The 288,358-nt window shown below is 41.6% G+C and overlaps 3 protein-coding genes across 33 annotated transcripts; all 3 read right to left on the bottom strand.

Annotated features, from left to right (window-relative positions):
- Positions 1-15: 15 nt before the first annotated feature.
- On the bottom strand, positions 16-10,491 carry si:ch73-196l6.5 (riboflavin transporter 2). 2 transcript variants are annotated; one of them, XM_035407442.1, is made up of 4 exons: positions 10,383-10,491; positions 2,606-3,710; positions 1,556-1,679; positions 16-955 (listed from the first exon to the last, which is right to left on the bottom strand). In XM_035407442.1, the coding sequence occupies exons 2-4, from the start codon at positions 3,643-3,645 to the stop codon at positions 740-742; spliced, it is 1,380 nt and encodes a 459-aa protein (XP_035263333.1). In that variant the 5' UTR covers positions 3,646-3,710; positions 10,383-10,491; the 3' UTR covers positions 16-739. The 2 variants fall into 2 exon arrangements, with proteins under 2 accessions (XP_035263333.1, XP_035263332.1); XM_035407441.1 differs by lacking the exon at positions 10,383-10,491 and adding an exon at positions 5,058-5,378.
- Positions 10,492-14,394: 3,903 nt separating this feature from the next.
- Positions 14,395-48,570, bottom strand: macf1b (microtubule actin crosslinking factor 1b). 3 transcript variants are annotated; one of them, XM_035418152.1, is made up of 40 exons: positions 48,017-48,570; positions 40,464-41,093; positions 40,222-40,293; positions 39,622-39,792; positions 38,551-38,717; positions 37,887-38,046; positions 37,297-37,381; positions 36,937-37,178; positions 36,516-36,635; positions 34,112-34,219; positions 33,578-33,796; positions 32,620-32,823; positions 32,063-32,294; positions 31,636-31,862; positions 31,422-31,544; positions 31,231-31,332; positions 30,627-30,728; positions 30,343-30,507; positions 29,426-29,581; positions 28,775-28,972; positions 28,036-28,164; positions 27,471-27,641; positions 26,808-26,963; positions 25,848-26,054; positions 25,134-25,253; positions 24,340-24,509; positions 23,762-23,921; positions 23,283-23,477; positions 23,064-23,189; positions 22,715-22,858; positions 22,201-22,389; positions 20,839-20,953; positions 20,571-20,737; positions 20,030-20,192; positions 19,746-19,900; positions 19,293-19,367; positions 18,701-18,818; positions 18,071-18,243; positions 17,476-17,596; positions 14,395-15,615 (listed from the first exon to the last, which is right to left on the bottom strand). In XM_035418152.1, the coding sequence occupies exons 2-40, from the start codon at positions 41,010-41,012 to the stop codon at positions 15,590-15,592; spliced, it is 6,282 nt and encodes a 2,093-aa protein (XP_035274043.1). In that variant the 5' UTR covers positions 41,013-41,093; positions 48,017-48,570; the 3' UTR covers positions 14,395-15,589. The 3 variants fall into 3 exon arrangements, with proteins under 3 accessions (XP_035274043.1, XP_035274052.1, XP_035274036.1); XM_035418161.1 differs by having other exon boundaries at positions 48,021-48,570; XM_035418145.1 differs by having other exon boundaries at positions 48,102-48,570.
- A 15,257-nt stretch (positions 48,571-63,827) lies between these two features.
- LOC118227443 (plectin-like) lies at positions 63,828-255,654 on the bottom strand. 28 transcript variants are annotated; one of them, XM_035417921.1, is made up of 37 exons: positions 149,689-152,765; positions 117,008-117,069; positions 110,932-110,946; positions 108,823-108,912; positions 107,814-107,849; positions 106,742-106,819; positions 105,973-106,065; positions 103,450-103,616; positions 98,339-98,454; positions 96,871-96,977; positions 95,219-95,338; positions 93,350-93,445; positions 93,112-93,239; positions 90,637-90,730; positions 89,817-89,971; positions 89,099-89,429; positions 88,499-88,576; positions 87,923-88,084; positions 87,696-87,800; positions 87,497-87,592; positions 87,270-87,395; positions 86,956-87,108; positions 86,675-86,829; positions 86,028-86,154; positions 85,503-85,686; positions 85,229-85,249; positions 84,212-84,369; positions 82,811-82,989; positions 82,394-82,532; positions 81,051-81,407; positions 80,503-80,586; positions 80,077-80,181; positions 79,740-79,838; positions 73,857-77,201; positions 65,957-73,365; positions 65,269-65,382; positions 63,828-64,865 (listed from the first exon to the last, which is right to left on the bottom strand). In XM_035417921.1, exons 1-35 carry the CDS (start codon positions 152,477-152,479, stop codon positions 67,030-67,032), a joined length of 16,488 nt encoding a protein of 5,495 aa, XP_035273812.1. In that variant the 5' UTR covers positions 152,480-152,765; the 3' UTR covers positions 63,828-64,865; positions 65,269-65,382; positions 65,957-67,029. The 28 variants fall into 28 exon arrangements, with proteins under 28 accessions (XP_035273812.1, XP_035273859.1, XP_035273865.1 ...); XM_035417968.1 differs by lacking the exons at positions 63,828-64,865; positions 65,269-65,382; positions 149,689-152,765 and adding exons at positions 239,658-239,853; positions 255,036-255,654 and having other exon boundaries at positions 66,140-73,365; XM_035417974.1 differs by lacking the exons at positions 63,828-64,865; positions 65,269-65,382; positions 110,932-110,946; positions 149,689-152,765 and adding exons at positions 239,658-239,853; positions 255,036-255,654 and having other exon boundaries at positions 66,140-73,365.
- Between the last annotated feature and the right edge of the window lie 32,704 nt (positions 255,655-288,358).

Genomic DNA, 288,358 nt, shown 5'->3' with positions numbered 1-288,358 from the left:
CAAACATATTTAGGATGTTTTTAAAAAGTTTATTGGCGCATAAAATAAAGACATCATTATAGTTTACATGTAATACAAATTATGCGACTGTACAATGCAGATATCATTATAGTTTACATATATTATGAGATTAGATGTAAAAAAAAAATCTTCAAGTTACAACCATATGTTGACTTAAGGCAATAATCTAGAGGTATTCATCTGTATACATACATTTCACTCATCATAAAACTGTACTTGACGTTTTAACTGTCAAGTATAAACAGTCATCAGTGTTTTTTCTTTCCTTTAAAAGAACTGCAAATGTTAAGACTACTGAAACACTTTGCTACAACACAATTAGTTTCCATGGTCTTTGGATTATGCACAGCCTTTTAGTATGATATTGTAGAACATTAATGGAATAAATTGAATCTTTTTCGATTCTGCGGTTGATGTAACCATAAATACGATAACATGAGCCTGAGCAAAGGAAAGCACAAATCACAGACAAAAACAAATCAGTCAAACATGACCAAGTCAATTACATCTTTTTAACCTCCCCAAGGACACATCCCAAATTATTTCAGTGATTCCACTCCATTGTCCACGATCAGTGCTACTGAGATATGCTTTTTGGGGTGGAGACAAAAAGTGATTGAAGTAAAACTTCTTACAAAAATGCAAAGACAACAAGTACTGAAGTCATTACAGAAGCACTTGTAGAAGGACTGAGTGCATTACATTTGGATTGTCTACATCACTCCAATGAGCATTTTGTGTTACACGGATCCCCGGATGTAAAAAAGTTGTACACGCTAACAAGGGGAAACATGGACAAGGCTCCCAGCATTGAGCCCAACTGTACTACAGCTCCACACCACACGAGGGCGTTGTGTCCCTCATCGCGCAGTATCACCCCTATGATGACCTTCACGTAGGACAGTGTCAGAATAAAAAGGACCCAGGCTCCAACCTGCAACAGAGAGAGTAATGATTGAAGTCATAGAAACACAACAGGGCATTGAACATTCAGAGGCAAAGGCTAAGACTATTGATCTATCATTCACATAATCTTCAACTTTTAAATAATCTTGCAAGCAATAGTGATCTAACCCTCTTTAACCTCCCTTTCAATGTAGTCACACAAAACATACAGTCATTCAATTGAACACTGGACAGTCTATAATCGTTAAGTTCCCATTTTTCTGCCATCATATCCCTTAATTAATAGTATAAATATTAGAATCACAATGTTTACATAGCATTGTGTATTCAGCAATATGGAAAAACATGCATTATATGAAAGCTGTAGGCCTAATACTACCAAACATACAGTTAAAAGTATATACTTGATATTTCAGATCTAATTAATATAAGTCTTTCACTTGTACACATATAGTAATGGCAGAATGGCAAATAATTGACCTGATCAAATCTGAACAGTATATCAAAAGTGGAATACACATTCCTAAAAGCCTGGATTTCATAACATGCAGACATAAGTACAGTCAGCGAGTGTACATTCATGGACTGCCTCACGTCTTGTGTGAAAGGTAAATTAATTGAAGCTCACCATGAGTATGGTTCCTGCGCTCTCATGGACCAGCAGGGGGCAGGGACTCAAAATGGCCATGGTCATGATGTAAGCACCAAACCCTGTACCCGTCACAGTGAGAAATCCCATCAGGGCCAGGGACCTGGGAAAGGAGAAAACATCATTGCCATTCCTGCACCGTGTGCAAAGTTCACAGCTATTTTCAACCATGCCATGCAACAGGCTTTGCATTTAGCCCAATAGCACAGACAACATTTGCACAATACAGAATAGTTCTGTCTTTGCTGCCACTTTGAACACTGGACTGAAAGACCTGGATCAATTTAAATGTATGTATGTGCTTTAAATGTATGTTCAATGCAGTGTGAAGTCAGTAGATTGCTGCTGCCATGCGCAAGCTGAATTTATACTACTATTTATACAGCTGAAAGCACAATGAGGCCACTTTTACACAGAAGTTTGTTCATTCACTCTTTTTTTTGTTAAGATGCACTGTATTTATGTGGTTGTGCTTGTGTCAGTGTAATCAGATCAGGTAATGGTGAATGCATATGAAACATTTTCCTTAAGCCACACCTAAATCATATGCAGCATTGTTTTTTGCAATTGTATCATTGTTTTATCTCAAGCTGCAAAAAATATATATACTATAAGAGAAAAAAGAAATCCTGCCTGAAGATATTTTTTTTGAAATAAGGATTTTCTTTCATTTCATTTTACAATCACACAGGTGCTTTAAGTTACATTAATTATGTAACTTGCCTTTGTACTGTAGCCTATCAACTGATCTGCATTATGCAATGCAAATAGTTTAACGGCAAACAGTAAACCTTAAAACAAACCTAGGCTATCTGGAATATCCAGTTAACACTTGCACATTACAACTCCATACATTTAGTCACAGAACATACTTTAGGTTTAATCAATAACATGGAAAGGTAAATAATTGGCATAGTTTGGCTGCGACTAACTAACAGAGCATTGTATGCTTAAATTGACAAATACTCTTTTTGATGGCACACAGTAAATAAAGAAAGTAAACACCATACTTTGCATGTGCAAACATACCTTATAGGCACAAACATGGCGATGAAACAAGCCACAGGATTGGCCACTGCAGCCATGGTGGCAGCCAAGTGGTAGGTCCTATTTCCATAGGGCAGGCACGAGTAGGACTGCACCGAAGGCATCACAGCATTGGTCAGGGCATTGACCCAGGCCAGCACCACAAAGATGAACAGCAGCTCGGGAGCGGTGTAGGTCCCTCTCCCAAAGGAGCTGCGGGGCGCCCTCGGAGGGGGATCCAGCAGGCTGATCATGGGCTTCTGCTCGGCCTGGTGGTTCAGGCTGAAGGCGAGGTCCCCCTTTTCCCCCGACCCGATCCCACCGTTGAGGTACCGGTTGTTCTTCTGTCGCTCCCGGCTGACGGCGGGGTGGTGGTTAAGCAGCAAGAAGGCCACCAAGCACACCACCATCATCACGCTGAGGAAGATGAAGAAGACTTGGGCGGAGAAGTTGGCAGGCTGGTATATGGCCTGTAGCCCGTCGGAGGCGGCACCGGCACCCGTGGAGTTGGCCGACGTGTCGTTGAGCGTCCAAGTGAGGTTCCTGCAGTGGACGACGCCCACGCCTTGGATCAGAGCGGTGAGGGCAGGCACAAGTCCGCTCAGGCCCTCCCCGATGAAGTAGGAGGTGAGGTACTGGGGCTTGAGCCTCATCATGAAAGGCAGGAAGGTGACGGAGGAGGTGCAGTCCACCGTGGACAGGAAAAGAGTGAGGACCAGGAGAGGCACGCTGCGGGGGATGCCCCCAACCTCCACCGTGTCACGCCAGAAGAAGGCCAAGAGGAAGCTGGCCAGCATGCCCACGGCTACAATGACGTAGATCACGGCATTCTCATTGAGCACGCCCGGACGGAAGTGGTGCATCAGGGTGACCAAGAGTGGCCCGATGTTGGCTATCTGGATGAGGACTGTCAGGTAGGAGGGCAGGTACCAGCCCTCGGGGAGTTCTGAGACGATGAGGGGCAGCTCCACCCACATCCCGTTGATGGCCACCCAGGAGCCCATGCCAAACAGGCAGGCCAGCACGTGGGTGAAAAAGGACATGATGTAGTGTAGTGGTAGAGAAGTTTCTCACACAGCTCAAGGTCCCAGTTATAAGACTGGCAAATCTGAAACAAAAGCATCAAGGCAATTTTCAATATATATGTTCTTATTAGCGTTGCATGACTTTGTGCATTAGTTAATACTAAATAAAGCACAATATGTTTACCATATAAAGTTATGGGGTGCCAAATGTGACATTAACAATTATTTTATTATGCGTTTGTCCCACATTTAACCACAATATCAATTTCTCACATTTTTACAAAAATTACCTTTTTTCCAACATTTCCTACATAATGATAAGTATAAATGGACTATCCCAGAATTATATATAAGCTAAATGTTTTATTATTTAGTGGTTTTTAACATTTAGCAAAATATACATATGAACATTTAACAAAATGCATGAAACTTCTACTAAATGTACAAAATGTTTAGCTAAATGTAGAAATAAATGTATAAAACATTTAGCTAAATGTATGAAACATATACAAATAACTTTTTTAGTCAAACAACTGGAAAAGTAGCGCTGTTTGGACAGGGATCAATTTTTCAATTGGTGACAGAGCAACTTGGCCTTTTTCCTTGGTACCGTACTTTTTAAAGTTTATTCACTTTGCAGAGGTGAATTCTTTCTCAACTGCTGTTTTCCTTTTTTAATAAGAAGCCAACTGTACATATGCATCATATGTACATTGGGTTTGGCCCTTAGGACATTTTTGTATTATGTCAACATAAAATGGGGAGTGTTTAGGTGAACAGCAAGTCAAAACCATTGATTCTTTTAAAATGTAATGCTCTACATCCAACCAAACTTGTTCTCTGCATTATATCTTCTTACATTTTTACACATAAATGTCCTCCATAAGATTTTTTAATTCAGTATTTCTCTTTTCATTCATTTTAGTTTGGGGATTTAAAAAAGTAGCCCACGGACAACCGGTGAGTCCTTAATTTTTTTAGCCTTTAGGTAACATTCAGAAAGAATGTGAGAGATAATCTCAATTTTCCAAATGGAAACTTTCTGATGGACTAAATCACTCCGGCAATTTACAGCTTAGCTCCGTGGCAAAACTGACTTCCCTGGCCATCTTTTGCTTCTACAGTACATTATGTGTACACACCATGTGTACTTCCTGGATACACCAGTCCAGGAAGGACACAAGCACCTCAGTCCAGAAGGCAAAGTAGATGCTAATCTATTAATTACATTAAGTAGAAAAGGAAATACATAATCCAAGTGAAAAATTAAAAAGCTCTCATTGTACTTTACTCACACACAGATACACACAACAGAGACAGTGCGTGAGAGAGAGAGATAGACAGAGAGAGATAGAGAGAGGGAGCGAGAGAGTGAGACAGAGAGAGAGAGAGCCATCTGTTCCAGCGCCACACTTGTGTCTGGATCCTACCATGTGCTGTAGTCAAGAACGACTTGCTTCTTCCTCTGTTTCAGAGATACATCTCCTTCCATTGTCAAAGTACCCCTTCATTCTTGCATCAGCATGCTGCCTGACCTCCCCCTCTACTCGTTGTGCTGCTTTAATAATCCCTGCACCCGACTGGATGGGCAGACAGGAGCTCCCACCCTCCTCTCTGTTCCTCCAATCAGCTTTTCAGATGCACAGAACGTAACCATGTGCTCTTGCTCTGAGCAACAGCAAATAGCTCTGCTTCCTTCTCTTTCTCAATCCCCGGCACTGCCGACCTTGAGACCGCCCACAAAACCAGTCTTGCCTGTCTATTGAAGGTGAATCACCGTTATGAAGCTATGCCCACTAAAACACGTTCTGTTTAAAGCTGAAAAGAGAATTGCCTGAATGAAACAGGTTATTCTTCATACTATCAGCACTTAAGTGAGATATTTGTATTGAATACGTGTGGTTTCCTTAAAAATGTCTCTCACTGCCAAGTATAGAGATTACTTATAGATTTAGTTAGATTTTGTGAACAGCATTTCAACTGGGTCTCCCGAATAAAAGTTTAACTGAGTCATGCTGAGTTCTTCTTCTTCTTCTTCTTCTTCTGCTTTAATACATTATTTAGTTGCCCAGAGCAGACACTGTGAAATGATTGGCTGTGAGTATTGGCAGAAGTGGTGAAATGAGGATGTGTTTAACACAAGTATAAACAGATGTGGTATTATATTTTACTATCCTTGTTCTCCCCTCCACAAACATCAATGGAAACATTTACAATTACAGGTCACACTTCAGGTCGCATCTCTATTTTAAAACTTGGGGTGTCCTGAAGATGTCTCTTCTTTTTTAAATTCTTCTTTACTTTCTGAAGACACACAGCACACCAGAGCCATTGGGGGTAAGAAATTTAGCATGGCCACAGAAGCCACAAGAATCAAGGTCATTTTGATTTTATGTTTGAATGCAATTTCTGACGTTTAACTGAAATCATTAATTGAAAGTATTACTGTCTATATAGATAATGGTTGTTGAGGCCTGCCAGTTGGGATTTAAATTTTTAGAAGCAGTTCCAGTTTCAAGCGAAAACCAGTGCAGTGCTATTTAGTTTTGTTACTTGGTGGAGATGGCTGGATTTACTACTGGCCTAATTAAACAATTATTTGTATAACAAAATCCACTCTGTGTTTAGAAGCAGAAGTAAAGTTCCATTTTTGTAGAGGTATTCAATTGCTGAGCTGGATTAGCTCTTAACATATTCATGTACGGTCTCGTTTCAAAGAGGCTAAAACCATGAATCTTTTGGTAATGAAAATTTGAAAATATCAAAGTGCTTAGCTCTGCTTACAACAACATAAGGCAACTTATTGAACCCAGGTGATGCCAATTGGCATCATAAAGCACACCTTTAATTGTTTTCATTTTTTGTTCTGCAGTGGAGGCTTGCGACTCTCAAATATGGAGAATTGTCTGAGTTGTGTTTGAAAACCACGCCTGCATTTTGTTAAAGTTCAGCTGTTTCATCACCAGAAGTAATACCAGCAGTAGTAAACACCTATGGAGCACAGAGAACATACTTCACTGGAGTGTAACACTTCAGAAACATATATAATGTTTATTTTTATTTTATTATTTATTATTGTTTTAGTTTTTGTTTGAATTGGATGCAGTGTCATAAAAATAAACTATATATTCAACTGTTTTATTTTACCATTTCAGCTATCTAAGCATATTCTTTCCAGGAACTCTGATGATATTTTTATACATTATAAAGCAATGGTATGTCCTATTGACATGGCTCGATGATGTTGTTACTCCATACCTATTTTTGTAATGTAAGATGATGTACCTGAACTGACACGTTTGGTTTTAGAGATATACTCGAGTGAACATATATTTCAAAGTGAGCAAATATGTTTTTTTATATTCATATAATAGGGACTATCAACTAATCCTAAGCTTGAAATTCCTTAATAGAGGTAAGTCTTGTGAACAAAATGAGGGGCTGCATGAGGGGTTATCTATTACATAAACCTGTTTAACCGGAAAAAAAAAAAAAAAAAACACTGAGGATTTTGAAGGGCTCAAAGAGTTAATAAGTAAATTTGTCGGCTTATATATAAGCCGGTCCTTGTCTGACCCACCTTCCACATCTCACCAATCAGTGCAACCATCCACCCCTGATGATTTATTAAGTATGCAGGGACAGTTAACTTACATTTATGCCATTTATAATGTTTCGGTAATTCCCTAAACAATGGTGTGAGTTGCTGTAAATCACAAACAGAGGTTGAAACTTTTAACAGTGATGTACATGTTTTCCTTCCCTTAGCACTGCGGAGTTCTTTACTTTCACTCCTCCAAGCCTTGAAGTTCAAATTCTCTTTCCTCCTGAAATTAGATGCTAATGCTAATGTCAGTGACCTCAAGCCATAATTGTTTGGACATTTATTTTTTAGTTCAGTGTATCTATTCAAGATAGCATTAACTGAACAGACATAACATTGCATAGCACAAAGGCACACAATAGAGCAGAATGATGCATTGCAATATTGTTACTGCAGGATTTTTTAAACATCAAGTATGACTTTCTTTTCAGCACAAACTTTCTCTTGCTCTCTTGTGCACTCTCCAAAGTTCTGTCAGTCCTATCAGTTCACTCAAGCAGTCAATAAGTGAAACATCTGAGTTTACTACTGCTCAGCCATCACAGATCTATATTTCATCACTAGTAAACTAGCAAACAGCGACCCCTCTGATTGATCTAGAAATGGAACAATAGACTCTGCACCTGCAGCTATAGATCTTACCTTTAGAATATGATGAAACAACAGCATTTTTTAAAAATATAAATATTGCAATATGATCTTTGTACCTATAATGCAGACCTAACACACAAGGCAATATTATTCCTCAAAAAGCCTGTATTTCACTAGCTTGATTTATTTGCAGCTGTAATTGATTTTGTAACTGTTCTCTCAGTATGAGACTTGCTAATCTTTTCTGGTTCATGACAATGCTGACCTTGCTTTTTCTCCTTCTTTCTTCCCACTTTGCTCTCTCAGATTTCAGCTGACCAAAGGCCACTCAACGTGCCAACTACATAAATTAGCCAACTGTAAAGAAAAATAATAATAATAATAATAAAGTAACCCTCTGCAGCATTAGCATCTGTATGTAGACTCAATAACAAATCAGCGATTCTCACAGTTTTAGTATTCTTACAAAAATATTTTTAGTGAATTGTGGAAAATGTTTTAAGGGTTACATATAAAAAAAAACTCTGTACCATGATTTTCTAAAACAATTGTATTAGTCTTGTCTGTCTGTATAAATATTTCCGTTTGTAAATGTATGTAACATACAGCTGGTTGTCAGAAAATTGGACATGCATGTGTTCCTTCTTCAATCGTATGTTTTTATTCTAACATTGCATAGGCTTAAGTGAAATTTCACAAGAACTACATTTTAAGGCTTCACAACATTTCCAAATGAAGACCTTGAGTGTCCAGAAGGCATTGGCATAAAAAGCTATTATGTCTAATATGTTCAAATAGAAGTTTTAGTGGATGTTATAATTGTTATGATCCTTTTTGCTGAGTTGGTGTAGAATGTTACATTAAAAAGAGTCCTTTCCAGACCAATAAACTTGTCCAGCACACATGTTTGCAACAGAATATCACAGCAAATGTATCTTGGAGCAATAAAAACTACCTTTACTATTGTGCAGAACTGTCACTAAGACAAGATGGGACGGGAGTTTCTAAATTGCCTTGTGTTTAGAACAGTAGTACCATGTGACATGAGCCACGCCCTCTTGTTGTGTCAGGGACACGTGGGGATGCACGGTTTCTTCATCTAGCTAAGATGTGATTCTTTTATTTTTGAAGAAATTAACTTTTTATAACATAAAATAACACAGTAAAGCAAACTAAAATTTTCTTTACTTTGCATTTAAGTCTGTTATTTTAGCATTTTCTGTTATTTCATACCTACTACATACCTCAAGGTTTAGCATTAGTGCATTATCTATGTGCAGAATGCTCTCCATCCAATGTTGGAAACTTATATTCTCTAAAAGTCTAATTCTACACAAATGGAAACATAGTAACTGATTAATATCGAAGATGTACTTAAACCAAAGAATTTAATGAAAATGACATATATAATTTTTGTTTAAAAAAAGAGCAAAACAACAGCCCTTTGAAGTCATCTTTGTTTTAAAAAAAGAGTGAAAAAACAGCCCTTTGAAGTTTTTGTCGTTGGCCTGAATTATACACTTCAATGATACAGTGCCCATACAAGAACAGGAATCATAGCTTGAAACTAGGAAAACAAAAAATTTGCAGGGAAACCTGTGATCTAACAAGGTGTGTTTTGAAGTGATTGAACAAAAGACAATCCAAGGAAATGTATGTCTATTAAAAGCTGACCCATTTTTTCTCACACTTTTCTCTTTAGATAACTTTGGTGCAGGTTAATGCTCATTTTCATTTAATTCTACAGTTTTTTGAATGCACTTTTTAGCTAACTTTTTGGGAATTTTTAACACATTTATGTCTGCATTCTGGAGCATGATTTTGATCTGTTTGATGGTTAAAAAGTGGTTTTTCTTCACAATTGAAAGTATTCTTTGGTCATGCACTACAGTGGACTTACGTGGTCTTCCAGGTTGTTTACTATTTCTGAGCTCACTGGTGCTTTCTTGCTTCCTAAAAATGCATTACATTTGACTTTGATGCACCCAACCTTTTGGAAATGTCTCTGACTGATTTATGCAGCTTTTTCAGCTTCTCGACGGCTTGCTTTACTGACGTTGACACTTATTTGGTTCTCAAGTTGAGAGACAATAGCAACAGACTCCAAATGCATATACTCCTAGAATCAACTCTAGACTGTTTGTCAGGTTTCTTGTGCATGAAGTAATAATGCAAATACATAAAGCAAGAAACAGCAGAGCAGCCAATTGTCCACTTACTTTTGCTCCCCTAAAATTGGGCACTATATATAAAAATTGCCACAATTGCAAAATGGATCACTCAAATCTAATGTGCTGGAGTACAGAGCCAAAACAACAAATAGTGTGTCTCTGTCTAAATAATTACACACTGCACTGTATATAAACCAGAGAACAACCTGGTGTTTGTTGTATAAAAATACAGCTATGTTTAGGCAATAAACATCAAACTACATTTTCATATGCATTCGACAGATACATTTTAAGGCACATTTTTGTAACCTCCTGATTACTTAACACCAATTCCAATTTTATTGAAAATTCAACAATCATAAACTGCTAATGTGCAACCGTTCACCAACCTGTATTCAAAATTCCCTCTCCCAGTGACACCACTGCCTTATAACTCCTGTGCAGTCAGAAGGCACTGCAGTGAGTGGGGGAATGGAGGTCCGTTCCCGAAGCCAAAGCTTTGTGCAGTGGAGCAGCGGAGGGGAAGAATGGCTTATACAATGTGTTCACAGCTCAGTGGGCGTGCTCCCCCTGGCCAACCATGAGACAGCCTCGGAAACCATAATACTGCCTTTACTGACAGAGGCTCTGGAATTGTTGCCTGATTTGCAAATGCTTGGTTAACAGGTGATATGTTTGGATTTCATAGGATCTGATTTACTCCCCCCTGCCCCTTCCCACCAGTCAACATAAAGTGTAGAATTGACTGGTCTTGAAGTGTAGCATAAGGTATAAAACCAATGTGTTGAATCATACTTAAATACAGTATGAGCCCTTGGTAAACAATGTCCTCTTTTGTAGTGAAATATTTTCAGACATGATGTTGAATGCCAAACTGGTTTTTGTTTAATATCCATTTAAGATAAGTGCCAGGGTTAGGCTGAAATCGTACGGACATTGATTTGACCCAATTGACATGCAGTATTGATGTGGTTCATGTTCAGTAACCATGACAAAATATGTGATTTTTCCTGTTTTCATTTGTCTTTGTTTGGTTCTTAATGTTGTGTTTTGAGGGGACTGGAGGACACTGCTTGAGGGCCAGTGTTTGTGCATTTGCACCAGTCAGAGGGCATGACCTGTTAACCACCCGGAGACAGGATTAACGCTAATTTATGTGCTCCCGGAGCCCGGTTCTCACCAGGAATCTGCTTCCACAGGCATTTCTGTGGATAATCCCTGAAGTCTTTTTATATAGTGAACAATTTCTTATTGAGCTATTTAAACTCTTTACCTGAACAAAAAATAATCACAAATGGATTTCAGTTGCATTTAACTTTATTATCTCTAGTGGGGGAATTCATTTAGAATTTGCTGTGTAAAGCAGACAGCACCAAGAGACAGCAGGCAATATTTAAAAGTGTCATATAAAGCACATGTCTAATAAAGCAAAAGAACATGAAGAACTGCACAATGTAAAACACTTACATAGCATCAATGACAGATTGTACAGCACCCAAACAACTATTCAGGGTGGGATGAACGAAATAAAATAACCAAAGCGGTTTTCAATGAATAGTGTCTTTCACTGAGCCCTTCGGTGTTGAACATATCAGTAATATTTGTTGTGTAATTAAACGTAATATGAATTCCCCAAAAGAAGGAATTCTCCACAGCACAAGGGGTATAATTTACACAGCAAATTCCTACATATGAATATTTCTGTTTTTACCCTTCGTGTTCCTAAATGCCATCCTTGATCATCTTTGTGTTGGGGGGCTGAAAAAATACAAGGATTACTCTTAACAAACTATGTAGTGTGAGTACAAGGAAACTGTTGTGTATAAACAGATATCCTACACAAGGCTATAAATGCAATACATGAGCAAACATAATCTATGTACAGCTTTTATCATGTTATGTAGACCTAGACTGTTGCTTTACTGCAAGGGTTCCATTATTTGTATGTCAAATAATGCAGCCTGAAGTTACTTTTATAACAAGTCATCACTTTATATATCCTTCATAAAATTTCTGCAGCCACATCATGACTATATTGAACAAATACCCACAGATGAAACAGTGATTGAGTAGCCGGTATTAAGTATTGCAATCCTCGTGGTGCCATGAACACCCTGTAATGTGCTGTTATATGCGGAATTTATATCTCCATCCTGGTCAGCAATCTTTAACAACTTAAGCTATGTGGTGAGCTGCAGACTCCTTAAAAATTAACATGTAACATAATAACTGTACCAACTAATCCTTGGAAAAGCTGTAATTTTCTATGGTGTGATCCGTAACACCAGATTCCATTACCCACTCTGAAATCTAACTGACATTCTCTCAGGCTTCCTACAATCTGTTTTATTTCAGCATTTTCCGTTGTTTCACTGCTTCCCTTTTCAGTTCAGATATGCTACCATTATAACAAGAAGTGTAGGGAGAAAGAGGTTTCGTTAAAATCCTGGTGGCTTGAATACAAGAACACGTCCTGAATTTGCAGAAGTGTATCAATAAAGGAATAAAAGACATAAAAGGTTGTGTTAGGTATGCAAATAAATTGCTAGATACTGTAATGTCCATTGTTTTCATGTGCCAACTGTCTTTTTCAGCACAGTGGGTTTCTTAGGTTTAGTTAGGCTGCAAACCTCACATATTGAAAGTTCAGGAAACTTTCCAAATGAGTCAAGCATCTGTTATGATTTTCTTACTGAACTGAAGATATCAGAATATGGAGAGTGAAGTCCTTTGATCAGTGCATGAGCCAGTCTATGCTAACTATGTTGCAGGCCTCTCATTAAGAAGTTTGTGTAGCCATCCTGTCAGTACATCCACAGCATACATACTGTGATAACATTCAGGGGTAGCAGTTATCATAACTGTCCAATCATAAATTTGTTTGATAAATAAAATAATAGTTTACCAACAACCTAGTATTTATATAGCAGCGTTTGTTGAGTCTTGAGTTTGTTGTCTTGAGACACCTGTTTACTGAAGACACAGATTTATCAGAATTGTTAGTGGTCCACATTACATGAACACTATTCCACCACTAAAACATAAACTAGGGAACTACAAAAGGTGAAAAACTAGTGCCAAAAGGTGAAAGCCTTTTCAAAAAAGAAAACATTGGAAAATATATTTATTACATAATTGGTATCAGAGCTGTGTGGGTAGCCACATGACCTAGCAATAGCAATGGCAAAATCACACGACCTCACTGTGACCAGCTTTGCTGTAGGCATCAAAATTTTCCTCAGACTCCTCATGTTTATTGCCCCTCCTCCCCCTTACAATCAATGCAATGCATTGTTCACAGAATTCTCAATAGGTGCATTTGTATAATCTGCATTTAGGAAGTCAGGATAAGAAAAAAAAGAATCTTGAAATATTTTGTGCCCCTCATGACGATAATTTCGGTGGGACATGAACACAAGCAAAAGACAGGAAGAATAACCCCTCCTGTGTTTTTCATCATAAATTTCCTGTGTCTTTGCACATGCTTTGCACACAATTGCAGGCTATAAATATCAGCCTCACTCCTATTTATACTTACAGTGAAGTTACAGTACACGCAGTACCCTGTGAAAAACAATACAAGTATACCTGCATCATTTCTTTCTAACAGCAGTTCCAGGAATGTCATGTTAATGGCTTTGCCAAATGTTGTCTTCAGAATGAAAACAATACATAAACCTCTCCACTTACAGTAAAGTGATTGCGATACAACATACCAGCAAGTAATATTAATATTCAATATTTTAGCGATTTCCTTAAAATATATCTTTTGGATAGTTGACTTTCCAGGGTTTTTAGATTATTTCAGTTTTAGTGTATGTTTTCGATTCCCCCAGAAAGTTTTTTGCACAATGAAGAATAGTTTAGATACAGATGGTTTCTGATAGACAGCTGGCTTTGCAATGGCTGTGACATGCAGGAGTATGTGGTCAAAAACAAAAATAAATGAAAAAAGCACAGTTCAAGTGACTCACAAGCAGCTTATACACATACAGTTTGTATTTATATTTGATTAACCTTTTCTCTCCCAAAATATCTTCCACAATTTTTCCCATCTTAACTTAAACCTTTTTCCTCGGAAAGCCTTTTCTTGGCCAAAAAACATTCCATAACTGTAACAACTTTGGAAAGCCTGTGACCATGGAACTGTCTGATATATAAAGACAAATGACTACTCTTTATAGGTGTGTTTATTGAATCACTTTATTGAATAAATGAACTATATCAGAGCAGTCCATTTGTACTTATGAAAGTAGGACATTTACATATACACACACACGTATATTCACAGACACACACACACACACACACACACACACATATATATATACATATATATATACGTTAAAAAGTGTTCATTCGACATATATGTATTTATTGAGAAATTGATCAAAGACTGAATTTGACACCCATATTCTATTTTATTGCAAAATATTTATTTTACAGTTGACTTTACATAGTAATTAGTTACATTCCCATACATTTACACTAGGTTAGATTCAGGGCTGTGTGCTAAATTAGAAAGCATTGTATTTTACAAGTGTAGCAATACTGGATGCATAGTGATTATTGCAGCTTGCTAAGAGTTATTACAGTACATTAAAATTCAAGTTGTTCCTGTGGTCCAGGGCCCTTACTTTGAAAAGGATTATTACAAACTGTGGTAAACAAGTAAGATCGTAGATCTCTTCATAATAGTAGTAATGTCACCAGGAGAGTGGGCTATTTTCAGTCAAAATACAGTTGCCCAGTTTTTAAACATGCCAGTGAGTACCCACAAGTATAGCAGCGCTCATAATACACAGTTTTAATAGCTGAAAGGCAAATTACCAAATACTGAATGATATTTCATTTCTTACCTTGAGAATACTCTGTCTGACAACATGTTCTAAAATGATTTGGTTCAATTCTGTTGCTCAAAGAATAGGTTCTTTTGCATGAAAGGTACATAAATATGATGTTTTTAAGGGCCATGTTAAAATGTTCAGCAAACTAGCATTTGTCTTGCTCATAGCACGACAGATCAAATCTGAATAGGAGTCCAAGTTTCACAGGGGACAGCAAGAGTTTACCTTAAGCAAGCCAGAGAACATCACAAACTTTAACGCTAAGCCACTGAGGTAACAGAGAGCAACAAAGCACCGCAGGGCACTGTGCTAACATCAATCATAGCATGCCAGTAGTATCCAGGCTACAAACATCAATATACCTGCTCCTGCTCACTCAGGTCTACCATAGATTCCAAAAGGAATAATTTTCCTTATCCGGGAAAAAGAATCACTTTGAGATGAACGCTGACAGGAAAATAAAGGCATGAAAGAAACCTTGATACTTTCAATGCATAAGAGAGAGGTTGACCAGGCCACACCTCAGCATTACAGAGAGATCTACCAGCTTCAAGCAGAAGAACTGCGTCTCAATCGGCTGCCCTATCTTTCCAGTTAGGGATCGGTTCCGGTCGTGTGCTGAATGTCTTTCATCAGGCTGTACAGGGTGCTCCGTGAGGCCTTGGGTGAGGCCCTGGGTGTGCTGGATGGGGCCTCGGGGGGCTTGTCTGAGCTCAGCATGGCTGCTTTCTCTGGTCCAGGCATGAAGGTCATGTAGGCGGCCTCTCTGCTTCTTCTGAGGGGCACAAGTAAAGAAATAGTGACTCATTTCATGGATTCCTATCAGTGGAAACCATGTTTTCATAATTATTTTTAATGATCTATACTGAGTGTGTTTCATTGTTGTTCTACTGTTGTTTTATTGTTGTGTACTTGGTGTCGCATGGTATTATGTCATATTGTTATCTTTTCCAGCTTTTAAAACTTCTAATGCCTTTTCCCTGCTGCATTGTCTCATGTACATACTGTGAAGCACTGAGCACACCGCCAGGTTGCTTTGATCAATGCTATATAAATATCATTCAGGGGCATAATAACATTCAGAGGGCATAGCGGAATGGGCTACCTAGCACCCCAAGCTGGGGGAGGGGGGGGGGGTGAAAAAGCCTGGGGCCTCATTTATAAAACAGACTTATGATCAATTTTGATCTTAAGTATGACTTACGCAGAAAATCACGTACAAGTAGTTATTTATAAAACCTTACTTTGACGTGGAAATTATCTTATCTCTACGCAAAGTCTAGACTTGACGTAAGTGATTTTCCTGCTGGCTATGTAGGGGTATTGCAGTTTGGGACGAATATGCATTCAAGCCTGCGGTGAACTTTGCATTAGCTTTATGAACAATTTGTTAATTGCAGCAGCAACACACTACCAAGCTACCTGTTTGGCTTTTTTTGTCAACCCACTATTTAGTCCACCAAATAATACATGTTGCCTGTCTTCAATCTCCTCTACCATTGCCATGATCTCGTCTTCCAAAAAGTTTGCTTTTCTCTTTTGGTCCATGGCTATTCCTGACTAAACCCTCATTTGTACTAGCATTATATAAGGGGAAATTGCTGATTGTAAGGCACGTTCAGGTGCCATCAATTTTAAGTTAATTTGAGATTTATGGATCAAAGGTGTGTACATTACAAATGGGCTTCTTAGAACCTGCGTAAGCAAGGTTTTTTACGCTCAGTACCTTTTATGAATCGAACGTAAGCACACCGTCGGAAATTATCTTAAAACTAAGTTCAAGTATAAATCTAAGAACATTTTTATAAATGAGGCCCCTGGGCGAAAACGTTTTCTTTTTTAGGGGGAAAACTTTTTTTTTTTGGGTTCCACATTGACTGCATTAGCACAGGGCCAGGAATTTTGTGCTACACCCCTGATAACATTTATAAAGATAATCACAAACTGTCCAATGAGCAAACATGTTTCTCAGAAAGCCATTTTCTGACACATGTCTTTCCATGTGAGAGCCACCAAGCCAGTAATATATTAGCTTTTTTGTAAGATTTGCAGTTTTATAACTGCTTTTAAATGTACACCTTTGTTTGGCCAGCAACTGTACACTATGGATTCACAGGGATTGGGGAAAGTTCAGCCTCTTATACAATTGAAATATAATGCATACCAACACACCACTGTAATACTGTAAGTTATATAAACAAGGAACAAAAGCAGTCTGTATAATAGAGTGCATACATATATGCATTTTTGTGTGTGAAAAGATCTAAAGAAAATGTGACATCAGGAGGAATAATTTCCACATCATGAGATTGATGCCTGAATTTATACCTATTATTAGTGTTCATTTACATTCCGGTTGACTCGCCTGATTCATATTTGGTATATAATCTCTAATTGGATGGATTTCTCGCTATAAATTGAGTTTTGTTGTCACACCATCTCCTTCTGTTCTGCAATTGGGATTTCAAACTGCATGGATCCTGTGTAATGTTACATTGTGTCATGACTGAACATGGGTTATGTGTATGATGTACTTTAGCTGCAGCTGCATGGATTAACACACTATGAAGTGTGTCAGCATTTACTTATGATGTTGGCAAAATTATTAATTGATAGAAAAATTATAACAACAGACCTGGTGGTGATGGGGACCCGTTATCTGCTACAGAGGAGAACTGTAGCTCCATTCCAAGTGCAGCTATGGAGCTTCTGGGTCGGACACATCGGTCACCAGACAGGCTCCTCCTTAGAACAGACTGCAAGGACGACAGCACCGCACTATGTCAACCTCAGCACATCTATATTACATATGGACTGGACCACAGATTTACTTGCTGCTGTGCAGTGGGTCAAGTGTCTGATATATATTCTATTAACCAAACATAAGTTCTCCAGCTGGCTGCAATAAATCAAAACACATTATTCATGAATAGGCATCATCTAACAGACAAACAGGGAGAAAGTGATCATTTTTTTTCAAAAAAGGCAAGTGAATCCTCAGTCATACACATTATGAGTACCCTTTATCAGGTTTTTGCAAAAACCAAATTTGTGACAGTGATTCATTGTGGCTTGTGAATGGAAAGACTGCCTATTGCCGCTGACCCCCGACCCCTGACCCCTGACCCCTAACCCTTGACTGGTCTCTTCTTTTGTCTCCACATTATGGTGGGGGGCAGGATTAGTGGTATGTATGAGCTGATCCAGGATCAGCTATTTGGACGGCGTACCTTGCGGGTTGAGGGACTGCTTGGAGCTGACGCACTGCTGTAGAGGCTTAGGCTGGAGTTGGACCTGCTGACCGTGAGGCCTTTGGACGGAGCCGTTCCTCTGCGAGCAGGGGCAGCAAACGAATCCGGGGATAAGTACTTCTCCTTCATCTTCACGTTGGTCCGGCCCTTCACTACTCGGGAGTTAAACAAGCAGGCAAACATATGTGATGCATAGCCATGTTATACTTGTCATCCAATTAAGGTCTTTCTCAGACTTCTCCCAAACACTTATGGGATTATGAGATAGGAGTGGGCATACTTGAACAGAAAACAAGACATCTGACAAGACAGTACAGCGCACCTATTGTACCTATTGTACTGTGTATTCGCAAATGTAGAAACTAATGCTTTTAAAGGGCGTGGAACATTCTGGAAGTCTGGAATGCGCCTTAAATGGTTTCTTTGGTAAAGCTGGGATGAGTCAGACGATCTTTTTGAGCTGTTGATTTGCTGTGATACAGTATGCATAACAGTAAAACAAATGTTTGTTTTCAATTTCTTTTACATTAGCTCATTCGTAAATATATTACTCCATCCCCCTATTTTGGATTCCATTCCCGGCTTATTAAAGCAGGAGGACGCTGGTACCTCTGCAGGGGTCATTCTTGACCAGGAACTCGTCCAGCGCCGTCCACCCTCCCCCGACTCGGACCATAAGAGTGCTACGCAGAATTCGCACCATCCGGAGCTGCTGGGAGTCACCAAACTGTGCAGAGACAAAGGCCAGAATTTCAAACACCATCAAAAAGAAAACACTGATTTCCATCAATATAATGATTAAAATAGGATCTGAGTAAATTCAGCAACCATTTTGGAATGACTACGTTATCTGCATAGCAGATTTTTTTTTTTTGGCAGGTCAAAACACTCAAACATTTTGGCAAGTCAACACACTTAAAAGGTTTTTGCACTCTGTTTCTTTATTTGGCTGTTCAGCCATTGTGCACCCTGATTTCTTGGCATGTGCATCTTGTTTTATGTCACATACATAATTGTTTACATAATTGTAGGTTTGAGGGTAAAACAGTGAATCATTATTCCACACAAGATGCTACCCAGTAGCCCATTGAGAACAAACACAACCATAGCCTAGTTACTTCACACTCCTACCTTGATCTTCTGCTTTAAAAAGTCAACATACTGTAAGTGCCTTGACAGCTGTCCTAGGTAGTTCACTTACCTTGTAGCGATTGGCACTGATCTGCTCCACCTGGAATCTCTGTGGACATCTGCACTGGGACACCTGTCTACTCACCTGAGAATGCAGTTCACATACATACAAATTACATTATTTACTTGCTTGAAAGACACCCATATCCTGAGATTTTTCCTCTTTTTGCTCCCAATTTGGAAAGGCCAATCATCACACTGCAATGCTGCTCTATGCAACCTACATTGTGATGTTGCTGCTGCCTTGTTTCTCACTGAAGTCAACTTGCTTATGCCAGGCTCACAAAGACATGAGTCAGAGGAGCAAACTTGTGCTGCCAAACAGGCAAACTTTCTGATTGCAAAACCTGTCCCTTTAACATGCTATACTTCTTTTCGTTCCCATGTAATAATTGCTCTGTCCTTTTATATTTTTGATGTGGAGGATTAAAACCTGAAGAAAAGAAAAACATAATGCCTTTACCTCTTCATTGATTTGCTCTGCATCTAAAGCTCTTCTGTATGGGTCTCTGCTAGGATGGAGAGTGCTGACAAACTCATAGTAGTCAATGAAGCCATCCCCATTCATGTCGAAGATATTCGCCACAGCCGTCATTTCCAAGGAATTGGTGGGGAATTCTGAAGAAAATCAGGTATGCTCATATTATTGAACATTTGATCTTCAATGACACATTATACTGTATATGTCTAATGCATTTTACTTGCTGGATGATTGGATATTGTGTTAGTGGTGTTAGAGCAGCTTACTGGAGGACATAACGTTGTCGATAAATTCCTTTTGTGTGATGCGGCCATCGTGATCTCGGTCGATACTGCGGAAAACGTCCAGGATGCGTGACTTGAGGTGGCTGATCCACTGCATGTAACGCTTACGCCAGACATTGAAGTCAAAGTTGGAAAACTCATCCAGCTGGTCGGATAATATAATAAAAATAAATAAATAATTTTTGTTAGTTGTTTTTAAGGCTTCCCTAATTATAAATCCAGTTATTAACAATAGCTCTCCATTACTCTATTGATAACACAGTATTACTATTTCAGGGTTTATGTATCGCTTCATATCTTGTACAGTATGAATAGTTCAGTTTATATGGTTATATTCACAAACACGCACACACACACACACACACACACACACGCACGCACTGGTAGGATTGTGAGCCCAAGGGTGTCTCTGGACTGGATAACCATTGCTATGTTGTTTCTGTTCTGTTTTCAGGATATGTTCCTTCTGCTCTACGAAATTAAAACATAATGCACAAGAACCATGAGGGGGTGGTCTAGTCACCTCTCGCAGTTTCTGCTGGTGCTCCGCAAGTCGGCCTTGTCTGGCCTGAGCCTGAAGCCACAGCTGCTGCCAGCGACTGATCAGCTGACACATCTGAGGGGTTTGGGGGTCCAAATTATCCAGGGGGAGAGATGTTGGGGGCTGCAGCTTTGCTGCACTTTTCCGCTCTAAGAATAAGCCATGAATTTAGATTAGAAAGGAGTAAATGGTAATTGGGTTTGAATGACTCCTATTTATTTCACTTTATAAATTTGTATTTTGCACCTACTTGTCAGAGTTTTGCGACAAGGGGAAACCTGCCGCTTGGGGGTCAGCTTATGTTTGCATGACCTTGTGACATTTTCAACTTCCGGAAACTTCCGATTCAGTTCATCCATGAAAACCTGCAATGGAGAGATGTTTTCATTAATTTACAGTTATTGTTCATCATGATATGTTTACTCCTTATTACAAATGTATAGCTAGTATATTTATTTCTATATCTATATCAGGCAGTGTAGGGCACACTGTTAGATTTTACAATGAAACTGTGTGGAAAAAAATGCTTAAAACTAAAGAAATATTTTAATATACCAAGGCTGTCCACATCATAGTAGCTGATCTTTAATATCCTGGGCCCAGGAGTTCAAAAGTGATCTGATCATATTTTGACTATCGGATTGGATTAAATCCTGCAAATGGGTAGTTCAAAACCAAAAAACAGGATTGGGATCACTTTGGAATCCGATCAGATCAGGTAATCGAATCCTAGCTTTAATCTGGATCAAATCTTCAAAATGTGTAGTTCAAAACTTTAACATAGGATTGGGATCATTTTGATCCAAAAAATCAGGATTACCTTGATCCCAGTTGAAAGATGGATTTAGAGTGGATTACCAGAACAACATATAGTATACAATTCATTTCAAAATACATTTCAATATACAAAAGATGGTAGAGTTTGTAAATTAAAACAATACATTGTTTGTAGGCTCAATGGTTGCAAAATTTTTATTGACCTTTTTCTGTCACATTTACAGTGGCCTCTAGCCTACCTCTCAGAACAGTGCATTCAACCAAATAATACATTTTTCAAAATACAAGCCTGTTTTGCTTTAATGTTTACAACAGACCTTTTATGGCTTTTAAATCAAATACAAAAATGTTAGCACTTGCAAACTGCTATTCCTTGTATCAAGAGCTGTCAGAGCTAAAAGATAGTTTTAGATGTAAAAAAAAGAAAAAGAAAAGGTTGTTTACATTTGTAGGGCCATAAAAGTTGACACTCAAAAAGTTACAAATTGCACCTTGAAAGCCCCCCGAATATTATATATAATTTGAAGGTTAGAAAATCGTAATCTTTATCAGTAATGTTCCAGTGCATTAAAGCACTGATAATCAGGATCTGGTAATCCTGAAAAGTCTGAATCTGGATCAGGGTGATCCTATCCTGAATTGCTTTGAAATACCGGGACAAAATCTGGCTGAGTTGCCTGATCCTGGATCACAAAACATGGGATTTCAAAATCTGATCGGATTAGATTGAGATAAAAAGTTTTGAACTCCTGGGCCCTGAGGATAAAGGCTTGGTCAATCTGCCACTGCCAATAAAAAACGGTTGCTTTTGTGATAAGGATTGCTGAGGCTGTACCGCATGCTGGCTGATGGCCTCCTCAGCCTGGTCCATGCTCTCTGGCAGAGGCTCCTGCTCCCTCAGGGTTAAAGACTCCTCTGCTGAGGAGATCCAGTCCAGCAGCCTCTGAACCTCTTCCCGCTCTGCTTCCAGTGCAGACAGGCTGGTCTGGATCCGTTCTCCCTGCTGCTGGGCCCACGTTTGCACCTGAGACCAGAGGGGGGAACCAGGTGAGGACACAGTCCTATATTCACGTGTGGGTCGTGAGTGACTGGCAACCACCAGGATCCACTCTAACAGCTAACAATTTTTGGTTCCCAGAACATTCCCGGTTAGTGATTCACAAATGTTCCCAACAAGTAAATTAGTCAGGTTTTCTCACGTCGATGAACACTATAAGTTATAAGTAACATTTCATTGGAAACTAACCAGAATGGAATTTGCGTTAGTCAGACTAGGGGCCGTATTTCAACTGAAGGCCAGCATCCAGCATATGTTTGAGGAGGTACCACAGGAGCAGAACAGCGCTCACCTCCTCAAAGCGAGTCCTGGTGACACTTATCCAGGACTTAATGGTGACAAGGGAGTCGGGATGACAGGACGACAGGATCTGCTCTCCCAGGGAACGGATACTCTCCAGCTCCAGCTCCTGACTGCGCAAGGAGTCCGTCAACTCCTGCAAGAACAGGACAAGGGAATGAGAGGCACTTCAATGATGAAGATTATTATGGTCGTGATTGTCATGGTGCTAAATAGGGAGAAGGTCATGATGGTGGTTACAGTCATTATGATGAGTATGGTGATGGTAATGATGATGGTGAAGAACTATTCATGATAGTCATGATCATTATGATGATTATCATAATGAGAAATTTAGTCACCTGGTACTGCTTGTGAAGATTTAGCAGGGCATCCTCCTCTTCTGGAATGGTCCCGTATTTCAGGGATCTCTCCACATCAGAGAGGCGATCCAGAAAGGAGTGTACAGCGCTGTCAAACTCTTCCGCCTGTGGGATTCACCACAGTGAACAACAGATTCTCACATTCTTTTTTGCTGACTTTACCACTGCTTGCAGCTAGGGGGCAGACTAGAGGCTCACCTGACGGAGTGCCTGCTCCAGCCTGTCCTGCTTGGAGACGGACAGCCTACAAACGGTCTCCCAGTGGCTCTCCAGCTCCTCCAACTGCTCCAGCAGCCAGCGGGTGTCAGCTGAGCTGCCTCTGGTCACGTCCCGCACTGATCTCCTCAGGGTCTTAATGCACCCTGCCCTCTTTCCCAGCTCTTTCTGGAAAACCTGCAGTCCAAAAGACGTGCCTCAGGCTTTTGATACCAGTAGGTATGCCCATCCTATGGATTTCTAGTTGCTTTCACTCATTCTTACTCATTTCTGTTTCCAGCCTCACATACAGTTCAACAAATATATCATAAACCGTATATGCATTGATTGGATCTACTTCATTGATTTACTTCAGTTTTAGTTAACTTTTCTATATTACATTGGATCGAAGAAGGCTTCAGTGGGCCCCGTATGAGCCCACTGTAAAAGTTGTTCATACTAACAAACTAGTTCATACTAACCTTGTGTTTGTCCATTAGATTAGTGACCAAGTCCTTCTCTCCTCCAACAGGTATGTCTTCAGTCAGCTGTGGTTCAGCTCTATACAGCCAATCCATGAGAGCCTGAAGGGCATCTGTGAATTTGCCTGTATACAACAATGCCTCCTCCAGTTTGTGTTGCCTGAGATAAACAGCAAAGATTGTTATGAGCAAAACCAAGATGTCTGAGGAATTAAGTACATTTATTCTCCTTCTCTTGGGTACTACCGCAGCTTGTATCCTTGATGAAAGCATATATTGTTATGGATAACCACATTTGTAATGCAGTGTTATGTACTATTATGTAATTCCTACTTAAAAGGCTGAATTCTTATTTTATTCACTAAGGTCGGGGCACTAAAGACCTTGTCTTGCAGGCTGTCCCACAATCCATGCTCTTCAACAGTTTGTTTCAACAATCTTTCACCCTCTACTTCATGCCATCTAATCATCTCTCAAATTCTGAAAGTGGTGAATAAACCTGCTAGATTTTGAGAATCCATGATCTTTGTTTGGGCAGCCTGTCATTGCCTAATCATCACCCTCACACCCGCCCTGACCTCTCCAAAGACTTTCCACTGATGGTGTCCCAAGAGTCCCGGAGCTCGGACACCAGGTCTTCCAGCTGTTTTCTGTCCATGGGGCTTTGTGATTTCTCCTGAAGCGTCCGTCCCGTCTTCATAGTGGCCTCGTACATGGGCCTCTTTGACCGCAGAAGTTTCAGGAAGTCCTGGGAGTGGACACAACACAACAAGTATAGTGATTCCAGTCATCCAGTGGACAACAAGAATACAGTTTATGTAAGAATGTGCCCTGTCCCTTTAAGGATTTAGTGATTAATGAGCCTGTGCATTTTTAAGTTTTGTTACTTACTGTGCATCCACGCGAATAAAGCTAGTGTGGTGTTTACATTGTATTTGTATTAACATTTTTTATTGAGGGATCAGTCATAAATACAAATGTTTCATGCAATCACTAAAAAAACCCTCAAGCCCACACACACACTTACTTTTATATACTGCAATGTGTAGGTGGCAATATGCTTACTGCTGCTGCATTGCTTCTGTTTATTTTCTAGCCACATTCACATCCACACTCATATCCATAGCCTACACAAGCTTCCTTATTCATGTTCAGCACGCATAGCATGTGCAGGCCTGAATGAAAATAAAGCTTCTGAATGACAAGTCACCTGACTGCAGCCCCCATCTTTAGACTTCTTCAGTGCCTCTCTGCTCACCAGGCTAGAGCACCCCACGCTCTTTCACGGTTTACATTAAGAGAGGTTCATGTTACATTTACTATTAGCACTGTTCCAGAAGAAGGGTGAGTTGGAAGCTAACTGGACCCATACCTTCTGTTCTGTGAGCTGCAGTTTGATTTCCTCATGGGACACTGCAATCTCTTTGTGAGTGTCCAGGGTCCGCTCAACTTCCACCATCCAGTCAATCAGCATGTTCCAGGATTCACTGAACTGGAAAGGATCAAGGGCAACTCATTTACCATTCAGAGAAAGCAGCTCATCTGTCATTCAATATTAGGCTGATAGAGACCAGGTTTTTTTGTTGCTCTTTCTGTTCATTTGTACAAGCATGATCTATCAATGTGTTTTATGTGTATTTTGTCAGGATCGCTTCAAAACAAGATGGTGCATCTCAAGGGTTTTCTATTCATGTGTTTACCGAACTGTAGCACATTAGGTATATAGCTAGCCCGCACTCCCAATTATAGAGGAAGCAGAGTAAAATAACATAATTCATGAATCTAATTAATTAAAAAGGATAACAGATAATGCAATACTGCTATTCTATTATTTATTATATTGAAGGGGGAAAAAGCATAAATACTTTTTGGAATAGCAATAATGTACAATTCCTCCCTGCAAAGAGTCATCATTTTTATTACTGTTTCATCTGTGTACATTTCTACTGTGTTCTTGCACAGTGCTTTCCTTCTAAAACTATTCCTTTATCTTGACGAATGGAAGACCCACTATGGTAGTGTAGCCTAGGGAACATTTAATGCTATTTGCAAAAAGATGTCTAAAACTAGCACGGCCAAGGAGCACCTGTTTCGCTTGCTTTTTGACATTCTCAAGGGCCTTCCCGCGTTCCATGGTGTGCTGGTGCAGTTTGTCATAGCGGTCTTGGACGGTCACGATGAGGTTCCGGACCACATCGCAATCCTCCCTCCTGCTGAACTCTTTCAGTTGTGAGGCGGCGCTCTCCACCGTGGTCTTCTTCTCACCGTATGAGTGCACCTCACTCACCAGCCTCTGAATGACAGACACACATCAGGACAAACACGCGCATGTCGCACGTCTGCTCCTATAGCAGTGCCCAGGTCATTCGTTTGGCGAAACAGCACAAGCAGTCAAATCCTGATAACTGTGAGTTCTCATGACAGTTGTGACCTTCTGTACTTAAACAGCATGTGCTTAACAGGAGCAAGTTAAGTCAGTGGGATTCAGATTTTTCTGTTGCTTACTACACAGTAAAATTATAATTTTGTCAGATGAGTAGGCATCAAATAAGTCAAAAAGGAATACAGTATACTGGTGGGTGGGAAGTTGGGGTTGTGGGGTGGGGGATTTGTGCTGATTAGAAGCAGTTTTTCTACAACAATAAAGGCTGACACCAACAAAAAACTGCCTTCTCTGACTCACATGGACTAAATAGGATTATTAAGCAATATTGTATTATTACGAAATGTGCACTTCACAAATTTGCCTGCAGTGTATCAAATGTTTTGTTAACTGCCCATTATTTTATTGAGTGGAACAATGCAATGATAATATTGACAATATCACCTTGATCTCTGTGTCAGACAGTTTTTGAGGCAGAGAACTCTTACCATCAATGGTTGTGAACAGTCCCACCATATACGCTACAGTAAGAATTTACTTTATCATTGAATGTTTTTACTGTGTATTCAAGTAAATGAAGTGTTAACTGGCTTCAAAGCCATTAGCTAAAGAGAGTTATTTCCAGCAGCACTGAGACTCAGAGAGACACATGCAAACACACACCCTGTGTTCCAGCAGCTGAGTGCAGACTGTGTCCAGTATGAAGCTGGGGACAGGGAGTGCTGCGATAGCCCCCTCACACTGGGACATCCTGGCCAGCAGGTCCTGGATGGAACTGTGGAACTCCTTGGCGAGACTCAACCCCTCGGTCAGCTTTGCCTGAGAAAGGACAAACTGGAGGTGATTTTGTGGCCAATTGACAGCTCTTTGGTTGATCCACACTTAGATCCCCTTAAATGAGAGGTGAGCATGTAATCCAGACCTAACATGTAATCTGACCATTTAGCTACAATTCTTGATAAGTAGATTACATTACATTGCATAACTGCACAGCCAAAGACTATTATTGTTTCCCTGTATGAAACGGTTTACTGTGATCTAATCTACGACTGAACCATTGTGAGGTGTATACAGCCAATTGGCTTATTTACCCTGGGCAATTGGTGGAAACAAAAACCTGCATATACACTTGCCTCCAGGACTGTAATTGCCCATCCCTGCCTTAAATGATCACTTTTTCATTGTGTCCAAACATTGAAAGCACACATTGTGCTGTGATGTAGTTTGTGGGCCTAAAGTTTTGATGGCCTAGCAGGAGAATTGCATTGTATGCACTGTAAGTCAACAAAGGAATTTTTTCAGAAGCGCATAACACGATTCTCTGACCTTCCTTTCCTGAGCTTTGCCATTAACGGTCTCCCACTTCTGCTCGAGAATAGACAGGCTGTGCTCTGTGCTGGAGCCCCTGGCCACGTCACCATTCTCCAGCAGCCTGCAGATAGCACTCCTCACGCTGGAGTAGACGTCCATCTTGGACTCCATCTCCTTGCACAGCTCCTGAGGTCAGAAAAAGGACAGAGCAGAGGTTCGCAGACGCTCAGCTGTTGCCGTGGTGTTGCATGTGACAGAGAGGGGGGCAGGGGTGGGGCCAAGGTGGGCAGGAAGCTATGATTTTAGAGCAGTCGACTCTGGAACTGATAGTCATGACTTCACTGTGCACTGCCATTATACCCTTGGAGGAAGGCTCCATATGGAAATTGTTCTATTTTAAAATACTGCTGTAAAATGGGTGGAGTAAGCATAGAAGAGCAAGGTTGTATGGAACCACCACTTTGGGATTTATGATACCCCACTCTGAAATCATAGTATAACTGTGATTTTTGAATTGAGTGCCCCAGGATTCATACTGTAAAAGACGTGATACAGTAAGGAAGCAATGTGAGGATGTTACCAGGTGGGCGCTGAGCCTCTCACTGGTTTTCTCTGGCAGCCCCCACACTGGCTGAGAGGAAGAGAGCCTCAAGTCAGTGTTCTCCAGCCACTGAAGCAGGTCTTGAATTTCCATCATCAGATCCTGGACCTGTGGTCGATCAATCAATCAATCAAACAATCTGTCAGTCAATCAATCAGAGCCTTCACGTGGAGTTTCGATAAGAACAACAGCCTGTACTGTACTGATGGATTACTGTACACAAACAAATACTCTTTATGACAGCAAATGCTAATCAAAGTTAATGAACACTAGATGGCGATAATGGGTTATGTTGAACATTACGAGTTAGTGACAGTTTGACACTATTTTATTTGACACTATTTTTTACTTAATGGTATGTTAATACCAAGTGTTATGACTTAAATTTTGGTATTTTATGACAAGTGTCATAATGTCAAAAATACCTTACAATAAAACAAATATATCTGAAATATGATACTAGACAACTGAATATTAGTCTTAATTGGCCTTTGAAAGTCAATGCCTTAATTTATTGTCACGTTAAAATGGCAAAATCGGATTAATGAAGCGGTCTTCATGCATAATGACACTAATGAAACAAAAATAGCTGCGTGTAATTGGTACTTTAAAAGTATTCCACTTGCAAAGTGACATTGTGTCTGTTATGATCCATTATGCCTGTGCCTAGGCTGTGCTGCCCTCGGCCTGCGTTCTGGGCACAGGTTTGCGAGCTCACCTGTCCCACGTTGTTCTCCAGCTCCAGCTGCCTCCTCTCGGTCTCGCAGCGCACAAACTCCCAGCGCTCGTTCAGCTGCTCCAGCTGCGTCTGCAGGCCATGGGGGCTGTCCCCTGGCCCCGCCTCCAGCAGCTCCTGGCCTGCCTGATTCAGGGACTCCACCGTCCGCACGTGGGACATCACGTCGTTCCTCAGGACCTGTGAGGGGGGACGGCACACGGTCGCCTTCAGGCACAAGGCACTCGCAAAAGATTAAAGGGCCTACCCACCTAACAAGAAACTCTTCATAAATGCTGGAAGACATTCTGGTTAGATTTTTATTTAGCAATAAGATTACATTAAAACAAGAATGTTTCTTTTATTGTTCCAATCAAGTTTTGTCTTTTTCATTTCAGTAGGAAGGATTAAATAATGTTCAGGAGACATCAAGGAAATTTGTATTGGGAATGCTTAAGGTAACTACAGGGGACTATACACTTCCAAAAATAGTTAGCATGGTGTATCCTGGGGGTTAGTACTCACTAGATTATTAGACTACGCCTGATAGACGAGAGCAGCACACACATTCCAATGGATTCTGAGGAGAATCTGAGGCCTGTCCCTCAGCATGCGGCCACCTCTCCCCATGCACTGGGGATACTCACACCGCACCTTGTGTTTGGCCAGCTCAATCTCACAGGTCTGCAGGTCGATGCTGATTGGCCGGCGGCCGCGCAGGAGGTCAGCGGTGTGGGACAGCCAGGTCTGCAGCTCATCTAGGGTGTTCTGGAACTGACCCAAGCCCAGCAGCGCGCATTCCAGCTGGTGCTGAAATAACATCACGCCCACTGTTACACTGTACCCCATCCAGAGCAACGGTGACTGGAACTATTCGTTTCGCCGTAGGGCCATGTTCACTGAATGTATGTGGGCATATGCCGGTATACATACACATACATATATTTGTTCCACCAGTCATAGCTGGTGGGTACAAGCATGTGCTACATGTGCAGGAAAATCAAAGACAAACCTATTGGTTACTCAATGACTGTCATAAGTGTTACTGAGTAACCACGTGCGTAACGCATTCCGTTTTACTGCTAAATCACCAGATGAAACACCATGTTTTGAATTGTCAACAAAAACTCTTGGCGCAATCCGCTTTGGCTCTCCGGGTCTAGGGCAGAGTCAGCAGGCTTTAGGCACAGTAAGAAGCTTGGCAACCCTGTCTGAGCTGTCTTGGGCCTGTTTAACTTCCTTCATCAGTTCTGTGAGAGTTATTGGTGTGCAGAGAACAGGAAACCTGCTGTGTTTGTGTCCATTATGACTGGCGATTAGCAGCCCTAGTGTTTAGCTGACAGTGTGGCATTGTATGGAAAGAGGTCCTGGTGGTGCACTCATTGTACGTCGCTTTGGATAGAAGCGTCCGCCAGATAAATGTAATGTAATGTAATGGTGTCGTATCAAGGCATGTAATATGCAGCTACAAAACAAAGCACCAGGCACATACTGTAGCTGAATGTTCCCAGACTCCCTGACAAAGACGGCTTTTGTGGTGCAGCTTATAAAATGAGGCTGCAGGGCTGTACCTGTCTGCTCACTGTCTCCCTCTCCAGGGCATCCCAGCGCTGGCGGAAGTCACACAGCGGCGAGACAGAACCCTGCCGCTCCGACCCCGGGGCCAGCCGGCAGACGAAGCGATGGTTGAGACTCTCCATCTCAATCTTCCTCTGGTACAGCTCCCGCTTAAACTCCTGATGGGGGAACCATATAGCCTTGATGTCATTTCCTGTGGTATTTGAAGCCAGTCAGTTGCCAATCATACCTAATGGAGCGGCAAACCATGCAGCTAGCTTTTGCCCTGCTGGGTTACCTTCAGGTCACACAGTTGCTGCTTGACAGCATCCAAGTCGGCCCCCACCAGGAACTCCTCAGTGGATCTCAGCTCGGCAGACTTCAGCCACTCAAACAGCCCCTGCAGCAGAAAAAATGCCATCATGTATCAATTAATTTACCTAGAAATCCATTTATCCTTCCATTCAAGCATTTTGCAATTTCCCCCTTCTAATAAAATTGCTCATTCATCATGCATTTATTCATTCATTCAAGGTCTTTCTGTTTAATCATTAAAAAGTAATTTAATTAACATGAAAAAAACAGCTACTGTATGTGTTTAAATAAAATGCACGTTGTGCATTTCACATAAGGAAATTATTGCTTTTGATGACTGATAAATGACTAAACCCAATTTTATTAGTCATGTGCTGCGCAGTCTCGTGTTTGCTATGAAACAAATATATTCAAACAATCATTGTTTGAATATTGAGTGGTTTATCAAACAAGATAAACCACTCAATCCAGAGTGCAGGACTCTGCTGATGAACTACAATTGAAGAATGCTGTAATGGCTTATGTAAGACATTTGGTATCAATCCAAAAGCTTTGAATCTCCACAGCAGTAGTAACTCATACTGTACCTGCATACTATCTTGGTAACGTAGCGCCATCTGCAGGGAGGACTCCAGCTTGCTGTAACACTCAGTCCACAGCTTGCTCAGGTTGTTCCAGATGCAGTAAAGCTGCAGAATTAGCAACAGCCATATGGTAAATTTGCATTGCATCAGTTGTTTATTGGAACTGAGGTCTCTGATTTTCCTTACACACTTACCTCATCCAAGCTCTTGGTGACATCTGGTTTGTCAGTGTCCCCACATGCCGACATCAGGTCCAATCCCAGAATTCCGAGCGTGTCCAGATCCCCCTGCAAGCTGTCTATGTCTTCTCTAAGGGTCTGAGGAGACAGAAAATGATGTCACGAGAAATTTCACGGTAACGCTGGCGAGGAGGTTCTCAGGGAGAACGCGGTCACTGCAGCCTGGTACCTGCATGGTCTCCAGGCTCTGCCGGATGGTCTCGGCTTCGGTCCCGTTCCCGTTCAGGTCAAGGACGGCCTGCTGGGTGTCACTGAGCACTGCGGTGAGGTCGTTCACATCGCTCCAGAACTTCGCAGCAAGGTCCAGGAGGTTGAGGAGCCACTTGTCCCTCTCCTGAGCCTGGGTTTGTGCCTCCTCCCATGACTGACCTAAGGCAGTCACCCGCTCCTGGACAGCTGGAGGGGACACATCACATCGATCAGTAAAATAACAATTATTGGGTTCCAAGAATGTTTCTAGAGAGTTAAGATAAGCACTCCAAATTTGTAAAAGTTCATATAATGGCTGTTGGTAATGGTTAGCCATGTATGTAAAAGTAATGGAAATGCTGGATAACCAGTGACAGTAACAGTGAGTTCTCTCAAGCGGCCCCCACCTGCTCCGATGGAGCTGTTTCCGGCCGCGAGGGCGCTGCTGAGGAGCTCGGCCGCCTGAGCCCTCACGGCGGTCAGCCCCAGCTCCAGCTTGGACAGCTCAGCCAGCGTGTGCCTGTTGTCCTGCAGCTGCTCCTGGATGCGCGTGGTCTGGCCCTGCAGAAGGACGGGGGACTGCAGGCGACTGCGCATTCGGTCCAGGCTCTCGCCCATCAGGGTGATTCTCTCATTCAGCTGCAGAAGGAGGATGGCGGTTACATAGCTGGACAGGCTGGACAGTAGCAGAACCACAGACTGCACCACAGTAGAACCACAGGCCAGACAACATTCCTGGACTTCTCACATGCTGCAATGTGTACATGTCTGTGTATTTGTTCATGCAGGAAGCATGTATTTGTGCATGCGTGTGTGTGTGTGGATATGTGTGCATGCATAAGGCATAAGCGCACAAATGTTCCTGTACTTTTGTGCTTTAATTTTGCTCATGTGCATGCATGTGTGCATGTGTCTGTAAATGTGTGTCTGCATGCATGTATATGTGTGTATATGAGTACATTACCTGAGTATAACGGGGCAGGGCCTCCTCCAGCATGCTGGCAGCCTCTCGAACCCGCTCCCTGATGCTGCCGTGCTGTTCCTCAGCCTCGGCGGCCCTCCGACAGAACTCCTCCCCCTGGGCAGGGCTCAGTTCTGACAGACGCCTGCTCACCAAGCGGAGGCGTGCGATCAGGGGCTTGTGTTCTGCAACAGACTCCCGCAAGCCCTGTGTGCACAACAAAAACCCATTAGTGCAGGACTAAAAGGACACTGCTGCGCACCATGTTTTCCTTAGTGATATAGGCAGCCCATAAATTGACTGAATAGTGCATTACTGCCACCTAGTGAGATGGAGTTCGAAGTGCAGATGCCAAATCATTACATTCTACCCTCTAATCCTGTAGAGATGAGAAAAACAAGACCCCTATGCACCATTATGGACAGCGCCTACCATTGGGCGTGGAAGTGGCATGCTTTCACTCATTAGTAGGGCCTAGATGTTTTTACAGTTACCTTAAAAAAGAGTTAAAATATCAAACACAGGTGTTTATTCAGAAGTATGGAGAGCACATCAAGTACATTAGCATTTTATAAATATATGAATGCTTAGTAGTACTGAACCAACTTTCTCTGGGTTTTATGTTTGCTTTTTGTTTTTTATAGCAAAGAAACATTATTATAAGGTGCCATGGCATCTCAGAATCAGGAAATGCTGTTCAAAATCTGCCTTCATTTTTAGCAAAATATTTGCAGTTTGCACTTTTGGGGAACCCTAAATGAATCAGCACCTTAACTGGGTAAGACCTTTTTTCCAAGACACGTGAGAGAAACAGAGAAAACCTTCAGTGTTCTGTCCATCAAAAACTTGACCAAAATAATATTGCTGCTAAATGTTTGGATTGAAAGACATTGAACAGTTTATAAGGGCAGAATTAGTCCAATAAAATAAGAGCATTGTGGGGAAAAACAGTAAGAGGTACCTGCAAGAGGTCCTGTTGTTCTTTGAATGCCTCGTAACTGATGGTGTTGAGGGACAGCTGGCTAATCTGGGCTTGGGTCTCCTGTAACCATGGGGACACCTCTGCATGGCTCTCGGAGAACTGGGACAGAAGTGATTGAGCATGCTCCAACTGAAGCACAACGTGTGAGTTCCTGTCTGATACAGACTGGCATTGTTCCTGCAGAGAGGCCAGGTGTACCTGGGGAGGAGTAACCAACAAAAGGAATTAGTGCAGCCATAACCTTTATGATACGAGGGGAGTGAACAAGGAAACACACACAGGGGAACACCCTGTTTGTGCATGCTTTTTTCAAGCATTTTAAGAGGGTGATTCTGTATGGTGAGAACCCTGAGAAACCTTAATTTGGTCACATTTTACCTTGTTTTATGTCCAACAAAACACACACATAGTTGATGAAAATATTTTTCTTTGCTGAATGTAAATTTGTTTCAGTAGTTTGGGAAGTACAGTTTTTTCCTGTCATTATTTCTTTTTAGTGTGTATCCAACATACCTCCAGTTCACCTGTTTCCTCTTCTTCACTGTAACTTTGCAGGATTTCTGAGATCTTCAGCATTTTCTCAATATTAAACCTGTGCTGGAGAATCTCTACTGCAAGTATCTAAAAAAGAAAATAAGCAAACAACATTCACATGCACACATTGCATACATAAGTGTCTGGTTTGATGTACAAAGTGTGAAAAAAATATTTCTTATAATGACTGAAGACATAGCATGGGTTTTTATGTCCAACTAAACTATTTCCCTGTGGTTTATTTGAAAATGCTTACTGACTTTTAGTTTCTATTTAAAGTCCACCATATTGGATTTTTTGGTAGTTAGCATATTATGCAAACTTTCTTCTCAAACATTTTTTGTTTCTGCACCAATTTGAACAGTACTTGCAGAATATGTTCAGGTTACCTACATACACTTGGTAACTATAAACCATTGAGATAAAAAGTTGCAAAACATGATACAGTATAAATTGGTCAATAAATTGGTGCTACAAATGCCAAAAAAAAAAAAAAAAAAAAAAAAAAAACATTTCTCAGTAATGGACTGAGAATGGATACATCATGAAATTGAAAACCCATGGTCTTGATTCATGAACTATTTCAAAACAAAAGCTTGGTCATGATTTACAAACGTGGGTGTGGCTTATTACACATTTTAATTTTATTTTATTACACGTGCCTACAAGAAACATTTAATGGATTGGAATGTCCTTAAAGGTGGTGGACCTCGATGGATTTCCGGGCCACACAAGGACCGAGGAGACGAGGACGGATAAAATAAGTGATTGGAAAGAGCCCTAGGAGTGCAGAAGTGGAAAGTGTCTATGCTGTCAGTGGTTCTGAATTCATTAAAAATTCCAATTACATACAGTAATACATCTTAAATGACACGCGTAACGCCGGGCACCCACCGCACGCGTCGCGTAAGCAGCACGGCGAAGCAGCACGACGCGGCGCGTAGCGTGTCTCCACTGGTTCCGTTTCTGTCGCGCAAAGGCTTGCTTAAAGCTCTATATTCCTAGTAGCTCTCGCAGTCTGCAGTGGGATTACATCGTGTATTTCACGTTTGTTCACGACTGTTGATTATGGGTTAGTGAATACTTTGGTGAGAGACCCTTTTCAGTTTGTTAATTTGGTAATATTTCGTTAACTCGTAAATACGTAAAAGTAAACGCTTTCAAGAATTACCATAAACTTAAATCGCAACGTAGCCTGCATAACAATCAAACTCAAACTGTATTCATTTATTTGCTTGGTTAACAAGCGTGCCAATTTCATGAAGAATATGTAATGATCATGATAATAATAAATAATCCGTAATCAACCATTGGGAATCCCCGTGTTGTCTTGTCATTCACGTCAAAACATTTATAGGATCAGATTTAGTAAAATCAGCTAATCATGAAAAAGACAGTAACAGTTTAATCTTGAAGGGATATGAACACCACAACGTCATGAACACCGGAAGCTTTGAAGTACAAGTGCAATAAAGGCTTGCTTACAACTTCATTTATAAAATAGGTGCATTTTCATCGGCAAGACCACTAAATAATCTGATTTTTTTAAAAGCTCTGTGGATTATCTGATTTTTATTAACAAGACCCTTTTGAAAGCACGGCGAATGAAGACATCGGAGAAGTCAAATAGGCTGAGCAATGGTTGGTTGAAAACTACATCCCAACACTCGAGCTAACAAACCCCTTGCTCGGTGCATTCACTTCTACGTCATTCAATAGGCTACGTCTTTCTGTGGTGTATTTTCAAATTTACCCCACCCCCTCCGCAAAATAGACAGCGAAACTGAGTTTGCCTTTTCCCCAGGTTCCAGTTATTTATTTATTTTTACAAAACGAAAAGGCTTGTATTTTTTTAGCTGCTTATAAAATATCTGGGAGGTAACTAGGGACACATCCCCAGTAATATAAGGATGAAATATAAATCAGAGCATGTATACCTAGCATTTTAGAGCATATTTCTGTGTATAAACAGGCCAACGTGACGCGCGACAAGCCGAAAAAATAGAACAGAAGCGAAAAACTACGCTTCAGTTCGCTTGTGTCGCGCGAGCTTCGCAGCCGGTACGCGACGCGTTCGCATCTGGTGGAGACGACGTCGCCCGCTGCCGTTGTAATAACAGTACATCAACTACGCTTCAGTTACGCGCGTAGTGCGCTCGCGGTCGATACGCGTGCGGTGGGTGCCCGGCTTAACAACTTACAACTACTTTGAAAAAGGTCCTAAAATTCAGTTTCTTTAAAGATATTTACTTATTATTCCTGCATTCTTGAATTGGACCATTCATAAATATAACACTTCTTTATGATATGTGTGTGTGTGTGTGTGTGTGTGTATGCATGTATGCACGTGCTTACATTCCCCTGTGTTTATGAGCGTTCTCACCTTTTGGTCATACAGCTGTGTGGAAATGAGGTCCGCATCCAAGCTGACATCCTTTAGTTGCTCCAGCCTCTGTGCTGTGGTCCCAAACCAGGTCAGCTCTTTCTCAGCAGCCTGCTCCAACTGTGACAAACACCCAATTCAGTTTCACCTCTGACCACTGCTCTTGTTCCAGTACATTCCAAACACATTAAGTGCCATACTGCCTGTAGTTACAAGCAGAAAAAATTGCAATAAAACCCTTCAAACTTCAAAGAGACCAAGAGTGCTTGTATAAAAAAGACTCTGAAACTGATGTACCGAACATTAAAAATGAAATATATTTCCTTTTTGAATGAGGAGAACATTTGTTACTCTCTAATTAGGTACAGGCTTTGATGTAATGCAATGAGGCGTGTAATTGGCAGACGGCTCAAAGCCTCACCCTCAGCCTCTCCGTGCGGCACAGCACGGCATCCCCCGGCGACGTCTGGCTCCCGGATCCCACCAGCTCCCTCTCAATCCTCCCCAGCCACAGGTGGAGGTCCTCCTGGGAGGAGGTGCAGCGGCTGGAGGCCTCCAGGGCCTGCTCCAGCCTCTGCAGGACATCCGCGCTCCCAAGGCTGAGCACGGAGTACCTGATGCCCAGGCTGTCGGCCTTCTCCTTGACCAGCTGGGACTCCTCCTCTGGGGACACACAGAAGGGTCAGAGCCCCAGAGCTATCCGCTATTCACCACTTAATTGCTCAGGTTTGGCGATGCAGTGTGGAGTGTGTACCATAATGAGTGCGTGATTTCAGCTCACCTGATATGATCTTCATGAGTTCATAACCATTCTGTCGAAGTTCCCCTAGGATCACACTTTTGGCTTGGATTTCTTCCACTGCTGCCTATGGTTACAAGAAGAAAGATACTTAATGAAAGCAAGATGGTGATTATAAAATCCAAATACTACACATCTACTACATTTACTGCTACTACTATTATTGTTATTACTTCTGCTACTACTACTATTACACTTACATTTAGTCATTTAGAAGATGCTTTTACCCAGAGCAAGTTATATAAGCTCCCACATACAGGTTTAGGCAATGAACAGTGGTGATAGAAAGACATCGCAGACTGTAGTACTATTAGTATGCAAATTGGTAGTATTAAATAACTACTACTAAGAATAACAGTAATCATCACTGTCATTACTATCATCGTCATCATCATCATTATCAACAACAACAGCAACAAAATGCAGAATTAAAGCAGCAACAACTCTACTACTACAATTACTATGAATAAATAATAACCATGATCTTCATCACATTACGTGGATACATAAAATGATCCGATAAAACTCCGGAGGTCATTTTGTCTCAGGCCTTGCCCAGGGTGGTGCCATACCTTGGCCCGCGCGGCGGCCTCCTGGATATGGACCATGCTCCTCTCTGCCCCCCTCAGCTCCAACAGGTCCTGCTCCACACAGATCAGCCACTGCTGGAAGCTGTCCGTGCTCTCCTGGAAGCACTGAGCTCTGGGAAGGATCTTCTCCAAAGCCCTATGCCTGCACCCCAAAACCACAACACAGACAAATGAGACACCACCTGCCTGCAACCTTCGGCGGGATTATGGAATTGCAGCTGGCTACACAGTAAAATGTCCATTGTTAATTCAACTCTAACAGCATTAATTCAACTCTAACAGTGTTAATTCAACTCACAACAGATAACATTTGGTCCCACATTCTAGAGTGGGAATAAATGTTATCTGTTAATCTGTTGTGCTGTGATTTGGCATCCACATGGATGTAAACTTGAATGGAAGTCTAGATTGAAATAATATTATTTAATCAACGCATTTAGCAAAATAATTTATTTTCTGTGGCCCACTCCTTATGTGGTTAAACCTGGAATTAAAATGTTTTGAACATATGTAAAAGCAACTTCGTAGATACTGTAAAAGACGCTTTGCATGTAGCATGCGCAGCATTTCATTTGACTGGTAAGTGGACACTGCACTGGAAAGTGCTTTAAACAGTGTGTTGAAATGGAAAGACATGTATGGAGACCTGCTTTCTGCATCCAGAACCAAGGCCTCCCATCTCTGCCGCAGGTGGGATATTTGGCGTGCGGCCTGCTCCCTGTCCATCCCCTGGAACGCCTCTGCGAACAGCGGCCCTTCCTGAACCATGGACTCCACGCTCGGCCTTCGGTCCCCCAGCAAGCGCTGCAGGAGCTGTGGGAAGGTCAGACCTTGTTTCAGCCTCGCCAACATCGCAATGCCTCCATCCATTTGAAGAACGTACGCTCATTAGCATAACAGATGGCACGGCAGAAACATTCTGGAACAGTGCCGCAGTTTGTTTATGGTTAAACAATATTCATGATTTGGATAGAAGCCACAGGACACAACATTGTTTTGAAAATCAAATACTTTTTGCTGGCTTCAGTGTACCTTTTGCCTGCTTCGAGACAAACTACATTTTGTGTGATGAATAATACTAAAAGAAAGGTATATAAGCAACTAAGAGATTTTGCTAAATTAAACATTCTCTGTGAATAAGTAGAGACTTGTCTGAGTGTGTATGCATGTGTGCCTGTGCATTTTATATGCACCTGCATTTAAGCTGGAGCCTGGAAATGAAGATAAAAATATGTGGAGATATCCCACATATGGCCCAGATTCAGGGAGCACACAATTATTCCTGGCAAAGAGAAAAGGGAAGGCTTCAAAGCCTATTTTGTTTAAAAGTTCCCTGGAACTGCACTGCCAGGTTAAACCCCTTTCTCAAGTTTCTTGCCTCTATTGTGGAACTGTGGGCAAGTTTCACCTCACCTGCCAACACACAAAAGGGATCATTTTAGCTCTAAAGGTGAGTATCTTTTTTGTACAGGAAGTGTACGAAAGAATAGAGCCTCTTGAATGCATGAGATTGCAAATTGACAGAATTTGACAACAAGGGGATTCTCTGAATAAATTACATGCTCAGGTAATCCCAATTTCTGTACATTTTTGTTGTCCAGAGAATTGCTTCCAGCTGTAACTCAGACATATGTCTCTTTCATCAACAGCTAATACAAAAACAACGTATAGGAATTTGAATTACAGACAAGAAAAACCATAGAAACTTCAGCAGTACCTTTTGCTCCTGTAGCTGTGCCTTCACCACCTTGACCTCTGATGAAGGAGGCTTCTGATTGGCCATAAGATCCTCCATCTCAGAAACCCAATTCAACAAAGACTCCAGGTTCTGGAGAAGGGTCTCTGGATCTCCCATATCTTCTCTCAAAGTTAAGGCACTTCGTGCACCCTTAGCAAAGATGAGGAAACAGAGTTTTCAAAGGTGTCAAAAGGAATCTCCACTACTCTCTGATATACAGTATAGAAACCAGGTAACATACAGTCTCCATTCACATACTGTAATAATGAACTAAGACTCATTTTTATCATAGTCTTCATAATTGTTTCCTGAGTTGTCAGGCTATTTTAGCTATTTCTGTACCTTTTTTTTAGCTTCAAAATGTCATTATGTGTTGATTGGAACGATCACCTCTCCCTCTGCTTACTAATACTAGCAGTCTTTCCAGAGGTTTAGGGCATAGTTGTGTAAGAACAATTTCAGTTTCAGAAAACGAATTGCTATTTGATATTGATTTTAACATTCAGACCAATTTTCTTAACTATTAAGCCTTGTGATGCTATTAACATAACTAAATTATATGAATAAAATGGCCCCAACCTTCTTGTGAAGAGTGCTCCATCGGTCCAAGCTGGAGTCCTGGTCCGAACTTGAGTGGCCATCACTTTGCAGCTATGAAAAAGACAGCAAATACAGTTAAATGACAGACTACATTAATTTATCAGAGAATGAAAATACACATAGAAGCTGCGGACAGAAAGAGCGCTCCCTGCTGGTCGCTGCTTGTCTGAATGTTTGCAGGCCTGGTGTGTGTTTAAAAGCCGGAGGCACTGTGTATTGACCTCGGCAAGCTCTTCGGCAGCTCCGGTGAGGACCCTCACGGTCCGAGTGACGATGGGGTCGCCTCCCTTCTCCCCTGGCGGATATTCCGTCACTTCCACGATCTCAGTCACAATTGTCTCCGTCACCTCTGTCACCTCCGTCACTTCCCTGGAGGCTAACGTCTTCCAGGACCAGGGGCTTCCAGAGTTCTGCCTCTGGAAGCTTGGGGGCTGCTCCTTTTCCCCTGTCGTACCCCATCCTGACACGGGAGTACTGCCCGCCTTCTTCCCTATTTCAGCATCACTCCTCCTCGGCAGGGTCCCGTTGGGCGGGGTCTTGATGGCAGGGGGCGGGCCCTGCCACGCTCTGTCCGAGGTGCAGACGGGGGGAGGGCTCCTGGGTTTGTCCGGACTTGGCGTGACCGCGACTGTGTCGCTCTTTTCCTGGAGGCTGCCCGAGGGCGGGCGCTCGCTCCGGCGCTGGTAGCACTCTCGCAGGAAGTCCTCCTCTGAGGTCACCTTCTTTGATTTCTGGCCTAGGCAACTGGGCCGGCTGATGAGGTTTCCCATAATTCTATAGCCAGGAGGCTAGTGAGTCGGGCCAAAGACGAGGGGACCTGGGGTCATGCATGCAGAAGATGCTTTTGCTGCCTAAAAAAGAAAAGGCCTACAAATAAAAATCCAGCATGCCTTTTGCAGATGACAAATGCAATACCAATTCAGTTGGTTCTCTCTTAATTAGATAAATAGGTGGTATTTCCTGATCCTGACCTGAACACTGAAGAAGGCAACATGCCGAAACGTTTGTGCATGGTTCTGCATAGAGAAAAACAAATAAAAAAATAAATAATTACATTTTTTGAAGCTTCGTAGCCATTTTTTGAGTGCGAACCAACTTCTTTTCAATTGACGATATTTCACTGGTTTCAACGCACCAAACAAATTAAAACGGGTGAGCGCGTAGATTTCTCTTGCTATGAACTGATCCTGACTGTGCAAAACATCGAGTAGCATTTTGACAGGAAACTGGAGGTTAGCCTTTTGAAAAGCTTTTTGAAAGCTAGGTATACAGTGGATGTTGTTAATGATACTATTGCTAGCATATATTTTGTTTAATGAAATGGCTAGTTCTCCAATATCGTAGTTTTTAATAATGTTATCTAACTAACTTGTCCTGCTTACTATACGCCTACCTTTCCAATGACTGGCTGAACTGCTTTTATGAGAAAAAAAAGTGTAGCAGCCTGCCTTGACAGTTTTACAAGTTTGACCTCCCGTTTACTCTAAGTGTCAGTGAAAGTATGTTTGTGGAGCAGAAAAAGAGATTAATTTGTGATGTTTATTGACAAAGTGCATAGCTAACTCATCACATTTCTTATATTAGATAATTGAAAATACAAAATGACAGCTTTACAAGTGTTTTAGTAAAGTATAATGTTCAACAGCTGTAAATTTGTTATATTTTTTTGCACAAATGGAATAGCTATACACATATTCCAAGATACTAGTACATACTTGGGCAACCAGATTTGGCTATGAGGACTACTCCAAGGATTTACAGTTTGCCTACCTATATGCCATTTGCTATTCAGACATCAAGTTTGTAACCAGATTACAAATGTACAAAATTAAACTTTCTGTTCAGTGTTAGTTGCTGATTATTGGTCTTCAGTATTATCAGAATTCACAGTAGGGTAAGCTAGCTATTAAAATCACATCATTCATGTTCTGTGGAAATAGGGAAACTATGAGAAAGTGAATTCATTGCATTATGAAATTGATGTGTTAAGAATTTTCAATCAGAAGTTAAATTAACACATTAACTTTAGCAGCCCTAATATAAATGCAAGTGCTGTTTCCTTTAAGAATCACTTATAGTGAGTTCACCAATCACCAAGATTTACTTGCCAGACCTCATTTGTAAATGAAACAAGTTTACTTTTTAAAGCTTTTATTTGTAAATCAAAAATAATTTAATCCAAACCTGAGTAATAAATAATCCATTTGGTTTCTGATTTTAAGATGAGTTGGAACAGGGATCTACTGGGGTAGGAAGCCTTTGTCATGCTCATTGTTGGATGGCTTGGACTGGTGTCCTCGTCGGCCATTCCCTGGTATAGAATCGCACTGACATGCCTGTCTGTGAGTCAGGATCCTCCAGGATGCCCCACTGTTACGCCTGGCAGCCAGGACCAGCATTCCTGCCCAGGCCTGGCTGCGGACCAGCGCTGGGAAACCATTTACCCCCTGATCAAATATGACAGGCATAAAATTGCTGCTTCATTTCCGAGAGGCGAAGAGACCGTGCATGCTTGGAGGGCTCAGGATAAAAGGCCTCAGTTGCCACATTGAGAAAAATACACAGCACTTTACCCACAATGCCATGCCTCCCATGATTCATGACAAGTGCTGGACTGAATAGAACACCAGGATGATAATACTATAAGGGGGGGAATTAAACTTTAAGTCTGATTTTAGTTTTACTTTATCTGTGAATGAACCAATGACTAAACAATAAACAATCTTTTCTAATAATATTTTGCATTTGTTTATTTTTAACTCTTTAACGGAAAGCTGAGGAGCTTTTGCATGTACACTCATCACTTGCATGAACGAAGCAGCTATTTATGGGTATGGCTAATACATAAACATGTTAAAATCAGAGATGAAATGTTTATAATAATAATGATAATGATGATGATGATTATTATTCTGATTAGTAGTAGTAGTAGTTGTTGTTGTTGTTTTTGTACTGTAGTAGTTGTAGTATAAGCTGACTGCAGTCTTTGTGTATAATAATATACAGTTAAAAGATGTTTTCATAATAGTGGTGTCTGTACTAAGCTGACAAAAGCTATAGAGTATATCTGGATGGGCCTTTAGTCTTCACAAAGCCATCAGCGTTCATTGTAGTTTCTTTGTCATCGGCTATATTGAAATTGTATAGTAATTTTTTAACTGTCACAATTGTAAAATATTCAGAGTGCCATTCCCTATAACTAGGGAAAGGAGTCCATCCTAAAGGATTTAAGGAAAACCCTGGTGGGAGAGAGGAGCAGACATCACATGAATTTCAATCCCCTGATGCTACTTCCGCTGCCCTTCACCCCCAAAACCTCCCAGACGCAGATGTCAGCATGGGTCAGCATGCAACATGCAGATTGGGGGGTTCACTTAGAAAGTGATGTAGAGAGGTTTTCTGGTTCGCTGAAGCAGAAGGTGCTGGGTTGTTTGCCTCATTTCCTTCTGAGCATTCGCCCTGTGAGGCAGACGTTTTGTTATCATTGGCACAGGACTTCCTTAACTTGCTCCTGAACTTGTTCCTGGGGATCACGATGCATTCTAGTTTTTGTTTCAGCTAATTGTGTAATTACCTAAGATTACGGAGAACAGGTGTTCATGGGAATGATTCTGATTTTTTTTTCAGGCTCATTGCCATTTGCTTTCTATTGTTTTTACACTATTTAATAAACCAGGTATTAGCACTTTCTGCGTATTAATTTATTTTATTAATTAACAAATTCATGACATAAATCATTCAATAAATTAATGAGTCTATCCATGAAACACATGTACTACAGCCCCATTTGTGGACCCCATAAGCTGATGGAATATATGGCAAGCTACAGCATATTTAGGCTCTTCAGATAAAAACACACTTTAACTAATAATTTTCTCGAACCTGTTTTTCTATTTGTGTGACTAATAACTTTGCCTGTTTCAATAAGAATCAAACAACTCTGCTTAATTGCATCTAATGTGGAGACATTAACTTGAGCTGTGTACATTCCATTTGTAAATCTTTTTCAACTTGGCAAGAAGTAGTACAATATCTCTGTATTTGTTTGGATCATTTAATATTAAGTTAAGTTTTCTGGTTTTTGCCTTCCTCCTACAAAACACACTTTGTCCAGCGCATTGTGATGATGTATTCATAAATGTCTAGGGTAATTGTACAAGCTGTCTGAATGGCCCTTTCTATCTACATCATTATCACCCTAACTCCAGCTCCATCTCAAATGAAACCCTAGCCTGTAGCTGTATAACTCATGTAACAAAGTGAAACTCCATAGAAGTGACAAAGCACCGGCTCAGAATTAAAGAACTTAGATAATTTACTGTGTAATCACAGGTAGATTTAAACTGAACGTGAGATTCAAGTGAGACAATTTATTTTAATTGTATACATTTCACAAACTTGTTGCTAACACAAAAGTATCCAAAAAGCTTACACAGAAGAAATTGTGTAACTAATGCACTCTGAATCTGGGTTATTGTCACTGTCCTCTACCCTGTCCTTTCACTTATTGTTCTCAGGTCTGTGGGTCCTGTAACTGTCTTCAAACCTGTCCATTTAGTTACTGTTCTCAGATCTGTGCATTCAGTTACTGTCTGCAGGAATAAACCATACTGCAGTCTACATCTCATCCATATGCAAAAGTGACTGCCTTTACCAATGCCCCACAGTGAAAGGGCCAGCACAGAACCTCAGTTTATTTTGAAAGTGATCCCAAAGTTCCCACCCACCGATCTTTCTGATCCTGGGCACACTTCCTCCGCACACTAAACTAGGATGCATACAAGTTTGTCATTCTAGGTCATACTTTTCAAACGACGACTGAAGACCCACCTCTTCAGGCTGCACCTCTCCCCATCCCTTCCCCCCCTGTAAATGACTAAACTTAGGGTTGTAACTAGGCAGCTGTTTAATAGGTGACTTAGTTGATGCGCTAGTCTTAACGACTACTTGTATTTTTATTTATTTTTATTTTTCCATAGTTTGCGTTGTTGCCGTTCTCGTTGTTAGTGTTAATCAGTTTAACCACCAGGGTCCAGGTTGAACTATGCGGTTGTTCCCTGTACTTGGACCGGTACTTCTCTCTAGGGGTTTCGTCATACTTGTTCCTGGTTATGGTTATACACTTTGTTGTACGTCGCTCTGGATAAGAGCGTCTGCCAAATGCCTGTAATGTAATGTAATGTAATGTAATACTAGAAGCAGGTCTGTGGTGAGTAGTCAAAAGCTTTAGTACACTAATATGCTTCTAACAATCACAGAGATCTACTTTTTCCTGCATTCACTTTTTCAGGGAGCTACTATTTTGCCATCAGGAATGCATTGATTGACATCAGGAAATGAACAGAAATTGTCAAACAAATAATGACATATAAAACATTGCACTGGTAATGCACACACTGCCTAGCCTAAGATTCATTCATCTGACTGGAGCACATCAGTCACTTTATATAAGTGAAACCCACCCCCTCACTAGCCCCTCCTCCTGAATACATTTTAAAAATGTTTAAAGTGTTCACTAAGTCACTCCATGCCATCTCATAAACAACAGAGCAGACCAAGTAAACAACTGAGCAGAAATAATGCCAATCGATAATTCACTAAAAAAGGTGATTAGCAAATTCACTTTGACTTCACGTTAGTTTTGGTCTGAAAGCTTCACTCTGCCTTCCAGCAGCCATAATTCTCTCCATGCAATATTATCAGCATGATGGTGCTTTCTATTCACCCACTCAAGACAATAACCTTGCAAGCCAGACTCTCCCACTGTGATTCATACATTGGGCCACTATTTCCCTTCAATGCCCAGATTTGAGTGAGTTCCAGAAAGTTTATCTGCTATATCAGGGATGCCAACCCTGTTCCTGGAGATCTACTGTCCAGAAGGTTTTCATTCCAACCCAAACAAAGCACACCTTGTTCAACAGCTAGAGATTTTGTTGACCTTCTAAGAGTCAGATGTGCCAAATTACGGTTGAAATGAAAACCTACAGGATGGTAGATCACCAGGAACAGGGTTGGGCAGCGCTCTGCTATACAATATGCCAAATTTTCTCTCCTTTCCAGATGAGTACACTTCATTGCACATGCAATGTGCTGGCAGTATTCAGATGGACTACAGGAAATGAAAGGTCAGGAGCATTGATTTAGAAGTACTGTACATGAATGTTCAGGAATGTGTGGTCTTGAACCTGTACACCTATAGCATGGCTGTGGGCCATTGATTGGGCCTGTGACTGATGTGAGCATGTGATGATGAAGGCTATTAAACAGAATGTATACATGTCCATTCCACTGTCACTGGACTGGAATTCACAATTGTAGATGAAGAAAAGAAATAAGTAAGTAAACATTGTGTCAATCAGAACCATTGTGTCAAAAAGAACCCTGCCTCCACCCCTGACTGAAGCATGGCACGCAGCACGGCGTCAGTGTTGACACAAACATCAAATAGTATTGGGAGGGGGGCAGGTTAGTTGGATGAGAGTCGGGTGCAAAGGATCAGGACAGTACGTCTGGAATTGACATTCATTTCTGTCTGTAGTGGTCATTGTGATGCTAATGCAGGTGTCAGGACAATCGCTGGTCTCCTGACAGGGCCGAGTCAACACACTCTGACACCGACATCATCAGAAGCCCCGATTTTCATCACTCACCCCCCACAGCTCCCTGATTCCATAAGTACCAGGATGCAGAACTACACAAGGGACACTTTGTTTAAGCCATTCCTTCGTTAGAATCAGATGCTGCTTTCTTAGTGTAAGTCTTAACTTTTGTTTGTGTGTGTGTTTGTTCAAGACTACAGACATTACGTAAAAAATGCATGGAATACTTATAATTTATAATAATTTTGCCGCTCTTCTGTGTGAAGATAAAAGAGAAAGTGTGTGACTGGACATTACTGGTTCATGACTGTCCTGTGAGTGCACATTTGACTGTGTGTGGTTGGAACACCCACTTTCCCTTGGCTTTGATTTCAGTTTCAAAGAAGAATTGGCTCATCACAAAAAATGTGCTTTTTTTACATACAATTGGATGTACATGCTAATTAATTACTTTAAGATTAATTACTAGTTATCTTTCCAGAAAACGAAATGAGGTGGCCCTCATGAGAAAAAGGATCATGAAACAGAATTACGCACACTGACATCTCTAAACTGCATACATACAGTCTGATCTTTGTTTGGATGTGATCATAGGAAGGATCGCCTTCAATGAAATTCAATGAAACAGAGAATTAAGTTTTCAAGAATACCTATAATTACAAGATGCCAAATGTACCTTTCTGTGAAGTACTGGTTGAGCAATAGTAAGTTTCAAAAGGAAATAAATACAATTCAGCGTAACCATATGAAGTAATACCATATGAAATATGTTCTCATCCAAGCTTTTTTTTTTCTCTAATATGGCATCCTTACACATTTATTAACTTTACAGAGCTCAGTGCAACTTCACTTCAGTTCTACTATGACAAAGAACACACAATGAAATTTTACTGCTAATTCATTCAGCCCAACACCATAATAGTAAAACAACAAAGGGGATGAAATACCCAAACCACCCCAATTCCCCAAGTAAACAAAGGATCCAAAAGGAAATAAAGTAAAAGTAAAAATGAATACTTTTAAGAGGACTTTATCTGAATTAATTTTGTTTAAACTCATCTCAACGTTATCACTACTTATTACAAAACTTAAGCCAATGTAAAGCAAGTCTGTATGATGAGCAAAACCTGTTACTGCCACACTTGCTGTTGTGCATCTGCAAAGGGACTTACCCACCTCTCTGCTTCATCTCTGCCTCAACCGCTTCGTACTGTGGAGTTGGCGGTTTTTAGTTGTGAATACATGCCGCATACTCACCCTCGCAGCGGCGCACAAGCGGCAAACAGAAAAATCCGGTAGGTCGTCCGTTACCATTCACAGGGAAAAAATTCCTGCCTTGTTCAAGCATCCTTTTCATTTTCCCTCCCCCTTCCCCGAAGCGGGCTCCACGCAAGCCGATAACCCATGCTTCCCCGTTGCCCACAGCCACCAGAAAACAATGTTCAACTTTTCACTCGTCCTAGCCCAGACCACACCTCCTTTCGCTGGCTTTTGTTTCACTCCTGAGAAAGAATTATTTCCTCCCGGTCGACGTGCACGGCGTCAAGGTGGACCTTAGAGTGCTGCGCTTTTCACTTTCTCCGTATCCCACAAAGACAGGTCTCCAGGTCCTTGGCATCCCCGTTTGCTCTGGTTAGGTCCATCTCAACACCGGCACTTGCCTGTTGATGTGAGCTCTGTTGTGTTACTCCTACCAGTCTGTTAGACAGCAGTGTCCTCTCCCCCTCTTCCCACCCCCATCCACACCCCCTGCTCCACCACCCACCCACTCTGCTGGCCCCTCCCCCAGGTTTTTTTTTTTTATTCGGCTCAGAAACGGCATGCTGTTTGCAGGGGGGGAAAGGACTTCATAAAGAGCCCCAGGGTCCCCCCACATTCAGATGTTAAGTGACAGATGCCTCCAGCCCCTGCTTTCTCCCATCGCTTGTGTTGTGGCCGCAGAAGCAAGCAGGGTAGTCCACAAAAGGAGACCCCTCCCTCTCACCCCTCTCCCCTCTATTTTCAAGACTAGCTCGCCAGCCATGCCAGTGGTGACAAAAGAGACTAATTACGGTAAAACACATCTGATTACATTTTCAGCGCACTTCCAGTTGCTCCAACGACAACCAACGGAAACAAAATGCAGGACAATGCAAGAAGAAGAAAAGGAAATCGTTATGGACTAGTTCATTTCTCCAAGTCTGTTTTTTACTGACTACTGGCAAAACCTAAAATTTTAACACTTAAATTGAGACTTATGGGGCCTGTCAACTTAAACAGCTCATTAACATTACAGGTCAATAATCTTAATGTCCTCTAAGAAAGAGAACATGAATAATTAATTAATTCTTCATAACACTCTCAAAAATGATTTATGTAGCCAAGCTGACCGTAAGTGAAATTGTCTGTGTGGCAAATATCCATTTTCTCAATCAGGAAGATGTGGTCACGTCTGTGATCACATCTGGTGTCCAACTATAAAAAATTTTATTTGCCACAGATGTAAAATGAACTTGGCAAGTGAATGTGATTACATGGCACACTGTCAGAATAAGCTTTCAAGCTTTATATTTGGAAGCCTTTGTGTTGCATTAAAATCAATACTAGCTGCAGTAACAGACAGTCCATTGTCAAATTATATGTTCCAGACGATGGGTGTTTCTCTGACTGCATTGAACCCGTAATCTAATCTTCTTCTAAGACCTCACTGGCCTTTAAGAATGCAAGCACTTCATTGTGATCTTAGCTAAACATCCAGCGGTGATTTCAGATGCGATTCCGTCCATACATCCGTCTAATCCAAAAAAACGGTGTTTACAAAGAAATTAATGGAAGCATTCCCTTTTCCTTCACAAACATATTTCAGCTATGATAATTTAGTGACCGAAATAATCTGGCAATCTATATTTGTGAATTACATTTACTAAAAGTATGAGGCAATGTGAAGGACAAAGTCTGATTGAATCTAGGTCAATGCTTACGGCAAGTAAACACTTGTCATTGCCTCTTTACTTGTGAATAATAAAGGAGTTCTACCTGAAACCTTATCCATGATACAGGCTTACAGGTTTCTTATTGGCTGCCAGTAGAGAGCACTGGTCTGTGCGCCTGTTGTCCCACAGACAAGAAGGAATGTTAAAGCCTATTCAATTATAGAGTCAGATTGCACTAGTTCCAGCAAGAGAGAAGCTGAACAGTTATTTGTTCTGAGAACAGTACACTGACATCAGCCAATAGACAAGTGCATAGGAGAGAAAACAGTGCCTTGTACTGGTATCAGTGAACTGGGGCCAATGGCAGACAGGTGACCAGAAGACAAAACAGGCCCCGGGCACTTTGAGGAGGATAAGCAGTCTCCTATACAGAGAACAGTGGGTTGCTGGATGCCAGTGGACAGGTGCCCAGGAAGCATTCTCACAGATGGTAGATAACATCTGGGCAACCCTGTTCTCAGGCCCTGACCATGCCCTATAATCCAGGGTGGGGTGCACATGGGATTAGCCGGCAAAAAGAAAGTGCCAGAAGGGAAAGGACAAGGAAATACTGACCTTGCCTTCAAACTGAGATAGGCACCAAGACTCAACTAACAGAACTAAGTTGCATGGACTACCCCCCAATGCTGCATTGCTAATCGCTGATTGGCTGACCACAGATTGCTTGACATCTGACCCTTCCGTGGAAGCTCAACTCATTGTGTATGCTTGTGTGTGCACGGGCGTACGTGTGTGTGCGTGCATGTGTTTTTGCCTGGTTTGGAAAACTAAATTATCCAAAGGGAATCTTCCTTTTTCCTATCCTCCATATCAGTATGGTATGTAGTGTGGGAGCGATATGCCTGTGCGTGAGATGCTTTTTGGCTGGAAACTGGGAATGGACTGAGACAGTGAAGGAATGAGGGCACAAAAATCCTATGGGAGAGGAAACAAACAAAAGAGGCCCTGGTGCTTAGGATCTGACCTCGGGTCTGACCTTAGGGAGGGGTGGAGCACTGCAACACCCCCGCCCAGCTCACAACTCCCGAGGTCAGGCAAACTTTATCTTTACATCAGACAGGTCGAAAGAATACAGGGGAGCTATGCATTTGGGTGAGAGAAGAAAAGAAAGGGTGTTTTATGTCAGGTTTTATGATGATGAATCAGCCACTCTTAGTGAGGCAGGGCTGAATCAGAGAGAGATGCTGTTAAGAGTGGACTCAGATGGTACTTGACTGAAAGCAAGCACTTAAATTACTTGCCCTCCTTTAGCTGCACTGGCAGGGTGAAATATATAAAAAAAGAAAAAGAGAGAGAGAGAGGTGAAGAGAATACTAGCAGTCCCGTGGGGAAAGAAATTCAATAGGATGACCCCCTGAGGTCAAGATATTTAACCCCTTGTAGTTGCACTGTCAGGCTAGAACACCCCAATGTTTGAAAACTCTGCAGCACAGGGTGCTGAAAAATCATTCTTTTTTATTTCATGTCATAGCACATACATTTGTGAATGCGAGGCAGCAGTTGAATCTAAGCCCAAAAATTGTAAAGACATAAGATGAGACAGCACTTGTAATAACTGAACATACATAGTGTGGGCTGCATTATAAAAAATGGCAGAGGGAACCACCTCTTCTCAACCACTGCATTATTGCATTGGACAGAATCATAAAGAGGAAACAGAGGGTCTTTGGGATTTTAGAATAACAGAAGTGTAAACTCAGTTTATTGCTAAAGGAAGTGTATTTTATTGGTGCTGTAGATAGGGTAACAAAAGTGGTAGGATACAATTCTGGTTGATGCTGTAAAAGTCTGTCATTTCATGTTCTGCCATTCATAGAAATAACTATAAGGGCCACTGCTCAGAATGAAAAGATATAATGTTCCAAAAAATGTCATTTTTAATTTGCTTATCTGCTTAGTGTGATAGTTAAGGATCCCATGTGCACAGTGATAACCCCTGTGTCCAGGTCAAATTCACGCAAAACTGTCTCTTTATTGAATGTCTGACCACCTGATCATGCCCCTACAGTACATCTGATTGGCTACAGAAACATTTGCACTCCCTACCAACTTTGATTCCCCAGGTCATTAATACAAATAGGAGTTGCATTCCCAGCAGACCTATCTGGTTAAATAAAAATAAAATAGATAAATAATGTACACACATGATTTTCCATGAGGGTATTGTCTTCCCATAGAGGTGTCTCGTCTTTTCTTCTTGATAATATCTGTCCTTTCTCCTGCACATGGCAGTTGCAGTTAACTGCCGTTACCCCATCAACAGGAATTCAACATCAATGGTGTCAATTAAATGCAATCAGCCACTTCGCCAGGGACCCCGGGCATCATTCAAAATCGGAATTACTTTCTCCCGCCTGTGATTGCCAGTGTCTTAACAGGGATCAAATGGACTCCCTTCTATTTTCCTCTAGGCCTGGCAGAGACCAGACCGAATCCTGCCAAACAGCAGCTTTCAGGACCCGGGGAGACAAAAAAATGACACATACCCTAAACTTTTCACCGCGCTCGGCACCATTCAGAAATATCTGAATCATCCTCTGCCCCTCTCCCCTCATTCCATTGCCACACAAAGTTCCATTATGACAAAGTGACAATGAGGTGGTCACAAAGAGACCCCCACAACATGGGTGCTGGCACATGGGGGAAAGAGGATGTTAACTACGCCGGACCCTAAATGGACCACATGTGTGGGCACACCGATTTCCTAGTCAACCCGAAAGGTCTCTATTCCTCCCTGATTTTAAGGTGCCTGCAAACTCTAAGGAGTCTTGAGCAGCTCCTGTATAATCTGAGGCCTGCTAATGCAGCAAATGTGGCTCTGACCCTTGTCCCATAGGTTTATATTATGAACGGATGTAATCTGTGAAATTGGAAAAAAACTAAAGCAAGTGGAAATATTGTGGATGCTTGATTTTTTAATTTTTTTTATTTTGATGGAAAATAATGCCAATACGTCAAGTAAAAAGATTTAAAATGAGTGTGGGACCAAACAGAACATGCTGATTAGGAATGCACAGGTTGAAATGAATACAATTGAAAAAATAAAACGAAAAAACAATACTCCATGGATCATGCATACATTGTGCACAAATTGTAAATGCTGAACCTTTTCTGAGCCTGACAGGTGTCACATAAGCAGATCCTGCATGTTGAGTGGGATTCAGGTGGGTTACAGACAGGCGGGTGGGGTGGTAAGTGGATTGCGGATGACAAAAATTTGATCAAAGTCCCATGAGCCCGAGGACTTGAAAGCACAGCAAAGTGGATTAATCCTTTGCATGTTATCCTCCCTTCCCCCCAGCTCTCCCCCTGCCCACTACCCCCAGCCCCTAAATCAAATAAGACCTCAATAGGTACTCCAGTATATGGTAATTAGGGTTTCTCCGCCTGTACCCACTCCCTCTAAAAGAGACAAATGGAACGCAGAATTTTTTTTTTAAAGAAACACAGGGTCCCTTTGATGAGTGCCACTGAAAGGTCCATTCCTCACCATAGACAGTTATCGCCATGGTCATGGGCTCCTGTAGTGGACCTGGTGCAGGGAATGAAGAGCAGGGGCTCCCATGAACCCTGTGTAACAAGGGACAAAATATGCATCTCTGATCCCTCCATCCAGAGGAGCAGACAATATTTTAAAGGAAAGAATGATGGCCGGCTCTCAAGCTCACAGGAAGTGAGGTCACAATAGCCATATGTACAGGATTGGTGAGGTCACAATGGACTGTATGGCTGTACAGATGAGGTGGGCAGTTCTGCACACGGTTTTGAGAGTAAAGCTGGACAAGAGGACAAGGCAAAGGACACAGTTGTCCAGTGATATGCACACAACAGAGCACAACTTTGTCAAACTTGTTAACTTCAGTATGTTATCCTGTATGCAGATGGACACAATAATAATTTCAGCAGCTGTTAAGAATTAAGCCAGCATGAAAAGTGTAATTGATAGGTGTGGTAATTCTAATATAAAGAAAGAATCAAAATAAAACAGTACTCTCTCAATTCTAAAAACCATGATCTGTACCAACATGGAACCTTGGAGTTCCCCTGAGACATCGACAAATCCCACCCCCACCCGCATCTCCTGACTTCCTATACACACCACTGAGTGACAGAAGAAAAGAGTGCAATGTTTGCCCTCCTAAATCAGTTCATTGCAGGATCTGTTCATTCAGCAGCTCAACAGACTGTGCGTTCCGGTTTGTTTAGGATACAGAATGACTGAGTTCCCAGAGGAGCAGAAATGTCTATGAGGACAAGTACACTATTTAGTTGGCTGTTTCTGATTGCCAACGGTTCCCCACCTCTTTTGTTCCAAGTGTTCAGTCCAACCAGCAGGATAGACTTTCACCACAATATATGTCAGCTCCATATACTACAGTATATTTATATATATATATATATATATATATATATATATATATATATATATATATATATATATGGTGAGCTCCATAATGTTTGGGACAATGTTTTTATTTTATTTTTATTTGGCTCTGTACTCCACAATTTTAGATTTGTAATCATACGTGGTTAAAATGCACGTTTTCAGCTTTTATTTCAGAGTATTTTTATACACCTTAGTTTCACCATGGAAAAATTACAGCACTTTTAATACATAACCCCCATTTGATGAAAAAACCACGGGCAAGTTACATTAAATTATTTAGGAAACATCGGGCAGCATTTCTTTGGAATAGAGCTTGTTTAATTTGTATGAGCTAAGATAGCAAAGACAGTTTGTTGTAACTTGGCCTCTTTTTGATATCAATACTTTAAACGACAGCTTGATTTAGCAAGTTTTAATTAATGGCATGCATGCATGAGTAACTTGGCTTTTTGTAAGTTGAACACACATTTTTGTTGAGATGTCATTTCTTTATGTTCTGTGTTGGTTATGAGTAACTGATAATAATATTAATGCATATAAATGTATGAACCATAGGATAAATAAATCTGGAGAGAGACATGCATACACATACAGAGCCTACAAGTTGAACTGTAGGCTATAACTGTTAGTTGGGATTCGAGTAACAGCCATAGCTTAGATGAGTGATGATGAGTCATGATGAAGTTATAAATATTGTTATTCTCCATTATTACCCAATTTTTATTTTAAATGCTTGTAGAGAAGTTACACTGCCTCTTTGTAGCAAATAGGGTTGCCAGAAGTGAATGTTCAGTTTTCAAATTATTTGTGCATGTCTGGTTTGTGGTCCCAACTGGACAATTTAATGAGTAGGCTTATTGATGGAAGAAATTTACTGGTAGTTTGTAATGAAATTACAGGTCTATGCCTCACTGATCTGACCTTGCGAGGAGAACCTCCGATCCGACAGCCCTATTGCTCCCTAGTTTAGTTAGGTAGCTAATCTCAACGTTAAGGGTGGCGAGTGGAAAATGCTAGGAGCTAGCTGGTTTACTGTAGTTAAATTTTACCTATAGTTAATGCCACTGGCTTGCTAGCTATTGTTCTGTATTTTTAGTTTTAATTATAAGTAAACAGCACAGAAGGTTGCTAGCTAGTGCACTGTTGACATCTGAAGAATAGTTAGGTACTTATTAGTCAAGACTTTGCCGTCCAGTCCATCATTGATGCCATATATGCCAGTGCTAGCTAGCTAGGTACACTTCAGTAACATTAGCAAAGAGCATAAAGGAAACCCTACTTTAATTTTTATTTTAACTGAACTGAAATGAAGTTAGCATAGTAGCTAGCCATGCAACTGTTTAATGAAGCAGTGTAGCTAAGCCAGCTGTATGCCTGAAACAAGTGTGGCTATGTAGCTGGTTATACCATGCTTTGATTACCGATAGTCTAACGGTTTACAAATTCACTTTTTGACCTACTTTGTAATGTTAGTCATTCAGCTATCAGAGTTATGAAACAATATTACTGTATGTGGGGTTTACATGAAATTAATTTCAAATGAAATATAAATGAGTTTCCCCACAAAGATTATACATCTGTAAAAGCAACATTTTAAATGTTTATTAATTATTATTAGTTAGTAAGCAAGCTAGCTTCCATTCTGTACTTGTGATGATATAATCGGCAGGAAAAAGAAAAATAAGAAGAATGAGAAAAAGGAGAAGGAAAAATGCAAAATAGTTTCAAGAGTTTAAAAAAAAGAAAAAAGTTTGGGGCTTTATTGTGTGGACAGGCAAAGCTGTTTTTGAATTCTGTCTGTTTACATGAGGTCAGCAGGTACAGAAGTTAACATTCGTAAGGGCTGAGAATCTGTGGTCATTGTGATTATTTCTGAAGAAAAGAAAAGTGCCAAACTCTTGGTGCAGTATAGGTACGGGGCATGCTGCCCCACCAAGCCGTAACTTGGCGGTATCATACATTTTTACACGATAACTACAAATATCAAAAGTTCAATGTAATTATTATACATGATGCTGAAGTTATTACTGCCCATGCTTCAGAGAGGGTCAGATGTAACAGGTACACACATTGCACAAACATTCTGCTTTGACAAGGCCAGGTGTGAGCCTTTCCATTGTGAACACACAAGGGGCCGTCACACTGAATTCGTACAGCTAACTAACAAGCCCTCCCCTGGCTGTAAGCAGCGGTTGAGCAGGCCGCGCTATTAGCATGACAAAGCCGCGCAGGCTAATACAGAGGGATAATGGCAGAGGAGATTGAAAAGGGCCCTCCATTCACAGACACAAACTCATGGAGGGAGAGAAACAAACCCCGCCAGTGTGTTTATGGAACTAACATACCATATAGTTACAGTGCCACTCCCACCACCAACCCACACATTTATACAGTGAAAGCTCAATGGAAGCTTTAAGAAACAACACCTTTCCAATATCATTACCAAATTTTTCATTTTCTCCTCATACTACACATAGCAGTGATATTATGTTTCCTTGCTAATTTTCTGTTCAGTGTTTAGGTTCAAATCCACGTAATATAAACATATTGAAATAATCTCACAGAAAATAATTATTGAGGTACTGTATGTGCTGGACTGTAACAGAGTTCATACAAAACATTAAACTATTGAAAGCTGGATTTGATGTATGCAGATTAATTTACATGTATGTCATCATGTCAGTTACATTAAGTCTGTATGTAGAGTAATCAAAGTAATGCAAAAAGTATTTGAGGTGAATTAGGTACTAATATATGCATTAATTTTGAGTGGCTGATTTCAAATTATCTCTGCAGGCGATAAAGCTATTTATTTAAGTGAGCTTTTGGTGCATATAAATACTTAGTGTTTTGGTAGGTGATCTGAGCCCATACTAGTCTCTCTGAGTCTCTTCTGTGGCCTGAGATTAGGTTAGTTATCCTATCCACAGCAACGAAGACACAGAACAAAGTGGAAGTCTCAATCAGCCTTTTTTTATGCTGCTAACAAAATGGTTGACAGCTCAGGATAAACCTTCCAGCCTTACCTAAAATAGTGCAACTACTACAATTACTACAAAAAAATAATTAAAAATATTATTATTATTATTATTAGTAGTAGTAGTAGTAGTAGTAGTAGTATTAGAGGCCATAGTAATGTGTAAGTGATATGTAGCACAAAATCCTCTTCTGTCAGATCACAGCAATCCATCTGTCCAATTGTGCATTTTTCTCTTCTCTCTCATCCACCAATCACAATCTAATTTCCTTTCAGAATGCTCTCTCATGTGTGCTGAGGGCCTCCACTGCCACCCCTGCTCATAGTACAAAAGAGGCTGCCCCTTGTTCCAGTGGAGTCTCTCTCTCTCTCTCTCTCTCTCTCTCTCCCTTCCCCTGACTTACTATTTCACTCTCTCACTCACTCACTCTTTCTCTCTCCCTGACTTACTCTCTCTCTCTCTCTCTCTCTCTTCCACTCACCCCCTTTCTATCTCTCTCTTTCTCTGTTTCACTTACCCTCCTTCCCTTTCTCACTCCCTTCTTCATGACCCCTGATGGTCCCCCAGGTCTCCTGGGCTCAGACAGCAGGACTAATCGCTGCTAAGGAAGTGGCCCTGGTCCCAAAGGGAATGGATAAGGGTGTTTACCGTTGAGCCTTAAGGTGAAGGACCATGGTCATATAAAAGAGGATGATCCGAAACCACTGTTCCATTGTTCCGAGGCCCCGTTAAACTTTTTCTTTTAAAGAATGCCAGCAAAAATTTTCACAGTTAAACAAGGTTACCAAGGTTTGTGTGTCACTCCTCCACAGCTTTATGTTTCATTAGGTTTATCACCTAAGATAACCTATATATTACTTGTAGAGTCGACAACCTGAATTTATAGGATCACATAGCGTTTGCTGTCCACTCTACTAGTCAAGGTTACCAGTTAAGTCTTAAAGAAATGAACAATACAGAATGCACCAGAATCTAGGCTGTGTTGATTTGGTTATTCAGTAAATCCCACCAAAATTATACAATAAAAGTACAGTTTATAATAAGAGTAACATTATGCAAATCATGCACTTCAAAATGTTAAATTACATTACAGTAAATGCTGAAGATCAGTGGTAACCAACCGTGTTCCTGGAGATTTTCCAGCCCTGACAAAGCACACCTCATTCAACAGCTACAGGTCTGCACTGAGCAGCAAATTAGTAGAGTCAGGTGCACCAAATTAGGGTTAATATGAAAATCGACAGGATGGTCGATCTCCGGGAACAGGGTTGGTTACCACTGCCATAGATATTCAAAAACAGGAGCACAATTGTTTGACAGCAACCTGAAGTGTGAATTATGAAGTATTGGCTAACGGCTAAAAATAAACACAACCTAAAATATTGGATAGTGTATAGTAGTTGTAAAAGACATTTTAAAAAATTATTGAATAAATTCAAAGAAATTTTTTTTATCTGTGTGCAGATCTGTATTACCTTTTCATTACAGCGAATAACGTTTTCCAAAAAGACTCTTTGAATTTTTTGCAAAAATCAGTATCCAACACTGGTGTAAGGACTTTGAACTAGTGTAGTAGTGTAGTGCTTTTTAGTTGTTGCTGCAATTGTTCTTCTTTTCCTTTTTTCACTTCTTCTTCATGATCTTCATTATTTTCTCTTCCAGCTGATTGCAGATTTTTAACCAAGCCATTCTGGTGGGACATTCTGTTCAAGGATACACCCGGTACGCTTCAGTTGGGGTTTGAACCTGAACATAGTGATCACAAGACCATTTTTTCCATACTGCTGCTGTGCTGCCCAACAGCCTTGCCCAAGTGCCTTTGCCACATTTCTCCAGGATTAAAAGAGAACCAAAGTTTAAGAACTGTAACCAACTAACCCCAGGTTCCACCATGGGCAGCCTCATCTCCATGTCCTTCAACCAGTGACGCAGAGCTTGGATCTGACCTCTGAACTCAACCTGCCATTGGTTCCAATCTTCTGATGTACTCCTGGTGGGACGTGAGGGGACAGGAAGGGGGAGCACTTGTTAATATCCCATTGTACACAGTGACAGGATTTATCTGCACTAAATGCATATGATTGAAAGGAAATCGTCAGCTCTAATTCTCAATGACTACAGTGTTTTGGGCTATTCATTCTTATTTGTGCTCTGTTATACATAGATATTTAAAATACAAGCTGGATCATAAAACCGACTGGAATTAATCCATCCTTGTTCTCAGTACTTCTAAAATCAGCATTACATTACAATCCAATGTCCAACATGTCCCTTTGCCATCGAAAGCTAAGACAAATTTTCAAATCTATATTTTATTTTTAAAACATCAATTTTTTCATAAATTTGAGGTCATTACAGTTTACGCGCTCAGAATTCCAGTGAATCAGCATGGCTTGTCTGTTAGTTGCCGCATCACAATCTTCCACCCCCCATCTGAGGTCATTTTAACAAAGCAGTTTAAACCTTTTGAGATTTGCTTTCCCTTTTGTGTTTATTTATGTTAGCCTATTCAGGGTTACTGATCCCAAGAGCTGTGTACTGCTAAAAATGACTCTGAACTGAATTGAAATGTTTTTTTATTCTTCTTTGTAATCATAAACTGGCCAGATTTGCAATTTGCAGGTTTTTGCACTTAAAAGTAAAACACTTCCTTTTAAATCATAACATAACATTTACATTTAAAATTAAGCACAAAAGTGGACTTTCCATTTTTTGTTATTTCACGGTTAATGGTACCTGTTCTCTTTTTCTGGCAAATTCTGTGATTCACATGTAGGATCCCTTTCCTGTAAATGACAGAAAAGAAATGACAAGAATTGCTTTATTTTTGCATTATTTTTGTAATGCATACATTATTGTATTATGCTACACTCATTCAATACATTTGCATACTGATATCATATCTTTTCCAGTGAGACATGATACAATTAAGCTGTGGGCGTCAGGTTATATCCTTTATATTTAAATATCACAAAAACAAAGAGCTGATAATTGATCTTATAAAGTAGCCCCACAGGACGGACCCCATTTTAATTCACAGTGGAACCATCATTGACAATACACTTAAATTTCAGGAGAACACTGAGGCTATCATCAAGAAAACTGGACCCTGTTTCATGAAGCAGGACTACTGAGTTAGCTGGATAATTGCTGGTAATTGGGAGTAAAATCTGGACACCTCCCAAATCTGGAACATAGACTGAAGTAAGAAGCTGTTTTGGTTTTTACACAACACAGTCATCCAGCTAACTCAGTAATCCGGCTTTAGGAAATACCTCCGTGAATTAATTTAGAGTAAACAACCTTGAAGTGCTTTCATTGAGAGTATCCTCTCATTCTAATTCACATGAAGGTTTCAATCCCTCTCAGAGACAAAAATTTCCTCAATCCATTGTTAACACCTCCTCAAAAATGATTGGCACACGCCTCTATCATCATTCTACAACCAACAGATAATAAACAAAGCTCACAACATCATGGATGATTATACACATGGTCTCCATTCACAGTTTGAACTCCTCCCTCGTGGCCGTCATCTACGCTGCCCTAAATGTTCCACCAACAGATGGAAAAAAAGCATTCATTCCTCATTCCATCCACTGTATTAATGAATTACACAAGAACTGGCATGGAATGTACTCTTTAATGAACACCTAATGTTTTTTCTTTGACCCTCTGTCTGTTATGTGTCAGCTGTTATCCATCATGCATTGCTGATTTTCCTTGTCAGAAATTGCCCCCAAGGGGATAAATAAAGTAGTAGTATTAAAGTAGTGTTGTATTTGGAAGTGTTTGTATATAGAGTCTACTTGATAAGCTAAAAGATACAAGACAAGAAAACTGCAGATAAGGACCAGAGAACTGAATATGACAAACAATAAAGCTATTGTGAGGATGAAAGAAAAGAAAAAATCAATTAGAGCCGTTGCAGCATGTTTACGTATTCCACATGTCCTAACGAAGAAACTAACTGGTAGAGGACTTAATCACCAGTGATCAGGCCTCCATGGAAGACATTAGAAAATGATGACATGATGATTATAACTGCTTTCAAATACGCCTAATCCTAATATGTCAAATCCTAAATTGTCTTTTTGAGTAATTGCTAATTATTTCCATATATTAGTGTTGAAAGTACCACAGAACACTGCAGAAGACTGAAAGACACAAATTACAGAGCCTGCACTTCCAGATGTAAATCTCTTATCAGCCCAAGAACAGAAAAACATAAGATAAAAAATAAACATAAAAAATACAAAGATGAATTTGACAAGTTTTGGAAACAAGTCTTATGAGACAAAAATAAACTTTTATCAGACTGATAGAAAGATGAATGCATGGAGAAAGAGTGAGATCATGCTATTGGCCAATAACCGTGACTCCTGTCCCACTGGCCAGTCCAAGGACGGCATATATTCCTAATACATACACTCACCGTCCACTTTATAACATATAGCTGCTCGTTAATACAATCAGCCTGCCCCTCCAAACAGTTAATCACGTGGCTATATAAAGCATGCATACATGGTGAAGAGCTTCAGTTTTTAGGTTTGACCAAACATTAGAATGGGTAATGTGATCTAAGCGACTTTGACCATGGTATGTTTTTTGGTACCAGATCTGGTGGTTCCAGCATCTCAGAAACAGCTGCCCCTCTGAGAGTTTTATTCACTGCAATCTCTAGAATTTACAGAGAATGGTGCCATAAACAAAAAACATTCAGTGAGTGACTGTTCTGTAGCAGAAAACATCTTGTTAAGGAGAGAGGTCAGAGGAGAATGGGTAGATTTGTTCAAGCTAACAGAAAGGCCACAAATGCTCAAATAACAGCTTTTAAAAAAAAAATTATATGACAGTTGTGGGCGGAAGAGCATTTCTAAATGAACAACACATCAAACCTTGATGCAAATGGGCTACAGCAGCAGGAAACCATGCCGGGTTCCACTCCTCTCAGCTAAGAACAGGAAGATGAGGCTACAGTGGGCACCAAAAATGGATGACTGAAGATCGTTAAAACATTGCCTGGGCTGACAATTTTTTCTGCTGAGAATTTGGCTTTGGCAAGAAACCATCCTGCTTTGTGTCAATGGTGCGGGATGGTGGTGGTGATGTAATGGTGTGGGTAATATTTTATTGACACAAATTAGGCCCCTTAATACCAAGTGAATATCATTTGAATGCCACATCATACCTAAGCATTGTTGCTGACCATGTGCAACCCTTTATAGCCACAGTCTACCCTTTTTCAAATTGATACTTAATAATGCACTATGTCACAAAGCAGACATCATCTCAAGCTGGTTTCACTTCATGCAGGTGACTTCAGTTTACTCCAAAGGCCAGCAGTTCCCAGACCTCAATCCAACAGAGTACCTTTGAGATCATGTGTAACATTAGGTTTACAGCATGAATGTGTGGCTGAAAAATATGCCGTAACTGCCTGATGCTATCAAGTCAGCATGGACCAAAATCCCTAACAAATGTTTCCACCACCTTGTTAATTCAACGGGATAAGTTTTATTGTTTCAGCATTCTTCAAGCTCTCAGCATGGTCCATGCATCTCACCTGTGTCCACCTGTCCACAGAAGCAGGGGAGGTGGGCAGGTGGGACACGCCATTCAAGGAATCCTGGGAAAGTTTCTGCCCGCCTATAGGAATCCTGACCTCTGCTCCAGGGCTTGCAGCCTATGATCAAGGTAGATATACACTCCTCAGCAGCAGTCATTACCTGAGAACTGAGATGTTCTTCCATTTTAAAATAAACTGGACAACTCTCACATTTGTCTCTCAGTCAATATCCATATCGTATTATAAGTTGCAAATCAACCTAAATGATTAATTATAATTATTATCACTGTATTATTTGTGTGAGCAGTTATACAAAGTTGTACAATGCTGCCATCAAAATAATGAAAACCCTAGAATTTAGACAGTGTTTTTGTTAACAGTACATAGTATTTATGCATATTTCGGAGTTACACTTACTCTCTGTAATAACTCTCAAGGACACTTGCTTTTCTGTGCAAATAAAGAGCAGCCACACTTTAACCTTCTTTTAGCTTTGTTTGCTTGATTAAACAGAGAGCAGTGCCTTCCCATGGCATACTAAAGTACTACACAAGGAAACAGGTCTCAAATTCCATTATCTTCTGTCCAAGTAACTGATTTCACCAGAATATCCATTAATTTCCTGATTCCCTTTTTCTGCAGTACAGCAGCTTAATTCCCTCAGATTAAAACCTGGCCATCTTCCACGTGTCAGTTAGGAACAGAACCCTTTCACAATCATAGAATTACCATCTCCATGATATAGTATCACTACAATGATATGTAACTAAATGTGTGGGTACAGTAAAAGGTCCATTGAAAAAGATTAACAATATTTAAAAAATATTTCATTTCAACCTCAGTCAAATGCAGTTATATTTACTGATTACAGAATATATAATTCTCATAAACAATTCCACAGTATACATAAATAAAATTTACTAATTTAGATTTATATTAACAGAGAATATTTTGATATATGGAAAAAAAATTGGTCCTTGATTTTGAATCTGATAATCTAACACATATAACTGTCACCATTTAGAATTACTGCATGTACTAAATATTTTTTGTAATAATGATCAGAAGACAAGTGCAACTCTTTTATGGCATATTTATTTACATTAGCTATTGTTACGCTCAAAACATACACCCAATTCCTTTCATCATGCCTCACAGCACAAACTTCTTTTTCTGGGCAAAACCAACCAGTTAGTTTTGATTAAATATATTTTTAATCATTTAAATCAGCTTAAAACAAAAATAAAAAATGCTTGGTTAAGTGGATACATTTTAAAATATCTTCATCTTGCATCTGGTTTATCCATACACTTATAACCAAGTTAGTAAAACATGCAAAGCAAAAATATATAATATGATATCAAAAATATGCTGAAAAATGAAATAAAACAGGATGATTTACAGAAGTAAAATACATTAAAGAAAGAATGGGACATAAAGTATGTAAATTTCATTGGGAAAACAGAAGCTGATACACTGGTAAAACAATAACAGAATCAAAGCTTCAAGATCCTTTTGCAACAAGAATGTTTAAATGAAGAAATGCTTTTAAACAGTAAAGTAAACTATTTTATCAAGTAATTATAACTAACATTTTTGGTAACTTAAAACTTCACCATTGGGGCATTCCTCAATTAAATCTTAATTATATATGATAGACAGCAAGAAGTAATTCTGAAGGTGGGCTATATGCATTGCGTTAGCCTGCAATGGATCCAAACCCCGTCAAATATATGAAAATAATTTATTTCAGTACAGAACCTAATTTCAAGGTATTTGGACATATTAACTGAACAATAAGTTCATGTTCAAGTCTTTTCAGTCATCCCATGTGTCTCAAGAACAGTTCCTTTTCCAATTCAAATGGAGGCTAGATGAAATGAAACAGTCAAAGCCATTCCAAAGCCTTGGAAGGCCCCAAACATAAGGGATCCCTCCTGAAGTTTTTAGGCAAGTGTCTCGCAGTGCACTGCAGGGTTTGAAGAAGTTCTGGCTTCAAAGCAGAGTAAAAGAAGCTCCTTATGTAACAGGGTGGCCTTAAAGGACCAGTGGCCCCAGTTCTCTTCTTGTGTGGTAGGAGTAGTGGAGAAAAGGAAGGAGGGCTGGAATGCAGATCTAAAAGCAAAACAAAAAAATGATCCTGAATGAAATGTCCAAAATAATAATAATAATAATAATAATAATAATAATAATGAAAAATAAAAATAAAAACAGAATCAATAAACTGAAAGCATGATGACAGGATGGGTTAAACATAGATTGTGACAGTGATACAATTTTGTTTTTTTGGCTCTGTACTGCAGCACATTAGATTTGAAATGAAACAAAGAACAACAAATACTGAGTCACTGTCAAAATTCTTAGACTGCACTGTATGTATGATGTGTGTGATGCTGCTCTTTTTGAGATTATTTAAAATAAGCACACACATGCAGCGCAGTCAGCCGTTCATATCCCTAATCCAATTATTTCCAGTGAAGCGCATAGTTGGCCAAGTATTAAATTAAAACTGAATTACCTTAATGCCTGGGCAAAAATGTTGTGTTCCAGCATTATCTGTGATAAGGTGCCCATCAGTCCAAACAGCCTGAATTTCTACACTTCCTTCTCCATAAATGGCCGGGAAAGATATCTGTCAGTGAGAAACAACACAATGTTTAATAACCAGGAAATCCTCTGAAAGATGCATAGCACCCTGGCATCACTGAACAAATGTTCACCTTCTGAATATACTCAGAGAGTAGAGCACTCAAACACAAATAAGGTGGGTGAACAGCTGGAATTTGCCCCTGCTACCTTTGCAGCAAGCATGGTTTCCATTTTCTTATGTTTTACATAAAAAACCTATTTGAAAACATTCAGTCATCTGCAAGTTGCTCACTGCAACTGGCTAATTGATCTATTGTAATAATTAAAACAAAAACCACACTGACCCACAGTGAATTCAAAAACCCTGTCTATTCATGTCATTTTCCTGATGAGGTCATTTACCAGAGATAACAGCCATGTCCGTGTGGCTTTATAGCTGGTGAAAAAAGGAGGAAAGAGGAAAAACTCACATGCAAAGCAGAGAATCTAGTACAGACGTACAAGATGGTTAGCTCCTATTGGCAGAAATAGGTAACATCAGAAATGGATGAAATAAGAAAATAATAAGACAAAAACTGTATAATTAAGGAGTGCTAAGTATTTCACTTACGACTTACAAATGCTGTTGAGGGATGCAGGTCTTTTAACATGCACTGTCAATGAAGCCAGTACACCTTTGAGGTCTTCTTTAAGTCTTGAGATGATAACCAGGAATGCTTGCACAAAAGGATGTTGAACTCTTTGTATTTCAGTGACAGATGTTCCATTTTGTGGAAAATGGGAATGACAGTATGGTCTTCTGAGGAGGGTTTCTCACTATGTGCACACTGTTTAGTGGTAATCAAGATTTAGATGGGGTGGCATCTGATGCAAGTTTTGCACAGGGGATGTGGTTACTGGCAGTATAAGAAAGTTGCAAAAAATTCTAGAATCTTGAAGCTTTAGTTTTCTTCCAGTGTAGTGTAAGTGTAGTGTTTTTATACTTTTCCATCTTATTTTTTATTCTGCTCTGCAGATAGCAAGCAAATAATTGTTTTATACTTTTCCAGATAATAATTTCCACTTTGTAAAATGATTATGATGAGACACCTATACACATATTTAGAAATATAAAGCCATATATATATAATTTTACTCTAGTAAACAGCAATTTTATATTTTATCTTGGCATATATTGCGGACTATTCTCTTCAATAAATTCAAAAAAGAAAGAAAAACACTGTAAATCATCAAAAGAGATGATACATGAAGTTTGGAAAATTCCTATTTTCGCTTGCTATTTATACATTACCTTTTAAGCTTAACTGCAATAAAAATGAAATGACGTCAACTTGGCAATTTAAGTATTAGAAAGTAGTAATTAAATAAGAAATTAAAAAGATTTGCAAATTTGCAGATTTGCACTTAAAAACAATGCACTCATACTCTATAATGGATTAAAATGGCTGTAAAGTTAAACTATAAAAATTTTCTCAGAATTTTTTTAAAACATAGGTTAGACAGATAAAGATTTAGCTCTGAATATCCACACCAAATAAAATAACTATGTCCATGAAACTATTTCCAGCAGTACAGCAGTTTGACTTGTCACTGCAGTTTAAAAATGCAACCACATGCAGAGCAGAATAAATAATATTTTTTTTCCTTTTTTTTTGTTTTTTTGCTTTTTAAGAACTTCTTTTACTTTGAATTATGCAACTGGGGAGTGCATTGGTAGTGTTGTGGTGAAGATTGCTCTTTCCTCTGAGCCACAGGTTCTGCTCATTTTGACTGCTGTGAGAGCCAGCATTAGCTGATCCATATTCAGTCCACTGTGTGGCCCAGCATCATAACGACGGCCATAGCTGGTGGAACTGTAGGTGGATGAAGATAAGTTCATGGTGAAACCAGAACCAGTTGCGTCAAAACTGCCTCGTCTGGAGCCTGATCTGGAGCCAGTCCTAGATCCAGACCGGGAGCCGGAGGTTGACCCAGAACCACTGACATTGTAGGGACTGTAAAGGCCTTTGCTTGAGGTGGAGGAGGCCTCCAGTAGACGTAGGCTAGATCCTTCTTCAATCATGCTTCTGTCCATGGCATCTTTGTAGGATATTTTCAGTTTGGTTTTGGGGCAAGTCAGGTATTTTGTGTAAGCGCTCACATCTCTCAGCTTCTGGGCAGTGCGTGCATCCAGTGTACCCTTCTTAATAGCGTCATCTATGGTGACTCTGCCTGGGATGTCTGGCTCTATCAGTCCACCAGTGAGATACTGAACTTCCAAGAAGCGCTGACCGGCTTCATAGTAGAGCCAGCCCTTCTTTAAGGCTTGAGCAGCAGACATTCTGGTTTTGGTTCTGGGGTCTTCAAACCCATTGTAGGCCTTCTGAGCTAGGTTGATGCGATCAACCATGATCTTGTCAACAAGTCCTTTATTGACTGCATCAGCAACAGAGAACTTTTCTCCTGTGCTGGGGTCAATGATGCCACCAGTGCAGGCCTGAGCTTCAAGCAGCCTTTGACCAGTGATGTTGTCTACGAGATTCCGATGCATAGCTTCAGTAATGGACACCTTCTCTAGGGTGTCTGTATCCAGTATGCCTGCCACAGGACCTGTCTCTTCTGATGGGTCATTCCATATGGTGGCAGGAGTTTTGAGGGAGGGAATAGGGCTCATGGGATATGATGAAGTTGAGCCAAATGAGGATGACCTAGAACGGATGCCACCCATGTTCCCAGACAACATGTCAGCAAACTCCGTGATAGATAGGGTACCAGCACGGTATTGCTCCAAAGAAGACTTATCAATGAGGGCTTTTGCAAGGGCATCGTCAATGTCATACTGCCGTCCAGACCTCCTATCAATGATCATGGACTTCACCACACCATCAGAGGATGTTATTGTGATTTCTTCCCACTCACACTCCTGCTCCGCAAGTTCCAGGTAGGTCTGATGGTCAATGAGCCCTTTGCGGTATGCCTCATACACAGACATCTCTTTGCCGGTCTCTGGATCTACAATGACTACTCTGCGTTTGCGAACAGAGGATTTGGAAGATGTCTTCCTCTCACGCTTCTTCTCCTTCAGAAGCAAAAGCACAAGTCCAGTTTCTGGGTCAGTGATGCATCTCTCCATCAGTTGCAGGTAGGTCAGGTTTTCCTCAGTGTTTGGGTCAAAGAAGCCCTTGGTGTCATCAGATGGGTCAGTAAGAATTTCATTCATCTCTTCATCAAAGAGGCCACGCTTATAGGCAATCTCAACTGGCAAGCGGTGACTCTCCTCAGGGTCAATGATTCCACCTGTGGCAATCTGAGCCTCCAGTAGACGAATCCCGTGGTCTTTCAGGATAAGACCCTTTTTCATTGCCTGGAAAAGGGAAATGGTCTTGCCCGAATAAGGGTCTCTGTATCCAGTCACAGCTCGCTCAGCAGAAAGAAGTTTGTCTTTGAACTCTGGCCCCACAATTCCCATCCTTACAGCCTCATTAACAGTCAATTTGAGATTCTTTATTGGATCTATCACATACCCTGTGGCTGCTTGAGCTTCCAGCAATTCAAATGCTGTTCCTGGTCGAATCATGTTCTTCTTCATTGCTTGGTAAATTGACAAACGGTCTTTATTTGACTCAATAAAAACTCCAGAAATGCAGCTAGTACCTTCAAGGTACTTCTGGAGGGTTCTGCTCACTTCTTCCACTGTAATCAGACCTTCATTAAGTTGTGCGACTGTCTTTTGATCTATGATCTGAGAACGGATCAGTTCTTCCATAGTGATTTGTTTTCTTAGACCCTTGAACAGCAGCCTCCTGTCTGCCAGTGAAAGCAAGCGCATACCGCTGTCACCATCAACCTTGCATCTCTTAAGCAGCTGTGCATAAGACATTTTTTCTTCGGTCATGGGATCTACATATTCCTGCAAGTCACCAGAGAGCTTTTCATTTGTTTCTTTGTTGATGTATCCACGCTGGATGGCAACATCTGTAGGAAGGTGGAAATTGAATTCTGGATCCATGATGCCACCAGTGGCAGCTTGGGCATCCAACAGCTTGAGGGCATACTCTTCTGGAATTAGGGCTTTTTTCATTGCTTGGAAAATGGAAATAATTTTGCCACTGTAAGGATCCCTGTAACCAGTGACTGCTCTCTCAGCTGACAGAAGCTTATCATGGATTTCTGGACCCACTACATTCTTGCGGACAGCCTCGTCTACTGTGAGCATTTCATTCCTCACTGGATCAATGATGAAACCGGTTGCAGCCTGTGCCTCCAGTAGGCTGAGGGCAATTTCAGGTTTCAAAAGCCCTCTCTTCATTGCGTGATAAAGCCCTATCTTGGAGGAAGAGTCAGCCATCACACCAGCAATGCTACCTGTGCCAAACAGGTACTTCTTCACATTTGGCATTTCCATTACCTCCCGAATGGTTTTCTTTTCTTGTTTCAGCAAGTTGTAGGTTTCCAAGTCAATTATGCGAGCGCTGTACAGCTCTTCAATGGTAACTCTTCGTCTGATCATGTCACATGTCATTGTACGCTCAGTCTTAATGATCTCTCTTTGCTCCATTATTTCAATGATGATGATGATCATGCGCTCCTTTGTGATTTTACCTGCACGGTATTCTTCAAGGAGCTTCAGCCTTTCTTCCTCAGGAAGAAGGTTGGAGTTCATGACATCCCAGAGGGACATAGACTGTCCAGCAAAGCTTTCATGTGGGATATCAACTTGAGTGCTTGACAGGTCATTCTGGGTTTGCTCCTCAGTGTACAGGTAGGTCTTTTCCACCACAGTTGGAGCCTGAGGTTTTGAGAGGGGTACAAAACAAAGACCTGTTCCAGGATCCCTCATGCACCTCTCTTTCAGTTGTTTGTAAGTCACACTCTCATCGGTGTTTGGATCAGAGAAGGCTTTTGTTTCATCAGAAGGCTCAGCAAGGGTATCTGCTGTCTTTTTGTTTAAAAAGCCACGCTGAAAGGCTACATCAATGGGTAGGCGGTGACTGTTAACTGGGTCAATGATTCCTCCTGAGACTACCTGAGCTTCCAGGAGCGGCATTGCATGCTCCTTTGGAATGAGTTCCTTCTGCATGGCCTGGAAGATGGAGATCTTCTCACCGGTGTAAGGGTCATGATAACCAGTCACTGCCTTTTCAGCAGAGAGAAGTTTTTCATGAAGCTCTGGACCAACAATACTTGCTTTAACAGCCTCGTCCACTGTGAGACACTGATTCTTGACTGGATCAACAATGAACCCAGTGGCTGCTTGAGCTTCCAGCAAAGAAAGGCCTGTGTTTTGCCTCAGAAGTTTCTTCTTCATAGCTTGATAAATGCTCATTTTTTCTTTGGTTGGCTCAACAAAGATGCCTGCAATGCTGTCAGTGCCCTGCAAATACTTCTTCACCGAATCAACTTCACTGATTTCTTTTGGTGTCTTTTTGCCTTGTTGCAGCTGATCAAAAGTGGGTTTATCAATAATTTTGGAGCTGAGCAGTGAGCTGGCAGGAACTGGAGCTCGAAGTCCCTTTAAGTTGGCTTGATCTTGCTTTTTGCTCTCTTTCTCATCAATGATTGTAATTACAATCTTTACAATCTTTTCAATTGTCACTTTACCGGTTCTGTATTGTCTAATCAGCTCAAGTCTTTGTTCTTCTGTTAAGTATTCTGAGTTGATGATCTCCCAGATGGTTACTTTTCTTCCTTTGAAGGGTCCAGAGTCTAACTCCACTGTTGTCTGGTTCAATACCTCTTTAGTCTGAACTTCAGTGTAGGTAGTCTCCTCCTTTGCATTGATAGCTTTCTCTGACAAGGGAAGAAGCTGAAGACCAGTTGTTTTGTCTGTCACACACTTGTTTAGGAGTTGAGAGTATGTGACATTTTCCTGAGTATTGGGGTCAAAGAAGCACTTGGTGTCATCTGTTGGGTTGCTCAGGATCTGATTCATGTCTTCATCATAGTAGCCTCGTTTGTAGGCAACATCATCTGGGATGCGATGGCTTTTCACCGGGTCAATGATTCCTCCTGTTGCCACCTGAGCTTCAAGAAGACGGATGGCTTGGTCCTTGTTGATGAGTTCCTTCTGCATTGCTTCAAACAGAGAGACAGTCTTTCCAGTGTAGGGATCTTTGTATCCAGTGACAGCTCTCTCAGCAGACAGTAGTTTTTCATGCAGCTCAGGACCAACAACACCTGCTTTGACAGCCTCATCCACAGTGAGTTTTTGATTTGAGACTGGGTCAATGATAAAACCAGTTCCAGCTTGTGCTTCCAGCAAATGTAATGCAGGCTCTTTTCTCAGCAAATCTTTCTTCATGGCTTGGTACAGAGGCATTTTCTCTTTGCTTGACTCAATAATAACTCCAGCAATACAGTTTGTACCCTTCAAGGCCTTCTTAACTGGCTCAAGTTCAGATACTTCTTTAACTGATTTGTTACCCTTGTGCAGTTTATTGTAAAGGTCTTTGTCAATAATCTTAGACTCCAAAAGTTCAGTGGCAGGAACAGGTGCTCTCAGACCGTCAAATGCAATTTCTTTCTTTTTCTCTTTTTCCTCCGCCACAGTAATAACAATCTTGATTATTTTTTCAACTGTGATTTTTCCAGTCCTATATTGTCGGATCAGGTCCTTTCTCTGTTCCTCGGTAAAGTACTCAGAATTAATGATTTCCCAGATTGTGATTGTCTTTCCCTTGAATCTTCCAAATGGTACAGAAACTGTAGTCTTGTTGAACACATCCTTTGTTTCTTCATCAGTGTATGACCTTTCACTTTTTGCAGCTTTCTCTGTGATAGGCAGGAGGACCACACCTGTTTCTGGATCTGTGACACACCGGTCCATTAACTGCTGGTACGTGAGGTTCTCCTGAGTGTTTGGATCGAAGAATCCTTTTGTGTCATCTGAAGGGTCTGCCAGAATTTTGTACATCTCTGCATCAAACTGTCCCTGCTTGTAAGCTGTTTCAATGGGCAAACGGTGACTATTGACTGGATCAATTATTCCTCCAGTTGCTATCTGTGCTTCAAGCAGTCGGATGGCGTGGTCTCGGACAATGAGGTTTTTCTTCATTGCTTCAAAGAGAGAGATTTTGCCCCCTGAGTAAGGATCTTTATAACCGGTGACTGCCTTTTCAGCAGAAAGCAATTTATTATGCAGTTCAGGTCCAAGCAGTCCCTCTTTCACAGCTTCGTTGACAGAAAGCTTCTTATTCTTTACTGGGTCAATGACATACCCAGAAGCTGCTTGAGCTTCAAGGAGCACCACTGCAGATCCAGGAGTTAATTTCTTCTCCTTCATGGCTTGATAGATGCTCATTTTATTGTTTGAATCCAGTAAGACTCCACCAATGCAGTTCTTGCCTTTCAGATATGTTTTTAGTTTGTCAGTCTGACTCAGGTCCTGCACAGTGGTTTTGCCCTTCTTCAACTTATCATACTCTTTCTTGCTCAACAAGCCTATTTCATACAGCCTACTGGCAGGCACCTTCTCACGAATGCCATCAAAAGCAAATGGTGATTCTCCATTTCTTTTTTGGCTGTCAACATCATCTGTAGCACCCTGGCCATTGGGGACTGACATTGATGTCCCAACCATAGTGCTGTGAACGAGCTCGCCCTCAGGAACTGCATCGGTCTGGATCTCAATCTCACGTGTATGGGATGTTGGTGCCTCCTGCGTGACCTGGAGCTGCTGTAGTTTCTCGCGTAGCTTCTTGTTCTCCTCAGCAAGCAGTTTCTCCTGCTCAAGCCTTTTCTTCTCAAGGTCTTGCATCTCTTTCTGCTTGTTGCGCATCTCCTCCTCAGCCTCTTTCTGCTTCTTGAGGGCTGCATCCATGGTGGCTTGCAGTTTTTTCCGTTCCTCTTCCATGGCCTTCTTCTGCCGCTCCTGTTCATCCTTGAGGGCTTTAGCTTTGTTGACCTCATCCTCAAACTGTTTTTCCAGCTTCTTTTTCTCATCCTCGATGAGCTTTTCTTTCTTCAACAGCATTTCCTTTTCGGTTATGAAAGTCTGCTGGAGGATTGTCTTTTCCTGTTTAATTTGTTCCTGCTGAGCAGTAGCCATCTATTATAGGGAAACAGAAAAGCATTGAGACAAAATAGACTGTACATAGAATATTCATAGTCATGAATCAAAATATTTGCTGTTGCTGTACATTACTGTATAGAAATATCAATATTTTCAATATCTGTCAATATAAGAAATAAATATAGCTCCAATACATAATTCAATTAATACATTTTCACTCTGGATAGCATTTGACAAGAAAATAAATAACAATAATATCATAAGGATACTACTACTACTACTACTACAACTACTACTACTACTACTAATAACAACAATAATAATAATAATAATAATAATAATAGTAATAATAATAATAATGCATTTTTTATGCAGTCATACCTACTCTTCATGAGGTCAGCACTGAATATACAATGTTAGTAGTCTGAAATTTACAAGGAAGTACACAAAGTAACTCTTGTAAGATTGTTAGTAATTTGGAAGAGGGGTTAAAATAAAATATGCTGCACTTAACACGTCATCAATACCTCTTTAGACTTATTCTGTAAATCTGCAGCCTCCCTTTTCAGCTTCTCCTTTTCTTTTTCAAGCTCAGTGATGGCTTTTCGCAGCTCATCTGCCTCATTGCTGCTGTGTACTCTCTGCACTTCCAGTGTCTCCACTGCTGTGATCTTCTCTTTTGTGGAAAGCTCTGTTTCATGGAGACGAGCACTGATCTCATCTGCCTGTTTCTTGTATTTCTTAGCCTCCTCTTCTGCTTTGGATTGGGCGCTGCTGAGCTGAGACACCCTAAGCTTGAGCTTCTCTGCCTCGGCTGTGATCTCTAGCTGCCTCTTGCGTTCAGCCTCTAGGGACTTCTGGAAACCTTCGGTCTCCTCCTCCAAGCGCTGCTGCATGAGTTGTTTGTCCTCAAGAAGTTTCTGAGCCTGCTCCTGAGCCAGGTCTTTCTGTTTCTGGAGCATCTCTGCTTCAGCTTTTAGCTTCGAAGCCTCTTGAATGGCTTGCATTTTCTCCTTAAGCATTTTCTCAGCAAGTGCCCTCTGCTGGGCAAGATCAGACTCAGCAATCTGCCTCATTCGAGCAGCCTCCTGGGCCTCTACACTGAGGCGGGCGGCATCCTCGGCCAGCTTCTTCATGTTCTCTGCTTCCTCTTCCAAGAACTTCTGCATGTTGTCCTTGTCTTTCTTGATCAGCCGCCTGTTCTCATCCTCAATCCTGAGCTTCAGCTTCATCAGCTCCTCCATTTGGATCTTGACTTTGAACAGCTCATCCTCCACTTGGGCCTTTTGCTTGACTGCATCAGTGACCTCGTCTTTGAGGCGCTGCAGCTCTTCATCAAGCAGAGACTTCTGCTTGTCTGTCTCATCCAGCTGTAGTTTCACCACAGTCAGCTCCTTCTCGACCTGTGACTTCTGTTTCAGTGTTTTCTCCACCAGCTGCTTGTGCTTGGCCATCTCTGCATCTGCCTGCTGCTTTTGTTTCAAAGCTGCTGCTTCAGCTTGGGCCCGCTTGGCAGCCTCAAACTCAGCTTCCTTCCTCAGTCGCTCAGCATCTTCCTGAGCTTTGGCTCGTTTGGCGGCTTCCTCTTCAGCAGCTTGCTTCTGACGCTCTGCTTCCTCTGCTTGTTGACGAAGGAGAGCAGCCTCTCTTTCAGCTTTTTCTTTGGCAGCCTCTGCCTCTTTCGCCAGCTTTTTGGCTTTCTCAAAGTCCTCCTTCATCTTGAGACTGTCTTCCTTCTGCTGATCACGGACACTCTGAACTTGCTGCTGTGCAACACTGCATTTCTGTGCAGCCTCTTTAGCTAAAACGATGTGCTTCTCTGCCTCCTTGTCAGCATCCTCTTTTTGCTTTTTGGCTTCTTCAGCCTTCTTTTTAAGGCGTTCCACCTCATCCTGAGCAACCTTGCGCTGGCGAGCAGCTTCCTCTTCAGCAGCAGCAATCTTTTTTACTTTCTCCTCAGCCTGTTTTCTCTTATTCTCCTCCTCCAGAGCTAGCTTTCGGAATTTCTCAACTTCCTTTTCAGCCTGGATTTTGCTTTGCTGCGTCTCGTCTGCCATGTTTTTTAGTTTGTTCAGCTCCAGCTCAAGGTCCAGTTTGCCTGAGGAGGCCTTCTCAAAGTTGAGCTTGAGGATGCGAATTTCCTCTTCAACAATTCTACGCTGCTTAAGGGTTTCCTCCACGATATTTTTCTGCCTTACCAATTCAGTGTCAGAAGACTTCTTGAGCAGGTTGATCTTTTCTTCAATGTCCTGCTTGTGCTGGCTAGCCTGATCTTCCAGTGCCTTCCTCTGGTAAGTTTCAGCTTCAGCCTGCCTTCTCAGTCTCTCATTCTCTGCCTCTTTCTCTTTGAGGGCAATCTCAGCCTCGGTTTTCAAACGGGTGGCTTCATTGATGGCAGCCAGCTTTTCTTTGAGGATTCGCTCAGCTTCCGCTCTCTGGTGAGCTGCTTCCTCTTCTGCCACTTGCCTCTGCTTTTTTGCTTCTTCAGCAATTGCTCTCATCTTTGCTGCCTCTTCAGCCAGGTCCCTCATCTTTGCCACTTCAGTCTCAAGGAGTTGTTTGCTTTTCTCAGTGTTGGACCTGGACTCCTTTTCAGCCTTGGACTTCTGTGCCAGGAGGGATTCCATTTCCTTCTTCATTTTAGCAAGTTCCTCTTCCAACTGCATCCTCTGTTTGACGGCGGCGCTGACCTCATTTTTGAGGCGGGAAAGTTCGTCTTCCAGTAGAGACCTCTGCTGCTCTGCATGGTCAAAGTCTGCCCTCAGACGGATGAGCTCCTGCTCTGCTGAGAGTTTCTGTTGTGCAGTGCCCTCAGCCAGCTTCCTCTGCTTCTCCAGCTCTTTCTCTGCTGTCTCTTTCTGCTTCAGGGCCAACTCCTCAGCTTTAGTCCTCTTCTTAGCCTCCCGGTCGGCTTCATCCTTCTGTTTCTCCGCCTCCTCCTGAGCAAGGGACTTCTTGTGAGCCTCCTCCTCAGCTTGGAGTCTTAAACGAAGGGCCTCATTAGCCTTCTGCCTCCATTTCTCCAGCTCCTTTTCTGCTTCCTCTCTCGCCTTTTCAGCATCTTCTTGCTGCTTCTTAAGGCGCGCTGCTTCTTCCTGCAGCTGGATGACAGTGCCGTGCTCTTGCTTGAGGGATTCCTCTAACTTGGTGGTCTTCTCGGCATATGACATGCGCTTACTCTGGAGCTCAGCGGCAGCAGTCTTCTGTGCCACGTCTTGGGCCACTTTGATTTGACGCTCCTTCTCCATCTCAGCCTGCTTCATGCGCCGCTCCGCCTCCTCAGCCTCCATCTTGAGCTTGTTCAGGTCATCTAGGGCTTTCTGCTTCTGCCTGGCAGCCTCCTTCTCTGCCTCTGACTTCAGCTTCAGCTCTTCTTCAGCCTTGCGCTTCTTCTGGGTCTCCTCATTCACCTGCTTGCGGAGCTTCTCTGCCTCCTCCTGGGCGATTTTCCTTAGGCGCTCAGCCTCATCTGCCCTCTCCCTGAGCTTCTGGAGCTCAGACTCGGCAGTGCCTTTCTGCTTGACTGTGGTCTCCAACTGGAGCCTGATGATACGTATCTCCTCCTCAATTTTAGTGCGGCACTGCAGGGCCTCCTCCACTTGCTGGCTCTTAGATTTGATCTGCTGCTCAGAGAGGTTCTTGAGCTCATGCAGCTCCTGCTGGATATTTTGCTTTTGCTTCGCGGCATCCACAGCAACAACCTCCCGCTTGCTAACCTCTTCCTGCATTTTCAGCTTCAGCTCCTGGGCCTCTTTCTCTGCTTTTGCAATAGCTTTTGCGTGAGCCTCAGCTAACTGCTTCTGTTTGTCTAACTCAGCCTGCATATCCGCCATCTTTTTCCTCTCTTCCTCTTTAAGTTTTTCTGCAGCTTTCTGCATTAGTGGAAGCAAATGTCAAAAAGAAAGTAATCAAGAGTTATTTATGACAGGTTAAATACAAGGACTATAAGAAGATTAGAGATAAGATACATATGGTTTTAGACAAAAGAACATTATGTTGTTAACATAAAGATACATTGCATGTAGATACAGTACATGTTGGATAAGACACATGACAATTATGTTATTATGAGAAGTTGTATTAAAATGTATATATTTCATTGTTGAAGTATATGAGGTTTGAGTTCCTGAACATCAAATACTAGATGTCATGTCACATTTAGTTCATGTATGGAAGACAAGACATTAATTCACAACACTGAACACAATTTGGATCAAGTATGCATCATGCAACTGAAGCTTTTTCATTCTTGGCATCCAAAAAGGAACCATTTGCTGCATTGAATTGAACTGTGTATCTGTCTGCTTATGTGGGGGTGGGAAGTATTCATTTAACACACAACAGAGTTTGGCCGTAACTTTAATTTAAAGGCAGAGTTGTTATTTACTCCTCTTATTTGCACCTTAGCCGATATTAACCCTACTTATTCGTACTGCTCTACAATTAAAATATTATTCCATTATAATTTGAAGCTTGGCTGACTGTACTATATATTGGAAAAGGAAAGTTCATATATGATAAGGAAACATTAGATAAAGAAAAGATGTAGAGCTCTTGGCAGAAATAAGGCAAGGTATAGCGAGTAAGTAAGGAGATATGCATCACATATCCTACAGGATCTTACAGGTATAAATTACATTATACCATTGCATTATATTCACATTCATCCAAAATCGTGTGAATAAAAATGAATAACATTTCTGAGAAAATGCGTGGGAATAAAAAAGGCAGTTTGCCAAGCCAATCCCCAATCCTCTGCCTTACAAGAGAAAATTAAGTGATGCAGCAAAGAAAAAGCCTGGTGTTTGTGAAAAACAGATGGTATTAAAATCTGCTGTCAACATGATGATATGAATGGTAGTAGTTGCGCAATATGCACATTACTTTTGTTGTGCATGGTGTAACAATGTGTAAGGTGTAATTTACAATCATTACTGCAGCTTTAAGCTTGTAAACTTTACATGAGGATGTATAACAAATTAGTTCGGTTTTAATACACTATTCTGCAGTGTGCATGCAACCAAATTGGAAATGAAAATGTTGGAAATTTAAAAATGAATTCGTTTTCAGATCCTAACCTATCAAAAACATTTTTGAACAATAAAACAAATTCTATTGGGCTATGTAGGACGACATGATAATGGGCAGTGAGGGAGAGATGAGGATGTTGAATGATATCTGACAGGGATAGCTAAATTATGACAACGGAAGGTGTGATATGGAAAAGGTTGCTTAGAGTACCTGATGCTTTGTGGATAATTTACCTCTTTAGCGCCAAGCAAGGCAAACATTCATCATGATAAAGCACTGGCAAGCAGTTTAGAGAATCAAACAAAAAAAGTTAGGGTTAGAAAAGAACGGGAAAAAGAAAATTATGTTAATCATAAAAAAATAATTTGAGAAGAGTGACAATCAGCCTGAAGCATTTGAGTTGAGGGAATATGACCATAGAATAAACTTGAATAAGACACATAAACCTCTATTGTTTTCAGTTTGCAGAAAGAAAGGAGGAATATAGTACAGGCATAAAGTAATTGGAAATGATAAAGATCACACCACAAATTTACTGCTTAATTTGCGTTATTTCTGGTGGTGGACACAGTCTTTTGTTGATTTAATAATTAATGAATGACTCAATTCTGAACAAAACATATCACGATTCAATAAAGAATCTCGTTTGCTTCAGGCTGAATCGATATTGTAGTAGGTGACACTCAGAAGCGTGTCCTTACATCTAAGGCCTTCCTTTTCATCTTACAGTGCATGACAAATGAGACAAATAACATTATGAATGAGGTGTTGCGGCTACAGTGAGACTGATGTTCCCTCTTTTTGAAAGAGAACCTTGTAAAACTCATAGGATTAGGGTTTGGGTAGAATTCAGTCTAATCGGTCCATATTGCTAGGCTTTACAAAACTACTGCTTTTTATTGCATCACCTATTTGCATCTACTCACAGGCAATGCCACTGTTTTGCTTAACTGTCAGTACATGGCGGTAAATGAAATCCCTTATTTTCTGCCAATCTCTCTCGCAAAAGTCTTGTACGTCTAACTCACATATTCTGTTAAATTCCCAAGATTCACATTGAATTTTGGGGAAAAGGATGAAACGAAATGTCTGAGTTATTTTTAGCAATGTTTCATTTGTTCATTGCTCAGTCAGACTATAATCTGAACCTCAGAATTCTCTGCCCAAGTCCATCAATCTCTAGTAATGGTGCCAGTGTTCAGCCAATGCCTACATATGCACACATTGATATAAAGGGAAAAAATGAATAAATGGTCTGATCACCCATACATTAAACCATATGAGAGTGTGTGCTGTTGAATGGGTTGGTTAATGTTAGTGTGTTTAGTCTGCACAAAGGCAGGGTTACTGATCCACTCCATTGGGGGGCTGTTACGCACCTCCTCGTCCTCCAGGCGGCGCTGTGTGTCGGTGATGAACTTGATGTACTGGCTGGTTAGAGTCATCAGCTCGCTGTAGCGGGTTCTCAGAGTCACATACTGAGAGGCAGGGATTGAAGAAAAATTTTAAATCCCACATTTACTTCTCGTTAATTCCCGTCAAGCATCACTTCCTCACTGTTATATCACGTTCAATAACAGAGACCATGTTCCAGGGACTGAATTATAAAAGTACAACAGCACTTGACAGCTCATCCTCAACCAAAGATACAAAAGTAAAGTTAAATAAAAATGCATACATGGACAATTCTACGCTTTCAAACCACAAAACTCTTACTTCCTGGATGATGTTATCTGAAGCAGATTCCATTTTGGTCTTCTTCAGGGGGGATGCCAAAGGTTCCACAAGAGCTTTGTATGTCACCAGTTGCAATTCATAATCCTGGGAAAAGACAATGTACTTTGAGCAACGATTTTCGATAACAATCACAAGAGACCAAAGGAAGCTATGTAAAGTCTTGTATACAAACATTGCATGCACACATACACATTGTATGTAACATTACAGGCAAAATAACATTTTATGATTGATGTATTTATGATACAATAAGCATATGATTATACATTTGTAACCTTGTAATAATATTCATGATTGTAATTGTTGTAAATAGTTTGAGTATAGCAAACCTACACGTACACCTACGTACATACATACATTTTATCACTTCAATGAAAGCTCTGATGATGGTCAAAATATACCCACCTTGATGGCATCAATGTACCCCTTGGCATATTTCTGACACTCGTCAACCTTTTCTTTGTTTTTCTCAATCTCTTCCAGAAGTTTCTGTATGGGGGGAACATCATTACAAATGTTGACCTATCATTTTATTTTTACGTTACAACAGAACAACCATAACTGCTCCCCCTCAATTGCCTTTTAAGGGCAGCTAATTTTTTCTTTCTGAAAACACTCAAGGGCAGTTAATGAGATACCTCAGTGAAACTATAAATCTAAAAGTGAAATGGTAGTTCATACTACTTTATTAGTATATGTATAAAAAGGACAATAAATTATATAATATTAAATTAGATTCTCGGGAGCAATTTAAGTAAATGAAAGAAGGATGCAGAAAACAAATGAGGTTTGCATTGCAGGCCAAACCTCATGCAGTACAAATACATCACCCCAGTTATGTGAGGTACCTATAAGGACACCCTTAAGGTCTACCCCTAATACACTGTGCTGTTGGGTTTCTCTATGAAAGAGAGCAATGGGGTGAGGCAATGTGAACAGACTTCCCAGCACACCTTCTCCTGCGCCAGCTGTTCCTTGAGGGTCTTGCTGTCGCTGATGGGCACGGCCTGGATCTTCTCCTGGCGCTGCTTGGCGTCAGCGATCCAGCGAATGAGCCAGTCGTAGCTCTCGCGGTAGTAGCCCAGCTGCCGGCCCAGCTGTTCCAGCTCGCGCTGGCGCACGTCAATCTGGGCGAAGATGGCCTGCCAGCGCTCCTGCAGGCTGCCCAGCAGGTGGCGGTAGTGGTCCAGCTCACTGTCGCGCTCGCTGTGGACGCGGGACATGCGCTCGCTCACTGTCGTGGCCTTGCGCACCTCGTCCTCCAAGCCGTCAAACACAGGCTGCTTGCCCTCTGCTTCAGCGCGCATTTTCTAGAAGAGAAAAGGCCAGGACCTGTCCATCAGTACGCATCCATCATCTGGATGTGAAATTCCATCCACAGGTTTAAATATTTCAACACAGACTTTGCATCCTTTGTTTCCATGGCAGTTTACAGAGCATACAGTACTTGGCCACTGTACACTACACTTTTTTCATCTTACCATCTGAAGAGAATGTGGTTAGTTTATGTGTCATGTGAAAGTGTCAAATAACTAAAATTGCCTCATGGAAGAAATCAGTTGAATTAATGTTTTATTTCTGCAGAAAACCTTGAAAGTGGCAAACTCTAGGTGCTGTATAGATATGAGGCATGTCCCACCAAGCTGTAAAATGGAGGGTGGCCTGCCATCCCAACTTTTATGACTGTATTTGCACTGAGATAAAGAATTGTGTTCAGCAAAAACTGGGGTAATGTACCTTGATCAAGCAAAAAAAAGCTGCACCATGGTGGATTCAAACCTACAGATACTGGGTCCAGCAGGTTTTACCATTAAAACCACATGCCACTGGGTGCATGGTAGACACAGTGTATTTTCTTTTGTTATATAAGAGCCCTTTTTCCATAGGTGAATTTACCAATGTATTTTTTTGCATTTTACCATTGAAATACAAGATGAAATTATTTTTTCCTCTATCATTCCTATGTAATTAAATGGTGCTACTGGAGGGAAAAGAAATCGATCTTTGTAGTCAAGTGGCTTGTTTTGAAATTCAGCGCAACCAATGCATGCCCAGTACATGTGTTTTTAATGCCATAACCACTACAATAAATTATACTGTTCCATTTAGCTCAAAATAACTCAGCTCTAGGCTTGGGGGAAGCTATAAATAGTTATATGAGTCTGGTTTACGCAAATGTACTGGATGCACTCCAAAATGAAAAGGTAGACTGCACAGTTCCAAAGCGGCAATTAGGCATATTAAGTCAAGTTCATTGAAGTGCAATCCTCCATACAGCAGTTCTACCAGCCCATACCTTCAGCTGTGTACGGTATGTCTCCACCTCCTTGAGGTCATTGGGGACCTTGTTGACCTCTCGCAGACGGTCCTCATGTGTCTTCAGCACGTCTTCAGCTTCCTGTGTGTTGCGGATGACTAATTCAATGGTCTTCAGCCTAAAGGGGAGGGGATAGGGGGTCAAAATGGGAGTTAGAATACTCTGCATTCAGCTCTGTCCTGAGCACTGAACCATTGCTCCTGGTTTCTGATTATGTTCTACAGTACATTGTGATGCAGAACTGAATGGGTAACCTTTCAGATGAAAGCCGACGGAGGTTTACCTGCATTTTCCAACATGTGCGTTTACCTTTACAGTATTCTTGGCTTATATTTGGGCTTCAAATGTGAGTACAGACATATGGGTTTTTATGCCAAAGGAGTGGAGCAAACTCACTTGTCCAGATAGATGGAGGACAGGCTGTAGATGTGGCCCATCTTCTGTAGGGTGATGTCAAACTCAGAGCGCAGCATAGGGGTGGAGCTGGACTGCTGTGGAGAGGCCAGGATGTCCTCCGTCTTCTCCGCCACCTTGTCCAGGTTCTTCTTGATGCTCTCCAGCTCAATCTGGATTTTCTGTGCACAGAAAAGCAAAAACATCGAAAGGTCAGATGGTCACACGAGCACTTTTTCAAGAGATTGCAGCCCGCACATATCATGGAAATGGTTGTTCCCCAAGCAGCTGGAGAAAACTCAATTGTAAGTCAAAGTTATTGTAATGGCAGGACTATTAGATGACAAGTATAAACCGTGAGTACCCATATGTGGGCGTGCCACAAGAGGTTGAGGACCAGGGGGAGCAGCAGCTCTGACTCAGGCTCCAGAGAGGGATGAGGCCTGACCAGGCAACCAGGCAGTGCTGAGTCATGCTACAGTAAGCGCCAGGATCTCTTCCTTCACTAGTTCTTCTCTGGGCACACTAAAATTAACTGACGCTGGACAGGATGGGCATGGCATTCTGCTCCTTCCCTCTTTCCAGGCCTCATGACTCACCCCTTCTCTCTTTGCCCCTCCCACGCTCAATGACCTTTGTCTGCAGCGCCAGTCGGTAGCTCTTGGCAGCTTGCTTCATTTCGATCTATCTGCTCATTTCTCCATCACATACATTTCTCTTCCACACAAAATGTCACACTTCATAATTGCTGTTCGTACAACATTTTAAATTGCACTGCATCTTAAGACATTTTTTTGTCCCCATTCACTATATACTATGCAAAAGTATTTTCATGCTTGAGATCATTTAGAAGATACTACAATGCAAACACAAGTGCAAAAATCTGGGATTGAAATTCCCTAGAGGGGGAAAATATTGTCCCAAGAGAGACAGCAAGTGCAAGAAGAGCACCCTTGATAGACAGTTTGCAACTACCCTACCGAACATTAAACTAAGTTACACAAACAGGAACAAAATCGTAATAAGCGTTAAATTACATTATGTGAACTAGATAAAAGAACCTGAAAAAGGTCTGAAAACAGAAAAAGAAGTTACACGTACCCAACATCTAATGAGATATAATTCCTTTCATAAGATGGATTGCTACAGTGGCAGGATTGGAAATGTAGCCAATTTTGATTTCATATTTAATTGGATGTAACTGAATTTTCATCGTTTTCAATGTTGTTCAGTGGTGAACCACTGGGCTTTATTCACAAATATTTGTAAGATCTGAAAAAGGATTAACATTTTAAAAAATAAGATTTCAGTGCCATTTCTGATACACAATGATGTTTTCTTAAGAGTGACTTAAAAGACCTTGGCGTGGCACAGAAGACACATGACCCAGAGTAACCACAGTACCTTCTGCTCGGAGGCCCTCTGGGCACAGTCCTTGAGTGGGTCCTTGTCCACGGGCTGGCGGATCCGGTTCACAGTTCGAGCCTCACAGTCCTCCAGCTGCAGACGCAGGTCCTTGATCTGGCTGATGTAGCTCTTGCACACGGACTCATCTTTTTCGCCTATTCGGAACAGGAACCGTCACTACGCAACCCAGATAGCTTCAGAATATCATTGTCAATATGGAGGGTAATATGTGATTAAGGTAAGGTCTCTATGTTCACTGTAGAAGCTCATACAGTACACTAATGTGTGTACTACAACTTTTTTTATTTATGTTTGAGTTTATTTTGGGTTCCAATGAGGAAATACTGCTTGGGTATGTTTGATACAAGGTGCACAAACATGCAAAGGTTTTTTTTTGAAAGATTCACAGTCTTTGTCCTGTTATGAGGTGTTCAACTCTGAATTCAATGGACAGAAACAAATGCTTTCACAAGCTCTGGTCAGGAACAGAAAACTCAATTCCTGGAGGGCACAATGTATGCAGTACCACCATTGTCTCCATCCCACCTTTTGCAGGTAAGGACTGTTCGCCTAAATATCATTTGAGACGCCCACAGAGTAAGAGAATATCTACAGGGTTAAAAAACTGATTTAAGAAACTGAGCCAATGGGATTGGTTGGATTAAGATCTTGCAAAATCAACTACCTGCAGGGATTGAGTTTGACTTCCCCAACCAGCGATATTGTAATATCTTTATTGTCACACACAGCCAACCTGTTCAGCAGTGAACCGAAGCGTCCTTTTTTCAGAACTACGCAAAATGTGCAACAATTCAACACCAAGCACTTGGGTGCACACTGTGTACACCTTCGTCTTGTTAGTGAAAGCACACCAAACCAGTGGGGATAAATGGCACTGGGGTGGAATGAGAGAAAAAAAATGTGCCGCGTTTCAATCATGGCTTCCATGACAGTGAGGTTCAGCCGAAAAACACCCGCGTGGACCAGTCTAAGCCCGCTTGCAGGTAGACTTACCTTGGGGGCTGACGACAGAGCCTGAAACATGAATTCCACAGTGAACCTGTAGTTAACAGACCGACCGACTCCTGCACACCTCAAAACACACACCCTTTGTGTTAACCGTCTTGGATATTCACGAAAGATTAGACATGCATATATGATAGTAGATGTCTTTACTATCATAGACAGGCATAGCCGGTTGCTTGGTTGCTGGTGAATGACCACTGAACCATGACACAGGGTGAACGAGGAGGTTGTGTTGGATGATGGGAGCTATGGCAATGCTCACCTTTCTCCACCGAACGCATCAGGTTGTCGTAGTACTGTGTGGACTTGTTGTAGTCGCCTTCGATCTGCATGCGGTCGTCTGCGTCGAACAGCTGAGAGTCCTGGCTGTCGCGCATGAATTCCTGGTAGTGCAGCTCCAGGTTCCGCAGAACTATCTTATACTCCTCCACCTTCATGGTCTTAAACTAGAGAAGAGGTAGAAAGAGAGGGAGAAAGAAAGAGAAAGTAGTAAAATAGTGGGCTTGTGGTATCTTTTGTTGGGCAGGGATAAATAACTGACATCTTACAACATATGACTGCTACAAAAATGGTGGACATGCCAAAAATTTGAGAACAATTATTGTAATTTAAAATGTATTATAAATGTAAACAAAATCGATGTAAACAAAATCGACCATTTAATAGTATCATCATCAATATAATAGTAGTTATATCTGTTTCATTTGGTTAAAGTCATTGAGCAGATACATTCAGATTAAGAGTCTGAAAGTGCACCCGAGGGAGGGTACCTTTATCAAGCACTCACCATGAGGATGTTCCAGGAGCGGACCTGCTGGATGTCCCTCATCAGGTACTGCCAGGACAGCATGCTCCTTAGGTCAATATGCAGCCTCTGCCACATGGACACCACGTTCTGGTGAGTTCCGTCCAGACTGCAAAAGGTACATGACAAGGGTCAATCAGCAATCTCCTCTCACGTTCACCTTCATCCTCATCGTCCTTGTTTCTCCGTTTCATATTTTATAACATTTATGTTTACTGTTCATTTGTCATGCAGATCTAGCATTACTGGAATAGAGCAAAACATGTTCACACCCCTGTAAGGAATATAAAATGTGAGGAATATATTTAATGTATAACTGTAATGATGGTACAACCTCTGCCAACCTCTTTATTTGTTGCCTGTTTTGTTGCCCACTAAAACATAACAACTGGAGCTCCTTGGTCAATCCCTTTCCTGAACTAAGCAGACAGCGAATGAGAAAACGAGTGAATAAGCACATTATTGAGTGGCTGCCTGGCTGACTGATTGACTGACTGTCTGAATGACGTACCGATTGATCGATCATTTGAGAGTCCGGGAGAGACAATAAGGCCTCTTGAATTCTGGAATCTCCCTTTGTGCCTGATAATGGCTAAGTGAGGAGGGACTGCTTATCTCAGAGTACTCACTTGGACACACTATCCATGGCTTCCTTATTAACGGGTGGGATGATGAAGCAAACAGACGGAACCACAGACTCATTTCCGGACTTGTTCAGGACCTTCCACTTGTAGGGCTGGGAGTTATTCAGCAGTGCGCACTCCTCGCCCTTGTGGACTGTAATCTAAAGGTGAGGAAACATGGAAACCACCATAACTTTAAAACTATGGTAGATAACAATAAATTCCTTCCATTCTAAACTCAAAAGAATTTGCTGGAACAGTGCTTCTTTGTGGGAGTGCTCGCTCACCTCCATCTGTTTGAAGTCGCAGACAGCCTGGACTGGCAGTTTGCCCTTGAGGGACGTTGCTGGGTCACGCGGCTTCAGCTGGATGATGGTCTTGGCCCGCTTGTTCAGGCCGGCAATATGAGTCTTAAACTCGTTCAGCTGCTCCTTCTCTTCCTGCAGAGGGGAGAGAACGGAAAATCAGTCAAATGTTCACTGTAAATTTTGAAGGCACCTTACAATGAGAGTCATCATAGTCATCATACATTTTTTTATAAAATTACATTTTATTAATGAAGCTCATACCCAGGGTGGACACAGAGAATCAAATCAATTACCATGGCATCCTGCAGCAGGTCCTCCAGGCGGGTGACTGTGACAGAGCGGTCACAGGTGTACTTCTTCCTCATGTTCTCCTGCATCTTCTTCAACCGCTCCTCTGCCTCTTTCACATCGGAAAAGAACTGCAGAGGACATTAGAGAAATGTATAACAGGTCAAGCCAAGTTAAAAAGCCTAAAAGTGTTCCCATCATTGTTTTAATGAGGTACAATTAGGCTTCCCACCTGGTAGTAGGCGGTGTTCTCCTTGAGGTGGGCTTCGATGCAGCAGCACAGCTGGAGGATCCAGCTCCACTGGGTCTGCAGGGCAGCTGTGAATGCCTGTCAGGACAAAGAGACGAGACAGGGTTGTTGATGATTTCTGCAGTGTGACAGCAGCCAGTGTTTCTGTACCTGAGCCACAAGGGGGCACCCTGCCACCTACCTCCACAGTCTTCCTGCCCGGGTGGCCCTCCTTCAGAAGCCTCTCGCCGGTAGCCTGGATCTCATTCACCTTCTTCTCCCTAAGTTCCAGCTCGCGCATAAGACCCTGGGACACACAGAAATAAAACAGGTTCTTAAAGATGTACCCCTAAGCAAGCATCAGGGTTAAGTTAGAAATCAGGGGACCGAATCTCTCGGGTGTTCACATCCCAGAGTGGTCGTACGTACCGAGTAGTTGTCTTTCTTGGCGGTCATGTTGGTGTTGCGGTTACTCCAGTCATAGTGCACCTCTTCCTCCTCCTTCTCATTGAGCCACATGAGCTCCTTGGTGGCAGCGATGACAAAAGCATGGAGCTGGTCCAGGTGGCGAAGACGAGATTTGGACGAGATCTGAACAAGCAAAGGTTCATGATTGAACAGCTAGTTTTGAGGTCATTTGTACATTTCTACGTATTTCAATTAAAAAAAAAAAAGATTTTTTATTTTAAGGACAACAGGTGAAGGCGGTTTGACGTTCTAATGTATTTTTTCACTTTTACAGACGAGAAAATGCTATGGTGGGGAATCAAACCTCAGCAGGTTGCATGGGCGAGGGGGCAGGGGTTTACACACGAGTTGAAAGTTGGCTGCACTACAGACCCTGCTACACTCTCCCCTTCATTGTTCTCAGAAAATGTCAGTTTTCGAGTTTGTAACCAAATCTTCACATTGTAGTTGATATAAAATACCTTACAATCCCCTACGTTTTTACCCTTCACTGCAGTATCCAGTAATGTGATGGCAGAGTTGGAAGAAGGTACTTACCAGCAGCTTAGCATATTGCTGATCCAGCTTTCCCAGATAGTCTCTGTATGCCCCCTTACTGACAGGAGACAGCTGGCTCTGTGGGACAGACACAAGGATGCCAAATGACTCAAAATAAATAGCCTACACAGCTTGTGTAGTACATTTATTCTCACACAAACCTCCCCAACATGCTGCATATCTGTGTGGAACATACACACACACACGCACATATATATGACCTCAATGACGAGTGCATGAAAAAAAATAAAAATGTGACTGTGTCTACTATGTAAAAACAGCCTTAGTCATAAATGGCTTATTAAGATCTCCTCATGACCCTGTCATTATCAGATTAATCACAAACTGAACTGCTGCAAACCGCGCAGCAGTCTCCCAGTGTTCCTTCAGCCCTGTTCTGGGAAGACTGCTGCATATGCACATTCTGTCCCATCTGGCCATTTAACCACTTGATCTAGCTAAGGACTGGCCTGACTGAGAAAAACAATTCTGCTTTCCTCCACAAATCTGACACTGCATGTGGTTTGAAGAAACCTGTGAACGCTGCCCCTCTGCGTGCCATTTTTAGCGCCACCCAGTGTCCGTTGCCAGACGTCATACCTCGTCGGCGCGTGCGCGCTCGATCTTGGAGCGGAAGTCCTCGATGGTCTGGTGCAGGCCCCTGTGGCTGCCCAGCTGCGACTCGACAGTGGGCAGGTCGGAGCCCCACTCGGACGTCTCGATCCGTCGCTGGTTCTCCTCTACCCAGGCCAGCAGGTCCTGGACGTAGCGGAGCGTCACTTCGTCCAGCTCGGGGCGCATCTTCATGCTGGACTGCTGGCCTGCCATGGAGATGGTCGCCTTGGTGATCTCGGTGGTGGTCACGCCGGACTTCAGCCGCAGGTTGTACTCGGTGCGCAGGTTAACCAGGCGCTCGTGAAGGCGGTAGACCCTGGGGACCGGCGAGAGAGACTAAGGGTGAAAACCAAGTCTGAAAATCCAGCGTCACGACAAGTAATGGCATCAAGGGTACACCTGAGAAACTATCCCAACCCCAGGACAATGAGGGTGAACTACCCCAACCCAGGACAGGTAGAGTCACACCTACAGACCTGAGAATGGTACAAATATCAATATGTGAGACCTTCAACAATGGTCTGGTCGTAACCGGTAGTACTTAAAATAAGTGAACCCTTTTAACAATATCATCGCACATTCTAGAATTAGCATGAATCCTACCATGGTACTATGCAATGAACACAATGAACATGCATGATCACGAATCTGGGTTAAGAGAAATTGATTTCTAAATGGTTCATTTCTCTCTGGCCAGTCTCACCTCCTGTACATCTGCTCAGCTTGCAGATGTCGCCCATCTTTGAGCAGCTGCACATCGTTGAAGAGCAGCCTGATCATACCATCGGCCTTGTCCAGGTCTTTATCCACCTCGCGAGTGTTCATGGCAGGCTTCCCCGCATTCAGCAGACGAATGTCCTGGAACAAAGAAACAAAAATATAATTCTCCACATGCTACATCAACTTTAGAGAAAAAAACTCTAATGATTGACAGCCATAAAATTTCTCATGTGAATTTGTGGTTTTGAAATTTTTAACATTTCACTGGGGAAAGATCTTCCTTCCGACCTACAAACTGCCCTCCTCCTTATACAAAGCTTCATGTCAGAAAATGTCATGTCAGCCTTAAAGTGGAAAATCCTTCAACAACTCTCTTTGGAATGTGAAGTACAGCTACACATGGCTGTACAGATGAAGAGACTGGTCTGACAGCAGCTTAAGCAAGTCACAGGCTTCAGGTGGAGTGATTTACAAGACTGTGCAGATGTACTGATTGGCCAGACCAGGCAGCAGCAGCCGTGGACAGCCCTGCTTGCACAATTGGAGCTAGTGGATACTGTTAATGAACAAATTCTGCACTGAAGGGCTACATGCCTTTGGCCTTGGATTTAATCAATATTTCTCCTCAAATCCACCTGGAAGTAAATGCAAGTGTTTTCCACAAATATTTTGTCAAGATCATTTTGGTTATAAATTAACACTGGAGTTGAATCATCATGAGTCAAAATTGTTGGCTGGATCCAGGCCAGGGTGTGAGCTGGACCTAGAGGTCCACCAATCAGATCATCTCATAAGGAACTCACCGACTGCAGCAGTGTCTCCACCTGGTTGAGCTGCTCCTCACACACTCCTGACTCCATCTGGACTTTACTGACAATCCTCTGAAGTCTCTCCAATCTGAGGATAGAACGATGGAAACGTAAGTGAATAAAGAAATGTTAACACATATTTAAGCACTAAGCACATACTTTTAACAGACTTTGAAATATTTTATGCAACACCAGCCCTACAAGCAGACTTGGTTATCCAACTCACACAGCTCAGACTAATTGCACTGCAAAAGCTTTAGATTTCTTTGTCAAAACAGGTAACGTATTTTAAGCAAGTTATCCACTTACACATCTGGGTGTACATTATACGAGTCGCGGGCTGCTGATTGTTTTTTTAAGATTGGGACCAAATCATCAGAAAAAACGTTAAGTCTTAATGTTACAAGGTTTGAGATACGGTTTTGATCTGACTGGTTTACGGGCTCCCAACTGTTTTTTGACATGTCAAAAAACTTGGGCACTCTCGGCTTGAATTTGTCAGGTGTGACATGTCACGAAAGTAGATTCTGTGTTTAATTTCCATTCACCAATTGAGAAGTGGCTCCATCTAGGACATTTTGCCCATGGTACCGACTGTATCTAACATGTAATGTTGCTGTACAATGTTTCAAAACATTTATGGAGAAAGGAGACAAACTAGTTGTGGCCAAGAATTAGAAATATGAATATTTTGTTGTGCACATTCAATTAACTTTTTCCTCACTGCGTGGTGCAGTTATAAATGAAATTACTGCATATCAGTCCTCCACAATATAGACAGATAATTATGCTAAGATTGAAGATCCATTCTTCACTGTATGAAATTGTTTTGAGATTGCTAGGCAACGCAATCTCACGAGAGATGGCGAATGCCCCCCAGCCAGTGGGAAGGACTGATTTGGTCAGAAGCCCGTATAAGTCCATGCTACCATTTGATCGGTTGTCACAGTCTAACCTCGCTAAGTGTGAGAGGGCATCTAAACTCCCGATGTCATAAGAAGAACATGCAATGTATGCCCATCCTTAAACAATCATCGTCAAATTATAATCATCTGACAAAAGTATTGAATTACACAAATTTCCTAAGCTTGAAGATAAAAAAGTAATCTTTCAGCACAAACAGGCAAACATTATTTAGAACACATAAGCACATATCCCGAGCAAAAAACAAAACTCAATGAAAAGAAAGACTCACTTTCTCTGAGGGTGAAGCAAGTACTCCAAACCATAACTGTCAGTGATGAATGCCATTATTGCACTTGAGTCCTTGCCCAAAATCACCAGAATAAAAGGAGCTGTCTGTGAGAATATCTTACAGCCCGTGACGAATAGTTTTGAGCGTGATGTGTAGCTGAGGCATCTGGCCAGCCATTTTGCGATGCTGTGCTCCGAACAATGTCACCCTAACCACTACACTGTTTCCTTAGAGAAGACCAGCAATGAGGCTGTCTTGTGACAGGGACCGCCCCTGTCCAAACACAACGCCCTGTATTACATGTGATCTGGTGAAGTCAGACCAGTCACTAGGTGAACAATCAAGCGGCATACCAGCATCGTGTTATTGGATTTTCCCAATTGCCATACCATTCATTTTTTCCATTGACCCTCAGGTGCTCAAGTGCACACACTACAGCTGGCCAATCAGAAACATACTAATTGCAATAATGAGAGAATGTGAGAAATGGAACTGAAGTGACTATCTGACAACTGTTTAAGCCACGTCAGTCTAGGTGCCTGCAGCCACTGGTGGACGGGCCAGGACTAATGGGGCTATCTGATCTCACGTCATACTCCTGAATAACAAGAACAATTTTGTTCCTCCTCACATCAAATTCCACAAAAACCAATGAAATACGCAAAAAACTTTTCATACTCACAAATCATTTAACACAGTAAGCTATTATATAATGAAAATAATGGCAAAATTAAAAACAAATAACCACAAATTAAGATGATACACTTTCAAAAACCTGACAGAGGCCAAGGAACCAAACTAGGAAAAAATAGGAATTGCCTTATTGGTTATATTTACTTTCATTTCCAAAGTTCATCAGATCTAAGAGCACTTAACAGACACCTCAACAATGACCTATAACAGCCCTTATGCACCAGGCCTTTCACCACACATTGCTAAACCAGGACTGAGTGAATTTAGCCATGAATTTAGCCATTTAAACTGGTCCGAACTTTTGGGATTTTGACCAGGACACCAGAATTATCAGGTTTTGCCTGGGATTCCAAATGGCCACTGGTTTTCTCAATTTTTGGCATTTGCGCAGAGAAAGGGTGCAAGTTGATGAGGAAGCTATATCTGAGTAAACGGAAAACCTCTAAAAAATATTATATGTAATGAAGGTGATGTATAGTACAGGTTCTCTGTGACATGAGATTGAGTAGGCCGAGTGGAACCTCAAGTGAGGCTTTGATGTAATTTTGTTCCTGCATTTCATAACATAACAGCCAACACACCTCTCAAACTCTGTCCTGAGCAGCCTCTCTCTTTCCAGAATGGCCACGTGCAGACGCCCCCATTCTTTCTCGACGTCGATGGGGTGGTATCGTGGGGGAACTTTGATCTGACCGGCCTGGACCGCACCCTACAGGAGGGGACACAGGATGGAGAGCTGAGCTCAGACAACCTGTTCACAGTTACATGTTTCAACCATCGACGTCAAAGACAGCCAGTGATGGTAAACCGCCTTCTCACCTCCAAAGATTTGTAGATGTGCTTAGAGCGGTTCTTGTCCGATTCCTTTGCTGGGAGTTCAGTCTCTTTGAATTTCAGGAACTGGCGCCACAGAATCTGAAGAGTGACAATACATTGGTGAAACAAGCCCAGGCTTTGATAATGGACTCTGTCCATTAAAAACATCAAAAAGGAAGATGAAGCCTGTTTTTTGGATAACTATTCTTGTGTTTTTTCTTAAAATGGAATTTCCTGTAATTCAGTCCTTTAGGGTGACTGAATCAGAGCTCGTATTGTGTAACGGACAGCATAGTAATGATTGAATTTCAAAAAGTAGAGGTGTTTTCCACATAGTGGTGCATGTTAATTCTTGTACCATACATAACAAGAACAGCACTGAACCATGCTTAGTGCATTTAAATGTCATGTGTGTTTCAATCAGAGCATTTCACTTGTTTTTGTATATTAAATTAAGTCCTTTTCAACAGTACTTAAAGCGTGGGAACATCCATTTGGTTCCCCTGCCTTGTAAAACATAATTATCATGTTGAGTTTCCACTGGCTAAAAACAACACCGTTAAAAACACACTCCCTACATCAAGCTTTACATGGTAAAAAGACTCATCTTAAAATGAATGTCTGCAAAGAAAATTTACACATTTGTCAAATAGTCTAGTGTACAAATCAAAACACTTCCTTTGTAAATAAGTAGAAAACAAATCAACGCTCAACATTCCTGGATTCTGGAGCAGGTATTTGCGGAAGCAAAATAAGCAGCATACAGAGCAATGGTGAAATGCTTGCTATTGAGTGTGCTAAACATGTTCCTCATTTGAAAAAAATGTATGACGAAGAAACAGGTTTGAACGTGTTGGTTCCTCAGGTTTATTCTAAACACTAATTGGCATTCCTGGCACACATACTTATGAAACGGTAATAGATTAAAAGACAGATAAATTCTGGTAGCTTGCTTTGCACACTATTATTAAAAGAACATCCACATTTCCACCACATTTCTTCATGCCACAGTGGCCCAACTATATAACTGTGAATACAAAGCTGTGCTTATTTGTTTTTCGTACAATGAAAATAGAATGCATTGACTGCAAGGTAAGTGCATGAAGACTTAACAGAACAAAACTTCAAAGAGGATCTCTCTTGCAAGCATTCTTGTTTTAACAAACAACAACTTATCGTGTGCCATCCAACCAGGGAGTGGCTGCACAAGGATTTTTGGAAGGATTAGCAGAATAAATGCCATCCTCAGGCCATATTTTTGAGAATTGTTTCTACGGTGCAGCCCCACCCAGCTACAGGTTCAGCCCTGTGCCACACCCTGCCATGAGACAATACTGTCTCTCCTGCGGTACAAAAGCATCTCCCCTCTCTTTCATCTGTTACTGAAAGACAAGGTTAACTTTGAGACACATTACATGTGATGTGCAGCAAATCCTGAATGCAGTTATATCAACTCCAATGGCTTTTGAAAAATGTGATTGGTTTTGATCTGTTCCCTGGACGACAGAAACACTTCCAAACTTTCTGCTCAGAAACACAACTGAACGTCCTGCCAAAAAAACCAAGCCCCAATATGAACAGAGAGTTCAATACAAACCTGTTTATTTTAGTATTTAGAATATGATTCATCGCTCAATCTTCAGAATTGTATCATAAAGACTATTTACAGGCTATACAGCCCTAAGCTTGCTTCTTACACTGCATGAGTAAGCAAACCCACATAAATGCCTGACTCTAAAACTGAACAATGGTGGATCGAGGAGGGGCTTGCATGAATCAGCATGTGGAAGCTCAATTTTTTGGGGGCATATCACTGCGGATAGGAGGTGAAAAGGATGGCCTGACTAAAAATTGAAGTGATGTGAGACTCACCTCAATCTCCTCGTAGCTGGTGGGGAACCTCCTCTCCTCAAAGACGATGGAATGGTGTGTGATCCACTGGAGCAGCAGGGTGACCACCTCGTAGTATTCCTGCCATCGCAGCTCCAGCTCCTGAGGATGATGGTGACAAATAGCATCTTTAACAAAGACAGGAGGAGGGAGCCTCCAGCGCTAACTGGCTAACTCACATACCACCCTCTCTCAATTAGGTCTCACAGCCCTAGGATTGTGCTGCTGGATTGTGCTGCTGCCCCCCCCCCTCCCTGAACAGGGATCCGGTGCCAGAGACTGACACCATGCTGATTCTGCGGGGGGGAACGCTGGGAATGTTCGGCCGTAGGTCATAGACAACCAGGGCTTTGACAGACTCTGGCAGCTGAGGGCTAGTGGACTGGGTCACAAAAATAGGGCTTTCTGAGCAAGACCAGAGCCATGTGTCTACCGGTATCGTGCAAGGTTGGCGATACCACTGATATGACAAATTGAGAAGTAAAGTGAAAGCAATGGGTGACTCATTTTCCTTTGCCTGGACTCCAGTCACAGGATTTTCAGTTTATATTTAAGAAAAAAAAATCAAGGAAATGGAAAACTGAGCACAATAAATGATTATGGATTTAAACTGCAGAAAGGCCATCCAGGTTGCAGATGGTTCATTTTTGTTGTATCAAGGAACACTGTTTTTATACTAGTTCTAAGACAAATTAACTTGGTATAAAATAACAGGAATGTTATTCCATTGACCCTATATGTGGCTTGGGAGCCTTGCTGTCTCCAAGCACAAATTTGCCTGTGAGAACTGGACTGAATCCAGCCCTTTAAACCACATCCCAATTTAGGCATTTCGGGGCCATGGATACAACATCTAATGAAAAAAATGAAGGAAAAAACAGTAACGGCTTACACAACTCCTTAACTTGCTGCAGTTTTTTCAGGTCAGGGGGGACTGGCATGGGTCTTGTGATCATTTCAGAGGCAAAATTGTGATTGTGACGATGACAAAATAACCCACTCATTCATTTAAATTGGGCAACACAGGAACTTTAATTTACACACCAGTGTCTATTATGGACCACTGCCTCAGAAACTCATGGTTTGATGATCTTTGCATTTGCATGTTGTGCATCAGGAAGTGAAGGGAAATATTTTAGTACAAATGAATATTACATTTAATAGGCAATATTAAACTGCATGTCAGTTGAACTGCAACTGACACCAGTCGTGTTTCTGTGCTCAGTACAGTTGATTTTGCCGTTAGCTGCTTTGGCATTCTATAATGACCATGTAGCATCATGTGTAATTGCACAAGCCCTCTGTGCAGCACTGTGTCACATGCTGCCACCCTCCTGCACAGCATTACCATTGTCCAGAATGTCACTAAAGCAACAAAGACCACACCCATTATCTATCAACCTCATGTTAAGCCATCTCACATCAATCTCACATCTCTCAAACTCATCTCAAATCTCTCACACTCATCTAACATCTCCCACCCTTGTGTAACATTTCTCAAATATATTTAGAATCTCACCCTCAACTAAAATTTTCCCACACTTGTATCAATCCTGTCACCCATCTCATCCATTTTACACTCATCTTGGAGCCTATCTGACATGTCTTTACATGTCAAATGTGCTGATACTCACGTTGGCTTTGACACCATCCTGCACATCAGGCACACGGGGCATGGCGTCGTACAGGGAGGAGACATAAGTGATGATGGACTTCTCGTCTGGGTGTGGCACATCCACATCTGCACAAATAAACAAGCAAACACTCAGTGGTGTGGTCATTGATAAAACATGTTATTTTTTCCCATGGTGGTATTTAAAGGGGTGGTATGAATAACCATTAAATAACTGCTGTAAGATACACAAAACTGCTGTGAGTTGCAAATAAACTCTTATACCAAACACACACACAGATAGACAGACAGACAGCACATGCAAACAGACGTTTAGGTATTCAGCCAAAAGTCATGGGATACTAGGTATCAATAACAAGACTACTAATTGATGTGATAAATAAATTGAATCAAGTCTCGGTTAAGGAAAGTGTGTTCACACGCTAAAGAAGACTTTCTGTCTCTTCATCAGAAACAGATTAGAGCAGCACATCAAACAGTGGTCCTTTTTAGGTACTCTTCCATCTCTTTCCAGCTTCCAGAAAATGACTAGTCCTATGCATCGCCGCTAGAGGCTATGCCATACTGTAATTCACACAAACTAATGAGGTTATGGCTCAGACATCTGACAGTCAATCAAAAAGTATTTATATGTGTCATTAGTTAGGGCCCTGTTATCCCAAGAAAAACAACAAACCATCACTGTGTAAATCTAAAAAAGAGAACCTGAAGCTTTTCTGCTTTTTGTGATCAGAACTATGAATAACTTCCTTCTTCCCTCAATTCACAGGGACACATGAATCATGTGCACCATTTCCCTCAGATTAGGGCTGTATAAAATGTCTCCGGAAGGCGAACTTGTTTGCACATGGAGATATAAATCTCACTTAAGATTATCCACACTTAATTCAGACTGAAACCTGGAAGCCATTATAGTCCTAGTCACAACTTGTCAGGCAGTGACCACTGAGACATGGGTGCACTGCAGTTTCTCTCTCTAAATCTCCAGAAGTGCACACAACTGGCCCACACACTTTACTGTAAACAATGGCTTTGGCGGAGCTGTGTAAACAGAAGTTGTTTAATTTAATATGCGTCTTAAGAGATGAGTCTTATGGGCTTTTTTCTCCATTACACCAGCGTAACAAAAAAACAACATTGCTGAATAATTAGAAAGACCGATCCCTGTCTGAGATATCCCTCAGCACAAAGAATATGGCAGAATTTAATTAAGGCTGGTAAACAAGAGCTATAGCAGATAGAAGGATATAATTCAAAGGGAGAAGAATGGTTCTGGGATGTGGGTGTGTCCCTCCCCCTCCTTGTTGCTACATGTCTGTGTGAATATACAGCTGAATGAAAGTAACAAACTGAGATTGTAATTGGTGGTTAAAAAAAAGAGGGGTGTTATGAGTCACACAAGGTTATGTGCTATTCAACAATGGCAGCTGTGTCAAGATGGCAGACAGGGGGCACCAACGTTCTCTCACCCTCAGGATCCAGCAGCCGGGTGACCCCCAGGTCCTTCTCAGCCACACTGAAAGCCTGTTCCAGATTCTCCAGGTTGGACTGCTGGTACACCCTGCCCATGTCAATGAGCCTGGGCCTGAAGAGCACACACGCAACACACAGAGGCAAAGGTCAGACATCCATTACCCCAGGTCAGTTTCAGCTGTTTTCCACAATATGGCAGGAGTAAGTATGGGGATCAGGCAAGCTGATCCTGGAGCAGGTATTTGTTGAAGCAAAATAAGCAGCATACAGAGCAACGATAATTCCCACGTGCTGTGGAATTTCAAAGATATTATTATAAAGCCAGACTGCCGTCTGTTCTTTTTGTGCACATGAATAAGAATCTCTCTCAGTGGTGTAGACACACAAGTGTAGGAAAACCATTCTGGAACCTAAAATAAACACAACGAAAATATGCTGGTGATTTCCCATAGTGATGACAAACAGTATGCGTATTTTGTGTCAGGCTGAAAGAAAAAGAAACAATACACAGTGTTTCAACTTGTCTGTTTCTTTGTCTTAAAAAAGCTCCCTCCACCCTGATGTTACTCCAGCATATCGGTCCAAAACTAACATATTTTCATAGCAAATGGCATACAAGTACTAGTATATAAGCCAGATATTTTGGTGTTAAAAGAGCATGGGTCACACCACCATGAACTCGATTTATTCTTCAGGTCCACCTGCGTGAGATACATAAATCAGAACATCTGCTACTCCTTCCCAGAGGCCATGTGAAGCTGACTGACACATCTCTCAAGTGAAAGGAATGTGGCACATAGTGTCAGAAACACGAGTGCCCTCCAACACTACCCAAATTCCTGGAGGGAAACAAAGAAAATAACCTCTCCCTCTGCTCCCACCCAAACCTTGCCATGCTGCCAGGTAAATGGAACCTCAGAGAGAAAATGAACCCGACCAAACTGCATGTATGTACAGGCAAAAATCTTGCCCTGTGTAGTCAAGGTTACAAACATTAAGAAATTAACTAACAACCTCATCTCTGATGGACAAAGCGCAATGCTAATTTACCCCTTGCTTTTTAAAGAGCATTAAGAAATGTTCACTGAAATAATTATTACCATGAGCCAGAAATTAATTAAAGGTTTTGTGTTGATAAAAAGTATAATGCATTTCAAAATGATTCATGCACTCAAAATGCCTGAGAAAGGGTTTGGTGGATGTGCCAACATGCTAAGGAGCTGGTTTACAAATGTGTGGTATGTCCAGCTAAACACTTACCCTGGGGTTAACATTCACACACAACTTCCCATAAAAGACATCTATACTTGACTATGCAAAATAATGGCTTGGTTTCAAGAAACATTTTTTCTTGACTGTCATTAAAATAATTAAAAGAATTAAAAGCAAAATTACTATTTGTTGTTCCACAAGGGCAGTCTGGCAAGTTCACTAAACTAGTTTATCACCAAACTGAGCAGATGAAAAGTGCATTACTAAAAGTCGCATTACATTACAGTACTTTTAAATTTGAATGTAAATGAGTATTTGGGTAAGCTGGTATCACTAGACTGATGGATCTAAAATATTACTTCATACCCAAGTTACACTCTCTGCAATGAAAAGTAGTTAGGTGGATCCATACACTTGCTTAATGCGGAGGGTGGAGAAGACAGGATAAGAGTGTTCAGAAGTCCTGTGTATCTCAATCTCCCTCATGTTGGACTCTTGTAAGGACAGGTGCCTCCCATGCTGGACGGGGCTGACGGGCCTCTCCCCGTACCGTTGAGCCTGGGAGGCTCGAGCACTGTGGGTGCTGTGAGTGCTGGCCCAGCTGGACTCTGGGTCCCCACTATGGGAGTACCCGCTGGAACGGGCCTCGGGGCTCTGGGAGCCCCGCCCGGAGTCGCTCTCCGACGGTATGTCCTCACACAGCATGACCACGCGATCCGAGAGGTCATAGGATGAGCCCTTCGTGCTGCCACCCGAGATGGTCCGTCGCCGCTTTGGCTTCAGTTTCTTTTTCAGACTTTGCATCATGGTGGAAGCTTGGAAGAAGTCCTCCAGAGGCAGAGAGGGTCGGTACAAACAGGTGATTAGACCCTTCCTAACGCCTTCTTGTTACATACATACTCTTCACTTATTCCGATGAGAATCAGCCTGCTGAAACATGTTAGTCTCCAACTCAGCCTTGAGGGCTTTCATAGACTGAACTAGGTTCTTGGGTCCAAGTCTTGCTTGAGTGCGCAGAGCTTCAGACCCTCCTCACGAACTGTGAGGACTCCTGGTGGTTTCGAGGGGACATTACTTTTGAAGTCATATGCCGATCCACACGGAATCCTACTTTTGGTATCCAAACCCACGTAGCACCCAGAGATCTTGCAGCATGACTATTTTTCCCAAAATTCCTCAGTTCTTGCAATGTTTAGCCAGAAATTCCCCACACATCTGAGCTGCAGGTACAGGCTTTGTACCAGCATTCCATTAGAAAATATTTTATTTTCCACCTGACAAGGATCCAAGCTCAGAAACGGAGAAAAGTATCCCACAATAGGCCTGTGCGATTCGATTTCAAAAAGCGAAAACACGAAACAAAGCACAGACGATCAAGATTACAAAAAAGATCCACGGAAAAAAGATTTTTTAAAACTCTAAAAAGACGATATTACCAAGCACAAATGTGGACGAAAAGGGTAAAAGAGTCTTTCAGTAAGACGGAGAGAGCGAGCGTTGATGTGACCGTGTTCTCCACAGTCCTTCCCTCCTTATGAAAGCCTCTTCCTTGTGTCCTGTGGGTGTTGCTGTTCCTGGCAGACAGACCCAAGCCTCTCTCTCAGTGAGCCTGGCGCTGTTAGTTGGGCGTACCTGCGCTTCGCAGGTACATGCTAGAGTTTCAAACGCACGCCCTCGGGACATCTCTTTCTCTCTCCACCTAATGAGTTGTTGCCATTTGCCACGCCTTGTAGACAAATCTTTTGCTTTCTCCCTCTCCGCCCATCTCTCGTTTCATATTTCCTTATTTAAAAACATGTCTGCAGTTGTTTTGGAAAAGCAGAACCCAGAGCATGGATTTAGATGGACAGGCGGACTGCTTTTAAATCTCCTCCTGCAAGGACTGTTTGCTGTGCCCAGTGAGTGCTGGGAAATTCAGCTTTTCTTTATTTAATCTCTTTTTTTTATTTTGAACAATCCAAGGTAATTAAATATTTGCTCAGTGGCCAACAATAGAGGATTGTGGTTGTACTGAGCAGCTCCCAGGTGTGAATGTGTATGAGTGTGAAGCAGGGTGTTCTTGCAAAAGAGCGTCCGTGCTCAGTGAACCTACCCTGGGTAAATAAAGGTTAAATAAAAAATAAAATAAATAAAAAATACTCTGGGAGAGCAATCACAGATCCACATAAATACAATGACGCACTGGCTTTATAGACTATGATAATGTTTTTAGACAGACGGTTTAATCCATGCCCCCACTTTTCTGACTGAGACAACGCCCTTCTCAGGCATTTTATGCCCTGAGCACTGACTTATTTTTTTCTTTCTGAATTTTATTGAACGAGTCTTCTCCTGAGAAAACGTTCCAAAATGATTTCCAAAGTCAAAGACAAGTCCAGTCAAGAGCCGGAATCCCCTAAACCAAGGTTTTATTGACTGACTGCACAAGAATATATATGAAACAAAGTGTATTCTCATTTTCACCAAGAAGATGTGTTTTATCAAGAAATAAGTCTTTCAGATTGCTACTTGTCCTCTTGGATAAGCGAGCAAACATTTCCTTGCGGTTTAACAAAGGCACTACAGAGAAATGCATAAATGTTGTGTGATCCATCATAACATATTCCAGGGAAAGTTTTACTGTACATGCCATAAAAGTGCGCCAATTCTTTGTTTCAGGCTCATATACAAATTGTCATGTGGCCAAAGGGCATTATTAATTTCAAAGCAAGTTTAAATATTTAACTTCCTTGGTGGTACTGGTACTAATAATCTTCTTGGCTTCAAGTCTTAGAAGAGAATGTATTGATTGTTCTGGTCAGGTTTTGCTAAAAATTTTCCCAATTTGAACTACCATTTTACATGCTAAAAAATATAACCTAATCCTTTTTGTTATCCAGAATGAGGACACATATACATATGCTTCACAGCCTTTGAGAATATGTTTTTTCAGAGACTATAAAATTTGCTGTTTCTCTGTCCCTCTGAGTTTTTAAAGCAAGCTCCTTTATTGGGAGCACTGTTCACTGTTTTCAGATGTTCATTTGTACACAGCAGCATGGCGATTTTTGAGCAATTATCAAAATTAAATACATACGGTGGGAGCAATATGCATGTTTGATAAATATTTTTCAATATTTTTAAAGCATATTGTTTTCCTTTATTCTATAACACTGGAGAACAAGCATTACCACACGATTGCATACACTCTCCAAAATGCATGCACCCAACTGCTGTTTTTTTTTCTAATCCTGAAGAAGCTGCACAGTCATTGCACCAGAGAACTGGGAAACTAATGGAGGTTCTGTTCATAACAAAAAGGGATGGAAGCTACATTTGGCACAGATCCAAACCAAGACAAGTTACAACTTACAGATTGAGCAAATTGTGGCAAAATATACTTAATAAGGTATGTTTATATACTCTAGTAGACTGCAGTGCATGTAATTATTGGTTTATAAGCACTTCTATAACTATTAATAGCACCAAAGACTTTTCCCATGTTATTTTCATATCATCTTATTTAAATGCAACCTTTTAGAAATATGGCACAGTATGACACTTGCACTCCACTTGCTTGTGGGCATGCATACTTTCATTGCAGTTTTTCAAGAAAAACTGTGATTAATTAGCACTGACATGTCTGTACCATTCTGACACAAGGTGATTTGTCAGAAATAAGGTGATGTCACATTCCTGCCCCCATCAGTCAAGTAGAGTTTGACAACCGTAATGTGCTCTAACATGTAAAAAAACAAGCAGGAACGACAGAACGGGGTGGCTAACAATAACCTTGATCAAATTATACAGAAAATATGCAAGAAATCAAACCTTTCATCTCATTTCTGCCATGTTTGCCATGGGAACTGTGCACTAATATTGATGATGTCACTGGGGCCGCCCACCCGGTACTTACTGATGCTTGTGGATGACGGCGTTGAACAGCTTGCCATCCCTCCAGCTGGTGGTGAAGTTGTCGCAGCGGATGCCCTGGTAGCCCTCGGCCATGCGCTGGGACCACAGCAGCAGCTTCTCCTTGGCTGTCATGTCGTCCGACTGCCCGTTCACCTGGATATCTGAGATCTGGATTTGAGATGCAAGTCTGCTATGAGTGACTAGGCTAGGCTAATGCTGCTTTATCTTGTCCGTGCACTGGCGTAGCAGCGTGTTTTCATTGGTGTGTGACCAGTGGGCAGTATACAGTGCGTGGACTTGGTGGTGATGCTTAGAAGCCTCCACCAGAGGGAGCTATCCAGGAAAGCTACGTGCCTTAAAATGGGAAAACTGTTTTACTGAAGACGTCTGTTTGTATGTCTCATGGGCCTGCCAGAAAATTTCATTCAGACTTCAATGATATGAATCATGATGAATCCATTTTTTTTAAATAAATAAGAAGGTAATAAAGGGAATAAAGCTGTCTTTAGATAAAGCAGACTTTTCTGGCCAAATTACTGCAGATGTGCAGCACCGCAAGCAGAAGGGTTCTAACACTGCCTGAAAACACTCATCAAGGCTGCGGTTTTTGAACAATAGTGGCCAGAACCGTGCTGAAGGAAACTGAAAACACATGAACTGAAATGTCTATGAGTCTGTCAACTGTGCAATTCCTGCAATTACTGGCCGATGGAACTCTACTGGAACTGTGTGTGTGGGCCTGGAGATCAGTCAGTCTCATTGCTATTGGTCAAAAGGCCAAATCCATAGATGAACACATGGGCGAGCGCCAATTCTTTGTTAAAGGATTGAATGAAGAGCGGGCTCGGGGGACGGACCTGGTCCTGCTGACGGGCTGGTGCCAGGAAGTCTGCAGGGCGGTGGCGGTACAGACGTGATCTGTGCCAGCCGCCCCACCCTCTGCCCTCCAAAAGAGGCACGAGGGTGCTCTTTAGAATCTTGCATGAGAACAGAGTCAGCTTTCTCTAAGGGACCGCTTTTGGACTGTAGGCAGTGGGGGAGAGGGACGAGTGAGTCATCGCTGGGGCTTCCCTCGAGCTCTGCAATGTGTCCAGATCTGTGGTCCGCTTGTTCTCTTAAGAGGCTGCTTTCAGTCTCAAAGAGTATGATGGGGGCAGAGGATCAAAGCTATGGCACCAATCCCCAGGACCCACTGTGCGGCAGCGCCTTGTCTCTGCGTGTGTGTGCGCGCGCGCGTGTGTGTGGGCATGTGTTTTTGCATGTGAGCGTGGGTGTGTGTGTGTGTGTGTGTGCGTAGACTCTGACTCATCAGGCACCCACCCTCTTACAGTTTCCTTTTCAGAAAGAAGAGATTTTCCTTTCCTCACAGACTGTTAGAGAAACTTAACTCTTCAGTGACTGCACAATGTGATCCGCAGGGCTGGACTCCTCTGCACATACGCTTGGCACACGGAGTTCCATACTGTGCCTTCAGTGGGTCATGCACCATATGTGATGCATTGCCATGAACGATTTACCCTACCCACATCACAATATTCAACAAAGACCAAACAGCAAGTCAGCCTCTGTGAACATTCTGTAACTGAAAATACAAACCGCCAAGTCTGGCGGTATGTGTATCGATGAATAACACAAACTTTGGCAATGTGCTGTCCACCTTTTTCATTGCTTTTTCTGACCTCCATTAAGTAAAATATCCTTTCTCAGAATAGGAACTACTTTAGAAATAGTGTAACAACTATAAACAACCACAAAGCCAATCTGCCCAAGAGACCCAGTAAGATACAAGTTCACCCCAACCTAATAAACTCTTCACCTCATCAACTTTCTGTATTTGTGAATAAGAATGTCAGGTGTCATAAAATCTATCTCTCAAAGTATATCTGCATGTGTGGATACATAAAAGCTTATATACCATGATAAATTGTATAAATTGTAATTTTTGTCTTTGAATCACCAGCCCAACCACACCCTCCTCTCTGCTCTTGGGAAATACTGACTCACATGGCCAACAAAATGGACGCTGTCCCAGATTCAAATCTCCGTTCCAAAGCACTACTGCAATTGAAATAAGCCTGATTTCTTCCTTTTTTCCATGGTAGAAAGCTCTTAATGAGTGAACAGCTTTCTTGTCTGGGGGAAGCTTGGTGGAACAAAGCGGGCTTATTGACTCATACCAGACTGCTTTAAATAAACGTCTGCGTTATTTTACAAAATGCTCAAAATGAGAATCATATGTGGTGCGGTTTGAAGAGAAATTCCCAAAAGCACAGAAAAAAAGAATTTGAAATGAGTGAATTTCATTTCGGCCAGTGCAGCAGACAAACGGCTTAAGAGCTGGACTGTAGCAGCACATGACAGGTCTGGAACAGATTGGAGCGGAACTGGAGCAGACCACAACCTGTCTGAACAGAACTGGAGTGGAATGGAGCTTTGAATGGAGAGGAATTTGATTTGATTGGAGCAAAGCAGAGAGGGAGGGAGTGGAATGGAATGGTAACCAAACACTGACAGCATTTGACACCTGGAAGTGAAGGATGATGGTCCATATCAGCCCCAAGGTCAGCTTGGGATTCCCATCGGCGATGTCATCATTCCTGATGTTCACCAGCTTAACCTGTGGTAAAGTAATGCAAAATATTAAAGAGAAACAAAGTGAGGATGTGCTGGGGCACATGTAGTATCACACCCAGTCACCAAAAAACTGCTAAGATAAGCAGCACAACTAGCTAAAATGTGATTCTGACATCAACTGCTGCTTATATGATGTGTCAAATCACTTCAGAGTAAATAATAATACAGAAAATTCAGTTATGTAGAGAAAAATTCACAAGAGGGTGTATAAAAAGCACAGATTATTCAAGTAATCCTTTAGCATCAGCCATTTAAGTATATCTAAGGTGTTAAGACCACACACATCTGGAACAGTAGACAGGCACCTGGGTAACTAGGCAACACCTACTAGGCAACACCTACAAACAAACAAACACACAACTCAGTGTTTTTTATTTATTTATCAGTGTCCAGGTTGCAGATATAATTATCATCAGCCTCACTGGATTCTGCCAACTTTGGTATCATCTAAAACTATAACTTCAAACTTAGTTAATTTACTTCTTTATCTTACATATTGCAATAGCTTTGAATTTTATCCAACAGTAAAGTCACTTCACTCTACACTTTCATCAGTCCCTCTTTGTAAATCAAACAGGGTTGTAAGCTTGTGGGAATAACCCAAAGGTTCCGGCAGTGCGAATACCACATTTCTCAGCCGGGTTCTGCCTGTGCCTTACCTGCCGGTGTTTCAGGAAGTCCAGTGCTATCTGCACATTCTGAAGTTTGTGGAAGCGCATTCGTCCTTTCTCACGGGGCTGCGGAAAAAGAGAGGGAGGTTAGCTACGCAGCTGTTATAGGCACCCTTCCAACAGACGAAACAACACAAAGCGGAGCTGAGAAACCAACTGGTGAGGAGAGTGCGGAACTTCTACCCTCAGTCTGCAGCAGGAACCATGAAAGAACCTTACTGGTTCCATGGAATGATTCTGTCCCATGGAAATGCAGTCCAAAACTATGACCACAAGAAATTGGCAGTAATGCTGGCACTGGGACTCATTGTAAATGATGCTCTAATCTCATACTGTAGATCTTGTAATATAGGTAGAATGAATGATTGACTTCATTGTACAGGAATTAATAACCATGTTAGCAATGCACAAATATCACAGATTACAGCCAATCACCACAACAGACGCATGTTTAAATGAGATGCAGTTTCCGCCAATACAGACAGAACCATGGCTGTTCTGGGGAAAAATGACCACTTGTTTGTGAATTTCCAGCAGCTAATGAAGCACAGCAAGCTTTGAATTTCAGTAAATATGCCGGATCATTTATTCATTGGTGGAAAGTAAAACGAGAACTAAGGCTATCATGGCACCACATTTTAAACTGCTTCTAATTTTTATTCACAGCGAAGCTGAAAATTGGCCGTAGATTAATGTGCATTTGCTTTGAGGTCCAGAGAAAACAGGACACAGCATGATTATTTCTGAATTCTCTTCCCATAGCTTTGCATATTCAGCTTCTAGAACTCTAGACAATAATGTTAGTAAGCTGTGGAAGAGACTTCCATGACTTTCATAAATCTGTCATGTAACCCCCTTCAGTAGCTGTCAAATTACAGTGTAATGGTGCTGAAGAGGTTAGCACCACTTTTAGCCTTTGTAAGTTTGTAAGCCATGAAAAGAGGATAATGCTGGCCAAAACAAAAACGCAAGACAACAGGAAGTGACATCATGCATGGCCCAGCCTCTGGGAATCACCCATGCCATGTCAAGGAGGTGCCCGAGTTATAGACCCACTCACCAACCGCAAGTTCCTGACAACGTCCCGCTCCCTCGGCTACCCCAGCAAGAGCAGTGCACGAGAGGAGGCAAAGGCGAAAGGGGAAAGGTCAGGGAAAAGGTCAAAGGCCCACAAACAGGGGGGTAGAAAAGGAAAAAAAATCAGGAGTCAAACAAGTGCACACAGTTTGCAGGAGGAAGCCAAGGTGGGGTTATTGTGTTAAAGCCACACAGAATTCTGCAGGACCAAAGGCTAAGCAGGATTCAGGTGATGCAGCAACGGGAAGCTAAAAATCCACCCAAACACACATACAGAGATTTTGGTAATTCTGAAAACTAGTGTTTTATTGCAACCCATTTCCCACCATTGCCCTCCACCCCAAGGTTCTCTGATGAAAATGAACACTTTAAAAAAAAATGAGAATAATTTTTTTTATGTAATATAATGTACATAACTGATGGACAGACAGCCTTGTATGTGTCTCAAGAAATATAGGGGCTAACGTGTGGTCATTGCTCTTAAGAATTTATCTGAAATAACAGCAAGTGCCTGTACTTGAATGAATATTTAAAGGAGTTTGAGACATCCTTCTGGCTGCGTGCAGCAGCTCAGCTACTGGTAATAGAGTTCTTTTCCTTTTCTGAAGCACCATAGGCAGGCTTTTTAGAAATAGGCCCAGATTCAATGTAACCACAGTGTCCTTTCTCTATAATCCCAAGGAACAAATTTAAGTATGTGATACATTTATTTCGCTTCCCACCGAAACGTTCCTTTTCATTTCAGTGACTGTCAAATGTAAAATGTAGTTCTAGCATTGAGAGCCAGCAATAACATGTAATAAAAGTGCAAGGACACTTGGGTTAGACTGCAATCCGAGCCTAGGTCTCGCTGCGGTCGTACGGCAGCGCGGGGTAAAGGGGGGAGGAGAGAGAGGTGGAAAGGTGGCAGGCCGGGGAGGACGAGGTCAGCGGTTGGGTTTCTGCGGAAGCACTGGTCAGCCCGTGTGAAGGTCAGCGGCCATTCGGCTCACCAGTGTATCCCCGGAGAGCACCTCCAGCAGGGAGATGAGGTTGTGTCCATCTCGCAGGTCCTCATAAAGGTCAGTCACATGGCGCTGAGACTGTGGGAGAGAAGAGAGCACGCTCAGTAAGACAGATCTGCCATCAATGTCACCTTGAAGCCATGTTAGAGAGGAGATTAAATGGTCATTTTCTTTTTATCCTTTTTTTAAAACACAATTTACCTGTTACATAATCTACTCTGTGCCATTCAACCACAAATCAAGCACATCTTGATGTTATCGCAACTTCAAAAGAGCAATTTCAAAGTCAAGTGTAAAAAAAATTACCTAAGGTCATTATTTATAATGTTCTCAAGCTTTGAGTGAACGCATTTATTGTTTCTTTCAAGTGATGCCTGAAACTGTTGGAAGGTTTTTTTCTTGCTTATATGAGTAGCTTGTCTTTTGAATTTTGTATCAGCATGTTTTAAAGAAACAGTATTCAAGATTCCATATTTCATAGCGAGATATTTTTCCTAAAAGCATAGCGAGATGTTTTTCCTAAAATTTTGGAATGTTGGCCGGATAAAATGTTCTGCACCACCTGGAGACATTGCCACCTGCAGTGAAACCCTCGGTTAAAAATTTAAAACCTGAAGGTGTCAAAGAACACTGGCTTCAACAGATAGCCAGCTGCCACTGGAGCCGTAATGGCAGCTGTGCTTCCTGGCAGGTGATGGATCAGTGACAGATTCCAATAAAATAAAAAACAGTAGAAACAACAAGGCAGAAAAAATGGATTAAATTCCTTTTCATTGCTCCAAGCAATAGACTCATTTGAACACGCAAGATGCACTGAATGAGAAGCCAGCAGGGCCTGTCTGAATGTCAAAGACCCTTAGATACCAGAAAGGACAAATTTCAAATCTGCTTGACTGCAATTGCCCACAAAGTTTCATCTCTGTTCTCTCTCATACACACACTTCATGTATGTATGTGTGAGTGTGTGCATGTGCATGTGTGTGCACGAGTATGTGTGTGTGTACATATATATATATGTGTGTGTGTGTGTGTATTTACAACAGAATTTAACTTAAAACAGAATTAACTTGAAATTGGAACCAAAAGTTTCCCTGAGGGCAGTGATTTTGTATGTAGATAAAAGTGACAGCCCACACTCTTTTGAAGCACATAGCCCACAGGTAGTGGAGAGTAGTTGTTGTATCTCAGTGATGAACTATTATTCCAAATAGACTGAAGGTTGGGTTCCCAGTTGAAGCAATGCCATTGTGCCTTTTCACCTGAATTTTTTCTGTAATATCAGCAATGAGAAACAGGCCATTCACTCTATGGTTAATTGGGGTAATTAGCCAATAAAAAATGTCACCATACACTAGTTAATAGGCTGAGCGGCAACAGTAGTCAGTAACAGCAAGGTGTGGCTTTTTGAAATAGTTGTGGCTTTAGTTGTTCAGTGCAGTTTAAAAGTTGCATTGCTTTGAATGTTTTATAATTATTATATCATATGTGCAAAATGATTTTCTACTGAGACTGAGATTAATTGCTTGAATATCAATTTATCAAATAGAAACATGTCAAAATAAGTTTTAAAAAGTTCCATATGGCTCAGATATTGGCACATGTGTAACAGACTGAGGAAAGTCAAAGCAATGCAGCTTATACACTTTGCTGTGAGTGACTGCCAACAACAGAGTCAGTGTTTCTCCTCTCATTTAACAAACAAATCAGTCAAAAATCACTACCAAAGCAGTAGAGTGCAGAGCCTTTTGTTACATGCAAAATGTTTATTTATTGAACAGACTGCTCACAGCCACAAAGGCTTCTTATGCCACAGGGCATGACCTCTCAGGTTTAAAAGTGGAAATAAAAAGTTTTAAACAATTTTATTATCAATTTATATTTTGTCATGACCCCAGCTGATTCCACATTTGTGTTTTTGTTTATCAGGAGGACACGTTCCGTGTGTTTTATGGCTTGCATTGTGTAACGTTAGCACTACGGCATAAGAGCCCTCAGTGGGGTTCCAGTTTGGAGAGCCAGCAGTAGGGGGCAGGCTACATGCAAATAAACCAGGGCGCTCTGCACTCCAGCATGGGCTTGTTCACAAATGGCACCTACCTCAGCGCTCCAGTGCTGGAGGGAGGAGGAAGGAAGGATGGAACGAAAGGATAGATTGAGAAAAAATAGAAATGGAAAGCAAAAATTAAAAAATGAAGGCAGGGGAGAGAACAAGAGAGCACAGGGTGAAAGAGAAAGTGAGGGAGGGATAAAGGGTGGATGAGAAGAGAAAAATGTAGGAAAAAGAGAGATGAAGGCACAGTGAAAGAAAAGATAGTAAAGATAAATGAACACGAGTAATTGGAAGTATAATTAATTGAAAACAAAGACAGAGATGACGAAGCCAGATTGAAAACAGAGGGTATAAAGGGGTAAAGAGGAGGAATGGGAATGCTTAGTAGACATATTTTTCTCTTCTACTTGTTTGCATTTTCATCCCACTATGGAAATGTAGAATTTTTGGTTCTTTTTACATTAAAAAAGATGAATATTACTGAATACAATATAATTTCATATTTAAAAATCTGTCCTTGTTTAAGTAGTACATTCACACAATATTCTCCAAAAAACACGTGCACGCACATAATTACAAAAAATAACACACAAGGCTATGCAAGGCATTGAAGGCAACGTATTCTAATGCGTGAAGCAGTAACAGTTTGTGTGCAAAAACAAAGGAAGCCTGTAGCTTTTATGTGACCAAGCAGCAGTAATGAAAAATATAGCATAGCAAAAAAGTAAATGGTCAAAAATGTGCACTGTAGGTAAAGATGTCTTTTCAATAGTTCAGTAACTTTACGTTTTTTGCAAGCAGGTACATTTCCTCAAATTACCGCTGCATTGTAAAAACGAATTCCTACCCACGGTACAAGAAAAGCACCAATAACATAATTACCATGCTACGCACATTCTAAATGCAAATGCCCATTTGGTAACACTCTGGCCACTAGGGGTTGTTGTTGCTACATTTTGTTTCTATGAATGTTTCCCTCACCTGTGTGCAGGTATAGTTACATATAAAGAAAGGTTTGGTTGATGGCTTCTGGGAGCTATTTTGGAGTTGTTACGCATTCTCTTTTATAACAGACTACGGAATTAGGAAAATATTTCCAATTACATGAAACTGCTCATGAAACTGCTCTATGTATTAAGAGCCAGGATGTTAAATGCATTTATTATTCCAACCACTGAGGATGTGCAAGCCAATGCACTTCTAGTGCCGGTCCCAAGCCCGGATAAATGGGGAGGGTTGCGTCAAGAAGGGCATCTGGCGTAAAAACATATGCCAAATCAAATATGCGGATCCGATCCGCTGTGGCGACCCCTAATGTGAACAGCCGAAAGAAGAAGAAGAAAAAGATTAAATTCCTTTATTCTAAACTTCAAGAATCTGCATTTACTTCATTTTACTGTCTGAGGTATGAAGAATTACAGGAATGAAAAAAGTACTCTTTATTTATTACCAGGATTTACAAGCATACTAGTCTACAAACTTGAGCCCCAGCCAGTAGCTCCCAATCAGTACATTAACATGGAGACCTGGAATGGCCTATACTGCCACACACTAGGAGTGTTATTTAAATCCCTGAGTTATGACTTCATGTCAACAGACAGAATCTTTTTACAGATCCCACACCTGTTCGCTCATGATCTGTAGGACCAGGTGGCATGAAGACGGAACAGGCATTTGCAGAACAGCACGAGGGAACTTTGGACCCAGGCTCTGAGGCATTCCCAGATAGCCCTGCTCCTGTCCTCTTCGCCTGCTCGGGGTGGCTGCACACGGGGTGGTAGCTTGTAAGAGCTCCTGTTTGTTTAGACTGCCGCAGTTTGAGTTTACGCTCTCGTTTAAAAGGGGCCCATTAAATTAAATTCCATCTGTCAGCAGCTTCCAATGGTCACGTTAAAGGGGCTTCGAGTGTCTGTTTATTCACTGGGGAGCCGATGACAGAGGAATTGCACTTATCCTCCCCCTTCCCTGCAGAGATACAGTGATACGTTGTTTGATCCTGTCTCATTTGCAAAACCACGGACGTCTTGTCAAGGTTAATCCAGTTAGCCTCATCGGCAATTACAGAACTTACAGGACCTTAATGACAGACTCCACCGAAGGCACCTCTTTTATCATTGCGAGTTGCTCATTTTCACAAGTACAGCACATTGCTGTTTCCCTACTTTTACATTAGACAACACTTTGCAATCATATAATCAAAGGTGAGCATAGCTACTTTTTGTGTATAGTTTATACATTAAGCTTGTATATGCGTGTGCATTTAGCCTGCTATGCATGCGACTGCATTATTTTACTGCCTTCATTAAAACAAAATAAATGCTGTTCGAGGTCTTGCAGTTGGGCAGATTTTAGTAGGATAAGTCACACTATGTGGATCATAATTTAACACAGCTAGCCTTTCCCCCACCTGCAGCTCAACTCCCCACCCACACTCCACCCATACACCACCCACAGCAGATACCTTTGCTTCCGATCTGCCTCCCACAGTTCCTTATTTAAAAAGATTTACATTCCTGCTGTCGAATGGAAAATATCCCTTTATAGCCTGATGTGGCCAGACCCACCCTAAAGCTGAGAGCAATGCACGGGCAACTCCCTTTAAAAACATACAATAAATATGCTTGATCACTGGGCCACTACAGCTTTATTCTTTAACAACCAGTCTCTTAATGAATTTTTTAACCACTCAAATCAATTTCAAAGCTTTGCCATGGTTTATATCTTGAGATGATTTTTCGAACAAATGCCTACTTTCCGAAGACAGGGATACCATTGTCTAACAGTGGCACTGCTGCCATTTATTTGTTCACAGAATTATGGACACTGTAAAAATATCTTTAGACTCTGCCCTCGGATATTTGCAGAACATTATGACCAAACGGATGTCCTGACGACACCCTTAAAGGATTGGCAGATTCAATGCCCTTGTCTAACAGTGATCTGATTTCTGTTTTAGTTGTCACAGAATTATGGGAACTATGAAAAGCACACTCCAGGGAGGTGAAAAAATGTATGTTCAATCTATTTGTCTTTTGAGACCCCTCAAGGCTCAGAGTATCTGAGAGAACAAGATCCCGTGAAGTCTGATGGAAAAAACCTGAGAAGAAGAACCATGGGAAGACCCAGACAGCCGCCTCATTCGAAAGCCCAGGGCCCCAGCCGTCTGCAGGCCAGTGAGCTACCGTTTGCCCAGGCCTCTGGACGTGTGCCCAGAAAAGAATATGCCGCCTGAGAAGAGCAAAATAATTCCAGATGTGTGTGACTCACTCTCACACAAACGCGGCAAAAAATAGAATACGTTGGCCTAAGACTGGGGACGCAGAGCGTTAGCTGCAGGCTGCGTGGTAACCGTATGAATAATGGCCTTTTGTGCAGCAGTTTTTCTTTCCAGAACCACCGAGCTGGCTTGTTTCGTTTGGATAACGACTGAGCGTGATGTGGAAACCTTCTGCAGGCTGAGCCCTGTCAACTTTTTGTTTCAACCAGGTTGGCCAAATGAAAAACGGCTCCACGGGTTTATTTTTGCATTGATTCATGGGGGTTATTTTTCATTCTCTCATGAAAAACTGCGGAGTGGTTATTTGCTTTTCAGTGCCACACCACTACCCTGCCCTAATGGCTTCCTGTCTAGCTGTGAAATGATAGAGATGAACTGGAACACACTCCCCATAGAGAAGGGATGTAAGTGTGAGACAAAAGGGTGTGCTGACAGTTGGTCTGAAAGGCCCTCACGGAAGCCTTCCCTTTATAGCCATTGAAGGCTTTGAAATAGTCCTGCCATTCTTAACCTATCAGAATATGCACCACAAGTTAATACCACAGAACCTAGCAGACCATAAGTGAATGCCACAGAGACCAGCTCTGTCACCCTTTGCAGATGCTTTCAAACCACAGCAGGTACCCCATTGCTCAGAGAATCACCCAGGAAAATCTCTTAGTTTCAGACAAACCAAACCACCAGCAATTGACAGCAGGGGGCACCCAAACCAAATAGCTATGCAAAATTTGGCTGAAGGACAAGTTTGGGATCCTGCATTGATAAGAAAACATGTCAGGCACAGCAATCAAATTTAAAATTAATTGCTGATTCTGGAACATGGGGGTATAATATTTCATTACCATGGGTACCTTAACACACATGCTGGAAACCTACATGGTGTCAACACTTTCCACATAGACCAGCTCTTAGAATTGCGGGGTCTTATGACATCATCTTTATCCAACTATTTCCACATCCCTCTCTCTTGATGCTGGTAAAGAAATCATGCTTAACCACTAAACACCATCCACTCACTCAAAACGACAGAGTTTTAACAGTAGGGAAGAAAATGTGTCAAGTGTCCCTGCACAGAACCAAAAAGCTATGATTTTACCTCCAGTTTCTGTTAAATTTTGAAGAAGAAAAAAAAAACAAAACTAAAAATGGTTATAAAGGTCAATATTTTTCATAAATAAAACAGCGCCTTTGTTGAAAATTGAGCTTACTTAAAGTATATGCGGTGTAAACCTAGATGGGACATAGGTTTGGACAACCAATTATGTTAAAGCTTAACCAAAGTTCTCTTTAAGCAAAGATCAGACCCTTCATAAACAGATCTTTCGCTGCACCATGCCTTGTGACCACACCCTTTGAGAACTGGGAGCTGTGCCGAAATCTATTGAGCTGGCAAACTCACACTCATATTCCTCAGACAGCCAGTCACCGTGTGTCATTCAAAGAGTTAGTCAATCTTATGGCCCGGAGTGAAATCTCTGGGATGGGAGGGGGAGAAGTGTCAGAGTGCATTCATCAAGCATTCCTGATACAAATGCCTTAGGGCTCATATTCACTGTGTAGATAAAAGACCACAGGATTTATCGTTCTCTGTCGGAAAAAAAGTTGACTATAAAGGCCAACACCATAATAAATTAAAATTCTATGAAAATGAAATTCTCTATTTAGTTAAAAGGAGAACTCCTGTGAATATTCATTCCAACTTCTGTTTTTATAGCTTTGTGATATTTCACAAATTAGCTCAGTTAAAAGCAATTAATATCCATATCCAAGCGAGAGCAGCTATTGGAAGCCATAAGATATGCATACTCTGTTATTAAAAAACAAAACCATAAATTGACTTCTGTAATTAAATGGAGAATAAGTTCTGCTGCTCTTGATCAAAGCTTGCAACACTGCCAACTGCAATCTTTAGCAAATGTGTGGCTTTACTCCTGTGGGTTCAGACCAATTAAAGCCATGAGTCAAGTGAAAAATGTCCTTCTTTCACTCACTGATACAGGAGGCAGCAGGGAGAGGATATTCCTTTTATGATAAAGCTCACTTTCTGTGGTTGCCATGGCAACATGTTCCCCACCCCTGCACAAACAGCTGTAAACTTTCCTGTTCTTATGTTTGTGACACTGTTTCCGTTATGGTACAGCAAAAATGACTAATTATGAGAGTTAAGTACACATTTTCCATGTGCAATAAATAATATCCACATTTTAGATAATGATTTGTCACAAAATTCAAGGAACTCTTAAGTATATTTTGCATCAGTAGTGTTTATGCCATATACTGTACAGCACATGCCATTTTATATGACTTTGTATGACCATGATGCATATTTGTGGCTACAAAATTTACAATATACTGCCACTTGAGGAGAAACAAAAGCAGAACAGTTGCACTGCAGTTTCCCAAATTGACAGTCATTCATTGTTTAGATCATGTAAAACTAATCCTAATGAAGAGCTAATGTAGATTATTCCTGACAAAACCCTTATTATGGAAATACAGGACTAATCGACCGCCCTCATCTTGCTTTAAAAATGAATCCATTTTGACATTATGACTTGTATAGGTTTACCACTGTATATAAAATAATTGTAGGAATATAAATAATTGTACCGCAATTGCAGTAAGCAAGCCTATATATAACAATATTGCTGACTAGTTAGAATTAAAAGCAGTACGAGGAGGCTGCATTAGCTTGAGTTTGTGCTCTTACTGTAATGTCTGCCATCGCTTGCATGTGTGCATGCCACTGTACCAATCCCGTATAATTCTGCGGGTGATGCTGGTGTGGGGCGGCATGCATCATCATTCTACAGGCTGTGAGAGGGGTGTGCAGGGGCCCTTCTTACCTTAATTAAATGCTTGTTGACCCATTTGGTGAAGGTCTTTTTCTGAACCCGGTCCCGTTCATCTGTGAGAGACACAAACAACAAACATTAGTCAAAACAACCAAGACAAAAGCCATACAAAGCCTAAATGTCATACACAATGCAGAGGTAGAGGGAGCTAGAGAGTGGAGTAGGCAGTCAAAGACAGCGGCTTATCGCAACCTCTCATTTGAAAAAGATGGAACTGAAAAAGGAAGCTGGGAAGTATTCAATGCATAGACATTACATGAGTTATGACCAGTGGAGGACTAAATATATGCTGCTAAAAATCATTTTCAAACAGATTGCCAAACCGTAAGCACAGCAGCAGAAAGAATGAGTGGATTGCACTGGATCATGAAAAGATTAATTATGCTGTTATTATGTGGTCAAACTTTCACGTAACTCTTAAAGAGTGCTTGGTTTTGGACCCAAATACAACAGTCAGTGATACCTCCAGAAGCACTAATACTGGCCCAACATAGTAATTAGCATCTTGTCTGGACAAGAGACTAATTAAATTAAATGTATAAACCAACAAATACAGACCCACATTTATATTCAATTTTACCAGTTTTTTGTCTAGATATTTAGCCATTTCCTTATTTTATTTGTTCCTAAATTCTCTGTGATCAAGCCGGCTCACTGTTTGAAAATGGTTGGTGAAGTCTGTTGTGGAATACTTGTCTGCATATGCACTGCACATTCCTGCATCATAAGACTTTGAACACCTGGAAATGACTCTTTCATCAGTATGACCCAACCCTCCTGAGGGAAAGCGCCCCATGGTTGCACGGCAACAGTCAGTCACAGAGCAATTAGGCACACCTTCCCCCCACCCATGCTAGCCCCTCCTACGGGGAGGCCTTCGCCCGACAACCTCGCCCCACGCCCTCGTCACAAGACCTGCAGAGACAGCACCACCTACATCTACAAGTTCCAGCGCAGCAGAAATGGCTAACCTCAACACTTCCCCTCCACCCCCCGGCAAATTTGAAAATGGGGAGGGTGGTTTCCCAGGTGGCAGATTAAGATTGATGGGAGCAGATATGGCAGAGCTACAGCACCACTCTGGGCCAAGTGTTCAAAAAAACTGTGTGTTCTGTGTTTTTCCTGAAAGCTGTTCTTAGTGTGGTGTATCAGCGCTGACTTAGCTTCCATCCCGACTGATTACGTGCAGCTTACTGCTATCTACGTAAACCCTGATTCAGTCTTCACAGCGTCTCATATGCTCTTTAACCCTGTGTATACAATGAAGAAATGTGTGTTGCAAGCACGCAGCCAAAACAAAAAACAAAGAAACTCGCAACAAGAACAGAACACAGGTCCTCGCAATTAAAATGGTTTTGAATCAGCTCTGATTCGCAAACACAACACAAACATGTATTAATTAACAGCAACAAAGTCTGCTGCCCCGTCTGCCCCTTGACTGGACAACAGCATCAGTCGCTTTTCGTTACACAACAGGCCCCCGTCTGTGGCTCAGGAAGAGAGGGTTGGTTTAACTTCTGTCAGCGCTTGCCTCTCTTAAAAAGCATTAACACCATGTCAGAGCATAGTTGCACAATGTGTTGGGTGGGACCGAGACAGACAGAACAGCGCAGGCTCCATCTGGCATAGGGCAGCTGAGGCCAGATTCACTTCCCTTGCTGGGATTTCCAAAAAACACTTGGCACCCAAGCCTTTATCGTGCCACAGGGCTATCATAAGACAAGAACTCTCAGTGGTTGGGCTGTTCTCAGTAGCTTAGAAAATGTTTTAATGTATCTAATTGGAGCTCGGCTTTAAACTGACACTTTCTGAAACAAGACCAGGTTAAAACCTAGTATATGGCTGGACCTAACACACGTGATCCGGCCGACCGATGGTGTGACTTCATAACTCAGCCGACCAATGGTGTAACTTCACTTAGTCACTCATCACTCACTCAGTCACTTACTCAGTCAGTCACAGACATTTGAGTTTGTAGGGCTGGCCACACTGTTGCGGTCCAGCCAAAAAGTTGTTAAAAGAATCTAAATGCTACATAGAAAGTCCCATGAAAAGTGTTTGTTTGGACTCACTATGTTGTTCCACATACACCTACAAGGCAGCAGCATAGACAACTGGCATGTCACCTCAAAAAAACTTTCTTTTCTACACCTACCCTTAGGGTGTACTAAAGGCAGCAGAAAACACAGTGAGATGGGAGGGGCAGGGAGTGTAATTTCATCAGAACTCGATGAGCTGGGACAGAAAGTAATTGGGGTAACTACAAGGCAAAGGACAGGGTTAAAGCAGGCTGATCCTGTGCTAGTACGATTGCAACATGATCACTTGAATCATGTTAGACCGACAGTACCTGTGATCATTAATAGCCCACTGGCTAGATAAAAGATGTGTTAGTGTGACACAAGATGCAGAAGCAGAACTACTCCTTCTGGTGACGCCCAGAAATCGAAAATAGTTGACTGTGTTCAGGTGGTCAATGAGTCACTATGCTTATGGATGGGCGACTTCAGGACTTCTGTTATGATATCACGTTGTCACGGTAATGACAGAGGGGAAGTCCAATGAACTTTGAACCGCTTCATCAATATACTATACGCTAATTGGAACACTGAGCGCCTGGGTTCTTGTTTGCCAGTCAGGTGGAGCCTGTTTTTTAAACACAACCCCCCTTACCAAATGAAAGGTCAACCAGGAGGGCCTGCACTACTGACCCTTGTGCTGACCCGTCCACAGAGGTCAGAGGCATCCTCCTGAAAACATTGAAAACGTTTGAAAATCAGTGACATAACAACTGTTGATTCCCAATCCAATAAACACGAAAATGCAGTGTTGTCTTTAAGCAGTCTGACTCTTTCTTCTATAATCATACCCTTTCAAACGGGGTCAGAGGTGTAGTATCAGGTATCACCACTAGTACCACAGTGCAAACGCATTAGCAACAAAAAGCAATCACTGCAATTGAGCAACACAAATAGCTTTAGCGCACACAGGTATTGCAGAAGTCTGCTGATTGCTCTCCCATGATAATTGAATAGAAGGTGGTTTGGGTACTCCATAGAATTGAACTGCTCTCCCCCCCGTGGAAGTATGAAAACTGAATTGTTTGACATTTCCATAACATTAATAAGGAAACCCTGCTCAGGTTTCTGCTGATCTATTTAATTCCTGCCTAAGAAAATGGGATTTATGGCAGACATTTCTTAAATGGAGAGATTACTTTTGAACACAAGAAAAGTAAGCTGCAGTAACAAAATACAGAGGTTTCAGAAACAGACAGACTTCCGCTGATGCAGTCTGGTTTCGCTCTTCAGTAAGGTTAACCATAAACCATATGGACACAACAGGCAAATGTCAAAACCTGTAGCTATCATTCACATGTGGGGATAAAATGCATATATAACCATTTGATTTAAACCACAGAAAATGCATAATTTGCCTTTTTGAAACCTGTACGGGTATGCTTTGATACTAAAAAAAAGACATTTTAGAGTTAGGAAAATGCATTTAGTTGGTGCATACAGCTGTGCATATTTACAGTACAACATATTGTTCTGCTGTATGCACATCATGTCAAAACAGCACAAGCGCTCAGTCTGTTTTCATTGGCTGTCATCCATTCATTCCTCACTGTAAAAGAGGAGGTCACTAGCCAATAAGAAGCGTCTAAAATACTTGCACGTTCTGTAAAGGGGAGTGCCCTTCTAAGTAACCCACAGCATGCAGGGGTGCAGGGCAGGGACTCAGACCCAGTGAGCTGTGACATTTCTCATTCTAGTAATAACAACCTTCAAGAAACTATTTTTCCATGTTGTTTCCCCAAACTATATGTACACCCAACAGTGTCGTAAATTGGCCAAATCAATTCATCAAGTCAAACTGTCCCAGAACGATAGGGCTGCACAAGCGCAGATGATTTAGGACAGCAGCAGGAAGCGGACAGAGGCTGACAGCGTAAGTTACGACTCTCATTCTCCAGTCATTTCGTAAAAACTTCTGAAGCCCAGCACCCAGTGCAGCATGACACATGGTTAAAAAATACATCAAAAGCACCACGGACATGGATACCATGGAAAACTTTAGTTCTCAGCAAATATGTATGTATGGTTGAAAATCTGTAAATCAGGATAGCTCGTCATTATAAAGTACTGTTCTTCTTCAGAAAAAAAAAAAAAAACTGAAAGCAGCACACTGACTCTCACCAAAAAACATCTTAACCACAGAGTGCAGCTCAGAGCACTTCATTCACTCACTCGCCCAAGGGCACTTCTCTTTCAGACAGACACAAAAAGCCTCTTTGAGGCTAAGCCTCTCAAGGGCTTAACCGTCCTCTCTAAATGCAAAAGTTTGCCCCTGCTACACTCTGACATAAGCAAAGAACACAGTCATACCTTTTCTCTCGTCTGTGGCCTTCAACATGCCCAGGTAATACGCCTCGTCCGAGGGGGTCCTGTCCCTCCCAAGGCTACCTGAGGAATAGTTCCTATATTTCTGCTGGGCAGACATGCTGCAATCTGCTTGCTGCTAATGTAAATCAATAAGCTCCTCTGTTTCTCTCCAGCAGCTTTTGAAAACAAGACTGATATTATAAATGCTTCTTCTTTTTCCCAGTCCACTCAGTTGCTGCTGCAAGACGAGCAAAAGCACGCAGTCATGTGGGTGTGTCGAGCCCTCGGTAGCCGCTTAACCTATAATTTCTCTCTTCTCCTCTTTCGTGGCTCTGCCCTTCTTTTCTCCCTTTTTTCTCTTCTTCTCGCTGAATGATGCCTGCGAGCTACAAAGTCTGGGCCTGCCTTGGACTGATGTGCACATTCTATGTGTGTGTGTGTATACTGGAGGACATCCTGGCGGTGTAGGGCTCCTCCCTCTCTCTTCGTCATCTAGGTGTGGTCAGTGGAGAGGGAGGGAGTGAGTGAGTGGGGCTGGGAGTGTGCCGGTAAGGTGTGGAGGAACAAAGTTGCCTGAAGAACAACCTACTCCCCCACCGGCTCCTCCCAGCCCAACCCACTTCCTCAGCCTGAGTCACCATACAAGCGTGGCAGCCTGTGTGATGCGGGCACATGCCACAGGAAGTTCTGCACTGGCACGCGAGACGCTCCCTGCGCCCACACAAGACATCAAAATCTTATACTTCTAATGAGGCTTCAGCGAATGTGTCTGAGGGCCGGCACTATGTATACAGCATGTAACCTTCCATCTTTGCCATCTTATCAGCCCCAAATGTGCTTAATCATTACCCTGTCACCAAATTCCACAGAATCCCCCTTCTCTCCCGCTGGGGATGGGAAATGGTAACTGAATCACCGACTGAGTACGCAAACTGATAGGCATGACACAGTAATGTTCCCACATTACAGCAAGACTAGACAAAACACTTCTTTTAACTGCAAAAGGGCATGTATCTTGACCGTACTACTATATACAATAATAAGAATATGCTATAATAAAAATGCAATTAAAATGCTTCTTGTTAGTGTACAGTACACACTCAGAAAGCAGTCTTACCCAGGACTTTATTCTATAACTTGTATCTTGTACAATATCACATGATACAATACTGCACTCTTTGCCAGGGCTGGATATCAACATGAAGAAATTCAGGGCAAGTGCTCAGGCTTGCTCTGCCACAGCTTTCCCTCAGAAACCTTTACATCACAGGCCAGGATCCTTAACCACACAACCTCACTGATAAGGCTGCAAGAGGTTACATGTACAGTCTTAAGAACAGAATCCCTTAATGTGCCATGGCTTCCAGATCAAGATCTGAGTTGTTCAGGGTTTAATAAAAATAAAATAAAAACATTTATATGCTAGTATACACAACCCCTGCTGGCACCACACAACCTTCCCCATAACCAAGCCATCGCTAGACTGAGACTCATAACCTACTGTCAGAACGAGGAGCTGTCAGGAAGATTAGACCTCCAAAATAGGCCATTCTCTCATTTCCGAGGTGCTATTTTCGGTTTTGGCTGCCAGTTTTGCCACCACCATTCTCAGTGGCGAGAAGCAGTGTTGGCAAGTGCAAAAAAAACAACAACAGCCACATTTAAGCTTCCATTGTTCTCTGAGGAAGACCAAAAGAGGAAATAGGTTTAGGCCATAAGGAGAAAGGAAGGTCCGTTAGTTAAATTAACAAAGTCAACGTATGTGTGTAGTGCAGATGTTTAGGGGAGGCAGGCTAGATAATGTTTCAATACTAAGAATAAATTGTGCAAGCATAAACATTTTTATGAAATTACAGTCGTACTGCAAATACAGGTAGTCTCGCTTCATGCAACACCTTGACAACATTACTATAGTGGCTTCTCACTTTTTTCAGCAACTTGTAGCACTTAGATTACGCAACCACCCATTTGCCTATTATGTTGGATACTTAGAGAACATAGAAGGGATTTTTTTGGAGTACCAAATGTGACACGTATTAGGGAATCTAACTATACAGCTAGTAAGTTGGATATTAGTGAAATAGAGCAGCTGATATTAGACTAGTGTAGGCAAATTGCATTAGAGTATCTTTATGTAAACTATGGTTAAAATTCAACAGAAGAAACGATAGCAGCATGTTCATTCATCTTCAGAATTAGATATAGATATCCTGAATATATAGCTAGCTAACTGTCTATAATAGCAAATGGATTACACTAGCTAGCTACTTGCCATTACCTTAGAAATTAAAGATAAATTCAATCTGCACGCGGAGCTCACAGGAAGGTTTGTTCTAGCAGGTGGCTGGTGGCTTCTTTGGTCTTTCATTTACTGTAGTTATTGAACACTGAAACAGAAGGCATCCAACATTTTTAATCCATTTATGATCCGCAATAGAGCCAGCAGCCAAGATTTCATTATTTATCTGTTCAAAGAGTGGAACAAGAGCGAAACCGGAGGGGGCACGGAGATTGGTGAGCTCCATGGATAGGTGGGATTTAACTGCTCTGCCGCGGTCACCACACAATGCAGTAGACCATTCTATGGCACTGGTACAAAAGCTACTGAAGGTGGAAACAGAATGTTGATAGCGATCTCCGATCTGAAAGGAAATCTATGAGATCTGTAAAGCATCCTACGATTTCTCTTCACTGAGCCACTGAGGAAAAAGCCCTTCAATTGTTCAGAGTCTCATTTCCTGATACACATGGGGTCAATACACTTTAAAGCTTCCGCACCAAGGGTATTGGTATTCATGTGAAATAGTTATTAGGGAACTGGGGGTTGCAACCAGAGTACAGCAGGCTGGGTCACCGTCATTTTACTCTCAGATGTTAAACTGAAATTATTCATTACTCATGCAACGGTATAAACGAGAACATGAAAAATGTCCTGTAAGCGAGACAATCAATAAAAACACTGCATTTTCCAACCCTTGTTCAAAGTGAATTCATAATTAGCAACATGAAACAACAGGGGCCACTTGTACAGATGAACTAGGGGTTGTATTCAGGAATCCTGTTTTATGTTTTGAAGGCCTCTTTGACCTAGGAGTTACTTATAGCAAGCAAAATCACAGAAGAAAACACTCAAATGTCCATCATTAAATAGAGCTGAAGCAATATAGAGAAAATACAGACATGTTCAGCGGCTGCCTGTTTGGACTTGAAGCAGTGGGAACAACACATCCACCGAAAGACAGAGATGTACCTTCTGTTAAACTACAGCTTCACTGACATGGGAGACACACCTTAGGTAATAGTGTTGTAGTTCCATACAATGTCTGGGCAGGTGAAGGAATTAGGGATGGGCAGGGCTTTTTCTCCAGTGGAAAAAAGAACACTTTAACCGCAACAGGATCATTAGCGGGAATACACATGCAGAGACTTCAAATACCTGATGTGTGTCACAGAGGATTGAGCACTTACATACCACAGAATGAGAAACTATTGCTGACACAGATATTTAGTTGTTAAACAGAAGAAAAGGACAGTTTCTCTTTCCAAAGCATGAAAAATGGAAAATAAATGAACTTATTTGTAGGCTTTAGAGGGTTAATTCATTTAAAATAGCAAAATGGAGTGAAGAATGCAAAGAAAATGAAGCAAGAGGCAGAATTAATATATGAGCATGATTAGTATTAAATTACAGCAGGATGTCTGTGCACTGTAAAACACGCCCAGTAAAGGTGTAAGCTCACTGCCAAGGGAGTCAGCTCCTTGAGAGGACATGACCATGTGATGTCCTACTGAAAGGAATGTGTCCTTGAGGTTAATTCAAATATTTTCCCTTCATATGTTAAACCTACAGGTTGCAAGTCAGAACAGAGTCTTCTCTGATGAGACGATTCCCATTAAAATCTTAAGTCTTAAGTAAAAAAAAAATGTTAAAAAAATGATAGAGGCATTCATACTCCCTGACAGTGTATGTCATTGTGGGAGGAAATAAGTTGATAAACTGGATGACAAAAAAAGCAACAAAAGTTAATTGAAAAAGTGACATGTTACAATGCAGCTAAAGCAGTAAATCCTTCTGAAGCCAATGCTCAACTGTACAGATTTCAAAAGCTTGCCCTAGAGCTAATCTCTCGAATATGGTTCTTGTTGTGCAGAGAGGGAGAAAAAAACCCCGCTGGTGTTGGATATTATCTCTAAGAGCCCTGTGACCCCAGGCCTTAAGGTGAATATCTGTTAGCACCACCCCAGTTCCCCTCTCTGAAGCTCCAAACAGCAGAAGGTTGGGTTAAGGTGTGAATGCTCAGTGTCTCCATACTACATACTACTACAGATAGCCTTCCTCAGTTAGACCTCTCATTAGCCCTCTATCATTACAGCTCCCATTCCTAGCCGCTGTCACAGGGAGAAACCAGGCTGCCCTTTCCTAGCTTTTTACAGCACCCACATCTAATGTTGTCCCACAAATATCAGCCCTCTGTTCCTCTGGTCATCAAATGGGCTTTGCACTGTTCCATAGCTTGAAGGCTTGTTTACAGGGCAATGTGAGGTGTATCTGTGAGAAACCAAAAGTCAGGGAATGAGTTTGGCTGGACGTTCCATCGCTTATATTCAGCATAAGCATTTATGGATTCATGGTATTTCACAGCCATTTCGGTGACTTTTCTTAACATTGAAAATGAATAACTCATTGCATTTGTATATTAACTTCAGTCATTTTAAGGAATCTCACTGACCTATTCAATTTGAAATATCATATTTCAATTGAAAATACATGCTGAATGACCAAGTTAAACTTCTTTCCCTCAGAGAGAATGGGGAGCAGAGCCAGGTTGTGGAATAGGATTATCTAACTCTAAAATCATTTTTCTGTGCTGTTTTCATGAAGCAGGGATCTTATTTAAAATAACAGACGTCACAGTAGATTTTCAGTTGAACCTTCAAAATTCAGTCCCTACAGTTTACGACTACAGTATTAGCAATGTTTCCACCTGGAAAGTTTGCTGATGTGTACAGTAATTCACTCAAGCAGCACCCCGAAGTCATAGAAAGGCTTTTTCCCCAACCATTTTTTTAAAATCCTTCACGACTCATTAAATCCACAATTTAGGACCATAGGTGAAAAGTCTGAAAAAAGATATTTTCCAAAGGTCTTCTACAGTAAGTCTTCCTGTAGAAGACCTTTGGAAAATATCTTTTTTCAGACCAAACCAAATGTCATGTGGTTGGCAATGGAAAGCTTCAGATTTTCAAATTAATGGCTGCAAATCCTTAGATCCTGCCACCAGCAACTCTCTGTAAATGAGCTGTTAAAGATGAAGAGCTTAAGAAAAAGACCGCAAGTCCTTTAGTTAGTCGACTTGGATCCCGCTCCTCAGACTACCACCAGCTCAACACCTTTATATTTCCCAAAGATGTCTCTGACTATGACTCTGACAGCTGAGTGCATAATGCACCAATTCAAGGGCTTTTCCCCTCCAATTGCAGCTACAGTCCCGCATGTTCGTGAACACCGAGGAGCTGTCCCTTTTTTTTCCACCACCCGGCGAGCAACATCTTGAGAAAAGTCTCAGTGCAGCGTGAGCCATGGGCAGCCCGGCTGAGGTAATGTGGCGGAGCCAAGTTCAGCTGGGAAACTCAGAAAAACTGAGTCACCATAGGGTTTCTCTGGAGACCCAAAAAAGGCATATTATTATACAATCTGCAACTGCTCATTATAAGGCCACACAGAACCCCTCCTTCTCCCTAAGCAGATGCTGCACCGTTTCATTGCAAAACAGAAAGACAGCACTGATGTGTTATATTGCATGTAGCACACTAAATTATACACATGCATCTTATTTTTCCCCATTTTATCAGCTTTTTCACTGTATGCGTATAATGGGGGTTAGCCATGTATGCTACGAGACACAGTGTCTGCTCACAGCCTGTACAGACATTCCGGAATCCTGGTATTTCCCCAAGAGAATCCGGCTGCTCTCTATACACTGACCGGGGAGGGGGGGCAGGTGGAGTTGGGCTCCTCCATGCAAGTCTGCCAAGAACATCTTGTATGTTTGAAACAGGATATGTACCAAATTAATCCCAATGTATCCACAGTAATCTTTTTCAGTTTGCCTGTAAGTTTAATAGTGGCAATTTCCACTCATGTTCCACAAAGTGGAAAAGCCAAAAGGGGTAGTACAAATCATTCTGAAAATATACAACAAATAACAAAGAAATGTAAACCCACAGCTCTAGAGAGCATCAATCTCCAAATGAACTCAACTAGTAATATTGTGATTTATGTTGCAGTGTCAAATCCCACATACAGTAGGCACTGCCACTGGACCCTTGGCCAAGCACCTAACCAGAACAGTTTCAGCAACAGTCCAGCTCCATTAATGAAGTGTACATAGAACTGTAAGTCTCTGAACAAGGGGAATTTTCTAAGCAAGTAGATAATGTAAAAACAATAAAAAAGAGATGGTCTACTGAACTTTGACAACCCAGTAGATTTTTCCAGCTATACTAAAATCAGTGGTAAACAACTCCTAGAGATGTACAATCTTGTTGGTTTTCTTTTTTAACCCTAATTTGTCACACCTCATTCGACTAATTTGCAGCTCAACAAGACCTCTAGGTGTTGAATGTACTATCTTAGGGTTGACTGAAAACCAACAGAACAGTAGATCTCCAGGAACGTGGCTGGTTACCACTGCCTTAACTTCATTAACACTCAGAAGTGAGTAGATAAGCATAGAGATAATTGATTCAAACAAGACACTATTTGATTTAATGAGGTGGCTAAGGGCTTGACTGCAAGTTGCGACACTGTCACTAGTCACGTCCCAGGTTGGGAAGATCCCTGGTGGACGTTCTTGTTAAATCGCAGCTGATATCTGCTGACATGTGAGTTTTCCTTGTTCCCGAAAGTCTTTTACTTGCTAACTTGCTAACAAACAACTGCTTTATAACTCAGGCAACCTCTCTCCCCATCCATTTAGTCAGCTCTCCAGCCACTACACATAGCTGTTATACCAAAGAATAACAAACACAACACTGCCGGATAAACTGACATAACAGGTGTTAGGAGAGGGATAAGGTGTTTGGGCCTTGTTCTCAGAGTGGAAGAGAAAGCAGTAACTTGGGCCCACCTGTAAACAGGAGAGAGACCATCTAATCTTTAAGGCCACACTCCAGCCCTGCCTATGGCTGTCTGATGAGGTCACTTTAATATAACTATGGCTTATCCTTCTGACATAAAGTTATTGGGTATGATTCTTTGTCTTCACATCACGTATCCCCCTTTTTGGCTGACCCATGAATGACTTCTTAGAATAAAGTGCACCAGGTGATCTATTACTTACCTGGCCAACAAGACCAATTATGCCAATCTAAGCCATGCATTCAGAACATTCCAGTCACATGTGGCATCTAATTGCGAAAATAAGACATGACTGGTTTACTTCCTTTAATCAGACAGGAAAATCTTGGTCTGTTAAAAAAAAGTGTCTTTCATGTTTTTGGAGCATACTTGTGGACTGAACATAAAAGAAGGGTTTGGAAACATGATCCTCAGATTTCTGGCACAGTGATCAAGAGGAATGCCTTTTTTTCTTAAGAAAACAAAGCCGGGGACAGAAAAGGAAAAGAAAGATGTCACCGTAGGTTTTATTAGGAAAGCCCGGGAGGCAGAAGAGCGCTGTTATTCTGCTCATTCCTGCCAGGGCGTGGCCGCCTGCCCATCCCTTCAGACAGGGGGAGCCATCTCCCCAAGGAACCTCCTGTCCTCTCGCGCACAGGACCCGTGCGTGTGGGAGCGTGTGGAGGCAGGCTGCCCCGCCCGTGGATAGGAATGTTATTATACAACTTAAAAAAAGAAAAAGAAAAAGAAAAAATACTGCACACACACACCTACACAATATCTCAGAGTCTGCATGGAGGAGAAGTGGCACTGGACCATGAGAGGCTACGCCCGGAAAGCCTGCGATAAGAACTTGGACCCCCGGGCGCTGGCTGGCACATGCACATTGCCCTTGCATGTGTGCAAGGCTGTTCTGTGGATGTTTTGGTATATGCTTACGCAGGAAGCAAACTCCAATGATCATGTTAACACAGTGCCAACCGTTATAATGTGTTTCTGGGTTTAAATGTTTTAGACAGAGAGAAAACTGTGTTTGGTGAATGCAGTTTAAGTGCTGCTTTTTTTTGAGAGCATAAACTGTATCACGTCAAAACAGACTTTTTCACTCGCAAATTGGTCCAATTCAAATATGAATTTCTTTCCATGAATTTTTACCTTAAGTCAAGGTTTTCAATGAAGACATTTATCATGAACATTAAGATCTTAAATTGCTTTCATACAGAACGGCTCGTGATTTCAAAGTTTTATTAACATAATGAAGCTATTACTACCATTTTCACCACTCATAATTACAGTACATTCATTTTGGTTGCTGAATATAAAAATGGAAACTTGGAATCAGTGTGGAAATCCCAAGATCTGAAACCACTTTCATTCCACTTGCACATACCTGTAGAATCAAAGGAAGAATGAACTCAATTTGCTCAATAAGCTGTCTCCCTCTGCTGGAGACTGTGACACACAGCAAGATGGCTCACACGTATTTAATGTGGCAGGACACAATGTATGTACTGGGCTGAGTTTCAGGTAAGCAAGATGTTACAGCATATTAGCATAAACAAGCAAAACTAATTTGATACTGCATGCAAAATCTGTAACTCCAGTTACCAGTAAGAGTGGCTATACAGTCATTCGCTTGTCCAAATCCTGAAAATTGAAAAAAAAAAAAAATTTTTCACTGCATTTTTGAAGACCAGAACTATCCTTCAGTTCTTTCTTGAATGTTATATTTTACATCTGTTCGGTCTATGTTCAGTATTGAAGCTTGATATTTAATAGCCTGTACCAATGTGGAAAAGGGAAATGTGAGAAGGGTTTCTATGGCAACAGACCAAACACACAGTAGCTACAGCAGCAAGCACATCAGTCTTACTCATTTGTGTAATTTTAGATGCTGTGGTCTGGACCACAAGTGCTCAGCCAAACCTTGTGATGCTCGACTGCCCAGGGGACAGAGCTGCCGCCACCTTGTATTTCCTGAGCTTGATGGAATCCCGATGCAGCAGTCTCAATCTAACCTTACTTCCTTTGAAGACAAATGCCACCGGTAGCCTAAATGTAGCCAAATAAACTCCAATTCTACACATTCTGTTCCACTAAAATAAACAAAATAACATAATAACTCAATTAAGATTATCTTACAAATATTTGTGTATCTAAACTGCCACAGTATAGAAAAGTGGTAAAAAAAAAATAAAATAAATAATATTGTGGAAAAGCAATTTGGCAGACAATGAAATTGAACGTGACAGGTATGTTAATTTCCTTAGCCCTTAGAGATGCAGGTGAGGAGGGTTGCCACTAGGGGGAGCCCCAAGTAAGGTAAGCATACCCAGCCAATTGTTCACAAAGCAATGTCCCTTTTATTGTAAATTCAATTTAAAAATAATAATAATAATTCTATTAGCATCATACTTACAATAAGCACAATGTTAAAATGCTCTGATGACACGCTAAACACCAGTGTAAGTTACTAAAAGTGTTTCAAAAAGAATTCAACACACCAACTTCAGGTAATAGTAATGTATTGTTTGGACATTATGAACATTTGGTTAAATTAAAGCAGGCTAATTATTAATGTAAGTCTATCAATTTACAGGGAGGTTATTAATAAATATATTTATATACTGAAATATAGTGTAATAATTGTGAAATACAAACTGTTAAGGCCTACTTGCTATTTGAACATGGTATTTAGATTTAGCAGTATATTTCATTTGTTTCTTTAAGAAATGAAATAAAATTACACAATCTTGACTCAATGAACTTGAATATGGTGCAACCTAAATTAAGATTAAACGTACTGTGTTGATGTATAAACTCACAACTTGAGAAACTAAATAATTTTCCATCATCCATATATGCTGGACAGTAATCTATAGCCTATTATATTAAGTGTAAACACTGTTGTGATATCTAAACTGCAGCTACTACAGACAGTTTAGTCTCCAAGACTACAGTTGTCTTGGATTTAGCTGGCTTAAGTTCATGTGGATTTTCCTGACATCAAAAGTCCCACTCTGGGGGTAATTCCCCTGCCAAAACCATGGTCCACGGATGGAACTCATTTGTGATGTCTGTGAGAGAGGACCAACTTTCTGTTCTACTTTAAATATTTACTGAAACACAGATTGGATTGAAGTCAGCTGGATGCAATGATAATCACATTTGTGTACATAAACATGTCCAAGTTTGATGATTATTACTACGTGAAATCTCTCTCTCTCTCTCACACACACACACACACTCACTCAAAATACATAAAATGTGCATGGTAGGTTGAAGTGGAAATTCGTATGAAGATAAAGATCTGGAAATAATTCATTTTAATAGTACCCCTCCCATATCAATCGAACATAATTATTGAACGCTAAGCATAATTACCATTAAGTATACCACATACGGTTGTCTCAGTTTTCTGTAAATCCGTATATGTTTAATCAAGTCACATTAAAAACATTTAATCTGTATTTACTACATAAAATCACAAAAGCGTTCTTAAATTCTACCATGTGTGAGAGCCTATTTAAGAGGCGTGTCATCTTTAAGATATTTTAAAATGTTTACCAGCTGATGTTATACATACATTTAAGAATTTATTCATGGGTAAGACTACAAATGTGCTGTCGCGCTTCCTTATAAATTCCCTCAAATGGTTAAACCCGATCTGGTGAACGCCTACTTGTTTAAACCCCTCCTCCACACCATTTCGAGAGTCCGGCAACTCACCTGCACAACACATTTTGTTGTATAAAAAAGCGCTCCTTTCTCCGCTGTTGATTTCATTTAGATAGTTTTCCCGTTCACACAGTATTTCGCAGTTAAATTTGGAATACCAGGACGCTGCGCCGCTGGGAACATCGGGGGTGCCCGTCGCCATCTCCTGAAAGTTAGACTAGGCGAGTTGAGAAACACGCTCTTTCGTAGTAAACTCGCTTCGAGGAGGTATGGCTATTCAGTCTCGCGCTCGCTCTCCTCCCAAGCTGTTCGACATTTGGGAGCGCGAAAAAAACATGGAACCGTATCCAATTGCAGACGGTCAATTTTCTTTCGCTTCCGAAAGCCCTGCCCCTTTATAGTCCGTTATAGCACTAAAGAATAAGAACCGACTCAATGCCTCCCAGCCGGAATTAAAAAGACAGCGCCCGTAAGTTGATTCGTGTTGCTGCTATTTCCAAGTCCAATGACAGCCCGTTTCATCTTCCAGTAGCCTACTTATAGCGTTTCAGAAACAGAAAGCCAGTTTTTTGTTTTCCTTATTTGTAACCAATGTGGACAGCCTACAATTTATCAGAATGAAAAGTAGACTTTTCAAAGCATGGTTACGAGACATCGGTGGTTGAAATGTAGTTTTGAAGCACGGTGGCAGCTCGGCGGAGGGTTGCACGCACTAATGTTTTTGCGTTTACTTTCAACGCGTTTACTTAATGTGTTGATTCAAACAAACATCAGTCCCCATTCCTGCAATATTTCCACTGACAAGATTTAATGAATCCACTTTTGAATGTCCCAGTTTAATTATTGCCACCAGTTGTTCTGTGAATTCGATTAAAAAAAATAATGGTTTACTTGCAATTAAATTGAATTTATATTTACATACATATTTTCAAATATAAACCTGAAACTGTAAATGCAACCAAAAATGATGTATTTTTCATGAGTCACAATGAGTCCAAATTGATATCAATAATATTACAAGCCTTGCCACCAATTTCTTAAATCAACCTTCAGACAAACATCTGCAAAACTTCAATATGCCCATGGACAAAATACTATGTATGCAGTAATTTAAAAAAAATAAAAAATAAAAAAAAGTGTTGGTGTTTAGTAGAACCCGCTATTTTATTAAACAAATTCAAGGAACATAATTTCCATACAAAACTCTTTGCCGTGTCTTTTTCAGCATTGTACACTACATAATGTATACTATTCTGATGCATTTTGCAGTTTTACATGTGAAATATAGAAGTGTCTGGAGCAGGGTGTGCCAGATTTTTGAGCACTTTCTCATGTGTTGGGCATAGTTGAGCTTCTTATCTGATGGTATCCTCCCCAGTGACTTTGTTTTCAATGGGAGGATTAGTCCTGTAATTATAGAACCTGTCTGCAACTTCTTGAGAAATCCACAGGTATTTACCTCTTAAGTTACATTCCATCACATACATGACAAGCAAATCGACCATAAATTCTCTTTAAATCAGTCAATCGGTCAAATAAACTAGTCTCAGGGATCTTATTTGACATTCTACGTGTAACATGCCAACATACAATGCAGGAACTGCTGATTAAAAACTCAAATCATCAGCAGTCAACTCCAATCAAATTGATGATCTTTTATCAACACGGCATAATATTGTTGTTATTGTCACTTCCTCCTAAACAATTCCATGCTGATGTTATTCTTATACTAAGATTTTATCCTCCTTGTTTGTTTCTAAGACATATAACAACCTATATATGGTCCCGCCAAAAGCTCCCCTTGCATGCTTGCATGAAACTATGGCCATGAAAATGCCATACATGAAGTATGCTCAGAAGTTTGTCCCTTTCGTATTTGTTCACGTGGAACACTGACATGTCATTCAGTCCCATTAATGTTTTGACAACACAGGGAGTTGCTTGCAAGTCAGTCCCCCAGACCATGGTCTTTAACAGCAACAAACAGAGAAGTAGAGGCAACAACCCACTTTCTGGATGAAAGCATTTCACTCCAGCATTACTGGGTTTGCACCCCCAATCTACTTGAGCAATAATTCACTGGCCTACCCCTAGGCGTGTCCTCACTCTCTTCCCCATGTGTCGTCTGCTGCTTATTTACGGTGGACCGAAGCTGATTCCGGGACCTGATTAAAGGGTTATATACAGCCTAATGTGAGACCCTCTCCACTTTCGGGAGCACATTCCTTCCCCTGGGCTGACCTTTGCCCCACAGATTCACAACGTGTCCTACTTTCCTGCGACTCGGTACTTTGCCATTCACATTCACTAAAGTGCTAAGTGCACCTGCTTGGCCCTCGGTCACTCTACCACTGTTGTGCCTTTAAAAGGTATGCAGGTTTACAGAGTGAGGAATGCAGAGTAAGCCTTCAGTTGGAGAAGCGGATCATTTATAAAATTGTCTTCGTTATAGAGTATTTACTGCGATTGGCATTTCCAACTTGGCATTTATGCTGGGGATTATATTCAATTCTTTAAATAGAAAAAGTTATACATTTCAGACTCCGCATATATGCACACAGATGAAAACATATATGTATTTAATGGTATTTGTGAGTTAAATCAAATCAAGGAAAATCATTTATTCTTATTAAGTCTGACTGCATGGACAGCAACAATATACAGTGTTTATGTCAAGTCGAATAGGGGATATGTCACAGGTTTATGGCTGTCTGCATATATTGGCCTGAATCTAAAGGAAATGTTGAGAGATTCTGAATGACTGTGCCATGTTTAGAGCTGCTATTGGTTTCCGCCTCATGTGGCTACAGAGACAAATTTGTTCCACTTAAAAACTCTTTGCCAGAAGTTTGACTCATGTCCGTGAGTCAGAAAACCACTCATACAGTACTGTATAAACAGTTAGCAATTCTGTTACACTTGATAGATACCCTTTCAAAGAAGATTATTTTTTTTTATTTGTTATTGGCAAATTCAAAATGTATCAACCATAAAATGTACACAGATCATAGTTACCTGACCTGTTCAGGTTTCAAAAGGAGGTGAATGAACATAATAATTAGGAGTTGGATGCATGCTAAATTTCCTCAGGCCATAAGCGTTACTATTATTTGGTTCTGAAGAGGATTACACGAAATCTGATATTCGCACTACATTTGAAGGTGTGTTTATATAGCACAGTTGCGTAGTTGAAAAAACGGCAGAATAATTCATTTTTGCTTTGTCTAAAGAGACAGCTTTATGAATGGTGAAGAAAGAAAACCCCTAGCGTAGCACTGCACTGCTGGACTGATTTGAATTTATCAGTTAAACCTACAGTTAAGCTCGTTATATAGTAATAGCCAAGGAGGAAGCTTGCCTGAAACCCCTGGAAACTGGTTATACAAGATTAACATAGCTAACGCTTCATTATTTTTCAAAACACATTACGTTGCCGATGTATCCCTTTGAATTAACTATTATGTTTTTTTTATGATATAAAGAACATGTTTTGGCTGCAGATTAGAAGCAGGCCTGGTTTGAGTGAGATCTGAGTCATAACACAGAAAAGACCGGAGTGTGGAGTGCTTCCTCAGTTGCCCCCTAGAAAGGAAGCCTGTTAGACTCTGTTCCATGCATTACTGTCATTGAGTTGAAAGACAGCAAAACGCTTAAAGGGGCCCTGACGTTCTTTGTGAAAACACACCCAGAGGAAAAACGATTTTTGGACATACCAAGTATTTATGCTCCAGTAAAACAAAAGGCTACCTATGGCAACTCGCTGTGTGCCACAAAAGTCCAATAAAGCACTTTCTCATAAAGTATACCATCTCCCCGCAAACATTTTCAAGAGTCACCTTAAAATTAGGTGCTGTAAGATCTCCGGTCAAGGGCCAAATAAATAAATACTTTCCATTTTCAGTGACAGTAATAAAAGAGTAAGGGAAATAGTTTTGAATTCCAGGAACCATAAAAACCATGCCAAATAACAGTGAAACCAGCCTTCTGAGAGACTTGGATCCACTGGGAATCTAATGTTGCGGTTCTATCCACGCAACATGGGGTGTCCTCTCGGAAGGTTGAGTCCCGTCTCCCGCTCAGCCAAAGGAACCCCGTGCGTCCAATTTAAACTGCTGATGGGTGGCAAGCCTGCCCTGTCTAGGGCCTGCACGCACAAAATACCACCTCACGCCATCTTATGCAACCTCTACACTCGCCGTCTGGAGCCTCTTTTTTAGTTCGGAATGTGAACACATGCAGAGGATATTCTGTTGAACTGAACATGTATCCCATATAGAAACACTTTTTCAGAGACATCTTAAATACCAATGGGAAAATACAAGAAGCTATCACAAATTAGGTTTTAAAACACAAAGGCCCAATTTAGGGACTATACAAACAAATATGTGCAAATATGCTGCATATAATATTCAACAGGAAACATAAATATTTCCATTTTCATATACACTATGGAATTTTATGAAGGTTTTGTTGATTCAGTGATACTCCAAACCAATTTAATTAAGTCATTGTGAAATTTTTCCATCCGATTACCTTATTTTTGACAGAAATGTGAGAGCAGCATTTTTTTTTGTGTACTCATTCCCAGTTTGTACAACTGCCACTGGAAATGCTTTCTTTGTGAACTGTAGACTACTCACTGTATCTAGCCTTTAAAATGATCTCAAGGTGGTTGTGGAGCACCCTAAGAAAAAAAATGTAATCTAGATGTGTCAAGTTAAAATTAATGATGCAAGACAATAACAAAAGTGGAGAAAATAACAAAGATATTATAGCAACCCTTGTTGATTATGAGCTATCAAAACGGAGGTGAAAACAGATACAAATTTTTTTCTATCAATCACTCAGACTGGACATTAGATTGTAATTATTATAATGTAATATTTTGTACAGGTATGGGACCAAAAACCACAACTGGACAATGTATTTTAAAACCAGACATTCTGGTCCAAAACCGTCTGGCAACTTTAGTTGGGAGTACATATTGTTCAGTAGTCCTGTATCATCTTTGTTGGAAGTGGGCAGAGTCTGCTTAGTGTCATCACTTTTTATGATAGTTTCCTGTTTTGGGAAGGAGCTTTTAGGAACAGTGGTTAAAAGTGGATTGCTGTTCGGTCTTTCCCCTCATCTTCTTCCTATCCTAGTCATCCCATGATGTTATGCATTATAAACACAAAAACTGGCAAACTAGGTAGCTACATTAGCAGCACCTACCTTGCATCTCAGTTTCTTGGAGACAAACTATTATGATCCAGTTCAAGTATGTGATCACAATGAAATGGTGTCTCAGCAACTGAATAGATGTTCATCTCTGGATCTGTCCAGTTAACCTAACTGCTAGTTATTTTCGCATCTTGTATAGCTACAGTCAACAAATTGGTAGCTAAAAAAACCAAACAGCTCTGGCTAACTAGCCCTATGTAATTTGACAGCTAACTTTCGCTAGTCAGCAAGGCAGAAAGATTTTTAGGATTCAATTATTTGATACCTGTTAGCTGCCATTACAAAATGCATTCACTGATTTCCGGTTAGGGTCAAGGGTCATATGTAAGGTGGATAGGAGTACTGTATTTTGTTGCCACCATTCTAACTTCCTGTGTGACCATATAATGGATAAGGAGCCGATCAGAGTTGGGCAAGAATAAACATACATCAGTCTGGACAGAGCCACTGACATTTAGCAGCTGTGACCAGACTCCGGGCCTACACGCAGAGAGCTTAAATATACCCATGGGAAATTTGATGCATTCATTAACCCTCAGCTTGCCTGTAGATATACATGGAAACAATGGAAGTACCATAGATATTTTCTTATTTTATCCTTAGCCTTTGACGTGGAAGCCAATTTAGTTTGTAGTCCAGAATAATTACCACTCTTTTTGACTGACTCTATGGTTTATGACAAACAATATATGAACTATATTTGCTAAATGTTTTACAGTATATTGTGATTGCTGCCACAGCAAAAATAATTTAGCGTTTATTTTCAAACAGGTACTCTTTTTATATGTTAATTATAAACCACAAAATTACATGCATGAACAAGAATAAATAATGGCATACCAGTAGTGCCCTAAGAACCATGGAATATATTTAAATATATCAAAAATATTTGGTATTTCTTCAGAAAATATATTTTCCAGAAAATATATAAGAGCAATGTATTTTTAAACAATTAAAAATCTGAAAGCAACAATAATTTGTAAATTTGGCCATCAAGAATTCTTGATTATATGACACAGATATTTCCATTATTGGACATTTTCCATTTTTGTAAGGGTTCCATATAAATGTCATATATTTTTGTATGTCCACGGGAAGGGTGTGGGCTTATACATGGCTGCAACGAATTTATGCACAATCATCTTTAGATAAAGCCATAAAAAACCTTTCCAGCACAAAACTAAAGTTATGATGTATACACCCGCTGTATAAAGATTCTGCAGCAGGTGAGCTATCATTATGAGAATACACAATCCACACATATACATATTTATGCTTGGATATTCTTACTTCCTTCATCTCACTCACATCTTTCCAATCCACCCTGAACCACCAGCACAGGTAAGATTCTTGACCACACCTGTGGATTCCTCGATCACTCTGGAATTCTGAAATGTCAGGTTTCTCAGGGTGGAACCATCTCAATGCTTATTCAGTTGAGCTTTACAGGATACGTGACATGGCGACACTTCATCAAAAACCAAGGCACTGTTGCCATTCTCTTCACTCACAATGCTTTCTCTTTGCAGATTGGTCTATGTACATCATGTGACACACCTGGCCCAATGGCAGACTGAATGCAAAGATAACAGCAAGGCGCTTGTACTTAACAAGCCTGCTATTCATTTTTAATCTCTCCTCAGAGCACAGTGTAACCTGCGAATGTAAATGTTGGGTGTGTGACAGAACATGACCTCAACAGACGAGTGTGACAGGTTGAGGAAGAATGCCATCTAGGGTGCAGAACCGAAGGAGTGCCACAAAGACTAATTAAAGAAAATCATTTGCAGCCACAAATATTTTCTGTATGTAGGCTGACAAATGTCTGTGCTACACATTTGTATGTATCATCCTTACCAAAAAATCATTCAAGTTTCAAGAACATATTTTAATTGCATGCTAAAATATAATGCAAATGTTATTCATATGTTCCAAAATGTATGTATAATATATGAATGCAATTGTATATGAAGATGACTAAAATATATTGTCATATAAATAAATGTGTTTATGTATCTTTAAATGTATGCTGTTATATTTTTATTTCATTTTCCTAAGTTAACACACTGTACATTAGCATCTTGGCACAGGCAGATGACATCTGAGAACAGTCACTCGTGTGAATCCTATGGCATTCAGATCACAATGACACCTAAAGGTTTGCAACTGAAAGGTCATGCATTTCAATCATTGGGATACAACCCTGACAAGAACACCCCAAGGTTATACTGCTCTGATATGACACAGTGAGAGCTTATTTACATAATTACATATATAAGTCAATGGAAGCACTAATTTTCAGGTAAATGCAACAAATGTTTGAAAACGTTCATTCACTGAAGGGATGATTCAATCAAACAGCAACATTGTGTGTCAACATCTGTTTTCTGTGACAACATTATTCTATTTAATAATCAAACAAGTGCCCTCTGCACTGTAAATTACCATGAATTTCAACAGCCATGCATACTCAATAAATACATCAAAACAGGGTTTAAAATACATTTACGTATGATCACATAATAATTAACAGCCCAGCAATTTTATGTCTACAAAAATATGTAAAAATGCATTAATTATTAAACAGGTTATGGGCAGTCCTACCCAATATTACAAAATTTTGTCAGCAAGCTGCAAGCCCATCGAGTCACTGCAACCAGCAATTACGGGGTTAACCTGACAACCATGTGTGCGGAGAGAAAAAAAAGTTCGTGAGAGAGAGAGAGCGAGGGAGAGAGTGAGAGACGCGTAAGTCGAGAGTGAAGGAAGCAAGGCAGAAAGTGGAATAAAAACAGAGGCGACGCAAGCCTTCTGTGTCTGAAAAAGGTTAGTACATTTTCCCATGACAGCCCTTTACACATATTCTTATAATGTTAATTTCGCGTCTTACCTTCGCTGATCTGCCGCCTTCGTTTTCTTAAGCACCAGACAACGAACAAGGTTACAACGTGTCCAAAAACCACCAGGGTTGGGAAAACGTTTTCTGGGGGGCTCGCCGACATTAGGAAACAAGATAAGCCTGGAAGCGCCGGCGAACGGACAGGTGGGAGGGGAGGGGGTAAGGGGAGGGAAGGGGGGTGTGGGTGTGGACGGGACTTTAAAAAAAAAAAAAAAGACCGCGGTAAAACTGCTCCTGACTGCACGAGCGGACGGCGAAAGAGTAACCCCTGCCTTTTTTTCCCCGGACGCTTCACTCTCGAAAAGCTCTCCTCCCTCCCACCCTCTCTCCTTCTACGCTCTCCCTCACCGTCTTCCTCTCTTTTCTTTCCATATACGACTCAGTCGTTTCTTCTGTATTTTTTATTCCTTCCCACTATGTCTCATTGAAGCCTGCCACACTTAAGCCTAGCGCTGACAGATACGAGTCTTCGCAAAAAAGAAAACAACACATATACTTTATATTTCTTTAACCAGCAGGCAACTTATCATAGGGCTACTCTTTGTGCTTTGGCAGAGACCCTGTTATGCAAACAATATGAGTGCACACAGGCTCACGCATACAGACACACGCACGCTCACCTACATACACGCGCACACACAGCCAAAAAGTAAACACTACGCAGCCTTTGTAACTATTGTAACGTCTACATTTTCAGCCATCACCTCTGCCTTGCATTCTGCTCAGTTTTCAGACATACATATTTTTTTGAAGTATTCATATTTATATTCTTCATATACTGTACTGCATGTTTCAGGCTCTCTCTTGCTCTCTCCCTGGGCAGCAGTGTTCCAAATGCTCTTTCCTTTTTTTAAGTACTGTAATTGTTTCCTTGTGTTGGATTTCTTTCACCGCCCTCTCCATCTTCCAGAGAATATTTAAACTCGTTGCCAGGCTGTCAGGCTATCAGTCTTTATCAGATTATATTTCACGTCTAGCTAATTAGCTCTCTTCTACACAAACCCACCCAGCCTTTAAAAAAAATGAATACCAAATAAACAAAGCCATATACACGTTTTTATAGATGGTACTTCTATCAAAGTATTTACACGTATATCCTAGGAATGAGGAATTTCAGAAAATAAACGGTGCCCAAACCAAACATTCCTTTGCTTGCTTTTGTGTTTGCTTTTCTCTCAGGTCGAAGGTTGTTTGTTTCTCTGCAGTGATACTTGGATAAATGTCACACACACACACACACCCAAATGTATTAATGTAATTTTGACACCAATAAATATCTTGTAAAACAATATTTTGTGTTCCATGCACCCTGTTATTTTCTCCATTTTTATTGTCAGAAAGAGATCTGTGATTTGTCCTTGTATCTCTGTGCACACTGCCACTCTCCACACTGCTCACCTGCATCTTTGATGTGGGATTTATAGACTGCATTGAGCAATGACAACTCTTAAATTTGCTCAGCGCAGCAGTCCCTTGTGTCCAAACAAACATCACCTACCCCCCCCCCCCTTCCCTGTTCCTCTACCCTGAAGCATTCTAAAACCCTGAACAACATTTCTCATCACAAGATAGCAGAAGGCTCAGCCCCAATGTGCCTGGCTCTGTTAAAAACAAAACAGGTGTGAGCATTTTATAGCCCTTTCCCAGGTGTAAAGCATAGCAGAGGACTACAGTGCAGAGGACAGAGAATCCATACTCAAAATTAATCCCATTTACACACGCCCTGTCCCATACAAATGCCAGTCAAATATCTTGGACATTGTCACCTTGGGAGACATGGAGGACGGGACGGCGCCCGTCACGAATGGCGGCATCAAATAAAGAAATGGAAAAAAAGTTACCACATATTAAACGTAATTCAAGTTGGCCACAGCGTGGACAGGTTTAAAAATGGAAAAGAATCCGGCTAGCTTGCTGAAGGTCGCCACTATGTGTGCTTCCTGCTTTCCCAGACACACACACACACACACACTTTACAACATGCGCTGTGGTGCCAGCAACAAACAGCCAGGCGCGGACAACGCCCACCTACCGGGTATGATCTTCATCGAGGCCGCGGAGCAGTAAGGAGAAGGAGGAGGAGGAGAAGGAGGAGGAGGACACGGACCGCCAGGAACAAGGGAATGAGGAGAAAGACGAGGCTACCGTTTGTTTGGACTCTGCCTGGTATCTGTCCCTCTCCTTAATTTTGACAGCTCAAACCTCCTGCTTGGATATGTCAGCCTGTTCCCCAGTGCCCTCACAATGAGCCGAGGGTGGGTGGGGGCAAGGGAGGGGGGTGGCTGATGGCATTAGCGTTTGAAAGGGATATAAATATAAGGCTGGCGAGATGGTCACACCGTCACAGTTGGAAGCTGATGAAACCAGTTTGGCGTCCACTTGGCTGCACTGGACAGCCGGGGCGCAAACATGGTTGAAAACACAGAGGGGCCGTGCGCGTGCGGTGATGTCACCCTTCTACCTTGCAGAGGGGACTTGTTGCATTCTGAACCAATCAGCACGGGCCTTACTCGGGTCAAGAGACATGCATCATCTGTCCCTTTACAGAGGTCCAATAAGGAACTAAAACTTAGGGAGAGTGCTTGGTTGGAAGTAGCGAGCATTCAACAATTAATAAATCAGTCTCTTGCGGCCTGCAGTTCTACAACAGGATATTAATGATGTATATAAGCAACACGGTAGCAGACATAACATTTCCAAATGTAGAGATTATTATACAATAGCACGCAGAAATAACCTAAATACACATTTTTCAATGGTCTGAGCAGTTATACATCTGCTGTAGAAGTTACAAAATTTATTTGGTCACTGCATCGTCTCATAAACTTCCTTTAGCACAAACAGGAAATCACCTTTGATAGTGAAGGGGAAATATCTACAGTACCAGACAACAAATCCTTCAAGTTTTTCCATAAAAGTAGTGGTACTAGTTAGTAGTTCCTGGTGTTAAAATCAAACAATGATCCCTCCCCAGTCCACCCACGTGTCAGAAAATGGCCGATACATTCAGAACACAGTAGGGCTCTCTCTACTCGCAGAACATCTTTATTTTGGGGAAAAAAAAAAAAAAAACACTGGCACCCAGTGTTAACATATCCCAGATGACTGCAGGGGAGAACTGCGTGTTCATGAAAAACAGAAGTGCGCGTGAAAAAGGGCTTTATAAAAACTAAGGCAAGCTTGAGAGCATGCAGCATAATCAGGCTTGATTCAATTCTGATTTCATTTTTGCGGCGGAAACATCATGGCTGGCTGGGGCCTTTGTGACTCCGCAGACAGGAATTTTGTGTTTAACTCTATAATCACCAGGACCATATGAGGGTTTTTTTCCAAGAAAGATGGAGAGACCAAGTGGCTCGGGTGATTCGAGATCCAAAAATCCCCCAGCAGGCCCCTTGTTGCCTTTGGGACCCTGTGCAAAGCATAATAGCCCCTAAATTTAGCACGTTTTAAAGGCTGTGTATCAAAACACACACATGCTATTATACATGACAGTGTTGACAGTGTACAATTTCAAACTCATCTTCTCTGTCATGCTTCACTATTCCATCAACTAGCAGACTATGTCTACATAGAAAATTACAGTTCTTAGATTCATTTACTAAAGGCCACAGCTGTTTTTAAACAGTGAATAATAATGTAGGAATGCACTGGTGAACTGCACGTGGCCATACACACCATGTTGATTTTATTAACATTGAACAACTGAAAATGTTTTAAAAAACTGCAACTAGAATCCATGAACAATGTCCATTACATCACATCCTGATTTATTCCCTCTACAGGAAGTAAGACAAATGAATATAAACAAACTCATTGTTTATATATCCCCCCCAAGCCCTCCCCCCCCTCCACAAAAGAAAAAAAATGTTCTCCAGCCAACCTTGCTGTCCATTAAACTGATAATAAACCAGTTAACCCAATCAGAGCACTGCTGTGATGTTTGTGAGCATTTTATAATGTTGGGTAAGGTTTAGGAATGGGCCTTCAGCCTTGTATTTACATTCCAGCAAGTCACCAGGTACTACTCCCTTAGAACCATCACCCAAGCATGAATCAGTCACCAAAAAAGGCCTTGCAAAACAAATAGAAAGGGGTCACAGTCTGATGCCTTGACCCGGATTCAAGAACGCTTGGAAAAATTAACCTTGAAATTCTATCATGTGACTGTTTAGTAACTGACCACAAAAAAGGGCTTCTCCCATAAAGTACACAGCTGAATGATTGGACTCCAGTAACTTCAGCAGAGGTCACACAATGCCTTGTCGACCTTGAAACGCGGCATTGCCCACATGCAGGACTGTACGTACGTGTCGAATTACCATAACACTTAGGAGGCAGAAGTTAAAGTCACGCCTTAGCTGCTAATGAAGGTAGAAGAGAACTACAGAAACACCCCAAGTTCGCAGCACTCCTTGGAAAGGGTTATGACTCAGGACATGGTTGATATAAAATATGGGGCTCAATCCACTGGCAAACTCTACATCCAGGGCAACAGATCCCCCAGGTGGACACACAGCAGATCCATCTAATTAAGTTGTACTACACTGCCAACTATAATCAAAGCTAACTGCACTATGATTTTCCTTGACGAAAGCCAGTGACCGCTGGCACCCACAACAGGACGGGAGACAATGCATTCCCCAAAGTAGGAAATTTGAGTCACAAAAGAGATGGCTGCTTTAATCATATGTTTGGATCATGTTGTCTCCACGATCCCTATGCTTATTTTTTATCATTGTACTCCACAATGCCTTTGTACTTGTTTCGTTATGTCCAAATTTTGTGTAAAATACTGACCACCCAGAAACTGCATTCTATTTTATTTTATTTTTTTGGATTTTACTTCACGATGGACAAACACAGGCCTTATCAGTGCATGAATAGCTTATTTTACAAGTGTTATAGACGAAGCAGCAGTCTGTAGATAACGGGTGTGAACTCAAACCCATAAAAGATAACAAAATTCTGCTGGTTAGAGGCTCAGTGTGTCTTTATACTTTAATCAGAATGTTAAACACTTTTATCACATTCTTTTTTTTAATTCTGTGGCTTATATTCAGTACACTGAAGACATTTATAGCTGTAGATTATGAAGCATGGCACAAACTCATGGCTATGACAGCTGACTATTCTGTATTCTTCTATGATTACCTTCAGTTATCCACCCTGATAAAACATCAATGCATGTTCGCATAAAAAAGAATTAAGGACTATTCTATTGCTATTACGTGAAAAGAGTCTGCATGCATTAGAAAATACAAAAAAAAAAAAACATTTTAGCATAGTTTCTAAAATACAATTTAAAATAACAAATATTTTCTCATATATTCATAGAACTGATTTACTTTAGCTTTAACTGTAACTTTATTAACGTTTTCACAAGAACACTCTGTTCTCCATGTATGTTCGGGCTCTGGTTTGGGGCCTGATGTGGGAAAAAATTTTTTGGAGCTGCGCCCCCTCTCCCCTTCCCTCCCCTATGCTCCCAGGGTCCCGTCATTGGGTTAGGGGAACAAGGGGTAAGATTGCAGTGGCTTCCAGACCTCCGTTCTAACTGCTGAGAGCAGAGTTATAACTGGCTTCATGGACTCATCTCTGCAAAGCTGCGACACACGCTATTGATAGCGAGTGCTTCTAATGGTGCAGGTCTTTTCAAAAGGTCAGGCTCGTATCTGTGGGGCTGAGTTCACTCTAAGATGAGTCACACTCGCTCAGCCTGCAGTTCCCAAACTGGCATGCTCGTACCCCAACCGATATTTGAGATTTCTCAAGGGGGCAGCCTCACAAAGTGGATTATAATGTTATAACTTTTTCAGACCTTGCATGGGCTTGCCATCTATGCTTCCAACATATTAGCACCATAAGCACTACGAGTTTACTACACTTAAGCTAGTTGAAATTATCTTTTACCTTTTTTTGGACAATAAAATGCAACAGGGACTTAAGAGTCTGTCGAGTCTTTAGGCCTATAAAAGCTAGCTTTCACACAACCTAGACATCCATAATTTTAGTCTGTATATGTCATTGGCTGAATATGGAGGAGTGGTACACAACTGTTTTTTCCCACTAGGGTAGGCAGAGCTTAAGTCAATCAGGGGACCTCAAGTTATCAACAGCACACATGTGTGCCCCCTAGCTACTCACCATGCAATTACATCTTACATGAGTGAGAGATGCACCAGTCACTGGCTAATTGGTCCAGTGTATCAATGAAGGCACATGCTCAGCTGCAGTGCTTATTAAGGCGAAGGAGGCAAGCCTTGACATGCAAAAAAAAGGAAGAAAAAAAAGAGGGACCTTCACAATATTATTTTCAATGACATCAGAACAGTTATGTGCCACCCTATATTGTAGGTTTAATGTTCAGGCCCTCAAGGTTATAAAAAAAGATTCTCAAAGGCCTCTGTGTAGGCTTTGACCACACCCACAGATGTGGATAGAGTGTGTGGAGGGAAGGGTTTGATGTCTGCAAGCCTTTCTTTTCTGCAACACTATCCCACACACAATGACTATGGTTATTGTGAGTGGTGGCCACACCCTAAAGGAAAATACAGTTCTCAGTAGTGTTGAAAAAGTGAGTTTAGAGTTAAGATGCATAACATTTGCACTAGGTGAGAAATAACCTACAGTACATAGTGGAATGTGGGCATGATCAAATCCAAATATCCACATTTTAAGAAGATGATTTTTACATCCTAGATTTGCAAATATGCCCTCTACCACACAAAACAACCACTAAAGGTACTGGCTTGGTCAATATTTAAGTGGTGGGTGGTTCAAGATTTGATATGACTCTTCCTAGTGTTAAACATTTCCTACGCACACCTATATTTATCGGTTGTCTATAAATGATCTACCATTAGGGATCATTTGATAAAAGCATACTTCATAAACAACATGATAGAAAAAGGTATTGTTACCTTGCAGTAAATCAGGTGAAATTTAAATTCCTTTTTGTGTGCTTACTTACATACAGTGGCACACTATGAGTATGTATTTAATCTTGTGGCACCCATGTATTTTAAAGCCGGTCTACCTGCAAGAACAGGTTTCTTCCCATTCACAGAAGAACAGTTTGAGTTGTGACTTGTACACCCTCACTCTGATAAATCATTTAACAGAGCATCAGTGATATAACTGTGTTTAGGATCAGAAAAGCCTTCCCATCCTGTTACCGTTTGCTATTTATTTTCCTGAAGAACAAAATAAATTATTTTAAACTATACTGTAGGAACAAACACACCTGTGAGAAAAATGATGTTCAATATCAGCAGGCTTTTGTTGCTGATGCTTCTTGCAAACCTCTGAAGACTAAAATAAAATGCAAATTCGAAGTAAAAAAGTAAGTAAAGAAAAGTAAGAATTTTCATAGTTTGATTACTTAATCGCTAAAACAACCTTTATTTTTTCTCAACCACCTGAAAATAAGCAACCGCTTATGCCTTTGTTTGATTTCTGGTTCCCTTGGCAACAGAGCTAAAGTATTTGGGTGCACGCACGACACTTCCTGCCACTGCGGTCCTCGGGTCACAACAGCAGAAAAACTGCAAATAGTAATGTTTTTATAAAGTCACACAATTAAATAAGACCAAAAGGGATGGCATACTCAGCAGGTGGCAGCAATGAGTTTAACAGCTTGGACACCCAACTTTGCTATACACATCATTTTGTTTGAGACTGCGCACATATTTCACACAGTATGTTAAAAGTACTTGTTCAAAAGCATTCTACCAATTCATCAAGTATCTCGTGCCTGCAAGACCAAGCCCTGGCACACTATTGCAGGAAGTGGTTTGGTCTCATGGTTCTCATCTCAGTGGTAAAGCTTACATGAATAAAATTGTTGCAGACTTGCCAAAAGAATTTGCAGTTCCCTGTACAACACTGCACACCTGAACTAATAAAAAGAAGTTTTCATGAAAATTCCCCATTGCCTGAAAAAAAAAATTAAAGAGAAGAAATAGACACATTCCACTCATTACTGATTGCCGAGCCCAGCAGATGGCTCACTTTCAGGCTGTATAGTATTAATCTCAGTGTGGGGCCAGACAAGTACACACTTGTCATAGAGCCCGACAATAACTGCTTTTAACTAGAAAGGTGCCGCCTCTTAAGAGGGTAACGTGTAACAAATTAGTTGTACTCCATCCAGTGCACCTATATGCCCACATTCATAAACATCTACTTTAACATTTCAGAGGGCTACAGTATTGAGTAACAGGATTAAGAAAGGCCTGTCATAGTAGTCATCATCACCACAAGTGGAGGCGGGGCCGGGGAGTTGTGGGCGCTGTCTCACCATGCCCAGAGCTTTCCTCTGCACGCTCAGAGCGAGGGTATGGTATGCAGGAAGGCATTTTCAGACGTTAGCCCCTTATCTGCGGCGAGGCCCACTGTAAGGTTAGAGCCACTCCAGAGCACACATCCAAGACCCTGATTTTTTTTTATTTTATTCTGAACATAGCAGGCGCTGTCAGAAACCACAGGGTGCTGTCAAGCGACAAGCATTAACTCTCTTGCGTGTGACAAGGTACGGGATTAAAGACCCTTCAGAGACCTCTCACCCACCCCGCCCCCTTCTCTCCCCCCTTCGGCTTTTGTAACGTGAAGGAGAGGTGGGAGGGGGAGACATTCCTCTCCAAACATATGCAGCAAGCATACAGTTAATGGCTGAGGGGCTGTACCACAGCTGGGAGGGGCCGGGGGGGAGCCGCGTGCCCCGGGCCTTGACAGCACCAGCGTGCACGGATCTGCTCCACGTTTCAAAACGGACATATTTTTCCACAACAAGAATAACCTGCCGAGCCTTCCTCTATCTCTCTCCCGCAGATGTACACACAGTAAGCGGACAAACACGCTCGGAGGGACCAACGCCCTGATCGTAAACCTGCGTGTTTATGTGGGATGAAAAACAGAAAAGCAGCTGCCTAAAACTGATTCACTCTTAAACTGACTACATTTTTAATTCAACATGAGTTTACTCTCATGCTATGATTACAAACTTGTAATTAAAATAATCTACAGTTGCTAAAAAAATATATATCCTAAAGCTATCCTTTAAAATGTTTCCTTGTTTATTCAAACAAATACTAGCATTGTATAGTATATATATTCAAGCAACTTAGGTATACTCTGTAACTTCAGTGAACTTATCCAGGCATGCAGCCCAGATGCTATTTCAGTCTGAAGCTAGCATCACAGCCACACGCCTTTCTGTATGTTATCATGAAATATACTGTATTGTGGTCATGTTACCACCACCCCCTTTACTACAGCCACCTTGTACCTCCCACACACGATCGCAGACCCGGTGACATCACAGACACAGGAAAGAGGAGGGAAAGTGACTGGAATATTTGCAAACCTTCTATGAAGTTTGGCCAGGTCTTCTCTTCCGGTTCCTCCAGGTCATGGTCCCAGTCCTGTTCGGCGAAGACACAGGGGGCACCGGGGCCCCCCTCAGCTTCCACCTTCGCGGCTCTTTCCTGGGCTAATTCCGTCAGGATGTCGATGTCAATGTCCTGGCCGGCGAGGTCGGTGTCCGGTGGCAGGATTTGCCCCTGCTGCTGGAACTCAGAAGCCTGGGCGGCATTGAGGTGCTGGACCTCGATCACCTCCTCCACCACCACAATCTTTTTCCTCATGGCTGCCGGGTCTAGGGACTCAGACTCCGGGTCAGACTCAGGGGCAGTCGCAAGCTGGGCAGCGGGTGTGGGGTGCCTGTCTGCGGAGGCCTTGTGAAGCTCAGCTCCTCTGTCTTGTTTCTGTTCTGCAAGAGACGCGTAGTCTGAAGTGAGTGACGGGGGCCCTCCCTGCACTGCTCGTGTGCTGGCGTCAGCCCCAGCTGCTGCTCTTGCTGCTGCCAATGCCGCCGCTGGTGGTTTGCTTTCGGAAGATAGCTCTGGGACCTCCTGCTTCATATTTTCCTCGGTGAACTCCGCAGGCTCCGCCTTCCCTTTGTCGGTGGGAGCAGAGGCTTGGGATCTCACAGCTGCAGATGGTGTGATCAGAGCAGAGGGGACCGTTAGGGGAGAGGGACCCGGAGCATTCTTTATAGCCAAAACTTCAGGTGGTGCAGGCGCCTCTCCCTTTTCCACAGCCTGGGCCTTCTCTGCAGGAGCAGGAAGGGCTGCCGTTTTAGTGACCTCGACAGAAATTATGGGGGTCTCCCCCCTCTCGCTCACTTTAGCTGCCTTCCCCGGCTCTGCTTTCTCTCCCCCTGCAGAGGTGATGGACTCCGCCACAGGGATCTTCCCCGCCTCTGCTTTCTCTCCCCCTGCAGAGGTTATGGACGCCGCCACAGGGATCTTCGCCGCTGTTTCCTGGAGGGGTGCGGGAATGGTGGCGCTCGTCTGGAAAGTCTTTGTCGCTGTCAACTCCACGGCTGTCACCTTTACTTCGTCGGCGGTCTCGGCCTTCGCAGGTACTGCTCGTTCAGCCGTGATCACTTCTAAAGAGGGTTTAGGGGTCCCCTGCGCCACCTGTCTTGAGGACACCCCCTTAGAAGGAATGGGTTCTGCAGCCTCTACAGGAGGTTCTGACTTAGAAACAGTGTTTTCTTTCGCGGTTTGTGGAGCTCCTTGTGTCGGTTTGTTGTCAGAGGCTTCACGCTGTGCTACCACAGTGGAAGCTGTTACTTTGGCTGGGATTTTAGCCAAAGGTGAATCGGGCTGCTCCAGCGTTACCTTCTCTTCAAAGGTACTCTTAATCTCGCTCTTAACTAGGACTTTGTTGGCTGCAGAGGCAGCTGAGGCTGGCAACAGCACTGGTTCGATGGGTAATGATGATGGTTCCGGAGACTTCTGTGTCTTGGCAATCTTCAATTCCTTCTTTTGTACCACAACAGTGACAGCCGTCTCCTCAGTTTTACCTACAACTGCCTGGACACCTGCTGCAGGTTCAGGACTGGCCTGTTTGGAGGCTGCGTGCACCACTTTGACCATGGAGGTTTTCATAACCTGCCCCTCTAGGCCATTTTTGGCACCACTGGGGCCTGAAGACTGTGGTGGTGTTAGCATTGGTGCTGGAGCCAGTACGGTGGTAACATCTTCTTTCACTCCTTTTTTCAGAGGTTCTCTTGCGATCTTCACTTCTGAGGTTTTCTTGGCCTTCACCTCCCCGGTGAGGAGGGGAGACTCCGCCCCAATAGCTGCCATTGCCGGTTTAGTGGTGGCTGGGTCTGGTGAAGGCTTGGGGGTCTCCTGGGCGACCTTCACTGCATCTGCCTTCTTGGCCTTTTGTTTTACCTCCTTGGTGGGTGTGGCACCCATCACCACAGCCACAGCGGCTGCTGCCGTTGCTGCCATAGCCGGTGCTGCGGCGGCTGGAAGTGCTATTTTACTGGCAGTTTGTTCGCTGGCGGACTTTGCATCTCTTGACATCGAGATTTTTTGCACTTCTGCCATTTCTACGGCCCCTTTTCGGCCTCTACCAAAGATCTTCTCCTCCGAGGTTACCGCTGCGGTAGGTTTGCCATCCTTGGCGTCGGGATGAGGCTGAGAGAATTTAACCGCAGATGTCCTCTTCAACTGGCTCTCCTCCTTCATCCATCCCACTTCCTTTGGGCGTACTTCACCATCCCTAAAGCCCGGCTGGCTCTCTGCCCCAAACTCCCATGATGCCCTGGGCTTATCAGCTGCCATTGGGCGGCCCCTGAACCTCGGCATCCTCTCGGCCAGCACTTCCTCGTTGACGTCGGCCGTCCTCTTTCGGCGGTAGCCCTGTCTGTCCATCAGCGATTCTTGGGACTCCGCCCCCACCCTGGAATTGGGTTTGAGCGCATAGGAGATGGGCCCATCCACCGTCTGGACCCGCGCTGCCCGGTGCGCGATGTTCAGGGTGGTTGCCGGGCGCCGGACCCTCTGCAGGGAGGAGGGCACGATCTCGGGGGGCAGCCGCAGGTAGTCGCGCAGGTAGACAATGCCCTCGTTGGTGAGATACCAGTAGAAGTGTCTCCAGGCGAAGGTCTCCCTCACATACCCCCGGGACTTCAGGGAGCCCATGGCCCTCATCACCTGCAGGTTGGTGACCGCCTGGATCTCGGGGTGCTTGGTCTGGGGACGCTTGTCCTTCTTAGCAACCAGCACGCCATCCCGAAAGAGCAGTTCGTAAATGGCCCGCAGGTCCTCCAAAGGCATTACCATTCCAGCCACCATGGTCTTTTCTCTCTTCCTGGCAGTCGAGTGATATAAAAAACTGGAGCTGCTATGCTTCTAGAGAACAATTTGCTGAATGACCTCACTTCTGAATGAGCTCAGTGGCAGGACCGGCTGCCACGTGCTCCCAAATCGAACAAAAAAAAAGTGTGTATAAATAAATCCTCCTCTTGTTCTGCTTGTCAGCCTTTCTATCCCTTCTGAGTTCTCAGAAAGTCAAGTCTTTTCAAACGTGAACATGTAAGAAGAGAGACTTGAGCTCTAAAAGAGAAAATCTTCCCCCTAGTTCAGCCTTGCCTGGAAGTAAGCAGGCACTGGTCTAGCAAAACGTCAGTGACAGAGAGCAGCGCTCAGTGCTCCCACAGCTCCTCCCACCTCCTCTCCGGCAGAGGAAGAAAACGGCTTGGAAAAAAAGAGAGTGCTCCAGCAGGGAGGGAGCAAAGGGAAGGGGGCGGAGAGCAGCTGGCAGGAATGAATGAGAGCGTCGAGAAAGAGACGAAATAAACTGACGGAGCAGTTCCACCTCTGAAGTGCCGAGCCAGCTTGCAGGCAGTCCACTCTGAGACTAAAGAGGACTCGCACGCAGACACACACATGCACACACACCCGAGCTCACGCAGAAAAAAGTTACATACTAATGATGCACACCCTCCGGGCTGACACGCGTAAGCTCGCTTCAGAAGAAAGTGGGTGGGTCAGTAAAAAATTAACAAAGTAAAGGGAGACACCCTTCAGACCTGCAATCCTATACAACCACGCCAGGCATTCACTTGCCTTGCAACCCACAGCCAGTACATTTCATATACTTCATATCCTGTGTCACATATAGGCGTATCCCCCTTCCTTACCCTCCCCCCCCATCCCGCTCATTATTAATACCAGTTTCTATTTTCTATGGGAGAGAGGGGGGTTGGGGTTCCGTCACTCACTACCCTGGTATTTTTGGATCAGACTCTCACCTTTGGCAATTCCCAGAGGTCTTTTGGGATCATGGGAACAACAGGTGTGTCACTGGATAAGGCATTAAGAGAAAAAGGATGTGAAAAAGAGCCAACCTTGCCCCAAGACGGATTCAAACAGGTTCTCACAATGACATACTAAATTGTCTGCGCTTCAGATCCAGAATATTATCTGTTCCATTTGAAAAAAGTATAATCAAAGTATAGCCTTAAAGGCAGCCTTACATTACACTCTTTCATGGGTTTATGGCATTGTCCATCTTCAGCATATTAAGGAGCTAAACAATTATGAAACCGAAAGCAGGTAACAGATTTCTTTTTGAGGCAGCAAAGCGATTACAGTTTGAATATTAAAACCTGCAGTACATTACAGGCATTTTGTAGTGATTACAGGCATTTAGTAGTCAGGGGTGTCGGACTCTAAAGAATAGGCTTGCAGTTTTGACTAGACCTAAGCGTTCAGGTTACTAAAGTAAAATACTCATATCTTTTGCAACTGATGCAATATTCTGTAAGCACCACTGTGCACAATGATAAAATGATATACTGATTCCATGACTGATTATAGCCTTTGAATCCAAATGGTATCTGCTATATAAAGAAGTGCTATGCTTTAGAAAGAGACCCTCACTCCCCCCTTCATAAGGAACATGACACCAAATTCTAGCCTATGCATCACATGGCTCTTCCTGATACATACAGTCTGTTCTAAAGTTTCTTTCCAGTAATTTTAAGTGTGTGTGTGTGTGTGTGTGTGTGTGAGAGAGAGAGAGCGAGAGAGAGAGAGAAGATTGTTCACATTCCACTGGACATGTAACACGCAATGATTTACCAGGAGATTCTTACAGCAGAGAGAACATGAAGAAGCCTTCTATTCACCCTGGTCAATTTACAAAACTTCACTTTGAACTTTTTTTCTCAATGAATAGAGAAACTGCATCCACGGGGGCAGTTTTGAAACATGGGGTGTTCTCATAAATATGTGTAGAAGACACCAAACTCCAACCATGAAAGCAAAATATGAATGACACAAAGAACAGGTCTAGTTTAATTAACATAAAAATTTCCTCTCGTAAATAATAACTTAAATAAATATAAAGAAATTATTGCATACTGCACGCATTACTTTTAATAAAGCATGTACATTATATACTTGCTACACTCTAGAAAAACTAAGCTTTTTGTATACTTATCCAATTCTCACAGGAACTGAAAAAAATTCAAGCTACTCTTACAGCACACAAATGTAAAGTAATGCACAAGGATATAATAAAGTATACATTTCTGTTAAAACCGAGATTTATTAAAAGACAATACTCTTCTGTTCCCTCTATTGACAATATATTATGAAATATAGTGTATGGCCATTATGTAACACACCTTGACCACATGGATAACTGACTCAAAGGCCACATCTGCTTGATGAAAAAGTACTTAAATCTCACATGCTCTCACAAGCAAGGCCAGGCCATTTCACAAGCACATTGCTGCCAAGAGCAGGCAGTAGCCCTGGGAGTTCTGAGGAGAGAACAGACACATTCCATTTGATTAAGAAAGACAGGCTTGTCTCGTTGTGTTCTGTCAAGAACAAGTGCCACCCTTTTAACAAAGTGTACCAGTATGGTAGTTGTTCCTGTCTGGAAATGGGCTGTAATGGGCTCTGTGTGTCGGCAGCCCCTTGCCGAATCACTGCCCAGTTATGCAGGGGACAGAGAATGCCAGCTTTCTGTGACTTAGATACACAGAGAGAGGGAGAAAGTGAAAGAGAGGGAGAGGGGGGCTTCCATGGTGGAGCACTGTGTACTCAAGTACACTATGCAATCGTGCCTGCAGCATGACTATTTTTCATTTATTTTGAATTGTCATGTTTGCACCATCTAGCCACCTCAAAACTCCCCATTTCAACATTAAATTAAAAAATTATATACCAACACTCATATTGTTTTCACTTCAGTATAATCACAGAACAATATAGATGTATATTTGTCTATGACAAGTCTAAATATTCCAAATCCTGGCTAGCTGGTTTAGCATGAAGCTTAGACCTAAACTATGTTAGCTTTCCATACCTGCCAACCACAGAGATAGAAGGGCAACCACAATAAGACACAAAGTGGGTTGCCAGACCCCATTCCAGAATGTCAAGCCATCACAGAAGCCTCTTGTCGTTAACAGCTCAGAATAGACATGTGAGCCCAGAGCTGGCACTGTGCCCACTGTAAAGGGCCCGTGCGTATTCAGAAACAAACACGTGCTACTCCTCCCGAACATGATCAGTGCCAACTCCTGAAAAGCCAAAGGTTGCCATTTCTCAGAAGTCAGGTTATTTCTGTGTCAATGGCGACAAGTTGATTCTCACTGTAAGCCATTTTACCAAGCCTACAAGAACAAGGCCACTGCTGTGGCATTATAGTGGCAAAGAATAAATATGACCAAAAAACCGCCCTGTATTAATCTTAAGTGTAACAAATGAGTAGAAGTATGGCCTTCACTGAGTAAAATGTCCCATTAAAAACATCAATGTAAGGGTAAGAACATTTGTTGAGGGCAAAAGACTTTAAACAGAAAAAAGAGCATAAGACTTCCGGAGCTCTGTCTGCTTTGAATAATGTATTTCAGTAAGATTTACATTTTCTTACGCAATCAGTTTTATTTGTTCCTGACTTCAAACCAATGAGTAACAGGCACAACTGAAATAAAACATGTAGCCCTTCATCCAGATTTATGGGCAAGGCGCCATATTACTTCGATTGAACAGTCCCCAGAGTGCGAGCAATCGACCATGGTGTACGCAGTGTATGATAAAGAGCCTGAAGCTGCCACTTAAACCACATTACTGTTACAGATGATGTGTGTGACAGCTGGAGTCGAGGGCCCCGTGTTTGTTTAGAGCTAGAAGAAATACGTGCCCCATTTCAGATGAAACTGCTCAGATGATGCATTTTGTTTTTCATGGGCAGAAAACAACTGGCCACAATTATCTGTGAAATTGAGCCGTTCTGGAGATCCAAAAGGGTCACATCGTGCTGAAGAATTCATCTGGCCTAATCTGATAAACAGCGGTGATTAAAGCGTGTACCTCAATGTGTTTGCCTACATTTATTAAGGAAGATTTTCTTTGTCAGCTAATTATAAAAACATAATCGAAAATCCTTGTCGATTTGTAGCTTGAAATTTTTTATGATAAATTAGCCATTCTATTAAGTATTGCGCTAAAAGTCACACGTTAAGTTGAACGTAATGTGGGCATATAAGGCTAACGAGCCTCACACGTCAGATTTTTAAGTGCTTCGTACTTCCAGCGCCATCTTTGGGGTTTACTTTCTCATAGAGCCACCCTTTAAGTATGTTGTTGGATGACTTCCAGTCTAAATCTTAGTGATAAAAAAGCTTCACAGAACAATAGGCAAGGTTCATTTGCCAAGCAAATCATCGTAGCTTATCAACAGGACAACTGAAAATGAAAGCCAAACTTTCACTATAAGCGTGTGCAGTTTGCATGGCAACCATACATAAAGGTAAAGCTGAAAAGTAATGTAATATCATAATGAACAACATATAATAAGTGAGCTAACATAGTCAATGCCAGTTAAACACGTTTAATGTTGTAAATGGTCTCAGGATGCACCATTTTCAAACTGTAAAACATGGAAAATGTTCTAAATAACCTAATCCTAAAATGATCATATAACGAATATTACACATAATATGGGGTTGATTTTACTATTTTAGAGTGGAGCATAATATTGTTTTTTTTTTTACTATTTTAGAGTGGAGCATAAATGTTTATATTGTCTTCACCAAGCATTTACATTTTCATAAGTTTTCATGAAATTAACAGACTATTCCCAGAATGTATAAAGTAATATAAAATATAATTTATCATATATATATATATTTTTTTCAAATAATAATTAGTATCTTGTATAGCCTTTATAAACTTCACGAAAACTTTACACTTTGGCTGCCAAAATATATTCAAATTACTGCTACTATCGGTCGGATATTTTTTGTTTATTATTTGCACTTGCACAAGATAAGCAAAGGAAAGGTAGTACATCACAGTCCCACCCCCGACAGCAGTCAGCTCTGAAAAACCCTGACTCGACAATGGCCTCGTTCACTCCACAGAGGACAGGGCCCTAAGCAGCTGGGGACGGACGGACCATCAGCACCAGCTCATGGCCGCGTGCAGGAAATCACATGACGGACCTGCCTGAATCCTGCAGGATTCAGTGCCCCCAAAGGAAAGCTCAGGCCAGGCTAACATTCTAATCAGCATTTAGTGATCAGTGAGCATCACATTTTGCCTGTACAGCAATTCTGAATTAACAAAAAAAGAAAACAGTACCCACTCTTTATGATACATTATATTCTAACTAAAGCTTACAACAATGAAATATTGTTCAAATGCAGGCCTATTTATAGATACATTTATATAATGTATAGTACGTACAGTAGTTACTCATACGTTGACAGGGCTCACCATGGGGTATTTTAAACGATGGGTATTAGATTTCACACAGCTTTGGATTTAACACCAAGACTTAAATACTGTAAACTGTAAATAGCAAAGTAGCCGATACTTTACTGGGTTGTGCTTTTTTGGGGAGTGGTTTTGTAGTCTATTTATAAAACTCAAAATGTCACAGAGACCCAAAGGGGGACGCTATATATCTGAATGATTCCCTCGAAGGCAAGGGGTTATGGGGGGGCAGCACAAGGTCTCGCAGGTGTTAAGGGCTGACCTCCGACGGTCCGTGTGGCTGGATGGCACCACCGTGACATCTTTTGACCCCGCCCACCCCTGTAAGGTGAAAGATCAGTATTGTCCACCCTGACAGCTGCAAAAGTGGCCAGGGGGGCAGCCAGGCTGTATTCTTTGCTACTTTGCTACCCAGTAACAGGTCTCTGAGAGTCCTCAGCATGCTCATGCTCTTGCTCTTGCTCATTTCAGGCATGCAAACTTGTAAATGCCATCTCGCCACAGAAGTGGAAACGTGTTTTTTGTCAGAAAATGACCTTAAGACACGTTATGTGAAAAACAAAATGGCAGCACTGAGGGGCTGGTCTTAAGTTCACACTAGGATACACAGCTAAATAGAAAATCTAAATTTGCTAAATCTGCATGTCGGCCAATTCTGGTCAAATTAACTATATTGGAAGTGCATCAAACCTATGGCCCTTTTTATCAAATTATCTTAAAACCCGTTTTAAAATAATCAACAAGCCAGTCTGGTGAAAAATTGTGTAGAGCCGCATTTATAAAAAATTGAATTTCCTGTCTCAGCATACTTAACTAGATGGATACTGAATCTTCTTCCATTAACCAAGCCAATTCCAGCGTCAGTCACTGATGTGCTGGATTTGGTTCTAGATGATTGCGCTTATCCAAATATGGCTTATCCAACTGCAGCTCAGCCAAACTGACAGCACTTGGATTAGAGAGGATTGTGGGAATTTTCATGGAGGCCTGACTGACAAGCCTAATTAAGGCAGCAGGTCGACTCGCTTACCTGTAGCAGCATCGGAGAAGTTTAGCACATTCACAGACTCCATTATATGCACTAGACACAGACAGGCGCTCCATTATATATCATATTTATGTATGCAGTAGGAAAATTATGAGGAGGGAACACAGGCTGTAGAACAGCCAGTGGGGTTATTTGGTTCTTATGTTCCATTCCACACGTTAAGGGACTGTTCAAATGTTCAAATATAAATATTCATAACATATCATGCTGCAGCATGCAACAGCCTATAGTTTCAGGCTCACGTCATCTATGTCATTACACATGATTTAAGTGCTGAAAACATCATGTTCCTGTGCTTGGTGTAATGAAAAGATTCACCACCACCAGTAACACCTAGAGCCCTCTAAAAAATGCTCAATATAAATGCAAACACTTCTCACATTTGTGTTCATTTAAATCACACAAAATTTGAAAGTGAAACTACCATCACAAGTTGCTGCTTGTGCAAGATCTATTGGTAAAGAATTCTCAAATATGGAACATGGTATACTGCTTGCCTTACTGTTCTGTTCTGTTTGCTACATGCAACATGTTTATTTGTAATATGGCTCAGTAATCAAGGCCATTCTGATCGGTTTTATGAAAACACTGCATGTGTTGAGATAGGTGTCCTCCAGAGATCTGGTCTCTTGACATCCCCAGGGCAGTAGCACTTACCACCTCGGAAGGATCTGGAAACAAACACGAGTGAGACTGCAAACACAGGCAAACCACTAGTCAAGGTTAAATCTGGGTACAAGCGAGGTTCAGTGTGACTGAATTTGCGAGAGGGAGGTACGCCCCGCCCCCGTCCAATGGTGCCATTTTAAGGAGGTTGGTTGTGCTTGCTGTGACATTGCTGTGATGGCGCTAAAGCCGCGGCCGGGTCCATCTTCCTTGGCAAACGCGCAGGCTGTGGCTGCTAACTGCAATTCTGCCCAAGATCACAGAACAAGACAAGGCGTCCAATCCGTTTCTCTGCTAAGGGGACAGAACTCCCCCTCAATTGTGACTAAAATAAACAGGCAGCTGCCCCAGCAAATTAAATTAAAACAGTCGAGGTGAACTGGGCTTTGAGAGCATGGAAATAGCTCCCAGTACACTATAAAATAAGACAACGGGCTACACAGCGAACCTAAGTTAAAGCTAGGCTCTGCTAAAGCCTCCTAGAAATCTTCATCATGACTCAGCAAGCTGATTATTTCTCACACATATTTCTGCTCAAAGGCAAACGACAGTATTTTTATAGTAGAAGACCTCTAGGCAAAATCTGAACAGCAGAATTTTGTGGTTAATAATATTTGCAGTGTTTGTTCCCTACATAATCAGCAATATTGCAGAGGCTTGCAGACAGCTGGGGGTGAACCCAGCAGGCATGGCACACAAAGGAGGGGCCACGCCCTGGACAATTTACAGTAAGCAATAAAAAACGCCTTCGGCCTGTTGGAGGAAACCAGTGCAACCGAAGGAGCCGAAGTCAAATTTTTACTACTTATAAACTCAATAGGCAATAAAAACAATCAGAAAAAACAACACTGACGTAGGGATTTTTTTTTTTTTAACTGGAAGGTTTCCAACAATGGAAAAGTAATAAAATGGTTTCCCGCTCTGCAAACAAAATGGCGAAATGAGCCGTGTGTCATGGCTCAAATCAGCTTTTCCATTCCCAGAGTGGAAAACGCATGAAGTCATAGCACACCCCTCTTTCTCAAAAAAAAGTTAGGGGGAAAATACCCCAGCAAAGAGGGACGCTGCGCTTGTGCTGGTCCTCCGGCAGAAATAACAGTGCTAAAGGGCCTCTCTGTGGGCCAGCAACCGGCAGCGCTTCGTCCATGCGTTACCTGCACTCAGTGCATTCCCCCCCCCGTCCCCTCCAATGGCCCCGGGGGCTCCGTGTCCCACCCCACACTGCCCCCTGCAGCCTGCGGGACGACAGCCCAGAAGCACCAGACGGGGCTTGGGACCGCGTTAGGGGCATTTCACACCTGTCCCGAGCTCAAGAAAAATATCCCAAAACTGCCATGATTAATGGCAAGTGGACCGAGTAAATCTCACACGGTCAAGCCAAACACATACTACATGTGAACTCCTTGTGAGATTTTTCGGTGTTGATATATACAAACGGCGGTGGGGATTTTAGCAAGTCCGTAATATATTTCATATTTAGTACCGCAGTGAAAATCACCTGGAGACTTTAGGGTACGTTTTGTGCACTGACTAAAACGCATTAAAAAAGGCCTTCTGAGATGTAAACAACAGGGGCCCGAGCTTGTATGAGGTTGGCTGGAATCTGAAACAGTTCTCCCTTTTTCCTGCTGGAGCAGTCTATCCGCATAACACACAGGGAGCCAGGCACAGCCATCGGCATGCAAAAAGAGCACTGTTTCAGCTACGCTGATTCTAATTAGCGAGTGTGGCTACGAGAAAACCCAGAAATGTGGTTCCAATCTGGATTCCAGTAAGAGCGATTTTTGGACCCATAATGGAGGAGGTCTATGTTCTGTTCCCCCTGCCAGTTCTATTATAACTGCCTCCACTGGGAGGTTTATATTCTTCCCAGAACAAAAAAATACATGCAGAGCCAGCAAATCAAAGAACATTTCAACCATGCATTTCATAGACTGTGAAAGACTGAGACTCCAATAAAATCCAACGGCTGCAGAAAACCATGGTTGCGCAACCAATAACCAATGAGAGCGTGCTACAAAGGGATGCACTCCAAACACTGAATTAAACACTAAAAGCATACAGATGTTATCAGCAGAGATGGAGAGGACTCATAACAGAGAGACGTTCTCCAATCTCCTCTGCCTCTCGGCTGTGGGTACTAATGACGCCAGCTGCTGCCTACCTTTTCGGCTTCCGCGCCAGAAGCGGTCTCCTAAGGGGTCAGCCATGCCCCCTTGTGCGCCTCCTCCGTGCGATGTCACCAGCGGTCTCGCAGGGCCCGAGGAAACCTGAGGCTCCACCGCTCGATCCGGCCCCCCCTCCCCCCCCGCGGATGGACCGAGCCGTCACAGAACCACCCCCTACCATCTGTAAACTATTGCACGGCCTTAAGATGGGCATGGTGGGGAATAGGGGGTGGAGAATGGGGGGGCGAGACGAAACAAGAGGTTCTTTTCATCTTCTGCCTGCAAACACACAGCAGCAGCGAACCCCATAAATCTGGACTCGAGGCCAGCCAGCACACCCTCGCTCCAGCCCCTCTCAGAAGCGTCTACCAGCAGCCCCATCTCATTGTTCCCATCCTGCCTCACACTAGGCGCCTTGTTCGGGCCTTTACCCCAGGAACTCCGGGGGTGACAAATAAGATCTCAAAGCATCGCCATGGAGCGAGGGAAAGGTGAGGTGAAAACGAGGGAGGGACAAAAGGCGAGAGAGCGAGAGATCATCAACTCCATTCTCATCCAAAAGGGATGCTCGATGAGGCTAACAAATGGAATGCTAGTAAACTCCCCTTTCAGTCAATTCTGGCCCTTTTTCCTCGCATTTTTTATTCGCCTGGTATTTATGAGGAGCGATTTATGCCACGCAAATGCCTTCCAAGTCATTAAACAGAACTCGGAGTTATGACATCTGGAGACAGAGGGAGTGAATTGAGTGCCGAGTCAAGAGAGGGATCTGAAGAAAGAAAGAAAGTCCGGCCCTTACTCCCACAGCATTCCGGTACAACAAGGGCAGCATTAACACTCAAGTGCTGGGGTCTGTGTGTGCGTGAGGGCAAAACAAGCTGTTTAAAATTCACATTTCTCATTGTCAGCTTCAAATGCTCTACTTCTACGACGTCAGTTACAAAAACAACCACTAAATCACGTGGCTTATGCAAGTGGCAAACATCAAGCAACCCTTTGGGGCAAGGCATCCTTCCCATTCTGAGCCAGACACAAGGCCTGCGACTGGGCCTCGAGTCTCATAGCTCCCTGCTTGGAGCGGTAGCACTTGGTGACTGCAGCTTGTTAACGTCCGCTAGGCTAGAGGAACAAGCAAATGGCAGTCTTATGCTGTCGCCCACAACACCGTGGCAACCAAGCATAGCTGACGATTTACAGCTGTCTTTGGAGGCTCCTCTAACTCTATGGACCTCTGTTTCTGAGGAGAGCGGTCTGATGTTACCATTCAGAGGGTAATTCACCTCCCTCCGGGTATCGCGAGGAACTGGTACCGATCTTCTGTCTGTGGGAGTCTACCTTCAGAGGAGACGCGACAACATCTGGGGCACATCTGGATAGAGGAGAGAGCTGTGCGCTGACTCCTCGTCACCATCTCAGAGCCTCGTGAAAGCCAGCCTTGTGTAATAACGTAAAGGCGAGGCAGAGGGCTAAAATGGTGCGACTCCACAGAGGTCTGACTCACTGAAAAAACACCACAGCTTTCCCAGGGCTGAGGGGATGTCGTGAGCGAGGGTGCTCATGGTTTCCATTTGGTTATGCCAGGGTTTCGTTTTATATGCCCTGTATGAACAATACCTTTCCTGTGCGCCTCTCTCCCAGAGCTGGCCTAATCGCTCACTGGCTCCGACAGAGAGCTTAGCGTCTGGCGTACAATTCTGACGGCAAACTGGTACATTTTTGTCCATTTCTGTAACCTTCATCTTACTGCTGAGAGTGAAAAAATGTGTCAAAGAACAGGAAAACAGATCTAGACGACTGATTGAGGAATTCAAAAACAAAATGTGCACATGCAGTACTTTAAAGCATATAATTAAGCAAATGTAATAAATGTATACACATATTGTATAGCATCATATATTTATTACTTACTGCACATATTGTCTGTTTAAACGGCCGTGCCTGAGATGAATATTACTATACTTACTTCAAGTGCTTCTTTAAGTGGATGCACATATTTTCTAGTGCTAGAAACTGTAATTTCACCTTTTAAATGGTGAAGTATATAGTTGTGAATGGAGCAAGGAGCTGCAGGCTGTACTTTGTTTGCTTTTCAGGGATTTTTTTTTAGTCCTTTCATAGTAAACTTGGGCTTTCACCTCAAGCACATTCCTTTATAAAATAAATAACCATTCTTTTTACTTATCTCACAGGTCTTGAGGCATGTACTTTGACAGTGAAACTTACATGATTCTAACTCTGCATAGCTCTAGTGGTATTTGCTTACCGTGTGAAAAGCACTTTTGTAAGTCTCTTCGGCGTCTGCTAAATGACTAAATACTAAACTGTAATTGCAATCTTCTGAAACTGCAAGCTCTTGTCTTCTGTTGTTCTCAGTATAAGACTGGCAAACATAATTGTAACAGCTCAGTTTATAATAAAAACTTCAGACCCTTTTTCACATAGGTGCAATGAAACCTCCACAAGAGACACACAATTTGCTCAAAGTGCTGTTAAATCAAATATTGATCTGCTTGGCAAAGCCTAAGTTACAATTCATTTTAAAAGAGTGCACAAAACAGCTTATTTGGTTAGATAAACCCTGCAGCAATGTTATATTTTAGCTGCACAATGCAGAAAAATAAACGATGCAATTAAATTTAAAAGCTTATACTTCAAGGACCAAAGTAATGAATGGGACGATATCTTTACTGCAGTCTCATCACACAAACACACACACAAATATGCACACCCACACCCACAAACATCCATACAGTACATCACAAAAATGGGAAAATCACATAGGAGAAAAAATGGGAGAATCTCTCACAGAGACTGTTTATTTTATTAAATTAAGGCTTAAGATAAATGTGTTTAGCAGGGTCGCTCTGGGACTTAAAACACAATCCAAAATTTCTTCTCCAACCCATACCAATCATATTTCAACATATTTTCTGTGCCTCGTTTTTGCCAAAAAGTTAAAAGAATGAGTCAGAAAAATTATCTGATACCTTGAAACACATGTTTTAGTAGGAAATAAAACAAATATTCTGGCCAAGCCAGGGGTATTCAACATGGATTACTTCCTGAAAGTTGCTAGCTTTCTTCCAGCACATGCTCTGAGTCACAGGAGCTCACGTTGCACCTGGAGCTGTTACTAAGATGTCGGACTGGGCAGCAAATGGCGGCAGGCGAGCCCTACCGGGCAGCTCCAGAGGACAAGGCAAACAAGTTAATCAGTACAGACGGCTGCAGCTCTGTGGGCAAGGCGTGCATGGGGGGAGGCGTGCTTTCGGTTCTGCCCAGATGTGATTATAGTCTTTATATCAAAGGGGGAGTTGGGGCAGAAAAAAATACAGAAGTCTATTCTCCATGGAAACAAAAGTGGAAAAAAAAGAAGTAAAATCACGCGCGGTGAAATCAGTTGAAAGCGGCGGTATCAGATGCTGCTCTCTCAGCCCGCAGAATGCCTGGGCAGTGAGTCAGCGGTTCAAACTGAAATGGGTGTGGTCAGACTGAGCCTCTGGTTGCTAGGGCAACATGACTCACAGGCAGAAGCTGGTTGGGTAAATAAGAGCCCCTTCCTGATTTGTGGTCAGGAGCATGGCTGTCGCCCCTGGCAACTGCTCCCAAACAAAAAAACTGACACTGGACACCTCATACTGCCAGTGCTGGTGTTCTGGATCGTAACCCTGGACAGCTTAAGCCATATTTTTAGAGAGGCATGTAGAGAACTGACTAAATATCCTGGATCCAACAGTGAGAAAACAGGCTTGACTTGATATGATTTACTAAACTACTAAAGCTGTTCAGTTAAAAAAAAAAAATTTGTAAAAACGAAACAGCCTAATTCTTTCCTCTGGACAGAATTGTTGGGGGAAAACAGGAGCTTTGCAGACCGGAGGAGCTGCAATACATTTCACTCTTTTCTGTGGGGATAAACTGCATACTCCCCCCCTCTCTGCTAGGTTTTCAGTCAGGATGGAGACTACCTGCCCGTGCGACTGTCCTACAATGAGATGTTTAACTGGCAGGTTTGGCCACAAGGTGTCTCCCTCCTAAACCTACAGGCAAAACTGACAGAGCGTTGGGTGTGGCTGTGGCAGCAACACATGAGAGGGAGAATGGGGAACTCCGCAATGCCGCGCGTGCAGTCAACCGTCGCTCTAATTTTAATCTGATAGAAAGGGGAATGCGGTAAATATGGACGCTTTATGCCAGTCATAACCACAAGACTGGGGAATTTCACCGGATATGATCTGCAAAGAATCCTCTGCAAAGACTTTAACAAAACCTTTGGCACACATCTGGCCAACCGTACAGTCTCCATTACTCAATTATTCAACACAGTCGCCCCCCCCAACCCCAAAAAATAAAAAATGTTTTTAAGTGGGCACTTAAAAACATTTCAAACAATCCATTCATTCCTGTGTCAATAAGGACAGACAGGGCATGTCCAAACGGCAACGACAGACAGACCGAATGCCAGCCATCATCAGCTATCTCCCGCTGGGCACGCCAGAGATGGCTCACTGAAGATTACAGCCTTCCACAGAAGTGTAGGGATGCACGTGAAATACAATTCCAGTCCTTCATAACATGGGACTATAAATATTGCAAAATACTTGGCGTGTTGACAGTTTGAGTATAATGGTTGTACACTAAAGCAGTAAATACCTTGTGGTTTTTCAACTCAAGATTGTACATGTTTGGACAAAGACCAAGAATATTGACCCTGTTCTCACCTGATTTGCCAACTGTAGTATATTGAAATTTGTGTGGGAAGTTCACTGGGCAACAGCTAATGAGATTAGCCCATTAATGAGAACCTTCTAGGTCATGTCTCAGAGTCAATTCCAAAGTGCCCATTTGGGCGTTTTTTCTATCATCCACTCTCACATATCATGGACGTCATCATTGCAGCTCTGTAATTAAGAGATGTTTCACATTTTTGTCTGCTGATCTTAAGGGCGCTCTTGTACACCGTGTACTCCAGGAATGATTTACCTAAGGTTGTGGCAGTTCTCCTAAGGGGAAAGACCTTGAGGTTCAACACCAACCGTGCACTCGCACGCCCGGCGTTCTTCCACTGTTATTCCAAGCAGTGGGAGTTAACGGTCAAACACAGCGTCCTGTCCGCAAAGGCATGTTTCACCCCAGAGGTTTTCCGGCCAATGGTATTTTGAAAGCGTAAAGCAAATATCCAGCCGGTGCGTATTGCGTGACAGACTTGGATGAAAACGGCCACTGTGTAGCCTAAGACGGACAGATGAACAGAATCCAGAAGTCAGTCTGTGGTCACTTCGGGTGGAATGACAGAAACACGTCATTATTTCTGCTGCATTATATGACATTGACAAGCAACCCTGGTCTCAGAGTGCCAGAGATGTTTCTAGTTTTTGTTCCATCTATGCTCGATTGCATAGCTTGTTCAATCATTAAGCTTCAATTCAGCTGAATATTCAGCCTGAATGGTGAAACACGTGTACCTCCTGCACAAGGTAACCTGCATTCATTAATCCTGATAATACATAAACCCCAATCATGGAGTTATGGATTGTGATTAAACTAGGACCAGGGTTGCCTGCCCATTGCTTGTCAACTTTCCAATGGCCCGTTAAGATGCAATGCAGTAAATGCTTCTCTGGATCAAATGAGATGGAAGTGGCCATCTATGCATGACAGTCATGAATAATGCTGGCCCTCATAAATCCATTGCCATTCAACAAGCATCTAACCATACGTTTATTTTGAAATCCTTGTTCATTCAAAATCCAGAATTCTTTCTGGACTGTTTTTATTTATTATTATTATTATTATTATTATTATTATTATTATTACCACCCATAGTGGATTGATATTTTTCTGAAATAATTTAGATTCAGAACCTTGTTCAAGTGTACAATAGCAGGACCACACCTGCAATTCAAACCTTCTGGTCACATTTCTTGTTTCCTTAATCCCTTCCCCATGCCGCATCTCCTTTAGAGCCTGCCCCTTTTCTGTCCACGTGGTGGTGCACATCTAAGGCTGACCCACACGGCTCAGTGCTGACGGATGGCACTGCAGGTGAGCAGAGGAACCTGACCCGAAGGGCACCTCCTTTTACTGTTAACAAAGCAAGATACACAAGCCGAGCTGTGCAGGAAAGGGCTGCTAAAACAAACAAATCCCCCCACACCCTCATTTTGAACAGTCAAAGATGTCAAAGAGATTGTGTAACTCTAGGCAAGACATCGACACCACTCAGGACACATCAGCTGACAGGTGAAGCAGCGAGGCAGCATTGCTGTGGTAAACCCACAATGTGCTACAATACAAAACAAGCACTGCTTGCTCCGGAGGAGAGGACAGGCTGTGCTGCTGGACGTCTGTGTTTGTGATGGATCGAGAACCTGCTCTAAAGCCTGTACCATCAATAACATGCTGCCCGCCCGGTAAACTCAACTGTGAATAGGCCTGCCCCTGCAGAAGAACCCATTAATTTTCCATTGTCGCCGCGCTCCCAGGATTCACTGCTCTAAGATGGACCCTGGGAAACAGGTTGAGGGGCTGGGGCCAACATCAGCAGATGAGGGGGGAGGGCGGCTTGTGAGAGGGAACAAATGGGGGAGCGGGTATTAGTGGTAGGGCTGGCGGGGCCAGTTTTAATAAACTGGGGAGGACACCAGGGAGAAACCCCTTCACTTTCCTCCAGCGCAGCCCCACCCACAAGCCCCCAGGCCCCATTGCGTAAGTACCACTCCCTCTGTACTCTGCAGTGCTTTTCCCTGGCCATATGCCGAGAGCAAAGTGGTTAGGGCCTAAAAAATACAGTGTTTACAAAGTAACTAATGCCAGGTAGTAAAGCCCTAATTATACTGAGAACCGTACTTACCACGTAGAGCAATGTGCCAGAATAACATTTTTATGCAACTATGATATCTGGAAGTAATCTATGAAGCAGAACACTGTTGGGAAAAATGAAAACGGCAAAGATAAGGATATCAGAACTGGATCTGTCAGCTGTTGAGTGCAAAATATATCTTAAGGCGTGCCTTGAATGCCTCTAAGTGTACACCAACCACCGCGTGTTGGTAGATGAGAAAAGGGATTTGATCTGTGGGAAAACTTTTACTATATGTTCATTTTGACATTGGAATCCTAACAGTTTCTTATCGATCACTTCAAATCATCAAAGACCAGCAAGCAGAAGCAGTAGGGTTTAAAAAAAAAAAAAGTCATTCACCCTTCTTCTCCAGTATGCATCTGCTAGTTCCAATCTTTGCTCCCCTGTCACCTCTATGTCAACCACACCCATGCAGAGAACACAGTAAATGAAAGGTGTGCACATATCCACTGTACTCACACGCAACTAGGGCGACCAGAAGATTAAATTAGGACAGTCCCAATTCTGAGCATACGCCCCATGTCTCTCCCATGGCCTGAGTCCACAGCTACTGTCTACTAACTGCACTCCCCTGGATCCCTAAAACTACAGAATTTTGCCCGTAAGGCCCCCTTGTTCAAACTAGTCGGACTGAACCTCTGGTTTCTAAGTTATGCCTGGAATTGTCTGTATTTTGAAATCCAGATGACCCTTTTGCAGTATCTGCTGCATTCTTCAGCTTCCTTATCATCAGAGGGCTGGGCTCCTCTACGCCATGTTTCTCAGTGCATCAGCTCGTAATGTAAACATCAGATGTTAAATATTGGCATGCTTCGTGACGAACAATGAGCTGCAAAAAAAACTCATATTCCTTCATCGCCTTCATGGGACATCGTTTTCCCACATCGGCAATTTCAGAACAATGCAGCGACAGACGCAATCGGGAGGAAATTCATTTTAAAAATCTGAGCTTTACACCCTCACACTCCCTGCCTGAAAAAACAGCCTTTTGGCAGTCTTGTGAGCAAGTATCATGTGGGAGAGGGGTACGGATATGACTAACTGTATCCTGTTTCTCGTCTCGGGCAGATGATTTGTATCAAGAATGCACAACCAGGCTATGAGAAGTCAAAAGGCTTTTTTTCAGTAGCAGAGGAAAGGAATATGGCTCTTGGCTCAAATCCAGCCTCTCTTGTGTGCCCCTCAATCTAAATGGTTGAATGTATGCTTACATTAACTCATATCAAATGTTCACCCCAGTGACTGTAAATTTAGATCGTGATGTTAATACTACGAGGTTGCTTAGGTTGCTACCCTTAGGCTAATATCAGCCTTCAAAAAGAAGCCTGTATCACTCTAATGCTATGTCTATTTGCTAACAAGTGTAATTAGAGAAAGAATTTCAAACAATCTCACGATGACCTGGGGCCCACTCATGAGAAAATACATTTGTGACCCACCCATTATTAAAAACGTAACTTATGTGCAAACATATATTTGTCATATGTCCACAAAACTGTATGTGTACTGTATGTACTCTGCCGATGATTCAACTGGTTTAATTAATGTTTAATTTAACTGGTGTGAAGGTCAATAGAAAGTAGACATATAGAAAGCTTTTAAATCCCATTAATCCCACTAATCCAGCTCAGCCCCTCCCACAACCCAAATGTTCCTATGTCCAACGACCTAAGCACCTGTGGAACTGGGCAGCTGTGTAGACACTGGGCTGTCTGCTTCACAGTGGCTTGACTGGCTGGTTTCCTTTCATAATTAAACACACGTCTAATAAATAAATAACGAATGCACAAAGGAAAGCGCAGAACAGACCGTGCCACTCCCACGCACAGCAGTGTAAACATAGCTCAGTCAGCTCCGCCCTATGTAGCTTTGAAAGGACAGGGACCGGTGCGGGCACCAGAGGGCCACCTGCCCCCCCGCCAGAGCAGCTGCCGGGCGGCCGTTCGACCCGCCGGATTGGCACAAAAGCGCCCTGCCAGGTAACGGCAGCGCTGCCGACCGGTTGGTGGCCCTGGGCACCGCTCTCGTATTACAGAAGAGCCGGGCGAAGACAAAAGCCAACCAGCCCAGAATATGCAAAACAGCGCAATTCTATTTCAGCCGCGTTGTTTGATATTCAAACTGTAGTGGGGACTGTTTAGGGTGTGGCAGGAATTTGCATAGCAGATTCCACCTGCGCTAACCTCTTCTTCCACTTCCTCTTTACCGTAGCTTAAGGGTTCTAAAGAGAACGTCACATCTGAATTACCCATGAGTGTTACATAGATTTCAAACTCACTTTCTTTTATGCATTTACATGTGATTTGAGAATTTGGGGTTAAGTATAATGGCAGGGCACAAAAACGCACAATAGGGCGTTTTTACACCTTTCACACCTACCATAGAGGGTTGCATAAATAACTAAAAATGGTTCTCCTGTGATGACATGACCAATTTTTCTGAGTGTGTATACCCACCATGCTACACAGCTAAACCAAACCTAATGCGACTGTGTTAGTCTCTGAGGTCTCATGAGGACATTTAAAACGAGCTCCATGTAGGAGGGGCCCGTAAAACTCAAATAGCCCATCAAAACCTTTGATGAGCCGCAAAAATATTTCTGCCAGTTTAGCAGCCACAGATATCACAGCCGTAAAGAACTTCACATCATCAATCAAGCAAAGTAAGATGATGGAACGCTGAGACCAGCGAGAACACCAGCATGTTAGAGTGCTAAGCTAAATTAGACAAAATGGGAAAAATATGGTTGAAATTACGCTGGCTTTTGTTTCCACTGGCAGCAAAGTCAATGTGAACTATTTTACATTCTGGTTCCTCTCAGTACCCTGAGGTGGAATAGGGGATGACCACCTGACTCCTATTAACCTCACGCTGTCTTGCAGGTGTGAGAGGCACACCCCCCTCCCCCATGTTTACCACTTGGTACATTCCGAAGAAGCCAAGATTTATGAATTATGCACAGCCCTGTCTTCAGGGCAAGGAATAGCTTGCCATTGGCTCATCACGGACAGTGCCCTGTCCTGTCAATCCTACTGTTTAAGTGTCCTGCCACAGGGGTACTTTGGCCCCAAATTCCCTCCCAGGGCTGACAGTGTGTGACCCTTCCCACCTCCCAAACCATCAATCATGTCTTGTTCCTCAAGACCACGCCCCTTAAACTGAATAAGGGTGAATTTTGAAGAGATCAAAGCCACATAACCATGGTTCTACTTTTTTTGTAATAAGACATTGAAACATTAAACGCTGGAGCAAAGAGTGAGAAGGCACCGAGGGCCACAGGCTGATTCTAATTGTTCCGGCTTTCCGCAGGGACCGGTTGAGAGATCAAAAGCCGGGATCAAACATCTGCTGGGAATTTTGTTTCCCGCTCTATTGTGAAAGACCCAGCCGTGCACAAAGCAGGCAGTGTATCCAACTCATAAAAAAGGCCACCGGTCCTCTGCCAAACTACGCCCTGGCCAAAACTTTCCACAACCATTTTTTATACATTTTTACTCCAGCCCTGATCATTTTCTGCCTGACAGGGGTTATTTCAGCCACCGGGAAGTGGTGTGCTTTGTACTCATGTCGAATCTCGTGGGTGTCGCGGCTGACCCCCCGGCAAATTATCCCAGGCACAGAGAGGAACGGCGTGAAGAGGAGAACACCAACTCACCTGCAAAAGACAAAAACAGGATCAGCGGTTAGTTAATTCATCGGGCAGATCGCACTTTCAATTATATGCCTTGTGCATTGTGCACTTCTACAGACCCATAGGCAGAGATTGTATAAGTGATAGCAAAAACATATGCACTGCCGTACATAAATGTGTCCACACAGGAACAGCAATAAGACATGATTTAATTGCACTGCCACATGTTGCTCTGCAAATACAGTTTGCAGTGCACATTTCTAAAGTCCAGTTATCAAGCACTGAACAGAACACCATGGTTATAATACACTATTTGGATCCATCCACAGTTTAAAAAGTTTTATACAATTTAACTTCTGCAACACAGTAGTAGTGGTACTTAAAAAACAGTTAAACATTTACTTTAAAAAGGGCTATTGTCTTTTCATTAGTCGCCAAAAGGAAAGGAAGGATAAGATGAAGTTCACAGGAAAGGGTAAAGTACACAGCGAGACAGTTTCATTTTGTATGAGGAAAATTCATGGCACTTAACCCACTGTGGGGCAGCACTGATAACTTCAAGCTGTGTGAGAGAGGGAGCTGACAGCAAGCCAAGTCTGTGCTTTGCCAGCTCATACTGTAGCAGCAGCACCACCTACTGGTGTAATGGGGAATAAACATGGCCCAGCTGTGACTAGAACATTCTTGGGTTTGGCACCGGGGATGTCAAACATTCGCTGCAAGCGGCCTTGTGGTCATCTGGTTTCATTCAGCAAACCCTTTCAGTCAATTTTCAGCAGACATAATAGTCGTGTTCTGACATCTAAGCAAACTGGAAATTGAAAAGATGTGTTTTGATTGGACAAAGGCAGTGCCAGCCTTTGATCTGGATAGAAGTCAGGCGCACAGTATTAACCAGTCTGTCTGAACACACTCAAGAGTACTTTAGTAGACACGGGGCTGTGGATCTTAAAAACAAACGCATGCGCTGCCAAGCAGTCAAAAGATAAAGAAACTAACTATGCCATTCCGCCACTTAATCGGGGCAAGAGAAGCCAAGCACTGATATCTTTACAATAATTAGGGCAACGCAGAGCTATTGGAAAGACTTCAAATGTTTGAATAATATTGAGAAATAGTGTGATAGTTGATGTGATCCGTATATCTTCCTTCTCCAGGCCAGTTCTCAACCTCGGTCCAGGGGACCCCCTGTGTACAATATGAATTTGGGACATTTATTTTTCATGGCACAAATCTTGTTTCTGACATAATGTGGCTTAAGAGGGAAAATAATCCCTCTAAACATGACAAGCCCCTAATTAAGAAAAATTAACAGCTTGTAAAAATTCTAGGATTGCAGTTGCCATTGGAACAAAAACCAGCACACAGTGTCATAAATTACTACAATTTCATGGCTCTCCCAGGGTGTTTTCTTGAATGTCTCATTCACTGTCCTTCTTATGTGAATAGCTTTAGTGGAGAGACCTTTGGCCTGAAAGGGCTCTTTTTCCAAACCAGCCCATTTCAGCAGCCGCCTTGAAATTCCAGGGATTAATATCAGTGTATCTGGTTACGCTGGCAACAGCACAACAATTGGGACATACATGAAGGGTTTCCCTCAAATGTCATATTTCCTTTATGAGAAAAACAGCTGGAGAAAGGGCGTTGTTCCAAGCCGGGACTACATCCCTCAACAGAAGTCCCCAAACTGGGGTAACGGGAGCCCTGGGGACCTATGAAGGACCCACGTAGGGTCTTCAGAGAAAAAAAAAAAAAAAAAAAAAAACTTTAGAAATATTTTTATGCTTCAATCTCCACATGAATGACACATTTTATATTAATATGGCTTACACATAATTAAGGGCACCATCATACTTGCATTAAATATGTTGTATGCTATTTTCACATGAATTGTGCCACAATATTTCCAACAGTATAACCAGCATTTTTGTGGCTGTCCTCAAATGCTATCAAAAGGGGTACAAGCTAGCATCCATATACAAATAAGGCACCGAATGCAATGATTTGATTTTCTCCTAAATATTCTTGTTCTTAAATGTGAAACCTAAAATGTACCCATGAGTAAACACATACAGAAAATAATTAAAGCTCCTCTCATTTGGCCTTATTTTGTGGCTTCAGTCCATTAATCCTAATTCTCATTAATTAGCTACTTATTTAATTTGTGACTAATTTGTTCCAGTGGAGTAATTTGTTCCAGTTGGGGCACACAGAATTTTGGGTGGGTCTGCATTAAGGTACAGTAAATTATCAAAAATCTTGGCAATCGCTGGTGTAAGCAGTATAAATTCAGAACCTTGAACTCTGCTCTCTTTCCATTTGTACATTAAAACATGCTCTTTTGCTCTTTTTCTCTAATATCAGCTGCTTACAAAAGCAACTAGCAGCTGTTTTTAAATCACCAGCTCATTAATACCACAAGCTGTGATTACATCAAGGGGTCGCTGAAATGGCATCCGCTGCAATCGCTCATATGTCAGCGCAGTTTCCACCTGCCACAGCTATGATGCATGCTACTATTTCCGCTGTGTTATCCCGACAGGAAATGCAAGTTCATCATAATTCATGCCAAATGCCTCCTTTAATTAACAGTCATATGTCATCCTGGCTGTGATAAAAACTTGTTTAATGGGAAATCGGCTTTCTGGTCTTAAGACATCCGCAGCCATAGCATTGGATGCGATTTCATGCGACAGCACTGCATGGCATGAATACCGAAGTCATGTTTGTGCCAACGCAGCAAACGCATGTGACGTTCTGATCCCTGTCTGTTAATCTGCATTTAAACGACCCCTATCCTCTCATCCTAGTTCCGCCTGCATAAGCACTGTAATGAAAGTTCCATCTTCAAGAAATTGTATGTATGTGATGTGCTGCAGAACACAGTATGCAGAACCACATACATTGTAGATTGCATATATTACCATATAATTCCATACATGGAAGTGGCAATACTTTGATTCATATACTCCATCTACACTCCATATATTTATATTCTATAAAATCTGCATGTCATATTTTACCTCACATTGGCATAAATCATTTCTTAACAACAGATGAAACGATAGGGAATACAAACGTTCAGCTGCATAAAGTATATTTTTCTATCTGACTGCCACAACCACTAACAGCCATGCTAAGACATGAGAGGCCGACAGCCTTCCGAATGTTCTGGGGTGTTTTAGGTTAGCATTTTTTCACACTGAGAAAAACGGAGACCATTCCCCCCCTCGCGTTCCGCAGACCTCGAGCTGGTCGAGCGTTTTCCTTCTGCCGTGTGGAGAAATGCGGAACGTGCCCCGAGCAATTCCAAACAGCAGGGATTCATTCCAGAACCATCTTTATCTCTTCTGTCTATGTCTGCCATCGCTCAAACTGACTGTTCACAAGGCTGGTACAAGAAGTTCCTTTATGTCAAAGGACCAGTGTTTCTGGTGTGCTCTACCATAGCTATTTATAATGGTAAACAACTAGCAATATGGCCATTGTAGAATAACATTCTATGGCCCTTGGTATATAATTATATTTAAATTACAAGGAGGCAATAATTCATATGTATATGTACAATATATTTAACATATTTATATATAGTCTATATTCATGTTTATATGTACAATAAGGACAAAATCAATTGCATGTAAACAATAAAATATTGTCCAAATTGAAATATAGTGTTTATGTTAAAAGAATATCAAATTATGATTACATTTTAAAACATAGCTTTCACTTAAAGGTACAGAAAGCTATGAGGGTTAATTCATCATAAATGGTATTTGTCCACTACATAGGAAGCACTGACCCAGGTAAGCCTGTGAGTGGCGGTTCAGCTGAAATGACACACCTCACCCCCTAAAGTAAACTTCACACAAAGGGTGTAAGCTAACCCAGAGGAATTCCGTATCGCGGCTAAAAGCCCAGAAGAGGAGCTCCACATCAAAGCAGCCCTGCTGTGCATTACCGCACCCATAAATCCTCCAGTTTCCAGCAGACACATAGGTGAAAAGCAAACAGCAGGTAGGTGTCAACCTCTGGGCTCTCATTGCTGGAGCTCAGGAACCTGGCCAGCCAAATGCCAAATGTTAAGCGTGTGAGGCACTGTCTATTCTGGGAGAGGAGAACGAACGGTGCATGCTGGGATACCGAGCTGCAGGTGTGGTGGGGCCCAGGGCTTTGGACGCACGGAGGAATCCCAGTGATGCGCCGACCCATTAGTGCGATGCTTCCATTACCCCAGGGAGCCACATGTTTGAAGTTGGAAACATGTTGGATAAATAATGTTGAGATGGCTGTGATAACTGAGCAATAACTGCACCCTACGGTGCACCCGCTTTCAATAAATCATTAACCAGCACAATGCACACAAGCCTAACCTTTTAAATGCATTCAAGTCCATTGTGTTGTTTACACATTGCATTGTGACAGTATAATAACCTGTAAGAGAAATGCTGCCTTAACACACAGCTGTTTTACTTGAGGGCAGGAATGTTTCCTGTAAATACACTGAGATGCTGAACAGACATTGAGCCACAAGTACGCCTGAATTAATATCCAGCAGCAGACAGGTATTTAAAGACAAACAGCTAATGTCCATAGCAATTATTAACAAGCAGTGGCTGTCATACACAGGAATAGTTAGCATTAGCTGTGGCTTGGGGGCTTGGGGAAAAGATTGTGCTTGGCCACGAGTAGGAGACCGCTTTCATATGCCTCCAGATGCAGACTTCTACCATCCACAGGTTTTTACCTTGTCAGCTGTCCGCTGTGAATGCTTTATTGATATTGCTTTAGTAGTGCCAGAATTTTCCTTCTCCGGAGCCAGCTGGTGCTGGAATGATTTTAAACGTACGCTGCGGTCCAGTGCGGCAGCACGCTCGTGCGAGAACCAGCAGAGCAGAACGCAAATCAAGCGCAGCAGCAGTCTCAGCAGTCAGCACGGGGAGCCAGCCGTACTGCAGCACTGACCACTGAGCCAAAGCGCTGGATTCCATCACCATCTTTCCCTGCCTTTCAATTATAAACAAATGCGAGCGTTCCGTTAACAGACCTGGCTTTAGCGAGTCCCATTTGGTGAATGCTGAACATTGCTGTGCTTATTAAGAAAACTTTAGTTTAATGATTTAAAAATAAAACCAAAATAATTCTAAACAGATAATGAAGGCTCTCGCTCGCTCGCTCGCTGTTTTGCAGCCCATATTATTGCTTCTGTTAGGAGCTGGAGCAATGTTGGCAACACAAACACACATAGAGCAGAATCATGCTACCACTGTCATTATGCAGTAAAATGTCCAGGGGTAATTAAACTTTAACAGAATACATATGAGTCCAATTGGGATCGTATGTACTCTGTAAGAGTTGATTTAACACTGAATATTTTACTGTGCAAGTGTGCCCCCCGACATGTTTGACATTGCGAACAAATGCAATCTTTCCGGTATAGGCCAAGCTTAAATCTACAGGAACTAATGAGCGATTTCATGCCAGCTAACTTGACTTTCTGCTTTAACTGCATTTCCTTGGGATACTAGAGACACAAAAGCATTAAGCCTCACCAGTGAGTCCTTGTAGATGCAGTGACAGAAAAGGAATGGGGTAAGTGGTTTATTTGGACATTAGAGCAGGCTAACAGTGCAGAGAAATAGGTGCTGATTCCCAGCAGCCAGTTAGCCCTGTGACTGGTATGGAGTTTCCACCAGTGGTCTCTTTCAGCTGTGCAGGGATTAAGCCCCCTTGTGAAACTAAATGCAAAGCATCATGGGGTATGAGTAGTGGGGCTGGGTTGGCACACATGCCCACTGCCCGAGCTCAGCGGCACCACCATGTTTGCCTGAGGAAGACCATATGCCAACAATGGCAGTACCACCAGCTTTCAGGACCAAGGATGCACCATCTCCTCTCTCTCTTTATCTTTTCACTTTGCTAATAAAGCAGTGTTGTTTTTCATGCTGAATACTGCAGGCGCGGTGGAAACAGATGCTGACCAAGCTCCTGACATATTCATGTGCCCAGTTCTGCTGATCTCTGCGCAATACGACCGGAATCTGAAGGTAAACAGAGAGGCTGCAGGGAAACATGGTGACAAAGGCCCTGAACAACAGTCACTTCAATTAAGCAGTTAATACCATTCAAGCAATTAAATAGCTTTTATATTGTAAAACAAAACCTGACAGAACATCCAAAGGGCACCACCATTTTGGAGAAGCGTGCAAGCCGCAAGCATACAATACGTATGCAAGACCCATAGTTGGGAATCAACCCCAGGAGTCACACACTGAAATACACAACCGTGAGAATGGCAATGCACTGCCAGCATACCTAAGACTGTTATAATCTCTAGTAGCGTGGAATGTATGTAATTAAAGCAACTCAGAAAGCTGTTGTGTGTACACTGCAAGCTGAGACAGGAACACGCTTTCATATAATTACCCGTAAAGAAATCTGTCAAGACGTAAGCTTCAAATATCAATCCAAGACAAACAAAATATTGCACTACATGTTTTACAACTGAAATTAACTGCAATTATCTTGAAGGAAACAAAATGATCGATCTAATGAGCACAGAAAAAAGAGCCTATTTGACAGATGTAGCGATTATTGTGGTTAAGGCAATGTGCACACTCAGCCCCGAATACCAAGCCCCGCCCCCTCGCCGTCCACACGCGACGCTCCAATGACATCGCGGGGTGTCCTCTGCAGAGCAGGCACAATAGCTGACAATGGCAGGGTCCCTGCAGATTAGTGATGATGCAGCCCGTGGTGTCCTCCTCAGAGTCTCAGCTGCACCACTTCCTTCAACAGGCACCTGCTGTACATTAGCTCAGCGCTAACATCTGCTTCCATGCTCCCACAAACTGAGCGCTCGGTAACACAAATAACTTTACAAAAAGTACATTTCCCTTTAGTAAAATGAGGAGGGGGCGTCCCCATTCCTCCAGCTCTTATGTCTTTCTTTTCCCCTCTCCCCCCATGACCTGCTCAGATTTGTGCCACTCAACAGACCTCTTACCTTTGTCCGAGTAATAGGAAGCCATGTGCCGGAATGAAAGGACCTTTGGAACCACGGGAAAGTTGTCTTAAGCTTTCACTTTCTCCCCAGATCTCAAATCTCCTTCTCTGCCGCTTTGATTCTTTCTCAGCTACACTTTGCCCCTTTCTCTGTCTCTCCTGCTCGTTTTGTTTTCCTCTCTAGCACTCGTTCTGTTTTTTCTCTCACTCCCCCTTCCTCCCACTTGCTCCTTCTTTCACTCTCTCCCAGTCCTCTCCCCTCTCCGTAGTCCGGCACGTCACGCCTCGCAGTTTCACAGAATGGGATTCTTCCCCCTCGCGCATAGCAGGCAGTGAGCAGCCACAACAGCCCAGGACAGTGTGGAGAGCAGGGAACAGAGTGCAATGCAGGTGACAAGTCTGGGACTGGGAGTCTTCAGAATGTAGGTGACCTCAATGCTTAAGTTACTACAGCAATACAAAAATGTACAAAGGTGTACACTTCAAACATGGCCACAAATGTTAAGGTAGGGTCAGCACCTCAAAGCATATTTGCCAGTTGTTCTGGATAAGAGAATCTGCTAATTTATGTAAATGTATATCCAATTATTGTATCCAATTTCCAAACTCAGACAAAAAGATATTTAAACATGCCGCTACTGAGAAACACATTTATTGGAAATCAAAACTTGTTACCCCTATTTATTTTGAGCGGTTTTAATGTGCCAAGAATAATTATATTTTACCATAGCAAAATATTATCTGTTTTCAGAGTCAACACAGAGATCATAAAGTTTTAATAAAATAAATGCTCACCTTTTACATTATTAAAAGGTCTGGATTGAATGCATAGAATCAAGGGTAGAATCAACCATCAAGAGCTTTGCTAAGCTGTAGGGTCAAAAGGGTTGAGTGCACTGGCAGAGTGACACATCAGGGTGGGGTCAGAGAAATCTGCCAGCCACTAAAGTGACCAACAGCTAGCACACGAGATGTTTGCACCCATTTCTTTCCCACGTACCCTCACCTTTTAAACAACAGGGTATTTTCATGTCAGCTGTTTAATGAAATGGTTATCAGCCCCAGAGAGCTCCTTGCCTGGGATTGGTCAGAGAAGGAGTGGTGGGAGGGGCTGCATTAACACAGCAGTAAACTGTGGTGAAAGTGAGAGTTGGTCCTTGGTAAGTAAATCATTAACGGTGAGATTTGACACTGAAACTGAAATACCAGTCCCTGTTTCAGTGAGAGAGTATTCATTCGCAGAAACAAAGAACCCACTGATGAGTAAATAATCATCACAAACGCTATCCATTGCATGAAACAGAAGAAGAGCTTAAATATAATCAAAATATCCTGAAATCCTTGACAAATTTGTACTTGTTCAAGGTCAGTTATTTCCTTTGCTATGAATAAAATATAATAATTTAAGTCACAAATGGCTTACATTAGTGGGCATTTAAATCCTTAGCAGTATTAAATAAATACACCTGATGCATTATTGACAGAAATCTTTTCATTTAATTCAGCGCTTCACATGTTAAAAAATAAAAAAAGTATTTCATTTATAAAGAACATTGTAACACATCAAATATAGTCTCTAAAGAAAGTCTAAATACCCTTGGCTTTTGTTCTTAATTTTGTTGTGTCAGCGTGTCTCATGAGCTTCATGTGACATCTTTTCCACTTATCTATACAGTGTACACAGTACTATTTGAGGAGTTTATTTTCTACATGCTAGATTTAAGCTAGCCAGATATATATATATATATATATATATATATATATATATATTTTTTTTTTTTTTTTTAATCCAAATATGTGTGAAAGTTTTTTATTAGTGAACTTACAATGAACTAGTGAAAATATCTGAAAAAGGAGGCTAAATACTATACATTTATATTGTATAGTACAGTGTCAGTGTAGAGTGTATAGTATAGTGTCACATTGTTGTCACACACAGTTACAGTATGTCACTGGTATTTCTACTGTGACATGAAGTGTTGCTGCTATCTAAAAAAAAAATCTTTTTTATCACATTTGTCAATATTTGTGTTTTGGGTAATCAAATGTTTTATAAAAAAATTTAACTTAAATGAAATCTTAATTACACATTAAATACCAGTAGTTACCAAAGAAAATAATGAAAATGTGTGAAGAACGTGAAAAGGGTCCATTTTTGCACAGCATTTTTGCCTGCCAGGAGCAGGCAAAATGACCAGTGATCACATGACCATTCATAAATCAATAACGATCTGATGGGCTAAGAATAACAACTGACATGGACATAACATACAAGCTGGTAGAGGCATTATACTGTACAAAAAAAGAACACAACTGAAATGCAAAGAAGAATTGGCCTTAATGTGTTTATGGGTTTCATAAATAAATTTACCAACCTAATATTTGGGCATTTATCACTTGTGCTATGAAAAAAAATTTTTTTTCTGAACTGGCACCTGTGGCGACTGAAGAAAATAATTTACTGGCACAGGAAATTTCAGGAGTAAATCAGCCCATAGTTTTCACAGCACTAAAGATTCCTTGGGAATCCTTCAGAGAAAACTCTGAGTGTTTTAAGCGCGAGATAAAGCAACTGCTCTTTGCCCATGTCCATCCCGTACCTGTGCAGACCTATAAAAAAGCTTTTATCTGCATGCTTTTCATATTTTCTCATATCAGTTCAAAGGTAAGAAAAGATCAGTGTTTATCAAATGTGACTGCCCTACATATTTTCTGTATTCTGTTTGATACTGGCATCTTTTTCTAAGCATGTTTGACAGGGCTTGGCTTGTCTCTAATGTAGTGCTACTGTGGTTTTGATTACTTATTAAGGACCAAAGAATGAACTTTGCGTTCTTCCCTGAAGAAAATGTGAATAGTGCTTGGCATCACATGCACAAAAATCAAATGAAACGTGTGTTGTATTGCCAACAGCTGAAACCATGGTTTCATGGTAAAACACGTGCATGTACTTTAAAGTACATGTATAATAATAATAATAATAATAATAATAATAATAATAATAGTTCCCTTGTGTTTCTTCTCATAAAACTGTCATCAACCTGTTTTGATTGCTGTTACTTGTATTTCTAGCACCATCCTTTAACAGTGTACTTTATTGAGTTTCAGTAAACGGAAGTAAGCGGTTCCTGCCAATGAAAATTAGCTTTCATTAAATGATTGACACTCCTGGTTCTGATTCATTGGTTGAGCCACTTTTATATTAGCTACCTTTTCAAACTAAAAACTCTGTTTCGTATAAAACATCGTGCTATATTTTGTTTTCCATAGCACAGGAAGATATCAAACCACAACACAGGAAGATTTTAAAATGTGGTGATTTCAAGATTGCTTTCTACTGATTTGTTAATCTAATAAAACAAAAAGATCAAGGAGTTAATTTTATTTAATTGGCCTGATTCATTTACATAAAAAATCCCAATGACAAGGTCAACACAGCTTTATTTTGCTATAAATACAGCCTAATGTATTAATCTAACATGATTAATGATGCACAGATTTGTATATCGATCCCATTACTTGTGAAGTTTTACAAACGGTTTCAGTACATTGCAGCAAGCTATGTTAATGACAGACTTCTACCAAAATCAATGCAAGTGAGACTATTGATTTGGTCATTGTATAACATTTCAACACATGAGAATACCGCAAAATACATGCAGACTGTAACTCCACAACATACGGTTAGACTAATTCTCCTGTTAGCTGTTAAAATGGCGTTTACTTTAAACTTTTATATATGACTAATGTCTCCATTCTCTCCTTTATTACTGTATATTAAAAAACATGTTGTAAATAATACACCCAAAATATTAAAGGCATGGCATTTAATAGCTTTATTCCTAAAATATTGCATGAAGTGTGTCATTATATTCCTCCATTCACTGAATAACTTTAAAACTTCTTACTTTTATTTTTTTAGTCATCAAATAAAACAGTGAAGATTGTGAAGCTGGAGAAAGGCATACAGACTCTATGTAAAGGATATGTTCACTTGCTCTTTCAAAAAAAAAAATTTCTCACTCTGCTAGGACAGCACAAGTTTCAGGCCACACCTCCTCATGTTTCATGTAGTTATAAAGTCTTGTTTGATTGAATATGAAATAACTTAAGTCCAGTTTAAATAAATTGCATATGCCCTTAAATTGGCAAAGTGTGCTCGACTGAATCTAGCTCCAGGTTTATATTAAAGCTTATTTGATTACAGAATGTACCACAGTAATGTCAAACTAAGAGATTTAGTTTTGAGAACTGCTATAAATGTCTTTGACTCTGACAAACAAAATCAATGAGCAGAGAGCTACTAGAAACATTAACATCATGAATATAATTCAATGTGATCTAAAAGTATAACCGTAACAGTTTTTCATGAGTAATGCCCATGTTTTCTGTTTCTTTCAACAAGTCAGCTCTCAGGGGGAACAGCAATGGGGAAACAGAGCATGTTTTAAAAATCTAGCCATGAGAACAATGTGTTTTACCATTCTTTCCACTGTTTAAGGGAGGAAGCCTTGCATTAGAAGACAATGTCTTGGGTTCTGCTTTGAAGCTTAATGAAAGCTAATTCTATTGCAAATCCCATTCTTAGCCACTGTGCCATGAGTCACGTTCGCTGCTAACAATCCCATAAAGCACTTGTGATTCATGGGATTGCGCATCCACGCTTTTTCCAAAGCCACTCTTTGGTCACTGGTGGGAAATTAAACTGGCTGCAAAAACAAGTACACAGTAATCATTTCCCCCTATTTCCCCTGGGAATCATGACTGCTAGAAACAGCAGTGAGTTTGAGCCATTGGAAAAATAGAGCCACTGAAAAAAGTCCTCAAATAGGAATATAACATGACATTAGGGCCCTCCAACAATGACTGTGCAAAATTATTGTCCACTGTACATTTCATACAATTCTCCCTTAAACTGAAATGTAGTTTTGACCAATCAAAATTTTGGCTCCGGATAACAGTAAACAAGGATTCCACAGTCCAACTTAATGTAAATTCAGACCAGCATCTTTCCTATAAAGACCATCACATCAAATTCCCTCAGAGTCAAAGATAAATAAGAACAGACCATTGGTTGCATTTGCCAACACTGATAAACAGCTCTACACCATAAACCAAAATGGACACTCAACCCTGGGGCATAAATAACCAGCTTGGCTTGAGGGACTAATTCAGAGTAGGCCAGTGCCATCCTCATGAGGATATTCTGCACCCTCCCCAACACTGGACTCAGGCCGGGAAGGCAACTCAATCCACAGATGTTGGTACTTTAAAAGGGAAGCTTAGCTGTAAGACATGCTCCACCTAATGGTGTCAAGTAAAAATAACAAGCAGTTGTGTTTCACCCTCTGACTTACTGTAGAGAAATATGTTAACTGTTTACCTAATTCTACTCTGAAATCATTTCTGAACAAATAAATGTTTGTGTCAGGTTGTTGAACACACTTTAGTGAAGTACAGTTAAGCATATAGCTCATTAATTATCTTAAAGCGTGCAAGGGCCATTTGACTACACAAACAATTAAACTCAAAATGCAGCCAACTGGCACTTGCACATAAATCAGGATCAGATTGATTCTATGAACATGCTAGTCTTTATTATTACCAAAAAATAATAAGTCAATGGGTTTTACAGTACATGGATAGCTTTATCTTCAGTATTGGGCCATAGAGTCATACACTACCCTACTGGGGGAAAAACAACACTGCTACAGTATGCTGATAATTTGCTTGTATTTAATACACGCTTGCACACTGATCAAAACCTTGTGAATATGAAATTCACCCTTTGTTACTAGATCAATCCTTGGTTTGTTTTCAGGAGACTGCAGTTAAAACATACTTTCAACATAAGACAGAAATTATGTCTCGGCATGGCGACTGTTACAAACATGACTTAAGTGAACAGCGTTAAAAGATGGCATTGTAAGGAATGCAAACTCTTTAAAAACCACCATAAACTGAAATGACTTCATTTACATTCTCTGCCACAGCCTCCTGTCCCTCCCCCATTGTTCCAGGTGGCTGTAGAACTGAAGCTGAAAAAACACATACACCGATCTCACAACTTTATTTACTTTAGTTTTCTTGTGTTCCCTCCAATGCTGACCACTCCCAGCTAGATAAAGCAGACAGACTACTCCTGTGCACAGCACTGTGGCTGTACAGCAGGCACATATAATACAAATAAACCAGGCTTTCATCTTAAGTCAACAAATTCCATAAAAACTACAATTTCCTGCACCTTTTCGAGAATAACAACTTCCTGTTGCCTTCCCTTCCTGCCTTTGTTCCCCTTCTTCCTCAGCCCCCGCACTGAAACCTTGAAGAGAAATAGTTTGAGCCCCCTACTGTAAAACAAGATAGTTTTGGAACAAAAATGTGCACTCTGTGTCATGATTATAACTATGTTTATCATAAAGGATAAATAATTACTAATAACATAAAATTATTTATTTAAAAAAAGAAACAGACTAAAAAAACGGGGGAAAAAATTCCTCCAGAAAGCATTCCTTGAGGAACTATGGCTATTTTTCATGCATGTGTCATATATTCACCTGTAGGTGTCCTCGGCCTTTGCTAAAAGCCTGGAGATTGACGGCAGGCTGCAGTGCCCACTGCAGAGGTCCCACGCCTCTGCTTCCGGAGTGGATGCAGCTTTGGAATGAATCTGACCCAGAAAGACCCAATAGGACTCAGTAAGGCAGTCCAGAAGGGTCCTTTGGGTCCAGTAGAACCCTTGAAGAGCCCCACAGGAGCAGGAATGTCAACACTGCAGTGGCCGAGGGGGAATTGTCTGCCATATGACAGGCCCTCTGACTCTGCCAGTCCACAGTCTGCCAGTTCTGACTTCTGCCAGTCCACAGTCTACCAGTAAGTGTGTGTCTAATCACCGACAAGTTCTACCGAAAACAGCGAGCTGTTGTCAAAACAAACTGTGTGGCGCATACAAGGAACACCTAACTGACCCTTCCTCTAATCACGAGTACTGGACCTCACTTCTCACCACGTTAGCAGATTAGGGGTCTTTCATCATGGCTGAAATGTCCAATACAAATTTGAACTGCAGCAGGCCCTTAACCCTAACTTGCTTTATCATCCGTCTGCCCTATGCAAGCAGAAAGAACCAGCTTTCTGGCATTGTAATGAACAGGACTTAGGCCAGTGAGGAGTAGTAGTGACTCACTTAGCCGCTGCAGGAAGTCGCTGTAGGAAGCCTGTCTACGACCTCCTCAAGATAAAGACCCTCAAGGATGCAGCACTGGGAGTAGACCATTGTCTCCATGTGGTCAGGGCATTGTTGACAAAGTTTTTTTTTTCCTTTTCATGGAAATTGATGCAATTATATGATCATTTACATGAAACAATAAATGCTCTTTCGAATTGTTTCTGAAAATTATCCTTTCTTTGGTACAAAATACTTAGTGTAGGGTACATTGAGTTTATAAACCAACAGGATGTGAGCGACCAATTACATTTTGACAGAGTGACAGACAGCTCTCAAACATGAACAAGCCACAGTTCTGATGGGCATAAATCAATCTGGCAGATGAACTGCAACATATCTTTAGGGATGAACTGATGCTGAAATGCTCTATGGTGAACAAACCCACGTTTTTCCCCATAAGAACGCTGTGAAATTCCAGATTTTTCTGTGCGACCAACTCAGTGTGGAGGAGATCATGAATCATGATCATGAATATTTATGAGATCAAAAACTCTAAAAACTCTTCTTCATTTCTTTTTTAAACTGCAGAGCATTCAAATACTGCCTAAAAGGAAACAATAAATAATTAATAAAAAATAATTTAATATTATTAAATATAATTTAATTTAATTTAGAAGTATATAATACATTTTTTATAAGTGCTTCTAATTTAAATATTCTTTGACTGAAAAAATTTCATAATTTATCATAAAAAAGGTATGGTGATGACTCTCTTGTTGGTAATGAATGCAGTAAAGGCTAAAATTTTGGGCAGACGTTGATAACTTTTAGGCTATGGGCCAACATTTTAATGCAATTAATTATGAGAAAGATCATCTGATCCCAAGCTTCAAACCTGGCTAAAAACAGAGCAGAAAAGAAGATTCGTAGCTACAGATTCCACGCAAGCGGTACACTAAGCCCTCGGAATCTAGGTCAAGACTCAGCACTTGTTTTTGAAAGAGGCAAAGTGGTGAGGAATTTGATGCCTTTCTGCCTGCCATGCAGACGGGCAGAGAGGAGGCTGTTTGCCCACGCCCAGCCACCCCCACTGTCAACAAACTCAGCACATTCAAACTCTGTTTTTCTCCCCAGCTTCGCATTCATTCACTAGCTATTCAAGCCATTGCTCCGACTGCTTCACTGCGCAGAGATCCATCACCGAGTACGGTGAGAGAGCGGACCTGAGACGGAGAGGGCGCAATCTCACAGCTATTGAACGGGGAGGAGTTATTATACGGTGATGTCACACACCTGCTTCCCTAAAATACGCCCACCCGGTAATAAGTGCCAGCTCTTGGTCCCAGAGTGCAGGTGATTTTCCACTGCATCAGCAGGGAGCTGTGATGAGGACAGCACCCTTTTGGAGCCCAAGTTAAGAGCCAGCAGTCACTCAGACCACAACACTCACACCACATCGCTCACATCAGTGTATTACTCAGATTTACGAGGCACCTTGGCCACTTATAATTTTGCTGAAAATTTGCTGGAAAGCTGGTATGTGGCAAAGGTAAATGGCCAATGGGCACTGGGCATTAACCTGTACAAACCTTCAAGCCAGATAAACTACAATTTTTTTATGCATACCAAGTCAGACCATATACTACAACACAAAAATGTCTGTGCATGCAGGCCTAGCCTTATAAAAAGAGACGTTGCAGACTGCCAGTGTGGAATGGTGTTAGGTGTGCAGTTCAGTTTTGCTATCTCTCTCCCTGCCCATCAAATAATCAATGTCACTATAATCTGTGGCCAATGACAACAATACCAATAACAGATTTACAATCAGGGTGGGTCGCATCTTGCTATTAGTCCAGCATTTTATATCTGAATGAATCATGGATCCTGATTACTTACAGGAGTTCTTGGGACGTAGTAGGGAGGAGGCCTATTTGTTCTTAAAGCCAAGCCTTGCTCAAAGACTGAAGTGCCATTCATCTCACCAATGCATGCTACAGTATTCTACCACATACATTGTAAAAGAGCAGTTTTAATTTCACACCATCCCCGCAGTATTACAGAATTAAAAAATCTCGAAGGGACTTTGCCTGTATACATCATGTAAAGGATGATGTTTCCCAAAATTCATATTTATTTAATATTAATATTTAATAATACATATAAAATATAAGGCTGATAATGAGCAGGCCATTTAGCACAACACACTAGTAATTTTGCCTACTGCGTAGTAATGTTTCATACATCAGTATTCATGCATATGCACAAAATGGAAGATTTGTACAACAAATGTGCCAAAGAGGATACAAACATCTATGACTGCGTAAACTCTCTGAATGCAAACAAACACACTGCCAACCCCAATCAATTTTATTTCTATTTAATTTTGCGGTAAATGTTTGTCAGTAGCGACACCCGGAACATTCAGAAAATACTGCTTTTGTTTCCCTGACAACTTTAAAATGTGTTTCCCTCTCACAAAAGTGTTCGGTAAGTCTTGCTTTTCTCCCAGCTCATTTGAATGTCTTTGCTTCCCCAGAAAGTGATTTAAAGAGCCACATCATGCTGTCCACACCATTGTCCAATTATCCTGAATTATACCACCCCATCTCCTGGTTTAAAAAAGGATTGCTCCTTCGACCTCAGCTGGCTTCACTTGCTAGTTGGCTGATGGTGTTTCACTGGGTTTTAATCTTCAGATCACCGAAAAGGAAAATATCTCCCAGCAGTCTTTGCCCGTTTAAGTGTGAGAGAAAAATGGGAAAACGGATTGCGTAGGACTCACAGGTTTCAGGTCCTTCCCAATACGGCCCTGTCCAGTAAATCTGCTCATGGAAGAGTCACTGCTTTCTGTGAATACTAAGACTTCCACGAGTGAGCCATCTCTCACAGCAATGCAAAGACATCTTTGTTCTGAAGCACAGGGGGATGCAAGGAAGGATCCTGGACTCCTGGACTCTACTGTCAAAGTTAAAAGTTGCATACATACATTTGGAGTTATTAAGGACTTACTGCTGACAAGTCTGTTAATGTCCAAGGAGTAGTTGAACTGTTTCCCTGGGAAATTTCAGATGGTGAAAGTCAGCAGATCCTGCTGCAGTGCATAAAAATGGCCTGAAATTATTAGAAAATCCTCCCTCATTTCCTAATATTGCAGAATGAGAGTCAAAGGTGAAACGATTGTCGTAATATTACCCAGGCCTGTTAGGTTATTTAACTATGGGTATATGGGATACATAGCCGCTCTTGAAGTGAAGTGAAACACGTCTTTAAAGACATTTCTTATTTCCATTTTCCTCTAGGAGTGGATGAAAATGCTGCGGTCAGTTTTTATTATTTTTTTTTTGTGTGTGTGTTTTTGGCTGGCCCAGAAAAGTACTTATTCTTTGCTTATTTGAAAGCCCTACTATACATAAACCATTAGTGAATCTCTCTATGCCTGAACTCCTGTCCCTACATTACTGCATTGCAGAGGCTTAATGGAACATACACTATACACCAGAGATATAAATAAAAACCTGTCCAGAGGCTGTGGGGAATTTTATTACTTTCATTTTATCTGACTGTAAGATATGCAGCATTTCTACTGGTCTCAGAGGAGCGCTGCCTCTCAGACATCGTGGTCACTGATTGGGCCCGAATGAAACAATGATATCCATCCAATGCAAAGAGCTGGCTGTGTAATATCAGTAAGATACTTTTTTCTCTCAGGTCTTGGAAGTCTTTGCTACTCCTTAAAGGAAGTCTGTCATGCAGTTATGTTTTAATTGGATTACCTCTAAGCATGACGTGATTGTAGAGCGTGCAGATGGGGTCGACTTTTGGGTGAAGTTTTGTTTCACCCATGGTGACAGTTTTATGAAGCAAGCTTCTCATGCGTCACTATTTTTCATTCCACATAGCCTACAACGCCCTCCCCCGCATGCACTCAAACTCATTTAGCCTACGTTCATCTTTGAATGAGTTAAACCAGGCTTATTTGTTTTATATTTTTCACCTCATACGAGATACAGTACATGACCAAATTATCTGGACACCCCTTGGTCTGGGGCTGTTTTTCATGGTTTGGGCTGGGCCCCTTAGTTCCAGTGAAGGCAAATCTTAATGCTACAGCATACAATCACATTCTGGATGATTCTGCGCTTCCTTTACCATTTTAATACCCTTCCCTGTTTCAGCATGACAATCCCCCCTGATACACAGCAAGGAAAATATAGAAACTTGTTGAGAACAGTGTGGAAGAGCTTGACTGGTCCACACAGAGCCCTGACCTCAACCCTATCCAAGACCTTTGGGATTGGAAAGCCAACTGCAAGCCAGGTCTAATCGCCTAATCAGTATCAAACCTCGCTAATGCTCTTCTGGCTGAATGGAAGAAAATCCTTGCAGCAACATCTAGTATGCTGTAATGCCCCAACATCTAGTATAAAGCCTTCCCAGAAGAGTGGAGGTTGTCATAGCAGCAAAGGGTGGACCATCTTCATATTAAAGCCCGTAGTTTTGGTTGAGACGTTAGATGTCAGGTGTCCACATACTTTTGGCCATGTAGTATATGTCGCCTCATTCCTTAGCTCCTCCCTACATGGACACCACTAACCGCACCGGACGAAATTGACCGTGACTAACAGCCACTGCTTTAGCTGGCCATAGAGCTCCTTCAGGAAGCCCCGATGGCTGGGCTTTAAATCCATACGCAGAGGTGAAGAACGACATGCAAGGCCCCCGCTGCATCTGCCCACTGCGGAAGAAATCAATCGCTACCGCATCTGCCGGTCCCCGCTCGATACCGTAATGTTCCGAGGCTGCCGTTTTTCAGGGTGACTCGGCACAATCTCCCGATGCGTACAGTAAGGCCGTCGCCGCCCCGGAGCCGTGGTTATAAATGCATCCGCAGACATCGTCTAAATTTACCACGCTGGTGAGACGCAATATCCACTGTCCTTTTAGCAAGAAGCCACCAATGTTCACACGTTGTCTGAAAGGGGCAATCAAGAGAGAACCGAGTGGTGTGGCTAAATAATATCTGCCCACACTGTTCACATTAAGGGAAAGAAGAGAACTGCATAGCCAAGAGAAAGATGTGTACCAGTGACAAAGGCTCACTTTATTGCACCTCATTATAACATACCTATGAACAATATACAATATGTGTCTGCTGTTGTTGATTCTCCTTTTGGAAATCATTGTCAGATTAGTGGAAATTACATAAATGTCAAATGAAATTTGTTTGGACGTCTTTAGAAAAGCCTTTTTGGGTGAAGAGAGGTTGTAATGCTGTATAATCTGATGTGGTTCCAGCTTGCAGAGCTAAAAATAAATGAATAGTATAAAATTTTTTCAGTGCTATGCACTATTACAGCATCATGTTGCTAAAGTAAAAATATTTATCATACAACTGAAACATTTATTAGGGATAAATAGATTCTTAAAGTTATTCCTGAAACGCTGTCTGTCATAGCTTGCATGCTTACAATACTACTTTCGAAACTAAGGATGTGAAAGTTTCACATTTTCACAGAACTGCTTTTGTATACACAGAACTACATGTAGCAGTGTTTCATTCAGTGTAAAATGTGTATGTAATCACCCCTGCAGGAAAGAAATGGAACGGCATTAATGTTTTTCTTTTCATGCAGGGCTCTTATGGTCTCCTTCAGTAATATTGATTAATACAAATTATAAGCTATAGGCTAAAACGTCTGGCTTTTAGTTAATGAACAAGCATTAGAACACGAACGCATGTAATTGTATTGCTTGTGTTGGCCAATATTATTTATAAGTCATTTGTCAACCAATTAATCTATGAATCAGTCTCGTCCTCACATGTAGTTACTCTTCCAATTTTCCAGTTCGGTTGAGGGGGTAGTCTGACGTCCTGTCCCTACGCTGGCAGTGATTTATCCTGCTTCTGTCCGGCAGCGCGCAGTAAAACCAGCCAGCTCCACAGCCCTCATCTCAACACACTGCTGAGTCTGCAGGGCGACAGCAGATAATCAATCCACGCCAGCTCTCTCTTTCACACCCCAGAGCCCTGGAGGAGCCCCCACTTCACACAAGCCGGAGAAAGCCTCTGTCAGCCATCTTCTGGGACCACGGACACGCCCATTACAGCATCGTGCATACAGACCGGCTGGTCAGGTGACCGCCACTTCACGTGTGTCTCCCGGGTGACACCCTCACCTCTCAATTTATTAGCATTCAGTCAGTCAAGAAATATGTATGAATGCATGTGTACACATATAATATACACATATCTACTTTATTATTTTTAATGATAGCAATATATAATAATAAATACGATATACTGTAATGACAATATTGAGCAAAAATAAAACATTGCACAGGCCCAAACAAAGTTCAACATGTCTGAAGTAGAAGTAAAAGATGAATTTGAGATTGAGGAGAACTCATAAGGATGGTTATCAGACACATTCCATTGAAGGCATAAACGATCTTTGTCAAAAAAAAGAACACAGGACTGCATATGGCACAAGCTCAGTATGTTCAAACCAAAACACAGTATCAGAGTTGGATTAACTGATGATGATGATACATTTGGGGTTTTTTAATTCTGTGGAAAAGAGCGATAGCTTATATGTCTGGACCATGGAGCTTAACACAGAGAGACGATTTGCTTTGAGTATTTGCATAGTAAATAAGGGGGTAAGGTGGTTTCATTACACAAAAAAACACTGTTGTATGTTCAGAAACACCGACCAGAATAAAATCCCTGGTGAGCAAATAAAGCACTCTCTTTTAAAAAAAGGAACAAAATAAATGTGTAGCAAAGCAAAGAAAAACTCAGGGGAAGGTGTTTAGCTGGGCGTGCTGTTCCAGGGCTGCTGCCTTAGTGAGTGCTGGGCACGTCCAACCAAACACTTTCCCTGGGATTTGTTTTCAATTACTTTTTGACTTCTTTGTTTCAGGAAGCTTGACTGACTTGGAGCTCCATTCAGATTTGCATATTCAGGTTTTCACTGAAGCAGGTAATGCACAGATGTTATTTCTGAGAATGGTCTTTGGGGCCCTTCGTAATGTCCTTCTGCAAAGCTTATGGCACGGGCACCCTCCTCAGTGTTGGGTCCCGGCGTGGGTCCCCCGCCCCTGCAAGGAGGCGGGGCAGGACTGCAGCACTCTGCAGAGCCTGCCAGCAGAGATGCTTGCCGCTAAAGCCAGCCGCATACAGCAGTCTGTCAGCCACTCTCGCACACACAGCACATACAGTACGCACTACAGAGCGCAAACAACAGCACTGCGTGACAATACCACCGCCAGTCACCCCTCCAGAAATGCTACCGCTAACCGCTAAAGCTCCCCCCGCCCCTCTTTTCCTTACTTTGACGACTGAATGAAATGGTGCGGCGTGGCTCTGAGCCGAAAACTGAAACATTAATCCCCAGCATCACCAAAGCCCTCTGGTCACAGAAACACGAGGCATCAGGAAAAACAGTACAGATTAACAGGCACCCAGCTGCATTAAACCTGAGCTGCAGTAAAGATGTGTTAAGAGAGAGATACCTTTGAGAGAAGTGATCTCATGCTGTATTGACCTGGAGGTATCCATCCCTGGCCGGATCCTGTCTGCAGCACTGCCTGTTTCGGGTTGTCTGTCTGTGGGTCAGTGTGAGCTGTGCTCCTGCATGTGCTGGGGGTCTTGTCGTTATCTTAGTCTGCCTCTGCGGAGCTGCTTGCTGGCTAGGTGGCTGCTGTGTTTGGTCTGTCTCTGTCTTTTGCTCTCTCTCTCTCCCTCCCTGTCGCTTGCTCGCTTACTCTCTCTCTCTCCCCCACTCTCTCTCTCTCTGCACAGGAATCTGACTGTGAGAAAAAAAGAAAAAAAGTCTAAAGCCGCTCCCTCCCACCTCTTCCTCCACCCACTGAGAGCCTTGAACTGAGAGCCTCACGGCCAATCATGGCACAGCACTGCCGTCAGACTCATTGATGGGGAGAGCCTGGCTCTGTAAAGACAATGCGGCTGCAGCAAAACGCCGGTAGAGGGGAGGGAAGGGGAGGGAACGGGGGGAGAGAGGTGGGGTGTGGAGTTTGGGGGAGGCCAGGCTGACTACCAACCCTGTCCATGTCTCCCTGGCTGGGAGGGCCAGTACGACCCCTGACCCCCGAGGGCCCCCCTCTACCTCGCGTGGTGTCGTTTTTTTTTTTTTTCTTGTTTTTTTTTTTTTTTTCAGCTCTGCAGAGGAAGCCCCAGCTGAATCAAACTGGGTGGGGCAGTAACGTGTTTGTCCAGAACAAAGTGCATGCGGAGGGAGAGGACTGTGTCCATTGTCCTGTGAATAAAAACAGTTTGAGTTCCGCTTAGAGTGGGATTAAACCCCGGACTGTAACTTTAGAGGTGGCACAACAACCCCCACCATGTATAAAAGCCTATTTATCCCAGTGGTAATATTAAAGAGCGTAAAAAGAGTAAAAAAAAAAAACGTCATGCATTTCATATATAGGTATTTTCAGTTATTTCTAAGTAAATGATGAATCATTAAGACCAGACAGAAGAATATTTCACCGTTTTAAAAGTACAAATATCAAGTTAGCCCTAATATCTCTAAAATGTGATTTTATGTCTCTTATTTACAGTCCTCATCTTGGACCCATGATGAATGTGTCCAAACACACCTCTCGGGCGCTTTAGCAGACACACAGAAGAGGGGTCATGGGTCACATTGTTATTCTCACAATTCAGGCTGGAAAAACTGTCTGCATCTAGGACCATAATAATCTCCATAATAAGCCCCCGTACCATTTAAGCTCACTTGCAATGTTTGAGTCAAAATAAAAAATACATATAAATCACAATTTAGTGATGTCTAGTGTTTTTTCAAATGAACCACATGCCAGTTTTTTTATTGTAAGCCATTCAGATCTGACAATAGTTAATTAGGGATTTACATGTGCCGGATGTTCCTGTTGACCACATGAGAAGCAGCAAAAAAACTTTATCCAGCTCTTTTTTGTACTGAATAGGTTCCAGGATGCAAATCATTGAAAACTTGTGAATTAGCGTGTATTAGCACTGACTTTTCCTGCAGCATACAGAACTTATGATGTGAAATAAACAGCATCAGTGTTGAGACTGGGGAGATGCTCGGAGATTCCCACGGGGGTGTTTGGAGCTGCATTATAAAGCTGCTTTATCCCTGGGTAATAGAGGAAATACAAACACATTCTCAGAATTTTTCTCAGCAACCTCTGGTCTGATCTCAGGGATAGCTTAGTCACTTTACTGCACTTCAGCCTACTACAATTCCGGTTTTCACAAGTATCTATCTTTATCTCCATATTATCTATATGATAACAACAACCGCAATAACAACAACAACAATAATAATAATAATAATAATAATTGTAGTTTTGATTATATATTTGGCAGAAACCTTAGCCAACTGAAATTGAAAGAGCATTAGAAGTTGTAAAACGATACAGTAAAACACAGCAATTAACCAAGTGTAATCCATTCTCATCTAAGGCAACTAGCAGGCTCATATGTAATATTAAAACATACAGTTAGTCCTACAATACTAAAACATTCAGCCTACTCGTTATTGTTAGGGTGTCCTGCTAGTTTCTAATCTCAGTTTTACCAGAATGCAGGCTAATAATCTTTAACTTATATGACCACAGAAATATATTGTGAATACAAGCATTTTATTGACATATTTTGCAATCAGAATACCCAGAGGTACCCAGGAAGTGCGTACATATTTGACTTATTCTCTAGATTATAATGATTGCTTTCTTAACAGACGCTCTTTGTACAGCGCAAAGGAACCATTTCGAAATCACTACAACATTTTAATCCAAAGTTTTAATTCCAGCGACACAATTTTACCAACACAGTTTACAGAGCTAGAACTTCAATATAAATACCCAACATCAACATAACAGTGACAAAACCTTGTGCATGGAACAACAGCAATACGTCATTTGAAATCAAAGTTTTAAGAATGCAAGTGTCAGCACATCTGGACTCCCCGCTGAACGTCCAATCAAAAGGCTTGCTTTGTTGCCACGTGCGACGTCATCAGCTCCACTGACCCAGCAAACCCTGTGGAGGGCTCGTTGGTGTGCCTGATAACCAATGAGAGAAGGACGCCCTGCTGTCCCTGCCCAAATACTCCCTGCTCTACCCTACCTGTGTCCCTGTGCTGTGCATGTCCCTTCTACCCTAGGTATTGGCCCAAGGTCCTCCAAAGCACCTGCAGAGAGCGGTGAATGAAGTCTGAACAGAAGCAATGGCGGCAATAACAGCCGTACAGTGCCTAAATAATCACACAAGGCTTATCAATAAAGATACGCACACAGTGGAAGTATGTTTGGGTTATTTGGAATGTATGGAAAAAATCCAACTTATCGTCATTATCGCTGTGGTCTGGATTAATCACACTAGAATAGCAACATTCTACTTCCAGGAGAAACAGGGCCAGAAATAACTCAAAAGCATCGGAAATTTCTAAGTGCTACCACATGGCTGAGCTCCTGCTCCTTGTACAGCACAAAGATGTGTGCTAGGAGGACTCCAGACTGAGCTGATCTGGGTGCTGTTTGACTTGGCCGTGGTGGCGTCTGGCGGGCCTGCATATACAGTCTCAATAACACCCCCCCTTCCATCTCCACCCCCACCCCCACTGCCAATTGGTCAATTTCTGCAGAAACAAGCCAGCTATTGGCTGAATTCCCCTGACTGCCAGTGTAATGAATTCATAGCACACATGAAGCGGACCACATGACCACCGGTCTCTCATCAGGCAGATCCAGAATAGGTGGCCCGAGGGGGCAGTACGGTCCTCCCAGTGGTGGCTGCTCTCCAAGGTGCTAATATGCTAAGACCATGAAAGTGAAAACACACTTGTATTGAGGCACAAGTGGTCAAGGGTCATGGGTTCAAATTCCAGTTATGTTGTTCCTTCTGAGCCCCTTGAGTAGCACCACGTTGTCCAGACCACACCCAACCCCAGAGGTCATAAAAGTCCGGATTCAGTAAACATATTCCTGTTTTATTTTTCACATATTACTGTTTTAAGAAAAGGGTTTAATTAGGCTATCAAATGAAGGACAAATGTTTAGTAAATTCAGACCAAGACCCAGAAAATTTTGTGAAATGTATTGGATATATTACAAAAATATAAACAATGCTCTATCGCACAATGAATTGGCAGTCATGATCAATATGTAGACATGTATCTAGGACCTCCGCACAATGAAATTACGGAATGTACTGTACAGATACCACCAACTACAGCGTATGTGTGTGTGTGTGTGTGTGTGTGTGTGTGTGTGTGCGCGTATGTGCGTGTGCGCATGCGCACATTTTTGTGCGCGTGTGTGTTCTATCCTCACTGACAAAAAGTTGATGATTTTATATGGTCATGCTTGTTTTAACAACTGGCTTGATTTCAATAAGATTCAGTAAAATTCCGTAAATTCAAATTGACTGCAGGTTAGACGTTCAATCACAGCCCATGCATGTAATCGTATAATAATATTCCAAACTTGGCATTTGACCTGGAATTTTAATAGCAACACTTAATTGCTGAAAGCTCTAATAGAATGTTCTGAATAAGCTGTTTCTAAAGATCTCCTAAAATGGGCTTAACCAAGTGTAAAGTCTTTCAGCAGAAGTTATCTACATAGATTGGCTGATAAAAAGAAGCACTGAGATCTGTGATGCACTCACAAATACACTATGAATTGTGTTGAGTGTTCTACATAAATGGATGTGCCCTCTTCTGCACAGCAATTTAATTGAGCCAAGGAATTAATTGTGAATGCACACACAGTACATGTGTACTGATGGTATGGAAAATGCACATGCATTTAATTTAATTTAATGTAAATTGAATTTAGCATGAACATGCTGTATTTCGGGAGAAAGTGGTGAAGATTTGTTGAAGGGGTAGAAAAAACGGTGTTCATAAAGGCTGAATTGTGAATGTTTTAATTGCACTCGCTACAATTCCATACATGAAAGTACACATTGAACCAAGTGCACTGCCCTTAAGATGACCACGACTAGGCATAAGAAAAAAACCATGCATGTGCGGTCATGGCCTCTTGGACAGGTCATGGACAGTTTGTGGGTGAATAAGGGTCTTTAACGAGCGCTTGTTGCCAAACTGAATTTCGTCCAGCCTGCTTATCATCCAGGGAGGAGCTCTGGAGGAAATGCCCACACATGCTTGTGTTCCTATGCCCTTGAAGTTTGGACCCTCCCTTACAGACCAGCCCCCCCTCAAAAAAACCCTGTTGAATTCTGGTGCCCCTATTCAAATGCAGATGGCTTGTCCAGGCATCCAAACTGGCATCCAAGACCAGGATCTTCCATGGAAAAGGGGGAGAAGAGGAGGGGGTTGGTCAGGGGGACGGGGTACACAGAGGGGCCTATCCATCCCAGAAGAGGGATAAAGAGGACGGGGAATACAAAACCTCTGTCTTCTCTGGGTGCCCTGGCATGAAAATGTTTGGGGGTGGGATAAAAGCCAAGGCCTGTTATGACCCTGGGGTGGGATGAAAGCCAGGATTCTTGTGCAGGAAACCTAATTAGTCATTGACTTTTCAAAAGGTTCCGACAAAGAAAGGAGGGGTACAAGCCTGACTGGGAGGGACTCACAGACCTTCCCAAAAACAGAGAACCTCATCTAAGCACAGCAATTCACCAGAGCCCAACTTTAGTTCAGAGGCTTTGCCTCGTCATTCAGTCTGCATTGGCTTTGATAAACCCAAAGCCCTTTGGGGGAGGACTGGACTGTTTTATCTTCCTGTCAAAATGTATCATCAAAAGCTAGCATAGCCATTTATTAGTGATCTCTCTCATTTTTTCCCTAAGAAAAGCTAACTGAGTCATGGCAACATCTGTTTGTGTTTAGCATCACTGTCAATAATGACAGCTTGTAGCACAACAGCCATAAACTACTGTTTATGACTGTTAAAAGTAAAAGTTTCTCCATTTCTCGGACCCTATACCTGAAATACTATCAAAATTAGCTTTTAATGAGTTTATGACCGTGCACATTTTATGGAATTATGCTATGGAGCATTTTATTTGTACAATATGAGGACAGAAAGCAAAAACTACCAAAGATAATTGATGGCTTGCCTGCCCTTGTTCAAGCTTTGTGGACATATCACTAGAGCAATAAAGCCATTATGCTGTAGCAAGGCCATAAACTGAGGCCCGCCACAACAAGGCTTGTCCTTTACTCTGACAAACAAATTTAAGCAAGCCTTTTATTTCTCCAACACTTACTCCATCTGTCCATCCATTATCTATCTTATCTTATCTTATCCTGGTCTGGGTCACTGGGGTTGCTGAAGCCTATCCCAGCATGCATTGGGCGAGAGGCAGGAATACACTCTAGACAGGTCACCAGTCCATTGCAGGGCATACACAAATCATTCACTCACACACTCATACCAATGGGCAATTTACACTACAATTAACTTAACCATGCATGTCTTTGGACTGTGGGAGGAAACGAGTGTACCTAGAGGAAATCCACACGGACACGAGGATAACATGCAAACTCCACACTGAAAGGGATTCAAGTGATGTCCTACCAACTGTAACACCACCCTTTGTATATTTCAGTGTATCTGAAAGTACTTGTGTAAATGTGCTACTGAAGGGTATAAACAAAAAACAAGTTGGCAGGTCTGGAAATGTCCTAGATGAAATGCTCACAGTGAGAGCAGCAAGATGTCGGCTGTCTCACTGTGTGATGTTTTGATGATGGATATCACGTTGCCTGCCACTGCTTAGCCATCGGATACTTCCCAAAATTAAGTATGACCAACAGCTCCATGTTAGTGAAGTTAGTCATTGGGTGAGACTTGGCACTGAACAAACTGCTGAACTCTATCTTTAGTGAAATCATAGCTAATTAACCCTAGATGCATGGGTGGGGTCATTTTTCACCCCAAGCATTATTCTCTTCAAATCACTTATATTTCGGTGTGGTATACAGTACATATTGTAAGGTGTGATTTTTTGTGATCATACGTTGATCTGCTATTGATATTTGTCATCACAAAATGGTGCAAGAGGTTAATGGTGTTAGACAGCATGCTACTATAGAGAGCTTGCTAGCCACAGCTGGCTAGTTAATTTGACAAATAGAAATTTTGATATTTTCCTGATATAATATTGTGAATTTATATCAATTATTAAAAATATTTAAATGTGACAAAATGATATTTAGCCCAAAAAATATTTTTAATACATAATATAAATACATATTTTAAAGCATACAGCATGTTCGCATTAATAAAAGAAAATGGCAGGTTGTCTGCTTAGGGTCGCTGGTTACCCAACCTGCATAAATGTGTATGTTGGGTAAGCCATGCATCTAAGGGTTAATATAGATTAAGATGCAGCACGTTTCAAATGTTCTAAAATGTATTTTGTCACTTTGCCTGCACGCAAGTTCAAAAGGCTGAGTTGAAAGACAGATCAGGTCTCATGCTGTCACACAGCAGCAAGACAACAGGGACACACCCTGTTTTTCCACTGTCCAGATGCCTGGACCCCAGACAAGCCAGCTGCTCACAGCTGCATCCTGGACTGATGATAACCATTATGCGCGTGCATGTGTGTGTGTGTGTGTGTGTACTTCCACCCAGCCAACACTGTCACGTCCACTTACACAACCTGGAGGTGATCTCTATACCAAAATCACGGCTATTATTGTAGCCCAGACTTGTTCAAGCCTAGGGTGTGCCCCTCAGCTTATACCCTGTTAAAAGTTTTACATAAGGAAAGCGAAACTCCAGTAATGCGTTTGGCTGGACACACTCAATATCCATCTCTGCTGTGTAAGGTCCACTGGCTTGCTGCATGCTCAGAACATGCATGTCCAACCAAATACTTTCTCTGGGCTTCATTTTCAGGAACATTTTACATAACGTAACTGACATAAAATCAAGCATAACTGATGACTTCTGTTTGAAGACTACTTATTTATTTTCCAGAACCAATGGACAAACTTCATCTGATCTATTTACATAATACCAACTATATTTCAATTTCCAATTTAACACGGCAAATCAAAAGTGTAAGAACAATTATTGTAGCTGTAGTGCTGAGACTGTAATTCCAGGAAATGTGCCTGTATGCAGATTGAAAAACTGAAGGAAAGGACAAACTCAAAGCTCAAACTATGACGTACAAATCTGACCTATCAGAATGCCAGCTATTTCACCTGCTAGATTTCATTGTCATCTGAATGAATAAACCACAGAGGCAGTGTGCTGGCAGGCAGCCCATACAAGGCCCCTTCCTGGTCTGGCTTCCTGGTTCGGGGGAAACTCTGGGAGTTCATTTAGGGTACACATGCCGTCTTAATGGAAAGACTGCACAGACAGCTCGGGCTGGAATGCCAGCACAGCATGAACCTGCGGCTGATTTTTTTTTTTTTTTTTCTATTTGTTGATATGACAGTGCTTCAGGCTCAATAGCAACTAAGCTCTTTTCACTTATATCAGTTAATTAAATGTCCTCTAACATCACACTGTCTGTCAACAGCATTTACACATACATTAATGTGTATAATCATTCTTGTGCTCTTCATATTAATCAAACATTCATCCTCCAGTCCCAGACACCTGTTTCAAATGTAATAATGCAATCCATTTGGATAATGACTGGGATAACATTGACAGTGCAAATATCAATCAATCTGGATCACTGCCCTAACTGTCCACAGAAATTTGGGGGTGGGGGTGGGGTGGGGGGGTGTAGCCTTTACCGTGGCCGTGTCCGGATTGGCCAGCACAGTCCAGTGCTGCGCTAAAACCTCTGATAAACATTCCAGCCCTCTGAGGTCACAGAGCCACAAATCTCCTGTAAAATGTACCAGCTTAGAGGGAAATTGCCCACACCACCTTTTTAAATGGCTGCAGAGCATTCACAGTGCACCAGCCCTGTCTCCGCCCGCTGAGATTTTACAGGCATCTGCTTCCAGGAACCACTCACTTTTTTGGGAGTTGGATATCCCGTTTATACTACAGTATGCTTAAGTAAACCAATTAAGTATCTTGCTCAAAGGTACTATGGCAAAGTCTCACACAACTTGCAACTTATATTTCTATATCCTAACAGAAGTCCACATGGAACATCTTACAACAATGATTAGAGCAGAATAAACCAATAAAACTCACCCTTATTACCAAAGAGGGACCAATGGGAAACCCTATTCTGTGGGCTTCGGTTACACCCACTATGTCTTATAATGTTGCACAATAAGGTTACTGCAAGGTTTACTGCAACACTGCTTAATTCCTCCCACTAAAAATCAAATCTAGGTATCCTCCTTTAACTTGTTCCCTCCCAAATTTAGGATATGGATATGGAAATGACAAGACCTTCATGCCAACTAGGCTGAAGGTTAAGAACCACAGCCAAGACCTTCATGTCAAATCGCCTGCAAATATGATTGGCTGAGGCTGAAAATGAACACCTGTTTGTTTGAACAGCTAACAATGCTCCACTGTACTGAACATCGTAAAGTTGGGTGGAGGATTCCTCTACAGACTGGGTTGACACAGAAAGTCTAATGAAATTTACAGTATTTTGCAATGTGAGAGGCAAAATATTGGAAATTGTGGAAGACATTCTAAAATATATGCTGCGTGAAGTAAGGATCGTTTCTGAAGATGAGGGCTACCCTTTAAACTCTGGTTTTCTAGTCAAACCTTAAGCAGAAAGTACAAATTCTACAAAAACAGTTAAACATACTGTAGCTGCTATTGCAATGTGAAAATGTATGCAATTTAGAATAATACCCTGACCATTCCTCTCAGCTCATTAGCACATACCAAAGCTTTCCAGGTTGGTATGTAAATATTTTCCAATACACATAAATATCTGGATCTTTTAATTGCACAAAAAACTTTCAGTGCAAATGGATTAACTTTTCAAATAAACCAGCAGAAAAAACGGAGAATGGTAGTTGAAGGAAACTATCATTTCATGTGACATGGAGCCCCTGTTTAACGATCACATTCTTTAATAAATGCCAGGACTTTTTCTGGGTGCTTTGGTAATTAAAACTCAGCACGTACGGTTGTGTGTTTGTGAAGAGTCATTTGGTGGCCCTTTAACCCAGAGGGCAAAGTGGCAGGAGGCGGCGCGGGGCGACCCTGTCCAAATATGCAGGGAGGAGGACGGGCGTGGCACCCTGGGAGGGGCGGCGCCCTGCCCAGCCCACAGACTCACAGGCTCCAGGGTCGAGGTGCTGGAACACGACCAACCCCGTCCACTCCCACAGGCCCCCCGAGGGGGTGCCGAGCGACTGGCTCGCATGCAGCATTCCACATCTGTGCAAAAGATCCAGGAAGAGGGTCTGCCGCGATGACTATGGCGGTAATGATCTTATCACTGCCCGAGGAAATGTCCCCCCCCACCCCCCCCAACAGTTAGGACTCATTATCAGCCTGATAATGGAAAAGAGGGGGCCCACTCACTCACTGAGGCCATGCTAATTTGAGTTAGAATGCTATGCATATCTGAGACCGACTATTTCTGTCAGAACATGATGCTGATTTATATGAATACGTGATACTGAGTATAGAAGAGAGAGAGCTGGTGGAGATAGCAAGACACAGTGTGCAGTGTGCGTGTACCATGGTGCAGTGCAGTGCATGAACAGGAAATGAAATTTTGGGATTTTCACAGGTGTAATCAGGCCTGCAGCATATTCAGGAACACAACTGCTTCTCATACTTCCCCTGTACATTTCCCCTGCCACTCACACTCACAGACAGACAGACAAACACACACACACACACACACAGTCTCTCAAACATGCACACATACACAAGCTGACATACAGACAGCCATGGACACAACCACTCATTTACAGCAGTACAACAAACATGTGTAGAGTGACTTTTTTTTTTAAATCAATTGCATATCTGTGGGGTCAGAGAATGAGATTATACAGTTCCAGTGAAAGTCGGTGTCGTAGATAATGGTCAAACAAAATATAATAAGGTAAGAAATAGTAAGAATAGTAATCACCTACATTTCTTTGGTATTACCCAAAAAAAAATTAGGTACATCTTCCCATTGGAACATTAAAAGTGCTCTTTATGAGCTGAACCAAGTAAACATACTTGAAAATATTTGAGGGAAAAATGTTACTTTTTAAACAACAACATAAAATTAAACGCCCCTCACGCCCCTTAATTGGAGGTGATGGAGGCACTTGATCTCTGTTCTTGAAAAGAACATAAGGGTGGCTGTACCACTGTAAACAACATAATCTCATTCTTCAAGAATAAAACAAAAAGAAAGTCATAGTCTTTATTTGAGCAATTTAAAAAAAATCCCTATTCTGAGAAGTTACGCAGATTGCACAGTGTGCCTGATAAAGCTGAGTATGTGCTGCTGTTTTGCGATGAAGACAATGCTCCACTAGGGGCTGTGCTCAGACCATCCAGCGGGATCACTGGCTGCCTGCAGAACAGACAGAAGCATGTGATCCAGGCAGCCATGAGGAAGGAGGAGAGAAGAATCCGGAACATATGAAGAGAGGCCCTTGAGGAAATGTGATGTTGGGCCTTAATGATGTTTTTGTTCTACTCCGTTAATGATGCATGCTATCCATTATCCTTTTCAAAGCAGTGAGCTGGACCTTTTTTATTAGCCTATGTGATTAAAAATAATTAACAAGCCTTGCTGTCGGCAACTGTAAAGGTAAAAACTTTCAAATTCTGAGGCGGGGTTGTATAATTGGTGGCATATTATAAAAACATTCTGGTAAAACTGGGTATTTCAGCCTTCAAAAGCTCAGATAAAAGGGTTTATGGTACTTGTGAATGATAACTGTCAAACACATTATTAGTTTTTGAACAACACTCACTCAATGTTTCTCTCCTGTGAGCAGTAGAATGAGCTGGTGCAGTGGTAACCTAATGGACACTGTCTGGCTTAAACCCACTTGACCCATGACAGGATGTTGCTAATTGTGCCTCAATTCCAGACCCTCCTTTATAACTAGCTAATGGCATAGCCCAGATTCTACTTTGCAGAATTACACAGAGCAACCTGACAGTAGAAGCCCGATGGGAATCTTGAGGAATCGCGTACATTTTCACCATGTAAGGTGTAATAGTTACAGAAGCGGATGTGGGTCCCTCGTGGGTTTGAATCCCTGAGCGCACTTTACCTCAGTTATTCATGTAATACAAAAAACTAGCAGCTAAAATGGGCTGCTCAAGGTGTAAAACCATTTTGCACCTCGATAAGGGCACACAACTGAATAATGTATTAAATGTGAATGCCTTCCACGATCAGTGAGCGCTGAGAAAGGGTAAGAGGACGCGCCGGACGTAAACACCAGCCTGAAACCCACGCTCTCCCAGGCCCGTCTCCCCCGGGGGGTCACGAGTCCACAGCAGCGGTTTTCTCTCCGCCGCGCCGGCGAATAGCATCGCTGTGAATCAGCAGAAGCGAGAGAGGCGAGGGGAGCCAGATTGGCCGACCCCGGCGCTCACTGCCGCGGAAATCAAACCGGGTCACCGCCAGCCGTCTATTAATAAACAGACTGAGAAAACACGGGCACGCCCACCGGCTTTGATTTACGACGGAGGAGGAGAGGCGTTCGGGAGAAGGGTGCATCGAGACCCCCTGCTGCGGGACTTCGGATCGGCCCGACCGTTCCGTCAAAAACGAATCTGGAGCGAGCGGGAGCGCGGAGGCCGTTACGTTCTGTTCCGAGGACGGTCGGGAGATTCTTATCTCGGATCTCAGGGCTCGCCTCTGCCGGTCCAGAGGTGCCGAAATAAACACTCGTCTCCACTTCTGCTTTAAGCGGTCGTGGAAACAGGACACACCAACACATCGCTAACATCCACCAGGCGGTCTATACAAAGTTCGTAAAAAATGTCGAACTATAAATGTTTATTATTTCTGAGGCAGTCAGGGAAAACATGCATAAACATGGCTGCCCTGACTTCATCTATATTCACAGAGATGCCCTGAATTTAAATAATTGCCAATTTCTAAAAACAATCATGAGTGGAAATTATATCATTAAAGCTGGGTGTGAATGCTATGAACGACTATAAGTAACACGCTTCCAGGGTGACAGACATCATTTAGATCTGCATTCCAACTCCCTGCGCACAAGCTACACAGTGAAATGTACAGTGTCATTTCGACTCTAAGAGTAAATATGAGTCCAACTGGGACCACATCCACTCTGTAAGAGTTGATTTAACACTGAACACTTCACTGTGTACAGCCCACTGACAATGGATACAGTGGGGAGAAAAGCCACAGCACAATAAACCTGACCCAACATACAGTATAACAGGTCAGACTGAGGAGTATTCAACCTAAGTAGCATGATGCTATACTGTAACTATGTCCTTGATTAAGTTTTGTCTTTAAAGGGATAGTACACTTTTTGGCGTTTTGTGATATTATTGCAGGTTCAGTGCATATCTTCTATAGTTGCAGGTGTGTGATGTCCTGCTGACTTTATTATAGTTGGTATGGGTTTAACGATGGCTGGTATGGGTTTTTTAGTTTAAAGCAAAAAATAGAAATAAATTCATGAAACTCCAAAGCAGCTTGTATGGGGGCGTCCCACTCTGACTCTGCTGCAGGCTGCTATCCCAGCCCACTGAGCTACTGCAGGAAATTACATATTAAATCTGTTCTTTCTCCTCTGCTATAAACACGCATACAATAATCCATCCACACTGCCTCTGAGTTGATTTTTAAGGTATACAACAGCAATATCCGGACCCAACCGCCCTACTTAAATTCAATATGCTCAGGAAAGATGCACCACTTTACACTGAAAGATGGGCCTGCTAACATTGCATACTCTAATATAGATTTATTATGGGGTACATGTGCTTAAAATACAGGTATTTCCGTTGAGACCTGCAAATAGAAAGCTTGCGTGTGAGACCACACACTGTTTTCATACAAAACTGGGCAAGTAATTTTGTCCTTAATTAGTAATAAGGTACATCATCAAGAAAACCCCTAAGAATGAGAGAGTACTCCATATATACCTAGAACATGTTTCATCAAATTATTTCAAGGGGAACCTTCTCTTATATTTAGCCAGAAAAAGAAAAAAACTTTTCCACAGTCAAGAACAACACCTCAAAAGCTGTAATGTAATGTCAGAATCATGATGATACACTAAAGCATGCCAAGGGCTGTTCACATTATAAGCAGACCCAAGATCAAGGTCCAGTTCCTGAACATTTAACTGTGAAAATTAATTGAATTCTTCAAAAAAGTCCATGTGCATTTGAAAATAGATGTATCAAGTGCATGGAAACCAAATGCAAGTAGATGCACTGCACCAACCCCTGAAGCGCACAACACCACACTATCACCTGCCACCCCACATAGAAATCTTCATCTGGTCCCCTGAAAGTGAGGAGCTGAACTCCCAAAGCGAGGGACACATATTTTTAGCCTTCAGATCTCCGGTCGGTGCTTAGCGATTCACAGTGTTCCGGACCTAATCCCTGCTAACGGAGCGGAATGTAGCAGTCGGACGGTGCGACCTGTCTGACGGCTGGGTGAGGTTCCCCTGGGGAGGGGGCCTTGTGTGTGTGCGTGTGTGTGAGCGTGTGTGTGCGTGTGTGTGTGAGCGTGTGTGTGCATGTGTGTGGGGCGGGGGAGCGGGCCTCGTGTGTGGGTGCGTGTGCATGTGTGTGCGTGTGTGTGAGCGTGTGTGCGTGTGTGTAGGGCATGGGAGGGTGGCCACTGATCTTCTGGGTGTGGGAACAGCTGTACCCGGGTGACCTGTGATGGCACTCCCAGTTTGCAAACTGACTGAGGCACGCCAGCTTGAGTTCCCCACAGCGCAGTACAGAATGCCTCCGTGCTGGAGTAACTGCCCTCGCTGTGTGCCATAGACATGCACAGGCGGAGGGCAGATTAAAGGGCATATATTCTCAATACACAGAATATTTAAAATACCGTTTGCCTGCAGGGCTTACCTTAACACGAATACAACTGCATTTTGGATTACAACCATAATTACCATAGTAATACGTATTGCTTGACAATGACCATAAAGAGAAATTAATTGGAAGTTTTCATGTAAAATACCAATATGCTTTAAAATTAACCTCAGTCAAAATTTTCTGTTGGACATGCCGATGTTTACAGCGAAGATCCAAATTTTGTCCAACCAAATACTTTCATGTTTAACTCATAGAAGACCTTTTAATGGCTCAGTGCAGACACACTGAATCTTCAATAGAGGATTTTTCCCATATAAGGTCTCCTTAAAATCTAATCTGCAGTCAGTGATAATGGACTCCGAAAAATAAATCTTTCCACTTTCACAAGACACTGTATTTTTATGCTTCCCAACACAAGCGCCTGTGGTACTTCATATCTAATGTACTTGTGTGGGAGTGTGAAGACAGTAGGTTCTTCTAGAGAAAGTAAATTGTGCTTCAGCATGGATAAAAAAATAATAATAATTCAATCAAGCAAAGCTTGTAAAACAGAAACAGTGGCTTCATTATCCCTGAGGGAGAGAGGATGAGAATGAGAGGGCGACTTTCATCATAGACAAATTATTAAAAAAGCATTCCACTGTCAATGGACATAACTGTATGCATGCTTGGCCTTCATCAATCAAATCCATACTGTTATATCAAACCCCTACTGCGTTCACTCACTCCCAGAGCTCCCTCTGTGTTCCCATCTCCAATCTGCTGATATGAAGATAAAGATAAAGAATGACGATAAAAGGAGAATGTGCTTGTTTGGCAGGCGTCCTGGTGATGGAAATCTCACGACAGCAACACATTTCTCATTGGGCCCTTCCTACCCGCACCCCCTGTGACATCACTTTCACAGGCAGACCTCGAAGCCACTCCTCTAACCCACAGCTTCCCACCAGAGCTCTGCCCCGTTTCTGAGAACGAATCAGCCTGCAACTGGCTGAGGACTCCACCTCATGTTCACTGATAGGTCCTAAATATCTATAATTGTGCTTGATGAACACATTTACCTGGCACTTGGATCAAAGGACAGGCATTCAAGGGGACATGTGGGTCAACTGGACAATAAATTAAAAACTAATAAACAAATATGACACAGATATCTAAAAATAGTACTGATATCTAAAAATAGTACTGATAAAGCCAATAGTTATGAATTATCATATGTCTATAAATGCTGTTTAATATGTAATCTGCTTTGAGTGCATACTGCTCATGATATGACACATCCAAGTGGTTGTAAGCAATTATTAGATTATATTATGGCCTAGTAAAACACAGTCAACACTTTCATATGTGTCTTATGCGGTAAAAATACAAACTACAATCCCCACCCCCCACCAACCTTTCTATTCCCCAAAAAACCATGGTAAAAACTTGGGGGTCAGCACTGCAGTGCTGGTGTTCTAGGCGTTTCCCCTTATGTGCTTAAGCAGTCGCGTGTGGGAGGGTGTGTCCGTGATACAAAAATGTCTTTCCCTGCATTCCGGCTGCAGGCCAGGCACAGATGCCTGTAAAACAATCTCTGCGTATCAGTGGAGCCCCAGGAGAAACAGAGCCAAAAGAACACGAGATCAAATAACATCCTGAAATATAACATCCAAAATATAAGGCACAGACATTTAAATCAATGTGCAAATAGGCTTACGGAGTTGCAGAATCAGTCAATAGTATAATATGTTTGTTTTAACTGAAATTACCACATTTATTATCATTATTATTGCTGCAAAATCTGCTTCAGTTAAATATTCAGCAGTAAATTGATTGCATAGTAGAAATGGCTTGATATGGCAGGACAGATTACATCAGCGACAAAAGAAATGACCTCATCAGTGAGATCCAATAATCAATCAGGAAATACCAAAAGGAGCAAAAACCCAGCAGACACAGAACTGCAACTGATTATTAATCAAGAAGATCAATGTCCAGATACATGACTGCCAATCATCACACTAACACACCCCCTGATTAAATTCCTTACTTGCTCTAAGGGGGAGACTCACAGCCTACCAGGCAGGATCCCTGGGGTCTCATGATGCTGATACAGTTATATGAAAAAAGATTCTGAACTTGTGGGCTGGCCTAGTTTCACATCCTTCCTGCAGTCTGTATCCCTGGGTCATTTCCACTACAGACCTATGTGGACATATCACTTTTTCTGCAAAATGGAAGCTAATACAAGCAGCAATCATACTCCGATACAAATAAATTCCTCCACAAAAATGGGTTCCGGACACACTCTCCTGTGTAGCACCACCTCAGCCAAATAAGTAGACAAGAACATGAGAACTAAGAAAACTGGCAAGAAGGTAATCTGACCAATTGACCCAACAAACTGGCACCGTTTCGATTGTTGTAAGTAGCGGGGTTTACCACAGACCTCTTTAGCCTTGCTGGTGAACTATGACCAAACTGCCATTCAGAATGGCCAAGAGACTAAAGGTCAGGAAAGAAACACGTATTTGATAATAATAAAGGCTTGAATCAGATTTCATGCTTTTAAAAAACCAACAGCCACATTGGGTGGTTAAGAAATAACATAGCAGATAATCTTACAGAAAACGATAGGCAAAAGTGCAGCTAAGGACAGGTCTACAATAAGTAATCCATTTAAAAGGTGTGTGAGAGTAGATCTATCATGGGCATAGCTGATCACACATCAACTACATGGAATGACATTTCAGACTGTAATAAGTTTTATCAAATAAAGAGAACAGGGCATCTGAGCTTTAGATGAGCTATCAACACATTTGTTAAATATGAAATGACTCGTCAGCTACAGTATAATGTCAAGCCATATAAATATAACTTATACAGCACGTGTAGTGTTAATAGTATTTGTGGAAATTTCAGGACCACGCGTTAACGTCAAAAATATTTGGCTAGCTATCAAGCTGGCCAGTCATCTCATATCTAACTAGTCAGCAATAAATAATCAAGTTCAAACTAGATACAGAGTTCCGGAAGCAACTTTGCTTGTCGAAAGCTTGAATGATATGATCGTAGTAATTGCCCAGCTTTAGCTACTTGGCACTGGAATTCTCCCAGCAGTTACCATGGCAAATTACCTGTATGTTTAAAAGCCAATTTGGAATTCTGATGTACGTTGAGAGTTCCACAAATGGTAAGTCAATGAAGAACATTTTAAAAATCTTTATAGGCTTTACAAGTCTTTTGAAAAATTATGAAACGTACAATTTTGAAAAGCACAAGCGAGGGGGTGCTGGCTCAATCGGTTAAGACACCACGCTGTGGTGCACGTATGAGCCTCACAGCCCACTACTGTGCCAGGGCCAACTGTGGCTGGTAGTTCCACAGGGCAACGTGCAAATGGCAATTGTGTCACCCATAGTATGAGAGGGTTCAGTCAGTTTGGTGTCCACATTTCATCGCTACCTAGCAATCTCCATCGCTGGATCTGGTGCTCATGGACTGCATGCTAATGCTGCATATGAACGGTCTTCCTCCGATTCGACTGTGCGTGAGCTTAGCTGTACCATGCAATGTGAAAAAAAGAAGCTGGTGATACCAAGCCGTGGATGTCTGCACTCTCACAAATTGGCAGTGGGTTTCAGCTGCTGCGGTTCAGAATTAGGGTGGGAACAGGATATGACCAGCAGCATGTTGGACGCGGATTTTTATTTTAAAAAAGAATAACAAACACTAGCTTTGCATTTCGTCTAGCTTAAAAGTTACGAGGACACATATCCAGAAGAAATGAAATAATAATATTAATGTAGACCTGGCTAGTTTGGGTCTGGGCTGTGTCATTGACAGACTATGACTGGAAGCCCACAGTAAAGAAACATTTTGCTTTGTCCCAGTGAGGTAGGGTGTGTTTAAACCACTCAAGGTTCCCGGTTTTATTGCTTCACAGTGTTGCTGTGTTCCGTCTCAGGGTTTTTGTTGCTTTGTGTTTCGTTTTGCCTTGGGTGCTGTGGCACTTGTTTATGTCTCCCATACAGGCGGAGATGAAGACGTCATGGTCCAGGTATTATCTGAATTACTTTCAGTTTTGGGGGCCATTAGGTGAACACTTGTCATTTCTTCTTTTATCCCAAAGTTACTAGGGAGAAGACTCCAATATACATAACGTGCAACCAGTAAATTCTCCACAGTGGCAAAGTTATCGCAGACTAGCGGTGGAGTTAATGGAGTGATTATTATCTTGAGCATGTTGGAGAGAGAGAACTTGGCTTGTCTGAGACCACGGTCATTCCCCGAGACCTAGACAAAGACTTTCAGGGTCCAGACCAAGACCACGTTTATGTGGTCCTGAGAGATCTCGAGACCAAGACCATGGAATCAAGACTCCATTGCTGATGTCCAGCCACTGCTTCTTTCCAGACCGTTCTCCCCAAGCTGAGCTCTCTCAGACATAAGCTGGAAGAAAACACTTTATATTCAGCTGTGGCCAAGCACACCACTCGACTGATCGATGGATTGATCTCCCTCTCTGGACGATGCTACAGCCAATCAAACAAGCTACAGTTGGTACTGGCACAGTACCCCAAACCAAAGCTATGGGGCCCACCTACACACTGGAACAGTGCCTTAACAGGCACCCAGTAGCCACTAGTAATGTAACAACAGGATAAACCAGAAAAATATCCTCCTTCCCACAAAGCCAGTGGCAAGACTGTCTGGTATTGGAAGAGAAACAAGACGTTCCTTTTCTGTGGCTAGTGCAACTGTGGAGCAGAGTCTGCTGTACACACTACTGTGTGTGACTTGATCAGGTTTCTTCACAAACACAACTCAGCCAAAGCAAATTCTATTTCGACAGTTTTCACTACTTACTTGTTAAATCCTACAGCAGGGCTGCCCAACCCTGCTCCTGGAGATCTACTATCCTGTAGGTTTTATTTTCAACCATGAATTTGGCATACCTGATTCTACTAATTAGCAGCTCAATGGGATATCTAGCTGTTGAATCAGCGGTGCTTTGCTAGGGTTGGAATTAAAACCTACAGGACAGTAAATCTCCAGTAACAGGGTTGTGCAGTCCTGTCCTACAGTGTCTGTGTGTGTGTGTGCGTGTGCGTGTGAGTGTGTGTTTGTGTATGTGTGTATGTGTGTGTGTATACAAAGCCTTATGCAGCATTCAAATATATCTAGGTAAGAGGCAAAGGACTCAGGATCAAACAGGATTAAACAATCAGCATGACCATCCTCAACAGTGAAAGCCAATTCTGGCTGCACACAGCCACTCAGTGGGTTTACTGGCAGTCTATGCAGATGGTACTGATGTGTGTATGTGGAAGGACAGTGGGCTGCTGTCACATAAAGAGGGGCCTGTAAAGCCTGGTAGCTCCCTGTCTCAAACCTGCTCTCGGGGGTACCTATTTCACAGAGCCCTAGAGTGAACATCTGGCTCGTGCGCATCCCACTGCCGGGCCAGATGTCTGACCCATAAAACCCCAGTCAGCCTCCACAAAATCTCCCATTCAGCCTCTACAGGATTGATACACATAGCAATGTGTATTAATTCCACACACATTGCTATGTGCAGAAGTGATCTCATAGGGTTTTCGCAATAATGAGCCCAAGAAGCCAGGACTGATCCAGCTTCAAGAGGACAACACCACTCCCCTGACAAACAATCCAGGCCTCCAAACAACCTCAAACAGCTTTTAACAGAGCACTTATCTTGTGGGTTCTGAATGCCAGCATTCACTGGAACCCTCCACAAAGTTACACAGAAACCCGTCTAAACTCCCTGTGGTCTATACTGAAGTAACATTTTATCTGCAGCACATAAACGTGTCCCCCATAGTTCTGAAAAAACGCTGAACCAGCTGTCTGGCCTAGCAGAGCACAAACAAAGTGCAGAGGATTTCAGCTGTATAGCAGCTACTGTGTCCCACGGCAACACAGCCATCGCAGACAATCTGCTGGAAAATTAATGAAGCATTCCTAAAGGCCTTCCGTAATAGCGGTAAGCCAGATAAATCCCAGCAAATTCCGCACACTCATTTGCTGGCCTTCCTCTTATCAAGTGAAGCTCCACTACGTGCAACCTTTGACCTCTGAACCCGGTCCGCCCCGCGACGGTGAGACCATCATCAACCAGCCTTACTCGCGAAGGCCTGATACAGCTCATTTGCCTCCTGCACCGCAAGCCTCAGAAAGCTTCTGGGGTATTTGCAGAGAAATTCCATTACAGAGACTTTCCCTGCCCTCATCTGACAGCCTGCTGGGGCTGGCTCCAGACCCGTAGCTGGCAGTGACTGAATGTATTAAAATGTCCCTAAAAAGTCACAAGTCCCCTCTTTCTTCTCTATCTCCAGAACTTTCCATGATTAACCCGGCCTTTGACCTGCGAGAACTGTGCCCCGTTTCCTCTGTGAGGAGATGACAGAAGCGGATCACAAGATGGGGGTGAGACACAGGCACAAATGGGCCATCAATGAGCATTGCAGGACTCCTTCAGTACTCCTCGGTTCTTCCTGTAGGTTCAGTGCCTGGACAGCAGAGTTTTCAGCAGTAATACAGGAACACAGCACTGGGGAAAAGGAACTGAAGCTTACCTGCAAGAGAACAAAACACAAAGACACATATTTAGTACAGGGTCATCATTGCAGAGCAATACATTTTCAAAAGTATGTTCTGTCGATTTAAGCAGAAGAAGAGGCAGGCATGAACCATATAAGCCAGAGCATTTTCCTTTCAAGTGCAAACTGTAAGATGTGACCTTCAGAAACTGAGGACTTTGTAGACCATCTAAACATATTTTTTAAATTCTTCAGGAAAATTGGAAAAAAACTTTTTAAAGATGTCAGACCTTTTTTTACGCTGAATGTAAGTTTGCCATTTTTTCTTTGTTGATAAATTTGCCCAACTGCTGTAATAATAACATAGGCGCCTACAAAGAGGTGGGAACTGAGAGAAATTGACTAGTGCTGTCTGGCCTTGCCAAGCAACACACACTGTTGAAGAACTAAATGTGTGTAGTTCACTTTTCTGAAAGATTCAATATTTACTGGACCAAGTCCAAAACAGTGCACTGATTCATGATTTGTCCATCAGCTTTTATACTGCTCCCAGCATCTGTTATTGCACTCATCCAAGTGACATTAAATAACACAGCTATCTGTGAAGAAAAAAAGATACTGCTCACAGAAGATACTGTTCATAGATTCTCCAGCCTAAATTCAGACTGGATCGCCACTGCTGCCTGCCTGCTCTCAGCTTTCTGTAGAATCATATCCTAAATCTAACCCATCATCACAGTCCCCTTTAAATAAAGTACGACTGAGCAAACTGCCATACACTCGGAGACAAAGAGGTTACACATACACACACAAGTGGCATTGCCACTAGACAAAGTAGACAAAGAAGACAAAGTGGTCTCTAAACTTGGTGGAGAATCTGTTTAGGAAACACAATGGCCAGGTCCTTCAGTACACCACAGCACTTCCTTGTAGACTTCAGGGTTAACAAAATATGGAGAATAGACAGGACATGAGGTATCCATGCACTGGAGCAATATCAGAACTAGTCATGTAACCCAACAGAACAGCATTGTGCCACTTTGAAATTAATTTGCAGCTACTTCAGGTGCCTGTTTTAAGTCTGTTTATTTAGTCATGATGAACCTGGTCCATATACACTGTAGTGAAAGACATGGGTTATCTGTTAGGTTAACAAATCAACAACAAATGACAGATGTGAAGGAGAACAGCTCAGGATAAGAATGGTTTCAGGTCTTAAAAAGTTTTACCAATAATTTGGCAGCAAACTAAAATTCTTCTGGACCAACACTGCTTCAGGGTTAGGGCTTGGCAAAGTTGTTGATATTATCTGATACCCTCAGTACAAAGTGGTATTCCCTAATCAGTGTCAACTGCATACTTGCAATTAAGAGCAGTGGTATGGGGGAGACAGTGAGTGCAGTACATTGTAAGGCCAACCCTCTATATAAATCCCCCCATGTGCCTGGGGGCTCCATTCTCTGCTATGACATTACAGGTACTGTGATCATATCTCTGCCTTTTCAGCTTTAACCCTGTCTGAGTAAATGGAGAAAAATAAGGATGTCAAACTGTCCCCTCTCAGCCAAAAACAAATATGTTACTGGCCTGTATTCAATCCACAATGTTTCTCCTTAACATTGATTATAATATCAAAAGGAAGAATTGTACTCCCCCCCCCCCCCCCCATTTGCTTAGTTAGTTTTGAGTTATTGTTTTTATGATTTCTGAGCTTCCCAAATGTATCCGTGAAGGGAAAAAAATACTTCTTTAATTTGTTAGTCAAAGTTAAAGACACCTGTTTAAATTCCTGCCACTCTTCATTTTAAGTTCAGGTCTAATATCCAATATCTCATATCCATTCTAGGTTCTAGGCTGTACCTGCACAATTAGTTGGAAAGTATATAGAAAGAATCTATAACCATGACAGGTATGGTCTTGAAGGGCCTTGGAATGAGCTATTCCTGACTACTATAAATCCTGGCAAGCAATTACATGCAGTCAAAATCTTTCTCTATCATTAATCATTCCCTAGTGTCAGTGTGAAGTCTATACAGCTAAGGTCTCTTGGAATATTTAGCTTAGAATACTTTCCATTGATGATTTCTATTGAAATACTATGTCTATGACAGTGCTGAATCTACAGTACTTGTTTTTAGAGTATAATTAAAATTTGTGTATCAGAAAGAATTTTAAAAAAAAATCAGAAATACATATATGAAATATACATTAATTTATTTTAAATAAGGTACGTGCTCTTTATTATTTGCTTAAATTTCAGGGGTAGCAAAAAGTCAAGCTTTTAAAGAACGGCATCACTTTAAATAATGTTGCTTTAGAAAACATCTCAAACCTCACTCTAAATAGCACATCTACTTTTAAGACTGTGAACGGATTTATTTTCTGGCACAGTATAGCATTAATGATCTAATAATTACTGTGGTGAAAGTTGAGAGGACCCAATCAGCGCATATAGACCCTGTTAGAAATTTCACCAAATATGCGCAAGAAAACCACACCGCTTGTGCATTTAAATGACTCGGCTTAATCAGAGTACATTGAGTGGTATGACAAGTTTTATTTGTGTTTTCTTCTCTAACAGAGCTCTTAGCTACTGAAAGTTCCACAGTGCCACAATAGCCATGCTTTTTGTCAATTTTTTCGATTATGCAATGCACCATACAACAAGGGCTAGGTTCAACCTTAGGTTCTTATCTTCCATAATTGCTAACAATGGTAATCCTTTAGGTTAACTGCGTAAATATTTTCCATAGCAAGTTTTCAGCTGATAGTACCCACAATTGATTTTCAAAAAGGCCAAGCGGTAGTCAGTTTTTATTATTTTACTGTAATCAACAGCCCCCTCACCCCCAGGAAGTATCTATCTTTATGCCAGGTGGCCCATCGCCACAGTTCTGAGCCAGAATGGATACCACACTGTACACTTGTACTCAAAGGAATGAATGAAATGGTCTTTGTCTACATGGCATGCATGCAAAGCCTCATGGGTAACAGCATGAGCAAATACTGTAGTCAACATAGATTCCACTCAATTCTCATCTTGAGGGAAATATTCTGCACAACAGTGAAACCATTTTTCACTGGTGTACCAGGCTTGTTAATGACAGCGCAGAAGCTTATTCGTTGCAATATCCAAAAATAATCTGGTATTTAAATTTCTCGGCGGTCAGACAATCAAGTCTACCCCGAACTCCGAATAACCCTCTAAATGGCTCTCCAAAAAAGGCTGGGCTATATTTGCGAGCGGTATTTTGAGCAGCACGAAGCAGCGCATATAACACGACTGCACTCTATGGCTGCCGTCCTGAGGACAGGTTTGGGTGGCCGGTTGACCAGGCAGTCCTCCACAGAGGCCAGTCACGAAAGACTGCGAGGAAGGAGACCACCCACTGTGGCAGCTCGGCTTGTGAGCGCGTTCCTGGAATGCATCGTTTGTTCATTCCATGGTTTCGTAATTTTAAATACACAACATCAAATTTTGTGTATTTAAAATTATTAATAAATTTAAATAACTAATGAGTGGGTGCCAGGACTCCTGGCACAGACCAACAGTAGATGAGTCTAAGCACACCATGGTGACTGTGCAGTGTGCTTAGACTCACAGCTCTTCACTAGATACTGCCATTAGATCTGTATCATCGTGGGAGCAGCAATAGAAGGAAGGCCGCAGCTGTCTGATCACAGAGGCTTAAGGGGTTCGCGGAACGCATACACAGACCCCACCCTGGACTCCTACTCAATCTCCTGATGTTATCATGGCACAAGCCAATAGAAAACAAAACAAGCCTTTTTTGCAATTGTTTGGAAATTATTGGTGTACAGTTAATATTTCAAACTCTTACAGTTATACAGCGTTCAGACATACATCTATGACATGTCGGCAGGAAATTTCTTCTCCCAAAACATGATCAAAATGATATATTCTCATCATTCTTAGAGATACAGCACATGGCCAAAAGGATGTGGACACCAGACATCCAACATCTCATCCAAAATAATGAGCATTAATACGGAGTTTGTCCACCCTTTGCTGCTATAACAACCTCCACTTGTCTGGGAAGGCTTTATACTAAATGTTAGAGCATTGCTGCAGGGATTTGCTTCCATTCAGCCAAAAGAGCATTAGTGAGGTCGGGCACTGATTGGGCAATTAGGCCTGGCTCACAGTTGGCTTCCCAACTGATTCCCAAGATGTTGGATGTACTTGATGCCAGGGCTCTGTGCAGGCCAGTCAAGTTCTTCCAAACCGTTTTCAAAAAAACGATTTCTATATGGACCTCACTGTGTGCCTGGGGGTATTGACAAGCTGAAACAGGAAAGAACCTTCCCCATACTGTTGCCACAAAGTTGGAAGCACAGAATTGTGTAAAACATCAGTGTATTAAGATTTCTCTTCACTGGAACTAAGGGGCTTAGCCCAAACCATTAAAAAACAGCACCAGAAACATTTGGTCATATAGTGTATGAATAAATGCATTTAAATAACATTATCTTCAAATCATAGTTTATAGTATTAGGCTAAGTTATGGGAATAACCCATAACTAAATGCTAATCATGAAAAAGTTTAAAAACGGTTCCCTTCTGATGCCATCATTATAAAATAGCAACATTATCCATATACAAGTCAAATTTTCTGAACCATAACCATAACCATAACCTCTTTGGATGTCAAAAACAGTAATCAATCAATGTCCCACAATGCTAATGTCAATAATATGTACTGTGCACTCAACCCTTCCTGTACCAAATTCACCAAAAAATGTTCTTCCTTTCAACTATGAAAGTTGTGTCCTTGTTTCCATGTACCTTGCTTGACTGTCAGTAGGACCAATGTGTTTTATATTCTACAGCATGGAAATAAAGGCAGATTTATTGGTGTGATGCATGGACAGTTGGTGGGCATTTGCATTTACATTTACATTCATCTGGCAGGGCCTTCAGTCCAAAGCAACATACGAAGCCTTTATGGTAAATGCCACCAAGTGAAAATAGCAATAGTAAAACTACAGACATTGAGTACAAGCCTAATAGAATGGATGAAATTCAATATCAAGTGAACAAACACCTAATACAATGTTCTTAGTCCTAATCGATATTACAGTAAAACAAAAAAAAGCTTAAACAGATTAGATAGCTTTAAAACGTGATTGATAAAGAAATTGCTATGATGTACATGAGACATTTGACTAGTACAAAACAATTCATTTTGCAGGAATATAGTCAGAGTAAATCCTGTTGTAGCCATGCTGCAATTGCAGATGTTTATCGCCGAGGCACTAATAGCGGGACTGCAGGCTTCTGGTTCCAAAGAGCACAGCAGTAAAAATCAGCCATTGTAATTTCCAGAAGACCTGGTGTTTATTTGAAAGACTGAAACACTGTACAGAAGCACAGGAATGCAGCACTGCTCACTACCCTTACATATATGCTCTTCCTGCAAGGCCACGGCATAGAGAGGAGAGTTATTGAGAGTCAATGGAACAATTTACACATGGAAAAGGGGACAGGAGAGGAATGAAACACGTGACCTTAACAGACGTGAACAAGAATGCCCACCTGGCAAGGCCACCAATCAGCAGATCCTGAACGAGTTGCTGCCAGATTATGATGCAGCACAGTGCCTATTCATAAATACAGAATTGCTAGACCAGAATCTGAACACCTCATTGAACAAAGTTCTATAAATCAGTAACAGCAGTGCCATAATGTTCCTCCTAATGAAGATGCAGATTGACAAACAGTCCCACAGGAAGATATAGACTCAGATGCTTGTTTGACATATAGCAAAGATGGGTTGCTACAGTGTGTTTATGTGACCTGATTGCTTATCTGGCTTGTCAATGAACTATCTCAGTGGTTCCCAAAGTGTGTGTGTGTGTGTGTGTGGGGGGGGGGGGGGGGGGGGGGGGGGGGGGGGTGTACAATAAGACAAAATTCCCTATTACCAAAGGGAGCCCTGACCAAAAAAGTTTGGGAACCACTGAACTAGCTGCTAGCGGTTAGCTAGATGAGCATATACACCTTCATTCAATTCAACAGGGGTTACAGAAACACCTATGTCAACTAAAGCGACTTCCATATCTGATTTAGAAGGTTACTTATGCCCAGTATGGCCACTCCAGTTTTCATTTAGTGATGCGCTGCTTTTATATGGGTGTCATGATTGGTCACCCTATATCTACTCTCTCCCTTCTATGTACATCTGGTTGCACACTCAAACAGTACCTGAGCTAGTAAAGTTAACAGGAGATCTGCACCTGGGCCAAGACTCCTGAAACAGTCGTGGAACAGAGTTGTCAAACAGAGAGACAGAAAAGACAAAAAACAGAATGAGAGAGAGAGAGACACGTTTTCGAACGTCACCATTGCCTCTTTGCCTTTATAAGGACTGCTGCTCTAGCAGGCATGTTAGCCTGAGTAAAGACACCAGCATCGCTTGCATAAACCCCAGCTATTTCTCCCCACCAGACAAGCGCTGCAGGCCAGTGTGATTCAGCGCAAACCGGAGGGTCCCCCAACAGGACAACAAACTGGGACGATATTTTTAGAAGACGCCTCAACTTGCCGTCTTTTGGACAATCAGCTGGCGTTTGGCTGAGGGGAAAATGAGAAACAAAGAAACATAGACAGCAAGAAACATAGACAGAGAGAGAGCAAGACAGAAAGAGGGGGGGCAGCAGGACAACTGTCTAGAGACTATGAATGAACACAAATATGTGCAGTCCTCAAACTGCATCTATTAACAACCCTCTTTGAAACGGTGTCCTGTAAATCACAGAGAGGATTCTACACACCAAAATAATGATGAGTGATACTTATCCATACTACAAATACATAAAAGGAGTGTTCTTAAATAGCATCTGATTATTTCAGTTAATGCTCATTGCTTGGCAACCTGAAATACTATGATTCATTAGGTTATGGAGTAAGTACCCAGAGACTTTTTTAAAAACACCTGTGACCATGTTCATGTGTGACATCACATGCATGGTGTGCAATGAATAACAGCTGTCACAGATAAAGCTAAAGGTCAAAACAAGAGTAACCAAGGCATTACCATGAGATACCCTGACACATATGTTCACATGCAGAAGTGACTCTGAATCAGTGAGATTTCAGAAGTAAAGAGGTCATTTTAGGGAATAGCTATACAGACATGGCAGACGGCCATTCAGACTTTCCAGCACTTGTTAGGCCAAGTATCCAACAACAGAAATAATTATCAATGTGCAGACACCTTTACTTGCAATAACAATACCGTACCATTAAAAAAGTCATACAGTCAGTATACGTATATCAGCAAGATCATGTCAAAAAAATGAATACAGTTTTACAAGGACTCATTGAAGGGCGTCCTCTCTACTTTTACAACATCTGTTCTATACAGTGATAGCAAACATGTGTGCCAGCCAATATGGAACTATTTAACTACAGTCAGCAGTAAGGGACTCCCACCCCGACATCAACACTTCTATTAAACACACAGACAAACATACACACACACACACACACACACACACACACACACGCACACGCACTCATGCACCGCCCCCCTAGTTCATATGGGTACCGGTCAGTACTACCGATCTCTACTCCAAGGCAGAAAAAACTGAGGGTTACGGTTCAGTCTGGGACATTACCTTTATACTTTTCTCTAACGTTTTCATACGCCTGGACGAAGTCCTGCTCCTCAGCATTGGGGGGTAGGCTGGCAGGGTCGTACATGGCCATGCCTGGCACTGACAGACAGATGTCCGCTTCTTCTCTTTTTCTTCCCTTCTGTCTTCTCCTCTGACCGCAACAACTTCTGTTGTCTGCTCAGCTTTTTTCAGAATACAGTGCACTGAGCTTTTCTCGCTCTCTCCCTCTCTCTCCCTCTCCCTCTCTCACTGAGCGTTCTCTCCCTAGCCCTGGATTTCATTCCAAAACCACCACCAGCTCTGCCGTCCTCCCTTGCCTGGAAAATACCAATACACATGTCAGGCCCCGCCTCTTAAAGGGACAGGAGCACGATTCCTGAGGCAGCCTTCATACACCCACGCAGTGGGCTAAGCGCACACCTCGCTCTCTCACACACACGCACACAGACATACACCTACGCTGTGCAGCCCCCCTGGCTCTCCACCCCCGGGGGGGATGGATAACCAGGCTGGCGGGGTTTATAAGTAGCGCAGAGTCTGACTAAAGGGAAGAGGGAAAACCGAGACTCAAACAAAGACCCGTTACTTCCCAGAGCCGAGAGAGCCCTTGGCATTCCGGCGTTTCCCGGCAGCGAGACGCTTGGGCTGCGTTCTGAGCGTGACGCGGTGCGGCTCTGCCCGCAGTCATAAGTACACGCACGCGCCTCAGGCCTGATGAACAAACTAAAACAAGCTGTTGCTCGATGCTGCAGGTGTTGAGAAAACCCCTAAATGAAACACAGCAAATGCTGCTCTTATGAACACACGTGAATGATGCATAACTATATAAATCACATTGACGGTAAAAGACTGCAACTGTTCCATATTTAAATCTAAACTAAGGGTGGGAGCCCAGTGGGTACTACTAATAGTCAACTGACTAACCTATACAAACTGGCCAAAAAATAAACGTGGATTTTAATATCAACAATAATATAAATATGTAATCAGAGAGCAACATTTTTCTCTTTATTACACTAGTTATTGACGTTTTTCGTCCTGAAGCAAGCCTATATTTACTCTACAAGACAAAGATGAGCAACGTTAACTAGGGGAGATGTGACTGGGCTGCTTGATTGGGAAGTTCCTCACATAATGCTATGTCTATGTAGGCTTCTACTGGTCACAGAGGCCAAGGCTTATAACATCAGCTACTGCATCTTCCTGAAAGGAAGTCCTGCTCAGAGATCTCCCATCCAACCCCGTCACGGTCGGAAAAACCCAGTGCGAAACACGCAAATCCAGACCCTGCACTGCTCTTGGAGGAAAATGGAAACATTTTGCTTAGAGGAAAAGAATGACAACAACTCCACTTTATCACAATTATCGGTACTCTACAGACCACAGGAAAGACAGGATGTGTGTGCAAGCATGCGTGTGTACGTGTGTGTGTGTGTGTGTGTGTGTGAGTGTTTGTGTTTGATTGTCTTGTGAAATACAGGAAATACGGGGATGTGCAGGAAGCAAAAAAGCAAATACAACAATGAGTGGTGGGATAACTTTCCAAAAGGATGTCGCTGAGGTCTGACAAAAGCCAGGGCTTCTTTGGGAGTCGGGCAACGCTTGTCCGTTTGTAATTGATTCTGCATGCGATGGGACTGACAATGAATGTGCCAATGCCAGGCAGAGGACAGAGGACAGGCCCACTGCTGCTACCGTCTCACTTCTGGGCCACCTGCTACCCTGTTTTGTCTACAAATGCTACCAGTAGAAATGCACAACTTATATCTATTCATAAAATATAGATTTTTTGCTTTGGGATATTACACTTCAATACTATCTTGTATAATTTTAATGTTGAATTCCAAGCTCCTTTCTAAGCCACCCCCAAATACTCAAACAGTTATTGTATTACAGTAAGCGTAAATAGAAAATGAACATATTTTCTCCCAATGTATATTTAAATTAATTCTTCAGTTGTAATTGCAGTTACGGTTAATCCCAATAAATGCGTATAACAATATAAATTAGAAAGAAAAAAAAACATCAAAGGAGTCAAAGGAGTAGATCTCTGTATTGCAGGTGCTTTTGAGTCACATTTCCTACCATCATTTTCAGTGTGATGATCATATTTGAAAATGAACAGTGGATCCCTCCAGCTGGGAAGGCTGATTCTCTGAGAAGGAGGGCCGTACACCATGCTGCTTTTGGAACTCAGCTTACAATCAGTGGGTTACATACTCAAACACCAAAAAGGAGCATGGCTGTTTCACCCTAAAGCAAGCTGATTGACATGAATAACTTCTGTAGAAAAAGTGAAAAAGTCTGTCTGGCAAAGGCGCTGGCTCAGAGAACCAGAGTACATTTTACTAGATGTAGCTACTGCTTCTGTGACTTCAAAACCGCAGTTGTCTTTCAGCTATATAATTAACTGTTAACAATTCAAAAGGAATTCTTCAAAAGACACTTACAAAAAATGTCAGTAGTAATGCTTTGGGAAAATGCAGAATTATTGTCCACAGAATATTGCCATTAGAAACGTAGAGTGTGGGATTCCCATTTTAACATTGACCCAGTTGAGCTGTTAAAAGTGGGGTGCACAGCAAGCACTGATCTGTTCTGGGACTTCAAGCCAACTTCACGTTCATAATTATTATATCAACCCAATCATGCATAAAATCTGAATTGGTGCAATCAAGTGTAATATGATGGGAAGTGTTATCCATTTTAAAGGCACACTATGCAGCATTTTCACCATGAAAATATAAGAACAACCATGCTCAGTCATTACTACGATGCTTTGGCAATCTGTGTCTGTGCTTACCTCTGCCAAGTCCTCGCTTGTCTGGCAGTGTTTGTTATTCTAAAATGTGTTTGGGATGTTTCCGGGCATGACTGTTTTGTCTTTGTGGGCTGTATGTGAAACATACGGCCAATAGAAGAAGAATAAGAAGAAGAGGAAATGTGTGGGACTGCCACTGGTGCATTTTCAGCGGGGTTAGTGCTAGAGATAGGGTCCTCAGCTTTTGGTAATGCTAGGTAGCTGTCTTTATTAGCCTGCTAACCAAATTTTGTTATGTTTGGCAACGTTAGTTGGCTGGCGATGATAATGGGCCGAGAATTTGCTGTGGGTCCCATATTTTACAAAGTAACAATTTCAGGCTTGAGAATAAGATTCCAATCAACTTCTTGGCTCATATGGCGGAAGAGCTATAGGACTTTTCTGCAACAAAAAGCTAGACTAAGATGCACAATGAATATTTGTTTGTGAATATGCGTGCTTATGTTACAGAATTTTACCGTGCTGCTAGGTGGGCCTGAGCAGACTAAAACCCGCTGGTGCTGTGCTAGCGTAGGTCCCTGGGAGTTTCTGCTATTGGACATGTCGGCCGAGCATTATGGCATACTTGTGACTGCCTGACTGCTTTGAATGCAACTATTTCTATATTTCTTTTCTTTTTTTTAAATTGCTATATTTTTGCTTTATTATTGCTATATTTTTCAGTATCTTGAAATAATCTTTTGAACTCCAGTTTTGGAAACTCCTGTTTTTTCACTCCGTTTCCTTTGACTTGCGCCTTCCTTATGCAGTTGAATTATCTTATATCTAATCGCATGAGAAATATCTCCTTTAGCCATCTTAGATGCCCATGACAAAGAAATCTGCTAGGTAGCTAAGGTGTGTTTGTATAGTTGTTTGCTTGAATGTTAAGAGTGACCTTGGAAGGAAAATGGTTCTAACATAACATCATTGACACTTCTGGTAACAACTTTTGTTGGGAGGCCACTCTGTAACTTGCTTGTTGATTAGACGGATGGAAGACTTGGTAATAGTAGGGTGCACAAAAGAAATGGAAAAATACTGATAGTCTAAATACTACTGGTGGAGGCTTTTTTTGTAATTTTCTGTTAAATGTGTTTCCTCCATTATTGTCTGACACTGAAAAAAAAAAACATTGCACAGAATGGCTGATCTGAATGAAAACTGAAAAACAAAAGGGTGGTCTATGACTTCAGCACAGTACTGTACAACCAAAATGAGGTTGAGAGTGCAAGGAAAAATGGCACTAGCACAAGTGATGATGTGGTTGAGTCGGAAAACATAAACAGTGTTGTTGGCAGTGTTGCTAGAGAGCAAATTACTGTCAGATCACGGACATTGAAATGAACGGTTTGCTCATAACGATACGGATCAATTTTTGCAGGTAGGACCGACTGGGTCGGATCGTTGCCCTTTGAACCGATACTTCAGTTTGGACCAATGTATCGTTGCACCCTTCTATATTACAAAATTACTTTAAAACATTTATGTTTAATCTTACTGTCATTTAGACCTGTTTCCCATAGTACCTGCATATGCAATGAGACTACTGCGTTCATTTTAAAAAAAGTACTGGCATAAAATAAAATGTATATTTATCATTTCAAACACTATATAACAATTAAGCTGTAAATATGTACAGCCCCTGGAAACCTAACATCACCATAACTATACAAGCTTAGGAGTGACTTGAAGCATTCTTGCTTTAAACCATATAATTGCAAGCCCTACACCAATATTTACAGCCAGCAGATTGTCAGAAACTCTGAAAGTATCTAAAAAATCCTTCAGTGCACAGAAAAACTGGCCACGACAATTGAAAGCATAAAAGTGAAATTTAAAAATGAATGAAAAGTGAAGAAAATACATAATAAATGAAAGTGAACTATCGCTTTAACACTGTCACTTGACTGGAGCTATGCCCAGTAGTAAAAGCCTAATATTAAACAGCTACTCTCACTCACTTGTGTCCCTGAATGTTTCAACCACACACATGTAAATTAATCTGTTTACTTTCCTCGTCACTGCATGAGCCACATTGTGCATGTGTGTGTACATGCGTATGGCCATGCCTACCCGTGTGTGTGTGTGTGTGTGTGTGTGTGTGTGTGTGTGTGTGTAAGCGCGACTGTGTAGATATGTCACCATATCAGTTTAAGCAAGCGGTGCGCTTGCCAGTCTTTCCTCCCTCCACCAGGAACAGGTGCACGCGTTAAATATCACCCACGCAACTTTTCAATGTGTGCAGTCCTGTATGAACATATGGGTGTTAAGTTTATGTGAATACATACACAAAAATGTCACGAGCATTGAAGTAATATTTCCGATGGCCCCGTGGCCCTCTTGGACCCCAATGGCCATCAGTCACGGCGGCGCTGGCCGCATGATGACATCAGAGGCTACATACGACATCACACCTTCCCCAGCGCCTCCTCCTCAGGCCGAAACATAACTGCAGGGGGCACCAGCTGATAGCCGAGATCTCCAAGCAGATTGCCGTAGCGACAGGGTGTATAAATACACACTCGTGTAATACGATGCTGGACCCCGACAAGCAGCGTTCGCTCGAGCCTCTGAACGCAGCGCTGGCTTCCTAACGCTCCCTTTCACAGGGTTCTTCTTGAGGCCACAGCGTCCCCACACTGTCAAAGCTATAACGCCCGGGAGAAACAGCCCATTTCTGACACAAGGGAAGCCTCAAGGCCTTCTGGACCCTAATAAAGAAATGTAATGAACTGAGTAGGAATTATAAACACAGCACCGTAAAACCAGCAGGTTGCCCATCCATCCATCAGGTCAGGTGTCACGGGAGGAAATGAAGGCTATCCCAGAATGCATTGGGCAAGATGCAGGAATACACCATGGACAGTTTGCCAGTCCCAGCAGGTTGTCTTTTCTAAATAGATTAAAATAAACTTTATTGTACACAAAAAATAGGCCAATCAAAAAAAAAAAACTAAAACTGAAAAAAATGCAAAAAACTCCAGAAAGTCAACTGTGCCTTTAATATGAATTTTTGATAAGACTGGAATGTGGATCCCCTGTGGTTCCTTGCTTCAATCAGCGGTTGGTCTGCATTTTTAAACCCTCAGGAGTGTAGATATAGAGGATCAGGAATGGACACCACTCATTTACAGCGGGAAACTGCTAAACTCTCCATATTTTACACTTCCGTGCTTAATTCCCCAGTACATTTTAGTTACCCGCTAATAACTCTGTGATATCACACATTACGTAAATATTTTCCATTACTGGAATGAAAAGTATCTAGTGTTTTCACTAAATGTTACAAAATAAAAGAAAAGCAGGTCCAAGCTGCTAAAATATGTTTCATTAAAAAACAGGCCAAAACCTTTTGATGAGGAGTACTAAAATATTTGCACTACATTGTAACATCAAGCAACTGTGAAGGCAATATACTCTCAGTAAAAATCATACAAGACACAATGCAATAATAAAGGGTAATAAACAGCACAGGATTTGGATTTGGATAAAAGCGTCTGCCAAATAAATGTAATGTAATGTAATGTAATGTAATGTAAGCACAGTAAAAGTAGCATCAGATGCGCTACTATGGAGAGGAATAGCTTGGCTTGTTGCTAAAGATTCAGGCTGATTCTAGGTCCAAGAAAGGATTCTTTTTGAACACAGCAGATCTTAGCAATCACGCTATTGCAAGGGTCTGACAGCCCCAATAATATCCAAGTTGAGAAAAATAACCAGGCTTTCAAACAGGAATGCTTTCAAAACAATGCAAAGTACCTCGCATTGGGGAAATGAAATCAAACTTGATTGGCTTCTGTAACTCACTCCTTGCACGTTATCATATATAAGTGTCCACTGGACCAAAATTTAATGCCACAAGTTATTGAACTTCAATATTTCAATATCTTGAGGATTTATTTGAAGGAGATTCATACTGAGGCAAATTCCTGTCTCCACCGAGCAGTTCATTACAGTGTGTGCTGAGTGTGTTTGAATGTATTTTTCAGGAGGCACCTTGGTGTTAATTAATGTTAAAATGAGTCCATAATAAATCCTCGGACAGGAACAAAGCAGGAACAGTCCAGAGCTAATGGGCAACCAAAAATTTGGCTCTCACATCAGAGCCCCGCTCCCTCCCGCCCCTCCAGTTCCAATCACACAAACGGAGGGACACAACACTTGGTCACCGTTCCTGCGTCCAAAGACACTGTGTGGGCCCTTTCAAACAGGACACCCCTCTCTGTTTATTTCCCCCACGCTGTCTTTCAAAGTGACCTCACAGCTATCCGCCTGGCCCAGACTTCACAGACTGAAACCCAGCCGCAGAGGCTTACAGCATGCAGATCAACTGACTGACGGATTGTTCTCACAGGCACTTTTTTGTTCCACTTGTAAAATATGAAAAAAAAATTGTTGTCCGTGTTGTTGCATGGGCAGGATAAATGTACCTTTAGGATAATATTTATGTCATTACTTATTACTGTAAGGATATCACAGCATACACTACCTGTGGTTTTGTTTCCTCATCCCTGGGGCCTATCCGTACTGATGAACTGAGAATGCTCTGTTCTTCGCACGAGTAAATTACTATTACATTAAAAAGCTCTGAAGCCATTAGAGTAATGTTACATTAAACAGCTACTGGACTGCAACTATATTCAGAGGGGCAAAACATCTGTCAAAATCAGACTTGCTTTAATGAAAACCACATTTTTGTAGCCTTGTAATATGTTCTGCTGGGATAAAGGACTACCCTAAACTGACCATGCATATGGAAACATGAAAACTCCAGCTTATTTAAAAGCACAAACCATGAAGCACATTTTTCCAATGGCACCAATCAAGGTTCTAAAATTGTCCACAACATCCTCTATCATATTCTCACACTCCCTTTAACTACTTGCCACCTTGTGGAGACAGTGGGTATTGCAGGTTTGGGAGAGTCATGTTCAAAGGAATTCCAGCACCAGCTGGGGAGCCCAGGAGACTTACTTAGTGCTGACCCCTGGGTGGGACTGCCTGTACTGCTGGCTGTGTTCATTTCCCTGCTGACACATGGTGAAGTCACGGTGGATGTGAGATTACGTGTGTGCGGACAGGGCCATTACCCTCGATCTCAGCAATAAAGGCTCTGGGCAGGCCAATCCCAGTGTCACTAGCCAGCCTCTAAGTCCTGCACACAAGGAGCACAGGCTAAGTTGGCCAACTGCCAGAATGTGGACAAAGAGGCACTGTGGACTGGTGTTGTCAAGGACAGGGCTTGGCATTTTCCTCCACCCCTCTCCCCCCCACCTCATGCAATCAACATGGCAACAACAGAGACCCCACTCGCCACTGATAAAATCCAATACACACAACATTACAAGAAACATAACATCAAATATCTTTTTTTCCTCAATACTCATGGAATCATGAATAGTCATATAATGTTAATATCACTGATACAGTCCATGGTTCTATTTGGCATACAGGACTTGGCCATTTCCATTATTGTGTTCATTTGTGTCCATATTCATATTGTGGCCACCTGTGTTCTTTCCTGCATTTCTAAAGAATCCCCTCGGTATGTCATTTCAGAAGGTTTCCTATAATTGGATTGCCACTGCCACCAATAAAGCACAGCTGCACACACTGCCAGTTTGCCAATAGGCTGCTACTTTCAGTTTATTATAGATAAATGATTGGATCTCAGTGGGTTAAGTAAAGGAGAAGGCAGAATTCTTCACTTAGAGAGACTAGCTGAGCTGAGCTGTACTGCAGCTCCAACTACAGTCATGAACCAATGGAAAAGAAAACTATGAATAATAGAAGATGATGAAATATTTGGCCAGTGGTCACATGTCTAGTCACCTCCACACCCATGTAAAAACAAATCAAAATAAAGACCCGATTCACAAAATAAAGATGCTTTAATGTTCCAGTTTTTTTTTTCAAGACATGAATTATTCGTTTTATTGCACATTATAATTAAGGAATTAAAAAACACAAATGTCTAAGTGTAACCCAGCATAGCAAGGGTGCACTGTAATGATTCAAAAGTCAACAAACCTTCTAACTTCTAATTTCCAACAAACTCCAGAATAGTCACCAGGATATTTTTGGAAGTAGGGGGGCCCACATGCAGAGAACAACATGTTTGGTCTCAGTGACAAATTGTCAACATAGCGTGGGGGGGTCAGACCGCTTATCCCAAGCAGAAATCTCTGTTACCCTTGTAATGTGGTATTTAGTGTCCACGGCATTAATTTGATAGCACACACTTTGATAGTACATTTTGTACATGTCGCATTAAATTACTGTGCTGTGCTGTGCCATTTAATCCACTAGAGGGAGCAGATTAGCCCATCCGTACTCTCAAAAGCAGTCTACAATGTTGGAAATGGTTCCAATCATCATGTTTTCAACTGCAGCCCAGTCCAAAACTAAAAGGAGTGACCAGCTCCAAACCACAATCTCCACCGAACCCGACCATCTGGTTATGGACTCTGGTTATCACATACCCATCTATAGTTATCACAAAGGCCCTCTGCATTTTAAAACAGCGTGGCTGCGTGGGATTCTGGGTAATGGAAAGCAACCACCTTGTTACCTTCCTAGGGCTAAGCATCAAACATTCCAAGCATTGTGGAACACTCCGCATGGAGGCCACCGGTGCGCGCGACACACCCTGTGATTTCAGCTATTCGCACGCCTCGGGCCCAGCAGGCCACAGTTCACAGGGGCCAGGAGAGAAGGAGCAGCTGCCCTCGGGTCAAAGGTCACCCTGTCCCCAAATGGAAAACTCAGACCATCACTGGAGTGACCAGCCCAGGAAAGTATGGAGATCACTGTTTGCACAGCTGTTGGACATACCTAGCTCTCTCAGTTAGGTTCTGTATCACAGATGTCTTCTGGATATTAAATCCATGAAACTTACAGTACAAGGGTGCAGAGGGGAAAATATGAAAGTTTCAAACAAAACATCACCATTAGATTCTGAGACCCTTAAATCAATAGGGAGCCCTGTCACTCTCCCATGTACAATATATTAGATAAATAAAGCCTTCTACATGTACTTAAGCAAACAATATATAGAAGTAAATACTTCAGTTCTTCACAACATACTGAAAGTTCTTCTTCGGTAAACACTGAATGCTGTCACAAGCATTCTGTCAACCAAACAGCTGGGGCGTGTAATTGAGGGTATTATTCAATGTACAACACCAATTAACCTGGAAATACCGTAACTTTGAGTGAAACCTACCATGACAAGTGAGAGCAAATCTAAGACAATACACTAAATGCATCTTCATGTCACTGAAGTCAGCGCTAATGCTGCAGCCTGAAATGATGACACCGCACAGTGCGTCATAGTCTAGAATCAGCATACAGCAATGCCTGACTCCAGTTAGCATTTAGTCTGCATTTAATCTGCATAGGTCTAGGTTCTGTTGTCCATAAATATGACAAGCTATGAACAGGTAAATTTTCTGTGTAAAATGAGACCTGGAAATCTTCAATGTGCTCACAACGTGGAAAATGTATGCCATGCAAAGTCCATATCAACGCCCCCATCCCCGACACCTCCAGATAAAAAAGCATCACGCGGAGGGAGCAATCACTGAGGCGGTTCCCCGCTCGCCCACAGTCTGAGACAGCTCCTCCACCTCCCGCAGAGCTGAGGGCCTGCCAGCAGGGGACACTGGAACACTGCTCAGGAGGAGGTGGGGGGGAGGGGAGCAGGAGGCAGCCAGAGCTGCAGATCAATCGCAGCCAGACCCTGAACAACTGAGAGGTGGAGCGTCGGCCCTCCCTCGAGGAACCCTCCGACCCCCCCACCTCCCCACCCCCCCTCCGAGCGGCCTTTCACCTCCTGTGTCCACGCTGGGCCCTGGAGACCGGCACCAGCGATCTGTGAGGCTCTGTGCTGAAATGAAAAGACGCCACACTGCTGATTTTATTACCCAGGGTCTGAACTGTGCCTGGGTGGCTCTGTGTAGGCAGCAGAACAGAACAGTATGTTACAAACAGGCCACTTAATGACCAATAACTCAAATCTTAGTTGTTTATGATAATCCAAAGGTGGTTGACTGCAATGTTTTTTTTTTCCCAACAGAACAAGAGAAATACTGCAAAATGCATTTACCGATGCTAATCATATACTCCGTCTGAAAAACCCTGTCTTACACTTGTGACAGTCAAGATTCAAAGAAAGGTGATCCGCAATCAGTGGGAAAGAGAGGGTAGAGAGAGAGAGAGAGAGAGAGAGAGAGAGAGAGAGAGACTAAAGATGAAATTGCTTCAGTCTCCTTCATTTCCACATTTTGCCATTAAATATCCATAATGTAACTTGATCATTAAGCTCTACAGGATGAAAGTCAGAAGGTCATCTGTAAAGCTGTCTTTTCACTGAGTCTCATCTGAGGCGTACACTGGAGGCATGTGTACAGACCCAAAGCAACAACACCCCCCCCCCCCCCCAGATGTGACAGCAGGACTGCCCAAGCTAATGCTAATCAAGCTAATCAAGTGTTTAGCCTGTACATATCCAGAACACACCTTCATCAATGCTTACTGTGATCCATATGCTAGAAGCTTCTTAACAAGAATGTCTCACCAGAAATAAGACATTAACCTCCCATTAAGGAACCCCAACTTGCACATGACCTGCATCATTTCCACCAGCCAGTGAACAAACGCACCGGGGTAGCCTGCGACTCCACTCATTTACTGATGGACAAATGAGAAAGCGGCAGTTGCAGGTGGCACTATAGAAGCCAGTAAAAAACAGAGAACAACTTCCTGAAAAGTCAACTAAGACGATAGGTCATAAAGGTATTCATAATTTGGCGGTCAACAGCAGGTGAGACGTCAGTGGCTGAAGCAGATCGTGTCAGAACAGCACACGCACAGCAGGGGGGGGGGGGGGGGGGGGGGGGGGGGGTCAGTGGAAATTAGCTTTATGGAGCCCTGCAGGCACTCTTTCACAATCAGCAAAATGCACTGGAAATACTGTTTTTAGAGGGCATACCTGCTGATATATAGCTCAAGTGACCACAAATATGTACAGCAAGTATAGCTCAAGGGTGAGGTGAAAATGTTCCACCTTTTCCATACTAACATATGACCTTTTCTGTACGGGACCAGACCCTGAGGTGCTGGCTTTCTCTAAGGCACGAGAAGAATGCATGCGAGCTAGCCACCTTGCTCCTGTCCTCTGCCACGACCCAGGGTACCTCAATACAACACGGTGAACAACATTGGCCTTCTCCCTTTCTCCTGTTGGCCTTATACAGTCCTTTAGGGCTGTGCCTCTTGCAGTTGACTGAGCCAGTTTAATGAAAGCTACTGCGTCAGAATAAAAAAAATAACTTTACACAGCATAAGACTCCTATGATAGAGATTCAACCAGGACAGGAAATCTGTCCGCCCTCATGCAATGAAAATAAATTGGCATACATTGAAAAGTATATTGCAATACATGGAATAATACATGGATATACGAATATGGACGTACTCCAAATAGATGTTCCAATATGTTGTTATTTTTGCTTAATAATACACTGTTGGTTATATTCTGTATATCCCACTGAGCTCAAGCCAGCAATAATTACTCAGTACATTTCGCAATACAAAATTACACATTACTGTTTCAAAAATGACTGTGTAATGCCTTGACAGCAGTGATTTGTGCTGCTGTTCTGATTATATATTATATGCAGAATATATATTCAGTACAGCCTTCCATTGTCACAAAAGCTATCAAATCAAGAAAGCCAACATGCTGGAACGACATATATGAAAAGAATTGATTGTTTCGGAAGGGTTGGTGAAGCTCCACCCAGCCAGTTGCGGTTTCATTATGTCACACTGGATAATGGAGGAAGGACAAGGGTAGCAGGAAAAAACTGTCAAAGATCAGAAAACCACATACACTAAACTAATAAAGGAAGGCTTCATATTCAAAAGGGAAATGTTTTTCCATGTTATTATAAGCATATGGCAGCATCCTAACTGCAAGAGTAGCAGAGTTTCTGTCTTTCTCAGCCACCCATGGATCCATGAATCATGCATAATTTTTCCTGAACTTCAACAAAGATCCGTCAATGTGTTTTACAGTTATACAAAAAAAGTAAAAAAATAAATAAAAAAGTAACAAAATGAGCACTGTCAAGTAAGAGTAATGTCTTGCTCTTATGTGAATGTCCCCCACTTTTTGATATGGTCAACCAATACTGTCACCTGGAATATTCTTTACCAGTATACTTGTAAATCGGTACTCATACTGCATTTTGAGTGCAGAACCAATATGAATTCATATTTCATTATAATGAAAAGATGCCAAGTGGGCACCATTTATAAATCCCAGAGATTATAGGACCACAGACTGCTCGTTGCATGCACAAATAATGTCAAGTTTTAATGGAGTATCATTTCACGTACACAGCCCACCAACACAAGCAGCAATGTATCGAAGAACTTCAGCGCTTTCTTTTCAGAAAAAATATACTTCACGGCTTATTAAAGCAGCCCTTTTGAAAAATAAGATGGGAGGCTAAGGGAAAACTACACCACATCATTTACAAAATGGAACGAGTCTTTCCACGTCTAAATTCAACAAAAACGTAGCACTTCCATTTCACCGAGATTCATTACACAGCATTTAAAATGTCTAATCCACCACACAAGCCTGTACATTCAGAACCATTCATTACTGAAGCAATAATTAATACACCTCGAAAATATTACAGATACTACCCTCTAAAAGCAAGCCGTGTTTTTAGAATGCATTACACTCCCTGAAACCTTTGTCAGTGGGAACGTACTGAAATATATCGGCAATTTGGCATTTAACCACGTTTATATATTTTGCGGATGCGTTTTGTCCAAAGTGCGTTTAGACAAAACGGCCATTATGACAAAAATACTAAGAGCAAATAACAAGGGATAATGTAGGCACCACAGGAGATGATAAAACCAGAGCAGTGCAAAGTAGATATAACTATGCATAAGCCATGACATCAGAACATAAATTTCAATATGAAGTGCACACACTTGACACAATGTACCTATTACTAATTCATACTTGCTACAAGTTAATGTTACAACAAAATGCACAATAAAACAGAAGGAGTTCAGATACAAAAATAAGGAAAGCAGCTTCCTTGTAGCTGTAATTGTACACCTGCTTTCCAAGGCAGCTACGAATGGGAGCGATGTGAGATCTAAGGGGTTATAAAATGTCAGAAGGGGTGGCTTTCAGCCTACACCCAAAGACAGATAGTAACTTTAAAATGCCAAACAGATATTTTTTCTCTCTAATGGGATGTCAGAGAACACAGTTTTTTGCTTCGTGCCACAGTGTGGTTCACAATAAAGGCATAACTCAAGTCTTTTCCACAGACCAGCTTTCTCGCCTTGCTTGATCGACCCACTGAATTTCCTTTCCAGTGATCTCTACTTATTGACTGTTGCTGTGCGGCACACCTGTCAAGCTTAACGGTTTCATGATACTCCAAACAGTGAGCTGCTCCAGAACAGTAAGGAATGTCCAGATGAGCCTGCTGGATGCACTTCGAAAGCCTCGGAACTGACCCAAGATCAGCGTGGTCTACATGTCAGCTTTTAAATCTATTCTCTGTAAGGTCAACTGACATGACCACAGACTACTGTGAACAAAAACCCCTTTTCAACTGTCGAACAAACTCCAGAATTTAGGCACAGCTGTTTAAAAGAACAAAATAAAGAGAAGGCTACACCACACAGAACCTCAAAGGGTTTACAGCAAGATGCAAACCACTGGTAAACCTGAAGAACAGAATGGCCAGGTTAGAGTTTGCCAAAAAGTGCATCAAAAAACTGGAGAGTACAAAAAAAACTTATGGACAGTTGAGATGAGTATTAACCTGTACCAATGTAACCTGATGGAAAGAGGAAAGTTAGGAGAAAGAGAGGAAGTGCTCATGATCCCCCTCATCTTTGAATCATGGTGGGGGTGGTTTTATGGCTTAGGCATGTATGGCTGCCACTGGAACTGGCTCACTTGTCTTTATTGATGATGTGACAGTTTAAGTGTATAGAAACATCTTATCTGCTCAGATCCAACCAAATGCCTCAAAACTCAATGGACAGCGCTTCACCTTGCAGCAGGACAATGACACAAAGCTAAAGCAACCAAGGACTTTATCTCTGTGCCATTGGCGAAAAAGAGGAATGTTCTTAACTGGTTAAGTCAATGGTCTTAATTTGTCTATGGTTAATTTGTCCAATTACTTTCAGTCCCTTAAAAAAGCATAAAAAGTAATTCCAACATGGATAAATGGATATGGATGCAAATACCCTCAAATTAAATCTGAATGTCTGCATTTTATCCTCATATTCGTAGTTTCATTTTAAATACAATATGCTGGAGAGCAGAGCGCAAAACAAGACAAATTACGTCACTGACCAAATTCTTACAGGCTGCACTGTATGAATAAGATATAGATCTCTGAATTACCCAGATATCCGCTTACCAACACAGTGACCCTGTGTTGTGGAGCAAAGTACCTGCATACAGGGAGGAAATGAAAGGACCGCACAGAGAGTGCTGACCCAGCCTAGCCTCACCCAGCCAAGCCCAGCTAGGAGACAGACCCAGGGAGAAATATGGATCTGGCTGATTCATATGGACTTATTCAGCTTTTATGCGTCCAAAAGGTCCATCATCACTTTCAGGAATTTTACTTAAATGCAGCTAAGAAGCAAGGATAGGATGGACCCAGTGCCCATGCTAAGCTTTACAGACAGATTTAAAATAGTCTTTTAACCGACAAGACCAGAATCATCTGCTGCTTGTGGAATAGATTAGTTTTAAACTTCTAATTTGGCATTTCATTTCCTCAAGCTAACTATAGGCCAGAGATGGGCCCACTTCTCCCCTAACTACATATAAACGTGAGGACAATTATATTTGACAATAAAATCATTCCACAGTTTAATGCATGTTTAACTAGTTTTTCTTGTAGATTCCATGGTTTGGTTTTATCTGTCGAACAAAATCCCTCACCGAGGAACAATTATAATTTGTTAGGAGGTTCATATTCTAGTGCGTGTAAGCTCTCCGTCATCTTACATAATGCAAAACTGATGATAATGCAAACGATGCTTTGATAATAGACCAGCTATGCCCGGCAACGAATGAATGGGCTACTGTGAGAAGACCAACAATATATTAACACTGCCAACAAGATCGCGCACTGTTATAAAGTAAATATATTCTCCCCAAACAGAGGGAATGTCGCCATTCAAACAGCCCTATTGTTCCGTCTCCACAGGGTGTTAAGCCTTCTTCTTGACAGGAAGAGAGCAATGCAGGGTAGCAATATATTCCACCTGGTTTTATCCAGAAATGACTGGTGAATCATAACAAGGAATTTTACTGCTCAGATATTACATGTTTCCACAGGCTGGCAGCAACAGCCCTTGACACATAAAGCAGATGCACTGATTCAAGTGGAAAACGTTTTTTTTTTTATTTAAAAATGTATTCTGGCACTGTAAAAAGGTATTTAACCAGTGGGTACGCATGCAAACAACATATGTTAAAAATGACAGCCTTAATCCAAGAGGGGTTGCTAGGTGATTTAAAACAATTGCGGGCAGCTGGACATGTATGTACACAATGCTCGCGTGTCTAAGTGTTGTGCATTGTTTAATGTTATTATGCAGTTTTGTGAACATATCAATTATTTCTAAAACAAACTGGGCCAGGGGGCCTTATTGTTTAATATGCATTGTTCTGTGGCGTGTGCATGCGTGTATGTGCGTGTGTGTGTATGTGTGTGTGTGTGCGTGAATGTGTGTGCGTGTGTGCTTGTACGCGTGGGTGCGTTTGTTTTGCAAAATGTGCATTTTGTGCATACGTGTGCTGGCTTCACTGTAACCATGCATGCATTCAGGGGTGTGTGTGTGTATCTGTAAGAAATGCATGAACATGAACAGGAGTTTTTTGCTCTATATTAAACTGTGGTCTGAAATAAAGCAGTAAAGGGTGTGCTCTTGCGCCTGTGTGTTAGTGCACGTAGCTGGGTGTGACTTTCCATAGGCAAGCATTTGCTCCTGGACAGGTCTCAGTATGTGTGTGTTTGTGTGTGGACAGGTCTCAGCGTGTGTGTGTGTGTGCTTGCGCTTGTGCGTGGACAGGTCTCAGCGTGTGTGTGTGTGTGCGCTCTGGGGCGAGCGTGCGGCTGTGTTGGAGCACTCCCATACTGAGGCGGGCGCGTGAGCAGAAGGGGCGCAGGGGGGCCCTCACCTGCGATGCGGAACACGGCCCTCTCGGCGGGGTCCAGCACCTCCCCGGAGGCGGACTGCGAGCGCTTCACCCTCTGGTGCTTGGCCATGTTCCAGGGCAGGGTGTCCCCGGGCTGCGGCGAGCAGGACGAGCTGCTCCGATCGCTGGAGGCCTCCTCCCACCAGTCCCTCTGCTTCTCCCATCTCTCCATCATGGCCTGAAGGATGACAGTCACGTTCACACCATGTCACACATCTGCACAAAGTCTGTACCACCAATAAACTCAAAGCACCTCACAGGATATTCCTAACATTGCACCCGGAATATGAAGGCCTCAGACGTAGTGCTGTAGTATGTAAACCATGTGAACTGTGCCTCCACGACAGCCATACAAAAATACTATGTTATACAAAGCAGGCATGCAAAACTCGCTATTTAGAGAACGCAGTCTTTCAGGAAGTCTTCAACATTGCGCACTGTCATGGCCAGATAGTTTATTCCCATTTAATTGTCTTAATGTAATGTTTTCAGCTCAAGTTCTGTTACTCTGTAATCTTGGTATTGCTGTCTGGCCATTTAAAGTTAGTGTGTTTTCCTGCTGTCGCACTCTCTCTGTTTCTGTCAACATAGAACAACATAGCATAATTACAAATGCTACATTTTTTATATTCAGCATGATCTGATTTGATTATGCTTACGAATATCAAATTGTGCAGTATATTTTTTACACTGATATTTTCTAAGTGCCTTGCCCGTGGCTACTACACAGCACCAGCTGGGATTGGGTTCCCTGTAACCATCTGAACTCAAGACCATTGACTGCACTTGACTCATCAGATCTCTACCGACAACCTTAATCACACGTGTCACAATTCACAGTGTCTGCCGGATTCTGCGGCATGAATGATTCATTTAAATCGTCGATCGGCGAACTAGCCCTCAGACCTTGTTCTCAAGGCTTAACTGCCCGCTGACTGAGAGGAAACCTCACATATCCAGGCACCGTGTCCCTCCAGGACCTGAGCTTTGACACCCCTATCTAGCTGTATTTGTAACCATAACTGGACCCTGAACGAAAAACACAAACCGATGCGTGCGGGCGGGGCTCGCTGACGTCGGGCATTCAGGGCGAGCGCGCTTTCCAGAAACCGCGCAGCTGCCGACGAAGCCGCGGCTCAGCCCAGGATCCGTTTCCGCTCGATCGTCTCCCATAACAAGCGCTCGCGCACAAGAGAGGAGCAGAGAATCGAGCAATAAAGACGGGAGACTGCGGCGGCCTTTCCGCTGGGAATTTATGCCAACCAGTGTGTTAATGGGGCAGCCTGCCTGCACAGCCGATATGCTTCATAGCCGTTCACTAATATGTAGTGTCAGGACCCAGGAGATGGGTCAGGCTACCATGAGGCATTCGGATGTTTTATAAATTGTTTGAGACATTTGTGGGAGTAGCTTTTCCAGTTTCGTTCTCTGAAAGCGATATGCAACATGGATAAGGAGGGTTCTTGCATTTCACGCCATATTTTGCCTATACAATTAGACTAATCATTTACTGGACATGATTTGCATGATTACAAAAGCTTCCCACCTTTGCTATGTATGAACTCATTGTGCCTCCAACAGAGTATTTTACACAAATATATAATATTAAATTTACATGGTGAACTTCTATTTTCCATGCTTCAACACATAATCTAATTCATAATTAAGAATGAGTGTTGAGGTTGTTGCTTTAGAGTAGCTGGTCCTCTGAAAATACTTTTCTTTGCCTGAATGACATGCCCTGACAGATCCATGACTCTCTGTCAGCAGTTATTTTCTCAGACACTTCCTGTATAAGCCATTCCTCCATTTGGCTAAAGAACCATTATTCCCCAGAGTAATGCAACATGAAGAGGGAAATGTTTCTTATGCTGACACCGAAATTCAGTGTCATATATTACAATCAATGATGTGACAGCAAAATGTAACTAAGCAAATCTGGCAGCCTTCAAAAGAGTTTTAAAAAAAAAACTTTTTTTTACCCTAAAAGGAACCTCTTCACACCTGAAGCAACTTCTGTAATTCTGATGAATCAGGCCAAGCATTTCAGCATCACTCCAATCCGCATACTTTCTTCTTCCCGCTCTGCTCCAGTCAAGGAGGGGCGCAGGAGGAAACCCCACACTAAACATGCAGTGTGCAGACAGAAGGCTGGCTACAGAACAGCTGCATTCAAAAACTGTACATGCAGAGGATGATTTGACGAGGCATTTGACCTCTGACATTCCATTCCTAAATCCCCTCCCAGCTCTGACGAATCACTTCGCCATCCGTTTCGCGTTCTACTTCCGGTGTGTATTTTATTTTGGGAAGGCGCTGGTTTGGAAGGGAATATGGACTAAATCTGGCACTTGTTAAAAGACCCTTTAAGCTGACAGATTCCTGGTGGGAAATTTTAAGAGGATTAGGTCTCATCACAGAAGAGGTGTTTTGCTGAGTGACACCCCAGTCACGACTGGTGTCTTGTACAACGTGTGTACGGAGATACAGTACATTCCGAAAGATTCTACTCAGCATTGAAATAAATACTAAAAGACGCATGAAAGAGCATTCCAGTAACAGTGTATGATATAACAAGTTTATCATGTATCTTCAGTGCAGTCCATAAATATTAGAACAAATTTTTGTTGTTTGGGCTCTGTGATCCAGCACATTTGATTTGAAATAATACAATATGAGGTTAAAGTGCAGATTGTCAGGTTAAATTTAAAGGTATAGGCCTATGTATATCTGTCCAGGAACTTTAGCCCTTTTTTAAAACAGTTCCCCCATTTTAGATGTAATTGGACAAATCTACATAATCTTAAAAGAAGTCATCATATTTAGTAATTAGCTGCAAATCCATCCGTTGACTGCCTGAAGTCTGTGACCCAAAGACCTCACCAGACGCAGGGTATCTTCCCTGGTGATGCTCTGCCAGGCCTGTACTGCAGCCATCTTCAGCTCCTGTTTGTTTTGGGGGCATTTTACCTTCAGTCTTGTCTTCAGCAAGTGAAACGCATGTTCAGTTGGATTTAGTCGGGTGACTGACTTAGCCAATGAAGAGGATTCCACTTTTTGGCCCTGAAAAACTCCTTGGTTGAATTGGGGTCACTGTCATTTTCTGAGCGCACTGGTTAAGTCTTCCTTTTTAACAATGTACCGAACAATTGATTTTCACACACCCAATGGTCTGATTTTTCAGCCTTATCGTGGCCTGCTTTACTGCCATCAATAATTTTCTGGTCGTCATGTTGAGAGACAACAGCAACAGACTCCGAATGTAAATTCCACACCTAGAATCGACTCTAGACCTTTTGTTAGCTTTCTTGTGAATGAAGTAATGATGAAGAAACACACAGCTGGCCAAGAAACAGCTGAGCCACCAACTGTCCAATTACTTTGGTCCTCTAAAATGGGGGTACTACGTATTAAAAGGGCTGAAATTCCTTCATGTGCTTATCCAACGTGCTCAAGTACAGAGCCAAAACAACAACAACAAAAAAATGTGTCATTGTCCAAATACTTACAAACTGCACTATATATCCTATTGAATTAAATGTGGTATTTAATTCATTAATAATTTAATTTATTAGAATTTCATTTATTTATTTCTCTGGGTGAGTCACATGGACGGTCTCAAAGACAGCTTCAAAACAGCAACAATTCCAGTCACATGACCAGTTTTATATAATGTTCCGAGGAACTGCAGAACATGCAGCCGTTTTTATAGTGAGCTAATTTCCTGCCCATATAATGTCATATTGATTGCCAAACATGGTCCCTCATGAGAAAGGGTATAGCCTATATGGCAACTAAAGTACATAATTTCAATATCAGTAGTATATATATACATACAGAATATAATATATTATTTAATATATCAGACAAATAAAAACAGTATTGTTGACAGTCAGTGAAAATGCAATACTTGTTTAGAACCCAGAAAATTTTTAGTTGAAACAACTGAGCTTCTTCTACTGGCAGCTACAGTACATGCCCACGTGCCTCTCACAACATGATAAACAGTAAACGTCAGACCCACCTCATAAACATAACTCAGGGATGGCTGTGTAGCTGTTACAAATACAATGAACCGCAGCTATGCTCTGTTATTTCATAACATACTCATTAAACATCAAAATGTATTTTCGTACACAACCTTCCACACAAGACTGAGCTGTCTTTTACAGAGTTATGAGTGAAAGTGACAGAGGCGGATTTTCACCAAAAAAATCTACGCAAGACCGAATTCTAACCCAGCCATTATCAGTGCGCAGTGGACTTTAGAATCATGCAGAAACTCTGCCCATCCATGTGCTGAAACAGGAACTGTGACTCATTCATGGTCTCCCGTTCTACCCAAACAGCAGTGAAAAAAGAGCCTATCACTCACTCAAATAACTAACTACTGCTATATAAAATATCAGAAATATCTGAAACAATATGAAACAAAATACAAGAATTTGTCTGAAAACACACAGTGCCCTCAACAAATATTCATACCCTTGACAAAAAAAACTAATAGTAAAGAAGGCTGCATAATTTAAACAATACAGGTAATAAGTTATACTACATCATATGCTCAAAATGGTAAAATTGTACTATTTTGTGCTAATACAATTATTCAGAGAAAAAGAGTTTTGTATTTTTTCCCAAAAAGATGTCAGTTATTCTCACATCTGTTTTCAGTACATTTGTGCACCCTCCCTTCACAAGGATAAAACTACTGGGTCATCTTCCGTGGGAGCATCTATGACCATTCCCAAATTTCCTACAGGAAATTTTCATGATCCGTGTGCTTATGGACTGCACTCTTCAATTTATTTTTGATCAGTTTCAAGTCTGGATACCGAGATGGCCATTGCAAAACAGTAATTTTGTGGTCACTTTGTGGTCATATTGAGATATGTTCAGCATTTTCTCACTGAAAGATCAATTTTTTAGCCAAGTTCGAGCTTTCTGGTGGGGTGATACCAGGTCTTGATCCTTGCTGGAGTTCATCAACTTTAACAAGAGCCCTAGGAACAGAATATGCAAAATAGCCCCAAAACATAAAAATCCACCACCATATTTCACTACTGGTTTGACATTCTTTACGACTTCCTTCTTACAATGCCACACTCAGTTTTCGTCTCACCTGACCATAACACCCAGGTGCAATAAAATGGCAGAAAATTACTGGATTATATAGGTTTATTGATATACTGTATAGATTTAATAAAAAATACATTTTACTTTTCTGACAAGAGCACCATCTCGCTTCTGTGATAAACACAGGGCGACTTGGAGGACCAAACAATATTCATTTAACATTGCCCGATGGTCTACCTGTGACTCCATTGCACTTGCTAGGTGCTTTATGTAGGAAGGCTGTTCTTTCCGGGCATGCTAAGTGCTATGTGCAATCCATAAAAGTAATATATAGCCTAGCTATACAGGGACTTTCTGAATATGTCAACCAATCTGTCAATATTCCGGGAGTGGTGAACAATGCATTAGATTTCCCGACGTCGAGGCAGGACAAGCAGATCAGAAGAGATCTCTGAAGGAAGCCAATAAACAACAATGTGGACAACATACAGTCCAGCTGATTTGTGTTATGAAATAAATCTGAATCAAACGGTGAAAATGTTAGGGGATGTTATTACAAAGAAAATGTGCAGGGAAAGCCCACTTAAAATGCACCTTGGGGGGCTGTTTGCAAGCTTCAAGCCTTTGAGCATGCATTTAGAAATCCACCTATTAAGGGCCATGTACGTAACGTGTCCAGGGTAGATTTTTCAATGTATAGGTTACAATAAAAGACAACTACTACAGATATAAACTTTGAAGGGAAAATGTAAAAAAACATTTATTTGCATAACAAAATATTCCAACTTGCTTACTTTATTATTAAGTAGAAATAAGTCTAGAGAGTTACTGGGTGTAAAGTTTTGAGACTGGATCGTAAAAAAGATGAATGTGAAGACCATGAATAGGCTACTTTTTGTGCCTCACATTATATCAATTTCCAGCATCAGCAGCGAGTCAAATACACCGTTTCCCTGGCGCATGTAGCCTATGTTGCATCATCACATAGAAAAATCATATAAGCCAAAATATTAGCATTGGGCCAATACTGATAAATTTGTTTTAAGCTAATATCAGCTGATACCAATATCAAGAAGATATTGTCCTGTATTCATAAGTTTTCGCAATACAGCTAGTCATAGTTTTGCACACAGACTTCCCACAACCCTTGAAGCTCTGTTGCTATGAAAATAATTTGCTGAAATGAGAGGGAAAAAAACTGATATTTATGTTAACACGTTCAGTTTCCACACCTAACTGCTGTAAATAAAACAAATACAAGTAGAAAAAAGCAAAACTATCCTGTCATCCAAACGGCCTTTAACAGCCACGATTAGGCTACATCTACAACCAAAGACAGATAAACTGAGAGGTCACCAGTCTGAGCTGCCTGCAATACAAAAAGAGATTGAGTAGAGCACTCGATATAGGCTAGCTAATCTAATTCTCCACATCAGGGGTAAGCATATATTCACAACATTAACAACTGGCATTCAGGTTCCGTACTGCAGTATATTTCTACTGCCAAGGAGAAAGGGCACAAAGACATAGCAGAGGGGAAGTGAGCTGTGATGTTTCCCTTGGCAGGGAAAGTTTCACAGCCACATGCTCTCAGAATGCTACATCCCAGAGCTATACTGGTAATGACAAATGGACCACTGATGGTAAAGGACCCAGATTGATTTTCCCTTTAAAAAACATGGAAAGAATCCTCAGTGAGCTGCACCTAATTCATTGCACCTTATTATTTTTTGTGACATAAAACCTAGGGCATTTACTTTGTTATTTTGAATTTATTTCTGAAGTAAAACTCAAAATCATGCATGTAATAAATCACACATAATAAATCATTACATAGCGGTGACAACTGAATCATTTGAATTGTAACATCATGCTGATCTCTGAAACCTTACTGGTGGACTGAGCTCCCCATCATCTTTGGAACAGCATGTCCTTTTGTTCATTTCTGAATACTGAAACCGAATGCTGATAACATGCACAGCTAAACACCTGCAACTGACATGATGTGTGAACAAAGTCATTTATAAGAACATGTCGTCTACGCACTGTGTATTACTTGCATTACTCACTTGGACACCTCTACATAATGTTGAAAAAATGAAGAAATCGTAAGGATTAAGACCAAGATGATGATAAATATTAAGATTAATATGAAGACAACCACAGAAATGCTAGTACTGAAGCTAGTACATCAAGCTACCTTTTATCTCTACAGAACAACAGAGCTATTGCTTAAATTTAGTTTGGCCTGAAGCTGAACGGTTTCGATTGTTTAATTTTTTAAACAGAAACACTAGCAATTCAGATGCATCTTCATATTGTACTCATACTTTCACACAACTAATGAGAGGATATTACTCTACCCATACTGTTAAGATTACCCCAGCAGCACCTGCAGAACAATTAAACAGATCTTAGGCTGAGTTTTAGGCACAGAGCCTGGAACCCCACACTATGCTATACTCCAGTGACCTGATTTATCATTTCAAGCCATGCTCATTCTCCCCTTGTGGTAATAATATGTTCTAAAACTGCTTAATTTCAGCTCACGCTCTTGACTGTGCATGGTACCCCACAAAGTCAAACGTGAATACAATTAGGCATGTGTTACTAAGCAACCAATCTGTTCAAGAGAATATGTTTTCTTGCGCCTCTGGCTCTCAAAAGAAGATGAGCTGTCAGTCTGGTGAATGCACATAGGCCAGCTCTATACTTCAATTACTGACCTGAGCTCAGGGTATACTGAGGGACACCTGGACGCCTACAAAGTCAAATGCCTGGCGTCCACTTCTGACTTTGGAACCACACAATCAGACTGCCAATTAGGTGGTGTGGGAGGTGGCTTAGGAATGCACTCCGAAGGAGCTTTCTGCGTCCTGGCACTTGACAGTCAGTATTCAGTACATTGATGTGATTTCATATCTCTAAGCAAACTATGCTCTTTGGCTTGTTTTAAATCTATGCACGTCATCATCATTATCATCATCATCATGGACAGACACAGTGTTTTGCTATAGATGCATTTGTATTGCAACTGTGGAGGGGGGGGGGTCCTTTTGCCAATTGGTTTAATAGGGGTGTAGCTTTGTTTTCAGTTGTGCTCTTTTTGTTTGCCATGTGTATGCATCTCAAGCCAAAAACGAGACAGTTGGCACCCGTGTTCAGGTGATCACACAGGGGATTCCATCACTGCCAAATACCTTCCTGAACTGTTAGGGTTACTGCTCACAAGTCCACAATGCATTTCCAGCAGTAGCCTACATGTTTCAGCATATCCAGAGGTCACAGGATTCAGCATTTCTCTTTTTCTTTTTTAATGCAAAAGATTAAACTGGTCAAAGTGCAGGCATTTTCCTGGCCCGAATTTTGAAAACGCTAATTTCTGAATGCTAGTGCAACCTCTGGGATATCAAGCAGAGAAAACCCGCAAAAGACAAGAGCTTAGCACTGGGCCAAGTGAATGGGTAGAGAAAAGTAGGTTCAAAGCTATTGAGAAAACCTGTGAAACTCATAGATGACTCATCACTCGGCCTCAGATTTGGACTGTGTGTCTATCTTGGGTAGAGGGGAGTACATGATAACGCTATAACGGTGACTTCACTAGGCAGCACTGAGGGTGTGCCAGTGTTCACTGCCAATGCTGTTACAAAGCATGTCAAAGGGAGCATAACAGGTATCATAGCTGCTGGCTGTCTATTGTATACTGAGAGGAGGACAGATCTGCACTATAAAAACAAAAAAAATCAATAATCTCAAGTATTTTAGTCTCAAATTTAGACTTAGATCTTATTTATATTCCTTTTTTGTGAAATGATACAAAAATATTTCCAATGAGACAGCTTCACTCATTTCAAGATCTGCCAATGGGGTAAGAACATTTCACTAGACAAGTAAACAGCAACTTAAAACAAGATAATATTTTCTACTTGAGAGAAAAAATAATTGTAAGTCTCATTACAAGACAAAACACATGTTAAGAAAGACTTTCTGCAGTGTATCTATACAGATAATCCTTATTCAAACTTATTCAAACTGTGCTGCCAGAAGTGCCCTAGGATGTAAAACGGTAACAGAGGCATACTGTGCATACAATAATTTCCATATTCCTTGTGGACTATAGGCCAAGCCCAATATAAAGGAGTATTAAAATGAAGTGTACACTAATAACAGAGTAGCGTTCCCTGAGATAATTCTGCAGAGGCTGACCGGAGAGCAAAATGTAAATGAGAAAACCCAGCACTGCAGGACAGTGGTGCCACACATGGGATGCATATGGGTATATTGGGAAAGAAATTTGCATTACAGTCCAATTCGAATAAACATACCATCATGCAGTAATTGACCTATGCACTGCATTATCAAAAGCATTGGTTGTGGGAGCTGCCAGGTGGCATGTCCTGCTGCATGTCCCATGTTTCCACACACTGCTCACGTAGCGATCTGGTTGGGCTAGTCTGTCGTCTGTTTGTTTGTCATGAGATCCTGTTCAGCTGTGTCTCGTCTTTTTTTTAAGTCTTATGTATTAACGTGATAACCCTACCTGGAAGCTGTTTTACATAAAGTGGAATACAGCACATGGAGTACCATGAAGCCGTATGCACTCTTCCTCACACTACTCTGTGGCTTGTTTCGTTTTTTTTTTTTTTACGCGGACTGCCCTGCTGGGAGACAGTGTCTACCCTGGACTGTTACCACAGCGCGTTTATCCAAGCAAGTTGTTGTTGAGTCTGAAGGACTGCTCGTTGGGCATTACCAACCTCTCATGGAACATTCCAGCAGAACTAGCAACTAGGCCTTTCCGCACCAGCAAAAGCCACAAGCCAGGAGAAAAGCCAGGAAACAACGAGGTAAGCTTGAGGCAACTGAAGCGTTATAGGAAGGTCAGCTCTCTTTCCACTGTTTTCTTGAGAATTGTTTCTCTGGAGAATTTGTTCGCTCCAGAGAAAAACAGATAAGCGTCAAGCAAATGTCAATTACATGCATGAATTCAGAAATGCACCTTTGATGGCTTTTACTGAAAAATGGACAAGGGTACCCAAGATGGTGCACTGCTTATTGACAGCTTTGACACGACCATTCATTTAGACCGTGACAAACAAAAGACTAGTAAAGAACATGGTGGGGGTGTGTGCTTTTACATTAACAAACACTGGTGTAAAACATCTGACATAGATCTGTTAGCTGTGTCACTCCGTCCCTTTTATCTCCCAAGGGAATTCCCTCAGTTGTTTTTCATCTTTGTATATATCCACCCCAAAGTGAATGCTACTTCTGCTTCTGATCACACCATGAACGCTGTTCACTAACTGGTACTTTTATCTCCTTACTCCCCAGAGTTTGTAGCCAAGGACTTCAACCACTGTTCCGTGGACCAAACTCTAAAAAATTAACACCAATATGTCACATTTCCTACACGCTCTAACAAGGTGCTGCAAATATGTTATGGCAACATCCAAAATGCGTACAAATACATCCCCCTGTAGATGGTAGCTTCTCTTCGCTCCGTCCACTCCTCCTTTTGCTCCAGAGTTGCGTGCGCCCTCACTACTATTCATTCTTTCCACAGATAACTGTAGGAGTGTCCACAATAACCATCACGTTATCAAATACGCTGATGACACTGTTTTTCTGTCTCTGCTCTCTGGCTCAAATTTAGACCACGATCCAGCTCTGCAGGAATTTGTAGAGTGGTGTGACCACTCCTTCTTGGAGATGAACATTTCCAAAACTAAGGAGCTGATGGTGGATTTCTCCAAGCAGCAACCTGTTCATGGAGAAACACGCATCCATGGGCAGACTGTTGACAGAGTGGAGAAATATAAATACCGTGGCGCCATCTTTGATGAGTAGCAAAAACTTGAGGACAACGGAGGCAATATTTTAAAATGTCTACAACTCCTTCCTTTTACAGTTGTTTTATTGACAGCATAATTTCATTCTCCTTCATCTGCTGGTTTCAGTCACTGAGCCTCAAGAACAAAAATCATCTCCAGAGCACTGTATCCACCTGCTCCAAAATCAACAGGCTTCCACTCACTGGCCGCCTTTTACAAACAACAGTCCTAAAAAAGCACATGCCATCCTTCGTGACTCCTCTCATGCCCTCAGCCCAGCCTTTGATCTGCTGCCCTTGGGTCCACGCTATCGCTGGCCTCGGTGCCAGACCGTCAGGCGGAGAGTAAGGTTTGAGCCTGAGGCCATCGGGCTGATAAAGGATCACCTCTCCCCCGCACTCTGAGTCTGAATAGCACAAGTGAATGCACATGTGCATGCATTTTTTATGTGTACATACTCAATTTTTTTAATGCCGTTTACCACACTTTTTTCACTGCCCAGCAACTAATTGTCCTTCAGCAATAAATAAAGTTGATATTGAACTGAATTGAACTGAATTGAACTGAAATTAAATCAATTGAATTGAATTGAATGGAATTGGACTGAACTGAACTCAACTGAAGTACAGTAGGCTAATTATTATCTGGAAGAGATGCATTCCACAGCCTTGTATCAAATCCAGACTGTGTGAGTGCCATCTGTGGCCAGCAACCCCACGGGACTGTGTTTAACTGGCTCCAGTATTGGTCCATCTGCAGGATTGTCGCTGATTTCTTCTGGTGGGTAAGGCATCGGCGGCTTCGCCGCACCAGATGCAGGTGAAATGCAGCTCAACAGTGCAAATGCTGAGCAATTCAGCTGGTGAGCAGGAGTAAAAATAAGCAGTGGCTTGCAGCACACACATAGGAGGAGACGTGTGCTCGTCTGCACTGCAATATGCTAAACTGAATGACAGATTGTTGCATTGGTGGGACAGGCCCAAACTTATCATTAGGCTTTCCAAATTAAGACGTGCTATAGTAAGTCTGGGATACGTTTACCAACAAACCCATCATAATGAACAAAAATCGCATTAAGAATATCAAAATTTAACTCAAACTATTTTTACATATTTGACTATCCAGACCATTTACTCAATTTACAAAATACAAATAATTTAGTAAAACTAACTTTACCATATTAAAAGCAGAGACCCTTTGTTCAAGACCAGGCTTAATACAGTGTGTGATATTCTCTAGACTAGAAGACTACTTTCCTCATAATCAAACATTATGTTCTCACACAGCTCAATCTAGCCACAACAAAATACTGAAATATGAGTAGGAACGGATACAGGCTGATGTCCAAAAAATACATATCCTGAATAAATAAAGAATCGCTTTATGACCTGCCCATATACCTGTAAGATTATTCTCGTCCTTGAATAGCATTCCCAGCCAATCATATTTCAGACTACTAGCACAGCATAAATGCCAGAGCCAGCCACATATTTAAACACCATTTGCGGTGACACTGTTGATTCCATGCGGTTGAGGAAATTAGTTTCCTCATTGTGTAGTTTATGCTTCCAAATACAGTAGTGTTGATGAGACTTTACAGTCCAAAGACTCAAGTGTAATTAGCCCATCTGAACAAGCATGGTGCTCTTAATCTGTATGCCTTTTCTCAATAGGACACACTAAGCAGGACATAAAGTAAATAAAGCACAGGCAAAACTAAATATTTGCAAAATAGCCTTGAAAAAGCCAATCGTTGGGTGTGTGATTATACATTATAATTATAAACTCAAATTAGGTATAATGTGAAATCTATCCATCTATCCAGGTGGGCACTACACTTTGGTGATGTTTGAACTGAGTTCCCACGTTCTGTTCACTGTAAAATTCCTTAAAATTATGAGATGAAATATGCTATATAAATACATTCTCTCACCATTAGGCTACTATTATAAATGATAACTGCATGGTAAACTGTTGGTATTTGCAGCCCTTAAAGCACCTCCCCTCTGAGCTGTTTACTGTAGGCCATTGTCTTGAAGCCAAGCTGTGCTACAGCACCTCCGTGGGGTACCTCCATGGGGCTGTGTGGAAGCAAGCAAGTGCTGTTCCAACTCAGATGGCAACATTTACAGATTACAGATAATCCAGGCCCCCTGACCACTGCACCTCAGCCACAGTAGCTCATTTCACCATCGGCAGGGAAGGCAGCTGATACCGTAAAACGAACCTGCATCACCATCACATGTGGGTCACTCTAATAATAGCAAAAGGAGCAGTCAGTATATGTCTCAGTCAACAAGTCTCTGCCTTCTCTTAAATGAGGAATCTTCAAATGGGCAGTAGCTGGATACAACCTGTTATAATGAGCTAACAACAAACGTACTGACTGCCTACTTTCAGACGACTGCATATTACAATGACTATTGGCTATACTGTTCTTATCAGTCTCAAATGAAAGGAACTATTGAATTTTTCTTCATATACTCATATTCTTCCTATGCATAATATCCACAGATTGTTGCATACATGTGTCTGATTTTTGCCATAACACTCTTGGAAAATAATCTTAAGAACACAAAACACTAACTGAAGTACCATGTGGAGAGGTGTTTGGAGAGAATATGCACAGCCACAAGTATCACAGTACACAGTATCCATTTCAATATGAGCAAAGGCACAGCCAAATTCAGAGCCACCCAAAAGACAGTAGTTATCATCTACATGTGCCTTTGCACTGCAAGTACTAGTCCAGGAAGCTGCTAGTCAGACCACCTGTAAGATCTCTATAACAATTCTGCAAAGTGAAAGCAAAGTCAACACATTGTCCAAATGTTGTATGTTGTATTTCTAGAAACACTGTATTAGCTTGATGAACAGGAGTTTTCATTCTATCTGAGAACATAACTTGATTGCACTCTACGGTAGTTTGACTGAATCTGTTGAATGTTTGTTACTGATGAAAACGCCAGGGCCCTCAGGGAGAGAGAGTGAAGCAGCCCCACCCAATGTTCAGCTCACACCAAACAGAGTCCCTGTGCGGGTTCCGTCTGTACTCAGCAAACTTATGAGGCCACACTGCCTCTAGGACACTTGTGCAGTGAGAAACTTTCACTCAGATTTCAAAAGAGAGCAGCTTCAGATTGTAGTTGAAGGCAGAGCTTGAAGGTCAAGTCAGGGTTGCTAACTTTTTACCCCCTTTCCCTCTCTCTCCCACAAGACATTAATTAAATCTACATGGGTCATTTATAGAAACCTTCAAAATGTGTGATTGCATTAATATGCACTAATATGCAAGTAGTTTTATTTCTAAGAAGTTATTGATAAGAAGAGCTTCTCTGACCGCTAAGCAACAGTGTTACTTCAAAGTTAATTGAAAGGATATAGAACTATATTAAGTTGCACATTCACTGTTCATGAGATTGCATAGGGACTCACATGTTGTGTCAAGGAAACCTCACAACGATGGAGCTCTAAGAACCAAAATGATAAGTAACACCACAATCACTAACTCTGAGCATTACTATCTACGTAGCAGTCATGTGATCTCGCGGTGAAAGTTGTGTATCCTGCTGTATTCGCCTACTGTACACAGCCCCGTGTGCTCCAATGACAGGTGATGGCCAGTTAAAATTTCACAACAATTTGATAAATTTGGGTCTTTGGTGCAGACGTGGACCGCCGCAGATTTCAATAGCCAAACACTGCATTAGTTTTAATTAGGGAACGAGCGACATCTGACTGAATGCGTTCTCGGGAGCAATAGACCATCTCACGTGTCAGTGTTTTGGAGTATGATGTTTTACGACTGCCATATGCTATGAAGTAAAACAGCGAAAATGTATACTAACGTTGTCATACCGTTGCATATAGCCTACTGCTGTATTTCTTTGGTAAATTTTATAATAGATTGGCCACATGTCACAAACTACTTAAACGTGCATTTAATGACAATAAGTAGCATAGCCTCTCTCTGAACTCTGACAAACTCGAGCTTTAAAGCAATTCAGTGGAATGCAAATCTATTCTCTTCTCTTGAGCGGCAAAGAAAAGTCCTACTGGAGACCAAAACGACCACACACCATAACCACATCCAAAAGACTTACATAAGCTGAAAACGAAAGGCTGCAAAATAAAATAAAAAATAAATCATTGATAGTAGCCTAATACGATCAAGCACAGGGAACATTTGGAGATGAGGAAATAAAGTTAGAACCTTGTAGGCTCCACCTGCTGTTGAACAGACATGACACACTAATATGAATAACTAGATCAATAAATTTATCTGTGATTTACACCGAACTCCCTTGCCTATATGCTTTGCAAGAAACTGGGCAAATGGCAACGACTTAGTTGTAAAAGGAATGTAATAATATTTGCATTGTAGGCTAATGGCCGAAAGTCTAAATAAAACAACAGAACAGCTAACAAATACGCGTAGAAGCGTTTAGCCTACCTTGTCGTGTTCCATCCTTGCAGTTCTCAGGGATCCTGTCAAAAAGCCATGAATGCGGGTGCCCGCTAGACTCTAGAAATGTTAAGCTGTGCTAGTGAAGAACAGCCTAACTAATAACGCTAGCGATTCCCAGTGAGCGGACGAGACGGCCAGTGTGCGTCCGCGGTTCGCGATGTTTAAATAGCCACTCCTATTCTGGAGGCAGGCTTTTGGAAGATGACCCAAACAGAAGAACCTGCAGTCCTCCACGATGTGTCTGTACGTATGACTCACATAATATCCCTCCCGCGCTATTTCGTTCGTCTGCAGTAAATTATTAACCGGCAAAAAATCAAATGTCCGAGAAGATTCGACCCTTACAGTGGAGAGAAAACGCAGAAACATGACGTTTTCAACCGGGTTGCATTTCTCTCTTGGTGCGACCTACTGACACATAAAACACCAGAACGCAATTAACGGCGCTTTTACTGGCGCAAGCAGTTCAAATGCTTTTAGCACTGCGGTGAATTTTTTTATCCCGTGAGCGCCAGGAGCGATGATATCCACGTCACATGAAGCAGATAAATATGTACCGATTAGGGCTGATGGTAAAATTGCGGCTCCGCAGAAATATACTGTATACCCTACCCTATTGCCTCTGTTTGGGCTAAATGATATTTCAACGTGTAATGTCGCGAGATACCACTGGACAAGCAAAAGCTAAGAGGCTGGCGAGGCTATGCTACCGAATTATTTGAAGACTGGCCTACATAACGAAAAGCTCATTAAATAATTTCAAAGTTAAATTGGCTGCATTTACCAAAAATGAAATATGAAAATATTCCTCAAAATGCGTGCTGCTATTACTTTGATAATGATGCATATTTAAATAACGTAGCTAATAACTTTTTTTTTTAAATAACTAAACCAAATAGTAGCATATGATGAATTATGTAATAGGTGTTGAGGTTCTTTCTCAACACCTTGAGGATTTATTTTCTCTTTTTTTTTTTTTTTTTTTTTTTTTTTAGCAGGTACCACGAGGTGAATGGCTGAGAGCAAGTGTCAAACACCTATGCATAAATATCTCCCCTGTTGTTCTCAGTGCCTATTTATGATGCTGTACTGGCATGCATTTTAATGAAGATTTGTGATTTTGTCCAAATCTATATTTTTAGGAGGCAGAACGTCAAAATCAGTTTCTCTATTTCTGAGAGCAAATTAGCAGTATTTAGATTGGCTTTTGAATGGATGTTGTGGAACCCAAGTAAGCTAAATAGAATTTGGTTGAAAGGAACATTCAGACTGTGTCTGGCCTTTTCTATGAGGCTGAAATGCACATTTCACTCAGATGTTATTTGTGTGTAAATAGAGCTCCATTGCTCTACCAAATCTACACTGCATGCTTGTTGGAGCGCACGTGTTACTGAGGAGTGAGAAGTCACAAATTATTATTATTATTATTTTTGAGGTGATTAATTTCTTATTGCTGTGGCACATGTTAGTATAAACTGCATGCAACTGATATAAAGTAGACTGCAAACTGATGAACACATTCTAAAAACTCATTGGATCTGAAGCAACATCTAGTTTTAAAAAATGATATTATAACGAAAGTGAACATGAAAAAATAAGAAACATTTTTTGAAATAACATATAACACATTAAAAGAGTTTGTGAATAATGCAAATAATGTAATACAATTCTTATCAAAGACCAATAAATTGGACAAAAAACCACAGGGTCATTAGTTGGACAAATCACTTCTGGTAATTGGCTGTAACAGAAAAGAAAGCTCTTCTCAGAGTGTGTCTCTATCTTTTGTAAGTGAAAGAAATTGTAAATAGAATACTCCCATTCTGAGGAAAGCTATGGGAGCCAAAACATATTTGCAAGACAAACAAACTGCTTTGAATATATTTTATGATAAAGATATTGTTTGGGTAGTAAAACCTCCTTGCCTTGTCTCACTCTTACACCATTTTTTTATGAAGAACTTTGCGCTTGTTTACATACTAATTTATCACATTTGAAACAAGCCTTTCATTCAGGGAATAGCGTGAGAGAACCATAGAAGATGGCAGACAAGCTGAGCTGTAGCGTTCTGTTCATGCACTGAGAACACATAAACCCCTGAAGGAAAGCCAGGAAAGAGTGCTTGGTGATAAATGATTCTAGAAAGGGACTTGTGAGTGAGATGTCTTGAGAGACACATTCAACGAACGGCAACAGGGAAAGAGCAAGTCAGAGGCAAACTTCTTGTATGTCGAGAGAGGACATAAAGCGGTGCCAATATTTTACCTGAAGAGATGATAACAGTGACGATGTTAATGAAAGGGGATGAAGCAGCAAGGAGAAATATATATTTTTTAATTCAGATGGCAGGAATGAATCCAAGATGAGGTGCTAAATAGACACATGTAACCTCTGAGGAAACCCTAAAATCCCAAGAGGGATGAGAAAAGACTAAAGAAAAGAAACACTGAAGTGGAAGTGACCTGTTTGTTTTACCAGGTGCGTACACCTGTTCTGATTTGCCAGTGGTACATGGAGGAGGAACTGAGACTGCGGGTTCTTCTCCACAAAGGCTCAGCTAACTAAAGAGCCATTAGACGGGGTGGAGTGCTCGACAATATGCCGTTTATCTGCAGTACCGCTGCTCTCCTTCAGCAAACATCCCAGCCCTTTGATAAGCCAGACTTGTGATACTCTCTAAAGGACCCGCCACGCCACTGCTTGATATTGCCCACAGAAGCCCTGACTTTCAATTCAGGAGCGCTGGGTGGGAACCTAGCACTGTGTATCAAGATTCCTCTGTGGTCTGCCCCCGTCAGACAGCTGGGTATGTATCCAGATATGAGACGTGTCTTCTTTCTAAACTCAGCTTCGTTCACATTTGTAATAAGGGACACCCCGCTTGACCTTATAACCCATACTTGCATGAGGCCAGATCATTGGGTTAACAGGGTTCCCATTCGTCCTGGAAAACCTTGAAAACCTGGAAATATATTGACTAGTTTTCCAGTCATGGAAAACACCTGCAAAATGAGAAAATTTACAAAATATCTTGGAAATATTTGTGAGGTCCTGGAAAATTGTAGGCTAGGCTATTAAACAGTATATTTAGAGCTGAGATTGCATTTTTTTCTGTATTTTTCTCCGTTTTCTCATTTTTATTAGCTGCCGAGATTACACGGCAGCACAAAGTTTTGAATGGTTTTGGTACCCCCCCGGTCTACCTTTGGCTTTGGGCTACCATTGTCCATGTTTCATGTCTGTAAGTCTAAGTCATGGAAATTGTCCTTGAAAAGTCCAAGAAAATTATTTCCTAAAATGAGTGGGAAACCTGGTTAAGCAATCCTGGAGCGGTTTAGTGTTTTGTGTTGCGCTCAACAACAAGAATAGTCAGACATGGTCCTAGAAAGTCCTAGAGCCTGCTGGTTTTGTTTTATAAATCAGCCATAAATTTTAACCCACTAAACCATCTAAGGTGAGTTAACTGTATAATTAGCTGCTTGAACTCATGAATATATACTTACAAGAACAGTCCATATCGCTCATCAATATCGGCTTGTCAATTTTTGACCCAGGTCTAATTTGACCCCAAAAGACCCATACTTATCACTTAACAAATTAATAGATGAATGATTTACATTCATTTATCACTGAGGGGCATTTATCTCACACATGCTTCCAGTGTGTCGACCACACTAGGGTGAAAATCGGCAGCCATTTTGCCCCAAGAGTGCCTATTGACCGTCTTTCTAGATGCAAGGATTTGTCCCTGTGCATGACGTAAATAGAGGCAGAGAGGATGAGAGCTACAATGGCAGTGAACAATTAGAGCCATAATGGGAAATGTCTCACTGTTCCGCCAACCATCTGGAAATTAAGTTGTGATTAGAACTGCAGACTGTCAGCGGAAGAAGTAGATGAACGTGCCACCAGTGAGATGAGATCTTGGTGGGATCTGAATGTCACATGGGAGGGGTCTGGTGATGGCGTACACTAAGCCCATTCTACATGGCTCCCTCCGCTGGAGAGAGGGTGAAAATGTAATAATGGAAAGCAGAAGTTCCCAAATTGGAGTCTGTAAAGGAGACTCAAGTGGTCCTCAAAAATATAAATAATTTGGAAAAAGAATAGCATTTTAAGAATATATTTCTACATTTCAGATACAATTGGAATATTGTGATAATTGTAATCATTCGATATTTATTTTGCTCTAAATAACTAAATTGCATCAGATCTTTGATCCTTGATATAATGGCACAGGGACTACAAATGATTCCATGTACTTGTGCTTTAAACAGCTACTGCATTGCTGTCTGTAGAGAGTTTTGGAAAGAAGTTAACTTTTCTATAGATGTGGGGCCTTTGGTCACAGAATGGTTATTTTAGGGGCCCTAAAATGAAAACGTTTGGGGCCTCTTCAGCTGGCCTGACCAATTTCTTTATCCAGAACCATAGCATTCCTACATGTGAACATCAGCCCTGCTATTGTGTTTCTTCTCAGTGACCTACTATGAATCAGCATCTTCCTTTTAAAATACACCAGCAAATCTTTCCAGAATTCAATGAATCATTCCATGCAAAAAGGCAGCATAACTGAACAAAGGAAAATGTGGGTGTTTGCGCTGAGAGATCAATGTCCTGTTCAAGACAATTCAACACAGGGGAGATATAAAAGCAACAACAAGATGTTTGAACTCATGCACTGCACTGGGCTTAGATGTGAAATCTGAAAAATGTGAAATAGCAGTCTATACACTTGAACACATACACAATGGACATGTATCACTGTGTTAGAACATTTTTTGACCTCAGAAATGGGAATAGTTTAACAATTGCTGTTCCTTAACCCCTTAAGTCATGCAGACCTGTATTTGAACAGGAAGAACTTCATTTGCATTCATTCCATTTTTTATGGTGAAATGTTCAGTCAATCTGATCACACAATATACCATTTTAAAGTGTTAAAGCTCACTGTTATATATCTATAAGCTATTTTGTGATGCCAATGTTTTAGCGACAATGTTTCTTTATTTTGTAACATGTGAGGTGGCAATGGATGGATGTAAATTAAATACAGGCACTGTGTGAAAACAGATGCTAGATTATTACAATAACCAATTGTACAGGTTTGGGGCCATGTCTTTTGTGATACTGTTTAAAACTTTGAGCACAGAGCCTTAATCCTCTTGGTAATGTCTGCTATTTGTGTCAGTTATATAAAAACCTGAGATAAGAATTACCCAAAGATGTCTGCCAATATCAAGGGCTAAAGCCAACCAGAAGCAGTTCCATATGCTTAGAAAACACAGCAGTTTACCAGAAGTTCAAATGTTATGCCTTTCATATCAGACAAGCTTTTTAAACTGCAAAGGATGTCAATGAGCCATCCTCTCAGTGACAGATACACACTCACTATCACTACTTCTTTTGTGCAGGTATTTAAATTGATTTGACAAGGAATCTAGTTTGGCAGTAGAATAAACATATACTGTAGCTCTCCATACAAACCTGGTCCTGTATTGCATCCAGATTTTCTGCTGCGTGTAGCCAAGCACTTGACCTAATTGGAATAATCTGACTTGACTGGATAAATCTAACTTTCCTCTTAAGTTTGAGCAATAATTGTTTATAGAATGCTGGCAAACCTGGTACTCAAATACCTCTACAGCTGAGAATCAAAAATTCTGAGTTAAACAGGTATTTGCTGGATGCACTAGCATGTAACAAAGTCGCTATGTCCATTTGTATTTTGCTTTTTATTTCACAAGACAGCCCAATAGATATTGGATATTGCAGGACTGATATAGACCTGATATTTATTTGAAAAAAAATTATGTGAAAAAAAAGTGAAAATATCCTTGCAGATCCCAAAGAATTTTGCACTGCACATAATATTCTAATTACTGAACTGTATAGGTAATATGCAGGAATTTTAGAAAGTATTCTAGTGTCTGAAGAAGTAAGCATAAAATAATTATTTGACTCAGGTCTGAACTGTTATAAGTGTAAAGAAAGTAGGCCACAGACAGGGCCTCATGGGCCCAAAAGGCATTTCATCAGCAGTCCAGTGGCATGCCAACCTCTTACATAACTCCCTGTCTCTTCCCAGTTGCTCAACATCGGTATGGTGGACACTTTGCCCCTTTTTAGTCTACTGCCTTGTGTTGTGGTGTCCAGGCCTATTTGTTAGCCCGTCAGCACTCCCTCATCCCAGCCGCACTGCATTGTGTGGAACACAAGCATTCATTACCCGGCACCCCCTGGGTCTGCTAACATCCTGGGCCAGAATCAGAAGTTCCACAGCAGCCAGCTTATATCATAGAAAGTGTGGCTCTGTGGAATGTATTTAACAATAAAACGCTATGTGTGGTGTATACATCTGTATTACCTAAATACCATGCTATACTTTTGGGTATAATAATAGTAATAATAATAATAGATTGTATTTATATAGCATCTTTAGTAATCTCAATGTGTTTTACAATGATGGGGGAAGCTCATCTTAACCACCACCAATGCAACATAATGTTCAACACACACCAGTTGAGGTTGAGAGGGACGGAATATTAATTTATGATGGAGGATGATTAGGTATACAGGTTAACAGATCCAGGTTGGGAATCCCCTGCTCTCTGTAATAAGTGCCATGTCATCTTTAATGACCGCAGCGAATCAGGACCTTGGTTTCAAATCTCATCCAAAAGACAGATGAGGCTGAAAACTGGGCACTCTCCAAAGCAGCAAGAGTGCCACCTGGGATCAAAGGCGGTGCTAAAGGAATCTGGGCCCTCAGCTGTGGCCAGTGACATCGAGGAGGAGGATAGGTTTACAGTGGAACACGGTTGCATTAAAGGTTTAGAAATGTAGGAAAGTTATTTTTGTCTTCAGCTCTGGCACCTGCCAAAGATGTGAGAAGCAACACCACTGCCCTTCTCCACAGCCAGGGGTATTTCACAATTGACTTTAAGTGACTGAATTTGTATGTTAAATGTCTTGCCGCTAACTAATGCTCTCTTACATATTTAAGACTCAAGCAGGATCCAGTTCTGCTGGGATAGTTTCTACTGCGATATCCCCTGAAAACGTTGTATTACTATAGTATTATAATAGTATTACAACTGCTCCAAAATCTGGATTTGGCAGAACGGCCAATGCAAGCCAATGGCAATCATTACTGCGACTCAGTCCTCTTAAGAACTTTGATGGCATTCTGCATGTGAAGTACTGGTACTATCTGGTGATCAGGTGTGGTCTGGTGTGAAACAACAATCATACCTTCTGGTCTGTTGGTGTTGTCACCTGCGCAGAGATCTTGGCTGTCTTTGCCAGTGATTTAGTGCCCTGTGTCCTCTTCTTCAACGAGTTGGATGATTTCTGTCCAGTAGGTGATGCTTTCACTTCCTGCGTCCCATCACACAGTGGAATGCTGTTCCTCACTTTTGATTTCTTAGGCTTCTAAAATCACAATCACAAAAAAGCAGAGAAAATAATAACTTGGACCATAAACCTTATTCTAGCTGTGATAATGCATGTCTGAAACCATTCCTTTTCTCAAGGAAATGTCATGTATTGTACATGCAGACATTTGATATATTGATTTTTCTAAGATGATGGGTCATGAATATGATTTTCAGACAATAAAACTGATTACATGTTTTACTTTTCTGGCTGTTTGATACTGATTGTCTCTGAGGTAAGCCATCACATTTATGAAACTTCCACACTGACTTTTGTTGTTGAATGATATTTTATATTGATGTTCTTAAGAAATAAACCCAGAATCCACAGCCAACCTATACTGTAATATTTGTCTAAACAAAATTTTAATTGCTAATTCGATTTCCAAATATTTTCACAGTTCCACAATAAAATTTTGTCCTTGTTGATTCCAGTAATTTAAAACATTTTGTCACATTTCCGCAAAAGCAAATTCTATTTTCAACACTGGAGCAAAAGGCTGGCACTATCGAATATCATTATTATATTACTACCATCTTTATCACCATCTGTAAAAACAACACAGATTATCCAAATGCAATCATCCAGTCTGTATCAACTTCACTTGCCTTGTTTTGTTTAATGATTTTATTTTATTTTTTCAAATAGAAATCACTGTTACATTTATTACAAATATCTAGCACAAATCTACGGTATGTGGATGTGTTTTCATGTTTTTGTGTGTCTGTGCGAGCGCACGTGTCATCGTGCTAAATTACTGAAATGCCAGTAATGTCCCTTTCCCCCGGGGGCTAGCTTTCTCCCAGACATGGCCACTGCTCTCTTGTCAGAAAGAAACAGTTCCTCCATTGCCTCGTTAATAAAACTGGACAAAAGGCTCTGTCCGACGCCTCCTCTGTCTCTGATCCTCTGAGACTGCACTGTATTAAGCCCATAAATCCAACAATGTCTGTACTGTGCCTTCTGCAACACCGGCTCGCCTGCCAGCACTCAGTTCTCTGTCTGGATCTGGCCCAGGCTTGGGCGACATGCACTTGCTCTCCCGCACAGCGGTGGCGCTGGCCTGGAGCTCAGGTGCTTTTGGCTGAGGACTAGAGAAACTCACTCACTTTCCATCCAGTACTGTTACGCTGAGGGATGTAAGCTAGGCATCATAGGACACAGAAACCTTCACAGTTTTTCACCCAGTATCATCAAGAGGCTCAAAACCCCCATGTAATATGCCCTAGTTATGTTTTCTCTGTCTTCTGATACACATATATTACTGTCGAATACTGTACTGTGGGTAGTACTACAGGCTACAATTACACACCACCACTCAAACAGTAATGTCTATATTTAACAAGTGCTGGTTTTTGTATAGTACTTTGGCATATTGGCAATCAGCTGATGTGTAAAAAGGTTACTCAATATCATATTGTTGCTTATTAAAAGCGTTCATATGGACTGAATAGTCCTGTGCTTAGCACTCCAGAGGCAAATCTATTTTTAATATGATCACAAATGAAATTTTGACAGTAAAGCTTTCTTGTTGTAGGAGCATGGCTGTGATATCACCATTTCTGCAGATATCTCTCCCAGACCGGATCAATGTTAGGATGACAGATGAGGTTTTAATTCCAGTGTTTTTTGGGATCAGAGCAATGAATACTGAGCCTAGTTCTTAAGGGATACTGAGAAAGCAACCAAAACCACCTCAGAGGATGAAAGAGTGGTACTACCATAGAACTTCTGTGATATGCAGACCTGTCTATGTTAATAGAGCACAGCCAAAAAAGCAGTAAGGTCAGATGGAACATTCCCTCTGTGCAATAACTCTCTTGAAAAGAGGCCTCAAAAAATGCAGATGTCACAATAGGTATTTTTTGCTTGGAGCAAGGTAACCCGCAGGAGCAGCAATCAGCAATTTAAAGATGACCCCATTACTTTTCCCTTCTGTTTCAGACTACCGTGTTCGGAACAGCATTCCGCAAGCAGACGCAATCTCTGCTCCCAACACTCAGAAGCCTTTGTTGGTCCAAATCATTACACAAGACACAACACAGATGGGATTTGTGCAAAGAACGGATCCACAATGCCCCCTTCTATGAAAGGAAAAAGCCCTGGCGACTGGCATTCTGTGTGTACGAGAATGTGTTAGCGGGGGTGCTAGCATGTATACGCGTGTGTCTGTGGTGACAAGATCCTTCCTACACCATACCAGCTATATGCTTTCACAGAGGAACAGCCATCATTCTGTATGTGCCCAAAATAGGCAGTCAGGGAGTAGGCTATGCCTTAGTTTAAAGTGCTGAATCATCAGAAAGCATTAGGCCAGGCCAGGGTTTCTCTGTCACAGCTGCTGGGGATTGTCACGAAATGGTGATGGCCTATAGTGCCTTTCAGAACATTTATTTCAACATTTACCAGCAGCGGATGACTTTGATCCAGCATAATCACTGAACACAGACAGGCACGGAGTGTTCACTTCTGCAATATGAATGGCCTCCAAATACGTAGGGGTAGATGTCTGTCACATTCTGCGCATTCTGATCTTGTTTATTATTACTTGCGCAACTGCAATGAAATGAAACCAATGTTTGTGCGCCTGACCATGTCAGTGAAAGTAAGTAATGTCCATGAAGATCTGGCCAGAGGGATGGGTGACCACAGACCACATCACCAGGCTTACACTGCACCCTTGTGGCTAAATTGGGAATCATATCAGGTGGGGCTGCTTCAGTTTGCAACTCTCACATATTTTTCTGGTGTTTGGGAATAAGATACGCTTGCTCTGGCTAAGGGAGGTAGTTGGGTTGTTTTTTGTTTTGCTTTTTGTTTGGGTGTGAGTGAGGGTGGGTACTGAAAAGCCATCATATAAGGAATAAGTTCTATATCAGTACCACATAAATGAAAGAAAATAATTGTACAACATCAAACTGACATGCTTTTCATTTGAACACAAAAGAGATTCCTACCTGACTTTGAAGCTTAATTTTCAAAGGCCGCTTCGTCTCTGTTGAGGGACATAACAGAAATATAAAGAATTTGGTTTGCGGTTCTCGACACGTGTAAATATACAATATAATACAATCTCTATAAGATATTTATATAGAACAACATTATCTAGCCCAGGGTACATTGCATAATATACATCTGTGTCTACTTGAAAATGTATCACACTATTGCGGTTCACACAAAAATTGAAAGGGTTACTTTGTAGTTCCCATTACAGACGCATTTTTGACAATTTTCTGCCAGATGGCAAATGTGTCTGTTTACGCTGTATCTTGATTTGACAAACCCTGAACTGGAAATGATTTGGGGTCATTAACCCTACTTATGTTATATTTAGCATGATACTCTCAAATCCATTTGCAACAGTACTTCAAACATCACATCCTCAATCTCTCTCTTGTGCCTTCTGTGACATTAGGTTACATTGGCATTTTATGTAACAACTATTGGTTGTGACACTGATTTGTGTGTTGTCTTTGCAATTAGCCTAAACATTGTGCATGTATTTTTGGAAGATGATCTGGAACATCTGCTAAATGCCAAAATGGAAATGTATTTCCCCCTTATTGCATGACTGAGACATTCCTATACAGTCATATCCGGGCTTGAGATTGTAGTCGACCTCAAAAGTTACTATTAGGCCTGTCATCACTATAAGCAGTCACGTTGAACTGAGGATTACTGATGCAGCTAACAGCTGGCACAGCCCAACTAGAGAAACTGTTTTAGGCATGGACCCAGTTACCACTCTCTTTTTCCAGTTTAGGATACGCATGTTACTGTATTCTAAAAACAACAGCTCTGGCTATGTGTATCCTTCCTGTTTCTGTCTGAGAGCATTCAGATGTTTGCCCTCATGTGACATGTCAATGAACATTAAATAGCACGCCATGCATCGCCAGGACTAATGTCAGCAGTAATGAAGAAATTATATTCATATTAAGCAATAATAAGGAGGATCACAGTGTAGAGAAACAATCAAATTACATGGTTATTCACTGTAGCTTTGTCCTATAAATTTGTAAGGCTGTTGCAGTTTGTGATGGTGCAGCTAGATCTTTCTGCTAGAAAAACTGCCTCTGGATTAGGAAATTATGAAGGCCCTATGTTTAGTTGTAACTGTAAAATACATTATGACAAAAGGCAGACCACAGAAATCACATTTTGGAAAAAGGCTCAGATTAAAACCAGTAATTTTCAAAAAGTGGAAAAAGGCCATCATATTCCTTCGTTACAGAACTTGTTAGGAAAACAAGTTTCCAAGCTATTACAGTACAGTACCATAGAGCTTTGTTTTGCCGTCTGCAGCATCACCCCCCTTGCCTCTCAGATGGCTCCTGTTTGACGACCCCAAAGAAAATGGCAGGCAGGCCTGCACAGGTTTCACAGTAGATACAAGGCCTAGAGGTCTGTGGTCAGGTGCTGTTAGAATGGAGAACATACCGATCTGCAGCCTATTCCAGCCGGATGAGGGGTCGAGGTCCCGCCCAGAGCAGCAGAAGAACACAACCCACACCATAAGGGAGGCCAGCACCAGTACCAGAACCCAGAGAAATTGGGCCAGAGCCGGGTCCGCCAGGAGATCCATCTCAACAGAATTCTATGTACCTCTCTGTCTGTCTCCCTCTCTCTCCCTCCCTCTCCTGTTCTCGCTCCCTCCCTCCTCCCTCTCACTTCCTCACTTGCGCTCTCTCTCTCTCTCTTTCTCTCTCTCTTGCTGCCTTTTGCTTTATTTCTGGCTGTCTGTCTCTCCCTTCTCTCTCTCTTTCTCTATCGCTCTCTCTGTTTCTGGATGTCTCTCTCTCCCTCTCTCACTCTCTCTCTCTCAGAGGCAGACCTCTTGCCATTTTTTGCCCAGAGAGATGCAGTGGCAGCAGTACCAGATGGGTTCCAGGTGTTTGGACAGCAGCCCTCAATGCACACAGGACCCAGCTCTGCCGCTGACTCACACCAATAAGCAGCAGGCCCTCCCAGAACTAAACATAGTGTACCCACACACACCCACAGCAAACACACCCACATGCACACGTATACACACACACATGAATACACACGCATACACCCACACACACCCACAGCAAACACACCCACATGCACACGCATACACACACACACACGCACACACACGCATACACCCACACACACCCACAGCAAACACACCCACATGCACACGCATACACACACACACACGCACACACAAGCGTACACCCACAAACACACCCACATGCACACGTATACACACACACACACAAGCACACACACGCATACACCCACAAACACACCCACATGCACATGCATACTGTACACACACACACACCCACACATGCCCGCGTATACACACACCCACACACACCCACAGCAAACACACCCACATGCACACGTATACACACACACACATACACCCACAAACAGACCCACACATGCCCACGTATACACACACACACATACACCCACAAACAAACCCACACATGCACACATATGCACACACACATACATCCACAAACACACCCACACATACACACACACACATACACCCGCAAACACACCCACGCATACACACGTGTTCACCCATAAACACATATGCACACACACACACGCAAACACACACAAAGCGAGGGAGAGAGAGAGAGAGAGAGAGAGAGAAATATATAGCCAGTCATGTTCCATTTGAAACCAGGAATGCTGTATAAATAGAAATTATTTATGGGAAAGTTAAAGTCATTCCTCTATCCTTATTTCATCCCATGATCCCACTTGTATAGTTAAAATCTTCCAGGTGTTCCAGCTGAAGTCATATAGCAATCAATAAATGCACTTCATAGTGTCTGATATAACTCAGCTATGATTTTGGATCGTGGTGCAGGAACCCCTTTCATGTTGGAGTCAAGGGTTCCCAGCTTGGGTTTTGGAGACCCATGAGGTTGGGTTTTTGTTTTGACCAGCAATCAATCAGCGATCAATAAAGACTAAAGACACAAATGGTGTGTGAGTTAACTATGTTAACTATGTTACTAGCTGCTTTAATTGATCAATTAAGTGTTGCGTAACCCAAAAACCAGTAGAACCTGTGGGTCCCCCTATTGTGGAGTCAGGGGAATCCTGTATCTGCTTTGGGTCTGGGACTGCAGTACTATCAGTCAATTTTCATTCCCTGTCCATATCCCTGAGGTCACAACACACTTTCTCTAGGCCCCACCCAAATTGACTCCTTCCTTCCAATCACCCGTTGTCTCCACATTCCAGTCTTCCTGTCTGACCTGTTCAGCCTGAGGGGCCTTCTCATACAGTCGCTCACTAGTTGTTCAACCTAAACTATTTTCATTACTTCAGTGAGAATTCTTCAGTCATAAACAGTAGAGTTCTTCCTTAGCCTACCAGGCCCTTTATGATTACTGAGCTTACCAGTGCTCTTTCTTCTTAATGATGTTCCTAATGGTTGATTCCAAATGCTTGATTGTGGTAAGCCTAAGGTATGTCTCTGAAAAATATTTCTTAGCCCCATAATGGCTTCCTTAATTTTCAACTCTGATCCTTATGCTGTCAATGCCAATAACAGACTCTAAAGGCAATCAAAAGCCTAGAATCTAGACGCCTAGATGCTGAAAGCTCTCTTATACTTGTACTAAAGAAGCAATTGAACACACCAAACTAATCAGCAACACCTGTGGAGCCATTTCTCCCAAACAATATTGTGCCCTGAAATGGGGGGGGGGGGGGGGGGGGGCTTCTTATAAAAAAATGTGCTGTTATATCTATGCTGTTTAAGCTTCTTCATGCCTCCTATATTTTGAACAAATGCAGGAAGGTATGACAGCAGAAAAAGAGGACCAAACTTCTTTGTTCCTCTCCAAACCCTGGGTACGATGGGAGTCACCGGTTGGCATCAGTTAGAGATGTACATTTTCTTTTTAGATGCAAAGCATCTCATGGACCTGGCATAGTCCGGGTCCACTTGTCCCATTACATTACATTACAGGCATTTGGCAGATGCTCTTATCCAGAGCGACGTACAACAAAGTGTATAACCAAACCAGGAACAAGTGTGTCGAAAATCCTAGAGAGAAGTACCGTTCCAAGTGCAGGGAACAACCGCATAGTTCAGCTTGGACTCTGTAGGTTAAACTGATTAACACTAACAAGAACAGCATAATGGTAAACATTTATGTCCCACACCATCCCTTAGAATGAAAGGTCACAGCAAATCAACACAAAGCTATTCTGAGTGATCACCTTTAGCCAATGATGAAACATTTATATCCTGATGGGAGTGGTCTCTTCCAGGACAACAATGGCCCCATCCACAGGGCATGAGGGGTCACTGTTTGGTCACTGTCACGGTTTGATTAATATGAAAATGATGTGAATCATATGCTATGATGCTATGGCCTTTGCAGTCACCAGATCACAACCCAATTGAACATTGCTCTCCAGTACCATCATCAAAACACTGAATGAGATTTTTTTTAAATTTGGCAGGGTGTTCTTTGCTCACTGGCTTCATCCTAGGCATAGACTCAAAACAGAGCCGTACCATTATAAATGATTACCATTATACTTTTTTTTTAAAAATTAACAAATAACTTCTTACCCCCAATTTTTGTCTGTCTTCAACTTCTAATCCATACATTCAATTTGAATTAACACAGAAGAAATAATTATAGTTTTCAGTTTAAAAAAAATCTTTTAATAGTGATAATATCAATTCCCAGGAATCTTTTTTGTGTGTTATTTTCGTTTTAGTAATAAAAAAGATCATTTTTATTGTCCATAATAATTTGCTTGAAAATAATAATATAATGAAAATCCACAGAATGATGTTTTAGACATGCCATGTAACATCTGGTTTAAGGTTAGCACATGGAGCTAAGTTGCAAAATGGGAGCAAACATAAGCTTTGTTACGGTCAACTCTGTTGTTGCTTAATTGTACCAGAGTTTACAGTAGGTAACAAAGTTAAATGTCTCCAACTAAATTTAAGTATTTGCATTATTACAAGTAGTAATGATTGGAATGAGGTTTCTTGAAAATTTTAGGATTTATACTTCTCCGCATATCAATGGAAAATATAGCCACCCATTTATCTTGGCTAACAGAATTATATTGTTGTATTTTACTGGAAACAACTCTACATGCAAGTATCGATTTTTAGCTGCTAAACCATGCTTCCAGTGTTAATGTTAGCTATTTGTGATCATATAACTGAGCTCTATTGACTGAAGATGTTACATTACATTACATTACAGGCATTTAGCAGACGCTCTTATCCAGAGCGACTTACACAACTTTTATAAAGCATTTTTACATTGTATCCATTTATACAGCTGGATATATGCTGAAGCAATGCAGGTTAAGTACCTTGCTCAAGGGTACAACGGCAGTGTCCTTACCCGGGAATCGAACCTGCCACCTTTCGGTTACAAGTCTAGTTCCTTACCCACTGTGCTACACTCCGTCCTGTTACCATAAGTTACCATAAGTTATCTTAAAAGTATCACTCCTTAGCTGTGTTTACAATAATTTACACCTCTGCCAAAACTATTATTCAACAAAATAAAGAAAAAAGACAAACTAACATAACATTACATTAGTTGTCCTGCATTGCTTTGAGTAAACATCCTGCCTGGCCTAATCTATCCGGGATCGTCATGCAATGGATGAGTCAACATAGAAATGTTCCATGTGTGAATGGGGCTCCATGAGTGAATTGGGTTTTAGAATTCAATAGTTGTATGTGCTCAGATTTTTTTTTAAAAAGGTTCAGAGTTCAAAGTCAGACGCAAAATGGCAAAATGTAGGTTCATGATGGTTGTATTGGCTTTTGGATTGACATTTTGAAACTCTTAATGTTTTTCAACTCTGTTACTCATGTCAACTCATGTAACTATGACCTTCATCTCTGTTTTTCATGGTTTGGCTCTCAAAATTATCATTTTATATGCTTTATCATTAGGAAATGTGATCAAATGCTTTATCATTAATAACATTCTTACTAAATTAATTATCATATCATGTAATTCATTTTAATGCAAAATTTTAAAGAAAAATATACACTACTGTGGCAACTTTTCAATAAAATCGGTTCATTTTTTTAATTGCAGGGCAAAATGTCTCCATCTATTTTGACTGAAAGTTTAATGAATGAATGTGTTGACAAACATCTTCCAAGAAAAGTCATTTTTAATAATCGTATTACCTTTTTAAATGGAGAATATTTCACCAAATTTGTTTGTCACAGAGCTGACACATTTTTCTCTTTGTAGATTGGTTTTCATAAAATTTAAAAGAAAATTTTGAATTAAAAATTTTAAAAAACATTTAGATGTGTTCTATTGGAGAAAACCAAACTTGCAAAAGTTTGCAAAAAAAAGTTATTTCGTTTTCATTTCTAAACTTGAAATGTACCCATAATTCTGAAACAGAATTTTAAACAGAGGTTTAAACAAAAAAAATGCAGGTTTTTACAAAAAAAAAAAAAAAATAGCAATTACAATACAGGAACCCATCTGTAGAGGACAGTTGTAAAGGTGCCTGACTGAAAAACAAACATCTGGCCCTTTTGGTTGTAGCGACATCTAGTGCACAGCATGGTGTACTCCAGTTAAAATGGAGACGGCACTCGTTAATTTTCTTAGTCTGTTGTAATTGTTTTACGAATGCATCCCAAGCAACCAGCCCCAGCCACTCTGCTCCCATCTGAACCAACCAAAAATAATTTCCCGAAATGGAAATTATGTCCCTGATCACACCACATACATAAAAACACAAGAATGTTATATACAGGTTTACTTCCTTGTAAAGGTTTTAGCAAAAAATAAGTCTTTACCTTTCCCATTAGGTGGATATGCCTCTCTCACAGGAATGGTGCTGCTTTAAGCACTACTCATGCACCAATTCACAATAGTAACTCCCTCATGGGGAGTAAGGAAATACAAATTGTTGGAAACAATGGGTGCAGCTTTGGGAACTGATATAAAATGCATAAACATATAGACAATTTAAACATTTTGCATATAAATACATAGAAAATAAAATAATATCAGTAGGGCTTCTACAGCTGCTATGCAGGTTCCCCACAACAGTTTGCATATTTGGGAACTTGCTACCACCAGGACGTGCATACTTAATGGTTTACAGACCAACACCAAGAAAGAAAAAGGATCCTTGTAACATAAGTGATATCTATAAACCCAGCATGCACAGAATTACAACATAAACGTACTGTTTTAAAACACAGCTGCAAGAGCCCTGTTAATGAATGTTTCACACATGTCCTCCCCTACCCCAGACTGTCTCTGCACCAGACAGAGGTTCCATAAAATAAATACACTGTTTAGAGTGGACTCATTTAGAAAGAGACCACGAACCCCAACAAACAGCACACAGCTCCTGCTCCAGAGGAACATGAGGAAGCACTCTACCATTCCCCCTCTCTCTCCTGTTCTCCTTCCCGCTCTGTCTCTCTTCCATCTGTCTCACTCCTGCCTTTTTCACCATCACATTTATTCCTTCGCTTCCCCATTTGTCTCCTTCTCTGCCCCACTCTTCTCCCTCCACTTGTCTCATCTGTTCACATCCCTTTTTCTGTTTGTCTGTATGCTCCTGCTTATTTTCACTTTCACTGCATCACTCCCTCTCTTTTTGGGACTTTTGCTCAAACACACATAAACACAGACAGACAAAAATTCTGCTCGAACAATGTGTCTGCTTGTATCTTTTGGCAGGACCTGATCCCGCAGTAAACAAATCATTTTAAACTGATACTGTATTCAGATGTGAATTGTCTACGACTTCCCAGATTATGCGAAACACCTACCTCTAGTGGAGAACATCTCTACTACCCTTTACACTCTGTGATTGTGGATTCATTTTCAGTGATCATTATGTATTTTGGACAAAATGTGAAACTCACTGAAAGATTACGAAATAAAGTTTTTTTAGGCCAGTAATGTACACATATGGCACCTGTGCAGCTGTTTAGAAGACTATCCTGGTTGTTTTACTGGTATGTGTTTGCAGGCCTACCGTATGTGAGTGCGGTTAGCCTATGTATGGGCTCTTTCACGTGATTTTACTCACATCCAAGACCTGAAATATCAGACGCGGATGGATCGAATAACCTACGTCTTGCATAATTTGGAGATGTTTCATATTTTTCTTGAATTGATTCCCACATAGACGGTAACGCCGTACCCAAGGAAAACAAACTACTTATTTACTGCGTATTGACTGGACTTGACAGTAAAATGGTGAAATTGTAAACGGATATCATGCCATCCGTTATGCAAGTCTATTGTTCACACGCGCGGCTGCTTTATGTTCCACGGCACTGGGTTTATTTTTTGAAAATCATCTTTCTTATTACATTACATTACATTACAGGCATTTAGCAGACGCTCTTATCCAGAGCAACTTACACAACTTTTACATAGCATTTTACATTGTATCCATTTATACAGCTGGATATATACTGAAGCAATTTCGGTTAAGTACCTTGCTCAAGGGTACAACGGAAGTGTCCTACCCGGGAATCGAACCTGCGACCTTTCGGTTACAAGCCCAGTTCCCTACCCACTGTGCTACACTCCGTCCTATTCTTTCTTATTCAATGGAAATACTGCACCATGCAAAATACTATATTCGGTTTATCATCTCGACGTAACCAGAATATCCTATTACATGTGGCGGAAGCACTGCAGTATATTTTCGCCCGTAAAGATTTGGCTAGAAAAAAATTACATTTCATTTCCTTCGTGAAAGAATGAAAGAGCGAAGTTTTGATGGACGCGTTATTGAACTTTACAAAGGGAAAGCTATTGTGATCGTGACAGCGCGATGGAGCGAGCTACTCTCGTGTCTCTGATGTGGTTAGCAGAGAGCATGGAGAGCTCCTTTTGTGTAATGTGTTCTGTAGGATGAACTAAGCTGCGGTTCCGCGGTATTCCTCAATTAGCCATAGTATATTTTAACTGTCGTTACAGCTTAAGTGGCGCACCAACTGAAGGCACAGTAGGCTGAGATCATGTGGATAGGGAACAAAAGGATCCATCCATATACCACTTAATATACTCGTACATGGCAGTACTATGTTGCATATGTTAGACCACATTAATCCATTGAGTTTCAAAGATTGTCGGGGCCGGTATATTTGGACCTAACAAGGAGGAATTTAATTGATAGTGGAGACTTGCAACAAGTTAGGTCAATTATTATTTGTTTAATATTAGTTAAAACATTTGGCTACAATCCTTAAAATTTCAAATGTTTAGCCATTTAATATTATAACATACAGTTTTCCACATCAGTAGTAATTTTTTTGCAATTTTTTTGATGACTTATATCTGGGTGTCCTGGGCCTGGGGAGTAAATCTTCTAGGCCAAAGTTTTGACAGGCACTGATGTGTAGTGTCATTTAGCATAGAAGGTGAATCACGGATTTTTGTGTAAGGTCAGCTTTTTGGGAAATTTCTGGATCACGCACACACACGTTTGTGTGTAAAGCAATAATGAGTGTGCACTAATGTCACAGATTATGAGTCATATGGTTGTCATCAGGTGTTCAACATCAGGAAAAGAACTGGGTGGAAAGAAGCATACCATCTCTTGATGCTACCTTTTGAAAGGCCCATGTTAAAACAGAAACACAACACATGCGAGGATTGCAATGTCATCCCAATATGTAGATAAGGCCTATGAAAATAAAACAAATAATACAATTTAAAAGTAAATAAATAAATAATAAGAGGGAAATGTATTATGACATGCATTCATGCCATGGATGGAGTCACAAATGTAAGAATGAATTGAAGAGATGGAGAAATATTGCTTGAAACTTCACTGTCAATGTTTTTTGTAGTTTTCACAGCAATATTACTGTATGATGAACAAATCACTACTGTAGAACCTGTATACAGTATGTAGCTGTGTATCTGCAAAGCATTCTGGTCAAGATTTGATAGCGTATATTAATACAGCAATGGGTCTATTTGATTGTCAAGGTTTCACAGCCACAGAAGGCTATGCTAACTTTGCTGTTTTTCAACATTGATGTTTTATATGGTTTTGCCATCACACTGATTGATTATAGTCTATTTCCATGCCCTGTTTTGCATTGTAGCATGAATTCTGACACTGAATTCTTACAATAATATTTTTTAAAAATCAATTGAAATGCAATTGCTGAAAAAATATCATAATTTCTGACACAGGAGCTCTTCAAAATGTCTATTTCCACATTAGTCAAAATCAGGAAAGTAGACTCTTCAGCCATTTTTTACTTATGTAATTATGTAAATTTGTCTAATTTGTAACTTAGAGTAACTTGTAATTAAAGTAGCTCTGATTTATCAAGGACTTTTTAAAATCACAGCAACTTCTATAATGTGTAGATACAGTGATATTTTATTATGTGGGAGAGGTGTTGGTTTTTTGTTTGACTCGATGTGCACATTGCTGCTGAATTACATTGAAGTTTGTGTAGGCACAGATTTTGACTGCAATAACCCTTTCCAGACCTAGTGAAAATTCCCAAATTATACCAGTAGGTGGCAATATAGCAACTTGCTGGCAGCAGTTAGCTTGTAAATTGCCTTAATACATTTCGAAGTATTTTTACTGTACATACAATTACAGTACCTATTGAAGTACTGTAATTGTTATTACCATCAACATAATATGAAATGTATTACAGCAATGTACATGCTAACGACTGCCAGCAAGTAAATGTTACTGTGTTCCTATTACAGTGTTGGTTAGACAAACTAACCAAATATAACTGCTCAGATGCTTATAAATGATGTATGCTGTGATAGTGTAACTGTTAAACATGCTTTACAAAGGTGATAAGAAACTATTTTATGTACAGTGTAATCCCAGTTTCTATTGGATACTGTAGAAGTGTATTGCCCCTCCAACCAATGGTTACATATAAAACTTTTTCTTAGTTTGTGTCCACTAGATGGTGGTCTTGGCTCTTTTAAAATTGAGAAACTAATACTTAATTGAAGTCACAAAGGGAATGTTGAAATTCAAGTCCTCTTTTAGGAACACCAGAGTTGATGGTTCACTAACCGCAAGTGTTGATATCGCTATGTGTGAAATATTTTCAAAGGAGTTATGCATGGATGTTATGCATTTGAAATTTAAATGGCAAATATTGATCTTGCGCATGCTTTGAAACAGAAAATGAATGAAAAGAGATTAGCCGAGCATAATGAAGGATGCGGAGCACACAGGAAACTATGGCAATTATGCAGAGGCTTGAAGCCAAGAATATATGAAAAAATATACCCTTTTCAATCATGCCTCAGTTTAGTTTTTTCATTCACATTGCAGCAGATTTTTGTGAAAGAGTGTTTCCATTAGAAGCACAAAAGAGCACCTTGTTCAGATTGCACAACTGATTTTTGGAAAAAGCCAAACTTGTGGTTGCTACAGCAAATCCTTCAGAAGTGTAAACCCGGCCTGCTTGTTTAACCGCTGTAAGGCTGTCGTTAAGGAGAACATTAGCTTGCATACAATATTCCTGATGTATCGCTTATCCAAACGAAGGAACCAGCAAATGTTTATAAACTGAGAAAAATATTGTCCTTCATTTCAATCGGCAAAATGAATATACAAATCCAGACATTACCTCGGCAACCACTTTGTTTGATGTAGGTCTACATTGCATTAGTAGATTGTTTTGTGGTTTGGCATGGATGGAATATCTCCTTTCCACCCCCTTGACTGGATCTAACGAGGCCCACAGAGGTGGTAATACATATTGTAAACATTAAATTTTATACCCATCACAAAAACGGGGTTTGTGTTTACCTCAACGACTCATGGGTTGTTTCGTTTCTGAAAAGAACCTACATTTGGAAACCTCCCCAGAGGAAGGTCACAGTCAATTTTATACTGATGAACAAATAAAAAATGAGCTTTTCAGTAAATGTATGGCCAAGTGTACTCAGAAGAGTTTAAGGCTTTAAGTTTCAAAGGAAAACCCCTGTTTACACCAACTAAAAAATGGTGTGCCTTATTAGTCTAATGATTTATTGAACTGATTGAATAATTTTAGTAATCAACATGGAATTGCTTCTGCTATTTAGGTGATTATCAAAGGCTACATTTTAGCTAGCTTTTAAGTTAGTGTCCCTTTTTAAAATCCTAAAAGAAACTTGATATAAAAGTAGTTTGTAAGTAGGATTGAATAACACTTGCTTTGATTTGTTGATAGATGTCTAGGCAAAATCAGTGTGTGTTGATTACACTGTACCCAAGAAGAAAATGCCCAGCAAGCATTCCTAAGAGAAGAGAACCCCCAGCTCATTAGAATAGAGAATTGGTAACGTTTTTAACAAACCTCCACTACAGGCGCAACTAGTTAGAACAGGGAAGCATTTCTAAAGCAGGACATCACACATTACAAATCTAAAGTACATCAGTACACATATTTGGTATTGCATAAATATGTGCAATGATCACATTTCCGAGAGGATGTGTATGTCAGAATATGATTCTAAGCCAGGTCTTTTTTTTTATTTAAAAGTAGGCAATTTATCCAATATTGCCTCACGATCAAAACACTTTTTGAATGTTTTTGAGGACACCCCTGGAATTCATTTTCAGATCCTCAGGGGTACCCGGGTTCATCTGTGAACCATCATCAACAAATATTTCACATCGTTTGGCATATGTAATAGCCAAACATTTCCCTATACACAGCAAGTGTGAGAAATAAGACTCTGGCTCTATGGAATCATTAAGGATATTCAAAATTGATTCCTGTTGATCCACACACTAATTAAAATGAAAACAAATCTTGCCATTAATTAGTAAATGCACCAGCCGAGCACGTGTCCCCCTTTGGCCTGAGCCACGGGGAAGGGGGGGCTGGGGTGAGTTAGTCCAGAGGACAGGAGTGAAAGGAAACTCAGGATATATTTACAGCAGCAACCGGAAGAGATGAGAGAGAGCATGCCCGTCCTTGACTGGATTTTAATCAGTTTAAAGTTGCAGTTGAATTAAGTTTTGAAAAAATCAATAGTTGGTTCAAGGAGATTCAAAATGGTCAGTACTCCATGACTCACCTCCTGTTTTTGAAAGCTACCATAGCTTTTAGTGATTGGAATGTCAGTGTGTAGCATCATTGCCCTTTATATAATACAATTGTGTCCAACCATATTTTACGAGCTAGGATTCAGTGAAACTGCAGCATTCTGATGCATATTATAGGGAGCATGCAGGGGCCTGACTGTCCAACCTGTTTGTCTGTAAGGTCAGTGAGGCAGTTGTGTTTCACTGTGCTGTATTTGGGGTGGTGAGTACACCACGACTCCAGGAAGGACACAAAACCTGGTCATGAACATGCAAACTAGGCCCCTAAAAGGAGTGGCCCATTCTAGAGAATAACAGCCTGTTAAGAGAGAATACCTGTCATCTTTCTTTTATGGCTGACAAAGATCTGGAGTTATAATGGTCATGCACCGGGTGTATGGGGTTTCCATTTGGCACAATGTCTCAACTGGGTATGAAAATATTTATACTGTATGTTTCCTTAATTTGTCAGTAACTGATGTGTTCTGGTGCACAACTTGCTTATACTGAGAGGTAGAAGTTTTGTTGATTTTGAACCCAAATGGGATAGGGGGCTTCAAGTTACAGGAATAGCCCATCTCCTCAATGTACGCATGAAGTTATTCCAGTGGAAAGTTTAATGTTTTCCTGAGTACCATACATTTTAAAGTTCTAAACCTATGATATGGGGGGGAAACTCTGTGCGAACGCAGCCCCATGCTACCGCTAAATCACCCGCGTACAGCGCGGACTTTATTTTTCGAGGGCTTGCGCAATTCGGTAGTGGAGCCTGGGGACCAGGAGGAGTCGGGTTTGGAAGGCCGCGGGTTCCAGCGCTGGCTGCGCCGCTCGCCTGGACACGAGGGTCAGCTGAAGGGTTGCGTGAGCTGCTCTAATTCAAACCCGTCCCTGTTTGTCTGCTCGCCAGACGTTCTCGAGCAGCACAGGTAGGACAGTCTGTCACGCACACGACAGCTGCCGAGTCCCACCCGGGGTTCTCAGTCATAAACGCTGACCCCGGAGTTCAGTTTTATACAGAACAGGGCCATCTTAATGTTATAGTGTGTGTGCGTGCGTGCCTGTGTGTGTGTGTGTGCGTGCGCGTGTGCGTGTGTAGATTTTATCATCATCCAAATATCTTGGCCATAATAATCCTAACTGTACTTGGACCCAGAAATAAACATGAGAGAAATTGAAAACAATTGACGTCATATTTTGTTTTCATATCAGCATGATGTAATCTTTCATTAAATACACGAGCTGGTAATTGTGCCATATTTGTGGTCAGTAAGACACACTACACAAGGTCAATGGTCTGTGTAGTTGGCATGAGTAGTTGCTGAACTAGCCTTTGACCCACACCAGGAGTAATTTTGGTTAGTTGTGGGTTAAGATTAACAGTACACCCAGAACTGTGTCAATAAATAAAAATCATGATCGTACCATAGCTCACTTGTGATTTCACTGTCCAAACTCCAAAAAAGGTTTTCCAACTTCTGTGTGAAAGATTATATCATAAAAAAGCAAGATGAATTCTCTCCGGTCTATAAGAAAAGTATATCTGGTTCCTATTTTTCCCCTCGTGATGAGTGTGCATAGTAAAATGTTAACATTAGGAAAATTAACCTTGTACATTTTGATATGAATAATGTGGTAATGGGAACTTTCTTCCAGCAGGATTTTTTGAGGGGCACGGTGTGAACGAATCCTTCAGTGAGACAGCACATCTGGAGGCTGATCCTCTACCCTCTTACATGGGAATAGAAGCCATAAAACAGAGAGGCGGTTACAGCAGGGCTGAGGAGATACAGTAGCACTGCGACTCAGGGGTCACCGGGGGGTCAAGCCGTCGCCATAACTCCTGGGCCGAGTTCTTGTTTTTTAAACCCCCCCAGTCCAAGATGAATATATTCCTCGGCATTTTCATTTACTGTACTTCATCTGTGGAGAGGAAGGCGGGTGGGGATAGACAATGGAAGGTGGCACTGTTGCCAAAAGCTCTGATGCAGCTACTTCAGTGCCGGTTTCCTTTCCGACGAGCTGGCTCTGAAATATTGGCACAGTCGCCCACAGCGTCCCACCAGCACGCAGGAAAACAATGGCATTGTAGGGGTGCCAGATAGGCCGGAAATTGAAAGCTAATAACCTTAAATACCATTTATACTGTTTTTTCTCTGCGCAATTTTCAAATAAAAGCAATTGCAGTTACAGGCAGCCAACGGCTCCTCCAACTTTTCTTGTGGAAACAGGATATTTAGTATTGGGTTTTTAAAAAATGCAATGTTTATTTTAATTTTCTGGGAAAAGTGGTGTTCAATTCCAACATATCACATCTAAATAAAGTATTCCAACTCTGATTGAACAGTGAAACATCAAGTTGTCAAACACAATACATTTTAATATTTTTGACAGTAATTACACTGACAGTCATTACTGTATCTTTGTATCACTTTTCCCTACTGCTAAGATTAAGGTCTTCATAACTTAAAACCTTCAGATTACATGACACAGCATCCTTTCAGGACATGAACCTAGTTGTATTGTGATTTATTGGGTTACTCATGTGTACAGACTTTAAATTACTGTGATCCTCTTCCTAGGGAATCCTAGAGGATGCTCTCACGCTCAGAGGTTCTCATATTCCTGCTGCTAAGCCCTTCATAGCTTGTCTGACATGGTGAACAAGAGAAAACCTGAACACAGGTTGTAAGGAACAAAACCGGGGTACATGGGCCCAGCATTCAGGCGAGAAGGCAGCTCCATCCAGCATTAGGCATGACTTCAATAAAATACCTCCAGCCTGCTTTTAAAAAGCATTAGTCCTCAGCAAATTAAAAAGCAGAATGCAATTAAAAGAAATCACTGTGTAAATGTTAGCATGTGGAAGTGACTTTTTTTTTTTTTCTAAAACAAAGAGTGCCCAGAAGGCTGAAATGCACAGCTGCCGAATATTACTACGTGCATGTGTTTTGAATAAGGTGCCATTATAATCAAAATCATAAAAATGTAATGTGGTCCCCTTGTACATTTAAATATGAGTTACTCAATCCTTACAAAGTTCATACATTCATTTTTTTTTTTTGGAAACTCTCAAATGAATGGGTTTGGAAGAGAAGAGAATAGCTCAAGGCAATCAAACGTTTCATTACACACAAATAAAGTCTAGTATGATATTTCTCATCTACACAATAAAGACAGGCGGGAATGGTTCGAGAATTAAATGTCTGCTCAATATCAAGCTCAGACGCAAAAAGTCCAAAAACATCCTGAGAGAAGCTAGGGACATAGCCGTGAAACACTCCAGATATGTCTCCTTCTTCCCTTTTCACACGAATATAAATTACATTTATTTGAAATACCAAGGGCTTAGAGTTTTTTTTCCATTCAGTTCCAGTTTTCCAAAATGCTTTCATCCACTTCTCCAAATTTTGATACGGATATGCCAATTGTAATGGATGCAATTATGTCAACAAAAAAATAAGATAAAAAAAACATTGGGGTGAGAGAGGTGGCGCACTCTTACGTGATTATTTTCACATATTACAGTTCCGTTTTTAGGAGTTCAAGCAGAAGTGTTGCTTTGTTTACATGCCAGTGGTTCAATTACAGAATTATGGAGCATGAAGGTTGCAGTAGGACAAAACACATTTGCTATCAGGTTACACAATTTCTTCACCTTATCCACTGCGCACAATATGATAACAGTCCTTCCAGGAATAAAGGGAAATCATGTAAACTGCAGACAAGCTGGAAATCTTAACCATAGATTAATTATGTGCAGATGGCTTTGGACGTGTATTACAAATGGAAAAGTTTGGGTGGATGTGCACACAGTACTCAGGTCAGTTTTCACTCTGATCCACGGTTTTGTATAACTAATGCAAAAATGAATCCAACTTTCATCTGGTGAAAAATGTATTGTGCACGTATTTAAGGGTCTGAAATACAGTACAGTAATGATCAATGTCTTGCCATCAAAACTGACAATCCAACAACACAAGGAGCTTATAAAAACAATTAATCTAACCCCTCAGCTGGAGTAGCACATAACCAATGTGTCTGGAGAGCTAAGCAAATCCACTTTTATGATCAATCTCACCAGAGTACGGCTTTATGGAAGGAATGGCTCTTCACCAATAGCAACAGTTCAGACCTGAGATAAGAGGTATTCATTTTTTATGTGATGCCCAGCGTCACGCAATACTTAATAAAGTCTCACAAAGTACTTATGCCTTTATAATCTTGTAACTGGGAACCAAACTAATGTAGGAATTGTACACTACCACTATTTCTGCTTGATAACCAAAGACTGTGACAGTTGAGCAAAACTTTTTGTTTAGGAGCTAGGTCTTAGCTTTGAAAGCCTTTACTTTAGTAAACATGTCCTTTAGTGTTCCATAAATCCTGGACCCAATCTGTTTTTTATTCCAGTGTCCTCCTTTAATCAAATAATATCACAATGTATCAAATAATATCTCACTTTTTAAAAGATATTCACAGCAAATCCAAGTCTATTGTATTACGACATCTTGCTTGTTCATTTGCCTTTCAATGTTTGTAATACTAAAATGTTGGAATATTTATGAATGATTAAGAGTTTTTCTAAGTAGGTTTAGCAATCTTAATGAGAGATTACGGATTGGGCCATGTAGATTTAGGAAATGTTTTTTATAAGGGGTCTTAAACAGCACGCTGCATCTGCTTAAGACCCATTATAATGAGACATGACCCAGACAGGAATGAATATCTGTCTCTGTGTTTTGCAGAAGCCATCTACTAAGAAAGAAAAACACACGTGGAAATATTTCCAGACTTCCACGCATAATGCATTGCTGCGCAAAGAAAGGAAAAAATAACTGTGGAGTGGAGGTATCGCAAGAATTCAAGTTGTAACATAATCCAGGTCACATTAAATGCAGTGGATTTGTATCAAACAGATGTTGATGTGGTCTGATGTAAAGCAAAGTTAAGGCCAAACCGAAGTCAAAAAGAAAAAAGTAGGACAAATGACAGCAGAATACATCTGCTTTTGAAGGGCTCCTCGGTGAAACCGAACGATTCCGTTCAAGAAACATTAGGCTACGCGTAATGGAGGTCGGCTCCACTCCCGGTTTACTTGAGGGTTTACTCTTAGTGGGTTTGTGCCTGGTGGGTGTGGGTGTCGGTGTCGACTGAATCGGAAAGAAAGAAGAATTTCCACACTAACCAAGCAGTCTGGCCAGATCCAGTTTTCCTCGTCTTAAAAGCAATATTTCCGAGCTGTCAGAGAGCACAGGCTGGGCTTTCTGCAAACGCCTTCCTGGCAAAGCATGGCGTTTCCCTATAGGTTTTCTTTCCCCGTATCGTGTGGTAATGGATTCCCCTCGGGTCCTAGGCCTGACACAGCGTTGGCGAGTGGCTCGCTTTTCACTTAACAGCACGCACCAATTAGTGAGACCTGACACCCCGGCCGTGCTGTACGATTCCCGTCTTACAGCTGAGAAAATATATCATTACACACTTACCGTGTAATACTTGCCACGTTACGTTATAAAACTTGGGTGTTAAACAAGATAGACAAAACGGGAGCTGTTATCGTGCCTCATTTCGGCCACTGCCGGCGACACTGAAGCCAGGTAAAGTAAAAGGACAGAGAAAACATTAACGATCAATGGAACATATATTGCATTTAAATCATTTCAATTATGATATTAAGACCAAGATGTAGAAGTGTAATCGCCCTCCCTTCAGTTAATGAACTGCCGAACAGCACCACTTCTCTTACAGTAGCTACAAATCATTTTGTGTGGTTAATAAAAGGCCTAGGCCATGGTCAATTTAATCTTCTGTCAGTGTATTCAATCTGTTTATTTGGATTTTTTGTCAAGATGTAATGTTTCAAAGTGTCTCGATTAGAGATGGTTTAAGGTGATAGCTTATGATGGCTACTGTAGTTTATATATTTGCATGGTAAGGAATGAGAATTTGGGGGATTTTATTGGATGTTGTCACGTGATGTCAGAGTTGTTGCCATCTGACCTTGCCATACCTTGGCTTTGTGAACTGATGCCACTGCCACTAGTCATGTCAATATGTGCACGTGTTATTCATTCTTTCAGAATTAGTCATGAAAGTAGTATTATTATCCCAATATTATTTAAGAAACGGAGAATATCCCAGATCACCTTACAGTATACAGCATAAAGAAACTCTGTGTCACCCATTTATACAGCTGGATATTGTGTACCAAGTAATTCAGCTAAAATATACTGCTGACAATTACAACAGCATATAGAAGTGAGCCTGAAAACTAAATATTATATAGCTATCTCATTGCTATTGTATGTAACACTGTCTAAGACCAAAATGTAGATTTGATAAATTGACAAAAACATCAAAAAGGTAAGTGAAAAATGACCTGTGACAGAATGCATTTTATCCCCTTTGCAGAGTCCTATGCAGTAAAATGTTCAATATTAAATCAACTCTTACAGAGTACATATGGTCCCTACTGGACTCATATATACTGTGTTAGCATTAAATTAACACTGGACATTTTACTGTTTAGAATCTGTTAGTTGATTAACGCTGGACATTTTACTCTGTACAATATACTGTACCATTTGGCTTAGATTCAACATTCATTCTTAACTTTGGCTGACACTTACAATTAGGTGTTAGTTTTTCCTCATTGCATGAATAAGAAAACTTCAAACCATTATATGAAACTGCTTGTGAATTAAATAGTTATTATTGCATCAATTTGTAAGTCAAAGAACAAATGATTCAGACTTATAACTGAGATATTATAGAGATATTATGCACAAATATTCAGGGTATAATTTTACAAGATATTTAGCTTTTTCATTAGACATACACTTTTCCAAGACCCCTGATTAAAGGCTAGGGTGGCCTCTCTCTCTCCTGCGTTTGAAGAGTTCTGTGCTGTTTATTGCTACAGTGGCTCTATAGAACAGGCATGTTAAAGGCAGACCTTTTTTCAAGATGTTTTCCAAACACTTCTACACCGCCTGCTTCAACAGAAACCACAGTTCAGAATTGACCGTTGTGGTTTTCCTTATAGGGAGGTACATTAAAAATCCCTTATTTACGTTAAAGAAAAAAAAAAAACATCTCCTTTTGGCATTATTTTCAAATTTTCCTCAACATAGGATTGTGAAATATGGAGACAAGATAGACAACTCTGTTTACTTTGCATTTGTAAGTAAAAAATCTATTTCAATTGTATTTTCCTGGGGGAAATGAAGGATCCTCTGGGTGAACATTTGGAGGAGCTGTGGCCTGTGGTATATTTTTAGCAGACATAGCACCCACGGGGTCTTTTGATGAGTGAAACCTGCTAACTTGTCCAATCCTGTTGCTCTCTCATTAGCGCTGCCTCTCTGTAACTGAGGGCCTTCTTTTGGATAAACTCCACAGCTTTTGGGGTTTCATTTTGCAAACATTTTTGCAGGGCTGACAGTCGCCTGACCGAGCAGCAGCAGGGAGTGATACCGGCAGCTTTGGCTCCTACCCTCAAAACCACTCGGGGTCCCACACGAGATGGCTAAATATACCCGCCTCCATCAAAAAGAGCAGACCGGGGACCAAGGGAGTCACTCCTGCCTAAGTCGATGGGTTAATTAACTTGCACAAGATGCAGTCGCGGCAAATTAAAAGGCAAGGGTGACTTTTAAGGCTCTGCTCTGTGCATTGCACGTGACATTCTCATGATTGGCCTCTCAAGCCAAGGTTTTAGACTTTTAAGACCCAGGACCCACTTGATAAGTAGGCTATGTTTTTGATTTATGATTAACCCCACACATTAAAATCTAGCCCGGCATATGGTCCAATATAGAGGAAAAACTGCTTCTGTGTGGCTCAGACAGTAATGACACATACAATGAGAGCAGGCATACTGTTCGGCCTATGTCTTCAGACTATTGCCTGGATTTAATCAACATTTATCCTGAACTTTAAATTAAAAGCAAGTGCTTCTTTATTTTTTTCCACAAACACTGTTTGGCAAGTTATTTTAGGTGATTTCTGCATCTACCAATCCGTGAAGAAAATAAAAAATTTAAGTGAATTAAAATTGTGTGTTAAATGTTTTTTTTCTTGAAAGTACAAAATGCTGATTGAATCCAGGCATAATTGGTTTTGTCCCTCTGGATCAGGGTGAGCTTAAGTCAGTCAGGGGTAACCTATGCAAACCCTCATGAATCGTTCCTGCTGAATGGTTGAAGCTTTGTTAGTACTAGCACTTGCATGGGAGAAACAAAGTGGCTGTGGGAAGTGGTGTTGGGGGGCCGGTAAAGGGTGATCATGCTTTGTATCAAATAAACCCCAGAGCACAAGTGCAATGATGGAGACACCATCTTCCAGATGAGATGTTAAACCGAGGTCTTGACTCACTCACTCATTGTGGTCATTAAAGATCCCATGACACTCACTGCAAAGAGTAGCGGCTCTCCTGTGTTCCCAAACTGGCTCTCTGATTTAATTTCCTAAACATTGTTTTCTCCCTCTCTACCTCAGCTGATTTGAGGGGAGCCTTCTGGAGCAAAATGGCTGCCGTTCATCAGCCCGGTGGGTGCTACACATTGGTGGTGGCTGAGGTAATTTTCCCCCCTCATCACTCTAAAGCGCTTTGAGTCACCAGTCGGTGAGAAGTACCTCAAAGAACTTACCAGGTGCCTACTATACAAGCTGACAGTTGTCATCTGTGAGAGATCTTTGGTCCTAGGGTCCAGGGTTGCGGGGGGGTGCTGGAGCCTATCCCAGCGTGCATTGGGCGGGAGGCAGGATTACACCCTGGACAGGCCGCAAATCTATTTTTAAAATTATTATTTCACTTATTTAATGAAACAAGTCAAATGAAATATTACAAAATGTAATATTAGAAAATGGGAACCTTTTTTGCATCACATTACATTTTAGGAATTTACACTCTCATACAGAGTGACTTGCACACCTTACTGTTTTTTACACACAATCCATTTACACAGCTGAATATCTGCTTAAGCAATTCAGGATAAGTACCGTTGTTCAGTGGAATTGCATGTTGAATATTTCTATTCAAATCTCCCAGTTTCCCCTATATGTTCTCCAGGACATCCCCATAAAGTAATGACTGACTCCAGACATCCAATGTAACCGTTCACTATGGTTTGTCCTTAGCACAGATCAGTAAAAATGGTTGGCCCCGGGGCCATCAAAGATAAACAGTAAAGGGAGGAGGGCTTACTGTATGACTAAAGATTAGATGCAGTGATACGCTGAAGACGTTATTCATGATGGCAGACACATAAACCCACGGAGTATTGCTCAGCGTGATTAACGATTGTCTCTGTGGCGCTACGTCTGCATCGCAACTGCCCAGCGGTGTCCTGCAGATTTATGTGCGTGTCCTTCCCAATCATGTCTCCCACCCATTGCTGGTTGTCCTTTGTGACTATATTAGCGGGCCTCCCAGTCTGCTCTATCTCCTCAGTGACTTTCTCCTCCATCTTTTTAAAAATGATGTAATCACACATTCTATAAGTCAACCCGGCGTCGCCTCCAGCGTTCCTTCCATTCTCCCTACTTCTTAACAAGATGACGGTCCAGCTGTTAGCTGTAGTTTCTTGTGCTATATGACAGTCGCGTTGTCCTTGGTCTTGCCCCTTTGTGTATGTAAAGTACATAAAATTGCAATGTGCAGGCTTCAGTGATAGAGAGACTGTCAATGCTAAGAGAGTAGCTGTGATGACAGTTGTCTCTGTGTCATGCATATCAGCCAGAATACATGTATGTTGTGGTAAGACTGTCTTTTACCAGGAACCTTATGATGGCTCTGC

The sequence above is a fragment of the Anguilla anguilla genome, chromosome 1, assembly GCF_013347855.1.
Source record: "Anguilla anguilla isolate fAngAng1 chromosome 1, fAngAng1.pri, whole genome shotgun sequence".
Lineage (NCBI taxonomy): Eukaryota > Metazoa > Chordata > Actinopteri > Anguilliformes > Anguillidae > Anguilla > Anguilla anguilla.
Note: the sequence above shows the minus strand (reverse complement) of the source record. Positions and strands in the feature narration are given on the sequence as shown.

Bases quoted from the DNA above. Each gene is read 5' to 3' on its own strand.
- si:ch73-196l6.5 (XM_035407442.1), bottom strand. From the start codon at position 3,645: ATGTCCTTTTTCACCCACGTGCTGGCCTGCCTGTTTGGCATGGGCTCC. The intron at 1,680-2,605 runs GTATGTTTGCAC...CTCCTTTCCCAG, and splicing joins GCCATGTTTGTGCCTATAAG to GTCCCTGGCCCTGATGGGAT. The intron at 956-1,555 runs GTGAGCTTCAAT...TCTCTGTTGCAG, and splicing joins GCGCAGGAACCATACTCATG to GTTGGAGCCTGGGTCCTTTT.
- macf1b (XM_035418152.1), bottom strand. From the start codon at position 41,012: ATGGGAAACCTCATCAGCCGGCCCAGTTGCCTAGGCCAGAAATCAAAG. The intron at 23,478-23,761 runs GTTAGTATGAAC...TTTGGACTGCAG, and splicing joins ATCTAATGGACAAACACAAG to GTTTTCCAGAAAGAGCTGGG. The intron at 22,859-23,063 runs GTGACTAAATTT...CTGTTCTTGCAG, and splicing joins ATCTTCACAAGCAGTACCAG to GAGTTGACGGACTCCTTGCG.
- LOC118227443 (XM_035417921.1), bottom strand. From the start codon at position 152,479: ATGGTGGCTGGAATGGTAATGCCTTTGGAGGACCTGCGGGCCATTTAC. The intron at 88,577-89,098 runs GTATGACGTCTG...TCTGTCCCACAG, and splicing joins AGCGCGCACGCGCCGACGAG to AGCCAGCTGTCTCCTGTCAG. The intron at 88,085-88,498 runs GTAAGTACCTTC...TTGCTTGTTCAG, and splicing joins AGCAATATGCTAAGCTGCTG to ATCTCGTCCAAATCTCGTCT.